Source organism: Nilaparvata lugens, chromosome 3 (assembly GCF_014356525.2).
Source record: "Nilaparvata lugens isolate BPH chromosome 3, ASM1435652v1, whole genome shotgun sequence".
Taxonomy (NCBI): domain Eukaryota; kingdom Metazoa; phylum Arthropoda; class Insecta; order Hemiptera; family Delphacidae; genus Nilaparvata; species Nilaparvata lugens.
Genome location: NC_052506.1, coordinates 27096576 through 27366866, shown reverse-complemented (window position 1 = coordinate 27366866; position 270291 = coordinate 27096576). Strand labels below are relative to the sequence as shown.

The 270291-nt window shown below is 33.4% G+C and overlaps 11 protein-coding genes across 23 annotated transcripts; 5 read left to right on the top strand and 6 right to left on the bottom strand.

The window, feature by feature from the left end:
• Positions 1 to 712: 712 nt before the first annotated feature.
• On the bottom strand, positions 713 to 68341 carry LOC111043655 (serine/threonine-protein phosphatase 1 regulatory subunit 10). Its single transcript, XM_022328696.2, has 13 exons — positions 67821 to 68341; positions 63922 to 64019; positions 47520 to 47606; positions 32464 to 32654; positions 26279 to 27595; positions 9309 to 9493; positions 8608 to 8737; positions 7828 to 8022; positions 7204 to 7287; positions 6281 to 6440; positions 4770 to 5172; positions 4001 to 4403; positions 713 to 1839 (listed from the first exon to the last, which is right to left on the bottom strand). Exons 1-13 carry the CDS (start codon positions 67821 to 67823, stop codon positions 1745 to 1747), a joined length of 3351 nt encoding a protein of 1116 aa, XP_022184388.2. The 5' UTR covers positions 67824 to 68341; the 3' UTR covers positions 713 to 1744.
• A 1259-nt stretch (positions 68342 to 69600) lies between these two features.
• Positions 69601 to 84268, top strand: LOC111046091 (nucleolar protein 12). The gene is made up of 4 exons (XM_022331616.2): positions 69601 to 69879; positions 80062 to 80167; positions 81277 to 81447; positions 83960 to 84268. The coding sequence occupies exons 1-4, from the start codon at positions 69797 to 69799 to the stop codon at positions 84230 to 84232; spliced, it is 633 nt and encodes a 210-aa protein (XP_022187308.1). The 5' UTR covers positions 69601 to 69796; the 3' UTR covers positions 84233 to 84268.
• Positions 84269 to 87993: 3725 nt separating this feature from the next.
• Positions 87994 to 108680, top strand: LOC111043293 (5-aminolevulinate synthase, erythroid-specific, mitochondrial). Of its 4 annotated transcripts, none has more exons than XM_039423442.1 (3): positions 87994 to 88093; positions 102990 to 103039; positions 106102 to 108680. In XM_039423442.1, exon 3 carries the CDS (start codon positions 106206 to 106208, stop codon positions 107934 to 107936), a length of 1731 nt encoding a protein of 576 aa, XP_039279376.1. In that variant the 5' UTR covers positions 87994 to 88093; positions 102990 to 103039; positions 106102 to 106205; the 3' UTR covers positions 107937 to 108680. The 4 variants fall into 4 exon arrangements, with proteins under 4 accessions (XP_039279376.1, XP_022183994.2, XP_022183927.2 ...); XM_022328302.2 differs by lacking the exon at positions 87994 to 88093 and adding an exon at positions 88877 to 88951; XM_022328235.2 differs by lacking the exon at positions 87994 to 88093 and adding an exon at positions 88894 to 89089.
• Positions 91258 to 99856, bottom strand: LOC111043566 (cuticle protein 7). 3 transcript variants are annotated; one of them, XM_039423446.1, is made up of 3 exons: positions 99652 to 99856; positions 93865 to 93957; positions 91258 to 91540 (listed from the first exon to the last, which is right to left on the bottom strand). In XM_039423446.1, exons 1-3 carry the CDS (start codon positions 99679 to 99681, stop codon positions 91325 to 91327), a joined length of 339 nt encoding a protein of 112 aa, XP_039279380.1. In that variant the 5' UTR covers positions 99682 to 99856; the 3' UTR covers positions 91258 to 91324. The 3 variants fall into 3 exon arrangements, with proteins under 3 accessions (XP_039279380.1, XP_022184277.2, XP_039279381.1); XM_022328585.2 differs by lacking the exon at positions 99652 to 99856 and adding an exon at positions 97354 to 97759; XM_039423447.1 differs by lacking the exon at positions 99652 to 99856 and adding an exon at positions 96276 to 96484.
• Positions 103300 to 160345, bottom strand: LOC111045220 (protein eyes shut). Its single transcript, XM_039422756.1, has 24 exons — positions 160237 to 160345; positions 155320 to 155468; positions 152731 to 152879; positions 147553 to 147666; positions 142252 to 142368; positions 140817 to 141014; positions 140353 to 140389; positions 135230 to 136370; positions 134316 to 134364; positions 126733 to 126997; positions 123448 to 123625; positions 122328 to 122479; positions 121342 to 121478; positions 120697 to 120942; positions 119715 to 119891; positions 118632 to 118866; positions 117669 to 117832; positions 116884 to 117093; positions 115081 to 115269; positions 112402 to 112643; positions 110206 to 110347; positions 109524 to 109702; positions 105124 to 105361; positions 103300 to 104002 (listed from the first exon to the last, which is right to left on the bottom strand). Exons 2-24 carry the CDS (start codon positions 155448 to 155450, stop codon positions 103836 to 103838), a joined length of 4857 nt encoding a protein of 1618 aa, XP_039278690.1. The 5' UTR covers positions 155451 to 155468; positions 160237 to 160345; the 3' UTR covers positions 103300 to 103835.
• LOC111043423 (MKRN2 opposite strand protein) lies at positions 156523 to 167338 on the top strand. Of its 2 annotated transcripts, none has more exons than XM_039423444.1 (5): positions 156523 to 156755; positions 162680 to 162814; positions 164982 to 165059; positions 165461 to 165670; positions 166855 to 167338. In XM_039423444.1, exons 1-5 carry the CDS (start codon positions 156532 to 156534, stop codon positions 167087 to 167089), a joined length of 882 nt encoding a protein of 293 aa, XP_039279378.1. In that variant the 5' UTR covers positions 156523 to 156531; the 3' UTR covers positions 167090 to 167338. The 2 variants fall into 2 exon arrangements, with proteins under 2 accessions (XP_039279378.1, XP_039279379.1); XM_039423445.1 differs by lacking the exon at positions 156523 to 156755 and adding an exon at positions 160904 to 160938.
• Positions 167339 to 168066: 728 nt separating this feature from the next.
• LOC111045997 (vacuolar protein sorting-associated protein 28 homolog) lies at positions 168067 to 176679 on the bottom strand. The gene is made up of 5 exons (XM_022331512.2): positions 176329 to 176679; positions 175555 to 175618; positions 171285 to 171480; positions 170164 to 170265; positions 168067 to 168476 (listed from the first exon to the last, which is right to left on the bottom strand). Exons 1-5 carry the CDS (start codon positions 176333 to 176335, stop codon positions 168210 to 168212), a joined length of 636 nt encoding a protein of 211 aa, XP_022187204.1. The 5' UTR covers positions 176336 to 176679; the 3' UTR covers positions 168067 to 168209.
• A 466-nt stretch (positions 176680 to 177145) lies between these two features.
• LOC111064500 (intraflagellar transport protein 52 homolog) lies at positions 177146 to 188203 on the top strand. 2 transcript variants are annotated; one of them, XM_022352278.2, is made up of 8 exons: positions 177146 to 177466; positions 180480 to 180604; positions 181323 to 181540; positions 181998 to 182118; positions 182613 to 182758; positions 183084 to 183241; positions 183767 to 184012; positions 186931 to 188203. In XM_022352278.2, the coding sequence occupies exons 1-8, from the start codon at positions 177452 to 177454 to the stop codon at positions 187237 to 187239; spliced, it is 1338 nt and encodes a 445-aa protein (XP_022207970.2). In that variant the 5' UTR covers positions 177146 to 177451; the 3' UTR covers positions 187240 to 188203. The 2 variants fall into 2 exon arrangements, with proteins under 2 accessions (XP_022207970.2, XP_039279375.1); XM_039423441.1 differs by having other exon boundaries at positions 177147 to 177466; positions 183087 to 183241.
• On the bottom strand, positions 188145 to 195883 carry LOC111064589 (DNA replication complex GINS protein SLD5). 2 transcript variants are annotated; one of them, XM_022328135.2, is made up of 3 exons: positions 195516 to 195883; positions 189924 to 190430; positions 188145 to 188438 (listed from the first exon to the last, which is right to left on the bottom strand). In XM_022328135.2, the coding sequence occupies exons 2-3, from the start codon at positions 190419 to 190421 to the stop codon at positions 188295 to 188297; spliced, it is 642 nt and encodes a 213-aa protein (XP_022183827.1). In that variant the 5' UTR covers positions 190422 to 190430; positions 195516 to 195883; the 3' UTR covers positions 188145 to 188294. The 2 variants fall into 2 exon arrangements, with proteins under 2 accessions (XP_022183827.1, XP_022208069.1); XM_022352377.2 differs by having other exon boundaries at positions 195639 to 195763.
• Positions 195884 to 200977: 5094 nt separating this feature from the next.
• On the bottom strand, positions 200978 to 205779 carry LOC111059957 (protein anon-37Cs). The gene is made up of 3 exons (XM_022347583.2): positions 205242 to 205779; positions 203845 to 204051; positions 200978 to 202444 (listed from the first exon to the last, which is right to left on the bottom strand). The coding sequence occupies exons 1-3, from the start codon at positions 205256 to 205258 to the stop codon at positions 201085 to 201087; spliced, it is 1584 nt and encodes a 527-aa protein (XP_022203275.2). The 5' UTR covers positions 205259 to 205779; the 3' UTR covers positions 200978 to 201084.
• A 771-nt stretch (positions 205780 to 206550) lies between these two features.
• Positions 206551 to 260693, top strand: LOC111064233 (solute carrier family 66 member 2). Of its 5 annotated transcripts, none has more exons than XM_039423439.1 (7): positions 206551 to 206771; positions 225834 to 225953; positions 244078 to 244327; positions 247387 to 247523; positions 249794 to 249850; positions 254259 to 254475; positions 257376 to 260693. In XM_039423439.1, the coding sequence occupies exons 3-7, from the start codon at positions 244125 to 244127 to the stop codon at positions 257566 to 257568; spliced, it is 807 nt and encodes a 268-aa protein (XP_039279373.1). In that variant the 5' UTR covers positions 206551 to 206771; positions 225834 to 225953; positions 244078 to 244124; the 3' UTR covers positions 257569 to 260693. The 5 variants fall into 5 exon arrangements, with proteins under 5 accessions (XP_039279373.1, XP_039279372.1, XP_039279374.1 ...); XM_039423438.1 differs by lacking the exon at positions 249794 to 249850 and adding an exon at positions 243019 to 243098 and having other exon boundaries at positions 206554 to 206771; XM_039423440.1 differs by lacking the exon at positions 249794 to 249850 and having other exon boundaries at positions 206554 to 206771.
• Positions 260694 to 270291: the final 9598 nt, after the last annotated feature.

Below are 270291 nucleotides of genomic sequence, written 5' to 3'. Positions count from 1 at the left end.
CCAGTCAAATAAATGAATTTTTGAGAATGAATGGCAGAGTAAAGTACTTGAAATTTATTCATGAAGCCAAGAACTTGTAAACTTTGTTGAAAGTACATCTATTCCATATCGCTTATAATGATACTGTACGTAAAATATTGATATCCTCACATCATAATAATACTATGCAAGACAAAAAGGATTGTTGGCAAAACACTCTGGCAGATAGTGCCCAGCAAGTTGAGTAAATACTGATGCATAAGTATAAGAAATACTTGATACAACTTAATCTAGCTTAATTAAAATAATTATTCCCATCAGTATCTACCTATTAGTAGAAGAAGTATACTTTTCGAGCCAATTCTAACATGTAATACTTGATTGCTTTCAAGAAAAATTTCTATGTTTGGAACAAGACAGAGAATTGTTATTGATAGTGTCTTCCAGGTCCATAATATAATAGCCAATGTTTACTCTTTCCACACATTGAACAGGAAGTTATTCTCACCTGAAAATATATATATTTTCACAAAGGATAGAATTCAATCAATAAGAATTACCAGTTACATGGGAAATATCACTACTTTTATGTAAAGGGCCTATCTCACCCTAATCACTTGCTGTGATCCAAGTAGAAATAGGTTGAATAAATATTTTTACAATTTTTTGAAAAAACGTACAACTCATTTATTAAAATAACGAACTGTATACAAATGTACAAAATATGTTACAAGTTACAATACTTATGAGTTCAATCATTCTTGGATGATTGTATATACAATGCATAATATGGTAATGAAGTTCAATGATTTTAATAAGTTTTAAATGAGATAATACAACATAGAAATCAAATTGATAAGGTCTAATTTGTAGAATAGTTTATTTCTGTTTCAAATTAATCTAAGTTAAATTAAATTGCACTCTCAAAGTAAAATTTTATCGAATTTCCTGTTACTAGTAAATAAAATTTATAATTACAAAACAATACCAGCTAGTTATTTTCAAATACGGTATGTCATTCATCGTAAGGATGGTGAGAGTGAACTGTTTAGTCGGAAAAAACTTGAAGACATTACTATTTTCTAGTAATATCAGAAAAGCAAAACCTTGAATATCAAACTAAATAGTATATAAACTGAGAAAACTATACAATTCTAATTTGTCGAACAAATGAGTCTTTAGTTTCCTATCAATAATACTTACACACAGTAACAACAGATTGAGAAAAAGAGTTTCTACAGTGACACTTATACATAATTGTTTTTGTTCATTTTTGTTGATTTATCTGTTCACCATAAAACTTCAATTAACACTTTCCTAATAGTTGAGTGAATCAATAGATTTTGAAACTTGTAGAACCCAAGAGTCAGAACAGCAAAAGACCATATTAGAAAGTTCTAGAAAACTGATCAATTGATTATTAATGTAATTAGTGTGAAATTGAAAGTTACACACAGATAAATTCCAGTCACTGCCACACTTTTAGAACTAATTTACAATAATTTACAAATCACAGACTACACAGTAGTCAAACACTTTGACAGCAGAAATATGCAAGCGACATGTCAAGATGTTTAAAATACAGGGAACGCAGAAACGGATAGTCCAATGATATAGTAAATATAATTGTCCGTTCTAGGATGTTGAGGATTAAGACGTCACTTGCATCAAATCGCCAATATTGGACGACGTCTCTTCAATCACGAGTTAAATCTAATATCACAGATTGTTCAGTCCACACTCTGTTATAGCTATTACTTCAGCTTCAGTTATGATGTCGGAAGTTGCAATTAACTGTTCTACAGCTTCCCCACCTTGCGAAGTTATTGCAGAGAATATTACTCTTCGAACCTCCCCAATCTGAAACAACAAAAAAGCAACTTGATAAATAAAAATAATATCATAATGAAAAATGATGTTAATAAAGATGAATGCTAGATAGAAACTAAATTATGTGAGAAAGTAAATTATTAGAGATATTTATAGGCTTTCCAAGCGAATGATCTTTAAACAGATTCAGTCAGAATGAATTTTCAATTTAATTCAATTTTTTATATTGACTTGATTGAATGACTCAAGTTCTACCTTATCAAATGTAACTGCATTATTCATTAAGGTGCCAGCAGTTGCTCATCTTAATGAACTCTAAAAGCAGCTGGATTGCATAATACAAGCCTTTTTATCAAAGAATGCCACAAAAGTCGTTATAGAAGTGAATTGTTGAAAGCTTTTGCATGGAAAACCATTCGAAAACTTTCTTCGAAAAAGTGGGAGAAAAGACTACACATTATTTTATCTTTCGTCGTTTACTATGTTATTGGGTTACTCAAAGAACAATAATATGAGCAGTAATATGATAATATAATTATTTAATTAATAACTCAATTATAATTATTTATTTCATTAATTATTCAAGTAACATGATAATATAATTAGTATGGGCAGTTTGAACAACAACCGAATACCTACAGTTCATCTTACACCCTGTTTTGGTAGGAAGATAGTGAGTGGATCAGCGAAGGTGGCTGGCTTTGAGCTTGAGAGTGTTGCGTTCAATGCAATCAATGATGTTGCACTGTGGTGGCGTAGACCTATAGCGGAGCTGTTTGTGCGCTTCCAGTAAAATACAGCATTACATTCTATATTCTCATTACATTCTAGCTTCAATATTGAAGCTACCTTTGCCGCTTCACTATGTTTCCACCCTTTGACAAAAAAGGACTCTTTTTCACATGACCCCAATATTTAACACTTTAGAGTATTGTAAAAGCTAGATACCACGGATTTTTCTCTAGGTCTATTCTGATAGGTTCTATTTAAGTTTCATTGTATACTGTTTGCTTAGTCAACAGTGGAGTAAATAGTCAACATAGTCAACGTAAATATCACAACATATTTACGTAGTAGATAAAGTTGCAGTAGTTGATAATATACTTTCAGTAAGTAGTCTAGTATACTGGTTCCACATACTGTTATTCTCCAAATTGCCATAAAAAGACATCAAGTGGCGCAATATGATGCATCGAGGTGGCCATGGAAACCAATTCAACGACGTTTAGGCTTGTATTATATTCTGCCGCCATTGGGTCGCTAGAGAGCAAACAGAGACACCAGGATTAACAGCCGGGCTGGCGACCCGAGTGAGACACCAGCCGGGTCGCCAAAAGCTGGTGGCCACAGCCACGAATTGCCGAGACTGCTCGCCGAATAAGTAAGTTTGAACATAACCTACTTAGCAATATAAGTTTTGAGTAAATGCTTCTTTTTTTATTCTCTCTCATTATATATCTTTCATCTCACAAAATTGATACTGTAGATATAATATTCACCTGCTATACTTTTATTATTCCTAGCATAATACAAATGTTATTGTTCTATTAAACTATAGCAATTAAGAATAGAACATGTTATACTTCAATTATTGTTTGTACAATTTTTGTTTAACATTTTCGCCCTTATATTCAATGAGACAAGTCGTAAAAATGTGTAAATATTTAAAAATGTATCTAACAGGTAAATTATGATGGAGTAAGTTTTTACAAGAATTATTTCGAGCTGTTCAATTCAGCTTTGTCTGAGAAATATTTCTTTTTCTTCAAGTTAAAATTTCTTAAATATTATTTTTAGTTTAAAACTACTGTTTTCAAGTGGTCGTTAATAAAATAGTGGAGTAGTATTTTTTCTTTAAGGGCTACTTTTAAATATAAATGAAAATAGAAATCCAAATACCCTTTTTTATGGCATCATATCGCCGAAACATGTTGTGAAAAAATAATTTTTAAAAGGGTACTTGGATTTCTATTTTTATTTATAGTGGAATAGTGTATACACCTGTTGTATTTGGGCTTTAAACACTCGTCAGAAATGTTGGACCTGCAATGTCCGTTGCGTTTGCGTCTCAAATTACATCGAACTCGTGCTTTGAAGAGCCTCAAGATACAACAGTTATCATGTACACCCGGTATTTAGTGTGCATTCAACTTGTAGAGTGTGTTGTAAGCCTTGATATGAATTGACTTACTGTTTCCACCTCCTCGTCCTCCTCGCCGGTTATCGCCTCCTCTTCGGTCCCTCCTGTTGCGCCACGGGCCGCCGCCTCCACCCCCGCCTCCACCACCACCCCCGCGGCCATTGCTACCGCGGTCGTCTCCTCCACCACTGTTCCAGTTCTGGTCCGGACCACCGGGTCCAGGTCCAGGGAATGAGGGTCCGGGTCCGTTGAACATATTGGGTGGCTGCTGATTCATATTGAATGGACCGGGCTGCATGGGTCCAGGGCCCATCATGCCCCCGGCCATCATGGGAGGACCCATTCCAAATCCCATTTCTGGAGGTGGGCCCATCATACCAGGCGGAGGGCACATTCCCGGTCCAGGACCAAACATCTCTGTACCACCGGGGCCATTCATATCGGGGTTAGGTCCCTGCAAAGCCAACAACATTTTTATTAGCATAATTTCTTTCATTAATTCAAACCAAAATAAATTATTGAACATTTGGCAATTACGTTATTGTTTAATATTAAATGTATAAAATAATGTATAGCTACTAATGTATTGATACCAAATGATTTTCATAAAAATGCTTCTCAAATAAATATACTCAGTATACGATTCTGAAAAATAAATTGGAGTGAATTTCATGGACAATAAAATTTATTGCTATTTTATGATGTTGACTAACAGTCTTTCTTGAAAAGCTGAATATTCTCAATGTCAATTTGATTACACAAGAATAAATCAATAAGTATTTTTGCAATTTTTCAATATATAACATAATACTGTACTAACCATCCACTCATTTGGCGGCATCATAGGCCCAGGGGGGCCAAATGGGCCTGCCGGGGGTCCCGGGTAGCCGGGGAACTGCATGGGTTGAGGGGCCATTGGCGCCATCATGCCTGGCTGATTGGGTCCCGGGGGGCCGGGGAAGCCGGGTGGGCCGACCGGCATGGGTCCCATGAAGTTGCCGGCTGGTGCCATGGGTCCATTGGCTCCCATGCCCGGTGGTAACATGCCACTCTCACATGGTGGTGCTGCTGCTGCTAACATCTCCATCTTCGGCTCTGGCCACGGCACATTGGTAAAGTCATTCACTGAATCCTCATTACCACTTAAATCATCCAACGGAATGATTGTTGGATCTGTCGTCGCATGAATTTCCAGGTCAGGCTCAGCTGGAGAGTCCGGTATTCTAGGCAAGAAAAGAACGGCAATTGTAAACATAATATCTTATAAATATGAACATTATTCATTCAACACAAGGTGAGAAGAATCTCAAAACAAAGAACAAGATGAAAAAACTCTTGTTACCTTAATTTAAAAAAATAATAATGATAAGGAGTTTTGCAGGGAAGCGATCATAGTTATGATAAGTCAAGAAATCGAGCAGCATTAAAAAATGTAAATAATTACTGTAACATACAAATCGAGCTTTTGAAGCCTTATGAAGAATAATATGTTTCAAGCATAATTGACTAGTTGTCTTTCTTTTCTTTAAGGCTGCTATTTATTTCAATAGAAATAAAAATATTAATCTGAGTACCCTTTTAAAATTATTTCGTCACGGCATGATTCGGCTACTAATGCCATTATCAAGTGATTGAAAAATAAATAATGACTTGATAATGGCATTAGTAGCCGAAACGTGTCGTGACAAAATAATTTAAAAAGGATACTCAGATTTATATTTTATTTATATAATTGACTGATATTATGATTGACGTTCATAGCAATGGCTGCTCTAAATCTAATACCTTTATGAGCAAACTTGAAAATCTATTACTAGAAATTTCAAATTCATTCATCAAAGCTTGAGAAATGGAAAATTAATATGACATATTAGTTCTTCACATCCTATGATAAATATTTTGGTTTCATATTACAAATTATTGCCAACGGAGGTCAGAGCATTAAATATGAAGAGTTTTAACAAATTCATAAGAGATATGTTGTGTGAGCTTTGTGTTAAGGAGTTTGTAGAATGTTTGTCCTGTTTTGATTATTGTTGCTGTGATAAAAAACATTACCATACTTATCCATGTATTTTAAGATGAATGTTACAAATGGTAATTGTATTTGACCATGTTATACAAACTTTGTTTTGTAATTACACTGAACAATTTTTATTTTGAATTCAGAATACAAGCCTGTCTGTGATTCTATGAAATAATTGCAAATCAAAGCATGCTCATCTATTCAAAAATAATTATTCCAGTACTGAATGAAAAAATAACATTGAAAGAGTGTAAAAAGCAATACGTATTAATAAATGAATTAAAAGTGGTAAATGAGCTACTTACAATCGTTTGTTGGGGTACACAGCTTGATGCAGTGACTTTTCTCTGGCGTATTGAACATCCTTCTCTATACTGTTCTTGCCAGGAATAACTGGCAGTGCAGGCAAATCTATGGGAATTAACACTGTCCATCTAGTTTTCTCCTCCATTACATCTACGTTGCCTGCAAAGTGAAATGACAAGTTAACATTGAAAGTTAATTTTCAAGAAAAATTTATGTTGACTTGAAGATTCCACAATTCATTTGTTCATCCTTCGCAAGGGAAGCAAATTTAACAATACCCCTACTTCAAAAACTCATTAACCAAACTTCAAATCAAAAATAAATTATTAAAAGATAAATAGGTTAATAAACTTTATTAGTAGTTCCTTATTCAAAACGTCGTCTATCAATTTATTGGATGGAGAGATACTCAGCTGTTCCAATTTCCATCGGACTATTTTCTGGCGGTTGACTATAGTAGAATCGTGTTTTGAATAATTAACGTGTGTGATTTCCACTATCTATAATATAACAAAGGAAAGCTTATGTAGTCCAATGCGGCATGAGAAGAAATAAATAAATAAAGGAAAGAATTGGCTTATACAGTACACGTAAGGGACAGGAAATTCACGAATGACGCATTGTCACGTTTGAACTACTGGACTGATTATCTTGAAAAATATACATTCTTAATTTACTGAGGATGTTTATAGGCCTACTTTAAATTTTTAAAGCCAGAAACAGTAATAATCAATCACGGTCAATAAAAACAAATCATGACAATGACTCAAAAATTATAGAAATCTCAACGCCCATAAGCCTCAGTATGTATGAATCACGTACCTCCATTTTATTAAAATTATTCAGAAATGAATTCTTATAACATAACTGATAAGAAATTTAAATCAATGAAATTGTTCCATAGAAATGGATCATAGCTTACCAAGTTTACGAGCAATTTGGAAATTTTCTCTTTCGTTATACCTCTCCATTTGTTTCATATCAACAAATGTTTTTGTTACATTAACTGGAAGAAAAACATACAAAATATTATAACAATCAATGTTTTCAATGTTTATTTCAATAATCAATGTTTTCAAAAAAATTGAGATACTTTCAAAAAATATTGTATCAACTTTAACATCACAGAAAATTTATTTTGACAGTTCAACTGATTGAATACATATCAGCTACATATCGTAAACTAGGAATTATTATTCAGTTGATTGAAGACAATTTTGACGAAAACTATAGTCTGATTTGGAAAAATGAATGACAAGTGATAAGTGAATACTTTAATAATTAAATTGGTAATCAATTCAAGTACACATCATCCTAAATAAGAAGACTTGTGATAGATGTATCAACATATTTAAATCAATTTTAGATTTCTGAAATTTTTCATAGCGCTATTGTTGATCGTTCTAACACTATTAGGCTGAATTATTCGTTTGAAGTAGAGATAATATTTTAGTAGTACATCTTTAGTTAAAAAAACAAAAAAGTTACAATTTTGGTTCCAAAAATTAGTAGTCAGATAAAAAAAATGCTTAAATAACATAATTACCTCTTTCGTTTTCATCAACTTCAAAGTATTTGATAGCTTTCAACTCCGTCTTCCATTGCACTGACTTCTTAGGACCTTTCCTAAGTTTGGCAAAGACAAGGACTCCTTTAAGACCTTCAGCTTTCTGCCGATTCTCTTCATTTTTGATACTTGCTTCACGAGCAGCTTTCTGTTCTGACGTTTCGGGAGTTGGAGCTGTAAAATATTTTTATAGATGAGTACAATAATCTCACAAAGACGTTTATATCACGAATTATGACAAAATAAAAAAACTAACAGTAATAGCTTCTCTTCCACATCAAATTGGAAGAAGTTGAATCAAACATCTAAGGTACAGTATGAGTTACATTGTCACTTCAGTAAGTAAAGAAAAAATTTAGAAAACTCCAAAGGACTACTTTCTTGTCGTTTTTCATTAAAAAACAGATTTTCAACAACAGCAAGGAGCAAATGGTTGATAAAACTCAGAGTTTACTTATTGAAACAATTAAGATGTTTTGAAAATTTCAAAATATGATATAGGAAATTATCATAGGAATTGAATACTTTGAATTAGAGAGATGAGTATTAGTACCTATTTATGATGAAGTCAAACGTACAATAACAGCATTGACCATTTACCGAATTTAGTTAACAAGTGTAAGACTTCCAGAATAGTATAGTCTCCAAGTAGTACCGAATATAATTAAATCACACATCACTAGGAGACTCCCTAGGCCTTGAGTAATAATATAATTTAGATATTTGTAAGAAGGGTAAGTAACTGAAAATAAAACTCACAATTGTTTTCTCCATTGGAATCCCCATCTTTTCTTAAATCATCAGGATCTTCTTTCTTAATTTCAATTCCATCTTCAGTTTTAACTTCAATCTTAATTTCCTCAGAATGATCAAGAGTATCCTGGTAGAACTAAAAAAAAATTTAACGGAAGGTTGGTTTCAATAAATAATGCAGTAATATTTTAAAGTATTAAAAGATGCCTAATCAGCAGACGCTGTAGCAATATTGGTAGGTTATATCTATATAACTAGTCCCACAAATATAATTATAATGTGAGCAGAATGTTATGGAGAAGTGAGAGCTTTACATGCATTTGTTCAATTCAGTAATACTAACAATACTAACTAAATACGGTAATATTAACAATTTCAAATAAAACAACATCTAAAATTATCTTCTGCTAAACTCAATAATATTCAATTCAATACAAACTCAATAAATTGGCTTATAAAGCCGCTACTCCTTCTAACAAGAAAAATATTCTGAATTCTGTATTTCAGGCAAAAATTTGTTATTTGTGAAAACCAATTTGTACAATCAGCTTCTAAAACACACTTCAAGTTGGAATGAATCTTTATCAAAGTGCTGAATGAGAGATTTTCAAGATTGAATAAAGGCTATCAAATAGGAGTGTTGTTATAGACACTGTTTCATAATAGTATTGATTCTTAAATCTAAAGGAATAGACATTTTTCCTCACCCGAAAATTCGGTTTAGTAACTGGAGGTGACTTGTCATCGTGGTTGGGTGAAGTTGGTGGTGTTGATTCCTTCTTATCAGAATCTTTGCTAGTACTCAGTCTTCTAGTTTTCTTCTTCTTTGAATCTTTAGACGAACTCATAGAGGCGTTGAGAGCATCCATGAAAGAGCCACTCTCTTGAAGAACTGTGAACAAAAGATGATAAATTATTATAGGGACTCCAAACTTGCTAGGCTGTACCGTAATAGCTGTGAAAATTTTATTTTGGAGAAAGGAATCATGACAAGCTGAAAATGAGAAAATTCATAACATTTGACAATCCACATTTGAGAAATTTGCTTTTGTGAACGAAGGTGAGCATATGCTCAAACTGATGAAGTTGAATGCTTAAATAATGTATTTTAACTAACTAATATCCTACTATTAATAAGTTACCTAAAGAATATCCAAATACTGATCATAATAGACTATAGTATCTATATAAGAAATGCAATGAACATTTATAGAATAAACTGAATAGTTGATTGTTTATTGACGAAAGACTTGTAGAGCATACTAGAACGCACTCACAGCGAGTTTCCCATTGGTATCTACATAAATATAGGTTTTAGGTAGAAACGACAGAGTATAAAACTAAATATCTTCAATATGCAAAAGCTTGCATATTGCTTCAAAAGCCTTCACTCGCCTATTCATGAATGGATAGAACTGAAGAAATAACCTAGGTATCTTACAGCAATTGTACAGAGTGGCCCAAAAGTAGCCTACCCATCAAAGGTAGTGGCCTCACTACCCTTGTGGTTATTATGTAACCTAAGCTTAATTAAATTATATTTATGATTGTTAGTAAATTTTATGCCACTCTGTATAAATATCGTAGATGTCATATTAATTTTATACCTTCATCATAATGAGACCTAACCTTACTTACGAAGTATGACTTCATAAGACAAGCAATAGCTATATTATTGCTCATTTATAGCCTGAGTTATAAATAGGTGAAATAGCCTTAACGGTACCGTAGGTCCACCTCGCCTTGCAGCAATGATTCATGGAACCGATCCTTCACGTTTCTTCAGACTGCATTATGCAGTCATTTATAATGTAGTTGGCTACTCGACAATCATATTCCAGAAATGATATCTCAGCCTCTAGCACGTTGTTGAAAGTGTGTAGCCTACTGTTTGGAAAATCAATTGCTGATGAGGAGTTGGCATAGGCCTACACACTACGTCCGCTCGCTCACTAGAGCATACGGTACCTACTCTTCGTATGTAGCCTACCGTAGTTGTTTGTATAATAAAATATACGGTAACATTACAGTGATGTCCTTCATTCATTTGTTTGAAGAACATGTCATTGAATTTATTTCATTTTGTGTTTTATTGAGCTTGACATTCAATTCAATAGTTTTTGACAAGTTTATAACTATCACTATAAAATAGGGTAGGTACCGGTACCCATGGTGGAAATGTTACAATAAACTCAGGGCTCTTATCAGTGAGAAGGGGATTGAATGATGGATACATAAATGGCTAGTCACGTGTAGGTCTATTCTATTTGAATTTAATTACAAAGTAATATTCTCGATCATTATCACTGATTGAGCTCCAGTATATTCAGCCAAGCTATTGAAAAGGTATCAATCACTATTTAATTAATAATTTTAATCCTGATTTGACAAAAAGAATAGAATAGAATTTCTGTTCCTTGAAAAATATTAATTTTCATGAATAATTGTACATTATTATACCATGTTCAAGCAATTCAATTCAACTCGGCAAAATAATTCATTGCTTTTTTCTTTCTTAATTAAAAATATGATGGTGCCCCAAACAGGACTTTTAGTCCTCGGGGTACTTGAAATTATTTATTCTTCTTTTGATGTAAATGAGTTATTGTGATTTCTTTGTACAACGTGTAATTGTAATATATTTTATTATCTTTATTTTTTATAATTTACAAGATTGTTGTTGTTATATATCTACTGTACTATTCATAATTTCTGATTGTGTAATGTATAAATTGAAATTGAAATTTATTGCCAAAACAAAATTACAATATATTAAGTTACAAAGTGTTAAACAAATAAGCAAAACTCAAACTTAATTATTAGATCAAAACTTAATTTATCTTTATTTTGGCGACTAAAATTGGAAGAATAAATGAATTTATTATTATTATTATTATAATTTCAAGGATTTTGCATTCAATCAAGTTACTAGTAACTATCTGATTATACATATTTGTATATATTTTAAAAATAATATATAATAATTATTCCATTTTCAATGTTCCCTAGACATGTGGATACGGCAATTTACAATATAAAATTTTATATTGCACAGGTTACTAGCTAGTTTGTAAATAAAAATCATTTTGAAAGTTAACAATCATTCTCAACTGACAATTGGTTTGGTAGAGCTTATATTAATATTTGAATGTAAAAAGACTAGCATCAGTGAATTATTTGATCAAGTAGGTAATATTAGTTTCCACTGAAAATAAAGAAACTTATTATTAATAAAGAAACTTTATTAATCGGAACGATATTGAAATTATTTCTATTTTGCAAAAGGCTACTCCAAAACATGATCGATGTTATGAAATTACTCTTATAAAAACAGCTCAAAATGGTAGTATCTAGCCTATGCTATTCAACTGCTTTCAACATAGCGATCGCTAGCTTTACAATTCAACACCTGTATGTAACCGTGCTTCGGTACACTTACAGGTACACTTCGGTACACTTACACTTTCATCGGGACTCCTTCGTTGCATTAGTAATTTAACCCACTAGAAGTAGCCTACATGTATCTACATGTTATTATAATGTAGTGTAGCTTATTTTACTGCGTTAATAGTTACTTTTTGTTCTAAAATTCAACGCCATTTTCATTTCAGTTCTTATACTATATTAGTACATTGTTTAATATTATTCTTCATTCCAAACTTTCTTTTCTGACTCAAGCTTTGGGCACGGCCGTGGGGGGACCTTCACACTTGTCGCTCAGCCCCCTGTTTCCCTCTCTCCTGCACTACAATTCTTTTCTAATTTCATTCTTCTATTTCCCCAATTTTACACAAATAATGCAGTCTTCCGCAATTTTTCCTTCCAATTTCCCCCTTTTTTTTACTATTTCTGATGGAAAGTTTCACTATCTCATTTTTTTATTAACAGGCTTTCATAAAAGCGGATGGCATTAAATGCTATTTGGCTTTAATTTAACAAATTTTTATAAAACTAAAAAAATTGCAAAAAAACAATCGCCCGGTCAAAAATTTAACTTTATCTCTTTGCATGACACTATTCTACCGGAAATCGTTAAAGGTAGATGTGAAATTATTTTGTACATTTCATGAAATATGAATTAACCAACAGTAGCTCAAATAATCCCATAGCATCTGCTTCTTCAATTTTAATTTCTATTGAAGTAGCCTACATTACTCGTATAGATCCATATACTTCAAAATTGGTAAATGATTCCATTTTGTTTGATAAATTCAAAACATACATAGAATATGAAAAATTGTCAATTGAATAATTTTAACGTTACTGATTAGTTTTTATTGAATTATAATTATCTCCCATTTTTTATTATTTTTATCTCTCATCTTATAATGCATATTCTTCTTCAATGTATTATCCTTATTCTCATCTCCCATTTTATCTTAATACGCATTTGAAAATATTATTCTTGGTGAAAAAGTTCAATTCAATTTATTCATTGACAATAAGTTCATTCATATATTTTTCCAACTTTTGTAGAGCTAATTCAATATAATCATCATCATTGTAAATATGATACATCAAATTTTATTTCAAGTGTTAGTAAAGATTTATAGTAGAGTCTAGGCCTACTCATATTCAACTTGTTGAACTTTTCTGTTAACTATTCTACTATAGCTTAAATATTTATTTATGTCAGTTTTTAAATGTATTAATTTTTGTGAATGATTAGTATTTTTATTTAAATGTGAATATCTTTGAGAACTAACGCTCAATTCCAAGTTTCTTGGGCTAAATTTTTTCAAACTTTTGCCACTTTAGTTACGTAAATTCTTCAGAAAAATTAAAAAAAAGAGTGTATGCCAGGCTTTCAGAATTTCTCCAGATGCAGTTGATGGATGGTTCAATGTGGTTGCATAAATTATAATTATTATAAACAAATGAGAAAAAATTGGAATTGCTTTGTTTTTCCTAGGTACCTAGTGTTTTTTCTTCATTGAACACTGTGGCTATGGTGATAATAGTAGTGCCTAAAATGATTCATTCAATTTCAAACTATCATGATTGTTAGTTTTTGTGATACAAGCATTTTACTCATTATTGAAAGTTTCGTTTTATTCTTGTTGGAATAGTCAAACGTGCTTTGAAATACCGTAACTATATATTTTTTAATTTACTGATTTTTATTTATTATTATCTTTATTTAGGACTAAAATTGTATTGAAATTGTACACGTGAAATTCTGACATTATTTTGGACTTTGTTATTACCATAAATTTGGAAGAAAAATAGCACAAGTACTACCTTATTATTTTATCAACCGGTAGGTTTAAAGCAGGGTGACTTTGTCCCAATTTTGGGAAGTTGAGATTTTAAAAAGCTTGCAATCAATACTTAAGTTGAAAAAAATCTCTTGCTATATTTTTTATTGTATTCTGCAATGTTTAAAGTTTATTTTTCATTATAAAAAGCTAATTTTTTACTTTAACAAAGATATATTTTTTGAAAATAAGAGACAATGTCAACGAGGGGTCGGGATGACTTTGTCTCACTTTGAAAAATACTGTATATGGAAAAAGTTAATTTTCAATAGTTAGACAACTGTCAACCTTTAGAATGAATAATGACATTGAGAACAAATGAAATCAACTTCAAAAAATCACAAATTTATTGAAAAATATTTCAGTTTCTGCTGTGAAAAAATCTTCTGTAGTGTTAAGGCATGTTGGCAGTACAGAAGCTATATTACCCTATATGGGTAATATCATGGTATATAGAAGAATATATTTTTCATCTAAATACCGTGGATAATAAAGCTACTGTAGTTGGCACCAGCTGCAGAATCAGTGAAAAATGAATATTGAGAACGTATTAATTTCAATCAAGGTGGATATTTTGTTTCATTAGGTAGAATACATGATATTAATCATATTTTGAATTGTATTTAGAACATATCCTGCATAATATCACAATTTTTATACTGGGACAAAGTCACCCTAAGTTTAACCTAAAGATTACCTTGTTGTATTTGACTAGTAACAGATAACCCTAACTAGTTCAACTAGATATTATGGATACACCAGTTGAAATATAATAAAATGGCAAAAATAAAATGCACTCGGTCGATATCATAAGTTTACGATATACGGAGTTTTTCGACAACAAAATCACAAGATGAAGAAAGCAGTTAGGTTTTAAGTCGATAATTCAACTAATATATCGAGATTCGACAAGATATCGATTGCAGAACCTCGATAATGATTAGGGCTACGGGTATCAATGTTGAACATGGTTGAGATCGGAGATAAACTGATTTGAATATTTTTCCGCGAGGTGAGACAAAGTCACCCCGGTCGACGGTACCAATGTTATTACATCAGTGTCATTTGTATCGTAAATTGAATAAAATAAAATAGAAATTTTCATTTTAGTACTAATCTACTAATTGTTGCTATAACAATTGTAATTTTCTTGATAATGTGTTAGTTTCTATTATAATTTTATTGGAAGTGTGAATATTGTATTTTTCAAGTGTTTTGGTGAAATAAAAAGCTATTCTATTCTGCGCAAAACATTTTCCAACTACAATACAGTCTACACATGTCAACAGTTTGTTATATAAGCCTAAGTGACCATTATTTTGCTGATGACGATGCACACATTTACAGGGCAGACTGACCATGAAAGATGAATAATCACATTGATCTCTAGATAGGACATCATGACGCTACAAGTCATGTATTACCTGTAGTAAGATTCACTTATAACTGACAGCATTGATTGAATGGGAACTATGGCATAAGTAAGAACCCAAAGATTGTTACCATTAATGCATAACATGATCACTCAAGCGCGGATCCAGGAATCTGACCCGGGGAGGGGTTATTGAGGTGAGAGAACCCCCCCCCCTGGATAATTGTTGAAGTTTTTATTCGAGAAAAATATTTGTATTGAAATAAATTATAATATATTAAATTATAATAATATATTATTATATATTATAATAATATAATATATTAAATTATATTAAAAATTTAAAGTATTTGCGCTTTATTTTTATAATTCATTGGATGATTTCTGTATTATTGCCAAGATCATGATACTTATTTCTGCACCTTCAACTTATTTTTTCAAAAACCATTTGGAAAAGTGGTGGGGGGGAGAGGGGTGGCGATGGATCCACGCCTGATTACTATGGGAACCATAGTCAAATACAAATAAAATAAGTTGAGCATTATTAAATTAATATAATTTTCTAATGCTAGTTTATATTGTGATAGATTATCCATATGATTTATTTTTCAGATTGCAAAATTTTATTGAAAATGAGATTGTTTATGTTAAAATAAACCATGATTATTCATTTATTTCTATTTAAATTTGATGCTGCATACATATTAAATTCTTCTTTGGCATGTATAACCGGTTGTACGAAAGTCTGTTGAATTTGAGTCATGATTAAATGCCACGACAATGGCTTTGTTGTTCAGTACTCATAAAATAGATAACATCCAAAATTCAAATATTTCTGGCCCATAAACCAAATATTATTGGTTTCACTTTTAGTTATTATTGTAAGTACTATATTAAAAATCAGTTGTATCACTATACATTCAAGTTACGGATACTGTATTTGCAATTGCGCGTAGTAGGTAGTGGCCGTTGCCGGTACGCGGTACCAGTGCGCCGTGTGCTGCCTAGGGAAGTTTGACTACTGTTGGCCTTGATTGTAAAGGGGAGAGGGTTATCGCTGTTGCCATATCACTTCCCCCTTCCCCACCACTCAACATCCAAACCACTTGGGCTACTGTCAGAGTCAGAGCGACAGTGGCATTCCTTACAAACATCAATGCTTCCCATTCCACCGATGCTGACAGTCCAAAGTGATTCTCACTACAGAATTCGTACAGCTGACACCAGCAATCTTTCCAGTGTTTATTTTAAAATAATATTATGCTACTTATCAACTCGATTCCGTAAGAATGCGATAAGGTACGGTAGTTCTAAAGAAACTTTAGAAATAACTTAGTTATCTCAACTTCCATCTTTACTCGTAATGTAGCCTAATTTATGTTTCGCAAAAGTCATAATCGCGTAATTTCCTAGAAAATATTTTTCAGTTTGGTGGAAACGCTAGAAAAATTATCATGTGATCTACCAAATAAGAATTTTTAATCAACTATAACTTACGGTATCCTAGCCAGTTTGTACCGTAACTCAATTTTCTTCAAATTTATAGTTAAATTTGATCAGTTATTAAAATGTAATTTGCAGCTCTTATATAGAATTCAAATCCTAATAATAGACCATAATCAAGATTAATTAGATATGGCGATAAAGTGGTCAGATTCTAAAAATAGGTACGGTCCCTTCCCACTCACCACGCAAGATAAAATTACTTATGTGCCAAAACATTAATTTGTTAAGTTAGATTTTAATAAGCAATATAGGTAGGGTTTGGTAATTTTGCTATTCACTTACAACAAATGTTAAGTGAGAAAATACAGTAACTAAATAAATTATGCCAATTGAGTACAACCATCCACAATAAAAGATAAATGAGTAGGATAGTCAGAAATGAGTAGGGTAGGCTTAAAAAACGATTCTGCTCATCCACACTATTTCAAATGAAGGATTAGACCTTGTGTAAACCAAAGCGGGACGATTTTAGACAATCAACGGCGGCATCAAAATAGTACTGCTCGTCACCAGTCATCATCCCACCCACGTCGGTGTGTGCAATGCCGAAGTTCAACATGAACAATTTCATATGATCATTTTTCTCTTAAGTAAGCATGTTGTCATGTGTATTGCAGTAGATACAATATTCAAAACGACTAGAAGTTATTGCAATCAATTATTGAGAAAAGCTTTTCTTTGCTAAGAGCGATGCCCACATAAGCTCCAGACTCGTGCGTGGGCAACCCAATGAGACTGATTAGTTGACAAACAGCTGAGGTGGGTTGGCCACCAGGAAGCGTTACTTCATTAAATTATTTTAGAGTCAGCGCATGAATCTCAACTTATTCAAGCGATATAGCTTATCAGTGGGACCACAAAGACAACCACTTCCGAAATTTATGAATAGTACTAGGAGGGTTTTAGTTCATCGACCCTATGTTAGTTGTAAATAATTTAAAAGTTTATGTTTACTTTTTAAAAGGTTATGTAATTACTTTATAAAGTTAGGGGTTTGATTCAATATTTGAATACAGTACGTTAGTATCATTGAAAATATAATTTTGGATAAATACAAAGAACGCAAACATTGACCAAATAGGTGATCGTCTATGAACCGAAATATACGCTACAGTACGATGTGAATGGCACCCAGTGTAAACAATGCAATCAAGTTCTAATGACAGTTTAGTAGATATAGGTAACCATAGAGAAACAATAGCGTAAGTTATGCTATTGTTTCTCTATTATTTAATAATAGCTGATAAGTCGAAGTTCACATTCTTTGTGCATTATCTAAAATCAATAAATCTTGAATAATATGGAACATATTGCAATGAAGCAAAAACCTAACCTACCACATGAAAATTAACAGAACCTTTCAGGTTATGTTCACCTAACCTAACCGACACCCAGATTATCTTCAGATTGACAGTATACCAACCCAATCAGGAAACATTCTGGGTGTCCCGTGTCAACAGCTAATGCTCTATGTCCCACTCCGCGTGGTGTCCTAGTGTATTAGTACAGATCTACTTATGTTCAACATGTATAGGTTGGCCTAATAACTCTAGAAGGATGTCCGAAAACAATAGGATGGCATAGATATGCTATCATTACATACAGGTTTGTGAGAATGGAAATTGCTCAATATTTCAGTTACAAGGATAATTTGATAGGGGATCCCATTCAAATTAAAAAAAAGGTACTTTTCTATGGCTTCAAAATTTTGATCCGTCATTTCGAATCTAACTTTATTATTTAAGAGGTGGCAATGTGATATATGATTTAGTTACAGAATTTCAAGAGAAAATTAAAGGCAAATCAAATTTATACAAACACTTTCAAACATCAAAAATAAATGAAATAAATTATGTACCTTAAAAATCTGACATTTCTTATGTATATCGTTCAAGATGCGAGATGTTACTATTAGTGTTCACCGACACTTGATTTTCAATGTACTAGACTATTTTTGTATGATTCATTAATATAAGTAAATGCTAACACCTTTGATATCGATGTGCATTTTCTACCATTAATTTTCTCTTGAAATTCTATATCAAGAATCATATATCACATGAACACCTTTCATTTAAAAAAAATTGAGTTTGTTTAAAATAGCAGATTATATAAATTAAATAGCAGATTAAAATAGCCTAGTACTTTTTCTTCACTTAATACAATTGGGATCTCCAATCAAACCTATGACAATCAGAAATATTAAGCGGTTTCCACAATTTTCTCTAACTCTGAATAGCCTATACATATAATATATCTATATAAATATAGGTGGGTACGGTTTACGGTATTTCTAGAAACCCTCTCAAGGATCAGTCTTCAATGGTCACTCATCTCCGCATCTCCATCAATGACTTATCTGAAGATGAATGTAATATTGAATAAATCATTCTTCAATAATGATACAAGACAGTACCATACTACTCTGGTATTCTATCATTGTGGGTATTTATGAACCAATTCTATTTATTCTATTACTGTATTATGATATTTGAAACTCTAAGGGAAAAGGGTAGCCTAATCAATTTAATTCCGATTATACAGAATGTTTCAGAAGTAGTGTCGAACATTTTAGGGTATTGTTCCTGGATGATAGGAGACTACAAATGTCGTATTTTAAGTGTCCAAAACACTGTATTTTAAGTTATCCTTTTCTAGCTGCCATTTTGTTTTTTTCACTTATGAGTTTTTATCTCCAGAACGAAATGTTACAGTGATATGAAATTTGGCATAAATATTTATGCTATATAGACTCAACTTTAAAAAATAAAAATTTTTTGATGTAAATTTTCAAAATGGCGGCCATCTAAAATTTTTGATTGCAAATTTCACGAAAACCGTTCACCTACTTTATAAAAACGTTACAATAGACAAAGAGTTAGCAAATTTTATCAAGATTTCAATGATACCTTATTTATTAAGACTGATCGAGGAATACCAGAGAAACTAATTCTTTTTGTACTGCATGCATGAACTCTTTTCACCATTCAAACATTATTATTAAATTTCCAATTCCAATTGTATTTAAGATGACGTATTTAAACTTGGTATGGCTCCATATGGCCATCCAGCTGATCTGACAATGTTTTTCAGATGATCTTTTTGTTCATGGTCATGCTTGCATTACGGAAAGAATTAATTTCTCTGTTATTCTGTAACCAATCTTAATAAATAAGGTATCCTTGAAATCTTGATAAAATTTGCTAACTTTTTTATAAAGTAAACGGTTTTCGTGAAATTTGCAATAAAAAAATTTTAGATGGCCGCCATTTTGAAAATTTACATCGAAATTTTTATATTCAATTTCTTAAAGATGAGTATTTATAGCATAAATATTCATGCCAAATTTCAGATCAATGCAACATTTCGTTCTTGAGATAAAAATTTTCAAGTGAAAAAACAAAAATGGCAGCTATAAGGATAACTGCTGAGTACTGGACACTTCAAATACGACATTTGTAGTCTCCTATCATCCAGGAACAATACCCTAAAATGTTCGACACTACTTCTGAAACATCCTGTATAATATTCCTCATAGAAAAATCTGTCATATGAGAACAGTGATTAGTTTTAAATAATACAAATTATTATGTTAGGTGAGGTTGTAATGTGATTTTATCCATTACCCAGTCTCTGTTGAATGGGAAAAGTACTTCAAGTTCTTTTTCCTAAATCTTCAGGAAAGTTTCACTCACATTTCCATCAAAAATGTTCATCTTGAACATTTATTGTTCATTCAGTTGTAATTAATACAACCAACGCCTATTATGAATAGCCTAATTGAGCCAGACAATAGGTAAAATGAAGTACACGCAACTTGAAGCCATCAGCAGTTGTATTTTTTATTAACACAACATGTATAGACAAAAACAATGCAGATCATCATGTACCAATCATAAAACACGGTTACCTGAAAAATATTTGCATCTGATCCATGCTGACAACTGACAAGCAGAGAACTGTTTCCCAGCACAGTGCTAATTCCATTATCTGTCAAGAAAGGTTATCAGACACAATAAACACTATAGACTGTACTATAGTAAAGTTCACGTTAAAATTGCAGTATTTGATTAACATTGATGTTGCTATCCTTGTTATCATTCAACAAAGCAGATAACACTATTCTTTTTTTAGTTCCGCAACGTTGGCAAATCGTTTTAAACAATGTGGAAATATTATCAACTAAATATTTAAAATCAATTTATGCATGTTTTTATACAATAATTGAAAAATATTGGTCATCAAATAATGATTAAATATTAATCATTTTATTGGCGAATAAATATTTATATTGATTATTTTCAACAAGAATGAACAGTTAATATCAAATCAGATATACCAGTATCAGCTGGATTCTATATAGAAGGCAATAACAAGACAGAGAATTGGAAACGCGGTTGTCCTATCATTTTCCACTGACATTATAACGTGAACCTCACTATATTGTCTCGATATAACCTGCACCGGTAAACATACCACGTTTCAAGGAGCTTTTCAAGCGTGATCACAACAGATTACTATCAGTGTGAGTGACCTGCACAGTGAAAATATAATTCCCATCAGTTCCTAATTGGTCAATCCTCATTTAGCCCGGCCGGGCGAGTATCAATAGAACAATTATTATTAATACTTATGGGAATAATATTCTTACTGTACCGAACACTTTTTCCGATACACATGTGTAGGAATCTAGTTTTATTGGTGACATTTTCACAGTAATTCGATTTTGACACTGAAATAGATCTCCAAGATATTTCTAATGAGGATACATTCTCCAAGATATTGTTTATCGAATAATACTTGAATCCTCAAAATAATCAATTCTATAGAAATTAGTACACAAATTTTTATTATTTTGAGTTAATGTCTTGTGAAAAAATATTTCCAAAATTGATATTATGAAAAATCAAGTTGTAATTTGACTGCCACAAGCGGTCTTTTGCTGATGGTGCGGTGCCTGAAACAATGTCTAGTTTTTCAGTTATGGGTAGTTAATTCTATTTTCTTGTGACAAGTGTTTGATTGATTAACCTTTGATTTGTTTGTTAAATTTTGGCAATAAAGAATTGAATTGATAAGCAATACCTTGAACTTATCCTAAAAATTTCACGAAATCGTTTGTTACTAGTTTCAAAATCGATCACCCCAAACATTTCAACTCTAGGCGCTTATATCTCAAACATTATAAAAACAAGTTTTCTCTTGGAAATTCATTTCATTTTAGTTACTTTTATAGTATTCCAAATCGAAATACTTTGAAAAATGATCACAAATAAAAAAATTCCAGAAAGCGTTGTGAACAACATTAATATTTATTTCATTACTTTCCTCTTATTTCTATGCAGTCATACAGGCGGCATTCAGCAGTCGTTCACTTCTTTACTCAGACTACATTTTCATTGGGAATGATAAAACGTCTTTGATGAGCATAATTTGAAAATAATAAAATGAGTCGATCAAAATTTGGCAAGTATTCAACTGTGAATGGAATAACAGGTTATATCGAGAAAAAAAATTATATCTACTCGACAGAATTATGCTCAATGGTGTAGCAGTAGTAAGGTTGAAGAAACATTAAATAAAAATAAATTGAAAGTTTAAGTTGACGAAGACCTTGAGAGCAGTATGTTTGATGGAGACAATAGAGACTGGACATTCAACTAAAATGAGCATTTCAATTAAGCATTAAAAAAAATTATGAAAGATTCAATTCAATGCAAAAAGCTATATTTTCTAATATACCAAAAAAATTAAGGTACAACAGTTTTAGTTTCTTCAAAGTTAACGTCATTTTCTAACACAGCTCTTCATCAACTTACCCCTTCAATTATAGTATAGACTATTCTTTCTATTAACGGACGTTTCCCATTGATAGCACAATGTTTTTTACAGGAAAAGTGAATAAGTAAGTGCTGTTCCTCATGAAATTTAGGATTCAATCAGCAGTTGGTCTAGTTGTAAAAATATATGATTCAATAGTGGAGAAATCAACTGTTTAGCACTTTTTTCGACTCAATGCAAATTAACAAACTCCTATGTAAATAAAGTTATAGTTTACGAATGTATCAGTATTAATAAGTACAAAAATTATTAAAAGAATTCATAATTAGTAAAGCGCATTATTGAGAAGATAATTAGACTGGAGATTCAATTAAACAATTTCTAGTTTCACATTTCGCATAATCATGCCTGAACTACTGGACTGATTAAGTTTGAATTTTGCTTATAGATTCTTAAAGGTAGGCGCACACAGATCGTCATCGGACGGACGTACCGCATAGGACGATGAGATTTGATGTATTGTTTTCAATTGGAGTGCGCATACCTATCCGCATCGTACGCATCGTAGATCGGAAATGCCGTCAGGAATCCCGAGGAGCATTGAAGCCGTTCGGATTCAATGGCTCAATCGCACGGCGATAATTGGTGTTCAGTCCAACTATATGTTGTCTGAGGACATTCAAAAGTTCAAAAAACATTACTTGCGATATGCGGAAATACCTAAAAATTATTACTTCGTCTTAAATTAAATCAGGATGATTGAATTCTCCGAATTCTATCCTTTTTTGATTAATTGTATAAGGATCCACATTTTTCGTTTCTCTTCCTACGTCGCTGTACCTCTTCTTCGGCTAACAAACAAGTAACAATAATTATCACTTCTTCTTCTCTACTGTTATCCATCACTTATATACTGTAATATTTGTTTATTAAATTCCTATTTCCCACACGATTCGACATAAGTCGCAATGAACTAAAATGCCAATGCTCCGATGACGACTAGTGTGCGCAGTACCTAAAAAAAGTACGATCCGTCCGATGACGATCTGTGTGCGCCTACCTTTATTCACCGAGGACAGTTATAGGCTTATTTTTAATTTAAAATTCAATTACAAGTTATTAATTAGTCCCTTGCGGAGCATGGGTTACCTACTAGTAACCAATAAATCTAAATCAGTGAATAATTACATATTCGAAATCCTCGGCCATTGATTGTCCCACACTTTTAACTGATCGGGGGGTTATTAAATAGTTATTCAACAACTCAGTTTTGTGATCCTAAATGACTTGATCTATTTGTATAATAGAGAATAAAGAAAACCTAACTTATTCATGAATTCTATCAGTTGATTGCACCTCTAAGGATATTATTTGAAATCAATTCTCAAGAACATCCTTTGCAGGATTTGTACAAAAACAATCCAATCACGCTTTGTTTGCCAAACAGCCAATTACATGAACCAGTCAGAACGATTTTAGTATTTTGAACGATTATAATTGATTTGCAGTGATTGGTTAGGAAAGTTTTGAAGAATCAATATATAAATACAAACACCTACAAGTACAATAAAAAGTTTACTTTTTACGAATAATAGGTACTTTAGTAGAAGTCGTTTAGTTAATTATGTTCAAAGTAAGACATAAATAGCCTTAAACTTTCACTTGTTGATATTGAAAGGGTAAACTAAATTTTGATCGGTGTTTGGAATCCTATTTATAAAATAAAGCAGCATTTGTGTAGGAAGATTGCAGTAGAATTATAAAAAAGTTTGAAGGGTAGGCCATTTACAATCTCATGTGTATAGCTCACAAAAGCCAGCCTCGAAGGCAACAAAAGCAGTAGTTTGAAATAGAAAAAAGTTCTAATTTTTCGAGAAGTAAAATTTTAGTAGCAAATTTTTTTTCTTGTAGATTGAGCATAGAATATGATTGGCAGCAATTGAATAAATGAAATTTGTGTAGTTGATTTAGGTCTTCAGGTCTACAAACTCTAAAGCAAAATTATAATAATATTCATGTATCAGGTTTAAAACAATTTTTTGTTTGCATAATAATTTGATTCAATACAAGAAAGTTGACTTTAGAATGAAGAGATTTAATCTAAACTTACCTAGGAGGAACAGCTATTACAACCACACATCCCAGTAAATCAACTTAATAAAAACTAGAATACGATATCAGAAAGTGAAACCGGGAAGAGGGAAGCCTCATAGAACAGTATTAATATTTGGGTTTGTTGAGTAGCTTTTCTTGGGCCTAATTCGAATTTCCAACATTTACGTTTACAGACCATTTAAAACTTCAACTTTTTCAAACAGTGAAATGTTTATACAAATTACAGAGACATAGAAACATTAATTTGATTTACTACTAGTAATACGAGGGTGATCTGAAAAATTGACGCCTAACTATGTAGATTGTAGATGACAAAACGTGAACAAGAGCGTATATATCTTGATGGACATTATATTTCAACTCAAACTAAGCGTACATGAAAACTACGCTTCCAGATGGCTGAAATTCTAGTGACAGTTATAATGAGACCAAAAGTATTACTCTAAATAATAATTTATTCTGTGGACTGGAAATTAATGAGTTGAGTGGAAAGTTACGACCGATATTAAGACTCTATTTTTCAGAGATCATCATTATCATCACTTCACAAAATTATTGTTTAGTTCTATAGTAGTTCATAAAATGTCTAAATACTATTGTAGGTTGCAAGAGTGCATAAATAACAGTTTTAAAAAGCTTCTAGGTACATGACATTCAGTTCATTTTGTTGTATCGCATGTTCAAAAACTTGAAAATAACTGACATGTACCAACATTTTATATCATGCTTTCAATTTCTGACCCTTGGAGAAATCTTATAATCTTAGTAAATCGAATAGCTACACAACATGCCCCTGGAAATTGCATAGGATAGAGAAGGACGACGTGTAGGTCTTGATAAAAAATCTGATTAGTAGTAAAAAATTGTGAGCATGAAAATGAGATTTTGAAGTCTTACCTTTGGAAGTTGTTTCTTACATTATGCATCACATAATGTTTCTATTTCCGATGTTCAGTAGCAGAATCAGGAGTTCAAAGTTAGATTTTTCCTAAGCATTATTTTAGTAGCAACTTTACTGGTTTATTGCACGATTTACTCACCTTGATAGTATAATAACGAGACAACTGACTTTTAAAAAAAGCTAAAGTAGATCTTCACCGACGATTAAAAAAATTATTCACAAAAGCAAATTTCTCAAAGAAAAGGTAAATGAAAAATAAATATCATGTTGAGACAAAAGTTATCAACTCTGGCACGAGCTCCAAAAATCAGCCAGGCCGACCATCAGAGCCTGAAAATGACTAAAATTAATAGCATTAGAAATGTTTTATATAATCGACTCACTCTACTGTACCATCAACGAAAATGCCTGGAAATTCCTAACATTTGAAAAAGATAAACGCTATCATAAGAGAAGTGAACTCTCTTTCTCTCAATGTTTAGAATTTTCAAGTTGATTGCAATAAAACTGTATTCGGTTGCATGAAATTTCCTTTTTCTATAATATAGGAAGTAGCTTCTCAACGTGTAGAGATACAATCTCAATCTAATTTGTGTTTTAGAAAGGATTCTAATGTTGATGAAATGATCAATAGTTACAAATATCATGGAAATCAGTAGCTTCATCAAATAGTTATAGCTGGAAATATACTGCTAATATATTTCATTAATAATTCATGGATATAAAGATAAAAGACTTGCTTACACTTTGTTTTGGAGACAGGAGACTGTTTTTGAGCAGCAACAGCGGCTGTTACAGGCGCAGATGGCTTTTTGACATCATTCGTATCCGGCTTGGCCTTCTTCTCAGGTGGTTGAACTTCTTTTGTTGGCGATACTCTCTTGATAGGCTTTTTATCAAGAAGAGGTAGATTTAGTTTCTTGGACGATTTTGGAGCCGGTGGCGGAGGAATCTCTTCTTCAAGACCAGTAGACCTGAATTTCGAATTGAAAGTTTTTACTGTTTTTGGTCGGGATTCACCAGGTGCCACTTTTCTCGCTTCAACAGAGATGTTGTACTTTTTGCTATCTTTTTTTATTTCTGGCGGCGGAGGTTTTCTAATATCTGATAATTTCTTTGCAGTTGAATCAGTCTTCCCACTAGATGATGATTTGGTGTCCTTCTCAGGCGATTTATTCCTATCCTTTGATTTCAAGATGTCCCTATCGGTCTCTTTCGATTTTGAGTTAGCCTTCTTCTCTTGCTTGTCACTTGTATGATTTTTATCAAAACTATCTGATTTACTTTTTTTCTCGCTGTCATCTTTCTTACGGTCACTTTTCTTAGGTATCCTACCCAGTTTACTAATATCAGGATTAGTAGTTTTCTCTGGCATGATAGCAGACAATTCATTGGTGACTTTCGTTTTTGCTGGCTGAACTGTTTTTTTCTTTGGTTTCAGTTTATTGTCTCTAGCTTCAATTCTCTTCTTCTTTTTGCTTCCAACTGGGCTGGATTCTTCTGTATACTCTTCAATGACAAAATCTTCATCATCGGCATCAGGATCTTTCCTGATTTGTCTCATTTTATCTTTTCTCCGATCTTTTTTAGGGTCACTTTTGTTAGCTGGTACAAATGAAGAAGGCTCCCCTCCACGTTCTGATCCACTCAAGCTACTCTGTGACGAATCATCATCATTCAACGCTTTAATTTTTTTACTTTTCGAAGATGCAACTTCATTCACTGATTTCTTGGATTTCAATCCAGACGGCTTAACAGATTTTTCGACTTCATTCTTCTTGGGTGAAATTTCATTGTCATTAATAACACTTACTAATTCAATATCTTGTTTTGTTCCGTCTTTGGGAGAGACTTTAGTCAATACTTCTTTTCCGTCTTGTTTGATGATTCTATATACAGGAAGCTGCTGATCATCTTCAATCTCATGGTTATCGTTACTGGCATCTACGTCTTGATTGCCGTCGGTTTTATCAGATGTTGGATCGGTCTTCTGCTTGATAAGCACATCGTTTACGACATCGAGCCATTTTTTAACAATTTGTGCAGCTGCTAGTTGTACACCTGAAACAAACAAAAAACCAAAACTAAGCATGAACAAATTTTTCTAAAGTTATGAACTACACGAAAATGTGCATTAAAACCAATTTAAACCAACGAAGATTTATCTTTAAAATTTTTCATTATAATTTTGATCTCGCAATCTCGAGAACGAGTGGACAAATTTGGAAAATATAATTTTATTTTTCTCTCGGGGTGGTTGATGCAATGAAAAAATATATACCGTACTAAAGATGGGTCCTAGAAAATGAGATAATTTTCTTCCATAGAAATAAAAGCTTGCAATAGACTGCAATATTTTTGAGTTGGACTACTAAATAAATTCACCTACAGACTCTGATATGAAGCAGGCTCCAGTTGCTTTCAATAAGCATGCTGGTACGGGCCAAAATAATTTATCTTTATCTCTTCATGTAAGGAATTCAAACGGTAATTTCCATTAAAAAGCGATGCAGACAACAAGGGAGAAATACAGCGTAATATGCTATTATTTTCCTACGACATACTAAATTATTGTTCTATTACAAAATGCGATATCATACTATTTCCAACATATGCCAGGGAAACGACTTTGAACTTAGGACTCTTGATCTTGAAACGTGGTGATGACGAAGTGTTTAAAAGAAGTGTAACGTGAGTATCGTTTGGAAAAATCAACCTGCCTTGAATATAATCAGCCACACAAAAAGAATCTGAAGGAAATTGGGATCAGATGACTGCAACGTTGCCAAATAAGAGTTCATCAACTTTGTCCACAGCTGATTACAGATGAGTTTTCACTTTTGATTCACTGAAGGCCAACGTCGTTGTCCATCTGTTTGTATGTTCTACAATAACTTGAGAAAGAATTGATCAATCAACTTCAAATTTTGAACACGTATTCTTCGAACCTTTTTACAGGCCAAGTTCGTTGGACAACAAAATTGACCCACTCCTTAGTCCTTTTTCAGGTTATAAAATAACATTGAAAGTGCATAAGAAAAATTTTGTTGTGATTTATCATTTAGTCAGCTGAAGAATAATTCATTGCATGCAATTACTAGTTTTTCAATTCATTCATTCATAACATTAGCTCAGGCTATTTGGGAGTTATCACACAGACAGTTCTTCATGCACTGACACATGATTTCAGCTGTGAATTTACAACATAATTTACGACTTTTACATCAACCAACTGATATCAATGTGCGGTTTTCGTAATTTTCTCGTGGAACTCTATATTGAAATCATCTATCATCACATGACCACCTTCTCATTAAAAATAATAATTTAGATTCATATGAGGTTCAAAGATGTTGAAGCGACAGAGCAATTTTTAATTTCAAATAGGATCCCCAATGAAACTCACTGTCAAATTATTCTCGTAAAAGAGATAAGCTGTTTCCATCATTTTCACCTATTCCATAATTAAAAGTTACGGGTTTCAAAGATTACAAAGATTTCATGATAGAGTTCTCCAACCCAGGGGGTCACTAGTTAATATTTTTATTATACACCTGACGAATTGGCAACGTCTGCTGTGTAAGTTCAAAATGGCCTTGTAATAACATAGTAAACTGCACGAAAACAGTCCGATGAATAATGGAAACAGAATTCCCATTTTTCATCGGACTATTTTCGTGCAGTTGACTATATTATGACAAGGCCATCTTGAACTTACACAGCACCGTAATGCGCAGGTAACGTTTCTTCTCAATCAGTTCTCTGAATGTGACATTCTTTGTAGTGATGATTACTGATCATTGACTGGACAATTCGAATGCAGTGCTGCAAGTGGCCATTAGTCAACTACTGCACAATATATTCCATTTTCTGTTCCCTTTTAAAACGGGTGACATTCAATAGTGTATTTTCACTTCATTTAAAATCAGTAGCTTGGCCAACGTTTTCGTTCAATTATAAAATTTGACGTTTTCGTTCAATCAAATAAAATAATTATTAAAACGTTTCGAATACGACCATATTGTCATTTAAAAGAAAACTAACCTACCCATTTTATCATTGAAACAGAATTGAACAAAATCTTTTAGGTTATGTCAAATCAAACATATTTTTTATTCCACTTATATTCAAGACTTAAGACTTATTTACAGACTATATCTGTATCCTTCTCAAAGATTGAAATAAAGAATTTGAGTTCAGAAAAAGAATTCAAGTCCCTGAAGTGTGGTCGTTTTGACACAGTTGAGAGATATTTTCAACAGAACAAAAATTGGATCAATAGCATTATCGTTTAGAGTTGAGATGTTTACCCCTACTACTTGGTAGGGTACATTATGGAGCTACAGGTGATTAATCACTTCAATCAGGAATAAATGAGCAGTATTTAAAATTTGATTTCAAACCTACAAAACTGAAACGAACACGATTTGTCGGAGTGCACTCTGTAGTCTGCACTGAAGTATTCAGTTCAGTTATTTTTAAAAACGTGGATAACGGTGAAAGCGGTACCGGTAGCGGAAATACAATTCCATACATTTAACATGCTTTATAACTAAATAAATGCATACATTTAACAAGCTTTATAACTAAATAAATGCATACTCTAACAAAATATGATTAATATGAAAGTTTCATTTCAATATAGGATTTCAATAAAATATTCAAAAGGTGGGTCTCAGTTCCTCTCCTAAGCTATAAGGTTGGATGAACATAACCTGAGAGGTTCTGTTTAATTGTGTTTCGAAGGTGAAAGGATAGGTAAGAAAGTTAGGGTTTTGCTTTCAAATGGTTTTAAACAAGGTTGGAGAAAATTATGGAATCAACTTATAATATTTCTTTCACAAAGATAATTCAACAGTAGGTTATATCGGGGATCCTATTCGATTAAAAAAAAAACTTTCCCTACAGATACCTGAAAAGTGACCATTTCTGCACTGATTGCAGGCCACAAAGAATCACTTTACCGCACTAGTGCGCAAAGTACTACTTTGCGTACTCCAGATTTGCAGCTTGACAACGCAAAATAGTTAGTAGGTTATATAGAGTACCAGTGCCGGAAAATCGAAATTGGGTTGGTAACACTGACTGTGGTAATCATTTCAATGCTTACATAAGATAAACCTTCTTCAAGCATTCAATCATCTGAGAGTGGCTCAGTAGCTCAGTTGAGAGCAAACTGGACTGGTAGATGAAATATTGACAAGGATGATGAGGTTTGTGGTTCGAATCCATTCACAGTCTCTTTTTTTGGCTGAGAATTCTCAACTTCAATGAGTTATTAATGTAATTTTGACAAAATAAATATTTAAAACGAATTAATGAATTATTAAATTTGAAAATTTTAAAACTAAAACTTCAAAAATTTGGAAATTAAAAAATTTAAACATTTGAAACTGAAAAATGTCAAGTTTAAAAATTTGAAAAAAGAAAAATTTCAAGATTTGAAAATTTTTAAATAAAACAATTTTTTACTGAATTATCAATTTTAAAATTAATTAAATTTGTTATTAATTACAAAATCATACAGACAAATATCTGATGGATTTTAGGACATTCTACCCATACTTATACTCACTTTTCATATTCAATGGTAAGTAACTGTAGGAAAAATTTAATGTGAAATTCGTGCGCAAAGTTCCTTTGCTGCACTCAAGAAACCATTCCGTAAACGTTTATTTCGGTGCAGCAAAGTGTCACTTTGCGCACTAGTTGCACAATTAACTATTTCTGTCTCTTCAAAATTTTGGTCCTTCATCTTGAAATCATCTTAATTTTTTCAAAATGTATCATTGATTTGTGTCCATGATACATGATTTTGATACAGAATTTCAAGAGAAAATGAATTGAAAAGTGCACGTCGATATATCAAACCGTTACAAAGTTATTCACATTTAATGTGATACTAATAAATCATACAAAAATGGAATAAATGAGTACATAAAAAATCAACTATCAAATTTTACTTTCTAATTGGTAATGGACCTGTGTGTTATAGTAACATTTACTCACATATTCAACACTTTGAACAGAAAAGTTTGATCAGGCAGATATTTCATTTGGCTACTCATTTACTCCACTTTGTACGATTTATTATTATTATACTTAAATGTGATTAATGTGAATAATTTTAAAACGATTTGATATATTGATGTGCAGTTTTCGCCAATCTTTTTCTTTTAAAATTCTGCATCAAAATCATATATATCATATCGCCACCTTCCAATTTCAAAATAAAATTGGATTCAAGATGGCGGACCAAAACTTTGAAGACCCAGAAAAATAGTTTCTTCAAATCGAATAGGATCCCTATTGAAGCCTACTGAGAAATATCAAGATTAAGAAACATCAAGCTGTTTCCATAACTACTACCAATCCTGTATGTTGGTATTAATCGAAATGTTTAGATAAAGAACGAAAACTTTCACTGAACTGCGAATTCGAGATGAACTGAATCAGAGATGTAATGAAAAGTTCCCTATTGAAATTTGTTCAAGTAATAAATTATTTCATTTAATCAATCCTATATCCTGTTTAACTATATGTTTCGAGCAACTGGTAAAGCTATCAAAGTTTCGGTCTGCAACATTTTTCGGACACCATTTTTTATAGATGCCACTTTTCAGGGCTGTTGTATTCTCTTTTAAACCTCAATATATTAGAAATAAGATAACATAGTAAACTTTATGAGATAATATCAGACAGAAGAGGTATTTTGGAGATAATTAGAGATATTAGAGATGATTATGTTGATCGATTTGTCAAAACTTAATGGATTCAGAATAAAAGTTGATTCTAAATTTATCAACATTTGGCATTTCGATCAATACAATCATCAATCGATCCAATTCTTTCTATTAAGTAGTGTTGTGTGTTATTGGTAAGATTGGTATAAAGCAGGAATGAGCTAATTAATGAAAATGTGTACTTACTTTCAGATGCATTCTGGTTTTTGGAGAGGGTTTTGATGAGTTTGGGACAACGATTGGATTTCAATCGTTCAATATCTACTGGACAAATAAGTAGTAATTCAACTAGCTCACTAACGAGGGGCCAATTTTCGGCGACAACAGCATCATTCAGCCAATTATAGATGAGATCCCATCCACCAGCTGACATCCACCTAGAAAAATAGGAAACGACCTTATCAATTCAAGTGTCTAAGAAATCATCTTATCCTTTAGATAGTTAATCCACCCATACATGCAATTATTGTATAATTTCATACTTCCTGAATGTCTTAAATGTAGCATATATTATACAAACTATACTATCCAAAAATTATTCATCAGCACGGGAGTTTGTCATAAATGATTGTGCAGAGTTTCACTTCTGTATGTTCAGCTATTATTTTGAAAGAAAATAGTAAGCGAAAAAATAAAATGGCGACTGTGTGAGTAACAAAGGACTTTTGGGCAAATTATATACAGATATGTTTTGCAGCCAGGAACAATTCCCTGGAAAAATCAGTAGGGAGTTCGGAAACACCCTATATTTAAATGTGGATATCTTTGAAACGGTTCAAGATATCGATGTGCGGGTTTCACCATTAATTTTCTCTTGAAATTCTGTATCGAAATCATGTATCACATGACCACCTTCCCATTTGAAAAATAAAGTTGGATTCAAAATGACGCTGGATCCGAAATGAGGTGGGATACAGTACATATGGCTGAATTTTTTATATTCGAATAGGATCCTCAAGAAACCTACTGTCAAATTATCCTTGTAAAGAAATATTTAGCTGTTTCCATAATTTTCACCAACCTAGTATAATTCCAAGTTGCGGATACCAAAGATCAATATATACAACAGTTTATGCGCGAGTTCTCCAACCCAGGGGGTAACTAGTTTATTCAGGTGACCGGAACGTTCGGACCAGGAATTTTGGGACCAAGTCTGGGGTCTCTACCTGCAAGGTGATTAGCACACTATAGTCGGCCCATTCGACATGTTCACACGCTTCTGTCACTGAATGAAAACCATTTATAGATTAATATTTTTATAAATAGTTCTATGTATTGAGTAGATGAACAATCTATTTTCATTACAGACATCTTCAGGAGGCCTCTTTTCCATAGATCTAAGTTTATTGATTCAAAATTCATATTTTCCTGATCAAGTACCGGAAATAATCATTCAACTTTCAAATATGTAAAGAAAAATAATGTATAAAAGTATATTGAATAATAATATTAAAATCCTATTATATTAAGCGATCAATTTCTGTATTTTTATATCTGGTTATTCATCTGGTTATTTATATTTATTTATACCTGGATATTTATGTTCAACGGATCTCGAAAACGGCTCTAACGATTTTCACGAAATTTGGAACATAGTAGGTTTATGATAGGTATAAAAATTCTATTGCACTAGGTCTCATCCTTGGAAAACTCGCTGAACGACATTAAAAGGATAATTCATCTTGGCTGAAACAGCTGTGGATAGTAAAAAAGTGAGTGAGCGAGTAAGTATGTGAAAAATCAAAGTATCCCCGAAATTCATAAGATGACAATGTGTACTTTCTGTGTACAGTAAATTGTTCCAGTTGCAATCGTAAATTGTTCCATCACGTGACTAGTGCAAAATGTTCCCATGGAACGCCATTTAAAAATCGTTGGTTCAAGCTTGGCGCGCACATATAAAGTTGATTTACACTAAAATGTGTCGTTTACTAACTGCGTGAATGAAGAAAGGCTGTTTTACAAACTCACTGTCTAGAAAAGTGTGCATTTCTTTTATTCCATTACTCTCAAATTTTCTATAGAGAAAAATTCATTTAATGAATGGTTATCAAACATCATATTGTTGGTTATGTATTCTATGGTAAAGAAACAAACTATCAGCGCATGCGCAGAGAAGCAAGCAGACAACAATAATCGACCAATGAGAGCTCAGATAGTTCGAACTGTACCAGGTCGGACAATTTACCACGCTTCGACTGTGGGGCAGGATTTTGGAACTGGAACTGTTCTGGTACAGAATCTGTCAAAACTCTTCCCATGGAACGCGGAACTTTTTAACTGGTAAATTGTGAATCGGACAATTTACCACATTCCATGTACATAGAACGCACCCATTATAGCCAGCTGTGAAATATAAACACAACGCCTCTGGGTTGAAGAACAATATACAACTACCTGTTGGAGACACCTGCTTCTACCAGGGAAGACCTCTCTATCCTCTCTTATGTCGGAACCCCTTAGTCCCAAAAAGTATTGGACCCAAAGTTCCTAGCACCGTTTATTCTATATTAGAAGTCCCTCACTGATGACAAAACACACATGTCATACGGTTGGTTAGTGGTCAGCTCTAGCAAAAAATGAAACATAAGCCACCCTCGTTCCATCAGCACAAGAAGTGGGGATGGGGGACTTTGATTCTGATATGTTTACCATAGGATTTTGATATGTTCACCTTCTCACTAGTCCAAAGAAAGAGCAAAGTCAAAAATTGTGTTTCAAACATTTCTTCCAAATGTTTCTGTCAACTATAGTCAATTGTTGCAAAACTAAAGATTTCTCACTCAACACTATAACTGCAGCAATAGTGGTGAGGAAATGCCTAAAATAGTAAATTATACATCCATTGAAGAAAATGTAATGCTCTAGCCTATAAGCCTATCAGCACGGTTTTTTATAAATAGCTGAAAATTTATAAAGCCAAAAAGAGAGTAAAACTAGTAAGAACTGTTTTATAAAATCTCACAAGAGCAGATTTCTCGTAAACTTCTACAGATACAAAAATATATTAGATAAAACTTGTAGGAAATTTAGAAGGTAACCTTTAATACTATTTATTCATTTATTCGTTTATTGACTCAGTAATATACAATATTCATTTAAATGATTGGGGAAGAAACAAGAAGAACAGTCCATACATTGGTAATTATGATATTTTAAAAATGCATCCATTATTATTATTATTTTGTAATTACATTGTATTTTAGCCTCTCAGGAGTTTCAAAGTTAGGGAAGCAGCTGATTGATTGACACTGTATCGGTTACACAAAAGCCGTTTAAAAATTTTAATCGTGATCGAAAAAGATAAATCGTGATATTCAAAAGAAAACATATTTCAATTCTATCAGGAAAATTATCCTTCAACCCGGAAACGTTTTTAGCACTACTGAAATATCGATCGGGGATGATATTCCACATACAATTCTGTGGTTCAATTAGATATTCGAGAAACTCGCAGTTTTACAACACATATTGGCACCGCTGTTATTTTTATTTCTTCGGATGGAAAGTCTAAACTTATTTTATACAAACTATAATACTAAACCTAATAACGTTTTCTTCCATCGTTTTATCATCATATTGTAATTCATCTAATTTATCAAAGTCATTCTGCATAGTATTCAGTCACGAGAAAAAGCTTCTTTTCTCGGTGGCTAAAAGGCCGCTGCCAACTCATGATCAATACAAAGCGAGGGAAAGTGGGTGCTAACAAAGTTTTCAAATGCTAAAATTTGCAAAAGATCAATAAATTTTCCTAGAATTCTAATTTGTTGTGGTATATGGAGAGAATAGGGCCGCTTCATCGATGTTTTTAAAACCTATAAACAGCGATTATAGGGCCTTCAATCAATCCTATTCTATTAAGCGAGCAATTTCTGTATATCTGTTTATATCTGGTTATCTGGTTATTTATGTTCAACGGATCTCGAAAACGGCTCTAACGATTTTCACGAAATTTGGAACATAGTAGGTTCATGATATAAAAATTCGATTACACTAGGTCTCATCAATGGGAAAACTCGCTGAAGGACATGAAAAGGATAACAATTATTCATCCTTGGAAAAACAGATGATAATTTTGTCATCTGTCGAAACAGAAGATTCGTGTGTGGGATAGAAACAGGATTATTTCCAGCTGTGTAATCAATCATCGAAAAATATTAACTAGAGATTTTAATCGACTTGATCAAAATAATCTGATTTGTGAGCATGACATGATAATCACTAGAGTATATCATAATTTTCAAAGTTGATCATTATTTGACAATTCAAAGTGATTAGAGAGTGTTATTTTGTTATTAAATTTGGTTTGTGAATAATCTAAATTAGAACTTTTATGTTTTTAAATGTTTGGACAGAAAATTGAACCTGAATTCAAGTGTATGGAACATAACCTACTTTCTGGACTATTTATAGTGTATAAATCAAAATTCGGGGAAGAAACAGTTTTGGGCTGTGCCTGTTAGTCCTTCCCAAGTCATTTTTAAGAATTGTGTTCTGTTTAACAATAGTTTATAAATAAATAACAAGCGAAGCTCGGTGCCCCGATATTGTTTATTAAAACCTCAAATCAACATGATTGTTCTGTTCTAGAAAGACACTTAGCATCCATTGGTAAACATAGCACATTGGACATCGTAGCATAGGATTGTAACCAGGAGAGTTGTGATCAGACTCGATGACATCAATTCAGATGACACACACCAAAGGAATCTGTTATAGGTATTGATTGCTCCCATAACGTTGCAACATCAGCTGTCAGCTTGGTGTGCTTGCACCGACTGTCTGATTCATTTCAATTTTGTTCTTACAAAGCCAAGACTTTTTATCGGACTTGGAATGGAAATTAAAATATTAATTAAACTGTCTTTTGGAAAATTTTAAAATCCTTTTCATTTTTCTGATCATAACTTGGAGCGGCCACTAACCTTGTGGCTACAAGAATAATGTGAACATGTGTTCGTCATACATGTCGTGTCATCACTCGTCAGCGAAAGACTTCTAACAAAAGTTTTTAAGGCTAGGTTTTTGTATCTTCGATTTGTTATTTTTTCTTCGTTACTCTATTTGAGGTTGAATAATCATTTTTGTATAATTATTAATTGTAATTTTCCAGTGGTTAGTCTATTGTTAGTGTTTGTTTATGTTTATAATAGAAGCTTCTGTCAAACTGCTGTTTTTCAATTTTATTGTATTTTCTCATCCGATTTATTGGTTTGACCTTCCAATAATCTAAAATGGATTACTTATAATGGATTGTAAGTAAAATCGCTTCCCTTTAGTTATTAAAGCATATTTCCGTGATTACTTCGATATAATCTCTTACAAGTTTTTTTTTATATTATCAATGTAGTTTTATACGGTAACTTTAATCAGTAAATGATAGATAATAGCCAGTAAAAATGAAAAGTATCTAAAAGAGATGTGTTCATTACAAGAACGTAAAGCGAAATGACACGGCGCATCCTTTTGTGCGCAGGATGTCCGTCTGTGTCTATGCTACATACTGTGGAAGGGGAAATGGGTTTCTCCTCTTCATGTTAAAAGTAGGTAATATCTCACAGACTTTAGGTAACGTAAGCTGAATCACCAAAAAATTACTAATACACTATTGAAATATGTCATGATATTGTAATATATTCTTCCATTGACAAAACATGATAAAGTTGTCAATTATATTTGTAGAAATTTTAATAAGCATGTAAGCAATTGAAAAAGAAAGCACAAAACCCATAACCATTATTATTTATATTCAGTGATATTTCAAATCTGTTCAAGTGATACTTCAATGCCACTGCTAGTGGTAGGCTATTGCGAGTCCAAGCTTATAAATCAACAGCTATTGAACAATTGAACATGTTATGGGTAGGCTACTCAGGACTGAAGAGAATCAATGATAGAAGAAAATACGTCTTTAATCAGCACTTAATCACGGTTAAATATTTCATAAAATGTTCTATCCAATTGAGCCGCAAAAATATTTTGAAATTAGATTATTAGACGGCCAAACCAATAAATTGGATGAGGATATACAGTAAAATTGAAATCTATCTTTCTGCATACTTATTTAGATCAGTGGTTTTCAAAAAGTGGTCCGCGAGGAGCCCGAGGAAAGAAAAATTATGTTTCAAGAGTTATTAGTGTTATTTAAATCAACTCTATTGATCTATATTCAAGTATAATCAATTTCCCTTCGAAAATGTTATACCAAACTCATCGAAAGTTCAAAATATGTTTCTAATTGGTAGAATAAGACAGTGATAAGTTCCAAATTTCCAATGCAATAAGATAGGACTATAAAGTTTGTTTAGAATCTTAATGGCTAATTTGTACCACGTGACAGTCAATGGTCATACTGTGCGTAATATAGTTACTGTACTTTCCCCTTCAAACTAAAATGTATTTATAGAGTGTTTCTAAAATAGACTGACAAACTTTGTGATGTATATTTCCTCACATCAGAATGAAGAAAAAGGTTCCAGTAGCCATGGCTCTTAAAAGGCTTTGTTACCAAGATAATAGTGGTGGAAAGATTTCACATTTTTCTTCAAATTTTAAATTCTAAAAGTTTGTTGCGGCCTCATGAGGGTATACGTACTCTAGTGATAAATTCAGTGAGAAAGTAACAAAAATTTTATTTTCAGAGTAACAGAATTTTTCCTTACACAATTTTCTCTCAACTGGAACCGCCACATTTTAATTGATCGAATGATAAATTTTTACTTTCCTTGCCCTATTACCATAGGTAAGGAAAGTATTGCTTTCCGAAAAAAATTAAGGTACCCCAATTTCTAAATTTCTATACGTTTCAAGGTCCCCTGAGTCCAAAAAAGTGGTTTTTGGGTATTGGTCTGTATGTGTGTGTGTGTGTGTGTGTGTGTGTGTGTGTGTGTGTGTGTGTGTGTGTGTGTGTGTGTGTGTGTGTGTGTGTGTGTGTATGAGTGTATGTGCGTCTGCGTACACGATATCTCATCTCCCAATTAACGGAATGATTTGAAATTTGGAACTTAAGGTCCTTACAATATAAGGATCCGACACGAACAATTTCGATCTAATGCAATTCAAGATGGCGGATAAAATGGCGAAAATGTTGTCAAAAACAGGGTTTTTCGCGATTTTCTCGAAAACGGCTCCAACGATTTTGATCAAATTCATACCTAAAATAGTCATTATTATCATACCTAAATAGTCAAATAAGATAAGCTCTATCAACTGCCACAAGTCCCATATCTGTAAAAATTCCAGGAGCTCCACCCCATCTATGCAAAGTTTGAATTTAGATTCCCAATTATCAGGCTTTAGATACAATTTAAACAAAAAATTCCAAGTGGACAAGATTGAGCATGAAAATCTCTACAATTAATGTTGAGTAACATTTTCACCTAAAATTCAAAATAAGCTCGAAATCCGAGAAAATGTTATTATTTCAATTGCAAACTGTTGGCAAATGTTAAATCATTCACTATGAAGAGATAGCAAACTTCATGTGTCTCCAGCGTTATTGTCCTGTCACCAGCTGGCTTGGATCTTTGAATAGTAGACTTGAGATGCGCGGGAACATTAGCGTCAGGTGATAAATTTTCATAAAGGCAAGGAAAGTTGTGTGAGTGCGCCACACCAGATTTATAATGGATAATTATAACACACTTGTATGACGAGTTAGTCTTGATCAGGATAATCAAGAGGATTTAAAAATTTATAAGTGATCGTTTAAATTTCTTAAGATGGTTTTCCTTTGTGCGTGAAATGCTGACGTGGACCACGACTGCGCAATGCTCGAAAAATATGGCCGACTGCTGCTGTGTTAAATCATAGGAGCGTTTCCCCATGCAAATTTTCACTGCGAATTGTACATCGTACGCGTTCGATCGCGGCAGGTCTCCTCCAGAAGTAGTCTCTCGACCATCCACAAAGAATTACAAAAATTTGTAGAATATCCAGCAGGCAACAGTGAATTAGTTCAAAGTTATATTATATTATTATACAAGCAGATCTAAAAATCGACTAGAATGTATTGAAAAGAGTGTAACTGAGAAACTTGGATAACTAAGGAGAACGTTATAGCGTATTTCATAAATTACTTTCTCAAACAAGTAACAATTCAAGTTTTTAAATACCTACACAAACTGTAAAATGTACTATTATATTTCAACATGCTCTACTCTTTCCTTTAATAAGAAGAGTTGTAATAATATCCCTATCCATTATCAGTAACTACATTAAAAAAAATATAATATAGAGTATAAAAATATTTTCTATACTAATGTAATTTTCATCTAATTGAAATGATTTATTATCAATATGATATCAGATAACAAAACATTGGTCTGTGACGTTCGACATTGCGAAGCAAATGCTTCAAAAAAGGTGAGTCTGGTCTGAAGCAGCTTTTCACCTTTTGCTCATAGTAAAATGGCTCAACTAATTTGTGAAAGAGGAAACTATACCAGATACAATCACAACCAATAGTTTAGAACTATAAAACTCTTTTTAGATTCAACCATGATACAAAAGAATAAATACAAAAGATACCTATCCGATATAAAGATAGCCATCACGGAATAGGAAATAGGCATTTAAGAAGATGAGAGTTTAGACGATTATAAGAAGGCTATTGGTTATTGAGATTATAAAATTATGCTGACGATTATTATAGAGATGACATTTTTTCACGCTATTATTTAAAAATTCAGAACTCAACTACAACCTCAAACTAAATTCATGGATAGAAAGAGATCAGACGACACAACACAAGCGGTGTCTATACTTGCATATTTAGCGCTTACATGAGCTATACTAGTAGTTCTGTGAACAGTAGACCTCGCGCAGTTATAAACCGCAGCCTCCTCTTATACTGTCCATTAGAGTAAATCCTGTCTGTATGTCGTGTCGGCGAGAAATCGGTGTGAAAACGGCTAATGGCTGTTGGGGTTGGTGTGTCAAAAATGCTAACATCAAAAGCTAATCTTCTTCAAGACATACTGGCAACAGGACAGCCCAAGTTCAAAGCAGAGAAAGCTCGAGAGACAATACTATGTTATTTTAGTTATTAATTGCATGCGTTATTGCACGCAATCAATAGTTCATTCATTTATTTGTTTATTCACAATGGATAAAACTGGGTTCTCCAAATATGTCTCCTTAACAATAAAAATTGTACAGATACAAATGAAAAAAGGAAAATAATGATAAAAATAATACAAACTTATGCTGCAATAATAAATAATACAAACAACAAAAATATCACCTAATTCAAAAATGGGAAATACAAAGATTTCTAATACTTTGTATCAAATAACTAGAAGTAAAAATAAAACAAATTGGGAATTCAAAATTTATAAAAAATAACGAATAATTAACAAAAATTTTATCAATAGAATAAATTATATTTATAACTGAACGACGTCCCAAACCATATGCATATCCACCCTGATACACCAACTAATTATTTGATCAGATCATGCTTACACAAAATTTAATTATCTCAATTATAACGCTTTCCGGAATTTAGCGCGAGAAAACCAGAAGACATCTAGGCGTCCAGACAAGCTGTTATAAGTTCTTTGCATCCTATTTAATAATGCATAAAAGTTACATTCGATGAGCCATGCAATTTATAGTCTACACAGCTGCTGATTTCTTACCAAGTTACATTGAGATATTGAATCGCATGCGTCATGGAATGCGATTTATTATCCACTCGACAGCTGATTTATGATGAATAATTCTATAGTATGATTTTTACGGTAATATTGGCGTATGAAGGAGGCTCCTTTTTCCTTTTATATTATACTTGAAATGCAAAATTTCCAAAAACCTTGTATATAAGTTGACGCGAAATTTAAAAAGGAACATACCTGTCAAATTTCATGAAAATCTATTTATTACCGTGTTTCGCCGTAAATGCGCAACATATAAACATTTAAACATTAAGAGAAATGCCAAACCGTCGACTTTAATCTTAGACCTCCTCACTTCGCTCGGTCAAAAAACAAAGTAAGGCCACAAAGGCGAATCAGCTAATGAAAAATCGTTAAAATACGTGAGCATTTGCTCCAGAGTTCAGGAGCATAAGGTAAGAGTATAAGGTAAAGCTTATTCATATAAAAATGAGCAAATGCTTATGCTTCTACCTAATGTTCATGAGCAAAACCTTATGCTCCATGCTCATGCGCATATGCTTAGGTTCTATTCATATGGCCCATTGAGTCATAGGCGGAAGCGTAGTTTGTCGATTAGAGTCAGACGAGTCAGTGCTCACAGAGAGAACACATCGTAAGATCAACATGAGCGCTTGAATACTCACTAGGAATTAGAGAACGCTGGCCTGTTCAAGACGGTAGCATCGCCGTCTTTGTATCCCTACCGATCTATGCCTTCTCTGCTGCGCATGTTCATCCCAAGTCAAAAATTATTTTGTACAGATTATAGTTATCACTAGAGTCACGTTCACGTTATAATGGCAGAGGAGAAAACCGAGCGAAGTGGGGTCTAAGATTCAAGCCGACGGTTTGGCATTTCTCTTAATGTTTAAATGTTTATATGTTGCGATGATTTACGGCGAAATGCGGTAATAGATTTTCATGAAATTTGACAGGTATGTTCCTTTTTAAATTGCGCGTCGACGTATATACAAGGTTTTTGAAAATTTTGCATTTCAAGGATAATATAAAAGGAAAAATGAGCCTCCTTCATACGCCAATATTAGAGAAAAAATCAGACTTTAGATCTATTCATCATAAATCAGCTGTCGAGTGGATTATAAATCGCATGACATGACGCATGCAATTCAATATCTCAATGTAACTTGGTAAGAAATCAGCAGCTGTGTAGACATCAGGGTGGATATGCATATGGTTTGGGACGTCTTTCAGTTATAAATATTATTTATTCAATTGATAAAATTTTTGTTAATAATTCGTTATTATATTCTTTAATTTTTATAACTTTTGAATTTTGAATTCTCAATTTGTTTTATTTCTACTTTTTTCATAAGTATTTGATATCTTTGTACTTTTCATTTTTGAATTAGGTGGTATTTTTGTTGTTTGTATTATTTATTATTGCAGCATAAGTTCGTATTATTTTTATCATTATTTTCCTTTTTACACTTGTATCTGTACAATGTTTATTGTTAAGGAGATATTTGATAAGAGATATTTGGGGAAACCCGTTGTCTCCATTGTGAATAAATAAATGAATGAACTATTGATTGCGTGCAATAACGCATGCAATTAATAACTAAAATAACATAGTATTGTCTCTCGAGCTTTCTCTGCTTTGAACTTGGGCTGTCCTGTTGCCAGTATGTCTTGAAGAAGATTAGCTTTTGATGTTAGCATTTTTGACACACCAACCCCAACAGCCATTAGCCGTTTTCACACCGATATCTAGCCGACACGACATACAGACAGGATTTACTCTAATGGACAGTATAAGAGGAGGCTGCGGTTTATAACTGCGCGAGGTCTACTGTTCACAGAACTACTAGTATAGCTGATATCAGTACATCTGATGTAATATTAATTTTTATTCTTGTTTGAAATAATCAATTATATTCTATTTAATTTGTCAAGAAAATACATTTTTCAATGATTAAATAGTAATTTTCATAATATTGAGATTAATTACAGTATATTGTTAATCATATTTTTAAATTGTTAAAAACAATCTGGCAACGTTGCAAGCTAGAAATGAATATCGCTATCTGCTTTGTCGATTGATAGACAAGGGAAGTAACACCAATGCTAATAAAATACTGCCCCGTTATAACGTGGACATCAATATCGCGCAATCAATAGAAATAACAATATTTTCCTTGGTGTGACTCATCTTGATCATGTCAGTCTTGAGTCATCGTAAGTTGACTTGAATCGCACATTTAAAATGAAATTCAGACCTATAAAAATTAATTTAGTCTTGTGGAAAGTTAAGCTTGTTAATGTAAAGAAGATTACCCTACTTCGGCCAATTTCAATTGAATAAATCTAGTACGAGAAGAGGTTTTGCGCCTGTATTTTCTTTCCAATAATGTAATGTGTTAAATGGAATATGAATAATGTGGAACCGATCAAATTTACAATGTTAACAATTGCTGTTCCTCACTATTAAGTTTGGGAGGTCAATTGGTCATTAAGAAGTGCCTACAGTAGAACTCCAATATTATACGAATCAATTGGAGCCGGACCCCAAAAATATTCCAAAGATTGAATTTTTCAAAAAACTTGGTAAACTCGAGGAAAAAACGTCATTAACTATAAAGTTTCATTTACTTCAATTATAACCGGTTGAATGTTTTACAGAAGAAATTGAACTTGATTACAGAAGAGTGTTAATGCTCTTTGAACATATAGATGAAATTCAAGGAAAATTGCGAAAATATGGCGCATTTCTTTCTACACCTTTTCCAACTGTATTTGAGAAAGTATAAATTGTAATTGAGAATAGTCATTTGCATTTGAGAAAATATCAGATGTAAATGAGAATAGTCAATTGTATTTTGAGAAGTCATCACTTGTAATTGAGAATAGTGGATGTTTATTGAGAAAGTATCATTTCAATTTGAGAACATACAATTTGAAATTGAGAAATTGTCAGTTGTAATTGGGAAATTATTTTAAAAAACCAGTACTTCCAGTAATTATATTTTTCATAACTGTACTGGTATAAAATAATATGATAATATATTTAATATTACAATAAAACGTTTAGTTTTTGAATAAAACATTATTTTCAAGCCCCAAAATCCATTGAAGAATTGCCGAATTGATTAATCAAGAGATTCAATTACGCCATAAACATAGAGAATTGATCTTCATCAAGTGCAATGTTTCAGAAAATGTTTGGAGACAAAAGTCGCGTTGCCAATGCATACATAGAAATAATTCTCATCAATCATTCGTAAACAGTACAGGGGAAATACTTTCACCATGAAAATATTAATTTTCCCCCATGCAAAGCCTATGATAGCAATTGGAATACTGTGTACGTAGTACAGTATCCTTTCCTGCTCAAATCAAACCTGTACTGTAGAGGCTACAGAAGAGTCACGACATGTCAATTGGAAAATTTTCTCATTTTCAATTGATATATTCTCATTTACATTTGACGATTTCTCAAATACAATTCACTATTCTCAATTACTATTCTCAATTTTTGTTATTTCCCAAATACAATTGACTTTTCTCATCTACATCTGACATTCTCTCAATTACGAGTGACTATTCTCAAATAAAATTCATACTTTCTCAAATAAAATTGGAAAAGGTGTAGAAGCGAATCGGATATGCTTCAAGCTATTTGGAGACGATAGGCCATTTCAAAGAACAATTGTTATGAACTATCAATATCAATCTCTCAAGCACCATAGATTGAAGAGGAGATCCAGCTGATGTAAAATTCATCAAAAGTCTCAAAACAGAATACCTGTCGAGCTGATTTCGTTCTGGGAGTGACAAAAACTTTAATTATGTAAATCAGTTTATAAAATAACGAAGACTGCACTCCAATAGCCTAGTTAATGTTGAAAATATATTGCTAATTAGCTAAATTGGTGCTAGATTGAAATTAAAATAATAGTAAGAAACAAATTGGAAAGAGTGAAATTCTAAAAAAAATCAAGTTTGAATAGTCGAAGATGCTCATATAATCCAGAAATCGGGATTGCCAGTAATCAAATCATACTCAAATACAGTAGCATTTCCTGAAACCGATGTGTATGTCAATCCATCATGAACGAAATTTTCGAAGTTGGGATAAATATTTGACAATCAATTTTTTATTACACTTAGAAACCAGATTTAATTTGGATTACACAAATCATTCACTAGGTATGATTATCATTTCATTTTTAATTGAGATTATTTACACGATTATCATTATTATCAATTAACTGACTGAACAATAATTGAAATAGCTATAATATCTAATGGTAAGGATAACTAATAATTGATTAAATAATCAAGTTAATTATCTTCCAACTAGACATTTTCAATTTAGAATGTTCTCCACTGTAGTTATAGTTGAAAAATGCCAGTTTCATCAAGACTTATCGGTAGATGTAATACAATATTTTGAGTAAAAATTATATCAATTATTGTGGAAGTTAGGGTTGACGGAGAGGTGCTTGACGACCAGGTGTCGAAATATGAGTATTTGGGTTCATGGTTCTCTGAGGATGGAAAAATAGATGTTGAGGTGCTGAACAGGGGGTAAGGAAAGGTTTACTGGCAAAAAAATTGGTAAAAAAGAGATCAGTAAAAGGATAAATAACCAGGTATACAGATCAATGATTGAACCAATCTTACTGTACGGGAGTGAAAGCTGGCCCATGAGATCATGCCATGAGAATAAAATAAGAATGGTGGAAATGAAATGTCATAGAAAAGCATTGGAGAAGACAAGAAGGGATAGAATCCGAATCACCAGAATAAGAAAAGAAGTTGGCATGAGAGGATTGAAATTAGGCAGCTTAAATGGTATGTAGGCTATGTACAGCGGATGGATGAGAGTAGAAAAGCGTGAGAGTGCAGGGAAGGAGAAGAGGGAAGACTGTTCCGGATGGCGATGGACAGACGGGTAATGGGAGAACTGGGTCGAGGCTACCCCAACGCTGTAAAAGCATAGTGGGGAGAGACAAACAAGATTAAAAACTATTATGGTTATTCAAATATATGATTTCAAACTATGTTTTATAGAAAATTATGACATATCAATGTGATTACATCAATCAAAGAAATATCATTATTATTAAGAATATTTTCATTATAATCATCATCAACTCTTCTTCTTCTTCTTCTTCTTCTTCTTCTCCTCAACCTTTTCACTCAGGTGGGGTCGGCGTTTCGGGTGTCTCTTCCAGGAGTCAATTATCATCAAGACTATATTAAGACTATAATACTATATTGTTAAGACTATTAATTGGCGAATACTACAGTAATCATTGTATGGTTTTGGTCAAGGAAAGAATAACGAAAAAATGTTTCAATTACAGAGTTTAGTTGGAAATTGTTAAAAAATGAAGTTTTAAATATACGTTCATATTACAGATTATCACCCAGGAAAAGCAAACCGGAAGTAAAATTCCTGAAATATTTGTAGGCGTAGATGGAAAGGCGAGAAATCATTTGCATTACAGTTTCCTCTGTACGAGAGAATTACGTGAGAGCATTTCTGTAGCGTAAATGTAAGATGTTAAGATTAGCTATCCTATGGATTAAATAAATATAAATGAAATTACTTACATGATCAAGAGATCAGGTTCTGATGCCTTGAGTATCGACACGTAGATGCACTTGCTGACAAGCTTTTTTGAAAACTTGAACATCAAGCTGAAAAAGAAGAAAAATACACAGTTAGCAAAGAGAGAGACACCATGGAAGAAATTTAAAAACAATATGAGTTTTTGACACACGAGACTACATCACGAACAAAATTTACTTTTCTCTGTAAGAATCCTCATCATTATATGAATCTACACACTTCTTTTAGGGTTTCTTTCTCAAGCAGTCACGTCTTCGGGAAAAGCTATCTATAAAATAAAGCGCGAATTTGTCCTAAAAAGGACTATTTACTAATGATGATTATTATTATAACTATTATAAATTATAATTATAAAGGAATTATCAATACTTAATTTCATTATTATGGAAAATAAATTATTTTGTGGCCTGGGCTTCAAGATGGTCATTATGGGATCTCTTCCTCGTGTGCTAATATGAATCAATTTTATTTAGTGAATAAATAAATCAATTTAGCTTCACAGCTACAATAAGAATGGCTGCCCTGGAATTTTTGGAGTAGAGTAATAAGTCGTCAATTATCTCATGCTAATAGCAATGTAAGATGGCGAATTGATGGAAAAATAAATATACATATTGATAAATAATATGACTTTCTCGCTCGTAACTTGAGGATTGGCGCGCAGATAAACGCGCAAAAGTATAAACTTTATATAAAAAGTGAAATATAGCACATTTGTTCACAGCATCAATTTTTCATAATTTTTTCTTGGGTAAGAAAATAGTAAAATTCATGGAAGCTTTGCTGATGAATCCGATAAGACACAGGTCTTTGCAACTACTGTTGTTATCAAGATACTTGTTTAAATTTGAACTCGAATCAACATAACCTCTCAACTAATATTTAAAATGAAGAATTTGAATCAGTTTTAGACGAATGAGAGATTACTACCCGAATTGTATTTTTCCCTATGAACGTATGAATAATAAATGCTTTCGACGTTCAACGTAGTAATATTATTTTTATTCAGTTGACAAACTGACATTATAGATGATGTCCAGATGCGCCCTGAAATATTAATGGTATGTTATTAGAATGTGCGTGGATAATAATGGGGGAATGTTAGTGAAAGTTGAATGAACTTACAATTTCAGGTGGGTTCCTATCCTATGGTAAGTATTTCAAAGCATATAATTATTATCAATAATTGATAATAATTATTATCGGCTTGTGCTTAATGGAGAGGACCTGCATAAGGCATCCCCCAAACGGAGTAACAAGAGTTATCTACATCGAACGATTAGTTAAATTCGATCGCTCGATCAACAATACTTCAACCCATATTTATAGTTCTTGGAAGAAAAAGAATACTATTCTAAAGGAAAAGTGAAATCCACAGAAGAAACAAAAATTGCAAATTTTAACCGAAATGAACACAATTTGGTCATATTTTTTTTTACAGAGGACATTTGATGGTACTTCGAGTTCCTCATCAAGTTTTAAATTCGGAGCTTATTTTTGTTTAGTTTGTACAACCCAGTCACGTTTACTATCTGGAAGCATGTGCTCAACTTCACATTAACATTCAAATCAGAACACGGAATGTAAAACTCTGAACAGCACATTTTTAGCTCAGGATGGTTGAAGGTTAGGTTTAATGTTCCTCAGGGCTCTGTCCTGGAACCCATCTTATTTCTCTTATATATAAATGACTTTCCTTCTTATCTGAATCCTACTCATAGTGTTATGTATGCAGATGATGTGAGTCTTCTATTGAAAAGCTATTCACAATCTTCTCTAGAGCTGAAATGCATTGCATCAGTGAAGAAACTTGAAAAGTGGCTTGCAGCAAACATGTTGATTCTTAATATACATAAGACAAAAAATCTCCCTTTCAGATCTACAGACAGCTTCAATGTTGAATTGCAAGATCACACTATAGAACATGTAAGTGAAATAAAAGTTCTTGGTATAATTAATATTGACAACAAACTTTCCTGGAAGCCTCATCTTCAGCGTTTGAAAAAAGGTTGAGTTCAGTCATCTTTGCATTAAGGTCATTAAAACAATTTCTCAATTTGGAATCCCTCAGAGAGATCTATTTTGGTCTTTTTCTCTCATTACTGTCTTATGGAATATTTTTCTGGGGTAGTTCATGTGACTCTGTTGAGGTTTTCAAGATTCAAAAATGGGCTATTAGGGTAATGGTTGGGCAGTCACGAAGGAATAGCTGTAGACCCATTTCAAAAGTCTAAAAATTCTTCCTTTACCTAGTGTCTACATTCTGGAGGCCCTTTGTTTTCTAAAGGGAAATCAATGTTATTTTACTCGTGATGATATTCATTTTCATAATACCAGGAATAAACACTTGTTGAGATACATCGCTCCACTTTCTTTAAGAGAAGCGTCAGAAGCTCTGGCATCCTATTATATAGGTAATATTTTACCTGATTTCATGAGGAATATGAATGAACGCGACTTTAGATCTCAATTAAAGATAGATTTCTCCATGAGTGTGTTTTCTACTCACAGGAAGAGTACATTCAACATTACTCCACATGAACTGTAAAATGCTTTCTTTTCCTGTGTCTTGAATTTGTTACTGCTGGATGTGTCTTTGTTGTTCGACGATTTAGATTTTGTTGACAAGTTCCTGATCCCCTGTTTAGGTGGGCAGTGGATGCTATATTTAATCTATCTATCTTATAACGTAGAGTCAATTTTACGACAAAATTATCGTAAATTCAGCATTCAGTCATTATACTGACAATAGATAAAAATGGTATTTTATTATTATATAAAGTCAAAACAAAAATAATAAATGTTTTAATAATGATGATGAATTATTTAGGGCCGGTTTCCGAGCTCGGGATTTAGCTAAGTTCTAGACTTTAAGTGGCTTTAAACTCTGGAATCAGAAAATTGGCTTTCCGAGTCAGATCGTTAACATAGTCGAGGACTTAAAAGGACCCTGGAGTTTATAGATCACGTTACACTCTGGACTTTCAAGTCCAGGACTTGAATTAGATTCTCGCCTCTTTCCGAGTCGATGGTTCATCAAAAATTGTCAAGTCCAGAACTTAAAACAGCGTGATTTTAAACCCTCGACTGGGGTAGGGTTTAAATTCAAGTTCTAGACTTAACTGTGCAAACACAATCCAATTATTGTTTTGAAAGAAAAGAATAGCCAGATAGATGTCATGGAATACCAAAATTATTTGGATTAGTTCATCTTAATTCATAGTTTATAGTTTGCAAGTTTATTTGGGAATAAAGTTCAATCAAAATATTATGCGTAAAAGCTAACCTTGTTTTACGACTGTAACATAACCTAAAAATTTTCAAGAAAAATAATACAAGGATTGCCGTGGAATTTTATCTTTCAATCTTAATTTTATTAAACAATGTCATATTCAACATAATAATAATAATATAACACTAATCAATTATTATTCCAGTTTTTTTTCAGAACAAATACGTTATCCAACTCAATAGACTAGCAACATTTTCATTCCAAAATCAATGGCAAAGATCAAAGAAATATGCTATTATTGCATAACGTAAAATGAAATATATTCATTCAGGTTTAAAAAGGTTTTACTTTGAGTTTGAATAGGCCTACAGAGAAATCGAAACGTATTTTCACAAAAATCTGATGTGGCGCACTCACACAACTTTCCTATTGATAATCTGACGCTAGTGTTAACGCGCATCTCAAGTCTACTATTCAAAGATCTAAGCCAGCTGGTGACAGGACAATAACGCTGCAGACACATGAAGTCTGCTTTCTCTTCATAGTGAATGATTTAATAGAATCAACACTTGCCAACAGTTTGCAAATTGAATAATCTTATTTTCTCGAACTTCGAGCTTATTTTTAAATTTCTAACATTTTCAAATGTTACTGAACATCAATTGTAGAGATTGTTATGCTCAATCCTTTCCACTTGAAATTTTTTGTTTCAATTTTATCTGAAGCCTGATAATTGGGAATCTAAAATCAAACTTTGCATAGATGGGGCGGAGCTCTTCATATTTTTACAGATATGGGACTTGTGGCAGTTGATAGAGCTTATCAATGACTTTTTTAGGTATAAATTTGACCAAAATCGTTGGAGCCGTTTTCGAGAAAATCGCGAAAACCCCTGTTTTTGACAACATTTTTGCCATTTTAGCCGCCATCTTGAATTGCATTTGATCGAAATTTGACCTTAAGTTCCAAATTTCAAGTCATTCCGTTAATTGGGAGATGAGATATAGTGTACACAGACTCACATACACTCATACACACACACACACACACACACACACACACACACACACATACAGACCAATACCCAAAAACCACTTTTTTGGACTCAGGGGGCCTTGAAGCGTATAGAAATTTGGAAATTGGGGTACCTTAATTTTTTTCGGAAAGCAATACTTTCCTTACCTATGGTAATAGGACAAGGAAAGTAGAATAGTTTGGAGATCATGCTCATTTGAATTAGCCCGCTTCAATCAGCTGTCTCCCATTGCCAAAATAACAACAATATAATGTTGTGAATTTCCCTCATGTTTACTGCGTTTAAGTCCTTGACACAAATGAGTAGATAACTTAATAGACCCTGAAGTTTAGACGATAAACCCGTGACTCAGAAAGTTGATTTAGACTCGAGCGCTTATTTTGGTCCTGGACTAGAACTTATAGATCCCAAGCTCGGAAACCGGACCTTAGGCTATGAACAATTTTTTGTACTTTGTCAATTCAGACAGTTGCTCTGCAATAAATTTTTAACAAGCGTTGCTTTCCTAGATTGGCACGTTATCGATTTTCTGAGTCCAGCTCAGAAAATAATTACTAATGAATAACTTTCTGATGCGCAAATAACGATGGAATAAATCAGTGACGACCGCGTTTATTTCAACAGTACCACTTCAAGATGTTACAGAGACCAACTAAACTATCAACTTACAGTAGGCTACTAAAGATTCAGCGGAATAATTTGGTATGTGTTATTTTGGAAGAATACTATTCTATAAGGAATTTGAATAACCATTTTGTATAAGATACGATAAATTAGTATCACCTGAAATGTGATCAGAGGGCGTCAATGGATTTGGGAATATCCATTTTTTATATCATTCAACCCATTTATCTTTTAAGAAAAAAAATCTAGAATGCCGAAAAAAATGTTTTTCTGCTCAAAATGTCACATTGACGAACACAGCCTTAGGCATTGCGCTCATCCCCAGTGATGAAATAATTTTTAAAAATCTGACCAGTTTCGGTAGAATTTGATGGCTTGTGCTTAGTGTGTGTCAGAAAAAAACATACTTATTTGAAAAACTGACAGACGGCGGTCAGTAATGCGGTAAGTGTGACCCGAGCAGTCGCATCACAATGGTCAGATTCCCAAACTTTTCCTCGGGAAAACTACTCGGGCCACACTAACCAAGCTCCTATGTTCTAGTAGGGGATTAGATGTCGGGGAGACCAGTTGACGGTAATAGTATATTTTGCCACAAATAAGCTCCTCGTAATTTCGATCACAGGCGTCAGTAAATCCCCTGGCAAAATATACCGTCAACTAGTCTCCCCGACATCTAATCCCCTACTAGAACGAAGTAGCTTGTTGTCGGCGACAAAGAAGCTCCTCACACGCTCACGACAACCGAGCTCCTCGACAGCTGATCCCCTGCTGGATATGAGGGGTCTGGTTTTCGTGATCGTAGCCGACAACTAAGCTCCTCGCACGCTTACCACAAACAAGCTCCCTGATAGCCGATCCCCTATTGAAGATTGAAACTAGCTTGAAGCGGGCGGGGAAGTAGTACAATCACAGACACTGTTTCATACATTCTATGAATTCAATTATTAGAAGAAAAGCTTGTTAATGTTGCACTTCTATCACTGCAAACATAAAATGAAATAAACTATTTCTCTTTCAGAATCCATCTGACTTGGAAATATTTCCTATTGAGTTGGCAAGCATTTTCAGAATGAGTGTTAGTACGTCTCGCAAGTGATTCCTGTATGTATGTATATATTAAATGTAAGTACATACAGGAGCGGCCTAAGATCGGATCTCTTAAGCGACCTTAAAACGGAACTCTCTAGTACATCATATCATTCAAAAGGGTATTTTGAACTTGCTTCCGTCGCTTGTTGTTTTGGAATGTAACTCTAGGATAAGAACATAAAAATATAAACCAATACCTAAGCTGAACCTCCTTATGAAGTTTGAACTATTGGTTCTTGAAAAATGTGATATAACTCATCAAACAGCAATGAATGACTGGAGAAACCAGGCTTGATTTGAGGAAATCCATAGGAAATCCGCGAAAACTCTGGCACTCAGAGCGTGCGAGGAGCTTGGTTGTCAGGTTCCGTGACGACAACCAAGCTCCTTGCACGCTGGCGCCAACTAGTTTCCCCTACTGGTTAAGATGACTAAGAGGGAACTGGCTGTCGGGACCGTAGACGACAACCAAGTTCCTCGCACGCTCACGACAGCCAAGCTCCCCGTCAGCTAAGCTCCTCTCTCAGGAGCTCAGTTGACACCGTCAAATCAATCCCCTCGAAAGTGTTTTTAAAAGGAGCTCAGCTGACGGGGAGCTTAGTTGGCGCGTTCCCTTTGAAAGTTCTTATCCACCTCCGCTCTTGAAAGAGCTTGTTATTTCGACAATTCTACACTTTCATGAGCGGATATCTTGAGAACTGTTGGATATATCACAAAATTCCACTAAAAAAAATTGTAGATAATGTATCAAACTTCATGTTAGTCATGTTGGTAAAACGCATTGTTCTCAAGATATGAGTGTGGAAGCAAAAAGCTAAAAAATGCAACAAAATGCTCATCCCTTCAAGACATGGGGTAGGGATGGGGACTTTTGATATGTTCTCCTCCTAGCCAGTCTCAACAAAGCTGCAAAATAAAAAACTGTGATGAAAAAACTCCCTTCAAATCCTTTTGTCGATTGGTCTATTGTTGCAAAACTGAAGATTTAACACTCAACGGATGTCTCGAAAATTATGGGAGGTATAGGAAAAGTTGTGAGATGAATATTGTGAGGAATTATGCAAGGTTGAATTTCGTATAGAATAGTCATGTCCGCAAGATGCATAGTTTTCGAGTTATATGCGATAAACCAAAGCATGGTACCTTTGAACCAGCCCCACCCCCTTAGCACAGGACAAAGGGGACTTTTGATATGTTTACTTCCTCACTACCCTAAACAGAACTGCGGGGACAAAAATTGTCTTCCAATGTTTTCCTTCTATACCCTCTTTTGAGCATTCATTGCCTGGACTATTACTGGAATATCGTGGATGATATTCTACATACAAATCTGTGGTTGAATTATATAATACAATAACCTAGTTGAAATTTACACAATTTGACAACACTGTTATATTTCATGTGGAGTCAAGGGTGGGCCAAGTCTCAACTTATTTGAGACATTTTATTCAGACTATAATACAAATCTCTGGGTTGAGTGATAGTTCTGAAAAGAGTGACTGCTCATGACATAGTCCAAGTATTGCCTTGAACGAGCTTGTGATGAGGAATTTCAAAGCGAGCGCGAAATTCACTTTGCTCACAAACTGAGCGATCTTAAGGCTCTCATGTTCGGAAAATTCCACTGCTCTATAAACCAGAGAATTATAGCAAGTGACACAAAGGAGAAAAATTTAGTGATCTGAACAATGAGATGCAACTACTCAGGCCACACTAACCGCACAACTGACCACCGCCTGTCAGTTTTTCAAATAAGTATGTTTTTCTGACACAAACTAAGCACAAGCCATCAAATTCTACTGAAAATGATCAAATTTTTCAAAAACATTTCGTCACTGGGGATGAGAATAAGCGCAATACATAAGGCTGGTCACTAACGGTTGAACGAGCATGCTCATACGCAGTCGACTTACATTGTTTTGTCATTACAGCTGTGATCACAGTGAAAAACTTCGAGCAAAATTTTTTGAGGTTAGGTTTTTGTATTTCCAATTTTTGTTGTTCATTTTTTTCTTCGCTGCTCTATTTGAGGTTAAATTATTCTTCTATCATTATAAATTGTAATTTTTCAGTAGTTTATTTATTGTTATTGGTTGTTTATTTTATGCTAGAAGCCTCTCGCTGATTTAGTGTATGTGAATGCACATTCAATCACCCACTGCAGACCCTTGTTTGTGGAGGCTGGCATTCTCACCTTACCTGCACTGTTTGTTTTGGAGGCATGTTTGATGACTAGAAGGAAGCCAAACATTTTTTTTTAGCAATCTGCAATATCAGCACTTCAACACCAGACACTCATGTGTCAGTGGTACTGGTACGATCCAGACTGACCCAATATAGACCTAAATACATATGTTCAAGAATATACAACTGCTTGCCAAATGAATTGAAGACCTTGGAAAACTTTAATCAATTTAAAAATGAACTTAAAAAAAATCCTCACAACAAGACCATATTATAGTTTACAAGAGAACTTTGAGGAAAGAATCTCACCACACCGACACCAGGAACCATAATAAGGAAATTGAGCTCTACTATAAGATGAATAATCTGACGACCAGTGGAAGAATATCAAGTATCAAGTAAGAATCGTCAAGTATCAAGTTCAACCGTTAGTGGCCAACCTAAAGCTCATATGAATATAATAGCGTAGACCTATTTATAGTGTATTATCAACTGTTCGCTAGCAATCAGAATAAATAATTTATTCTAATTACAAATTCTAATTATTCTAATTCATGTACAATTATTGTACATGAATTACCGCCAACTGTGGTTCCCACTTCTTTCTTGATTTGGTTTATTTTATTTGCTCAATTATGATACCTCTCTCCAGATTAAGTTTTGTTTTATTTGTTACTCTAGTCTATTCTCTTTTAACAATTTTTTTAATGTATTTAGTCATATTTTTCATAACTATGAATAGTTTTATTTAAGATTATGTATATTGTTGCTACTAGACAACTCGCTCCTCTCTCACATGCATGTGCCCATAAGAGGAGCCTCCAATCAAATGTATTTTTATTTTTTACATGCAAATATAATTGTATTGTATCTTTCTTGGAGAAAAAGAGAATTGCAATATTTCAATTGAGTCACTTTTTAGTCTTCATATTATAAAAACGAATGGAAAATTAATTGAAAGCACTATAAATTTCGGTGACTTATCCCATCTACTGGTGCACATTTGAAATTGAATAAACATAAGTATTTACTAATTAAAAGTTATTAGAAATTAAAATGAACCTAAACCTTTACTACTTAAATTATCATTGCTTATAGATTTAATAATTTAAAGGAATTTGTTGTGTTTTTTAAATGTAGTGAAAGGTGTTTCAAGTACTATATATTCGTTTTATTATTATTATTACTGTAAGTAGGTCTCGTTATCCATACTATAATAAAGGAAAGAACTGGCTTATACACGTAAGGGATAAGAAATTCACGAATGATGCATTATCACGTCTGAACTACTGGACTGATCAACTTGAAATTTTGCATACAAATTCTTGATTCAGCGAGGATAGTTATAGGCCTATTTTCAATTCTTCAAGATTTTGCTGCGTCAAGTTTTCAGTTTGTCAAGTTTGAAATTAGACCCTTGCGGAGCACGGGTTACCTGCTAGTTGAACGAGCTTAGCGAGTTGTCACTTTTGACTTACTAAAGGCCAACGTCGTTTTCTGTCGGTTTGTATGTTCGACAAGAGCTTTAGGCTAGGCGCACACCAGTTAGTGAAGACAAGACAGGACCATGATCGTGACGTTTAGTAACAATACTTCACATTGTTGCTCATGACGCAACTCACACTGATTAGTAAATGCAATTAGACATGTCTTCATAATCAACTATGTGAAGTATTGTGACTGAACGTGTCTGATCGTGTCTTGTCTTGTCTTGACTAACTGGTGTGCGCCTAGCCTTAGAGAGAATTGATCAATCAGCTTTAAATCTTGAACACGAATTCTTCGAACCTTTTTACAGGTCAAGTTCGTTGGACAACAAAATTGACTTGCTCCTTCGTCCTTTTTCAGGATATAAAAATAACATTAAAAGTGCATTTAGGAGAAAAATAGTTTTGATTTTATTACTAATTTAAACAGCCATTTAGTAATTTAATTGAATGCCATTTCTTTAATTTTTCCATTCATCTAGAAAAGCTGATGCTATTTGGGAGATATCACACAGACTGTCAGACTTTATGCGCCGACACATGATTTCAGTTGAATAATACACAACATTAATTTAGAAGTTCTATATTAACTCGCTTCCGTTAACGTCTGTCTGCCTGTCTGTAACATACACGTAAATAATACTATCACTACTTGTGATAGCAGTTTCTATGACAAATATTTTGATTAGACAACAGAATTGACTCACTCCTTCGTCCTTTTTCAGGATATAAAAATAATAACATTGAAAGTGCATGAGAAAAAATATTATGATTTATCATTTAGTCAGCTGAAGAATTCATTTCATGCTATTGCTGGTTTTTTCATTCATTTATACATGACATCAGATGAGGCTATTTGACACGTGCTGACACGTCATGATTTCAGCAGGATAATATACAACATAATTTACAACTTTTACATCAACAAAAACATACGGATTGATACATCAATGTGCGGTTTTCGCAATTTATTTTCGTCGTAATTCAAGTATTCTAAAGTGATCATTAACAAGCAGTTCGTAATGGAATGAAACATTGAAGAGTATTCATTTTCTCTTGGAAATCTGTATCGAACGAAATCATGATCATAATAAATTATGACCACCTTCTCATTTAAACAAAAATTAATTTTATTTGGATTCAAATGAGGGTCAAAGATGTTGAAGCGACAGAGTAACATTTGAAGAGTAATTTTTCATTTCAAATAAGATCCCAATGAAGCCTATTGTCAAATTATAATTTTCATGAACACTGTATAATTAAAAGTTGCAGGTTTCTAAGATTACAATATACAACAGTTCTTGAGCGAGTTTTCCAACCCAGGGGGTCACTAGTAATTATCCTCTCTATATATAAATATATATATTTTTTAATATTACAGATGATGCCCACATGAGCTCAATATTGATGAACGTAACAGTCAATGAATGAAGGGTTAGGGTGCGAGCACATGCAGCAACCAAGTTGAGAACAGCAGTTGGAAATCTACAAATAACTGACACCCTGGTTCACCAGAGCAACTTAGTTCAAATGCATTTTACAAAGAATAGCTGTGAGAAAGGCATTCATTCATTTTAAACAAAGACAGCTTCTTTGTCCGATGCAGTTGAGAGCAGAATAGCATGTTAACATTCTATACGATATGAAGCTTAAATTTTGTTGTGGGAGAAAAATAAAATTTCTTGAGATTCAGTATGGCAAGCAGAATAGCATTTTATAAAATTTCAATATCTTAAATTCATGATCTAAAAATTTGAGTTGGAGGAAATTTGCCCTATCATTGTTCCACGCCCCAAATTTTGTTCAGATGTGTTGTTGTCTACTAGGGGGTAAAAACATGGTCAAAACATTCATGCTTCACTACACTCACCCAGCAAAATATAACAATCTCAAGTTGCAGTGTTCTTGCTAGATAGGAAACACTTGTGTTCTATATCTCAAAGAAAAGGTGCACCAAAAGGTGCACATACCATTCTGTATGTGCTCGCACCCTTCTAGAGGGGAAAGTTTAGAAGACAATTTTTACCCCACAGTTCTATTTAGGGTAGTAAGGAGAGATAGACATAATTATGTCCTGATATTATCAGGAGTCCCCACCACTACCCACTGAGCTAAGCGGGTGGGTTTGTTTGTTTTGTTTTTCGCATAAATCTCGAAATCCATGCGTCTTATGGACATGAACATTTCGTGCAAAATTAAAGCTTACAATTAAATCTCACAACTTTTTTCCATATATCTCATAGTTTTGAGATGTATTCGAAACTCAAGGTGTGACATTTTTGAAAAAAAAAACAAAACATGTTTGCCTTCAATTTCTTGCTCTTTTTGGCCTCATTCCTGTTTATTATTAATGTAAAAATTCATGCTGATTATGAGCTTATAGAACATAGAATTCTCTTCAATTTGATGCGTAATTTCTCTATTTAATGCATTTCCCCACGACCGTTGCAGCAGTTTTATAGTGTGATATCCTCACTATTGCAACAATAGATCAATTGAAGAATTTGGAGGGCATGTTCAAAACCTAATTTTTGACTGCAGCTTTGTTAGGACTAGTTAAAAGGTGAATATATCAAACCCCATCCCTACCCATGGCGGTAGAAGGATAGGGGTTGTTTAAAAGTTGCATTTCTTCAATTGTCGCTTACACGCTTATATCTTGGGGAAAAATACGCTCGATCGACAGGATCAACCATTCAAAAATAAAACTTTATTATTTTCCTAAGTTTCATCTTGAGAGTTTTGTAATATATACAATAGTTTATGCTCTCGAAAGTGTAAAATTTTCCAAAACAGGATTTCATCCAACTTTTTGCAGTTAGGCTTATCGAAAAATAAATACTAATCGTATTATTCTACTATTTCATGCTTCCCTCCAATTGTTATCGCAGCTCAAGTGTCAACTAAGAAATTACACAGTTAGCAGAGGTGGGTACTTTTGGTATGTTTACCTCCCAATAGAGCTGCAGAGTCAAAAATTAGTTCCAGATATTCCATTCAAAATTTTTTATCAAATGATCTATTGGGGCTTAATTGATGATTTCACCCCCGACACTGAGGTGTCGTCCGATGAGCGAAAAAGCATTAAATTCTCTTTAATTTGATGTATTGTTACACTATTTCATGCTTCTCTCCAATTGTTATAGCAGCTTCTGTGTCGGTTACGTCCGATGAGCGATTCCCAATGAGCGATTTTGGGGGTTAGCAGTCCACTGAGCGAACCATTGTTCATAATACAGACGCTATGAATCAAGGACATTGACGGAGGAAGGCCACAATCGTATGTGTATACTCTGATGATGATTGAATCAGTAGGCCTACCTACCACCTCCCATAAAAATGAATCATTTGTTAAAGAACAACAATAAATTGTATCCAATAAACAATATTTTAACAAACTGTAAAAAATTCGATTTGGGTAATATTTATCGAAATGAAAAAAACTCAGGCCTAGCTGTAGATTGCTTCATTGTGAAGTTGGTCTTAAATCTTCTTGATATTTGTAAGATACTTTATCGCTTGTAGCCTTTCTCCGTCACTGTCCATGATGATTAATGACACCCAAGTTCTCCCATTCATAGCGTCTGCCTATCCTTATTGTTATTCTGAACAATGAATCGCTCAGTGGACTGCTAACCCCCAAAATCGCTCATTGGGAATCGCTCATCGGACGTAACCGACACTGAAGCTGCTATAACAATTGGAGAGAAGCATGAAATAGTGTAACAATACATCAAATTAAAGAGAATTTAATGCTCTTCAATCCTACGATTGGTATTTATTTTTCGATGCATTGATGGAGCTCTAAGCCCTGAAACTGCAAAAAGTTGGACGAAAACCTGTTTTTAAAAACTGCACAGTTTCAAGAGCATATATCGCGAAAACGATTGAATATACTGTATCACAAACAAAACTTGTAGGAAACTCATCAAAGCTTCATTTTGAGTGGTAATTCATGTCGATAAGCAGTACATGAAAAAACGCAACTTTCAAAACAACCCTCATCCCTCTACCATGTATCGAAAAGGTTTCTGCTAACATGGTAAAACAGGTGAAGCGTGAGCAGGCCTCAATGGGTGGACATTTCGATCATATTCTTGGCAACTGATATCTTTAATTCATTTTTTTACTATACATTTTCATTGCAACTAAATTTCGCTTTTAAAATAACTTAGCACAATAATCTCAGCCAACCAATCAATGTTGATAGCCAGCTACCAATATAAGAGCGTGTTTATTGATAAAATCAACTCGAAACGGCTAGAATTTATCAAGTCACCGTTACAAATAGACACAAAACCATAGTCTCACAAAAAGACAACGTTCAACTGGAACTTTGTGTGAACCTTTCACAAGCTCTCAACTAAGGGGTCTTTCAATAATGATTTCCTCACATTCACTACTGATTAGGCACATATTCTTGACATATGCTTGAATATTTTAAGCTAGTTGTCATCTATTCAGTCTGCCCTAACAAATCACGATAGGACCATTCGCTATGAGGTAAATGAATTCGATGATACTGATTTGATGAACGTTCGGACACCCGAATGACAACGGAACGTAAGGTCTGATAAGAATATCGTCGCTATACATGAGAATGTGCCGCACAATGCCTCTCTGACTTAGACTTGAAGAATTCTGCATCAAAGGTCATCCACTTCTTGAGGTCTTCACTGGAAGATATGTAGTTTCAACAACACGGTGCAACGTGTACCAGCACACTAAACAATCGACATTTTGCATGAACGATAGTTATTCCACTCAAAGATGATCTTGGTGAAGATTGTGATGACCACGCCAAACATTTTATTTTGATTTAATTCCAAATCATAGGTCTACCATCTGTCAATAAGCCGTAAACCACAGATGCCCTAATAGTCAACATTACTTAGCCATCAATGAGATTCATCCACATTTGTGTAACGAGTAACAGAATATTGGACTTGTCTGATACCCGCCATCAGGCAAAACCGAGTCGGACATTTCAACATATTCCACTTGCTGCGGTCCACACCTCACAAATCCTGCGACGCTAAAATGTTCATTACAATTGGATTTGTGGCTAGCATGTGATGCCAACCCCCTTCATAATGCACAGTAGAACGACAGTGAATCAATGCATGTATATTATGGCATTGACAGCTGACAGGTGGGGGGGGGGCCGCACTACGCTTAATAACAACGCTCATCAAAGCCAAGGTGCATTTTAACCACAATATTCTTAGGAAAACTTCCTAAAACAAGAATTGTACAGGAAGGTTTACAAAATGCTTATGTATAAAAAACTGTGGAATATCTTTAAAGGTATCAAAATACAAACGATATAGCAAAACCCTGACAATTTTTGCGGCCACCTTGTTTTTAAGGTTTTTGTCACTTCATGCGGGATAGTCCGAATCAGAGAGATCTTCATGAAATCAAGACGTAAAATACCTCGATGAAATAGGGAACAGGCAATAAATCAATACAACGTACAGTTTTGCCTCCGAAATCCTGAATCAGGTTGATTCCAGTCAAAACATAGTTATATGCAATAAATCGACATCTCATACCTATTATCAAAGTGACACTTGATATAATAAAAAGCGGACTTCAGCACAGCTCGGTTAAAGCCAAATCCAAGTTATCTTAATAACATTGCAGTTTGGTTTTTTTTTTCATTCATTTATGTATAATGACACTCCAATAGAAGAACAACATACTTCTGCCCAAGTCTGCTACTTTCACAATTAAATGAATAATTTGAACTTCTATTTACTAAAAACTTTCGATAAGAAATTAGTCACATTATAATATTAGTCCCATTATAATAATGATTATTATTATTTATAATGAATTATTGATGTGAACAATTATTTGATATTGATACCATGTTATGGATTTTATTTTACTTTTTTCAGCTTCTTGAACAGATATGACTTTTCTCGGAAACTAATAAGATTTCTTGAATTATCTACTTAATCACAACTGGATCTGTGTAAATATTCAAAGTCAATTATCAATACATTTCCAAAAACTAAAAATTAGGACGAATAAATAAGCCTGGCATACTAAATGAATAATTTGACTGTCAATCTCAGTTTGCCACGATCAGAAATACCCCACTTTCATGGCAGTACGACGTTTGAATAACAATAAGTACCTAATTTATTTTAAAAAATCATTTTCAAAAGCCATGATAGCCACCAATGTCATCCCTATCGAGTCCAATTTATAAGAATGAGAACCGTGATCAGCCCTCAATAGGATTAAATGGAAGGAATCGCACTATACTATTCACTCATAATTCTACTATTTTGAACAAAATTAATGACAAGAAAATGCCTTGAAAAGTCCCTGCAACTCAATTTTTTAATTTGAGCGCAGTTTTTTAATAATATAATTTATTATATCCTAATCTATGAAATTTGAGAAGATCTAGAAAGTCAATGAATGGAATTAGGCGTCAAACAAATTTCAAAATAGAATTCGACCTGTTCATGAGAATGTTTTGACTTCCATGTTGGAAAAAACTATGATGGCAAACAAGACAGCTAAGAAATTGAATAATTCTTAGTTACATTATAGCTTTTCAAATACAATGGTAATCACGATATTTATAGCTCCACAATCAATGTGATTTCATATTTCTATGATAACAATTAAAGTTGAAGGATTGAACCATTTAAAAGCAAAATTATCGAGAGTGTGGTCATTTGGAGAGATGAGAGAGAACATAGGCCTACCTTGCAATTCGCTGCACTTCATCACGACTTTTGATGCCACCGTTGGGGGCGAGCAGCACGCTCAAAATCTTGAGCAGTTGAAAGGGATCGATTCGCGGCTGCAAAAAAATAAAAACATTTGATTAAGTTTGAAAATTAGCATAGTTCATAATAATTATTCAATTGTTTGAAATATTCAGTGATCCGACAACTGATTAAATTTCTTAGAGTGAAGACATTTCAATCAAATTAATTGGAAACATAAAAAAAGGCATATTTGACTCCAGCTGGATCGAACCGATAAACCTTCACATCCAGTGTCGTATTTCGGCACAGCGCTACTTATGTATTGAAAGAAATAGCAATTAACAGACAAATAGAAACTAAGAGAAATAGCAGATATGGCTTTTCTGTTTGCTAACGCTAAAATTAAAAAATCTACTCTTTCTTACTCTTCGTTCTTGAATTGAACGTTTCTTTAATATAACTTAATCATTACCGGTACTTTAGGACTGAAAATTTTGTGAATTGAAAAACAACAAGACTTAACCTATTTTGGCCTATGGTTTATTCTAAATTTGGGAGAGGAACACAGCACAAGGTTACCTTATTTTTCCTCTCCCTATCATTTTGATAATGTACTTATTATATAAATGAATAAAGACATAAATAAGGGGGTGTGCTTGCAATTTATCTTGTAGTTCTGATTTTTTAGTATATTGTTTGGGTACAAAGAAAAGTTCCATACAAATCTAAATACTAAAGGTTCATACAAAAAACTTGGATTTTCGGTACGTTTTCCAGTTTTCAGCTATTTTCACCAAATCCAGTAATCGGACAGAAAATTTCACTCTCGCTTTTTTTAGATTATGAAAATTCAAATGAAATGAAATCATTCTCAACTCTCTATCTTCACGCGCATCTCGACTAGGAAATACTGAAATGGAGTGCTTCTAACAGGTGATTCTCATAGAACATGATCTTATGAACTTATATCATTGTGCGAATTCTCAATGTGAGGAAAATGAAGTAAATGATGATGGTTGAAGCTGAAAATAAGGTGTTTTCAAAAATAAAAGGAGCATTGTTGTCAGGTGTACCCAGAAATCTATGAGATAGAGCGCTCTACCTGGGCTCATAATGTATAGCACAAAATTCGCCCAAAGGGATTATGAATTATACATTTAAATGGTTTAATCGGAAGATATTGTTGATCAAAAACTGTAATTCATCAAAATTCATTTTTTCTTGAAATTTTCCTTATTTTTGAAAAATTATAACTCAGTACTCATTGAAGATAGTGTTTCGAATGATCTCATTTCATTCGGAATTTCATAATCTAAAAAAGGTTGGAGTGAAATTTTCTGTCCAATTACTGGATTTGGCAAAAATAGCTGAAAACTAAAAAATGTAGCGAAAATACGAGGTTTTTGGGTCTCTCTGTATCTAGCACAAGAACATTTTGCTGGAAAGATTGGTTCTGGACCTTCTCTTTGTATCCAAACAATTTACTAAATAATCAGAACTACAAGATAAATTATTGCTAACACACACCCTTATTCATGTCTATATTAACCGGACTACTTGGTAATAGGCCTGCTTTTATTAATCCTTATTTTTTATAAAAAATTTTATTAATTTATTAACAGAAAAGCTCTTTTTGCTATTTCTCAATTTCTATTTAAAATTTGTTGGTTGGCTGTTAATTAAGATGAACAATTTTACTTTATGTAAAATTAACTGAAAAATTGAAGAAAACCGTTCTACCTACAGTAGTTTTTGAGATATGTGACGAAATACACAAAACTTGATCCCGAAAAGCAAGTTCCTTTAAGGTTTGAAGCAGATGTACTATGTTAAAAATTTACAATAAACACAAAATAATTTCTTACAAATTACTTGTAGAAAGTTTTATTTAATTTCGAAGAGAAAGAAGTAAAATGAGTCTATAATGGACAGACGCAACATCTAAAAAAAAATAATCCTTGATTATATACAAAACGCATGAGAAATAGATAAAATCTGTTAAGCTCTCTACAAAATGTAATATAATATATTGCGTTTGTCTATTATATAGAATTTCTACAAGTTTTATCGAAAAGGCCTTCTAAGATAGGTTCTCGTGAAATTAATTACGGTAAAAATTTAACTGACTTTCGAGCAACCAGGTTACAGAACACTATACTAAGATCAATATTGGCTTTTGTATAATTTACATTTTGCCCGTTTTGGGAACATAAAACGTGGTAAATTATCCTATTCACAATTTTAACGGTAAAAAGTTCCGCGTCCCAATTTTGACAGATTCTGTACCAGAAACTAGTTCCAGTAACAAATTCCTTCCCCACAGTCGAAGCCTGGTAAATTGTTACAGTTCAAATTTGCAAAGTCCTCTCATTTGAAAAGCTCTCGTTATAATGGCTATGAAAAAATATGGAAAACTATGTTTTCAATTCTCTGCCTTATCACTGATTAATGGAAAATAGCTAATAACGGTAACTGTCCATTCTTATTTAAAATAATCAATAAGTTCTATATTTTATTTGTTGATGAAATTTATTTTTTAGCAATTGAACAATAAATTTGCATAACTGAGATTAAGGCCCGGTAGCACAAAAGCCGGTTAAATTATAACCGTGATTAAATTCACATGATTGGTTATCATGGAGTTAAGTTGATCACGATTAAACCGGCTACTGTGCAACCGACACTTAAAATTTTGTTAATAGGTTAGTTAATAAGTCCACATTGTATGAAATCAATCCGGCTTTGTTGCGGATTTCTTCTTTGACGAATAATAGACAACAGTGGCGGCGCCTGACCTGAACAGTTGGGTGGGCCAGTGGTGGGAATTGTTGATGATGGGGCTGGGAAATATGGGTGCTTTATAGAGCATATTCAACTTTACCAAGTTGTTACAAAGGTAGTCTACGTCATTATCCTATACTAAACTAAATTAAAACAACATAATATGTGACTCAACAAAAGACTTATCAAAGTAGACACTACAATTGGATTATTGCTAATTAATTATTAAATTGCGCTCAGGAGTCCAAGCGAGAATAGTGTAAATGGGCCAGCTCAAACGGGCCCACTTGCTCCTTATACCAATGCATTGCTCCCAGTCAGTCTAGTGCCGCCGGCTTGCGTTGCCTTGCCAATACGTTCTTATGAGAAATAGAAGGGCCTGAATTCTGAGGCCCTTCAAAGTGCTACGTAATGATTCGTGGTCATCCTTAAACTCTTATGTATTCTATGATGGCCACGGATGATTTGCATGATATTTCAACGAGAGTTTTCTCCATTTACATTTTATTTTAATGAATAATAACTATTAACCACATAACCTAAAGCATTTTAAAATTTACGTTACTGTTTCATTTGGGTGGGCCCGGCCCACTTGACCCTTATGAAAGCGCCGTCACTGATAGACAATATGTGGAAGTGGCAACGCAATAGCTTATATTCCAATATAAAGTGTAGGCTACTGCACTAAGGTCAAAATACAATTTTCAAAGAATAATAGGTTGTTAGGTACACATTAATTTGAAGAAAACACAAGAATAGTTTACAGCTACCAGTTAGTAATATTGATGTTTCTAGATTAGACATGGTGACATGACTCATTAGTTATTAATAGGATATATAGGCTAGCTATGATCAACAATAAACTTTACAAAAAAAACCCTTACAAACAATTAAAACACAGAATATACATAATTCTTATTTTAAATAAGCGTAACGATAAATTGTTTTTTCTTCATTTTTAGCTGTTACACTTTCAACGATTTTAGAGCCAGAAATAAAATTCAATATGGCGTCGAATGGACAAGCCCAAACATCTTTCAAATCAGCTCATGTGAGCATCTAAAATCTAAGTTAAAATAGGAATTAATTAACGTAAACTAACAGAAACTCACCATTTCTAAATTCTAATAGCATCCAATATTTCCTTATACACTAGTGAAACACGTTCACTTGTTTAGGCCTACACGTCATTCGGGGAATGTTCGCTTACAAAGCAATTGGTATTGCTTTTAATATTGGATAATTATTCTAATATTCAATCAAACATACGTTAATAAACTAATAAATTTTGGAGTCAATTCTACAAAATATGATTTGAATAATAGAAATATTCAATATTATTGAAACGAGTGAGACACATCAAAATAATTAAGCTTGTCCGCCATATCGGAAAGGGCTTGCCTTCACAGATTCTATTCTATCAACTTCAAAAAAGCCTGTGGCTGTAAACAAACTAATACCGAATATACACTAAAATGCGTAATTTTCAGGCGACCCGAAAATATGCGTATAATAATATTCTACTAATATTAATAAATATAAATCCAGCATTTCAACGAAAATGATTCTGCTGGTTTTGGAGCGTTCTTTCTCTGACAATTTCTGACCTGACTCTGACGACGTGACGAAATGGAGGTCATTGTTGCTTGGCCAGAGAAACTACTTCCGGCAAGAGACAGAGTTGTAACAGTCCTTCCTATTGGTCGAAAATTGAGATTTCAGATTATATTGTAAATTATCATCCAATTGTAATTGTTCATTTATATTCAGACCAGAAACTAGATTTTACTCAAAAAAGCTAATGTGTTATTGAATATCACATCCAAATATAATCTTATTCTAAGATATTTTATTCATTCTGATAGATTTTTATTTTTTATTTCATCCTGAATGATTGAAGAAATAGTATATTATTACTACTACATATTCATATGATCATATTGACTACAGACTTCCTTCGTGCAATATTCCTAAAAAGTTTCAATTGCTCGAATAAAGATTAGCTGTTTATGAACTATTTGATAATATACTTCAGTAATATTATGAGCTACCAGAATAACCCACCTAAATCAAGAAAATTTATTATTGATTCTTGAGGAAAATAATGATTTTTATTAATTATGGAACATTGATAGACTATACTAAATAGAAATAGAAGTCCAATAACCCTTTTAAATTGTTTTATCCAATGTAAATTACATTAATGTTCAAAACATGTTGTGATAAAATAATTTAAAAAGAAGCTGAAATTTTTATTCATATTAAAAGTAGCCCAAAGAAAAAAAACAATGGTCTATGCTGTTTGACATGACTGTCATCAGATAAAACAGATAACTATAATGATTATTATTAACAGTGCCGGTTGTACAACAGCCGGTTGAATTTTAATCATGATTACTCCAACAAGAACCAATCAGAGAAGCATTCTTTTTAGAAATGCCTTTTCTGATTGGTTCCCGTGAAATTAATCAGGGTTGAAATTTAACCGGCTGTCTGTTGTGCAACCGGGCCTATGGCCCACCCTATTCATCTCAGCGCCAATGTTAAATGCTCAAATTGTGATGAATTTGTGTGGAAATATGACGGGATATAAAGCTTAGTCATAAAAATTTATTTATCCAATGAAATAAATATTTTCTTGATGAGAAAAATATTAAAGATTTGATTGACTATTTTTACATTACATTAGAAAACGCAACAACATGGACAATATAAATATTGTCTTAATTCAATCTCATATCTTACTTTTATATTATAGCCTTAATAGCACTGACTTATATTAAAATCGTTTAATTCAATTAAATCCACTCTGCTGTTTTGTATTTGGTTTTTTCGATGTTCGAGTAAATCGATGTAAGCCCTATTTATGACCGGAATCTGGTTTTTCGCTTTCTCCTTTTGTCAATGACAAAGAAACAGGAACAGTACAGCCATACAATACAGGTGGCCTTGGCAAAACACATTTTTGTAATGTTTTTTTCAAGTTTTAGGTTAGAATTGAACAGGAGCAGCATTAAAATACAATTAATTAATTTTTTTCACTAGATAAATACAGAATTTTAACAGAAATAGCCTACAACAAATTCCAATGGAGCCAGTATTTGTGAAGAGGAGAAATCCTATCAATAAAAGGACAAAATTGAATTTAGTGTTTGATGAAGATGCTCGCAGGTTTGTAAAATTGTTTATTCATAATGTTAATGTGAAAAATCATCACTTCGAAATGATAGGCCTACTTTTATTTTAACCTCATTATGGCTAAAGTGCACGTCCAGTGCCAACATACCTGTCATCAAATTTTTGGTTGGGATCGATTTAGTATGTTATTTTGAGCACAAAAACACAAAAATTAAACGGCGCTCACTATTGTTTTTAAAATAAACTAAGTTCAAAGTAGCAGAACATTACATGCATTTAACCTATAAGTAGCTAAGGTTAGGAAAACTCAGATTAGGAATATCTATTATTATTATACTACTATTATCTATTATTATTTGTGCCCAAGCCTGAGGCAGCTTTCTCACTTCGACCAGTTTCATGTGAGGAGGTGTTGGAAATTGTAGGTGAATTGAAGAGTTCAAATAGTAGAGACTTTTTTGGCATGTCAGTGAATCTGATCAAGAGTGTCATTATGCAAATCCTTATACCCCTGACCTCCTGCCTGAATGCATGCATCACAGAGGGTGTCTTCCCTACTGTTCTGAAGATCGCTAAGACCATTCCAGTGCATAAGAAGGGATCATTCGATATGCCTGGTAATTTTAGGCCTATCTCTATCCTGCCAGTCTTCTCAAAAATTCTAGAATCCATCATTAAGAAGCAGTTATGCTGGTACTTCGAGAGCACTGGTTTGTTTGTAGATGCTCAGTTTGGTTTTAGAGTTGGCAGAACTACAGCCCAGGCAGTTGGAAGGCTGATAAGCACCATTCTAGAGGGTTTTGAGAGCCATGTTTTCACCGGATTGACATTGTGTGATCTGAGCCGTGCTTTCGACACTGTCGACCACCAAACTCTTCTGTTCAAGCTGGATTATTATGGAGTTACAGAGGGGACATTGAAGCTCATCAAGTCTTATCTGTCGGTTCGTAGCCAAGCAGTTCAGGTGAATGGAAGGTTATCTGGATTGGAAGCGATTCTTCATGGGGTTCCCCAAGGATCCATATTGGGCCCCCTACTTTTCATTATCATGATGAATGATCTTCCATCAGTGTTGGGTAACAGGTTGGTTGCATATGCAGATGACACCACATTGTATGATGTCAATAAATCAGTGGACAATCTGAATGTAGAGATGGGTCAGTCTCTGAGTGCCGTCTCAGCTTGGTTTGAGTCCAACTATCTCAAACTAAATGAGGAAAAGACTCAACGGATAATATTTGGCTTGAGAAATGTCACAGATCAGGCAAGGAGTGTTGGACTTCTGGGTTTTCATCTGGATTCAAAGTTGACATGGAACCCTCATATTGACTACATGTGTACAAAGCTCTCCAGAGTAATCTACCTACTTAGGCAGCTGATGCTGTGTGTACCTAAAAGCTATGTGAGGACTGCATATATCTCATTCTTCCAAGGAATAGTGATGTATGGATTGGAACACTGGGGTGCAGCCAGCGGCATTGATAGAGTTCTCCTACTGCAGAAGAGGGCCATCAGGATCATCACAGGCTCTGGCATAATTGATCATTGTCGCCCACTTTTTTGTGCAGAATCGGTCATGACTGTCATCTGCCTTTACATCTTCATATCCCTTAAACAAATCAAGGGCACCCTGGAATGTTTAAGTCTGAGGAGTGACTTTCATGACCACAACACAAGAGGCAGAAGCCAACTCAACCTGCCTTTCACAAGGCTGAGTAGGATACAAAATAGCCCAGGTAGCCTCAGCATGAGGCTTTTCAACCGGCTGCCAGCATCAGCGAGGACTCTTACAACACGGCAGTTCAACAAATGCACCCATGCATTCCTCGTGAAAACCCCTCTGTATTCAATAAGAGAGTTTTTCAATATTCCGGATGTTACCATCAAAGAATTTTATACATGAACTTTATGGGATACTGTTTTTCTTCATGTGAAATTGTGTTTTTTGCACCTAAGACTCAATTTGCTCATTAATTTAATAAGCTTTATCAATTTCTCCTGTTGTCGATATATATGTTTTGTGTGCTTGTTTTTCTGACGAACCAATTGCTACTTTTAGCTTACAAGGTAATAAAAATCATTTTATTTATTTTATTTTTTATCATAATTTGATGATTTCAATAATCAAAATGGCTGCTACTCATAGGTTAAATGCATGTAAAATTGTGCTACTTTGAACTTAGTTTATTTAAAAAACAACAGTGAGCGCCGTTTAATTTTTGTGCTCAAAATAACATACTAAATCGATCCCAACCACAAATTTGATAATAGGTATGTTGGCACTGGACGTGCACTTACACCCTCATTACTGTTACCTAAGCCAATATCTTGATAGTAGAACAGCCCACTCCTAGTTTCTAGATAGATTGTCATAGATAGAATAAAAATTTTTATTGTGAATAAGCTGACCCCAATACTGAATATTATGATGTCTAAATGACAGTTTCTGAATATCCTTAATAAAAGAAATCATTCATCCTTTGGGGTATGCCTTACAAGGATATGCGGACAATAATCTACTAAAACCGTGTGCACTTTTTCTGTTTGTTTACAAGTGCACTTACCCGTGCAATCAGTTGTCAATGAGTCATTTAGATACAGTTTTAAAGCATATTGAATGCTATATACAGTCTTTGCACAGATAAAAAGATCATTTTTCAATGTGATCTTCGCCAGCAATTCCAGGGCTGCGGATGTTGTCGAAATCTTATGATTAATTTCTAAAGGTGTGCTCATCGACTTCCTTGATGTTGTAGTTTAGCTGGTACAGTAAGTAATTTTTTAGGATTTTTGAAAAGTCTTACCCAATTCACTTTAGTCTCTTCAGGCATCTTGCTGAAGTGAAAAGATGATGCGGGGGAATATGCGGGGGATTTGCTTACGATAATCTCTCTATACTATGAAAAGGCAGGTTTATGTTGGTTTTGCGGATTTAATCTCAAAATTAGGTTTGTTCTCCCAACCCTTCTATCACTATTTTTTTCACATAGGCCTACATGAATAAGAAAAGTATGGAAACTGGTTTATCCCAACTCTTACTTCCGGTATCTTGGCAACAGTCCATGAATTTTTTTTTTTTTACTCATTACATAACATCATTTCCGGGAATATTCCCGTTTGATACGTAAATTGTCAGATATAATAATATATAGGTACATAAGAATATACAATAACATATATGATAGAATCATAAAGTAAAATCAATAACATTTCAAGTCACATTTATAGAACTATTCATAATAATAGAATAAATTTCACCTCAAAATCTATCAACAATAAACTCTGCCACTGAGTAGTAGACTCTCTCAGTTAACATTGACTTGATAGTTTTTTTGAACAGCGGCAATGAATCAATTTTACGGATGGCCTCGGGTAACTTATTATACAATTTTATTCCTGAATAAGAAGGGTTTCTTTCGTAAGAGGCATGTCTGTGAATAGGGTATAATAACAAGATCTGATTACGCGTAGAATAGTTATGTCTGTCTGTGCAAAAATTAAATTTATGGATATTACTCTTTATGAATATTAACAAATGAAATATGTAGATGGCAGGCAGAGTGAGGATCTTCGATTCCCGAAAAATAGATTTGCATGTATCTCTAGCTCTTAAACCAAAAACCACCCTAATGATCTTTTTTTGAATTAAAAATATTTTATAGCTGTCAGTCGAGTTTCCCCAGAAAATATTTCCGTAGCATAGGTGGGAATAGACATAGGCATAGTATACGGTGATGAGTGTATTTCTATCAACTGAATGAGATAGCTTGAGAATAACATAATATGCACGGTTCAACTTCGTCGTGAGATATTTTATATGTTCTTTCCAATTTAGTTCCTCATCTATTGTAACTCCTAGGAATTTTAAAGATTCAGCTGTTTTTAGTCCATTATCATAAAGAGGGAGAAAACTTCTCAAGTTGGTTCTTCTGTAACTAAATTCCATCTGATAAGTTTTACTGTAGTTGAGAGAGAGGCCATTTGTTTTGAGCCAATCAGTTATGTTTTCCAGGTCTTTTTTTATGTTACCAGCTAGAGTTTTGTGATTTTTGTCTGATATTAATGCGGTCGTATCATCAGCAAACATTATAAGTCTTGATTGGGAAACTGACTCAGGGAAATCGTTTACATAGATGATGAATAATAGAGGCCCAAGTATTGATCCTTGAGGCACTCCATTCGTTATTTTTGAAAAGGAAGATGACCTAAGTGATTCTTTATCTTTCACACATTGTTGTCTATTATTCAAGTAAGAGCTAAACCAATTGAAGGCTGTCCCAACTACACCATAACAGCGAAGCTTTTCCAACAAAATAGTATGATTCACACATTCGAATGCCTTTGATAAATCGCAGAAGATGCCGGCAACAAACTGCGATCCATCAACAGCCAATGAGAGACTTGATATGAATTCATAAATGGCCCCAGTTGTATTCCTGCCCTTACGAAAACCGTACTGATCCATGTGAAGTAAGTTGTTCATGTCACAAAATTTAATTAATCTGGAAGCAGCTGCCATTTCATAAATTTTAGAAAATGCTGATAAAATAGCAATTGGTCTGTAATTACTGAATTCGCTTTCATCGCCCGTTTTAAATATTGGTATCACGGTTGAATATTTTAGAAAGTCCGGAAACACTCCACTTCTAAATGAAGAATTAATCAGAGACACCATTGGCTTTGCTAATGATAACACACAAATTCTGAGCAGGAATGGAGGAAATTCATCCCAGCCAGGTGTTTTAGATAAATTTATTTTTTCAACTAATTCAATTATCTCTTTTTCTGTAACTGGTTCTAAAGATATGAGCAAGTTATTTGGTTTTGGATATTTTCTACAATAGTTTAGAGCTTTGTGTATGTCCGGAATAAGATTCAGTGTGCTACAAACGTTGATAAAATGTTCATTGAAAGAATTCAAAATATCATCTATATTTTTATTGGGAAATACCTTTGTTAGCTCTCTATCATCTTGTTTGATATTTGTTTCCTCCCGAACAATCTTCCAGGCCATTTTAGGTTTGTTAGATGCATTCTTTATTCTGTTGCTATTATATTTTATTTTTGCAGCTCTGATACACTTGTTAAGGACTCTCTTATAATTTTTGAAGTATTGCAAAAATTCAAAATTGTTATAATTTTTAGTCTGGTTATGCAATTCTCTGGCCCTTGCACATGATATACGAATCCCTGGTGTGACCCATCCTTTAATTTCTTGTGCGCTACTTTTTTTTGTTGTACATCTTTTAGGAAAAGATTCCTCAAAGTGTGATAGTACTATTCGAATGAACAACTTGTATAGAGTATTAGAATTAGACGTTATATTGAGCATATTATATAGGTCTGTCCAGTCTTCTTGGTCCAAGAGAAGCTTGAATTTGGAGATGTTCTGTTTAGAAAATATTCTTATAAGTTTTGTAAATTTTTTTGAATTTTTTGAGTTTAATTGAAATTATTTAAAAGACGTCAATGTATTATAAGGAAACTGAACTAACTGTGCTGTGTGATCGGACAAACAAGTTTCAATTATTGAATTTTTACACATTTGTTTGTTTATTGCTGAGTCTGATGCTATATTATCTATGCATATCAGAGAGTCCTTTGCAATCCTAGTTGCCTGTGTAAAATGTAGGGTTAAATTATAAGAGCTTAGCACTTCACTTAGCCTTGAACAGGGAAGTGAGTTTTTCAGTGTATCTATATTAAAATCTCCACTTATTATTAGTTTGTGTCTTGGAAATTTTCTGGAGCATAACTCTAACAGCCCACTAAGACGATCAAAAAATTTATTTAATGAGAGTTTGGAATTTATAGGTGGTCTATAAATATTTATGACAACAATGTTCAAAATCCCTGTTATTTTAATACCGCAGCATTCAAAATATTGCACTAGATTGAACTTTGTACAATCTTTGATTGGTTCACAATCTATATCCTGCCTAACTAGTATACAAGAGCCTCCTCTAATTTTCTCAGATCTACAGAAATTTGAAATAAGTTTAAAGTTATGGAATTTATTTAATAGAAATAAGTCACCATCTCTCACCCAGTGCTCAGACAGACAGATAATATGAGACCTAACATTTAAATTTTCAAAGAATAAATTAATTGAAATATAAAATTACTTAATTAATTAATTTATTAATTAATTTCAATTAATTTAAATATAAAAGAAATGGGGAATCGTCATACTTTTCAGAAGTTGAGCTCAATCATGTCCTCCTCTGATGTATTTCCTTTATAAATTCTACTATGGTGTAATATGGCATAGAGAAAAGATAGCATAAGATGATATCCCAAGGTATAGGACGCTTATATTCTGATTTTCAATGTCAACTCAAGCATAGTCCTAGTAGTTGTCTTTCGTGAAGCTATGTGACGCTGGTAATCTCTCATACTGTGCCGTTCGTACAAAACTTACTCGGGAGTGCCATATTATTATTAAGGGCATTTGTAAGAGGCTGTCACGAGTCACCTATTTGATTAGGAAGTTGACACAGTTGGTATGCAGACCCTACTTGCTGGGCTGGTAGTGTACCATGCTCTTTTTTATCGCTTTTGAGCTATGGACTGCTGTTGTGGGGCCACGCTTCTGCATGGGGAAAACTGTTCAAGCTGCAAAAGAGGGCCATCCGTATCATTTCCTTCAGTGGCTTCCTGAATCATTGCTGACCTATGAATGTATAAATGAATAAAATACTGAATAGACCTCCCTTCCAGTCCACAGGTGTAATGACAATCTACAGTCATTACATATATTTGTGTGCCATGTTTGTGCGAGCCAATTTTGGAAACACAAGGAGTGACTTCCATGGTCACAACAAAATAAGTCGAGGTCTTATAGAAGTGCTATACTGCCATTTGTCAAAGACCCGTGATGCATTTCCTTGCGGATCTTCAATAACCTGCCAGATTTGAACAGGTCGAACATACCAGCATTTAACCCAAGACTAAAGTGTTGGCTTAGGAGAAAGCCATTTTATTCTATTCAGGAATATTTTCTGGACGACTTGGAATCACTGTTTCCATAATATATATTTATATTGAGACCACTGTGAGTATTTTATTTTGGATAAATAGTGTTTTGCAATGTTCCCTGAAATCCTGCCTTAAGGTAATCCTTGATGCCTTTTTGTTGAAGTATTCTGTCCTTACAGTTCCTTGCTGCAGATCCCCATTCTACGATTTCATATCGCATTTACCTGATACAAACTACCCTTGTCCTTTTATCATCAAATCTTATGACAGATTATAGCTCTTGAAAACGTTCTCTAGCGATCACTACTGTGAAAAAATGGATTTCTAAATGCTGGGTGACTTGACTACAGCTCAGATATGGTAAAAGCTAAGATACAGCTCAGGGTAAAAAGTATCAATCCAAGAAATGTCTGGTCTACTGCTTCTTTGCCGTTGACACTACTAACTTGGATGTCTCAGTTGCTTCCTGTTTCAGTGTCTATTAATTTGTCGTTGTCTGTCTGTTTGTATGTTCTACAATAACTCTAGAAAGAATTGATCAATCAGCTTCAAATTTTGAACACATATTCTTCGAACCTTTTCACAGGTCAAGTTCGTTGGACAACAAAGTTCACCGACTCCTCCGTCTTTTTTTTAGGATATAAAAATAACATTGACAATGCATAAGAAAAAAATGTTGAGATTTATAATTTAGTCAGCTGGAATTAATTGCATGCTATTTCTGTAATTTTCCATTCATTTAAAAAAACTGAGGATATTAGGAAGCTATTACACAGACAGTCCTTCATGCGCTGACACATGATTTCAGCTGGTTAATATATAACATAATTTATAATTTTTACATCAACAAACTGATACGGGTTGAGATATCAATGTGCTGTTTTCACCATTCATTTTCTCTTGGAACTTTGTAACGAAATCATATATCTCATTGCCACCTTCTCATTGAAAAGAAATGAGTTGGATTCATTATAAGGGTCAAAGATATTGAAGCGAGAGAGTAATTTTTTATTTCAAATAGGATCTCCAATGAAACCTACTGTCAAATTATTCTTGTAATTATTCAGCTGTTAACTTAATTTTCACCAACTCTGTATAATTAAAAATCTGGTGTGGCGCACTCACACAACTTTCCTTGCCGTTATGAAAATTGATCACCTGACGCTAGTGTTCCCGCGCATCTCAAGTCTACTATTCAAATATTTGAGCCAGCTGGTGACAGGGCAATAACGCTGGAGACACACATGAGGTCTGCTATCTCTTCTTAGTGAATGATTTAATAGAATCAATAACAGTTGCCAACAACAGTTTGCAATTATTGAAATAATGACATTTTCTCTAATTTCGAGCTTATTTTTAATTTTAGGTGAAAATGTTACTGAACATTAATTGTAGAGATTTTCATGCTCAATCTACTCCACTTGAAATTTTTTGTTTAAATAATTGTATCTGAAGCCTGATAATTGGGAATCCAAAATCACACTTTGCATTGATGGGGCGGAGCTCCTGAAATTTTCACAGATATGGGACTTGTGGCAGTTGATAGAGCTTATCAATGACTACTTTAGGTATGAATTTGATCAAAATCGTTGGAGCCGTTTTCGAGAAAATCACGGAAAACCCTGTTTTTGACAACATTTTTGTCATTTTAGCCGCCATCTTGAATTGCATTTGATCGATCCTTATAGTGAATGGACCTTAAGTTCCAAATTTCAAGTCATTCCGTTAATTGGGAGATGAGATATCGTGTACACAGACGCACACATACACACACACACACACACACACACACACACACACACACACACACACACACACACACCACACACACACACACACACATACAGACCAATACCCAAAAACCACTTTTTTGTACTCAGGGGACCTTGAAACGTATAGAAATTTAGAAATTTGGGTAGGCTACCTTAATTTTTTTCGGAAAGCAATACTTTCCTCACCTATGGTAATAGGGCAAGGAAAGTAAAAATTGCTGGTTTCAAAGATTACAATACAACAGTTCATGAGCGAGTTCTCCAAACCAGGGAGTCACTAGCATTTCTGATCAATTTTAAAATATAAAAGATCACACAAATTGAATTAATATTAGAATTATTTTCTTTTTTCAACTTGATCTACGTGAGACTTTATATTTCTGAATAATTTAAAAATATAAAAGATCACACAATAATTTATGAATAAATTATATTTTTATACAAGTTCACGTTATAGTAGATATAATTTTGATAATCACAATGCAATTATGATAAATTTATTCTGGATTGGAATAATTTTATTACAATAATAACAGTGTAACATCTTCTTTAAAGTGTTGAAAATTCATTCTGTTAACTGATTTGGGAAGAAAATTATTTCAGTTGTTATGTTAAATACACTCGAATCAAATGGGGTGATATTGACAATCCGTGAATACTAATGAAACTAAATTAGTGCGTGTAATGCAGGGTTGAAGATCTTCGTCTTGTTAGCATAATGTATTGAAAAATATTTTGCACACTTGCATATGATTTAATTAAAACGAATGTAGTTGAACCTGTGAGGAGTGAGTGGGAAAAACGTCATCTACTAGAATACTTTTGCAGTTCACTATGTATGGTTCATTTTTGCAAAGTTAATCATTGTTAATTCGATGTTAATGCCAATACTAATTCGATTACTATTTCATTTTAGATTTTATGAATCATTATATGATGCATTATGAATAATTTTGAATGTCTAACATTCGTTTTAAGAATGTGAGTATTGAAATTATACTCTTTACAAAATAATATGGAATCGGGCTCAACGTGTTAACTCTCAGGCTGAATTCACACTCACGCGATTCAGGTCGAGAAGAGACTTGACTCTAGTCGAGAACATGTGTTTCCAAATGGTGACACTCAGACCAGTCGATTCTAGTCGCCGCGACTGTCACCATTTGAAAACACATGCTCTCGACCTGAGTCGCGTAAGTATGAGTTGAGCCTTATGGTGTCTTAAAATACTCTGCCCTTTTTCAATTATCAACAAAACCCTTGAATTACCCAGGTTTTAGCATGGTTTACACTCGGAAGCCTTTCATTCACGCAATTATATCTTACTTAGGGGCTAAAATGGGAAGTCTGAAATTCTTAGCGCTTCTTCTCCATCCAAAAGAAAGTTGATTAGTTTAATATTTGGATTAAGCTATTGTCTACAGTCTAAATTTAATCAATTAATTTCATTCTTTTATTATTTCAGAGAATTTTTGACGGGATTCCATAAAAGAAAACTTCAGCGACAAAAGAAAGCTCAAGAGGAATTCAAACAGAAAATAAAAGAGGAAAAGAAGCGAATTAAGCAAGAGGTGCGTAATAATAAAGTTTGTGTCAATTAGGGATGGGTATCGAAAGACAAAACATCGATGTTTTTTTACCTTAACGTCAATAGGTGAAAAACATCGAACAGTAAACATTGATGTTTCTAAACAATACCTGATGTTTCTAATACCTGATAGTTTTATTTAGGAAATGAAAATGAATAAAGGTTTTTTATATGGATATCTACACTCCTTACAATACGAGGAACTCTATTCCAGAGCTAGATTAATAATATTGGTGTTGAACGTATGTTGAGGAAAGCACTTGTAATAAGAAAGAACTCTTCCTACGGAACGAAAAATCTGACCTCTTATTCAATTCTAAATAAGTATCTAACCTTGACAAGGGCCACAGAAGTTATGTAAATCTTCAAGAGTATCCAACAGTCTCACATAAAAATACAGAGAGTCTGATTGAAAAATTCCTTTTGGTTTGGAAAAACATCGGATGACCGATGTCTAGGTAAAACCATCGATAAGTGAAAAACATCGAACAGTAAACATCGATGTTAAAAACGTGGATGTTTGATGTTGAAATATCGATGTATCGATACCCATCCCTAGTGTCAATATATATTAGCTACCAGTCGTAGTAAATCACTTATTTATGTGCTACTACTTATTATGTAGGTATCACGTCATGCTCAGTAGTTGGAAATTCGTTTGTTGCTAAACACCGCTTGAACTTTTCATGAGAATTGTCTTGGAAACAGGCTCTGCTGAGGCTGGAACCTCTTGTAGTTAGCAAATCATAAAAAATATAAGCGTTCAGTCATACTGCATCTTATAAAATATGTATGCATCACTTTTACTTCAGTACTTGCTTACTTCAGAAGTTATGAGTTTCGAATCTATGGTGGTTTTCTCAGCCGAATGTCTAGGCTATTGTCAGTTGGTGACTTTCCTGATAGAAAACCATGGGAGTTGGTATGCATGGTTCTGTCACGAGAATAAGGCGTCTGCCTTATGGGGACCAAGCTTTTTACCGTGACTGCACTATCTATAACAAGTATTCTCCGTTTCGAGATTTTGCAAGAGTTATACTGTCATACACTTTCATGCATCATAATATTATCTAACAATATATTTTTTCATAGGCTCAAGAATCATACAAGAAAATGAAGATGTCATTCAAGCCTATACCAGAGGTTGAGGAGTTGCTGAGAACAACAGCGAAGGAATATGATGTTGGAGACCACTCTGTTTGTGTGGTGGAATTCTCTTCAGACGTTCTTGAAAAGAGAAATAAAATAATTGGAGAAAATAAGGTGTGTATTACAGTACTTGTATTCAAAAAGTTGTTATTTTATCAATTTATTCAAAGTATTTAGGGGTGGAGTTGGAATGTTTTGGTTTGTAATAAAAACCTACCAGCCTTTAATAACAGTGGATATACGGACATTATTTCAACAATAATCGCTTTTGAGTATTGACTTTGGAAAATTCACATTCTCAGCAGATGAAAAAATGACAATTCAACTTTATGTTATGTGTTTGATCGTGCTATTCCATATTTTCACCACTGAAAACTATTATAAATTCCCCTTCTGTTCAAAATTGCTCACGTATGAGCAAAACCCAGATGCCAAATAATCTCTATCAAATTTGTACCCGTTCTTTAAGACATGTCCACACGCTCAAACATATAGTCTGTCTTGCATGAACATGCTAGATTTGACAGATAAGGCTCGTTTCACACGTATACGGTTCCGTTCGGTTCTTTTTCGGAAGATTCCGACAAGTGTGAAACATTAATTCAGTTTGAATTCGGTACCAGATAGAAACCACACAGCAACGAACACCCTTTCGACACGAATAGGTGTCATGAGGTTTGAATTCGTTTCCGGAGAACAGCAAACAAATGAAGTCTTTCACACACGCTCGGCCCAGTTTCTGTTTCAACCTGATAGCGAGTGGATTTGAGTCAAAATCATTTTGTCAATTATTTATCCTAGTAGCTATTCTAATCATTTATGTTAATTTATTATGGATCGATTGATTTCTACAGCGCCATCTGAACCAGTGCTGTGGGAAAAACTTTTGAAAAATGAAATATGAATCTATATATTTATATATAAAAGCGAAATTACTTTGATTCATTTTCTCACTCACTCATTCATTCGTAATCAACATAACTAAATATTTACTGGACCAAATACGTGCAAATTTGGCAGGTTTGTTCAGTTTGCCATCTAGAGGTGCACTAAAACGGATTTGAAAGAATGTCCAAAGATACGCCCAAAATCTGCGTTTTCCTAGCGTTTTTCTGTGTTTTCTCAGCTTTTCCAAGAACCAATTGACAAAAGATGTTCAAACTTTGTACACAGGCTCAGCTGAGGTATATAAAAATATATTAGTAATATAAAAATATTCTATTTTAAGTTAAGTTAAGACGTCTTAGTTCCACCCAGGATCGGCGATTTTAAAGCATTTTTCATGCGTTCTCTAGGCCTTCTCAAGAACTAATTGAAAGATCATGTTCAAATTTCGTACAGAAATTCAGCAAGGGTCTAGAAATTTATTCTTAAGAGGACTCAGAATTACGCCCAAGATGGGTGGTTTCCCAGCGTTCCCTAGCATTTTTTTATGTGTTTTCTCACATTTTGCAAAAACTAATTTAGAGAAAATGTTCAGATTTGGCTCAGCTGAGGTATTAAAATGTTGTATCGGAAGGGTCTCCGAATTATGCTCAAGTTCCGTGGTTTTTTGAGCGTTTTCCTGCGTTTTCTACGCCTTCTCAAGAACTAATTGACAGATCATGTTCAGATTTGGTACAGAAGTTCAGCAAGTGTCTAGAAATTTTGTCTTGAGAGGACTTCAGAATTACATCAAAGATACGCCCAAGATGGTCGGTTTTACTGCGTTTTCCTTGCGTTCACAAGCGTTTTTCTGCGTTTTCTCACATTTTTCAAGAATCAATTGAAAGAAAATGTTCAAACTTGGTACAGAAGTTCATCTAGGGCCTAGAAATTTTGTCTTGAGAGGACTTCAGAATTACGCCAAAGATACGCCCAATATAAGCGCTTCTACGTCGTTTTCCAAGCATTTCCCAGCGTTTTTTAAAGGGTTTCTATTCTCAAGTTTTTCATTAAGTTTTCGATGCATTTTTCTACATTTCTCAACCAAAATCATACTTGAGAGGGTTAGATATGGATGCTTGTTAAGTTAGTAATTCATATCATTCCTGTTTCAAATTTCAGAGATCTATTACAATGAAATACAATAGTTCTCATAATATCCTAACCAAGTCTCTAATTAAGAAATAACTTAATATTTATTTCTGATGAAAAATTAATATTTTTGCAACCCTGCACTACATAATTCAAAGAAAAATGGTGGTTGAATCGTGCCTGGAATTCTCTTTTGACTTTTTGACAGAAGAAAGAAAGCTCAAATGAAAAATGCAGGCGAGCAAAGCGATACAGTCTTATTTGTCGAATCTGGCATGATCATGCAAAACTGACGATAATTTTGTACGTGTGGATCGGGCTTGAAGCATGTGTTCTTGATTCACCAGGCGACCAACTTTCAGCTTACTCATAAATTCGAATAGGAGTACCAATACAAATAGTTGTTTTTATGTCAACATTGTTCAATATACTTTCTATGAAATCACTTCAATTGTATGGGCTACTTTATTAAAAACATTGAGTACCCTTTTATTTAAAACTTTTATATTTTAAAGTTTGAAATATTTTAAATAAAAGGGTACTTCTTGTTTTTATATTGTTTTTAATACTTTCAATGATTTTAATATCGATTTTCGTTACTCCTTTTCAGGTAGAATATGAAGATACAGGGTCTCAAGATCAAGAAAATGAGAGGGATAGTGATGATGAAGTTCCAGGCATGGAACTCAAAACTAAAAAGGAAATTAATAAAGAAATCAAAAAGCAAGCTACATTGCAAGTCAAGAAGAGTAAAGTATTTCAAACCAAAAATAGAATGGAACAACAAAAACAGAGGAAGAAATCGTTAAAGCAAAAGAAAAAGAAGATGAAAATTCAACAAAAAAGTAAAAAGGGAAAGCGAGACAATAAAGCATACAGATAAATAAGTAAATATATTCTCTATTTATTCATCCACTAATTCCTTTATTCTAAGACATAACAACATTTTTTAACACTCATTTAAAGTCACACACTGGAGAAAGACCCTTCATCTTTGACTACAAATCAATACAGAAAGCTATGCTTACTAGACATCTAAAGAAACACACTGGAGAGTGAAACACCCTTTCTGTAAGAGGGAAAACACCCTTTTGCTGTAAGTTCTGCGACTACAATTCAATACATAAATCAACTTTTACTAGACATCTAAAGACACACACTGGAGAAAGACCCTTCAGCTGAAATTTGTATGACTACAAAGCAACATAGAAATAAAATCTTTTCACTCATCTAAGGACATACATAGGAGAAAGATCCTTCAGCTTCAAAGCATTAAATTCTTTTTGATCTGATGTACAATATTTGATGTTTTTCTTTCATTATTCAATGTGGGGGTTGAAATTTTCAATTTTGCAACAATTGATCATTTGACAATGGAATTTAAGGTGAATATCTGGAACACAACTCTTGACTTTGCAGCTCAATTGGGACTAGTAAAGAGATGAACAAACCAAAAGTTCGCATCTCTAGCTCGTGTGTTAAAGGTAAAGGTGTGGAACCGCTAAGACTAAGTGACACTTTTTGCTGAATTGAAAATTTCACCTCCCACATTGAAAAGCTGCTAGAACAATGGAACGAAAACATGAAATAGTAAAAGAATACATTTGTTTAAAGAGAATTTAATGCTCAACAAACGATGAGCATTCATTTTACGATGCATCGTTGAAAGATATAGAAAAAGTTGTTGGATCAATGTTGTAGGAAATAATATACGCTTCAATTTTCTGTTGAATTGTCATGTCCATAAGATGCATCTGTTTCCTAGTTATATGCGAGAAACCAAAATATGGTTCATTTGAACCAACCCCACCCCCTAAGCACTGGGAGTAGGGTGAGGATTTTTGATATGTTCACCTACTTACTACCCGAACAGAACTACGGGGTCAAAGATTGTCTTCCAATATTTTTCCTCTATAACCCTTCGTTGACAGGACTATAAATCATTGAAAAATATATCATCTTGAATCTCAAGAATTTTTTATCGGATATAACGGTAGCAACTATCCTCTATAGAAGGCAGTGACAAAGCCGAGAATCGGAAATGCTGTTCTCCTATCTTTCTCCACTGCCATTATAACGTGGACCTTGCTATAGTAGATACCTGGATTGTTGAAAAAAAAACAATAAAACATCAAGTCTATGCTCTATCCTAGCATTTATTCAACTGATACATTAATACGATCTATTGATACATTAATATGGGACCTTTCTTTTATGACTAGTCCACTTATGTTGGCTCAGCCTGCAATGTGACCAAGAAAAAAAATTAAATTCGTATGGCTTTTGTTGGTGGGGAGTACCTTGCGCGAAGGTCCCACCGCCTGAATATATAATTCAAGCCGTCAATGGGCCTTACGACTGTCATACTTCAGCCGGGACCGACAATTACCGTAACGTGTCCATCCGATAACACGGGAGTGATCTGGTTAAAAAACGTTTGGTAATGAGAGGGTTTGAACCCGGGATCTCTATGCTGCTACGCAAGCACTCTATCCACTAGACCACGGATCACTCCTGTGACCAATATAGTGTCCAATCAAGATCAGCAATAGGCCTAACCAGCGTTTGCAAAACATCCATCCACACACTGGTGCTGGTCGTCTTTGGCCTTCACGGACCAACATGTGAATGCGGCATTAGCTGATGAAGTTGCTAATAAATTGGTTCGGTTAAATAAGAGCCATTAATTGCTAAAATAATTCTATGGCAAGTTTTCTATTTCTAGTAATTTTCAAGACTGCGTTGAATAATGTTAGCTAGTACTAACTATTATTGCCCTAGGTAGAACTATATAGTGATGTCCACGTTACAATGGCAGTATTTGATTGGTGTTGCTATCATTCTATAAAGCAGATAGCGATATCTTTTTCTAGCTCCGCAACCTTGTCAGATCATTCTTCAACAATGTGGAAATATAATTAATTAACAAAATATTTAATCTCAATTATAAAAACTCATTATTTAATAATTGAAAAATGTATTTTATAACTTGACGAATAAAATATAGGTAATTTATTACTTTTCAACAGGAATGAACAGTGTTGATATCACACATCAGATATATTTGTACCAGCTATCCTCTACAGAAGGCAGTGGCAAGGTATAGATAATCGACAGCGTTGAGAAGCTAGAAAAGGATTTATCTGCTTTGTCGAATACAGGGGGGGCCTAGGCCACCCCAAGGATCAGATAAATAATGAAAATGCGGGTCTATCTACACGAATCCTTAGAATCTCATACTGATTTAATACTCTTTTTCAACAGCAGTAGTATAATTCCTTCTACAGTATCAACATTGTAGGAAAATTGCCTTGAAAATATGGATACGGGAACGGAGTAATAAAGAATACTGTACGGTATATTTTTCTCTGTGGTATGGTTGAAGCTTGAATATAGGATGGGTACAATTATTGATCAGGGCACAATAAGTAAGTTATTGCATAAATTTCAACATGAGAATTAACAAGTTGCAAGATGTCACAGTGAAAGCAAAAGAAAGGGCACAATCAGACAATCAAAAATGTTTGTACAGAGTTGGTGAGAATTATGGGAACAGCTTAATGTTTCTTTAGCTTTCTAACTGAAATTTATTTTCCAATTAGAATATGATCCCCAATGAAATTGTCATTGTAAAAGAAAAAAATGTTTGTACAGAGTTGGTGAGAATTATGGGAACAGCTCAATGTTTCTTTAGCTTTCTAACTGAAAGTTATTTTCCAATTAGAATATGATCCCCAATGAAATTGTCATTGTAAAAGAAAAATTTATCTTTTTCCATGATTTTAAAGAAATCTGTTTCAGTGTATTCCTACTATAGGGCCTCTCTGTAGACCAATATTTCTAATAAATATTTCATGATTATAACTAATAATGTTTATTTTTGTATTGATGTTTTATTTAACCACATTTGTATAAAACTGGAAAAATCGAATGTAACATTTATGGGGAAAAACCCAGGACCTTCAATCCTTCGGTGGTATTCTTTCCCCCCCCCCTTCGCCACTTGGTTTTTGCCCCCCCTAGCAGTTTGGTGAAATGGCGCCACTGGTCGAATAATAGACAAGAATACTAACACCAATGCTAATCATACTGTATGCGGTACTGTAATTAACTTGAAATGTATGTAAACAGTAAAATCGCAAAAAATGATAAAATAAAAATAATCATTTTCTCAATTGCCTGTAACTTTTGAAAACAGAAGTATGATCCATGATAATGAGAAAGAGGAAAAAAATCTCTATACAACCTTGACTATTTTTTGGATTTTTCATCTGAAGTGTTTCACAAGATACGCAGCTTTGAATATGTGCGACTGTGAAAATGAGAAAAATATCGCAAATTTCTAAGTTTTTGAAACTAACATACCGTATCTTACTTCACGATCATATTTTTACAAAAATCATTCGCCCCACATGAAAGAGGAGATTCTGTTCTTCAAATCAAGACCAAGTCCCATTTTTTATCATTTCGGGTTACCGAGATACGCAGTTTTTGAATACGGTATAGAAATTGGCCATTTTTTTGTGTAGGTAGGCTACCGTATGAAAATATAGGGCTAAAATAGGCTACACTGAAGGAGTTTTCTATTTTTCATTAATTGTCAGTTCTAATACATGATTTTGAACCGCCTTGACCGGCTGAGAAAAATAAGCTGTAGGACGAGGAGATCTGATCATTTTGTCAGTGTTTAAAGTTTTGATCCTTGACCGCTTGACGTATCCTTCCTTATATGTCGATTTATAGGGTAGGTAGCCTATATATAAACGATCCAACTTAAGTTGTAGCATATATAGGGTAGAATTGGTAGGTTTGCATAATTTGTAAACTCCTTAAAAATACCCTTTTTTGAAAATAGGTTATTACTCCGGAATCAAAAATGGTAGTCATGCGTAACCACTCAATTTATTGGAAATTCTATTATATTTAATTTTGTAAAGAATGCTTTTCTTCGAAAAACTCAATGTTTTCGAAATTAAATAGAAAAATTAAAAAAGTTTGAAATTTTTAGGGGTTTTGGAAAGCCGCGAGTAAGAAAATTTCAGATTCGAATTCAGCGCCCCAAAAACCGTCGAGAAATAGCTATTTTGAGGCTGTTTCCTGCAAACGACAATTTGACTGGACTAATTATTATTATTGGAAAAAATGAAAGTTGTGACCTTATGACCTAATCGACCAGCTCAATCATTTGGTATCGAACATAGACATTTTTGCGCCGATATGCGATATTTTCTATATCGATATGGACTAAACTATAGTTTTACTCAATCGATGTTTTAGATCGATAAGGTCATTGAACAATTTCTTGCTAAAAGGTCCTTGGTTGGTCGTAGTTCTTGCTAAAAGATGAAGCTGTCTGGTAGAATTCATCCTTCTTTGTGTCAAAATTATATATTTTTTGTCATCTTTCATCTTCCGTCATGCTATAAAAATATAATAATATTATCATGTATTGTGATCGATATATAAAGTTCAATGTCAAGAAATCGATTTCCCTGAAAGTCGACAAATGAAAAGTCAACAGCGCCATGGATTGATTGCAAGTCTTCCAATTCCATTCCAATTCAATTGCCAATTGCCAAATTTTGTCTGCTGTCTGCTAGCGGTAAGAGCAGTTGCATTTTCCACATTCCTTTTGATTCAATTCTGCTTAATCATTAGGTTATGTTAGAATAAATCCATAGTGGTTGAAATATCCAATAATTCCTGTTACATTGAAAGAAACAGTTCGGTTTATAAAAGCGTAAGTATTTGAATAATCAACATGTTTTTTATTGTATTTTGTGGCCTAGTTTAGGTAAGAAATTGTAACATCTGTTGAATTTGACATAACCTTACGGCGTAAAAATCACTTCTGAAACTATTTTACTCTATTTCATTTTGATAGTTGTGTCATACCAATAATATAACTAAATCTCTAAAGATTTTCATATTTTTCTTTATTTACTAGGTACCTACTCTTTTACTAAAGTTTTTTAGTTTGAAACCAATGTTGTTCATGAAACTAAGTTGTTTTATGGTTCTGCATTTGGTGAGTTCAATTTTTGTCTATTCAGACCTAAGTTATTGATATTTATAGAATTTTCATAGATGTAAAATGCCAATTACTTTCACCAGGTGTTTCTGTTTCTATATATTGCATAAGTCCCAAGTAATAACCTGGTTTTTACCTTTCAAACCTGTTCTACTAATGTTATTTGAAGGTGAAGTCCTGATTGTTGGCATGGGTCATAGTTGAGTGAAATAGTTTTATTTTATTGCCTTCATAATGTACGGTAACTCCTGGCATTAACCCAATTTTACTCCCTCTTACAATTTTCTTTTATCAGACTTGTTTATTAGAAGATTTCTATTATTTTACTGAAAAATAACAAGATGTTACATTTTCTAATGTAAAGTATATTTATTTCCAATACAGTATATCAAAAGTAATAACTCAAGTAGGTAATTTATTGTGGTGAAGGGCCTGATTAATCTTTCTCATGATAGTTTTAATTAATTTTGTACAGAATAATGAGCTTAATAATGTATTGAATCATTCATCCATCATTTAAGTTATTAAGGGTGTAGATTGTACAAGGCTGTTGTATATATTCTGTCATACTTTTATAACTCTTACCTCATTCATCAATTACCCACATTTGTGGGAGATATGGCGTCATGCCATAATTAAATAATGATCACTTGTCATAAAACTTATTAACTTGACAATGTAGTCATATTATGCAGTGTCCAAAAATATAATCAATTCTACCTATTTATTTTATTAACAATATAAAGAGGATTCCAAAAAATGTAACTTTACAGTCTTTGATGACAGTGAATATTATGTGTACTAATCCTGACAGCTGTTACATTTTGCATGTGGACTACTAATGCTGCACTGCTACGTGTTAATGAGACATCAAAGTACAATTACCAAAGTAAGCCTTAAGCCTAGTCTCCATTCTGGCAATTTGAAATATCACTTCATAACGATGAGCTATGCTAGCTTGTTGAGCGGATCTTACAACTTTGTCGTTTATTGTTCCCATTTCGGCTCAAACTGCATGAGAGTGAGTGCAATGGCAACGTATATGCTAACTTAGGACCAACGTAAGACCTTGCTCTAGAGACATTGAGCACTATAAAAATTAATATATAAAGGTGACCAAAACTTACTTCTTTAGAATTTACTTATTAGAAGTTAGAATTTGAGAGGAAAAGATATAAGTAATCAATTGTGAAATATGAATCTGCAACAACACCTTGCGCCGCGTCACATTGGGCTGGTGCCGAGTTGAAATGTTGTGGACTGATTCCATTATTATAAGTTCCCGTCATTCGATCTCATGTTGCAACCCTGAATCTGTGGTAATAGAAACGAGGCTTTATTCGGGCGTCGGTCGCGGCGCGGGTGAGAAAGTGACCGTCCGCGCCATGTCCCTTTGCCATCTCGTGGCTTACAAGAAAGGGCACGTCACTTCCTTGCCACTTGTTCAAAATGAGATCGTATAGAAACTGTTGAATAAAATGGGATTAAAATGTCACTATTTCGTCCTTCTGGAGTGCATTGCGTACGACATGCCTCTGCAACTTGCGTGCCATTGCCACACCACGTCTGTACGAGTGTGAATTGGGCCTTGTAGAATGTGAATTGGGCCTTGTATTTCGATTTCTCAACAAGTAGTGTGGCATGGATAGTCCAGATGCAAACGGCAACAACTGCTAATGCGTTACCAAGATATTCAATGTCAATGAGTGTATACATTTTTTGGACTCCTCTGTATAAAAAAAGTAAAATTCCTGATATGAAAATTGCTTGATAAAATAACTTCACCATAGGCTACTTGAACAAGATATCAGAAATGATACCATTTTCAAATGTTGAAAATTAATAAATAGATCCTTGGTTCTAATAAAAATTAGTAATCGTTTGAAGATATTTTATTGGTTTTGTACAAAAATAATAAATAGGTTTTTATGAGCTTGTCAGGTGTTAATAGTAGTGGTGTCCATGACCGGATTTGTGGACTACGGCGTTGAATCCATTGTGTTTGTCGGCGGTGTAGTGCACCTCTCTGACTGAGCCGTCAGGCTCGACAAGGCTGTAGTAGCCCTTCACTGCATCTCCGTTGCGTGATTCATGTTGCGATTTTATGTCATGAGTGTGAGGGTCATGCACCTTGTATTCGAAACTGTAATGCGCTGGTTCCTGAAATAAGATATATCCATCAGCCTCATTACTCACTTTTTGCTACTAAATCATTACAATTTCTTCAACCGATTCAATTATAAGCAAACAGGCCTACTTGCTTACCGTAAACTTATAAGACCAGAGTTCCATTTTTATAAATTTAGAAATATTCGTTTTCGACAGTTAAAAGTTACTGTTATTTAGTTCAGCAGAGATTTCAACTATAGTCCGAGAGATATTACTTTTAACATGAAGAGGGGAAACCGATTTCTCCTTTTGTAGCATGGACAGAGTAGTGGGGAGGAGTAAGCATGCTGGGCACAATTGCGTATGCTACTCTCTCATCTACAATGTTATAAATAGTATCTATTATATTAATTAATCACAATTTAATAATTAAATCAAACTTATCCAATTTGTATTTCAAATTTTACTCAATAATATACGCCCTACCAAATAGAGCTATCTTCAAGTGACGCATAGCGTAATTTGTAGCAAACGCGGCTCATGAATCAAAAGTTGGAGGTCATCAATCAAACTCATTTTTCTTTGCTAAGAATTTTCAACTCTAATGAAGTTTATCCAAGTGATTTTTACTAAATAATTCTATTTTTATGTTTCCTGGGTATTAGGAAATTTCATTTTACAACACAAAATTTTCCCAGTGCAAACCGCAAAGTACAGATTACCTGTTAGTTCTCAAAAAATTGAACAATTCAGTATGAACTCCAATTATTGGCTACATACATAATAAAATTACACCCTTATGTTTTTCATAAACAAATAGACATTCGGCCGGACAAATCATTAATCATTAATGCTAAAAAAAGGTTCATTAACATTCGAAAGCGCGCCAGTCTCCAAGTTGACAAGTTTTAATGTTCTTACATTTAAATTGACATTTTTAGTGTAAATCGTAAGTGTATACATCGCAGTTCACTTCGTTATGGATTAAGAAATTATCATCTTTGACACTATTATCACGTTCGAAAACCATTATTGTTTATTAAGTCCAGAGTCAGTGGAGGAATAACGTTACAGCTTATTTAGAGAACATAACTGATTTAGTGCTTGACTTATTACATGACCAAATAATAACGAATTGACTAAGTTTAACAATCTGGTGGAAAATAACTAATACACTAGATATATATCGTATTAAGTTTTTATTATAAAATGAATATTAAAAATATTGAAAAGTGAATGTTTATTATGAAATTTATAATGAATAACTTAGAAAATATTATGATGTTGAAAAGTAAATTATTAGGCTATTATGAATTTTCTCATAACTTCCTATATATTTTTGGACATAAGGTCCTTGATAATATTTCAGGTCTGGAGGAGAAGGTTTTTGATAATATTTCAAGTCTGAAGGAGATTTAGGCTATGTTAGTAGTGCAACAATATCATTGAAGGCATGAAATCGTTCTGGTATTTCTCGTAACTTACTGTTATTAGCCATTTTATTGATATCATAATGATATTGGGATACACACAATAAAGGAATGATTAATTTTCTGAAAACATATAAAGTAGTTGACTTTCAAAGGATCTATAACTACCGTTCATTCGTTAATGACATTGAATATTGCTGAGTTGTCTCATTGATCTTGCGGTTTTTGTTCAGCAATGTTTTCTCTCTTTTTAAATGCTGTGGTTTCATGCCTCACAAATATCTATTGAGAAATATAGTGTATAGGAGTTTGGATATTGGCCAACAGCTGTGTGCCAATGACTGATAATTTAGTGGTTTTGTTAGTTCACTGTTCATATTCAAGATTATAAGATTTTTTCTTCAAATATGAAATCAATTCATTCCGATAGTATTAGAATACTTGCAAAACTAGTAGTCAGTCACTGTGACCTTAATGTTGAACCAATTTGCAAAATTATCAGCCACTGTGACCGTAATACACTATTGATTATATAGACCAATTTACATGTGGTTAGTAGTCCTGTTGTTGCTTTTGAAAATAATTATGTTGATAGGGTCAAAAATCGAGAATAATCTTGGAGTTCACGTTGTGCCTTCTGTGTACTTTTTGCAACACCAAATCGAGCCGGCAATCATTCTCAAATAAGACTTTTAAAAATGTAAGATATATAATTTTAATAACCATAACTTACTTGCTGTTGAAACTATCTGAAGATAATAATTTTCGCCATTAAATACTATATAATCATTTGAGCTTTTTCCGTGTAACTTTGGTGTTCAAATGTGGTTTGCAAGAGAAAGAGGCGTTTCTCGCTACACAGGTGCATTCAACTGATTATTAAATATAATAAATAAATTCTCTTCAACAATAGTTGGAGTGATTTGAAATACTGTGAAAACTCACGTGATAATCCTGGTGTCCATGATGACCATAGCTCCCATAGATTTGCCCATAAGAGAATGCAATGAAACACATCATTACGATGGCGGCTTGAATCTGAAAAAATATGAAAAATCACTTTAGTAAATTCAATCGTTGCTGACTTGAATAAACAATTCATCAGCTTGAACTCATTCATATCACGATACTCAAGTATGCATTTTGAAATAAAAGTTGGTATAGAATTGGGGTTGTGAGCTCGTAGCGTGTAGACAGTTGACAATTCACATTTTTGCCATCAATTCATAATTTTTTCAGTTTTCAGAAATTAGTTTTTGCTCCAACTTCACAATAGTACCACAGATTTCGTTTAGTATTCTTCCCACAACCATTTACAAAGTTTCTCATTATTTCTTCTAATCGGTGAATAATCCACAATCATTTCATTCAAGTTCCCGCACTCTTATAATGATTCATTTATGGACGGCTCTGAAATTAATAGTGATATTATCGACGATGCTTAACCTTGTATGCTTGTATCTCTAAACCTCTACACGTACACCATTGACGTACTTCAAATATTTGAACGAGTGAATATAGAAATTTAAACATTTATGAATTATTTTTAAGAACCAACCAAGTCTAACAACCAATCAGTAGAGAACTTGGTTGTAAATAGTTCTTAAATACAGCCCTCTATATTACGTAGGCTACTAACATTTAGTTGTATTTTTTTGTTAGGGTTAATTTTGTCTTTTATTTTCCAATCACTTGATAATGGCATATAGTCGTGACTAAATAATTTTAAAAAGGATAGTCAGATTTATATTTTTATTTATATACTAACATTCAGTTATTTTATACGATTTCATTCCAACGTATAGAAAATAGAGAAGTGCTTTACAGATAGATGAATTATCTTTGTTCCATCAATGTTCATTTTATGTACACTAACTGTTGCGCTTCAATATGCAACTTATTAGGAGCAAGACTTAGTTATATTCCCTGATCAACATTCAAAAATAGGTTTGCAGTCCTGCTTTCGATTGCGAAAGTACTTGAATAATATTGATTACTATTTTCCACTGACGAATTAAATTTTTAAATTTTGTAGGTTGATAAGTCATTTTGAAACAGCAAGGCTATTTTACAATATTTTCAATTCAACTGCTCGATATACATTTTTCATTCTCCTCGGATTCGAGAAAATACGGTTTCATTTGAAATTGCTATGTGTAGTTTTGCTTTCATGTTACATAAATAACTATTTACGAATACTGAATACTACGAATTCCGTGTTCGTATTAACCTTAGAAGATTATTCTATGAGTAATATTAAACATCACACATTGAAAACTGGGTACTTCTACAACCGCCCATTTCAGTCAAAAGAGCGAAATAGTGAAGAGCGAACTGGAGGAAAAAGTAAATAACTCACTTATCGTAAATGATTATATGGAACTTATTCAACCTTTTATTTTAAATTATTTACAGCTAGTTCAAAAATTACAATTTTGCCAACTTGAAACATTTTTTATGTCAAGTCATTTTAACAATTATTAAAAGTTATTTCAAATCAATTTGAAAGTACTTTCAATCGATTATTTTGCTACTTGGGGGATTACTCTCATTAAAAAAATTTTACTTTCAAATAAGATATCTCAAATCTGTATTGAACACTTTCTAAATGATGTATGAGTGAATTTTAGTACGGCCTCTACACCACATTACAATTCCCAAAAATACTCTTTCAATCGATTATTTTGCTACTTGAGGGATTACTCTCAATGAAAAAAAAACATTTTACTTTCAAATGAGATTATCTCAAATCTGTATTGAACACTCTCTAAAGGATGTATGAGTGAAGATTTTAGTATGGCCTCTACACCACGTTACAATTCCCAAAAATACTATGTCTAGAACAGGTAGCAAAGAGTCCTCATTCTTATATATATTATATCATATATTTCATTATTGAAAATTATACTTATTCTTAATATTGAAAATTGAGTTCTTATAATGTAGCCAAGATTTTTATATGCTTCATTGACAAAAAAGTTCCACTTCACACAAGAACAATTGAGCTTGATATAAATACACCCAAATTTAACATGTTTCATAATTATTAAGTATTCTGTAGGGAGTTTTGTTGAATATATTTCTCTGACGAGTGATCTTCATCACATCACGCTTATTTACATTTACATGTAATTGATTTACCACACACAAAGACTAAAGATTATTCACGTCAAAATCACTTATCTAAAAGTTGAGATTTACATCTTTGACATATATATTTAAGATAACTATAGCTATGAGATCAGGTGAAACATTTATTAATAACTAAAAAAGTAAAAGTCAAAGATCCGATCCCAAAGGAGCCTCTAAGTTAATTACATAACATTACCATGTATTCAGCATATGAAGATACTGACCTCTTCCAGCCAAATAAGAAAGGAGAAAATTTGCCAAACTATATTGGAAATTGAGCTCTTAATTTACGCTTTTAAGTAACTTGAACCAACTCAATTGTAAACTGGATAAAAAACTCAAATTCAACTTCATATATGTTCTGGTATTAGTGATATGTTGAAATGTAGTGAATAAAAATGATGGTGGTTGAAATTGGAATCACTATGCCAATAAAAGAGGTCACTGCCTTATTACTCCGATCATTACTTATAGGAAGTCTGTAATAATTCAATCAACTCATCTACAAGTGTATTTTATTGTCTCCTTCCTTTAGAGCTCATAAAAAAAGTTCAAATATGAATCGTTAAGTAAAACAGCACACTGTTTGAGTCTCAGAGTACCTTCACTTTACATCTCAGAGTACCTTTACAGCTAATTTACGGCTAAGAAAGATCTTAGTGCTATCCCACTCTTCAATGAATGAAGATCTACAATGAGAGTCAAATTATTTAATTGCAATTATTTCCTTTCTTATCTTTTGGACTGGCCTGAACTATACTTAGAGAGTTCGTGAACCTTTCTAGCATCCTATTTCAACTGTGTCAAAAATGAAGGAAAGTGAGCATTCTAAAAAAAAACCACAAACAAAACTTACAGGAATGCATTTGATTTCTCTTTTGATAAAACTACATGAGAGCTATTTATTTGATTATATGTAATAACTATAAATTCAATTCAAACTATATCAAAATTAATTGTTCTTTTGAAAATCGCAAAAGTGCTGTATCAAAATACTCTGTATGAAAAACTTCTTCTCTTATAATAATTATTTCCATCTAGAACTGTCACATTCCTTTGATAAACATAGCATGAATAAAAGAAGCCATCAATAAAAAAGTAGAGAAACCTCAATATGAGGTAGAAATACTTCATTGTTTTTTATAGTCAGTTCTCCCGAGGTTTCTTGAAAACAATCACTTCAGAGGCCCTGAAATCAATCAGATGCGACTAGGGTATCATACCTGAGCTAGTCAGACCACGATGATATTATTATTCAAAGCACTAAAAAATTTTTGAAAAGAGAATAGAAAATTGTCTCACTTGAACGGAATGCATGTTGAGGAGTGTTGCGGTGTTTAATCCACTAGTTGTCTGCGTTGGAGAAGAATGCAACTGATGGTCCAGCAATAATTGTTGTAACTTTTATACGGGTGGAGTTGGAGATAGGCCCCTAAAAAGCGGGGGCCAGTCGCTGCTCGGTGGAGGGTAACTCATCAGTCGCATTGCATTATTAGGCCGAGTTACACAAAATGTAACGATAATGAGAATAATAATTGTAACGAGATCAACATGTGACCAGTAATTTACGTGCGATTTATGCAATAATTTTTGTCTGGATGAAGCCAAGCGAGTAGCTGCAAACAAGACAGGAGTGGATGCGTGGACACGGCTTTTGATTTTGATTGGACTGCAACTATGTTACCCAAGCAGTGGCCGCGGGCCGACTAAATGGACCGTGTCACCGGACACCATCCTCTCACTCTTTCCTCCTTTCTCAAGTCGTGTGACATACTGTATATGAAATAGATGAAACAGCCTTTCCTTCTTCTAATTATTAATTAGAGCCGGTTGCAGGATGACATCATCTCATCCATATTGGGAACACTATACTTAAAGTATCCTTACATCAGATCCGAAAATTTTGCTAATGCATGTATTATGCAGACACCGGAACAAAGTTATAATTCCTCAACATGTCAGTCCATAACTTGTAAACAATCCGTTACAAGTGGATAATAATTCTTCGATTGTTTTAGATTTCTCCTCTGTAGGATGTTCGATTGATCAAAATAATCCAGTTGATATGAAAATAATAAACCGCGACACTATAGCAGTAATTTCATCAAATTCGTGGTTTATACACTCACAAAATATATTAAGAAACCTTATGTGATTTTACGTTAATACGTTTTAGTTGATTTCATTGTTCATACCTTTCGAATGTTGTAATTCATGACCAGTACATCTGTAACCATGCTTTTAGAAAGAAATATTACATTAAAAATATGAATCAATATACTTAAATTTTGATTCTTTCTATATATGATTATTATTTATTTATTCCTTATGATTATTACATTTCACAAGTTAATTATAATTATTTTTAATATAATTCATTAGTTCCTAACCCACATAGGAGTGTAGGTTTAGAATGTAGGATGGTCTCCCATCATTTTTATAATGTTATAAAGTGGAAATAAAAGACATTTATCTATCCATCTATCACAAGGTTTGAATTGACAATCAGGCATGAAAATTGTTAGTCTTCTCGCTACTGGAAATCAAACGTTTATTTAATTGGATAATCGTGACTGAATTCATAGTATATGTTTGATGAAAATTGATAAATCAAATAAATACTAGACTAAAACCACCGCGACATGCGACGCTTGCATTGTTCCGTTCCCTCATCCAGTACTCTTTATCTAGTAAGAAAATCCATGCAGTTATAGTATGTGTAAAATAAGTTGAGACTTGGCTCTCCATCCGAAGAAATTACATGGTTGCCAAATCGTGAAAAACTGCAACTTTCTCAAATTTCCTATTTAAAGTCAGATTTGGATGTAGAATATTATCTCCGATAAGCCAGTATTGCTAAAAAAGTTCCAGGGTTGAAAATTAAAATGAAATTTAACTTTTTTCCGACTACTTTAGACAAAAAAAAATAATTTCAATTATTTCTGGGAAACTTTCACGCTTTTACAAGTGGTACGCTTGTACCACTCACTTATCTTTTGAAACAAAAATGTTTTTAGCATGTCAAAAATTTAAGTTTTCTGCTCGACATTGACAAACATAATCATCAATTAAAAAATAACTATAGGTCGGATAAAAATGATCCATATACCAATAGAAAGGAGAAATTCTCGTTGATTTGATATAAAATTCGTACGACGTCCTATGATTTTGAGAGAAATAGTATTCAAGAGAAAAACAAATTTACGCGATGTTTCCAATTTCATCAAAAACGTTAAACATTCCTTTTAATCTTCAACCCTGGAACTTTTTTAGCACTACTGGCATATCGGGGATAATATTCTACATCTACATCAAATTGGAAATCTGTGAAAGTTGCAATTTAATTCTAATGTTAAATTGGAAATATAATTCTAACGTTGAATTGTAAATTTGAGAAAGTTACAATTTTACACGATTTGGCTACCTTTTACTTTCTTCAGATGGAGAGCCAAGTCTCAACTTATTTTACACAGACTATAGTTCAAGTATTGTCAAAAAACCGTAAGATTTAAAACGCTAAAATTAATTTTCTCTTATTTGACATTTTTGACTCAACGATTACGAAATGCAAATAAAACCAGTACATACACTGCCACTAACCTTTTTTGTCACGGCATCAGTAGCTATCATAAGTTTTGCAAAAATACTTTAATATAAGATTCCTTATGAACAACTACTAATGTAATATTGTGGTTTGTAACTTCCTCGTTCATGAACTGTCCTTGCCCTCTAGAACGTTTTGATTCCACAGTGTTTGGTAGATATAAAGTGCACAGCACAAGCATTCCAACACTTTCCTACTTCCGAGGTAAACAACCTGTTAGTTACAAGGTCGCTTGGTGCTCAATTCTCATTAGAAAATGAAGTATTGAAAAGGGTTCCATAATAATTATGGATTAGGAATTTCTCTGATTCCTATAAAAATTATGAAAGATTGAAGATAATTCATTTTTACAGAAACTTGCTGGCTTACTAACCGGAAAGCTTTCTGTGGAAAAAGTATCAAGCTCAAAGCTTTGACATATTCAGCTATTAAGTATAAATTCATCTCTTGTATTTATGTGATATAAACCAAGTGTTCTTGGGGAAAACCAATATAAGTTTTACCTCATCCAAGGCTTATTCAATTCAGTTTTGATTAATGAAATAAAGCCATTATACAATTAACTAACTTTTTTTATCGTCAGGATTGAGTTGTCTGTAAGTTCGAATAGCTTAAATGTGGAAATTGCCAATACAAGGTATAGTAAAAATTTCGGTGCTCAAGACTTGAGGATCTTACTTTTCAAACAGTTTTTGAAAATATCTCAATAATCACTAGAGTTAACAACACATTGTTCCATTACATTTAATTTTTGGTTACCGTACCAAATTAAATTAATATTAATTTAATTAATTTTGGTTACCTTACCTTTCATTAATAATATTGAATCTCAAGTTTCTGATTGAAAAAAGAAGATCTGAAATCTTTTGCAATCTCCTGTTATCATCAAGACTTGAGGATCAAGAACACTTCTCCAAACACACGTTGATAACTTATTTGACCTTCAAGCTCAGCAAAACATCTCTGTTCTCTGTATGTTTTATATATACAGCTCTTATAATAATTACTCGTTCCACTTAATGTTATCCTTACTTTAGAGTTGCCTTTTGTTTATCTTCTAACTTATTAAATAAGATTTGAACGGTACTGGAGTTGAAAAAACACACACATTTTTGGTTGAAAAACAAATAATATAATCAAATTATTAAACAATATTCACTTGAACAATGATCAAATTAACAAACTAACAAACATTGACTTTACATATTCAACAATATTTCAAAAAGACACGATGCACAATTGTATAAATACAAGTTGCATGATATTTTTCGGGGTCCATTACACCTGCATACTTTTTGAAGAGTCAACTTATTTGTCAATGTGTCAACTATTGATATGCAATCGTACATATCTCGTGGCTAGCTTTCCAATAAAAATATGTGTAGCAAGGATATAAGGTTAGATGTTTATCCTCCTTAAAAATATCTCAGTCAGTCATTTCCTTGAAACAATTCACAAATAACATAAAATTCATATTTAAATTCCGATTATTTCGAAGTTTTACCAGTGAAAGGCGTGTAGTTGATTTTCGTATCAGGTTTTCCCCCTATAATTATATACATATAGATTTATATGCAAGTTCGCGTACCTTACAAAAAATATGCAGGTGTAATGGGGCCCTTGGATCAATTCTAAATAAATAACCGTGAAACTGGAATTAAAGACATTCAATTTTATAGAAAAACTACGATTGACCGAACATTGTTTTCAAAGTTTACTCACATATAAATTTCCATGACAAATGTATCAATTAACAAACTATAGAATGGAATTAATGTTTTCTGATTTGATGAATTTGATTTACAAAATATTCTATTCCTTATACAGCAAATTAGGTACTTCGAATCCAATAAATTACTATTTAGTTATTCACTTTATATTTCCGATGTACTTTAGTACAAAGCTTTGTTTTTCTTCACTTAAATCATCTTAGAAAAAAATATTTTTATAACTTATATTTATAAAATGTATCGTGCTGATAATCAGGATGTAGACCTACTTAGGTGAGGGTCTTGGAGATCCATATTTTTTGTTCAAATCAGTTCGTTATGCATTATAGTTAATTCAAAATCTTCTCTTGAACTTTTTTCACTTGAATTGTTATTCAATCTTGATTTATAACGAATAGAGAAGATTAATCTTTGAAAAACTAATCTTTTACCTTTGGAAATATTCACAGGCAGTAATCGTACTAATGTAATGGCCATTTTCCATATTATAATCTGGTAGAAGTGCCTACTTTTTATATGTTTAAGTGGTCCTTTACATAAAAATGGAAAATAACCAGTACCCATTCCCACTTGAAACGATATTTGACATTGTCTATACAATCGATGAGGAGTTTTCAAGAATAATAAATTCTATTCAATCTCTTTGAATCCTACTTATACGATAGCTGAATTTGAATATTTGGTTTGTGATAATCGTGTTTAGATTATTGTGTTCTTCTCTTTTGATTGCATCATTTTCTGTGCACTATTTCTGTTGTGATTATGCACCATAAGACTGATTTAATGTGAACATTTGGTATTCATTATTGATTTAATTGATGATTGGGAATAAACAGCTGCATTTGCATAGTCAATACCATTGTATTCTGATATGGTAACTGATTTAATTTTGAGTAAGTTCATTCTGCCCTGGGAAATGTGAGCTGAGTTTCATTGGATTTTCTAATGTATAAAATCTAAACTTCTACCCTAACCAAGTCTCTATTTGAACTTGTATGAAACAGTTGTCAGCATCTGTTTTTATTAATAACTAAACCGAAGTATTCTATTGGACAATGCTTTTAGTGGCGGGATCATTACTAACACAATAATCAAGTTCAGAATTCAAAACGTTGAGTTTAGAATGAAGGAACCGTTTAACGAAGGAATGAAGATACTTTACATTTGACCATAACAGCTCTGAACACAATTTATTATTCAATATATGGGATTCTCAGACTTTTTTATTTTGATTACGGATCTTAGAATTTTTTCTTGGTCATTTTTTTTGTTTTATTTGATATAGAAATACGCTTTTTCTATACCATCAAATTAAATAGTACTTTGTTTAATAACAATAAGACAATAGTCTTCTTTAATACTGAATAATTCTTGTTCATAATTAAATTTTTACACTACTGCTATTCAAAATGATGTAGTAATATTCATTATAATAAAATCTTAATCAATAAACCATCTGACTGTAGAGGAGTTAATTATCCTATTGAATAAATTCAATTTACATCTTCAAAACAACTTTTTCAGTCAAGTCTTCGATTATTTTCAAAGATTTGTTTTGAATAAGAGTTTATATAATAATATATTTCTTTGTTTTATGTTTTCAGATTCCAATAACCTGGGTTCTCTGCAACGCGGAACGTTGCCAAAGTTTAAGGTAGGACATTTTATTTTGTCATATATTTCTAGTATATAAGATACTTCGATATTTGATACTTTTCAATTATTCAATATTATCGACTTTTAATTCATCCTTGATGTCCTTCTCCAATCTGTCCTTAACCAATAGTGTCGATTCACCTGACAACAGAAATGCTTTTCATTAAAAACGTTTTTGTTTTTAATCGCCAAACCTTATTTGTCGTGGGGAATAATCTGCATTTGACTATAGTGAATTGGAATGTTATGATTATAATTATTTATGTAATAGAAATAATTTATTGAAAAAATTATCTGAAATCTCGTGGATTTCAAATATCTTTAAATGTCTTCTATAAAAGTTCCATAACGAATGCAATAGGGAATGAGTAAATTACCAAATAATGTATATGACCTTTAGAAATGAGAATACCAAACATTTTGTCTTTTCCTTAGTTTTCATCATACAATATCATTCAGACAAATCTCATCACTTTCTTTCTAAAGTATCGCATTGTCTATTGTAGGATAAATCAGAGAGAAAATTATTTTTTCATCAATTATTATAATTGTTTTATACTGTAGTATCAATCACTATTCTTTTTGAAAAATATTGATTTTTTTCCTCCCTTGGGAAACGGGGTACTTGGGTAATATCAAAATTTCAAATTCCAAACAGGTATGAAAAAACGTTTATCCAATGTTAGGAAATTTATTTTTGGTTCAATTCCGTTTTCACCATCGATTATAATACTTGTAATTTTTATTCAATTATTGAGATGGAAATGTTATTGGTTTTTAGTCGATATCTTCCCTCAGGGCTCTAGTATCTCGCAATCTCCGATGTTCTCTCCTATGAATCCAGTGAAATCTGTCACCACAGAATGATCTGACCATGCTAACTCCCTTATACAGCCATTGAATTGCACTGAAAACGATCCTCTTGTCTCTATTTCGATATCCGTTCCTTGAGGAAATCCTCCTGTTCAATAAAAAATTGCATACAATTACTTCTATTTCAACTCTATATATTGAAAACTTAATTTCTATAGTGAACATATGAAAACTATCAAGTAGGTCATAAAATTATTTATCATTTGAGAACATAGAATATTGTAATCTTTATTGAACATGGAATTATTTACGTCCTCTTTTAATTTTATCTCAGTTGCTGGAATTATGTTTGGAAGAAAATAGTACTATCAGACAATATTGTAGTACGTTTGCTAAAAACGTTTCAGCTATTATGCTTTTGAGGTATGGTTTGCACTATATTTCTACAAGATCACAACACTGTTGACCATTATTCTTATTATTATCTGTATCGATAAATGGAGATTAAATTGGCAACCAGTCAGTAAGTCTAGGACTGCCTGGCATTGACCTAGATTTTTTCTACTTTAGGAAAACCCGTAGGCCTTCTGAATCTCCCTCGTTACATTACTTATACTGTACATTATAATGATATGTGTGTGTTACATTTTCGAAATCTCATACAATAACTCCGGTTTTTCTTGTTGAATACTGACCAATCAAATTCAATTATAATTTTATACTTGACCTCGTTCGGACCTATTATTTCATGCTATTGATTTGCATAGTAGCCTACTGTATTTCGAGCTGATGAGCTATATATTTCAAAATGAAATCGTTCATTGAACTCTTTTATTCAACTATGAATGTGTTAATTTGTATTTTTTGCCAGCTCTTGTCACTGATTATGGTAGATTATTGTTTTTGTTCAATTAATCAAAAACTATTCTTCCTGAAATGTTGTAGTATTCATCGTATTAGATGGTTGATGAATTCACGAAAGTATTACAAGAACTAGTCATACATCTTATGAAACTAATTGCTTTTCATACAAATAATATCTATTTTAAACAGTTTACAAAATAGCCGAGTTGACTGGATAGAGTTTCACCTCACTTCTATGCAAATATTCAACTCAAATCTATTCTAAATTTTCGAAGTAGTCTCACACTATAGTTATCAAAGGAACTTGGAATAAAATTTTAATTCCGACTTCGTGTATTTTCAATACCTATTAACAGGAAACATATTTACTGAATAACTTGATTTTTAAATATTTTATCAACTTACCCAGGTAGAATATTCCGTTGCTGTTGATTGACCTGTTGGTTAGTGTTTCGAAAACAAGTACGCTCGAATCGAGCCACATTGTTATGTTTTGTGTGGAAAAGTTGAGCGCGACATTGTGCCAGATGCCGTCAGCCAACCAGGTGGCGGGGACTGTGACACTGCTGCTCTCCGTGTCATCCCAAGCCCACACCATCTTCAAAAGTCCCCCTTCCGTGCCCAATCCAATATACTCGTCATTCTAAAAATAATATAATTCAATGTTATTCACTTGAAAAAATATCATCATAAAGCTCGTTATAAAGCTGTTCAAGTTCTTAAACTAGAGAATATATTGGTTATTAGGCGATTGTAGTACTTATATTTATTTACGTATAGGACTTAATAATTGTGAGGGAATCTATAGATTCTAAAGCTAAATCCTTTACTGAATTTCAACATGAAATATCACTTGCAAATAAGCTTCAAAGTGAGTTTCTTCCTACAATTTCATATTTCTAGTTTTGAAATACTTATCATTGCTTTAAAATAGATAACATATTGTTGATTTGACATAGCATTGGCTCTCAATTATTACGAAGATTGAATCTTAATTGGACTTTTCAAATCTTATATATATAAAAACAATATTCAATCAATTGAAAGATGTCAAAGAATGAAATTCCAAATTACTCTTGTTGAAAGAATAAATCCTGGCAACCCAGTTATTGATATAAATACTATCAATTTATTGCCACATCCAAATTGTATTAGTCACCTATATACAAGTGAAAGCGAATGTTGCCAAATATGTAATGATTCAACAAATCAAACTTAAGAGACAATCTCAAAGTTTTGTTTCATCATAAAGAAAGCTTTATAGTTTTATTAATTGTGTGAATGCATAATAATCATCATCTTGCATGCTTACTATTCTTGTCACTTTCAAATTTAACACCTTCTATAAACTGTCTCTGGCAATAGTTTTTTCTTCTGTAACAGGTTTCGATATCTTCCTTGCGGGCTGAATCTGAAATTCTCCGAGACCCATTGATAGAACTTCAATCGATTATCAAAGCAAATAATTTCTGGTTGAAGAAATAAAAATGCCCTGTCCGTTTTTGAGTCGTCTCTCGAACTCGTTTGTTCGCAACCACTGTTCGTCTCTGCTGAAGAACTATGCGCAGCACTGCCCCGCAATGACCCGGCTGATGAGCAGCGGGGACCCTGGCTCCGACCAAGGCGAAGGCGAAGCTTTCTCGCTCAACAAGTGTCCATTTCTAACCGAAATCAAACCCACCATCAAGAAAGTCAGCTATGAATTGCAAGAAGACATCCATCCAGTAGATCAAGTGGATTTGAACATGGAATCAAAAGTTGAAGAAACTATTTCGCGTTACCAGAATGAAGTTCTTGATAAACTCATCAAAGGGAACGAGTCTACTGAGAAAGAGGCATTTAATTATGATCAATTTTTCAGTGACAAAATACTGCAAAAGAAGAAGGATCATTCCTATAGAATATTCAAAAAAGTGAACAGGCTGGCAAGCAATTTTCCAGCTGCATTGGAATGCAGCGAAGGTGAGCAACCCATAACAGTATGGTGTGCTAATGATTATCTGGGAATTACATGTCACCCAAAAGTGAAAGAAGCTGTGCACAATGCCATTGAAGTGTATGGAGTAGGTGCTGGAGGAACTAGAAATATTTCTGGAAACTCTTACTACCACGAGCAACTTGAGAAAGAACTAGCTGTATTGCACCAGAAAGAATCAGCCTTACTTTTCACTTCATGCTTTGTAGCAAATGATTCAACACTCTTAACTCTGGCTCAATCATTGCCAGGCTGTCACATATTCTCTGATGAAGGCAATCATGCATCGATGATTCAAGGCATAAGAAACAGTCGGGTTCCAAAACATATCTTCCGTCACAATGATCCAGATCATCTCTCTGACCTGCTGAAAAGTGTTAGCAAGGAAACGCCAAAGATAGTTGCATTTGAAACAGTACATTCGATGACTGGGGCGATCTGTCCTCTGAGGGACCTTTTGGAGGTGTCGCACGAGCATGGAGCACTGGTGTTTGTGGATGAGGTGCACGCGGTTGGACTCTACGGTCAGCATGGCGCAGGAGTGGGAGAAAGAGACAACCTACTCGATGGAATGGACATAATCTCTGGCACACTTGGCAAGGCGTTCGGCAACATAGGCGGCTACATAGCAGGCAGCAAAATGATGGTCGACATGGTGCGCAGCTATGCGGCTGGATTCATATTCACCACCTCGCTTCCACCTACTGTTGTTGCTGGAGCTAGGGCTGCTGTCAAAATTCTCTCTTCATCTGAAGGCATGCTGCTCAGAGAAAAGCATCAGAACAACGTAAAATATCTCAAGAATCTTCTCATCTCCAGAGGGATACCAATTGAACCGACTCCTTCTCATATTATTCCGATAAGAGTGGGTAACCCCTTTCTATGCACCACACTTTCCAATCGTCTATTGAAAGAAAAAGGCCACTATGTTCAAGCAATCAACTATCCCACTGTTCCCAAAGGAGAAGAGAAGCTGCGTCTCGCTCCAACACCACACCACACCTATGAGATGATGGATGTCTTTGTCGATGACCTCTGCGTCATCTGGGAATCTTTGAATCTTCCATTGACCTCCCCCTCTGTATGTAAAAGATGCAATAAGCAACTCGACAACCAAGCTGCAGTTGATTATGATAATGGTACCATTTCTAAAATCTATAGGAAATTAGGAGCAGGTTTTCGTTGTGCTGCTTCGGCAAATTGTACATTCTCAGATTGTCCAATCATGGTTTCTGCCTATTAATGAAATTCCAGCTAGAAGTGAATGGCTTAACAGATCTGTTAGACATCGTATTGCTATAAATAAAATATATAATCCAAGTTATTGAATTATTCGTGGTTGAAGATTAATGTAAATGTTAGAGATATAAGCATTGGTGATTGTTTCAGTATTAATGAATAAATAATAACATGTTTTGGGAAAATAGGGAGGAATAAATTACAATCAGAAATTATGGCTTTTGAATATCACTACTTCAACTTTACTATTTCCGATTTGTTGTTTGGCACAATAAGTTACTAACTACTTGTTTCCATGATTAAAAATGGTGGTTGTAAGAAATAGTTCCTTCAAAACTTTAAGGAATGTGTGCTTCATTAGAATCAATCTTTCTTCATTCTTGGTGCTATCATTGTTATTATCACTCTAGATTCCAAACCAATTCATACTCTCCACTCTAGTATAACCGCACAACTATTCATTGATCCAATTCAAAAAATAATTAGTTGTTAGAATAATATTAAAATCAAAAGAATCAGAACTAAGAATAGAAACAACACAAAAATCATTCCAACTTCACTGACTTGAGTGGATTCTTCGCAGTCAAAACTACACTTATAAAAAAGACAGAAAATCTTTAGATCTTCTGATTTTAAGATCTTAGATCTTAAGATTTTGTTAGAGGTAGTCATCCTCCCCACCAGAATTTCTAAAATTGTGGTAATGTTCTATCAATGTTGATAATAAATATAATTATAATCATGTTAACACTGTCTATATTTGATTTATAACCTGAAATACCTTTTAGTGAAAAATAGTTCAGTTCTATGTTAAGTAGGTAGGTTAAATTTCAACTAATTTTAATGGAAGATTGAAGAATGAAGTTTGATAACAACAAGAAAGGCGTTTCTCTGTGTTTAGCTAGCGCTATTCATTTCTCATGAACTGTGAAATCTGCACATGACTTCATGCGCAGACTGCACCAATTTTGCCAGCTCATTCTCTAAGAAAATTCATGCAAGAGTGCCTTAAAAAAAATATGTTTTATTATTGAAGAAAAATTATGAAAATTGAATTCAAGCATGATCAAAATATCTCTCCTCAGAAAGGATAGGTCACTTATTAGAAAGAAAGATTAGTCAGGTCTTGTTCTAATTTTGCACATTCATGAAAATATGAATGATTCTTGCATTATGTAGTTACTTTTTCGTTACTTCATTTAAACACGAATTCTTATTTGTTACATAGTTTACAACAGCCTATTGATTTACAAAGTAATAATTTCATTATCGTAATTCTACGTGGATTAAGTTATTCAATTCTAACCAACGATCTTTGATAATCCGCGCTGCTTTATGAGGTAGCTGACAGCTTTCAGCTAATGCAATTGCAAGCCAAAAGCTTGGCTCTTATCATGGATTGGCACGAATACTATTCAACAGTCATTTTATGGGAGGAGGGGGTCATACAAAAATATGTGATAGCTATTTTTGCAAATTGATGGAGTAATGAAGAATATTAGAAACTCGATTTATGAGTTGAAACCGTACCAGAAAGGTGAAGAATATAATAAGAAGTATTTCAAACTGTAATTTTTCATTTTTTATTTACCATCGAACTCCACAAGATCATGCCATCTGGTTGAACAGTGGAAAAGTTTACGTATAAGAAATCTATGTCGAATTTTCTGCTTCTCTCGCTGACTAAATTGCCTCTTTTCTGTAGACTTGAACTGGAATCGACAACAATGAAACTATCTCCACTAAAGTGGGGCGCTCCCACTGGCACATCTGAAACATAGACATCAAATACAATTTGTATTATTAAATCATTTGATACAATATCAAAGATCAATGCGCTTTGATACTACATATTCTCAAATACTGTAATTAGAAATGACTACCCAACTTGAGAAGCAATAATGTATTCAAGTGAATGATCAATCATTTCATATTGGTAATTGATTTTTTAAAAACCATGCTACCAAGATATTATTCTTGATTAAAAAAAATAATTTTAGCAACAAAACGCATTACAAACATCTCAGTATTCCAACACAATTGACTAAGTTTCTTTAACGTGAATCTCACTATAGTTTATGTTTTCTTGATGCTCAATTTTAAAATCAAAATAGGAATAGTTTATAATAAATTATAATAATAATAAATTGAATAGAGTTCAGTTTATAATTATTAGTTTAATTTATTACTGAATTATTCACATAACTGAATCTTCATAATGAATTGAAGCAAAAAATGTTTGTCGTCTGAAATGAGAGCGAAGTGATGATTACCTAGCTCACAAAAGTGGCCTCCCCTTCCATTGGGACATTGGCAATGAGGTTGCTCCCTGTTGGCCGTCACGCAATGCCCATTATTCAGACAGGGAACTTCCAGACAAGTCACCATTGTTTCACACTTCCTTCCTGTGTAGTACTGTAACACACAATCAATTAATTCTTCATTTTGTATAATTGACAAAATTTAAGTATTTTCACTTAAATTTTTGAAAATTATTGTCTCATTACTTTTGTGCAAAGAAAAGTTTGTTTATTAGAATTGAATAATAAATAGTATCCCAAAATAGTAAATTTGTTAAACTTAGCATACAGAAAGTACAATAATAAATTTAACCTATTTATTTAACCTATTTCAAAGAAGTTTAACTTGAAATGAGGAGTAAAATCCTCTATTTTTTTCTGAAAGATCTAGTATTATTGAGGCTGGAGAAAATCAAAGTGTGTTATATAGGAATCTCATGAGAATCACTAACGCATTTACGGCATATTATTGATAACTATATATCAACGGAAAATGTCAATAGCCTCATTAATCGAATCAAATGTTTTCAGCTAATACCGCGATTTTTAGCCTAATTAAACTTTAATAAAGCATCATTATCAGAAAACAATGACACCATGGCCTGAATTCTCTACTCAAAAATGTAATTCATTGAAGCAATAATATGTAATAACGGTCTTATTGATACCGTAGCCTCCTTATCATTTTAGAAAAATATTGTGTATTTTCTTACAAAATATTGAACCTAGGTCAATTGAATATGATTAATTATTGTCGTCAAACTCAATTAATTATTGGGTTAGATAAGGACTGTCATATAAGTGTATCACAAATTTGATAACTCTTATGAACCTCATTCTTTTTTGCAGCTACCGTTTAGACTATCAGATAATTTTTTAATGTATTCAAGATCGAAGGTTTTCTTCATAATTTATCATTCAACCTACTCAAACAGGGTTTTTCAAATGACTAGGACTAGGGCTTTCACAGTTATACATTTTTTATATCATCAACTATGCATTATTTCCTAAGATTATAAAACTTTTTATTATTGATTCGCCTGATCAAACATTATTGTTTATCTTGAATTTTTGCTCAATACTTTCTATTTAAGCAATCAAGCATTATTATCCAATTCAACAATTCAGCATTAATTATTCCGTTGTTATCTATATGCATTCTCAATGTTGCAAAATGCTCATGATCCATAGAGAAAATCTATTGGGAAGAAATTTTCCTAGATACTTTCTAATCAAGAAAAATATAATTATTATCCAATATAATAACTCCGCATTTATTGTTCCGTTGTTAACAGTATGCAGTCTTTATTTTGAGTGTTAGAAGATTCTCATGATTTCTACAAAAATTCTATTGAGTAGTTTTCCCTACTGTTGATATGGCTCCTATTGATTGTGGTTGGATGCAAAGCGTTTGGTTTTCCCACTCAAAACTAGCCAGCTCCTCTGATTATCATGAACTAGCAGGTAACCCGTGCTCCGCAAGGGTCCACTTTTACACTCGACAAACTGAAAACTTGACCGAGTGGAATCTTGAAGAGTTTGAAGTAGGCCTAGAACCATCCTCGTTTAATTAAGAATCTATATGCCAAATTTCTAGTCAATTTCAGTCCAGTAGTTTTGACGTGATGATGCGTCAAATATAATTTCCTATCCCGTACGTATATAAACCAGTTCTTTCATTTATCATAGTATAGATAAGTTCTTCAACTTAGTACTAACTCTAATATTATTTAGAAATCTTCTTCAACTTAATGCCAACCTGACAAAATTGGACTGGTTATTAATTTAGTTACAAATTTTAACCATCTGTTTCGAAGAGGTAGTCTTTAAACTATAGTTCTATATTAACATATGATATACACATTTCAATTATATAGCCTATATTGTCCCATGAATGAAATTTGAACATTAATTCTGACAAATCTAGAAGTAGAATTGAAATTTGGGCTTCGAGGTGCACGAGATTGATATTTTTAGAATCTATGTTAGAGATATAAATCATTCCCGGTTCCCGGTATGCAAGCCACAAGTTTTGATGCGAACAAACACAATTCTACTCTCTCTCATTATATAGGAGGAGAAGAAGATGTGCTTTAAATCCACTTGCCGGTGGTTAGGGACACTTGATTTGTATGAGGAATGCCTACTGGACGGCAGTGGCAGTCTCACCTGAGTGCACGTGCAGTGAGGTTGATAAGTAGAGTCGAGCCAACAAGTTCCGCCATTTTGGCAGACATCGCCTCCACAGGCGGTGCCGTCGCAGTCGGCTATGTTCCTTGCAGACAACACATGCTCCACGTCCAGCGGCACATGCTTCCAGTTGACATTCAGGCGCCGAACGCATCCGGTTAGAGGCACAGGCAGGTCTGCCATCGCACCGTATGGAAGGTGCGACAGATCCGGAATGCCACCTACGATTATCGTACAATTACAAACTACTTGTACAAAGTGGAAATAATGAATAAATAATAAATTATGAATAAAAAATAATGAGGCTGATGAAGCTCCTCCTCAGGAGTAAAATGCATTCCTAATTTCGCCTTAAAAATAAGGCTCAACTCACACTTTCGCGACTCAATTTGAGAAGAGACTCGACTCTAGTCGAGAGTATTTGTTTCCAAATGGTGACACTCAGACCAATCGATTCTAGTCTCTGCGACTGTCACCATTTGAAAACACATGCTCTCGACTAGAGTCGAGTCTCTTCTCGACCTGAGTCGCGTAAGCGTGAGTTGAGCTTAAGTATTTTTCAAATATTTACAAAGTAACACAGTATCAAAACTGCATCAAAATTAACAAATAATTCTATTTTCACTTTTAATATCCATATGAATTGGAACAAGATTTAAACAAGATGTAGTTTCGGGTTCATCCTGTTAATTTTCTCCCAATCATTAATTTGATGTTGTGATTGTGAAATGAAATAAATACAGTGAATAAGATAGTGAAATTGTTGAGAGCCTTTTTAAAGGAAGGTCATTTTCTGTTTCATCCATAACTCAGGACGATTGGAAAGTTATTATTGCAATGCCTATTCTATTCAATATACATGGCTTTGAAAACCAATCAACTTACCTTATCAATATAAATTTTTAAATTTCACACATTTTCTTCAGAAAATAGACTCACCATCTTATTTGATATGGGGGTTCACTTTATCTCCACACATAAGCAACAATACTAACGATAATGAACTCACTGTAAATTTGAAATTTTCAATAAACAGCAATGCACTACCTATGATATCATGTACCGTAAATATGCCTTATGATGGGGAGTGAGCTTTTTAGCCACATTTTATTTGATAGCACAATACAATAATATTTTATATTCAAGAGGCTCTTTATTATTTTGATAGGTGCCTGAAGCAGGAGAACATGATTCAATTATACTGGGATTCACGTTAGTGGAAATGATAGGACGGTAATTGCCAATTTCCTTTTCCATATTACAAATAACAAGGGAATTATTTTAAATAAATAATACTTTTTATAATAAATAACCTATGAAAAATAATACATTCAAAATTAGGAAATAAATTAATAGATTCACACAGCCAGCAAAGCAAACTTGGGCGCTAGCTGTAAGTTCATTTTATCTCCAAAACATATTAAGTTTAAGCTTATGACAATTTAAAAATAAAACAATAATTGCACGAAACCTGTTGTATTTTAATTTTTATTTTGAATGCCACGAGAACTAATCAGATAATACATTTTTTGAAAAAAGGCTTCTCTGATGGGTTTGCGAGGCTTTTAATCATGATTAAAATTTTACAGTTTTTATAATATTAAAATAATATTAAATATTAATATTAACCAGGATTTTAATAATATTAAAATAGCAACATGAACATAAACGTAAAAGCAAAACAAAACTTGAAATCCTATATAGCTACAATCCAAAAAACAATAATTTATAAAACACTAATAAAACTGCAATTAAACATTATTACATTAGAATTTGGAAGTGCGAAATAAAAATTCTGCTCAACCCATATATATATTTTTCCCGAAGAGTTTTAGTTAATCTACTGTTCATGAAAAAATAGATAGGAATTTTGTTAGAAAAAATGTTACAAAGATAAAAAAAATCTCGTACTACCGTAATTTTATAAAATGTATAAAATTAAGCACTTTTGAAACGGCTGTAAGCGTCTGATACGATGTATTCCTGGTTTCCAAATTACCCACATCAAATATAAGCTCATTATGGTTTATGGTTATCGGTTTATGAGCTCATTCATAGGTTTATAGTTCATTCTTGTTAATAGTATCTAAAAAATATTCAACAAGGAAATATATACCGTATTTCATGATTAAAAAAATTCATAATTATTGTGATTAAATTTTCTGGTAGTTTATTATATTTCTTCATAGCCTATGAACGAATTGGAAACGGTGGAAAGTTACTATAAAGGATAGAGCTATCTGACAGACAAGAAAAGCAAGCAAACCAATGTTAACCAGGTGCTGACTTTATAACTTGTATCTACAGTTAACTGTAAACGTTACACGTTATCACTACACACTAGATATTATCCAATAAAAAAACAATTCTATACAATTCACCTTCTATTTTTACCATTACTTCATTATATGAGCACCATTTCAAGTAAGGTACTATATATTATAATAAATTTTAAGGTGAACTTTATATTCAGTTTTCTAAATTTGTGTCCTCAAAACCTTTAGTTATAATTGATTCGGCATTTTGTTTCATTTTGGCACTTATAAATTGGGAATGAGACAGTTTTAGGCATGAGCCTGTTGTGCCTTTCAAGTGCCTCAAGTATTTGTGCACACTATGATGAATAGATGTATATTATAATGCATATCAAGCAATCACCTATGTACAATGGACTGATGGTGGGAAGAACAGTTTCTCCAAAGTGAAGCAGGCCTGAGTTGACTGTGCCGTCGACCCAGAGGAACAGGCGTTGGCCGAAGCGGCCCGCTCTCACACGATGCCACACGCCCAGTGCTAACACTCGTCCGCTACGAACAACCACTACCTCATCTACTCTTCGCTTTCCCCCTGCAAAAATTCAATCAAAAGGCAAATTGAAAATGGAAAATTAAATTTTGTTTAAAAAGTTAATTAATAAAAATAGATTTCTATTGAAAATGGAAAGTTAAATCATGTTTAAAAAATCAATTAAAGAAAATATATTTCTATTGAAAATGGAAAGCTTAATTTTGTTTAAAAAATTAATTAAGAAAACTAGATTTCTGTTATTGACGATTTTTCTTATTGAAAAATGGATTCAGTAGCCTTCACAAACAATGGGATGGGATGATTTTTTATTTTCAAACCCAAGTTTGGAACTTCTCTGAAAGAAGTAATAAAGAGAATAGGTATTCAAATATTTATTTATATTATTGTTATTCATTATTATTCCCAATAGAGTAGAAATACGTTAAAAGTAATTACTCTACAATACTAATCACAAGTTGTTACAGTATTACTAAATTGCAGTATTATGTATTATCACTGAATAAATTTGAATCGATGTAATCACTATATTATTTATTATCAATAAATAAATTTGTAATTATCATCAGTTTCTCTTAACAATAAAGTTCAATTTTTTCTTCTTAGCTAATTAACAATAAAATTCAAATAGTGAGACAGCATGCTTCTATAATTGAATTCTCCTCAACGCTGCATTCAAAGAGGCTCAGATCCAAAATTGTGTTTTTCTCAAAAGAAGATTTGAAGGAATCTGAATGAAAAAATATTATATCCAATGTCTAAAGAAGGGTATATATCGTGTTTATTAGATTATTTATAATAGATAAAATCTTCGATATTTCCTCATGATGTTGCGGTAGGTCTATTGAAAATTGAATGTACCGTGTTTAGTTTTTCGTTCATGGAGGAACATTTTTGAGGAGTAATCACCATTAACTGCTACAGTTAAAGTAATTACTTGTGAAGCTTAATAGTTATTGTCTCTATAGTTCAGTTTAAAAATTTATTCAGGTGAGGTGGAATTTCCGTCAGGGACTCCCCACTAATAAAATCCATACGAATATTATTATTATTAGTTTAAAAATACAAATCTAGTCACAAGCGAATAAACAATCAATCCTCAGAATAGCAAAATCATTAGGTGGAATATCCTCATTAGGTAAAATAGGTAATCCTTATTTCCAGCTTCATTCATAACTATCAAAACCAATTTTTTCTACAACTGCGCGTAAAAAAAGAATTTACATAGTCAATTCTCCTCGTGAAACAGCTTATTTCTGAGGAGAATCTACTTTTTCGCTCGCTAACCATCCGCGCATGCGCAGTAGATTTTCTTTACGCTCGCTAATCATTCGCGCATGCGCAGAAGAGTTTCTTTACGATCGCTAATCAGCTGATGGTAAGCAGCTCGCCAAAAGGTCAGATCTTAACCTAAAAAGTCGGTAATTGTAACTCCGCCGATATAAGTAGTTTAACAGGTTTGGGCAGTTGTAGAAAAATTTGTGTATGTAATTCGCGCGTAATGCTTCTTTATCGCTCTTGCAAAATTATCACGATCCGCTCCGCGTCTCGTGATAACTGTTTTGCGCGAGCGATAAAGTCGCGCATTACGCTCTTAATACATAAATAGCTATTTCGATTGTAGTAGCCTATTGTTTTTGATAGTCGACTGCTTACCTATTGGGAGCACTCTGAGCTCGAGCACTCCGCCATGCATTGATAGAGTGAGGAAGGTGTGTGTGTTCTCACCAGAAAATACCACCAACCCTCTGTTCTTCACAGGGCGCAGCTCAAAGTCCAAACATATTTGCTGCAAATGGAAATCGGCTGCAGGCAGTGATATATAGGAGCGTTGTCCAGAAAAACTCACATCCGATAATTTCTCCACTGAAAAAAGTGAAGGAATTTTGTTATCAATTTGTGACTGTTGATAAACTATCGAAATCAAATTTCATTGGCATATTATGCCAATAACTGGTATGTAGAAGAAGATGGTACGAAATTCGTCATGAAATGTTTGCGGAGTGAAGCAGGAAACTGAGTAACGTCACCTCCACTAACCGTGATTTAATACTTATTGAAATTTTACTTTAAAACTGAAGATTGAATGTGAAATGTCTTAAACATCGAAAATGTAGTCATTCGCGTAACCTCTGCGGTACACAAGCCTCTTCAAATCAATGTAAAATGTATCTAGAAAAAATAGGCTATCAAATATCTTCTTCACTATTTAGCATGGTGTACTCCACAATCTTATAAATGCGAACAACTTACATTCAGGCAGACGTAAACAGACAGACGAAGAAAAATTAAAACATCTGCATACAGATGCATACGTATGTGTGCGTTGCAACATTCGAACACCTTGGGGGGGATCTTTCCACCGTCTGTCTGATTTCTGTGTGCGTTCGCCTTAAAAACTATGGACTGTAATAGTTACTGACTAATTGAATAAGACCCACCTCTCTCGCAGTGGTTGCCAGCTCTTCCCAGGGGACAGTCACATTGATATCCTGTCTCGAGTGGCACACACGTCGAACCCGCAGCACAATGGTTCACTGTCGAATCGCAAGGGTTCTGTCGAAGGGCGCAAACTGGTCCGAACCAACCTGTCTTACAAAGACATCTGCAAAATATCATATACTTATGACGATTCCGCTTGAAATTGTAAAGAAAATACAAGGAGATAATCGCATTAAAAATTACGAGAGACGCTAGTAGGAATTTCAGCTTGTAAAACAATAAATAACTAAAACAAACATAGAAATAACTAGCATTTTCAATTATTGAATGTCAGCAAGGTAGAAGAAGACGAAGACAAAGGAGTAAGTAAATTTCGTTGTCCAAGGAATTGACCTGTTAAAAGGTTCGAAGAATACGTGTTCAAAATTTGAAGCTGATTGATCAATTCTTTCTAATGTTAGTGCAGAACATACAAACAGACGGACAACGACTTTGACCTTAGGTAAGTCAAGAGTGAGAATTCGCTAACGCTTGTTCAATTAATTAAAATATATATTAATTAATTTTCGGTAATGTAATGCCTTATTCAATAACTTAATAACGTCTCGACAAACTTTACATTTAAAATTCAATCAATTTTGTTGTAGTCAATTTATTTGCATAATGATCATGAGAAATTACAAAAAGTTGAGAATAGTTTGAATCAACGAATAAAGCATTTTATCTCTAATGATAAATATTTACTTATTTTAAACTTCCAACTGCAATATTGTTTATAAAACGGAAATCAAGCATCCTATAGGGATTCTCTGTCTGCAGAGAAGATGGAAAGACTTTGAAAAATCTAGTGGGGGTAAGCGTGAAGAATATTAATCTGATCTCGATTAGTTATGCTGAGGCAATAACTAGTACATGAAATGATTGTACGTTCTCTAGAACAATATTTCAATAATTACTCTTACGTGAACGTTGATCCATGATCGAGACAAGCACCACCATTGAGGCATGTCGAGTTGTGGCATTGCTGTGTGCCGCATTGACCGACTCCGCGACCAATGATGGCTCTCTGCCTCAGATTCCCCACAGTCACCGTAAGCTGGCCAGTTCTCATCTCAACTCCATAGATGCAGCCTGTGAACCCCGTATGTAGCGGCAAATCGTGAGGCAGCCCACTGAAATTGATCGATTTATGACCTCCTGAAATTGGAGGGTTGAATAATGTATTTTCAATTCCAGCAAATTATATTACATTATTCAATTATAAATACAGTCTCATAATTTCTTCTTTGGGGTGCAGGAATGATGCACCAGATTCAATTCTTATAAAAATAAATCTGAGAAGAAATTTTTCAGATATATTTGGACTGAATTGTTGTGACTATTATGATTATAATATAATGATAACTAGAAAAGTATCATACAAAATCTAATTCTAAGGATATGGGTTGAAAGAGGATGATACTTATAATTTGTTTCTTTATTTGAAGTTTTTTAAACTTTTTATGTGCGTTAAAACTGTTTGAAATTTGGCTTTAAACTTGTAAATGTACGTTTTTCAACTTTGAACGCTCATTAAAATTTCAAAAACGTGAAACAAATTATAAATATTTTGTCTTAAATTTATTTCTCTTTTCAACCATATCATTAGAACTTGATTTTGACTGACGGTTTTCTAGTTATTGACGTTATAGAAGATATAGAAGGTATAGAAGAAATTTTTAGAAGGTATAGAAGAAAATTTTACTGAACATTTTTTGTTGCAAATTTCATGTAGAATCTATGGTCTTTGGCAGTTACACCTTTCTTTGGACATTCTATATAGTGCATTATAGAAACTGTGTAAAATCAAGTGAATAACATTGAAAAGATGAGGGAAATTGAGTGAATGAAATTGTAGCAAATTACATGTATAGATTCTATGGTCTTCGACTGTTACACCTTTCGTGGGACACTCTGTATAGCGAATTGAATTTATAGAAACAGTGTAAAATCAAATGAATAACAATGGAATTGAGTGAATGCAATAGCAGCATAGCATAGCATACCTACAAACATGACAGCCTGCGTGTTGAGCTGTGAGAGGCGACCAGGCGTGTGGCCAGTGACATTTTGCAAGTTGTCGACCTGCAGCCAGGCCTGCTGCCCCGCCCTCCCCAGTCGCACCAGGTGGGCGCGGCCTGCTCGACCGGCCAACGACTTCGGCGTAAATATTCTCCTCGGTCCTGTTCAAATATCAGTCAACAATCACCATTAAAATCTGATAATGATTATGATAACGATTATCATTCGATTTGCTAAACAATTTTGTAACAAAGATACCGTAACTAACTCGATACCAAGTCATAAATTACCAAAATAATATGTCGTAGGGGAGAATAAGTATTCAAGTTTTTAAATCATAGTGTAGATTGAAATAAAAATTACATAAAATTATCTAAAATTTTAAACTTAGAAATTAAAATAATTTTACTCAAATATGGGTGCGTTTATCGTTACCATGCAATAATTTATGTCTCACAGAGCGATAAACTATTCAAATATTTTAATTATACTATTTTTCCAAAATAATGATTACATAAAATGAACTAAAAACTGTGAACTCTAAAATAGAAATAATCTTTATAATAATATGTGCTTATCGTTACCATTTTACCAATCCTATAAACACTAAGCCAATGTAAGCTATTGCTTTTTCTCTTAACAGTTGGTAGCTCAGATATAAATTATATAAGCCAGTCCAAAATTAACAGAGCCTCACATCATTATAAATTATAAAGTGACAAGTTTCATTATTTACTGCTTCTCATTGAAGCTACCCAAGCGGAGTTATAAAATATTTCAAAATTTATCTTCAAACTCGTTACTTTTTCTCATTACAGGAAGGTTAAAAAACTTATGTGTGATAAGACCATTCAATTTACATAATTCAATAATTATTTATCAAATAACAAATCGAAGTTGCTTACATACTTAAAAATGACGAAGCAAGTTACTTACAAACCAGGAAACAAATAAGATAACACTCACCAGAACCCAGATTCCAGGTTAGAACCACATATCCTTTGATAAAGCTCACTGCTAAATGATCGGAAGTAGAATCATGAATTCTTCCTTGGCCTATGAATAGCAGAAGAGCTATTTGATCCATTGAACTGGGCACAAATCTGAATCTAATCTCGAAACTGTGGTGGACTGCTCCCGGCAATGGGTAAGCGGTGTATGATGATATTCCTCGCACAGAAGGGGCGTATGACGGTTGGCCGATTTCCAGATCTGAAAACAATGACTGGAATTGTACTGAGGAATATTGAGACTATTATGGTCAATAATGCTGTGAGACAAAAGTATTTCAATCCAATCATACAACGAAAAATGAATGGTATATGACAATATTCTATGACCAACATTCAAGTATTTTCATTAAAAAAATATTTTTGTAGGTTTATTCATTCTTCAAATTAGCCAATCTTGGAATTGGATTTGTGATTGATTCAGCTTAGTTCTCTTTCTAAAATTGGAATCAAGTATCAGCTAGAAACAATTTTTTTATAGAATTAAAATTATTTTATCATTACTGTACACCTCAAGAGAGTTGTAATATTTAAGTACCTTTTGAGTGAGGCGTAGAGGTGGAAATTATATTCTTCGTCGATGTTAGAGTTATTAACTTACCATTTTGGCAGAACAGTCCATGCTTTCCATACGGGCAAAGACAGATAAACCCACTTCCAGGAAATTCGGCACATGTCCCACCGAACTGGCAGGGGTTGTTGCTACAAACTGACTGATTACAACTTTCACCAATATATCTGCAACAAAATTATCATATTTCAAGTAATTTCAAATTCTATATGATATCTATTCAGTGCACAGAACTTTACTACAAATGGGAACTTTCAAATGCAATTTAGGGCATAGCCCTAAAAATGTATGCCAATCACCTTGATCACGTTATCTCCTCCTATAAAGTAAAAACATCCACTAGCAAATCCATTAATAAAATACATAAAGATTTCTAAAAAATTGCTTTCTCATGTAGAATAAGCAGATGAACGGCTATAACAATGTTATATTAGGTATGTAGTATAATATGATAGACACATTCATTCATTCATTATTTAATTTACAAACTGTAGGTAAACTATAGTATCTATGTTCTTATACACTAAAAAGTATAGTAACTATATTCCATCAATTACACATTTTTATGAATAAATCCTTGATTTATGCTTAAATAGAATGTCCCAAGTGAATTGTTACTGTATAGAATATTTAAACCCACAATATATAGGATAACCTAAACCATTTTTCTGGTTTAAATTGAAATAGTGCATGCAATGGCCTGAACTATAATTTAGTAATGTCGTCATTTAGTTATTTAACTAAATACCGAACTGAATCCTGACATTGCTACCGTAATATGCTATTTGAATCACTTCGTTCATTCAATTTAACTCGATTCTATCTGATTTTACTTTCAATTCAGTCACTAGTCCCCTTGTTGCCATCTTCGATCTTCTAGCATGCAATTATCTTTTATTTTATTAAATAAGATAGTATTAATATAAAATAATCGTTTATAAGGGCGATTCTTTGTTACTCAAGTGGAGAGATTGAAAATACCTACAATTTGATTAAAATTCAAAATTCTCACTGACCCTGATGGACAAAGACAATTCCACCGGTCTTTGTATTCTATGCAGGTAGAGCCTCCGTAGCAAGGACTTGAGAGGCATGCAAGTGAAGCGCATTCAGTAACTTCGAATCCATCTCTCGCACTCTCGTAGATATGCCTCGGTTCGCCATCGATCTGTAACACATGCATTTTGCTTAGAGCAAACCAGACGGAAATTCACAAAGAACATACAAATGCATTATTATATTCAGAATTAAGTATTTACGCATAAATCAAGTAGTTTGGATTTATAAATAGCATACATAATGGATTAATATATTTATCATTAAGTATTCAGGCCTGAATCAAGTTGTTTAGATTTATATAGCATTTTTGTAAGTGAATTTAATGCAAGGAAATTCTTACCTACTACGTCTACGTTTTTACCATTTATATATAAGAAGTAATAGTTTTTCAGCCTATCAACACCACTTTTTCAAGTATTCTGAAAAAGTTTATTGTACAATCATCACATTTCAAAGGAAAAATATCAGTATTAACTATAATACATTGCACACTGTTATCAAATAAGTTTTAGAATAATTGTTCCACATTGAGAAAAAAACTACATTTCTTGATAAAGCTATGAACATTGAACCTCAGCAAAACAAAACTGTATACAACTATAACAGTTAACATATCCATAGTTAAATTCATTCCATTATCGAACTAAGCATTTATTGCTGATGCATTTGATGAGTGGACCTACAGCTTTAGGTGAGTTCCGAACCACCGGGAAGCGAATTTTAAACTCATAAATGGTATTTTATAGAAGTTCGGATTTTAAAGTAGTCATATATAAGAAATGAGTGTTCTTTAACAAATTGATTTCTAGCACTCAATCAGTGATTTCTAGCTAACAATCTCAGTGAACAGTAACTTAATTTTTTACTGTATTTCAATTTTGAATCATTAATTTGATATTAACTGAAACCTGAACAGTATCCTATAACTTACACTCCTGGCTGTAAGTGAAGCGCTGGCTTAGCTGAGTGCTCATTTCGGAAAATTTAATATTGGAAGCAGTATACTGATATCAACTAAATAGATTCTTATACAGATGTGGCTGAGTGCACATTGTATGGAAGGACATGTATAGTTACCAGAAGGTTGTCCATGCAGCCAGTGATGCCAGTGGTGACTGGGAGGTCGACCTGGTGCAGCATGTGCGGAGGCAAACCTCCCAGGTAGAGGAGGTGTGAGTTGAGGTTGCCGCTCTCCCTGAGGATGGCCAACGCCGTGCACTGCAGGGGCTCGTCCACACTAGGCACCAGCTCAACCCTGAAACCCTCAACCCTCACTCATTTCATCTATCAGGCAATGAATGTACGCGAAGGCCATTACATTATACCGGTAATTTATGGAACAGATTTTGAATTTAAAGAATAGATGAATTAGATTTATCTACGCTAAAGCCTATACAAATAGGCTACTTAATAGAAAACAATAAATATACAGGCAGGCCAATTGATCGAAACAGAATTGGTGATTTGATTGCTTTAGGCCCAAATCGGTTTAAACAGAGATATAAAAGATGTTTTTCAAACCTGGAATAAAACACATTGAATGCGACCACATATTATCGAAGTTTAGCGTTAAACGTGGAAGCTGCATAATAATATGTGCCTAATGAGGGGTTAAGGCTGTTCAGTAAACTTTTCTTTATTTAAATTGGATAATCTCTTTCAATATAATTGTTAAGATCATTATAAGAGTGAAAAGAAGTGGCAAGTGAAATTTTTAAGTGGTCTAATAAGCGAGTTATGGGTTGTTGAAGTGCTAAATTCCGTTTTCTTTCCAGATCATGAACGGTTTCGAAATTTTCATTGGAGTTTTCTTGAATACATCAGAATATCATTGGCTTTGTTCTAATATGCGTTTTTCGCGATTTATGCCAAAATAAACAAGTTATCGAATTTAAAAAATGTTACTTTTTATTTACGAACGATATGGGGAATAAAATGTTTTAGTTTGGAAAGATAATTTTTTTGAATTTTTAAGAAAAGTTCTGTTAATATAGTCGAAACCGTTCATGATCTGGAAAGAAAACGTATTTAGCACTTGAACGACCCATAACTCGCTTATTAGACCACATAAAAATTTCAGTTGCCACTTCTTTTCACTCTTATAATGATCTTAACAATTATATTGAAAGAGATTATCCAATTTAAATACAAAAAAAGTTTACCGAAAAGCCTTAAACGGAGATTGATCGGCTGTTCGTTTGAATCTGGAATTTAATAAATGTGACCAGAGCTACTCGTGCATATGATCGTAGTTTAGCGTAAAACGGAGATCGTGAATAATATGCTCCTTAGGCCCGCCGCAAAGTAGACCTACGCTAATCCACGAAAAGCAGCCCACGCCATGGGATGTTTTGTAAGCCATTGCTATAGAATTATTCATAATCAATCAGCTGACAAGTTGATTATTCATTGCATGTATTACACAGATGTCTGGAGAAGCTTATTAGCAATGGCCCGTATGCACTATGTCAGTTATACAGAGATAGATCAGCTGTTTGTTTAAACCCGGAATGAAACACATTGTAATGAACATGACCATACTTTCGTGTAATCTTGGTTTAGCGTAATCTTGGTTGGTGTAATGTTGAATGATGCATAATGGCCCTTACTCATGCTCCTGCCTCTCCCATTTTGAGGGTGGTCACTTAAAAAGCTGACTCTGCTAAATACCATATATGAGTTTGGAATTTGCTTCCCGGTGTTTTAGAACCAATCTAAAGCTGACGGTCCACTCAGATTCCATCATCATCCTTCTCATTGCCCACGCACAAGCTTGCAGCTCATGTGGATCACCATCAGCAGAGAAATATTTCATCAATTAATGTTCTTCTTCTTCTTCTTTGGCTGTGCCTTATCCCATTTAAATGGGGTCGGCATTCCTTCCTCTTAGTCTGCCTCTCCACAAAGCCCTATCCAATGCTTCCTCTCTCCTCCAACCACTCTCCCGCAAGTCAGCCGCTATTCTATCTCCCCACCTCATCTTAGGTCTACCACTTCCTCTCACACCATCCAAAACCAAATCCTGCACTCTTCGTCCAACATAATCCTCCTCCCGTCGCTGTACATGCCCAAACCACCTCATCCTTGTCTCCTGCATTTTCTTACCCAGTGGTCCAACTTCATCAATTAATAGACCTTTGAAAAAATTTAAGAGATATAGACCTATGGTGATTTTGTGAGAAACCTTACCTACTTTGAAATATTAAAAAAACAGAGTCTTTTCACATCTACTTTGATTCTAATCTAATTACAGGGTTGCAGTTTCGTGTTAGCGCCAACACATTTTCTGCTGTCTCTCTGTTGGTTTCAACACAAAACTGAAGCCAGTAGGCTATTAGATTAATAAACGTGGATTTGACAACTGAAACAGTGTTTTTCAAAACATTTTAAAATAGGTACCGGTAACCGAAAATGTTTATCACAAAAGTGCCATACACTTCGTCGATACCGTATCTCTTGAATTTCCTAAAGGTTTAATAATATTGAAAAATATAAAACTAAAACAATGTTTTTCAATTAAAATTGAAATTTAGTTTTATTTTTTGTCGTTCATATGTTCAATTCCAATTATTGTGGAATACAGTTCCACTTTCGGAATGTATGCATTTCCCAATTGTCATCATAAATATGTAATTATGGAGAAGTTCCTCAACACCAATATGTATACAACAAATCTTATACTATTAAACGAACAATTTCTGTTTATATGTTCAGATGTTTGGATGTTTAGATGTTAATATAAGTTATTTGTATTTCACCGGATCTCGAAAACGGCTCTAATAACGATTCTCACGGAATTCAGAACCTAGTAGGTTTATAGCCTAATATAAAGATTCAATTGCACTAGGTCTCATCCCTGGGAAAACTTTCTGAAGGACATTAAAAGGATAATAATTATTATTCATCCTTGGAAAAACAGTTGATAATAATTATTTCGTCGTCTGTTGATGATGGAAGTGAGTGAGCGAGTTCATGTGTGTGGGACTGTGTCAACTCAGCTGTTGAACTTTTGAATCAGGTAGGCTTCTTATTGCCGGTTGCAAAAAAGCCGGGTTATTTTCAATCCTGATTAATTCCAGTAGATCCATCTTTTTGAAATAGTCTTCTCTGATTTGGTTCACGTGAAATTAATCAGGATTAAAATTTAACCAGCTTGTGCAACCGGGCCTTTTTGAGGGAAATTTTCGCATTCCTCTGGGAATTAATCTCAATTTACTGTGATTAGATAGAACATTTCTGTATGAACTATGAATGTTATTATGATTTCTTCTTTAGTAATAAATGTTTCATGCTTTTGTACTCCAGAGCGAAGCTCGGTCCCCGATATTTCTATTAAAATAATGTATGAGAGAAGCGTCTTACACAGCAACAATGTTCAATAGGTAGCCATTGTTGACGCGATCCTTGAGTTCGCTGAAGAGCATGGTCTGCAGTCCGCAGGAGAAGAGGAACTTGAGCAGGCCGTTGTGCAGATACAGCGCCATGTGGATGTAGGACTTGGTCTGCGCGTAGAAGAGGAGGCCGGTGGGCGCGAGTGTGCGCGCTCTCACTCCCACCACCGTGCCTGTGCCGTTGTTGAGATTGTGCACCAGGTAGGACACGCCCGTGAATGCTGCTACTCTGATACCTGATCACATTGAAATTTACATTCAATCACATATTTATCTATTCAACAAAGACAAAACCACTTAATCATGAAATAATTGAAAATGGAAAACAGGCTTATAGCCCTTACTATCCCATTCCCAAATTTTGATTGAAAATTAGTCCAAGAGAGGTTATGATTTGTCAGCACTATCAAACACATATTTTAAACATCATATCTCGAGGATAATTCGTCAAAGAAAATTTGTTGACACTTGATAATGGGATAAATACCAGAAACCAGTCGTGTCTAAAATAAAATAAAAAAAAGGCTACTATAGTAAAGTCCATGTTATAATGACAGTGGAGGAAGATAGGAGAACAGCATTGCCGATTCTCTACCTTATAAAAGGGTACTACTATAGTAAAGTCCATGTTATAATGGATCTAATAACAGCAGTATACAAATGATACAATTCTGTTGATGGATGATAATCTATGGATTATTATTTATTATTATAATTAATGGGATATAAACTGTTCATTCTTGCTAGAAATGATCAATAATATTTTATTCGTCAAGAAACTATATTCTTAATAATAATTCAATAATAAATTTTCAAAGTCGAAAATAAATATCTTTTCAACTAATTACATTTCTGCATTGTTGAAAAACGATCTGGTAACGGTTGAGGAGTATAAAAGGATTGCGCTATCTGCTTTGTCGATTGATAGACAAGGATAGCAATACCAATGTTAATAAAATTCTGCCATTATAACGTGGACGCGTGGACCTCACCATAGTAAGTCTATGTAATAAAACTTTCGTGTAGCCCTATTGAAATAAATGGAAAATTCAAAGATGCGAATAAAACAAAATGTAGTGAGATTCACTTTAAACTGTCAGCTTCAGTTGAATGGAAAGCATTCATGTTATTTTATAAAAAAAGTATGAAGTGAATCTCTCTTCAATTGATTTATGTGTAAAGTTTCGGTGTTGGAAAAAGAAAGGGATGGGATTTCAGTTATAAAACATGGTATCACTTGTAGTAATCGATGATTTCACCAGAAAATTAAAGGATATCTTTCTTTTTTTAGTGTGTGTTGTGTATACTTGGTGTTTGATTAATGCGATAGATTATGATGTAAGAAGAATGAGCCAATCAATAGATTATAGAATCCTAATACGATAATCTCTAAGATATAAGTTCGAAAAATTTATATTATTCCCGAGATGTGATTTTCAAGTAGATAGCTTATCTGAAACTAGCCAATAATTATTGCTTAAATCGGTTACCTTGTCACAGTAGGCCTACCATTTACCCTGCACACTCTTCATTCACTAGAATTAATCAGTGAATCTTTTAGTTCATGTGAGAGTCTAATCACGTATGATTTCTATTTCGAGTAAATTAAATTGCCTAAATATTTTAAAATTAAAATATCTAACATTAATTATTTTACGTTGTAAAGTTCCAATGAAGCTACTGACTTTCTTAAGTTTATTTTGATGAAGTGATGATAAATTATTATTGATGATGAGAGATGCAAAAATAAATTAGATTATCACTGTATAATAAAGTTCAAGGAATTAACACTTGCTACTGGGCTAATGACTGTTTAGGAAAAAAAATAACAGTTTTTTTTCAAAAAACAATAGACAATGGAAAAAAATGCAAATCAATTAATTTAGAATTAAGAGTGGTATTGTCAGCTTCAATCATCACATTCATATTTTAGTGCAACAATGAGCTCTTGTAATATAAGTGAAATAATAACTTTAAATATTGTTTGAGTGGCCTATTGCGGCAACATTTTAAACTGGTCTTCTTTTTATTGATTTGGAATTGAGGCAAAATCGAGTGAGAATAATGGAAAAGATTCATTCTTCACACCTACCCTCTCACACGAACAAGTCAAACAAGCATATAATCCTTCTCCCAAAAACTTTCGAAGTTGAATCATTCTATAAACCTTGATATAAAACGTTATCGAATCCTAATTTTACAATGGACGTAGGTAGTTCATTTCAATATTTGTGTTTCAAATTTCAATAACCCTATAACTATGATGTGGTAACATCATTAGAAGGAATGCTATTACCATCCAAAACCCACACTTTTAAAAACGACTCAGTGCCAGGCTGTATGCTGAGAGCATAATATGTAAGAGCACAGAATATGTATTACTTTTCTTCACCATTATCCATAATTATCACGAGAACATTAAAATATTGAACTTTGAAAAAATATTTTGTGTCTACTGATTCAAGTTAATTCGATTTCTATTCTATTCGGATTCCTTCACCTAAAGCTCTTGGTAGAATTTTATAAAATTATTTCGAACAGGAACTAATTTTCCCCAACACGTTTTAATTAATAAATCCACTTAAAATTAATTGTGGTTATTTTCGAACAAACAATGCTCTGAATTATTCAGCGACCTTAGAATATCATCACTGAAGCTTCTTGTGAGGCTCTCACTATGGAAGCTATTTCAGTTAGGTGCTATAAGCTTAATCAGAAAGAGTTATGTAAACTTTCTTGCATGAGTTTCATCTAGAACTAGAACTTTCATAATCTGATTGAAAAGTTCACCTTAGATCACGCCTAGAGAATTCACAAGGAAGTTAATCAACAAGGCAGTATTTTTAATTAGAGTTCAACTTCTCTTGCTGAACTTCTAAAAACTTCAAGTTTATAGGCCTAGTAGGCAAAAACAGTTCAATTCTGGCCGATGATTTAAAATCTATAGCTAGCATATTCATAGCTATGGTTACTTATGAATTCATTAATTTGATAAGTTCAAGTATAACATTCAAATATTTATAGGATAAGGCGAATCAGAAGTTGAGACTCTTCACCGATCTGCCTACTAATACTTACACTAGTCTTTATAGTTCTATGTAGCCGACTCGTACTATTTTTGTCAAATCAGTGTTGCTCTGCTGCTCTCATTGAATTAAAAGCGACAGTAATTTTCTATTATTAAAATAGGATTTTCTGATAATTGATAGATTTGTTTAGAGCATACTAAAAAAACGAATTCCATTGAAAAAGCCAAATTCATGAAACGGATCTCCCATTATTATTCATTTAGGCTACAATAAAGTTGAGTGGAGGTTTCAGATTAAAATAACGATTAGATTTATAGATTTGCAAAACTTTATTCAAGAATATAAAGCATTACAACATTATTCATTCTTCAACGATTGAGTATAAATGATACTTTAATACAGTATTTGTATTAAGAGAGCAGCAGGCATTTAATAACTATTAGTCTAGTAATTGTGTTTTTAATGTATATTGCCTAATTTATATTATATTCAGAAAGCCAAACAATTTTCACCTCATAACAATTCAATATTTCTCTCCATAAATTTATAATAGTAATTGAATTTTATAATATCAGTGTCATTATTTTAACAATTTTTGGTTCTGCTAGCCTATTTAAAATCCCTTTCTCTTCAATAATAGCAGGTTCAAATCAATTCTAAACTAAAGCTTTATCACATTTCAATCACCAAATACAGCACATTCATAGCACTACTAGAATAAGCTATAAAGTAGCGCACCCTGTAAGCCCTCACTTTCAGCATTTGGAATTTTATTAGTTAATATTGCTATATAAGTTACTAGTTAGTTGCATAATAAAAAAGATAGCATAAGAAGATATCCCATGTTGTAGGGCGTTCATGTTCTAAATTCCACTCTTATTCAAGCTGATAGTCCTAGTAGTTATTTTTCGTGAAGCTATGTGATGCTAGAGATCTCTCATAGGTAATGTACCGGTCTTACACTCTCATTAATACATTAATTAATAGACATTACATTATAGACAATAGACATCTTACATTACGCTAAAACAGTAAATAGACATTCGTCTTGAGTTAACAAAAAATTTGGAACATGAACGACCTATACCATGGGATATCATCTTATGCTATTTTTTTCTATGGTTGCATACATTTCTGAAATGCCAAAAGGTATTCATCGTTGGAAATGATTATTTCGATCATCTGAAACGCGAGTAAAACTGGTGATAGTTACCGTAGTTGAGATTATAATTTTCAGATTGATGAAGAAAATATAACATCTTGGAGATGAATAATATCAAGTAGACTATGTTGTATTGTCACAAATGAACAATTAGTCCAGGCAATGAATGCTCAAAAAAGGGTATAGAGGGAAAAGTTTGGAAGACAATTTTTGACCACGCAGTTCTGTTTAGGGTAGTGAGGAGGTAAACATATCAAAAGTCACCACCCCAACCCACTGTGCTAAGGGGGTGGGGGTGGTTCAAAGGTACCATTTTTTGGTTTCTCGCATATAACTCGAACATTATGCATTTTACAGACATGACTACTCTATAAGAAATTAAAGCTTACATAGTTTCCTACAATATTGATTTCTAAACTTTTTCTATATCTCTTTCACTTTTCAAGATATCCGCTCTAAGAGATGTGAAATTTTTGAAAAAAAAACACATTTTCCTTCAATTTTTTGCTATTTTTGCTATTATAAATTTTTGAATACCGATGGGAAAAATCCATGCTGATCATGAGCTTATAGAGCATCAAATTCTCTTCAATTTGATGTATAATTTCACAAGTCTACGCACATCCCCACGACTGTTGCAGCAGCTTAAGTGTTGAGTGTGAGATCTTCAGTTATGCAAAAATAGACCAATTGATAGAGGAATTTGGAAAGAATGCTATTAGCTATTGGACTAGATATTCAGAAATGAAGCTTGATAAATTCTTTACAATTTTGTTCTTTGATGATTTGTGATATCTCCAACAGTTTTCGAGATATACGCTCTTAAAGTGTAAAATTGTTAAAATAACAGATTTAAACCTATTTTTCGATATTTCAGGGTCTACAACTCTGCAACAATGCATCGTAAAAATGAATGCTCACCGTAGATTTGTAGAGCTTTGTTTTCTCTTCAATTTGATGTATTATTTCTCAACTTAATGTTTCCCTTCTATTGTTATAGCAGATTCAATGTGGTGGGTGAAATTTTCAACTCTGCAACAAGTGTCAATTTAGCAGTTCCACACCTTCAATAGACGGGCTAGAGATGCGTATTTTTGCTATGTTTATCTCCCAAATAGTCTTCATTAAGCTGCAAAGTCAAAAATTATGTACCAGATGTTCCAGACTCAAATTTCATTGTCAAGTGATCAATTTCTATAAAATGAAGATCTCACACTCAACACTGAAGCTGCTGCAACAGTCGTGGGGATGTGCGTAAACTTGTGAAATTATACATCAAATTGAAGAGAATTTTATGCTCTATAAGCTCATGATCAGCATGGATTTTTCCCATCGATATTCAAAAAGTTATGAGCAAAAATAGCAAAAAATTGAAGGAAATGTGTTTTTTCAAAAATTTCACATCTTTCAGAGCGGATATCTCGAAAAGTGAAAGAGATATAGAAAAAGTTTTGAGATCAATATTGTAGGAAATTATGTAAGCTTTAATTTCTTATAGAGTAGTCATGTCTGTAAAATGCATAATGTTCGAGTTATATGCGAGAAACCAAAAAATGGTACCTTTGAACCACCCCCACCCCCTTAGCACAGTGGGTTGGGGTGGTGACTTTTGATATGTTTACCTCCTCACTACCCTAAACAGAACTGCGGGGTCAAAAATTGTCTTCCAAACTTTTCCCTCTATAACACTTCGTTGACTGGGCTAAATATAAAATGTGAATGAACAATTTTAGTCACGAATAATTTTAATCTAATCCTCATATTTCAGTTGATTCTGAAATTTATATTGTCCCATTCAAAATATGGATTATCCTAAAATATCAAGCCATTCTTGTCAGACTTGCTCGCATTGCTCTTATTTATAAAGTTAGATATCACAAGCTATCACATACTAAACTGAATTTACTACAGTAAACTATTTAACTTACTACAGTGTACTATAAGCTACAGAACTTACACAGTAAAGATCTGTTGCATATAGAAATCACGAGATAATAGTCAACAATCAAAGTTACATCAGGAACATCGACAATATACATTTCTGAAAACAACTTTTAGGAATGCTAGAAAAAAGGAAGTAGAAATAGATCTTAAATGACAAAAATAAGTTATTTTTTAAGTTATAGCTCATTGAATAATCATCCCAATCAAGTTTTCTTACATTTTAAAAAGCAAACGACACTAAAATTCAAGCTGACAGTTTTTGGTCCATTCATTTATTATCATGAATCCTTATTATCATGAAACCAACTGAAGCGTGCTCATGTAAGCATCATCAGAAAAAAATGTTAGGATATCTTTATAGTGTAAATGAAACAATTCAGACGAGAGATAAAGTCTACTACGTTTTAAAACTAAAATTTAGTTTCTGTCATGGCTTGATGATGTGCACATATATTAGCAACAAACAATATGGCCACCCTAACTAGAATACTGGGCACCCAAAAACTAGAACTAGAGTGAACGTTTTCACTTGAACTTAAAAGTGAAAATATACTTAATTTGATTGAATAGAGGCCTAGTGTTTGATTTTTTCGAATTGGTTTTAATTATTTTTGTATAAGAGTATTAATATTTAATAGGAATTTGACGCTTTCAAATATATTACCGTATTTTGATTGATTTGGCTAGATCTTTGTTCGAATATAGTTGATTTATGAATATAGTTTATATATTTCCTACTAGTTATTTTTTTCTAAAAATTGACAATGTGGTGACGTTTAGACCTAGACAAAATATTTTCTCTCAAATTCAAATATATAGGCTACAGTAAAAATAAATTTCATAAACTATTTATTATCAACTATCGTAAAACATTTTCAAAATCAACTTCAACACACAGCTCTTAGAAATAGCCGCTAATAGTAGAGAATTAATTGGTTGGAATATATGCTTACAAGGTGGAAGAAAAACTTCAAATTAATTGGGAATATCCATACGCTAATAACAATCCAACAACCTAATACTTATCATTTTAAAAAGAATTAATTCAGTCCGTGAGAAGCGTTTCAAGCACAATATTTCATGAAATAAATCTAAAGCTCTTCCTGGCACATTATTCGAATATATTAGAATTTATTATCATACATACAAATCATCATTATCATTATAATAATTCATCATTATATCATATCAATTATCATTAATTTATCAAATTATTTCACAAAATTTTTGTATTTTATTCTTTTTCAGGGCTTTTTTTATGTGAAAATATCCCAATAAGCTGAGGGTTTGAAAGCATTCTAGAAGCATAAATATTGATAATCGATTATAAGAAGAAAACCACGTATAACAATAATAAAATTCCCAATAACCAATTAAAAACATCCGTTGTATTATTTACTCTAGTAATTGAATTGTTACCTGAGTGTTCCTCACAGTGGAATCCAGACCAACCAAACGGACAGCTGCACTGTAAATGCAAAATGATTTTCGAATGAATGAATAACAACAGTATTTTTAAAGAAAACAATGGAAAATAATTAACAAAATATTGGATAAAATGGTCTATAGATAGCTTATAACAAAATAAACACTGAATTTTTGCGTTGTACGCAAAAATCTAATAAGATGGAGTATATTAAGCAAACATTCTACGAATTTGTCGAACAAAATTCATTAATTTATTTATATAAACAGAATTTTCTTAAAAATAAAGAATTGTCATGGTAGGAACAACAAATTCCAAGCTAGATTCAGATTGAGGCATCAATAATAAGTGAAACGACAAATTGTATTACCAACAATTTTCCTTAATTAAACTATAAAAAACAGTCTTTTCAATAAAAGCTCGACAAAGAGAAGCGTCGTAATAATCTTTAATTACGAATAATTTCTGGAAAGCTTGGCAAAATAAAAAAACGACCTGCCGATGGTGTGCTGGTACATGATTTATTCAAATTGTATTCCAGTTTCAGTTACCTACACCAAAATAAAGCTATCAGTATATCAGTGCATCTCTGAACTGCATAGTATTAAATAATAATCATTTTATTTCTTTTCAATTTATATCATACCACTGTGTAGTAGAATCCAACAGTAAAATCACATATTTATTACATAATTCTGTTGGCTTCTTCAATACAAGCTGGATATTGGGAATTGATAATTTTAATTCAAAACTCAGATTTCCATGAGTTTTTATATTATAAAAAATATATATTTTTGTAACAATTTGATATTGTAAATTTGTCGATGATTATACACACCATATAGAAATGGGTTCATAATGTTCTTAATTCATTGCGTTTAAAATGAACTATCTAAAACCGTCTTACCTTTGTAATCTCCTTTTCATAAACGCAAGTTCCTCCATTGAGACAAGGCAATCTTGTGCAATCAAGAAAGTATTCAGTGGAAGAGTCGAATCCTATCGAAGATGTTGGCATGGTCTCAGCAAACTGCGTCGTGTAGTCAGTGAATGAGGAATCTGTTGGATGAACTTTATCTGTGGACATGGATTTGAATTCTGTGGATGCAATCCAGTCAGTGAACTGTCTATCTTCTGGATGGAGACTGGTAGGATGTTTTCTGGTCACTTTGGTCGTTGTGGAAGCGGTGGAGGGTCCAATTTCAGTTATCATATCGGTTGTATGAATGTCAGGGAGAGACTCATCCCCTTGCCTTGTTTGCGATGTAATCACAGTTGCTTCTGAAAACATCGTTTCTGTTTCATCTGTAACTGCAGTTGAACCGTGCTCAAAAGAAGGTGTAGTATGGTGACGAAATTCTGTTGATCTCTGAATATCATATAGATCTGTTGTTACAGTAGAAGCTGATTCCTCAGTCAAGTCAGTCAATCTTGTAGCCTTCTCTGTAGATTCGGTATAGATATCAGTTGTGATTATTGGGTTTGTTTCCTGAGTATAACCAAATGTTTCTTTCGAATATGAAGTTCCTGTTGGAATCATCGAAGGAGTTTTTTCTGTAGCGTCTGATTCATATTGGATAGTGGTTGAGTCTGTTTCTTTGCTTGATGTGATTCCAGTAGACTCGTGAATAGACCAATAAGGAGTCACAGTGTCAACAAATCCTTCCGAAGTCTTGTCAGAAAAATCAGTTGTTACTTCACTCTGGTCTTCAGTTACATTTTGCAATTCGGTAGTAAATTCTGAAGTTTGATTCAAAGATGTTAGTGAAAATATTGGCACATATTTCGGAGATGACGAAATCTCCACTGATGTTCTAAAACTAGTAGAAGTGACTGGATTTGATTGATGATCTTCAATCGATATTTTTCTAGAAGAGAGTAGATAATGGTAAGTAGTAAATGGAAGCTCTGGTGTGGTGACTACATATGTACAGTCTAGATGACCATTGTCCAAGATGAGACACTCGCAGTGCCGTCCAGTGAGGCTGGGTGGGCACGAGCACGTGTAGTTGTCCACGCCATCTATACATGTCCCTCCGTTCCAGCATCTGCAAATCAAAATGAGCAAATCTACATCAAACAAGTGGATGAGAATGCAGAGTAAAGCGCTGACAACTTTTCTTCACATTCAAACTACCATTTTTGAACTGTATTCTGTTGACCATCATAGAAAAGGTGAGAAACGGCTCAATAGTGGGATCTACGTTAAAATGGCAGTGAAGAAAGATAGGAGAACAACGTTGCCGATCCTCCGTCTTGTCAATGCCTTCTATAGACGGTAGCTGATAGGTACAGGTTTATTGATGTAATATTAACTGTTCATTCTCATTTAAAATAATCAATTATATCTTATTCTTCAATAATTTCATGATGAATTTAAATAATTAAGATGCATTTTTTTCTATTTAATTATTAATTCTACATTGTTGAAAGACGATTTGGCAACAGAGCAAAGCGAGAAAGAGATAGCGCTATCCGCTTTGTTGAATGATAGATAAAGGATACCATTGCCAATCAAACACTGCCATTATAAAGTGGACCTCACTATAGAGGAACTGGGTGGGGCTATCACGTTTTGTTACATCATTAAAAAGCATTGAACCGCTAATGCTTTGGTCAAGACATAATCCCGCTTTTACCGTGGAGACGTATTTTCTATCGTACTTTTCTTTCTCAGAGAAAAAAAAACATGTTCAAAGTTGATGATAGCATGTCAAAAACGAATAATTTCTATAAAGCATCACGCTTCCATATAGATCTAGTTCTAAAACACACATCCGCCGATAATAATTTTAAAGAGTTGTCATTTTTTGGTGAACCAGTTGGATACTCGATTTGATAATAAATGAACTACAGTAGGCCTACTACTTTCTAATTAATTCACTTTGTTTTTTCTTTCAGATCAATGGAAGGAATACAACATTAATGCACATCCATGGCTATCTGAAACTCAAATGATTTTGAATGTGAGTAAAATCATCCTAACTGAACTATTTGAATTTAGAATCTCCATAGAGAACCATACTTCGAGTAACAAAATAGTTGATAATTAATTCATCACGTTGATCATGAAATATCAAAATTCAGGGTTGGATGGTCACAAGACTAAACTTAGTTTTGGCTTAGCCCGCTTATGAATAGGTAGTACGTACGCGTTTACTGTACGGAACCGGTAATCGTCACTGGTTTTCAAAACTCTTTTAATAAAATAATATGGATATAAGATTATTACATTACTTGACAATATTAAAAATAGGCAGAAGTTGATTATTTTTCCTTCCACTTTTCGATATATACGATCTGGAAGCTGAAGCATTCTAGTAAGATTTTATTATTCTACTCTAAAAATAATATGGATATAAGATTATTACATTACATGACAATATTGAAAATAGGCAGAAGTTGATTATTTTTCTTTCCACTGTTCGATATATACGATCTAGTCCAGTCACTATATACATTGGTGCATGCAATTTATATTGTAGTTCTGATTTTAAATATATTATTTGGGTACATGAGAGAAGTCCAGAACCAATTTCTTCATGCAAAATTTCCTCGTGCTAGATACAGGGTGGCCCAAAAACCTCGTATTTTCGGCTCATTTTCCAGTTTTACGCTATTTCTGCCAAATCTCGTAATCGGACAGAAAAATTTGCTCTCGCCTTTTTCCTAGATTATGAAATTCTGAATAAAATGAGATCATTCGGAACTATCTATCTCCAATGAGTACTGAGTTATGATTTTTTCAAAAATGAGTGAAATTTGAAGAAAAAATAAATTTTGATGAATTTCAGTTTTTGATCAACAATATCTTCCGATTGTTACCATTTAGATATATAATTCAAAATCCCTCTGGGCGTATTTTTGTGCTCTACAATCCGAGATTAGGTAGAGCGCTCTATCTCATATAGATTTCCAGGTACACCTGACAACAATGCTCCTTGTATTGTGGAAAACACCTAATTTTCAGCTTCAACCATCATCACCAACTACATAGTCTTCACATTGATAATTCGCACAATGACATAAGTTCATAAGATTATGTTCTATGAGAATCACCCGTTAGATGCACTTCATTTCAGTATTTCCTAGTGGAGAGGCGCGCTTAAGGACACCTCAAGGACCCAAAATTTCAAACACTTATTAATGAAACCAAGTGAAGGTGACGGCTGAAGTAGCCATTTTCAATTTAGCCATTAGGATCGACAACGTTCTATCGTATTACTCTATCACATCATACAAACACTATCACTGAAACTATTTTCTAAAACTATGAATCTCAATTTGGAGAGTTGAATTTTTGACTGATTGAATTTTCCAAGATGCCTATTCAATAATTGAAAAGAGAAAGATTTTGAAACACACTGAACTCTTTTCTAAATTTGAGCCTCTAAAGAACAATATTTTACTTGAGTTTTGCGGAATAAATTGAAGATGTTATTAGAAATTGCAGTTAACCAACTGCTGGAATATTATTACTGTATATAATAATATCAATCTAAGTGCTGGTTGCACTAAAGCAGGTTAAATTTTAATCGTGATTAATTCTACGACAACCAATCAGAGAAGCCGCCTTTTCAAAGACGCTTTCTCTGATTGGTTCACGTGAAATTAATAACGGTTAAAATTCAACCGGCTTTTATGCAACCGAGTCTAAGTATGTTCAATTTAATCAATTTAAGTCTGTCAATTTTACTTGCTTGATTAAATTTCAATTAAACTTCACCAGCGAAAAATAAAAATGTTACCGTATTAAATTTAAATGCCTGTACTATGCCTTTCAGGCGCCTCTATTTTCTAACATCAAAGTCTGCAAGATTGACTGTTACATTTTAAAATGTTGAACAATGTTTGAAATGAAACAATTATAGCAATAATAAGTGCACCATAAAAGCAATTTTGTTCAATGCATTTCTTGCTATTTACAAGACGAACAATTCAAGTAATATTATAAATTTTCTAGAGATAAAACACTTCAAAATTCGAGAAAAATCAATTAATAAAAAGCAATATCGATATAGTAATTATGTATGGGTAGTAGCCCTTACATTACTAAAAACATTGAATAGAGGTACTTAATGCCTGTAGTCTTCCTTGTTTTTGTAATAAATAAAAAATATATTATTCAAGTATATACAATTAGTTGTTTCAAAAAACGTGAAATTGACAACATCAAAATAGCTGTACAACATGGAACATGCAACAGATAAAGCCTTGAATCAATCATAAGAACATAGTACGAACAAGAACACAACATCCAAAAATAAAAGATTAAAATATACAAAACATGAAGCATATACACGCTGCATAAACAAACAAATAAATGAGATGATGGAATAATAATGTTTGTTGAACGGGAAACGCTCTTCAGAACCTTTTTCATAAGTAAAAGCCTGAGCAAAAGCTAAGTTAATTTGTGTAAAACATATAAATTCACATAAATGTCTCTTGAATACACCAAATTTTCATTCAAATTAGATTATCTTCTATTCTGAACTCTGAAGTAGTAGCCTACCTGTTTTCAACTCAACTCGGAATGGTACACTCGAAATATAATAATTTCTATTTATACTATTTTTTCGTTCTTTCATCACAAAAAAGGTTCATAAAATGCAACAATAAAATCTTATAAGGCTCATTGCTTGAGCTGTCTCATTTTTCATAATAATTATTAGAATTATTATTATATTAGTCAAATCATCGTGGCATTTGGATAAAAATGCTTAAAATTTGAAAATGTTCAGTGTTTATCAAGTTACTATGATTATGTCTGAGTAATATTTCAAATAAGTATGCCCATAGTTTATTTTTCTGAAAGAATTCTTTCTAGACTCACTCTAATACAAATTATTTGGGTATTAGTTGATCATATTAATAATGCATTGATAGGTAGACCTACATTATTTGGATATTTCATCAAATAAATTGTTGAATTATTAGATTCCTGATTTTCTAGTTATTTACTTTTCTAGTATTATTGAAATTATCACAAAACTTATTAATATCGGTTCTATTTAAATGATAAAGAACCTTGAGTGACACACTAAATCGCAGACTAGCTTAAGATCTAGATCTTGGACAAACAATTATAATGATAATTGCCCAACTCCTGAAAAATTAAAATAAGTCTGTACCAAACAAATGTTGTTCCATGAATGACTGAATTAATTTTTTGTACAATGAAAATGCACTGAAAAATGTACAATTTTATACTCTAATAAGTATGAAGTGTAGAAATGTAGGCCTTCTTACTGAGATAAAGATATATTAATATATATTCACAAATGATTCAGTGAATCAGAATTATTAATTCATTGTTCAGGAATCTACTATTTATGAAATGATAATAACGAAATCTTGTGAGTAGGGTAATTTAAAATCGTAATCTTCTTGAAGCAAGTGCAATGTATGTGTTTTGAACAACAGGCAGACACATAGTGAAAAAGCGATTTGTGATGAGTTGATGTTTGATTTCATGTTTTTTGAAGTGTTTCAATGGATGAGGCATGAGATTGTAGGCAGCATTGAATGGCGGCTCGATATTGATTGATTTCGGTTGACTTGATTACCGAAAAGGCAGGCACAGGCATAGCCGCCTGTCGGTTGTTGAAGGTTGATGCAAACTGCCCCATTCTGGCATGGCGCCGAGAAGCATTCATCTATCACCTCGTTGCAGAGGCGTCCCTTCCAGCCTAAATGTCCAATGCAATGCAGCGCATAATCACACATCCATAATTCATTGACATTCTGCAGTGGCTAATCGCCCACTTGCTCATTTCAAAACATTGGTAGAATGATCGAATCAAAACATTAATTCGAAGTTATTGAGCGAAATACGTTTCATCTTTCAAGAGCTTAAATTGGGGAATCAAAACCTTCTCTTGGAATCGAGGAAAGTTGAAAAACTGGATGCTTGAATGTTGAAATTAACATTCATTGAACATAGATTACCGTAATTGTTAATCAAGATACAGTAATCAATATTTTCTCTTTGAATTTTATTTTTCACAATAAAAAAATTAAAGAAAAGCAAGAAAAATACTGCAAAAGTGCATAAGGTCTTCGCACACTGTGTCCTGTCATTTTAAATTGGATTCGGCCAATTTGGAAACTAATGGAAAGCCACTTGTTCAAACTTGAATAGCCAGAATCAGTAATATCTGCATAGGTGTGAAACCTGTGCGCAGGAATAAGTTGCTTGAAGAACTTCAATACAGCAGAGAAGGTACATAAAACGTTTGAAATAATTTTGTTCTATACTAACAGTGTATGAAATATTAAAAAAAGAAAGATAATAAAAGAGAAAAGAGGAGAGACATGAAAGTTTGGCAGCTGGAAAATATATCCTATTTAAGTAGCATAGCTTTGAAACAAACAGCAAGGAATTTATAAACATCAGTATCCAGATAGAAATTATAAATGTTATATTTTATGTTAATAAGTGTAGAATTTATGAGGAAATTATACTGCAGATAAATTATATCTAAGGCACTAATGTATTCATAAAAATTTAAAAAAACTTTACAAGATTTTAATTAAACGCTAAATGAATATTCTGGATAAAGTATTAAGAAATCCAATGAGATTAAATCTAATTAATTTCAAATAAAAACTTTGTCTTGCAATTCGACGCTTTGAGAGGAATATTGTTACTTTTTCATCAGTAAACTTGCAGCAGAATCAAGTTTTATATTTATTTAGAAGTATAATATCGATTGAGTTGAAAAGGAAAGTTTTTTTACAATTCAATTATTCGTTTTTCAACCAAAAATCATTTAGGCCTACCTATTTCATAAGATATCAATAGTGGAAGTAGAAATTGCAAATACTCGAATAATCTCTATTGTTAGAAATATATTCAACAATCTAATGGCAATGGTTTGAAAGGGGGAATATTGATAAATGATATGCATGTTGTATGTGACTTACCTGGCGCACAAATACAGGTGAAAGTCATGCCAGGGCCCTCCACACACAGAGCTCCGTTGTGACATTGCGCTTCCTCTGTACTGTTACATACTGCAATATCTACCTCACAGTGTAAACCTACACAAATATAATTCTCTTTAAATACTGTACATGAAAAAAGTGGGTTTACTATAAATTGAGCAACTATGCCATGTTTCATTGATTTTCAATAAAAACTATAAATGTCAGTTCTATCAATCCTGGTGAGTGATAAAGAAGATCCATCTTTAATTATTATTAAACTAAAATCCAAATTAAATGCTGTAAATCACCACGTAGACTTCTGTTACTGCAAATATTGACAACAGTGTAAACAGCTGGATGGAAATTCGATGAGCGCTACTATTCAAAAATCTATTTGTCAGTCTGGGAATCGAACCCGGTACCTCCTAATTGTCAGTCAGGATTACTTACCATTACACCTTACACCTTACCAAACTGACAATCTCTGGATAGCAGCGCTCATTTTATACGAAGCCATAGCGGCCAGACAGTCTAGATCCATCTTCCCCAGTATAACTGTTAATATAATTAGTGGAATGACTGTTAACATCATAGTTATGCTTCACTATAAAGTCATAACTATGTGATAGAATAAACTTTTATTCCAGCTCTATTCATTGTAAGACGCTAGTAAATTTTATATCATTGAGTATTCTTCGTTAAAGTTCGTAGACTCCACCAGGGGTGCCCAGCCCCCCCAAGGGCAATGGCGCATGCCCCCCCAATTTAAGTGTAATGCCCCCCCCCAAATTACCCCAATTTCCAACCCTTTAGTTTTCAACATTAGTCAGTGTATGACAATAAAATTCACATCTTACATTCTAATCTTTCAAAGGACATTATTTACCTTTGAGGAATTCTTTCTGTTTTCATAATATTGCAAAAATATATACCATCGTTTCTTATCTCTTTTAAAATAGAAATGAGGTATCTTTTTGATATTATTTTTGAGAATAGCAGTACATCCGTTCTTGTTTGGGAGGACTAGAAAGTACTACATTACATCAGGGAAAACTACATGACAAATATTTTAATAGGATATTAAAAGATAAGTAATGGAGGCTTCGCTTTTTAAATGTTAAGGTTACTTATAAAAAGTTGAATAATAATATCATTGATAATTCTTTATTGCAAAAGAATATTGCATAGCAATTTTGGTACCTAAACATTCATACAAATTTGGAACGATTTTATTCATACAATATATCATGTCGGCAAGTTTAGGTATTCTAAATCCTATACTATTAAACGAGCAATTTCTGTTTAGATGTTTAAATGTTTAGATGTTTCTCTTTCACCGGATCTCGAAAACGGCTCTAACGATTCTCACGAAATTCAGAACATAGTAGATTTATAATATAAAAATTCGATTGCACTAGGTCTCATCCCTGGGGAAACTCACTGAAGGACATTGCATGTGTGTGAGACAAAATTATGACTCAGCTGTTGAATTTTTGTGCCTAATTCAATCAGGTACTTAGTGTCAGTTGTACAAAAGCCGGTTAAATTTTTATCCTGATTAATTCTAGTAGAACCAATCAGACAAGCTATCTGTTTGAGATGTTCTTCTGTGATTTGGTTCACGTGAAATTAATCAGGTTTAAAATTTAACATGCTTTTGTGAGAGAATTTTTTGCATTCCTCTAGGAATTAATCTCAATCCACTGTGATTAGATAGAACCTTTCTGTATGAGCTATGAATATTTATTACAATTTCTTCTTCCGTAATAATTTTATATGCTTTTGTAGGTACTCCAGAGCGGAGCTCGGTGCCCCGATATTTATCATAAATTGGAACAGGTTGTCACTGATGTTGCGTTGTTGGTAGTATTTACTTTTTAACATTACAAGAGTAAATAACACAAGTCGAACAAAATGTATCTTCAAATGGTTTGTTTTTTGGAATAAAGATATCATCTGAACAAGTACATTTTGTAAATTCTATCTATTAATACCAAATATCGGGGCACCGAGCTTTGCTCGTTATTTATTCATTGATAAACAGAACTCAATTCTTTAAAATGTTTGGGAAGGACTAACAGGCACAGCCCAAAACTGTTTCTTCCCCGAATTTTGATTTATGCACTATAAAAATTATAGTTGGAATATTTAATATTTCAAAAAGTAGATTATGTTTCATACACTTGAATTCAAGTGAAATTTTCAGTCCAAATATTTGAAAACATGAAACTTCTAATTTAGATTGTTTACATATACTAAATTGAATGACAATATAACACTCACTAATCACTTAGAACTGTAAAATAATGATTAACTTTGAATATTATGATATATACCATCTCATGTCAACAAATCAGATTACTGTATTTTGATCGAGTCAATTAAAAATTCTAGATTTCTCGCGAGATACGGTAAGCTAATTGATTACACAGCTGATCTCCCACACAGGCACACGCATCTTCTGTTATCGACAGACGACGGAATCATCATCTGTTTTTCCAAGGATGAATTAATTATCCTTTTCATGTCCTTCAGGGAGTTTTCTCAGGGATGAGACCTAGTGCAATCGAATTTTGATATCATAAACCTACTATATTCCGAATTTCTTGAAAATCGTAAGAGCTGTTTCCGAGACCCGTTGAACATAAATAACCATTTAACAAGATAACCAGATAGCCAGATATAAAAATATAAACAGATAATTATACAGAAATTGCTCGCTTAATATAATAGGATAACAACTTATAGTCCAGTCAATGGTCGTTTTTCAGGAAACAGCCCCGAAAGAATTTTTTTCGATGGTTCTATATGTATTTTGGGGCGCTGAATTCTAATCTGAAATCTACTGACACGCCAGAGGGCGACTTCACCCCCAAAATTTTGGACTTTTTTCAAGTTTTCCATTTAATCTCGAGAACCTTGAATTTTTCGAGAAAAATCATTCTCTATATAATATTAAAGATAATAAAATTTCCAATGAATTGAGTGGTCGCGCAGGACTACTTTTTGGATTTTTTATCTGAAATGTTCCACAAGATACGCAACTTTGCATGTGCGAGAAATTTGTGATATTTCCCCCATTTTCACAGTCTCGCATAAGCAACGTTGCGTATCTTGTGGAACACTTCAGATAAAAAATCCAAAAAGTAGTCGAGGTTGTGATGAATTTTCTCCTCTTTTCACTCCCATGAATTATACTCCTGTTTTCAATACCGTTCAAAAGCTACAGCCAATTGAATAATGATCTCCATTTCCTCATTTTTCTTGCGATTTTACTGTTATTAAAGAGTCTCTAAAATGAGTACAATACATGATAGAAACTTGCGATTGGTCTTATATGAGAGAAAATTTCATGCTCTATAAGCTGAGTTGCCTTAAATTGATCTTGCATTACTGTTTATATCGAAAAACTGTCGAGACTGTGAAAATGAAAAAAATATCGCAAATTTCTTGATTTTTAGAAACAAACGTATCTTACTTCACGATTATATTTTTACAAAAATCATTCACCTCACATAAAAGAGGAGATTCTTTTCTTCAAATCAAGACCAAGTATCATTTTGAGTTACCGAGACACACAGTTTTGAATATAGAAATCGGACATTTTTCTATGCATTGAAATATGGGCTGAAATACACTAAAGGAGAAATTTCCTATTTTTTAAACAAATTTTAGTGATATGATACATGATTTTCAACCGCTATGACGAGCTGATATGAACGAGCTGTAGTACGAGGAGATGTGATCGATCATTCAGTCAAAAGTTATAAGTGATTAAAGTTTTGATCCTGGACGTATCCCTATGTGTGCCCCCCACTAGGAAATACTGCAATCTAACGAGAGATTCTCATATAATATAACCCTCGTAAGGTGATTTCAGCCGAAATGTTTATTTTTTGTTAGGAAGGCCATGAAGAGGTATTATAATGAGAATTTGAATTTTAGTAGGACATGAATTTCTATCATGACTAGAAAAAGATCCTAGTTGTATAGGCTAGAATTGGTAGGTTTGCATAATTTTGAAAACCCCTTAAAAATACCCCTATTTTTAAAACTCGGAATCAAAATACCCCTTTTTTTAAAACACGGAATCAAAAATCGTAGAGTCCTGCGCGACCACTCAATTTATTGGAAATTTTATTATCTTTCATATTTTAGGGAATGCTTTTTCTCGAAAAGTTAAAGGTTCTCAAGATTAAATGGAAAACTTGAAATAAGTCCGAAATTTTGGGTTTTTTTGGGAGTTTTGGTGGTGAAGCCGCCTTCTGGCATGTCAGCGAATTTCAGATTAGAATTCAGTGCCCCAAAATACATATAGAACCGTCGCGAAAAATTCTTTTGGGCAAGACAGGAAAAAACAGAAAAAAGTAATGAAGCATTACAATAATTACTTCTTACTTGATAACTATGTGATAGAATAAACTTTTATTCCAGCTCTATTCATTGTAAAATAAAGCTAGTAAATTTTATATAATTGAGTATTCTTCGTTAAAGTTCGTAGACTCCACGTTTCAACTGGAGTTCATTCTAGTCTGAACAATGTCAATGTCTATGAAATTCTAGATCATCGTGCTCTTTCATTCACCCCCTAAGTTTAAATTTGTAAACTTTAATGAATTCATTTATTAGTCATCACTACTACCAAAAGCTTCAACCATCACACATCGACTTTAGAATCATTTGTCAAACAGTAGATGATGAAAGATTTCACTATTTGGAAAACTTTCCAAAAAGTTAGTGAGGCAATCTACTTGTACGGTAATCGAGTATTTGAATTAGTGTAATCATTAGCTGGGGTTTCATTCATTTGTCATACTAGAGTCAACAGCTAGTGGGTTACTTGTCTCCTTCACAAATAATACAGCTTGATACTCGTGGGTTTAATACTCAAATTCAATTTTTCAGAGAGAAAATTTTAAAAATATATAATCTTGAAAATACTACGATTAGATGAAACATAAGTTTCAATTCTTAAACGATAGAGAAGTAATGAAGTAGGTTTTTCAAAAAATATATAATGAGAGCATAGAATAGGCTATGAATCTGATTTGTATGACTGAATCTAATTTATAGAGGGCTTTTGTTATAACTTGAATTAATGTGCAAGTAATTAACCATTGACCAAAGTTCGGAAAACAAGTAGCCTGCATATACACATTCCGAATGCATAGTACTAAATATCCAAGAGGAGACTGTTCAACACCTTTCACACGAATTAGACATGTCTTTAAGTTTTTATGTATATTCAAATACATCTAGTCATTGTTCGAAATGTGATTGAATTTGAAGCATGCATACCTGTGTATCCATAAGGACACATGCAAGAGTAGCCATTGGCTACGTCAATGCAAGTGGCATTATTCGCACATGGGTTGGAGCTGCACTCATCCACGTTCTCCTCACACAGGTCACCTGCAAGTACAATATTTTATATTAATGTAGTTCAAATAATAATAAATACTATATTGAAAGCTCTCTTCAATTGAAGCAATAGCAAAGCAATATTTCTTGTTTGTCGATGGTGTGATGAAGTGGAGGGTGATCTCCGGAAAATGGGAGTTGTGGCATGGAGGCGAAAGGCATGTGACCGTGATGTGTGGAGGGCTCTAGTGCGAGAGGCTAAAGCTAACATCGAGCTGTAATGCCAGAAGAAGAAAAAAAAGAAGAAGAAGATTTCTTGTTTGTGAGTTCAGCATTCTCAAATAATAAATAATTTTAATCTTTGTGTAAATAGTCTAGTATATAGCTTTTCTAATGATGGAGTATTCAAAGAACAGATCTATGTGAGAGGCTTATGGGCCGTGTTTTGAAATTGCAAATTGCAATTTGTAATTTTGGGTGTAATATTCTGATAATCACTCTATTTCCTCATTGTTTTCATTGTAATTTGAACTTCAAAATCACTTCATTGAGCTTTGGAACCTACCCAACTATGTAGACTACGTGAATTTATCTCTCATCGTTACTCATGTACATTCCTAAGGCTCATCCATTTCCAGAAAAAAAATAAAAATAAATCAATAATAGTAAAAAATCACCGCTATATTGCCTCGAAAGGGGAGACATAGTCAGAATGAAGAAATACAACAACGTTATGTTATTATTTTCAGTTAGTTATTTTTAAGAGAAACATAAAATTTATGGGAAGGAAATAATTGATGTTGAAAGTTGAATGCCATTTTATGCTGTACTGGAGCAGCTGGAAGTAAAGTAACAATCGATTCTATCATTATTCCCCCTAATTGAGGCGGAACAATAATGGTGCTTTATTCGCGGCTGAATGAAAATATAGCAATAATGCATCTTCTGTATGGTCCGTCCACATGCAACTGTGATTCATATTAGATCTTGGTTAGTAAAGATAACATCAAAACCATTTCAAAATAGTAAAAAAAAACATTGCACAAATTGCTAAGGTACTTTACATCATCGATCGAAAGGTGTGGCTTAGCGTAATTTAGTTGAACTCACAATGATCATCCTGAAAGGCTAAGCTATTCAGGCCGAATGAATATACTACCTTTTGAAAATCATCATTATTTGATGCGAGTATACGAGGTGGCTCAAATTACTTCCGTTCAAGTTGAATCAAGCTATTTCTCTGACGATTGTAGAAAAGTGGACCATACGCTTGTTGCTAGTTTGATTTTGAATGTATTGATCGTGTAGTAGAGTGTATTTAACGTGGTCAAATTAAGCGAAATGAGTCAAATTGATTGATGTTGGAATCACTAGAAATGTATCATTTTATTATATTCAAATCTTATTGATGAAACCTCAATCTAGGAAGCCTCCAAGTTTAGAGTTATTAACAAAAAAAACAAGAGTCGTTATTTCATCGAAATTAGCAAACTAGCGAACATAGAAATTCCATATTGATGTTAATTACATATTCAGAAAACGTCCAGTTAGTTACAATAGGTTACATTTTACAATAGAGTGATACTACTTATTCATTAAAAAAAGTATCAGTGCGACTGATACTTGGAGTGTGACTCCATAGCAGGTTTTTACAGTCTATTGGATAATGAGTTCTGGTGCAATTAAAAACAGTGATAAAATTGAATGCAGCCCCATACAATAATTCAGAAATTTAGAATTGTACTGTGTTCAGTACTATTTTGTATTATTATGTACTATTAATCAGACATATTGTATTCAGAACTGATTGGATGCATAAGTATAGATTATTTCAATTAACTTAGAGGTAAGAATGTGACATAGAATTGGAAATATTCATGTACATTAATTTCCTAATTTCGATTCTCAGGTATTGTACATTCTTTTAACCAATAATTGATACAATAATTTGATGAATTCTTAACGTGTTTTTATAATGTATTAAGTGCTGTTTTTAAAAATGGTTACAGTTTGATCATATGTGGAGATTTTAATGTAAATATTTTAGGTCATGATTGCTTTAAAAATGATTTATTGAATTTGTTTGAGAGTTTTGGTTTGACTGTTACTATTAATGATATTACTAGACCTGGTCTTGATGGAGTTTCAAATGGATCATGTATTGATAATATTTTGACAGATATTCATAATAGTCTATGGTCAACTGAAATCATTCACTCTCTCTTTTCTGATCATGAAGGAATTCTGTTTAGACTCAACTTCATAAATAAGGATGTAAAAAGTACTGTAAATAACACTAAGTTTAGATTAATTAATAATGTTAATGTAGGAATTTTTCTAAGTTTTCTGAAATCCATAAATTGGTTGGAGGTGTACTCCGTAACAAATTATAATGATAGGTACAATAAATTTTTTGAAATATTCATGAGAGCTGTGAATGGTTCATTCCAATGGAAAACTTGTAAACCCAATAATTTCAAGCAAAAAAATGAATGGTATGATAGTAGGCTAAGAGCGTTGAAGGCTAAATGTGATGGGCTGTATCATTTATATAAAACCTTAAAAACACCTGAGTTACTCTCCTGCTATAAAGAAACAAAAAGTCATATAGGATTGAAATAAAAAAGACAAGAATTTCCTATCACAATAAAATTATAAGTAGCTCTGTTAATAAAAGTAAGGCTTTATGGAGGATTGTAAATAGTCTAACAAATAAGAAATGTAGTAATAGATCTTCAGTTGATGATGTAAGCTCGGAAGACTTTAATAATTTCTTTATAGATTATATTACGCAGCTAAGCAATAATATTCCTGTCAGTATTGAAAATACAGCTTATTATTACAGTAAGTTGGAAAAACCAGGAGTAATTTTTTCTTTCAAGCCAGTAACTGTTGAAAAAGTTTTTCATACAATTTTAAATCTAAGCAACAGTAAGTGTATGGATATTTATGGTCTAAATGCTTCAATTTTGAAGATAGCTGCTGATAAAATAAGTGAGGTTCTGGCTTTTTTATTTAATGAATGCATTATTGCTGGTTGTATCTATCCTGAAAAGTTGAAAAATGTTAAAGTTTTGCCCATACATAAGAAGGGTTCCAGAAAGGAGAAAAGTAATTTCAGGCCAATTGCAATAGTACCTGTTTTCTCTAAAGTGTATGAGACGTTGATTCATGAACAGATGTCATATTTCTTTGAGACCAACAATTTATTTTCTCATAAGCAATTTGGTTTCAGGGCGGGTAGAAGCACAAATGATCCTATTGTTAATGTTGTAAGTGGGGTTATTAGCAACATGGAGGCAGGTGATTCTGTAGGTCTAAGGTCATACGATTTTTCAAGAGCGTTTGACACTATTCAACACGATATTTTGGTGGATAAACTAATTTTCTATGGCTTTACACCAGGTGCAGTCAAACTTATATTATCATATTTGAGTGACAGGAATCAGTTTGTCTTTAAAGATGGGGTTCTGTCAAATGGCAGATTATTGGAGTTTGGCGTTCCTCAGGGCTCTATATTGGGCCCCATTCTCTTCAATATTTATATAAATGATTTACCAATTAATATTGATAGGAACTGTCTGGACGGTTACCTATTTGCTGATGATTTAGGTTTGAAAATAAATTGTCCATCCAAAGATGATCTTGAAAGAGAACGGAATCACAGTTATTGTATTCTAAAGGACTGGTGTGCAGCTAATAATCTGTCTCTTAATAATAATAAAACCTCTGATATAATTTTTAATTTTAGAAAGGAGAAGGACACGACGCCTATCAAGTTTCTTGGTGTTATGGTTGATTCTTGTCTATCATGGGAGGCACACATTGATTTCTTGTCTAGTAAACTTGCTAAAGGCCTTTATATGCTTCGTAGACTATCTGTAACGGTTGATAGGCCTGTGCTGATTAATATATATCACGCACACATACAAAGTCTCCTATCTTACGGAATAATGCTTTGGGCTAATAGTGTAAGAGCTAATTCAATCTTTGTCCTTCAAAAAAAAGCTATTAGGATCATTTGTAATTTGCCTCTCAATGCTCATTGTAAACCGCATTTTATTGAACTAGGCTTACTGACATTGCCATCACTGTATGTTTTTAATATTCTTTGTTATGTACAAAAAAATTTGGAAAAATATGACTCAAATTATAATCACCATAACTTAAATACACGAAATAGACATAGACTTAGAATTCCTCAATACAGCCATACCAAATCGCAGAGAAACTGGCATTTCATGTCAATAAAGCTATACAACTCCACACCTGACAAGTTTAAGTTACTCACATATGCACAATTTAAAAATAAAATAAAATATGTGTTGATTAATGAATGTTTGTATACTGTGAATGATTTCTTTTTGATTAACTGGGTGCAGTTTCTGTAGTAATAGTGATATATGAATTTATGTATTAAATTTTTATGTATGAATTTTGATTTCAAAATGTAATCTGACAAAGTCAATGTATTTCTTGTGAATATTGAATGACCAATAAATTCTATTCTATTCTATTCTATTCTATTCTACACAATACATAATCCGATATACATAAATCATATTTTATACTCAGCAGATACACACTAAACATGCACCCAAGCAATAGAATAATCAGTTGAAAGTACTTTCAAATCACTTTATGGGCTGGTTTCCGAGCTCAGGATTTAGCTAAGTTTTAGACTTTAAACAGGAAATTACAGTCAGGAAATTGGCTTTCCGAAACGGGGCGTACTCGTAGTCATAGTCAAAGTCACGTTTAAATTAAATTTCGAAAAATTATAAAATTGAACACAAAATAAAATAAAGAGAAAATAGTGTAAAGTTTCGGCTAATTAGGAATGTTTCATTTCGTCAAGGAGAAACGTTTCTTGAAATGAAGATTTGAGAAAATGAAGATTTATTTTGCTGCAACTATTTACTGCGTCTAGCAAAACCATTTACTGCTTTTGGAAAGCCAATTTTCTGACTCCAGCTGTTTAAAGTCTAGAACTTACCTGAATCCCGAGCTCGGAAACCGGCCCTAAATCACTTTTGAATGACTTTGCAATGAGTTACAATGCTTTAAGTTGGCTTATTATTATGTGATGAATTATTGAAAGTGGTAGTTGCTGACCTAGGAAGCCAGGCGGACATGAGCAGTTGAATGCGGCGACACCGTCGTGACATTCGCCACCATTGAGGCAGGGAGACGACCAGCACTCGTCCCAGTTGGTCTGGCAGTGCACGCCCGTGTACCCATCGATGCAATAGCACGTGTACGAGCTGCAACACAACATTAACATAACTTAGCATACAATCAGCTGATGCTGGAGTTTAATATTATTTGATGTAGCCTATCAATAGATCAATGTATCTGCATCTGCATGTGTAATGCGTGTATCTGCATTCTTCGTGCATCTCAAGGTGGAATGCCTAAGCGACGACTGAAACGACTCCAGCTGCTCGGCTCTAGCTGCACTACAGTGTAAAGGCGCACGGCTGTAGCTACAATCATAGAAAAACCAATCTATCGTTACTCCATGCTACAATACAGTAAAATGTAGCACAGCCATGCGGCTAGAGTTGTCCAGTCTTCACTGAGGAATTCTCCCTTTAGAACAAAAGTGAACTTTTTTCCTTGAAGAAGAAAAAGAAAGACCAATCTATATTGATAAAAATCGTATGTGCCGTTTACCACTATCTTATCAATTGTGCCAGAATATGAACTCTCAATACTCATGCCTATCTATATGTAGGCTTTTTTCAGCACATACGTTTGGAGAAGATATTTCCTAAATAAAAGACTCAAGTTTTCAAAGCTATCGCTCTAAATCGGCCGGTCATGTAGATTAGTTTGGTTGAAAATGTTACTTATATTCTGTTAAGTGTGAAGTGGCGCTATAATAGGGTTTCTGCTTCCATGCCAGTAGAGGTGTCGAATCACGTTGATTTGAAAAAACTTTTAGCTCATTATTTTTAAATTAATTGAATACTATTTGCATGAGCTTTCAAAGTGTGAAAGGTTTATTCTAATTTACGAAAAGTATTGGAAGAGTTATTCTAAGTAAATTTCATGAATGCTCTATCAAGCTACATCTGATACTTAAAACTACATATTGATATTTATTTATTTATTAGGTTAGCAAAAACAATACAACGATCGGAAAAGAAAAAACGGGCTATTGCCCAAAACTTCTTCAATTTCCTAATTTAGTATTATATAATAAATTGTATTAATAGTATCATGAATAGTGATTATTACCAAATTGTATTTGCACTAGCCAATCATTTGAAATTCTAATAGGTAGTAAATTTTTCAAATGAAAGAAATCTATTCTTTGTTACAAAGCTGTATAAAATTTACTACACAGCATATTCAATCGTGGTTATATATTGAACATAGTGATCTATTCAATAAATTATCAAATTGAATTTCAATAATTCAATGCTGCAGAACTTTAACATGTAGACCTACCGGTACAAGTTGGTCTTGGTAGTTTATGGAAGATGCAGTGTCATTTATATTTGATTAATTCACAGAAAACAGCTCCATGTCAATTGCTGCTTTAGTTTGCATATTATGAAATTCATGGACGATAAACTAGGCGCTTGGATCTGGGTTCATGAATAGTTTGTGTCAAGTGACATTTCATTTCTGATGTGATATCGTAGGAAGAGTAGTAGTGAACGTCAAACTATGTGAATTTATGAAGTATTATCTTTCTCGCTTGCATGTTCAAGAAGATTCAGGTTAATAGCATTCTTTCAAGCATCAAAAGTTTCCTACAAGCAACACCACAGATAACAGAACCCCTTTTACAGCTCAACTTTTTCTTGGTAGGCTTTTGTTGTAGAAAGACAACTTGTAGCAAAGGAATCCATCTGTTGTGGAAAGACATCACGTAGCAAAGAAATCACTCAGACTTAAATTTGAAAAAAATATTTTTTGTTAAAAATTGAAATTTATCCACAATACTGACATGTTTTACAATTATTAAATCAACTTATCTTCTGGAATTACTCAATTTATCCTTGTTGACATTAATATAGTTGAATCATTCAATTTAATATCGAATCAGGTAATTAATAACGTTCACTTTATCTTTTTTAAAGTTTTAAATTATTCAACTATATCACTCACTGTCACGACAATATTCGAGTGGTGATGAAGATTTATTTATCAAATCAGATTATATTCTAGAGTTATAATTAAATACAGGTACGTTTTCTACTTTACTACAACATGATTCTAGCAAGCTATAATATTCATGCTCTATAATTAGGCTATTGAAGTATGCCATATTTTTCAGCTTTGATTTTCTGTGAGACCAATCACCATTATAAACTTCATATTGATGCTTATTAAAACTGGATGAACAATCACTTGAAAATTGATTGATTTTGAAGTTAAAATATAAATTTAGGTATTATAAACCTCATAAGTTGACAATACAAGAATGAAATGAAAATGACCTTCATTCTGGCTTGAAAGACAAATACAAAATGATTCACAGTATTCTACAGTAGTCTCAGAATTTTAAAACATGCAGGATTTTTTTGTAGATTTTTTGAAAAGTTGTGGATGTAGTTAGTTGAAAAATAAATGAGATGAAGTTGAGATGATTTTTAATTTGACTACATTTATGAAAATAATAGTCATTGGAGAAAACAATTGAAGTCTTCATATAGAAGAGATGAAATAAAGATAGGTTTGACATGTGACCTGTTGAGATCATCCATGCAGATGCCATAGATGCAGGGGTTGCTGAGGCAGGCGAACCCCGCCGAGGACAGCCGCAGCAGGAGCCATGAAGCGGTCACAGCCGCCAGCAGGGCTCTAAACCCAGGCAACATCCGGCATCCTCACCCGAACTATGCAACAAAACAATTATATTTTTCTGTCAATAAAAATCATAATTCAAAGTTATCCAATTGCAATGACTTTTGAAACTCACTTCTGGTTTAGCATGAAATTTTGAAAATATACAATACATAAAATATTTTACAAAATTCAAATATAATAAATTGTAAAAATATGTAAAATTTCGATGATGGATTTTTTGCAATAGATTTATTCGAAAAATAAAGATAGAATATCACTGTACAGATTAAATGCGAAAAGTTTTCTTTATATGTTTAATCTGTATACTGCTGCACTACGGTATCTTATTCATTAATTAAATAAACCTCCATCATACTGTAGTTGAAATTTTGTTGTTTTATTAGTTATTCGGCCCTTGTAAAATTAGACTAGGCTAAATATCACTCACTCTTCCTGCAATTTTCTGAAAACTTTAATGAACAAATTTAAAGATTGCTTAGTTGGGAGAATAACTTTCTAAATCTCAAGAATAAAATCCACTTTTTGTTTTTAGTATTATTTTCGAATGGGATGAAATTAAAGATTAGAATGGGATGAAATAAGCTGATTAGTTTATTTTTTATTCACGTGTTTTAGGAAGTGTGGCTACTCATTACTAGAGGTGAAAACTGTTTATTTTTCTTTCAAAAATCTACGGCTGAAGCAAAAAAACCTACGGTACTCAAAAATATAACTTGAAAATTGTGTTTTTCATGAGGCGAATACTGTTTATGCAGAGCAATAATGTTAAAATATTTTTCTTTCATCGATATCTAGGTATTTCTTCATCTCTGCTCATCCCGCAATCTCTCTCATCCCACTATTTATTTATTCATTAACATGCGGTATTTCCAATTTCATTAAAAGGAGCTATTTCTTGTTGGGTCATGTCACACATAAAATGACCATTTGCGATTGAGCACCTGACCGAATTCCAGTATAGACCAAGCAGTGGCAGCAAAGTGGTGATAGCTGAGAACTTGGGTGCGTGACAAATGTTTCTGTGACTGCTTGTCTGATGGGAATCGCTGTGCATTGTACTCTAAACTGAGTGTGTTTGTGTTGCAGTGAGCAATGAGCATGGCTGTAAGCTGTGACTTCCTGTGTTCTGAATTACGCGCCAGGTGTAACTTGAATACTGGAGGCGATAGTGCATTCGTCCATTGTTGTTGTAATAAAGAGTTGGTAGTAGGCGTCGGAGATGATCGCGGTCTCGTTGATTATTTGTTGATAGTTAGCAGTCGCACAGCGCAGAGACTCAATCAACACACAGTTCTCCACTACTTGGCTGTTGGCTGGTAGGTGCATGCGAGATAACAGTTCCAGATCACGCGTATCTTTCTCTGTCTCTCCCACAGCGCTGCGCCGCTCTCGGCCTGGTACTGCTAGCATCTCCTCTCTCGCTCATCCTGCTCGCTTTTCCAAAATCAATTTTTCGTCCTCAGCTATTCGCTTCTTGGCTTGGCTGTGCGTGCTATCTTTTTACGCAGGTAAATACACATCATGCTATCAACAAACCACCTCTTCGATGATCCTGGTATGTCGGTCAATGTTTGATATTTTGATTACTGTGAACGTTTCATTCGCTGAAATTATTTCAGAAAATCACATAATTTATCCTTCTCACTTATATAAGGTAAAAGTTACACAATATATTCCTCATTTACTTCATTAACCTCATCAAATGAAATTTTGATTTACTAATCTGCCCTGTGTATAGCAAAACGCCGCTTGCATTGTTCAAATTGGCCATCACGTTCTTAGTACCTACTTTGCATAAAATCCAAGTTCAACTATTCGACTTGATTTCTTTTCTTTTTTTTTTGGAAGACACACTGAAACACGAAGGTGCAGGACGCTGACTTTTACGCAAACTACATGTAAACCAATTCAATATTATATATTATAATCACGCAGTGGATGTCATTAAATTTTCAGAATTAGTTTAATACATATAAATAAGGTATATAAGGAATCTAATATTTATGACCTCTTACCAAAAAGTTATTAAAATTATCGCACTTTATTCAGTTGATATCAGGCTACTCTTTAAAATCGCATTAAATGTAAAGGCATGAAGATTGAAGGTTTGAATTCAAATCAAAAGAGATAGTTTTCTTTATAATATTTCAATATTTATATTAATATTGATACCAATAATATTTCTATCAATTATAGTGCCACTACATTTAGATTGTGTGGAAATATAAGCACTTCACTCCACAATCAATTAGGTACTGTAAATTATAAATAATATTCCAGAATTGTGGAAATCATATCTTAAGTGTTCGTTTCCAGATTTATCAAACTTTCAAATAATTTCAGAAATATTTGTAGAGATTAATTGAAAATTAAATTACACAATTTTATTTCAATTTGTGAAGCACATATGCTAGAGAATCACAATCAATTTACAATGTATAAAAATTATAACTGGTTACTATAAAATAAGATATGAGTGATCCAGTCAAGAGGATAACTGCTGTACCGGTATGTAAACAAGATAATAATATAGGTATCGGACGTGAAGAAATTTACATGCTATTATTTAATTTTATTCCAATGTATTGTAAGATAAATGTGAGAAGAGAAAAATAGATTGAAACGCTCTCATAAAGTTTTCAAAGTGAAATCCAACAAGTTGACTAGGTAAAACTGAAAGAATAAAATACGAGGAATAGATGGTGAAAAAACAATACTGAGTTTTGATTTCTGTTTGAATCCAATCTGAAATTCTAGAACGAATGAATCATTTCTTCAAATATACATTCTAAACTCGTTAAGGAATGAGGGGAGGAGTACAATCGATATAAGGAAAGCACTGTCTTCATTTCTATTTATGATCTAGCATTAGCCTATTCCATCCTTCCATGAGTGTTTTGGTTGACGGTTCGACGAACCTTCTGCTCATAAAAATTTCAACCGCTCCTGTTTTCCTGGCCATCTGACTCTATTTAATAAGTTGTGGACTAACCAGGCTATATTGATTACCTGCCAAATGAAGTTCCACGTTTTCATGATGGGCGTCACTTAAATCTTTCAAGGTTTGATGATAGTAGTTTGAGAGTCGAGAAAGACTATCATTAAAAAGTGCTGGTCTGCTATTTCAATTCTACAGATTATTTTGTCAAATCTCATAACAGTTTGGCAGGCAACCTCCACTTATCATAATGTTTTTTATATTAATAATAGCCTATGCTAGATAATGAATTTCTAGTCATGCTCATCCACAGGAAACTAAAACAATACTCGAATATTATTTCACTTACAAGTATTGACAGATTCACAAAGTTTTTAGTAGGATTTTTTAAAGTCTGTAGGTTAACTAATATAAGTGTGTATTATATTACGTATATTCTCAATTTATTGAATAGTTCGTAATACCACATAAACGAAGATAGGCGGTACTATCAAAAGTATAGTAGGCCTATAGTAGCCCAGTTATGAAAGTTGCAAAAAGTATGGACTGTGAACAGACAGGTTCATTTCGGACTGGACAAAGAAGAAGAAGCAGAGAGATCCTGAAAGCTCATTGCTCTCCTATAAAAGGTTTTGTTATAGGTTAGAATGTAGTCTTTGGAAAATGTTGGTGTGGAAGATAAACAAACATAAAATGTGTAAGTTGATACATTTGTTGAAGATTCTGTAATTTTTTACACAATTTTCAAATAGCCAGTTTGAGTACCGGTAGTGAATGATAGGAAATTTATAATATTGAAGCGAACATTTTTGAATATCATCTGAACATTTTCTAATTTGTTTGAGGGCGCCAGGCAGAATGTTTCTCTAGATATTAGAACACCATGAGACGAATCTAATTGCGTGATAATACAATTTCTGCGAACCTTGATTTTTTTATAAAAATTTGTATAAAAAGTAATAAGAATTACATTTTATGCCTAGGATCAAAGTGAAAATTCCATTTGTTGCATTAGCACACATGTGAAGCACCACTTCTTGACTCTAAAAGCTTCCAAACGCAGCACATCTTCAAGCAACTAGGATATGTATATTTTTAAATAAATACATTTTCAAATAACACAACTCAATTGAGCTCAATTTTGTAACTTCTACCAGTATGCTATGACTATAACTTCTGGTATCAGGTTTTATTGTAATTATAATGATTGCATTAATCACAAGAGGAAGAAACTGTGAAAAAATCTTAGTGAAATAAGTTTTCAAATTCCATTTCAACTGTTTGTCAGGAACTTCTTATTTTCATGCCCATATAAATATTCTCAAATGTTTACAGTTATTGGGAATATTGTTCATTATTTTCATTCGCTTCAGAGCATTATTGTATCATTTGCAATGAGAACTTGTTGAGGACATGTCAATAAGAATTGCATATGTGTTCCAAACTATAATATCTATTAGATTACCATACGGTATATCTAAATTGAGTACCGGCACTTTTGATTCTGTTTTTCAATATTTTTTTAAAACTATTGGGGAATAATTTAAGACTCAACTTGAAGGAGGATAAGAAAATTGATTATCATTGAAGAGTTCCTTGAAATGTTCAATCTCCAATTAATGAGACGATAGAATAACCAGACCAACCTTCTTAAATAGTTTATTATTTATCAAGAGAAAGAATTTTCTTATTATTGAAGAGGAAGCATAGTGTGATAACTCGTAAATATTTGCATCACCAAATATTTGCAAATTTCTACCAGATCAAGCAGAAAATGCCTCACTAAATATTTTGTTCAAGTTGACACGAGAGAGATGTTTGCTTAGGATGAGGAGTGAGAAGTGGTGGTGGCACAGTACCTGTGTGGAGTAGTGAGGAGGTATGTTGAAAGAAGTCAGTCGCACCGCACCACTAGCAGTCTGTGTTGCAGTTGGCGGCTCACTGGCTTGCTATCCTTCCAACAACCACCTGGTAACCATGGCCACCGATCAACAACAATGCAAACTGTGCCAGTCTCTATCCAACCCCTTGTCAATATGACTCCCACCCTGTCTTCAACCCTTAAACTGCTACTTTATTCACTGTCTCTCCCTCACTTGACTTACCTGAGACTATTGATGGCAGCAATCTCGGCGAGAGCGACCCCTCTCAACCACACACTCGCCGCCCTCGCTCATCAAAGGAATGGACTGCCGAATAATTCCAGTTTCCCCTATCAATTGTGTGTGCTCTAATAATTCACTTTTCCACTTGACCGTAAAGCCGGCACCTGAATCTACTTATGCATATTAGGGACCTCCACAATCGTAGGCCCAATCATTAAATCAATTATTCCTTCCATACTAGCTCCTTGTTATACTTACTACACCCTCATTTTTCTGTTAATTCATTTAGGAATTGATTCTTAAATTTGAGATTAAATGAAATAAACATATTTACAGTGTCTGGTATTATTTTTTATAGGCTAATGTAATTTTGAATGGCCAGGAAACCTACATAGTGCATGATACGAGATGGAATGATAATACATATTATTGTATTATGAACCTCTTGGAAAAATGGTATTATTTTACTAAATTTACACTTCATCTCATTCTATAATAAACAAATTTTAGTAGATGAAAAATAATATTATCATTCTTTGAAATGCCTTCTTTGACTGCATATTGTTTTCTTTCTGTTGTACTTTTTTATAAATTTTAAATATATGGAAATTATTATATGGAATTTTCAAAAGTATGATGTTAAGATTTGAAATTATTCCAATTACCAAAAAAACATACCAATAAATAAAAATTAAATATTACCAATAAATTATTCAAAATTTATGAATTATTCGGAATACCATTTTGGTGAATTAATGTTCAATGAGGTTTATGATGTTGTCTTCAAGTGTGATTTAGTGTTTGGAAATATGATTTTCAGCTAAACAGGAAACAATTTAGATCACCAATCGAATTGGTTGAATTTAAACTACAAAATAGCGATGATGTATCAAATTCAATTAGCCAATTTTAATGTTGATAGTAGAATTATGATTGGAGACTTCTTTGCTTCAGTTTCACCTCACTTTCAAGTAGCTCTACAAAACTTGCCGACAGAAGACGGACAATAATGTATTTTATGTTTTATTCATATTAATTAACTCATGAAAAATGATCAGCAATGTTTCAGTTCTCACGCCAATCTCCTAATATTGAAATATTAAAGTATGCAGGGACTAATAAGCTACTGGTGATTGGTTTATTTGGAATTATCGTTAAAGTATGTCTTCTAAATTCCTTATTCTATCAAATAATCTCAAAGCCGTAGTCACACTGTCACTAAGTCACAGTGAATAATTTATTAAACTTGAATAAAAGATGTGTTAGGTCCTATCCTTTTCCTATCCTTATTTTCATAGGGAGACTTGATAGTTACTGGATTGAGTGAACTAGTACTCTTAGTCATGACAAGTTTCGGATAATTAATTTAAAAAAAAACTTTAAAATGATTTATCGGAAACGAGTCGTGTCTTAGAAAAATTGAGAAAGAACAGTGCTAGTTTATTCAATCAGGAAAGATTATTATAATTCTACATAGTGTCCAATTTATTATCAAAAAAGGCATGTTATAACAATATCTACCTAACTAGCGATATCATACTATGTACTGCAATCATTATACTTAATGCATTAGTAATAACTATTAATATAAAACCATTTCATGAGTTTCCATCACTCAAGTTTTTAAAAAGTACGTTTCCATATTTTTTGTAATTTTTATTAATATAGTGTCCAATTTATTATCTAAAATTGCCTTTTATATCGCTATATCGATATCATACTATGTACTGCAATCACTACACTTAGTGCGTTAGTGATAATATTTTATTAGTATGCAACCATTTCATTATTTTCCACCACTTAATTCATTTAAAAGTTCGTCTCCATAATTTTTGTAATTGTAATTATTGATATAGTGTCCAATTTATTATGAAAAATTCATTTTATAACAATATTTACATAACTAGCGGTATCATACTATGTACTGCAATCATTACACTTTATTAATAAACAACCATTTCATGAGTTTCCATCACTCAATTTTTTTGAAGGTTCGTTTTCATGATTATTTTCTAATTTTTGTAATTATGAGTGAAATGTTGTTAACATTACAAAAATCATGACTAAATAGTTCTATCAAATATTAGCCTATAGCAACTAGTGTTTGGGATGCGGTGACAGAGTATGCTATAGCATTGTGCAGTGGGCTATTGATCTTTTAGAGTGGCTAAGGCTGTGACTGTTGCTCTGTTTGCAGTGTAATGGACTCGGATGCAGGTATAATCTGTGTGGAGCACTGCGGTCCGCGAGTGTTCTGCTTCCAGCTGCCCGAGAATTGCCCGGCTTGTCGCACTCGGTTGGACCACAGCCAGGCGGCTCTGCTGCCTTTCAGGTAAACCAACCCCAACCCCAACCACCACTCTGCTATTCCATTCTTTTCATTATCAGCAAAGCACTCTCATACCAAATTCATTTCAATCATTTCTTCACAACTTGCCACTAGCACAAAGCGTCCCAATTATTCTATTGTTTCACTTCTATCCTTAATAACAAACATCAATAAATACATTTCATTTTATATTGTTTTCAATGAGGATATCAGAATTCATTCCTATCATTTCTTCACAACTTGCCACCAACTAAATATGATGCTAGCACAAAGCGTATCAATTATTCTATTGATTACACTTATATCCTTGATAACAAACACCAATAAATACATTGCCCTTAAAGTTTGGCATTTTATATTGTTTTCGATGAGAGAATCTGAATTCATTCCAACAAATCCCTTACAGTTTGGCAACAAAGTTCAATTATATTAAGAAGTACACGTAGATTCTATTAATAAATTTTTTTATTAGAAAATAATAATGTTGATGATGAATCCCATTTGATTCGAAAGCATGCTCCTGTCAGTGAGTGAATATTTTATTTTTTACAATTATTTTAGTTTACAAGGCTTCATTTTAGTGTTAAAACTTAATGAGATTTCTCTCCTCAAACAATCACAAATTATATTTGATTTTATAATGTGCTTAGTGAAGGAAGAATCAGATTATCTATATAAAAAGATTAAAATAATTCAATTAAAATTTATGAATTGGATAAACTAAATCGAATTTAATCATTAATATTTTTGAAGGAAATCGTATAATAATTAATAATATCAACATTATAATAATGAGAGCACAAAGTGCATAAATTGACTATATATGAATAATTACTTTTCTACCCTCAACACCAATAATGACACTATAAATAATATAATGACTTATTAAATTTTACACCTATTATCTTCAATGACGAAAGCTCTTTCTCTCATACCAAAACCATTCCAACCAATTTCTTGCGCCTTGACAAGATAATAGCATTGTCTTATTCTTTCAATTATGGAGAAATACCTCGACATCTCTTCCCAAACAATCAAATTATAAAAACCAATTAAATTTTCTTTGCGTCGTATTCGAGAGGAAAGCTATAGCATGCCAAATTCATTGAAGGAAAATACTAGCTGATCAAGAGATTAACCAATATATTGGCAATGTATCATATCTCTATAATAATATACGTATTATATTAAGCTGTTATATCTACTTTATTCTAATATTTTTTTGCGAAATGTTTTCCTATTCATTTTATATTTGAAACACCCAAATATTTGGTCAATATTAGCTGCTGGTGCAATATCATTTCCTGGTGCTGTTTCGTCGATTGAACATCTAAAAGGTTTTATAAAAATCGATTATCACGTCATATAATGATTAAATTACATTCTGCACTATTCGACGATAGTATGATTTTTATCAAACATTTTTCTGATAAAGCCCAGATGTGGCTGTATCTTGTGCATGGGTGATGAGGCGTGGGGCTCAAAGTTCGCCAAATAAGTGTGAAAAAATATTTTATGTTAAGCTTTTTAATCTGTTTTTCTTCCAACTGTAGATTTATTAAATGGATAATGAGTATGCAATATCTTTAATATAAAAATACGAATTATTAATAAGAACCAAGTGCTTGATCAATCAATTGTGATTTCAAATTATTCTTCTACATACATTACAGGGGTTTTGGTTTGAAAATATATTATTTTTGAAATTAATGATCTTTAAACTATTTTATGAGAGCATTTAAACTACCTATATTAGTTTATTTTTCATGAAATCAAGAATTTAAGAAAGCCTTATTTAATCATAAATATGTGGTTTCATAGTCATTGTGTGACTCTGAGTCATTATGTGATAGCATCAGAATCGAATCAAATTTGAACTGTTTGTGAATTTATTTTCGTCAAAATCTTTCGAACAGGGATTAGGCTATTGCCTGTTCCGACTCACATTCATCTTATAAGAAATGTATAGATTAAGTTATCTCAATATTATAAATGCAATTCAGTTTCATTGATATCTATCAATAAAAATTTAATTTCATAATATAATAAACTGAGAATAGACGCTAATGATAAGTGTTATCAATGTTTATATATTGAGTCTATATATAGCCTATAGTGTCTATATAGCCTATTATTGATAAACATATTTGTAATTAAAAAATCTTTTCAGAGTTCCTTATCCATTTGTTCGAGCTTCACAACATCCATGTGCAGTCGTCATCAAACCTACAAACGGAGACTTTCTAAAGTGAGTTCAGTATCTTGATAATTACTTTTGATCAACAATTCACCGTCTCTGTTGTGTATATACTGTTAATATTTCTCCTTTCGCTTGGCTAGGAGGAAAATTGAATTATCATAAGCAACAGAAGATTTGATTACTTAACATAAGAATAGAAATAAAGTTTCCACGATTATGAATCATAGCTTATTAAAATTTGATGCTTAAAATTGAAAGTCAACTACACGAATTCTCACTAATTCAACGGTCGGTTAAAAATTCGTCGCTCAAGTCAAATGAAAGATTACTAGCGAAATAACTATTTTGATTGTCGAGAGATTATCAATTACTTCAGTTTCATGTTTTTGTCTGGATACTGTAATCTATATCGTAAAAAATTAATCGAGACTTTCTCACAACTTTTCCAGTGATTACAAGGTATCAATGGATTTACACATTGGTGTCACCAATTCAAAGGGCCATGTGGTGGAATTTGATAAGGGTGGCCTCCATAGGGATAGAACAGCACTGTGGAACCAATGTCTGATAGTCAGTCAGATGACTGCAGAGCCATGGATTGAGCACTGGGACACAACTCTGGAGACCCTGTCAAAAGAAGATTGTTGGACACCTCAGAGGTTTGAAAAATTTCACGCCAATTCTCTTTAAAAAAATTGAGTAGGAGGTTTTGTTGTTATCCTGAAAGAAGGTTTTATCAAAACCTTGGGTGGTGATTACACAAATTTCATGCATTTGGGAAATTTGGTATCTCTTGTTTAAGGCTGTGCAAAGGCTAAAAATAAACTTTCTACTGGTGATATTTTTCAAAGTTTTTCGATTTGTATATCATCAAGCTATCAAAATGAAAAAGTTTTCTCAAGAAAACTTTTTTTTCCGATCATTACTTTTCGAGATATGAGCGCCTACAGTTTAAGTTTTTGGGACAGAACATTTCAAATTCGGTAAGAGATAAATCGATGAGATTCAGAGTATAAATTCTTCATGGCAATTTTAATCAAGTAAAACAAAAAATTTTCTTAAAATATCAATTTTTGAGAAAGTTTGTCAATTTACTATAAATCACCAAAAATAACTTTTAGTTGAGTTATTTTTGGTAATTTTTGTTAAATTGAATAACTTTCTCAAAAATTGAAATTTTCAAAAGATTTAGGTTTTATTCAATCAACAATACCGTGAAAAATTTATCCTCTGAATCTCATGGATTTAACTCTTACCGAATTTGAAATGTTCTGTCCCAAAAATTTAAACTTTATGCGCTCATTTATCAAAAAGTAATGATCGGAAAAAATGTTTTCCTGAGAAAACTATTTCATTTTGACAGCTTGATGATATACAAATCGAATAACTTTGAAAAATATGACCAGTACAATGTTTATTTTTAGCCTTTGCACAGCCTTAACTTGAAGTAGCGTAATAGCCTCAGTCATTTTCATGGGTTTGACTGGTCATTCATTTGGCTGGATTCAAATAGAAGATTATGCTTCCGAAGTAATTGATTCAAGTGTTTTTCGTAAAAAATGAAGTATTAAGATGCAGAAAGTGTGCAGCCAAACTTAATAATTCTATAAATTTATTTTTGACTTCTGTTTTAAATTTTGATTGGTTTACTTCGTTACAATTGAATAAATTGAAAAATTGTACTATTTCAAATGATAGAATATTGCTAGTAATTGCGAAGTTTGCCTTGAAGAAGTATAATCAATATCCAGTACCAATAAAAATCGTTCAACTCACCCCAATTTCTCAATGATTGATGACGTGATCCGAGAGGTTCTCACCTAAACTTCTTCTATTCCAACAGGTATCATGAAGAAACATTCAATTGCTACACATTTGTGCTGTCATTCCTGCGCTGCCTGAGGGATGGCAGTTTGAGCGAAGCAGCTGTGAGCCGCGTCAAGTTTTGTGAAGCTTTTGTTTCCCCCAGAGCCACAGTGGCATGCAAGTATATAGCCCTGTACAGAAGACTCAAAGACAGTGGTTACTATGTGTGTCGTAATTCCAAGTCAAACAAAAGTATCCCCACTGTTGTTTAGTAAATTATTGTATTATATAAACTCTTAGTTTATAAAAATGCTACTGTGGTTGAGACAACTGTGTGGTTAGTCACTTCAAAACTGAAATATTGATATTTGTAGACTTGAATTTGTTAGTTTATTATTTGTACTTTTTGATAGTTTTATGGTTGTATATATTGAACTGAAGATATAAATTTACTGCTCATTATATTAATGAGATGTCATAGAAGAATCACAAATTATTTCATATTAAAAGGTAAAATGTTTCATTGATTTATTTTTATTGTCATACCTATAAGTTTTGGGGAAATTTCTTTTCATGATTGAGAATTCGACAACAATATTATTAACATCATGTTTTGACATATTAACACCGTTTTTTGTCGATTGGAACTTTGAACGGCTTGTGACATGAATGTTGTACATCGAAGTGTGATTTCTCGCCTCTTCATTGAAAATAGTTCTACTGACTGAAATAGACTAATCAAACAGATCATCATTTTTGTGATCCAGCAGCATTATTCGTTAAAAAGGTAAAATAAAGTGGTAAAAAAGACAATAACTACTCCTATTATTTTTATAACTTGTTAACGAAAATGTAGAATGAAAACACTGGGATATTGTCAGAAATACATAAAATTTATATACATCCAATTTCAGTATCACACTGAAGATGACACCACTGATGTTGAAACATGTATGTAATTTTGCAATAAATTAGTGATATTTCGACAACATCGCAGTGTTTGCATTATGGATAGATATGGCAACATCTCACCAACAACAGTATCTGAAGTCGAAAATGTACAAGTTGAGTGTGAATACAGTTTGTAAATTTGTGAATAACAGTCAAAATATATTTGTAGTTCATTTTTCTTAGTAGAAATCAACTAAAGTACAATTGTTGATAACCCAATTTTACAAGATTGACATTCATATTACTGTTATACTACTTCGGACCATGTAGGATAGCAAACTATCAATCAAACACATCGATTAGGAATGTATTTTTTACTAAATATTTAAAAACAAAACAATATAGTGATTACAATATGAAAATATGAATACATTTATAGTTTGGAGAATAAGTGGTTAGATAGAAATAATATATATTACAAGGATATGTTACGAACAGTGATTAGGAGCTGTGCAGAAGTTTGTTGAAAGCGTTGTAGGAGGTCTCCAAGTCGAAGATGAGTTGGCGCACCTGGGAGTCGGTCAACTCGTCGGAGGCGTGCATGTTCTCCAGCACATCCAGCCAGTCCTTCACTTTGCGCTTGCCTTCGAAGTCTGAAGGCAGAATGCTCAGCCTGTTCATCGTGTCGTTCAGGTCTCTCAGCTCGGGATGCAGTTCGTCCATTGCTTTGATTTCCAATCGCAGCTTATCCATAATTGTGATAAATAGCTGCAAAAATAAAATACAAGAAATCGATGAGAGTGTCAACTAAACAATTTTGAATACAAAATTTCAAAACTTTTTATCATATAATGTTTCAATAGCATAATTCAATTAACTAAATTGGAAGTTCAATAACGGATTTCCGATTCAATTTGATTGTGGTTAAAATGAGTCAAGAGCTCCTACCAAACGTTTTTCAATCCACGATTTAAGATAGATTTGTAAAACAGATTTGAATGTTTCGTTCTTATCTTCTTCCGATTGGAGAGTTAGTTACTCTCAACTAACTAGAATAATAGAGAAAGGATAGCATAAGAAGATACCCATGTTATAGATAGTTTATGCTCAAATTTTCAAGCCGATTTTTGTCAACTCTAGCCGATAACCTTTGACAACTTTCTATTATTACTGCGTTGTTGGGGTGAGAACGTAAGAACGGTACAGAATAAGACTACCAGCGTCACATATTTTCACGAAAAAGAACTACAAGGAATATAGGCTTGAGTTTACAGTGAAATTTGAAACGCCCTATACAATGGGATATCTTCTTATGCTATCATTTCTCTATGCTAGAATCAATTTAATATGAATCAACTAAACACAGACACATTATTAAATACAAAAAAGTTATTAGCCTAATTTTGTTTTAGTTCAACACCAACAATATCATCAATGTAGGAACTTGGATGTAGAACGGAATTGTATTGATGAATAATTTACTGCACGTACGATTGAACTAAAGGATGGCATGACAACTAAAACTTGCATACATTATTGAACTAATTATGGATGATCAAATACCACAATATCACTATCACAAATGGAAGGACAACTAGAAATAAATAATTGTATCATTTAACAACTATTTTAATAGATAATCAATTTTATTTCTGTAGCAGCACGTTTGCTGCTGAAATTATGTTCATTAATAATGAGAGAAAAAGTTGCAGATTTTGTTTGAAAGATATAATCAGCATCTAGCACTTGATATTTAAGAATTGATCCACAGAGTACGTCAACTCAATGTCACAATTAGATGTAAATAAGATATTTTATTTTATTAATATTAGTATATAGATATTCGATATTTAATGCTCTATTACTCTTTTATAAGGTAAGCGAATTACGTATTCCGTCAGGTAAAGATGGATTCGCACAAAACAGTGACAGTGAAATTATAATTATCATATTAAGTTCTAATGATACTATTCATACTCACTCGGTCTGGCTGAGGGGGAGTAGTCCAAACAGAAGACGTGGGAATTTATATGTTCACTGCTCACTGTCAATGTTGTGTGCGAATCCAGCTTTATCGATCAGATTGTGTCAAAATATGCGGACTTGTACATAAATCAATGCTTATAAAATATGAGAAAAAACCTCATAAAAATTAAATTTAATGCCTTTCACTGATTAACCTTTGAAACAATCGTTAATTATATATATGTATTCAGTTAATAATTTCTATTCAATGTTATTTGTGAGTTTTTTTTAAGAAAATTATATTTTGAAGCAGGAAGAACATTACCTCAAATCCTTCAAATTGAACAGATAGAAACATATTTGATTGTAAAGCTAGCCACAGATATGTGTGGTAGAATATACAGTAAATAACTGACACATTATTGACAATCTTATCAAAACTTTACAGGTAATTATGATGAATGTGTGTATAGATCAAAATTTTACTTACCGACACAATGTCAGCGATGCATTTGCTAGTATTTCCTTTGTCGTCTTTTATAGTGATTGGTCTATCTTCGCGTATTCTTTCCATTGCTGCCGGACAGTCGAGCTATTGAAAAAAATTGTGATAATCTTCTCAAGTTTTACTAACAAATTTGGATGATCTATAAATTAATATTAGGTTCACAACAGTAGAAATATGACATATATACGTGCAACTAACCCCCTGTGGGTTGGGGGAGCTTTGAGTCGATCATCGGACTCAAGATTTTGTTGAAAACCAGAATACACCCACAGTATACCTGCTTTTCGAAGGAGGCGACTAAAAGAAACCCCCTTTCCAAAGCCCTTCTTCTCCTTCTTAATATGCTTTCAACTTTTCATTTCTAGAATGACACTTTTTCCATTGGCACTTCTTCTCAGGCCAAACCAAGGTGTGATGTGGACCATGCTGACGAATGGTGCTTTTATATGGTGTCTCTAACGGTGCCTGCAGGATACCAGGCGCCCTCCTGTAGTATTCAGCCTTGTCTGGACATGCGGAGCTCTGTCTGGGTCGACTCTACTTCCCTAGCTGTTCGTGGGAACCACATGAATATAAAAAAACGGGATCTACCTTATCAGGGCAGGTTCCTCAATCTGAAATGGGTGCTTCAGTAACCTAACCTAACCAGATGATGAATGGGATGTTAGTATAGGGAAAAACTCCTTTACCTTGTTAAGAACACAGGTATTGGTTTGCCCAACAAACGTACTTGGGAGATCCACACGGGAAGAATGGGGAAACGGGAGCGGAAAGGTTTACATGATAAAATCGGCTCTAAAATCATCCCGCCATCATTTCCCATACTCTTCCCGCGACGGTATGTTCAAATTGAGGTTCAATAAAGTTCTTGAGTATGAGGTTGACAAAAAATGTTCTCACCCATCAATTCACATTATCAACAGTATCATCACAATAAACAGCATTCAATTTATGGGCTATGCAGATTTGCTGATTGCTGTGCGAATTTGCGTATACATATTATTAGAAAATGATTCCATCTTTCCACCTCTCAAAACAAACTTGATTGACGCCTTAAATTAGCAAGCATGCAGGAGAAAATATTAAATTATAGATGAGCTTACCCTATATTTTTTGATGAAAGCTTCAATGTTGGGAAAGTCATCTCCTTGCACTTGTTTGAAAGCAGCTTTATACTGTACAAGCAGTTTACTGCAGGCAGCTGTATACTCCTTTGCAGTCACACAATCTCTAATGTAGGCTTTTTCAAGATTTTGGAGTGTATTGATAACAGCATAGAGATCTGCCATATTCTCATACCTGAAAATTTGAACAAAAATTGATTATAGCGATGAAATGGTATTACAGATAGCAAATTATAATAGCACGGTATTTTGAAATCGGCAGAATCACTATTTTGTGACACTAAATGTTTTGATAAAGCTTATTAATTTTGCATAACGTATAAGTTATCAAGTTTTTCTGTATTGTAGAAAGTGATAAAATACAACTGTACATAAGTTAAATAGTTGAAATAGCTTGCTAGTTATATTTTCTAGCTAGATTTTCAAAAGATTCCGGTGAGGCACCAAATACTATCCTCATAGGTCAGCAGAATATTTTCCACAGAAAAAATGTGGTAATGCTTTTAATATTCATCAATAAGTTTTCAATGCATTCTCTTGATAGTAACTCAACAAGTTTATACCGAATAGAATTATTATTGAAATTGTTTATTTTAATATATGACAGTTTAATGATATGAGAGTTTAGACACGTTACACACGTTTAGACGTTTAAAATTAGCTGTCAAGTCGATTACAAAATGCTACGAGCTGAAAACGTGAAATTAACTTTGAACTGTTAGTACTTGTTACTTGAATTATTCGTCGTTGACTGGGAAAAACCAGATAGACTGTGTCTGTGGGGTACTTCCCCTTCTCCTTAGGCTCTGAGATGACAGTAGTTCGTATTGGAAAATAAGGGCTCATCCACCAATTCTGCCAGTGAGTAGGATGGGCCGTTCTATTAAATGGTCTTTTAGCATGCGTTTGAACTTTATGGTTTCAACTTCTTCTACAAGTTCTGGGAGTAGATTGAACAGCTTTACTGCATATAGGCACCCGGTGACTTTTCTGAGTCCAAAACAATCTAGTGCGTGGTTTGTCCAGGTCATAATTGAGGCGGTAGGTGCAATAAGGGCTGTAACTCAAAACTATCATTCTGAGATATGAAGATCCAAAGTTTTTACACATATATCTTGTGAAATTTGGTTAACATTGTTCAAATATGAATGGTTCAATTCTTTTGAAAATATGTTCTCTATGCTAAATTAATAAAAACAAATTTTATTTCATGATACTTCATTTTCAATTTAATATAATATGGAAGTATGTTGAACGACCTTATTGGGGAGAATACTCTCTATAACATTCTATACAATAAGGGCTTATAAATCTGTTCTCCCCAATAAGGTCTTGGGTTATTTTCATGAGTCAATTTTGTATAGGTAATAAATATTACAATACTGTTTAATATATTTAATTATTTATCCATTCCTATTTAATATAATCTTGTTAATTGGGCTGAAAACTATATGTCTTTATGAAAAAAAACTAGAAAAGTGTTCATAGTCAAATGAAATCTTGAAACCAGATGCCAAATATTAGTTGGAATGATGTCCCAAATATGAATGTTATCCTATTTGAGAATAATATGTAAATGTCTTATGACGAAACATCCATGGCCAGCGGTTCATCATTTTCTTCATCTTCTTAACCAATGGAGAAGTTGTGTACTTCTCCATCAGCTTCTTGGTTAGTTACCCTTCTCGCAAAAAAACTCTCCATAAACTGTCTGCTCTCCTGTTTCAAATAAGGATAGAGGTCTTTGACATCTTTGATTTTTTCCTATTTTAAGTGGAGATGCTGGTGCAATAGACCACGAAAGTTCTTCAGGGGGTTGCTTCAAATATTTGAAAGGTTTATACAATTGAGAGTATGATTCAGACACAGCAAGGGTACCACAGGGTTTGTATTTGATAATACAATACTGCTGTGCTGAATTACAACGCTTTTAATAGGTAATATAGTAGTATAGTTTTATAGTGAATAAAACCACAAAAGTAGGGAAAATCAGCTGTTCTCTGCAAGAAGGGCTTAAACATGGGTTTGCTATAATACTTATATCAACCTCGAGAAAAAAGATATTTGAATGAAATCTACACACTTATATAGAAGAAATTATGAAGAATCCATTTCCGAGTTCTCCCCAATAAGAGCTTATAGGCCTATAGGCCCTTATTGCACCTACCGCCTCAATTGCAACTCAAGTGTGGTGGGCATGCACATTGTTCCTCTTCTTTAGGCTGTCAACTTTGACCTTTTTGTATACAAGTGAACAGTATACATATTGGCTGAATATGGTCAGTATTCTCAAATTTTTAAACAGTGGCTTACAGAGTTACAGGCGATCAGAGGTGATGATTCTGACGGCCTTTTTTGTAACAATAAAGCCTCTGAACTAGCTAAAGCATGTTCCCACAGCAGAATACCATATATTATGTGGCTGTGGAACAGTGAGTAGTAAGCAGTTAATATATACTCCAAGGTGACAACGATTTTTTTGAGGAGATGTAGTATCCTTGAGAGTTTGACACAAGTCTGTGTGATGTGTCTGTTCCACTTCAATTTTCTATCAAGCCAAAACCCCAATAGCTTCACCGGCTGAGTGGCGCTGTTCGTGTTTCCATTTTTCAGGGAACAGATCAGTGTTTGAGACTTGTCCTGTCCTCATTAAGTCTGAGCCTGTTTGTCAGGAAGCATCTCTTTGTCTCTTGGATATGGGCTTCATTTCTTGCCATAACTTGGTCACATGTATTTCCACTTGACACTATTGTTGTATCATCCGCGAACAGTATGGAGTCATTGCATGGCACAAACTCATTTGTTACAAGGATGAACAGCAAAGGGCCCAATATAGACCCCTGTGGTATTCCATGCTTAATGTATCTAATCTTTGAAGTTGCACCTTTTATTGAGACAACTTGTTTTCTGTTTTCGAGATACCTTATGATTGTTTTCTGGACTGGTCCACTAGTTCCATATTTCTCCAGTTTTTTTTATGAAAATTTCATGTGGAACACAAGCAAAAGCTTTACTCAGGTCAAAGAGTGTAAGAGCTACTAGATCACCTGACTCAAATGCATGCTGTATTTCACTTGTCAGGGCAATCGGTGCACTTGTTGTTGAGCGACCACTTCTGAAGCCATGTTGTGTTTTACAGAGGAGGTCATTCTCTTCACAGTATTCCACCATTTGCTGCTTCATGATTGTCTCGACTACTTTTGACTTTTGAGCACTATATTAATTGAATGAGGAGCATGATAAGGAATGTTGATTGTCTGGAGATCATTCAGCATCATTAGAGCATCAGCATTCATGAAGTATTTGAAAGAAAAATATAATAGAAATAAAAAAATGTGAAAAATAAGAGATTTCAAAAGGTGCCTGAATCGATGAGTTTTTAATTTAAACAATTTAATATTATCTATCAACAAAATTCAAGATTGGACCTAAAATTAGAGAAAGGAAGTAAATAAAGGCAAGACGGTTAATATCAATTTCACCAATAAGAATTAGCCCATACCAATAACAGTCAACAATCAAGTTGTATCATATGCTATTGATACCAAGTTTATAGGTACCAGTATAGTAAGACTATAGATGTAAAGCTTTGCTAGAAGAACAGAGACCAGCTTGGAATTAAATAAAAAAAGCCTGTATTGCCTGATTGTGATTGGACGCAAATAAATCCTTCCAATCTGAAACGAAGTACTCCTGTAAAACCTTATATCGGAGCCAGTATGGAGGTATTTTATACAATTTTAGTGGTGAGCCAAAGAGAAGAAACATCAATGTCATAGAACGATTTAAAAACAAGGTGCAGAGGGACATTATGCATGCTCCACAGAGATCAAGTTGACATGGAATTCACTGTAATCCAGAGGCATGTAAGAAACACGAGGAACGACTCCACCAACACAACTACGACGAGGCAATTCAGCTGCTACAAAATCAAGGATTGGTGCGGGTTCTCAAAAGGAGGAAATCGTTCAAATTAGTGTAGTGCTGAGTAAAAAAGAAAAGCATTGATAGTGAAATCTAGCTTCTTATGCAGTAAATAAGTTTAGATAGCCTATTAATTTAATAATAACAGTGAGAAATTCTAATGAGAGATTTTCTGTTTCATATTCCAAGTAACGTAGTATGTTAGGGTAGAAAAACGTCCACTCTTTAGACTAGGTTATACAAGTTAGCTATAGGCCTAGTACAGAAACAATGATCACGGGAATTTTTTTCCTTGTAAAATTATTTTTATTACTGGAGTACTTACTTCTCACGTTCTCTGGCGTTTCTAAAAAGCTTGACATCTTCAAATAATTCTGGACGTTTTGAATCTGAAAAAAGAATAAGATTCAAATAGTAAAATAGACATAACATAAGAGACTGGAATAGTAAAAAAATATATAATCATAAATACCCGTAAACACAAATGAGACGAGAAATCTTCATTTAGTTGGCTTAACATTAATTAATTGTTAAATTATTACAATAAACTTGGTCTAAGTTACCTACTTCAAATCAAGACCATGGATATTTTGTTTGCTATGCTTATTCATTTCTATTGGGCATTTAATTTGAGTAATAATAAAGTTACTTTAGCGAATCACATTTCTGAAAAGCGATGTAGAACCGAATAGGCTTAATTAATTTAAGACAATAATAATAATAAGTCAAATCAATAGCAACAAGAAATTCACAGTCAATTTACTGAGTATGGGAATTAGAATAAAAAATGTTTTTCTTTATTCTTTTCTATGTGTTGTAGGTACCTAAGTTACTGTGAAAGCATGAAATTCCAAAGGAGGATGTATTTTTGTTGGGTTAGGTCTGTCCAGCTCCAGATTATTACTTTTGATTTATTAGGGTAAGTGAAGTTAAATTGGCTTTTATGTAAAAGTTAGATTTTCAACACTTGAATCAAGTAACTATTAAATTACAACGAATTCCAAAAAAAAAATTCAGAACAAAAAGCAACCAATTGATACTCGATCAGTAGGCTTATAGGCTACTTATTAAATATTAGATTATGGAAGCTTTTAGTTACCTGACATATTTGAACGATAATGAGATGATTGAATCAATTTAATCTATTAATTACTCTAATTAAGATTTAATTTTGGCTAATCACAGCTATGCAGTCATTGTAGTCTGATCAGTGATCATATAACCTCAAATGTTAATCACTTCAGAAACAAGAACAAAAACAAAGTGGTTTGTCAAAAACAAGAACAATTGATCACGTGACAGATAACTCACTTAAAACTATTTACTGATAAATTATTATTATTAAGTTATATTAAAAAAAATTACTGTAACTAAAATTATCTCACATTTTTTTTCAATTAACTGATGTTTTTTCTATCGCAGTTGCAAGCTTGATACTTTTTCTGTTGTTGATGGAAATTTTTCGAAACTGAATAAGACGCATTTCAAGTGGGTGGACAACAAAGTGGGTCTTTTCCTATTTAACTCTTAACGACAAACTGGACAATAAAAATAGGATAAAATAAAATGAGTCAGTACCATCATAAAAGAATCATCTTTTATACTCTTGTTGAATGCTTAAAATGTATAGCTATTGAAAGCCGAGGCATGTGTGCGTACTGAAGGATGCACATTGCCTCGTTGAGACGGGCCTGGCATGAATCTACGTGTCCGTCAGTACATGTCATGAAATATTTTATTTCTATAAATTCTATTCAATATTGAATCACAAATCATTCACTAACTATTCTAGATATTATAATTTCTTCCATAAAAGAGATGTATTGGGAAAGTATTTACATTTGAAAAGTTCTTATATTCAACTTCAACAGCTGATTTTTTTATCGCAGTTGCAATCTTGATTCTTACTTCACTTTTGTTTTGTTGTTGATGCTTGTTGGTGATTTCAATTTTGAGAATAGCATAACCTAAATCTGTCAAAATCTAAACAATTTTTAAATTATTTTTATTCATCTTATTTCAAGATGATCTAGCAATAAAAATATTACTTTTTATTCTAGGATTAGGTCAATAGAAACAATTTACCACTGACACTCCAAACTCTGAAAATTGTGCAAATTCAATCTATCTTTCCATCTGAAGATAAAAGCAGATTAAAACTCACTAAAATATTCAAATTGGCAGATATTTTATTGAATCCAGTTGTGAGAAGAATCTTTGATATGCCTCCAATAGAAGTATGAAATTATTCTATGCACTTTATTGCACCTATTAAATTTGTTTATGTCAATCAAGAGAAGCTCTTTTACATCTCTGTAAAAATTTGTGTAGCAATCAATCACATGTAGTCTTGCACCTCCTTTTTCAAGATCTTGTTAATTGCTTCTACACTAATAATGAGCCTCTGTAGCTGTGTAGTTATTGAAGTTTTGAGAACATTCATTTAATCTTTTTTCTAATCGTTACCGTAGGTAGCCTATATCTTTGTGCAGGCTGTAGGGATGTTTAGAACTCAAATCAACTAATCGCGGCTAGACTGGTGTCTTGATACATCAGTAATAACTTTAAATTTAAATAAAAATTCTATAATAGAAAATCAATAGCATACTAAGGGTTGTTAGATCCTCCTCATTATAATCTATAAAAAATTCTATGAGTAGTTTTAGATTGTTCATTTTCATGAATGGTAGTCTAAATTTTTCATTCCGATGAATAGTCTAGATTTCTATTTAAATTTGAAGATTAAACCTTCATTATGTATTAACAATAAAGTAGACTGATGGTAGGAAAGTTTTTTTTTTACTTTCCTTGCCCTATTACCATCGGTAGGTACCGTAAGGAAAGTATTGCTTTCCGAAAAAAATTAAGGTACTCCAATTTCTAAATTTCTATACGTTTCAAGGTCCCCTGAGTTCAAAAAAGTAGTTTTTGGGTATTGGTCTGTATGTGTGTGTGTGTATGTGCTTCTGTGTACACGATATCTCATCTCCCAATTAACGGAATGACTTGAAATTTGAAACTTAAGGTCCTGACAATATAAGGATCCGACACAAACAATTTTGATCAAATGCAATTCAAGATGGCGGCTGAAATGGCGAAAATGTTGTCAAAAACAGGCTTTTATGCGATTTTCTCAAAAACGGCTCCAACGATTTCGATTAAATTTATACCTAAGATAGATTGATAAGTTCTATTAACTGCCACAAGTCTCATATCTAAAAATTTCAGGAGCTCCGCCCCATCTATGGAAAGTTCGATTTTAGATTTCCAATTATCAGGCTTAAGATAAAATTTAAACAAAAAATTTTGAGTGGAAAAGATTAAGCATGAAAATCTCTACAATTAATGTTCAGTAACATTTTCACCTAAAATTGAAAATAAGCACGAAATTCGTGAAAATGTTATTATTTCAAATGCAAACTGTTGGCAACTGTTGATTATATTAAATGATTCACTATGAAGAGATAGCAGACCTCGTATGTCTCCAGCGTTATTGTCCTGTCACCAGCTGGCTCAGATCTTTGGGTATAAGTAGACTTGAGATGCGCGTGCACTCTAGCGGCTGGTGATCAATTTTCATAACGGCAAGGAAAGTTGTGTGAGTGCGCCACACCAGATTTTTAATAATAATTATGGAGTTGTCACAAGCTTCAGACTTATGTTACATTAAAAAATGAACTTCCTGAATCCTGTAATATCCAATATCGTGATCAAGACGAAGGTACAAGTAGGTTACAAGTAGTTTCCTGAATAGATCGTGTCAAGTAATTGAAAAAATGATACATAATTAAACTTATTATTTGACATTTTCAATTAATAATAATTGATGTGTTAATAATTACAATATAGAAATCTATTATTCTATGAGAATAATAACAATGAAAAGTTAAAAAGAGGTTTCGTTACCGTTTTTAATGCCAAATTCACACAAAAGTGGCGTATAACACGGTAGTGGCGCTTAATTTGTTCACTTCCACGCCCTCCTATTGGCTATAAAGTTTTGAAGTATAAACATAAAATATGGTCCAATACATACAGAAGTAAAGTAGGTACGTTGTGCCAAGTCTCTTCTGTTTGTATTGGACTATAGCCTATTATTCTATATTTATATGATAGGAGTGAAAAAATCTCATACTTCTGTGTGAATTGGGCCTAACGCTAAAGGCAAACGCCCAAGCCAAAGCTTATTGGGTGTTAAGAACCACCAAAAAAAGATTTTTTAAATTTATATTTGCTTTTGTTGGCCCCTAGTCCAGGCAATGACTGCTCAAAAAGGGTCTAGAAGGAAAGGTTTTGACCTTGCAGATCTGATTAGAGTAGTAAGGAGATGAATTTAATATAATGAGTTTTATTATATACAAATGCATGACTCCATCACCACTCAAAATTACACATCATATTGGGCGCGAGGCTTTTGAGCTGAGCGTGCAGGATTTTATACAAGCGTATAGAAGCCTTTTATAGGCTTTTTCATACAAGTTAGTTCTGAATTAAAAATTACAACAATAGTAAAAAAGATTATTATTTTTTTATCTATTGGTTCTACGAGTAAAGAGGTGTGTGAGTTTTTGTTTTTTACCAGAAATGACCAATCAGCAACCAGCCTAAGTGTACGTACCCAGTACAGAGGTATAGAGAAGTGGTCAAAGCAAGATACGTCACTGTAAAATAAGTACATTCCGTGTTATGGAAGAGGTGTACATCGACCTCTTCGCTAACTTACATAGCAACAGACAAACGGAGAAAACATCAAACGTCTGCAAGCAGTGGTAATCACACACATCACACGGATGTATGTGTGCGTTGTAACATTCGAACACCTGGAGAGGGATTTTTCCTTCTTCTCTCTGCATACGACGTCCGTCTGTTGATATGTGCGTTTGCATTCAGTCTACTCTACATGACAGAACAAGGATTTCAGTAAGGATGAACGTTGGTAACTTTTAAAAATCTTCAAAACGTGGGTACTCTATTCATTATAACTACCCGTATTTTGTAGGTACCGTATCAAATAGTTATTATGTAGTTATCTGTTTTTGTGGAGAGGAGGAGAGAAAATTGTGAATAGGTGCATCCCTGGACTACTTGAAACATTTCATAGGGTGCACGCATAGTGAGGAGGGAAGAGGTAGAGGAAAGCGAGATAGAGGTACCACCTGTAACACAAATAGCCCACATTTAATGTTATGTACAAGTACGGTAGCCTACCTCATCAGTGTATTCACAAAAATAAATTTTCAATTTCTTTAGGGAGGTGTTGAAGCAGCACGCGAGAATTACATCCTCTTCAATCAGTCTAAGAATGAGCTTTTTAAATTAAATGATGCTTTCAAGATTCTTCAGAGAAAACTGAAATCAAGTTGGAAAATAGTAATGTGAGTATCAGTCGTGATTCTACTACATAATTCTATTTTATCAATTATCTTATTGAAAATTAATATCTATAGATTGTACCAATACCATATTTAAAGTTATGTTGGACTTTGTGCTTCATAATCAGTGGTAGTCCTGCCCGGCAGAAGCCATCTCCTAAGAATCTTCAATATATGTATTCGTTCAATGTCAACAGTCAATTGAATAATCACGAATTTCACTAAAATATGCCATTTTATTTGTAATTCAACTAACTTAAAATAAAATATCTGTCCAGTGTCCTGTAACTCCGATAAGTATTTGAATGGTACTCATCTATACTCTTGTATGATGAAGCTTTCACAAAAGTTTTAGAAAATGTAATCAATATGGCAGAAGATTGCACATCTGTACACCATTCTAGACCTTTTTATTGCGGGTGATGCACACATAAGTTTTTGCCTGTGCTTGGGCAATGGCGAATATGTAATGAATTTATCGCGTGTGTGATTGGTGAGATGATCAAACGTTCTAACCAATGAACCAGGCGGTGATAGAAGACTACAGTTTGTAATTCTCCAAACCACTAGACCTACTTAGTCAGCCGGATCATTAATTATTTGTACATAAAGAGACAAACTAAAACTAAAGAATTAAATTAAATCAATCCCAAAAATTCTATCATTTTAGACAGAATAGCACTCAATTTTCAAAGTGATGCAGCGCTTTCTTTAATTTCAGAAATAATGATGAGGTAACAAATGAGGTCCTTTACGGGGTGTCGATACTCATCTTGGCTGGCCCAAGAGAAAAGTTCACAGAGAATGAGTTTAATGTGATGAAAAAGTATCTAGAGACAGGAGGTAGTATATTTGTGATGTTGGCAGAAGGAGGAGAAAAAAAATTTGAGACAAACATCAATTTCCTTCTGGAGGAATACGGGATCATGATAAATAGTGGTAAGTTTGTCAGTGAAAGCTAGCTGCTTGAAAATTATGTTATCTAGTGGATACAAAAGATTAAACTTGGTTCATCTTACCAAATATAATTGAAAGAGGAATAAAATTAAATTTATTTATAAGATATTGTGAAATTTAAAGCATAGATACATGGAGATGCCCCTGAGAATGTACAGTGATGTTTATGAATGTACATCTTTACGGTTTGGTGATCTAAACTACTTACAAGAATGAGCGACAGGTTTCGGGGTACTTTTTATTGGTGATATTTTTTACGTTCAACAATTACATAACCTTCATCTGTAAAATTTATAGAAATTAGGAAAAAAGAAGTTTTGATCGATGGATGTTTCTTGTTTCTTATTGTATTGAATAAATAAATAGAATAAATTATCTCCAAATATCAATTTTTGAGAAAAAATTTCCATTAAAAAAACTACTCGAATAATTTTTTCAGATTGTGTTGTACGGACTCATTACTACAAGTACTTCCATCCCAAGGAGTGCCTGATAGTGGACGGAATCATAAACAAGAGTATGCTGGCTCTAGCCAATGGTGAAAGCAGCAAAGAAGAGCAGTGAGCTATAATCATTTTCATTATTTATTCATAAAGAAATTTTCAAGTGTTGCCTACTTTTCAATGCTGGGAATTAGCTGGCCATTCATCAGCAAAATTAGAATTCTTTATTTCCTGAAAGATTATTGAATTCGCTAATTTAAATTAGACCCATTTCAAGTTGAATCTAACCGAGTCCATTCCAAGATGAATCAAGTCCTAATGTCAACAGAGTTACCGAACAAACACAGTAATTATGATATCGTTGAGACGTAACATCTAAGCGTCCAATAAAAGTTGAAGATGAATAAAAAAGTTATAAGATTATAAAAAACAAATATTTTCATTTTCAGTAGAACCGAACTGATATTGGTTCAATTTCGAGAAAAACTAGTATGATTGCTCAATGCTCACTACTCAATCATTCGAACTTGTAGCTAAACGTGATAATAACATTTTTCTCTGTGATAACTTTTGACTGTAACAATGAATAACTGATAGTTCTAAAATTCTAGACCGATCACTTTCCTGTATCCTTATGGAGCGACTCTGAACGTCGCCGCCCCAGCGGTTGCAGTGTTATCATCTGGAAATGCTGTTTTTCCATTAAATCGGCCACTACTTGCTTTCGTCACTCAAACTTCACCAAAGAATAGTGCTGGTAAATGTTCCAAGTTCAATACATTTTTGTTAAATTTTTATTTAAAGTGCCCATGAATTAATCACACCAATAATACGCTAGCTAACCAATTGAAGTTACTAAATTGAATATATATCCAAACATTATTATTGGAATAATATATCTTGAAATTATCTCTTCCACTATTTTTCTTCGATGAAAGAGAGCTTTATTAGTAATTCTCTCTGGTAACAAATATAGGTCCACTGTTGAAGAAAAAAGAGAAGTGGACAATTGTTTCATAAAGCATATCTTAACAACTTTGAAGCTACATTGAATTCTTCCAGCATGTCTTTAATTTTTCCAGAAGTGATAAATGGAAAATTGGCAGTATTAGGCTCTGCACATGTTCTGACAGATAAATATGTTGAGAAGGAGGAAAACGACAAGATACGATCAATTATTTTTGGGTTCCTCACGAACCCTGCAGCTGCTATTAATGGAACTGATACAGAGGAACTTGAGGTAAGAGATAGATATTCGCCTTTGATGTTCTTCTACTAAACAATATGTTCATTGAGAAATATTGTATAAATTATAAACTTGATAATCTGTCAATGAAAACTCATCCAAGACTATCAATCAATAATTGATAAATCATTGCTAATTATTAGCAGGTAACCCGTGCTTTGCAAGGGCCTAATTATTATAAACTTGACCTACTGAAATCTTGAAGAATTTAAAATAGACCTATAACCATCCTCTGTAAATTAAGAATCTATGCAAAATTTCAAGTTAATCAGTCCAATAATTCAGGCGTGATGATGTCATTCGTGAATTTCCTGTCCCGTACGTGTGTAAGCGAATTCTTTCCCTTATTATATTATAGATGAGTAGAGGAGTTTATGATTTTCAGTAATACTTGAACTAAGAACACTATTATCAAACTGTAATAAAAGTGTCTTTCATGTTATTGTCAGTTTATAGGTACGGTATTTCATCAACAGTCAATGGCTACCATTTTCCAATTGTGATAATCCATTTTTTTAGATAGTCGATTATACAATGGTGCCAGATGTGGGTCTATTATCAGAGCGTCCTAGAGGCTATCTGCAGGAATCGTTTGAAGACATTCCTCTCGACTACACACAACTTTTCGATCAAAAGCTGTACTCTGTGAACATGGACAAGGTCCCTGTTCTGTTGGATGCATTCAAAACGCTCAACGTTAAGCACGAGCCTCTGAGACTCATACCACCTCAGTTTGAGTCACCATTGCCACCTCTTCAAGCAGCCGTAAGTCATCAATTATATTCATTCATGAAACGTTTTGAGAAAATGAAAGTAATAGTCCAGTCACTATAATATACATTGGTGATAGCAATTTATATTGTAGTTTTGATTTTTTAATATATTGTTCTGATACATAAGAGAAGTCCAGAACCAATTTTTTTCATACAAAATTTCCTTGTGCTAGATACAGGATAGCCCAAAACCTCGTATTTTCGGCTCATTTTTCCAGTTTTCAGTTATTTCCGCCTTTTTTTAGATTATGAAATTCTTAATAAAATAAGATCACTCGGGATTCTCCACCTTTAATGAGTACTAAGTTACAATTTTCCAAAAATTAGTAGAATTTAAAGGAAAAAAATCAATTTTGATGGATTTGAGTTTTTAATCAACAATATCTTCTGATTGTTACCATTTAAATTTCAAATTCCCTTTGGGCGTAATTTTGTGCTCTACAATTTGAGACCAGGTAGAGCGCTCAATCACATGTAGATTTCCAGGTACACCTGACAAAAATACTACTTGTATTTTGAAAAAAACTTAATTTTTAGCTTCAATCATCACCACCAACTTGACTTCATTTCCATCACATTGAGATTTCGCACAGTGATATAAGTCCATAAGATCATGCTCTATGAGAATCACCCATTAGATGCACTCAATTTAGTGGAGAGGCGTGCATAAGGACACCTCAAGGATCAAACTTTCAAATACTCATAACTTTTGACAAAATTTTGAGTTCAAAATTTTTTGAAAATTAAAATTGTAACGTGATAAAAATTTTCGGCTCTAAATTTATTGTTTAAAAATTTAATATTTTCTAAATATTTGGCTCAGTGGTTATGTGTTTTGTTTTGGTTTTATGTGTTTGGACTTTATAACATCAAAGAGAACTGTATTTCAATGTGAAAAGTGTAAATTTATAGTATTGTGCTCACTATAACCTTAGTGTCCGGTTTCCAAATGAGGAACTTTGGACTATATTCGGCGAGGTGGAACTACCCTTGGGTCTCCCCACCATCAAAGCCATACGCTAATAATAATAATAACACAAAGATCGGATATAATCGTACTACAGCTCATTCTTTTCGGCTCGTCAAGGCAGTTCAAAGTCATGCATCATAAGTCGAATTCGGACGAAAAATAAAAAGTCATCCTTAAGTGTACTTTAACCAGTATTTCAGTACACAAAAAATACTATAGGTATCAGGTTCAAAAGCTTGAAAGTTCTATGATCTTTGAAGAAGGGACGATTTGTAGCATCTCACTGTAAACAGTATTCACTGTTGTAAAATGTTTTAAATATTAGGACTTTGTAGTAAATAGATCAGTCTGAATTTCTCTATCAATCAGGTTTGTTTTTTTTAATTTAATGGATCTATATTTCACTTTTATACCAGCCCCCATATTTCTGCTTCTGTTTGCCTTTTCACTCTGAGAATATTCTTTTAAACCTGGAAGTTACTTCCACTGAATAGGAAAAATTACAATCCTTTGAACAGTAGAACAGATTTAATCCAACAGTTGAACAGATTCAATCCAACAGTTAAACAGATTCAATCCAACAGTTGAACAGATTCAATCCAACAGTTGAACAGATTCAATCCAACAGTTGAACAGATTCAATCCAACAGTTAAACAGATTTAATCCAACAGTTGAACAGATTCAATCCAACAGTTGAACAGATTCAATCCAACAGTTGAACAGATTCAATCCAACAGTTGAACAGATTCAATCCAACAGTTGAACAGATTCAATCCAACAGTTAAACAGATTTAATCCAACAGTTGAACAGATTCTCCCTGACCTCATTTCCCAACTTTTATAACAATGAGACCTTTACCAAAAGAATATTTCTCCTCTATATGAGTTTGGGCCTCAAAACCCTTTGCCTTACAATTCAAGTGCCTCCTCCACAGTTGAAATGGTTATTAAATGATTAGTCTGCTCACCCCTCTCCTCATTATCAGTTTTACACCAGCAAACAAGCTTTGTGATCCATAATAATGAATTGTGTCACCTGGTCATATGGGACATAGCCTATATATGAATCATATATTTATCTCATATTGATCAGGATTTTAGAGTTTTAAATTAGAAAAGTTTAATGAACAGTGTTTTTGTCTTTGAACAATTTTTGTCATCGACAGAAGGATTGTTTATTTCATTTGTTGTCAAAATTAACTTAGCTTCTCTTTTGTTTTTAATAACAAACGTGCCGCTTGTGCGTCTGATAAAAATATGTATTTGAAATGGCTTCATGTTTGGCATTGACTGAGTTATATTTGATACCCAAAATTTTACTTTTGGGCAGTCTGTCAGTGTGAGGGTGTGTGAGCTTGTTCGATAGGACTGTGAGTAAAGTCCGGCTGTTCTGGTGAAGGGGATAGATTTTGTTCTTGTTTTATAATACAGTTTTCCTGTCACAGTTCGGGCAGTTTAAAGAGAATTGTATTATTAAATAGGAGGGGATCTGAACCACTTCATTAGATCAGTTATTTTGATTTTTAATTAATAATTAACGTCGCGTTTCTACCAGTGGATGCCAAAGTGGGAAGCCATTTTCATAAAGGTAGGTGACTATTGAGTCATTGTTCTTAAATTTTTCATAACCACAACAAATGAATCCTCACTAGCAGCAAAGCGAGTAGCCCTTGAAATATTCATCTGATTATTATTATTTCGTAATTTCTAATTATAATTCTAATTTTGTAATAAATAATTTATTGTTTTGTTTTAAATATCAAAAACCTGTACGATCTTTTCTTGTGTTTTTTAATTCATTTTCCCACCCTTACATATTGCTTACATATTTGGTGGAGGCTTTACCTGCCGTTCCATATCGTGCTTACAATTGGTATTGAGGTTTTATGATCAGCATATAATCAAATTTTTATGAAAGTGATGATTTTCAATGTTGCAGGTATTTCCTCCAGCTTTCAAGGACCTGCCCCATCCAGCTCTGGAGCTGTTTGATTTGGAGGATGCATTCAGTTCAGAACGAGCAAGATTATCACAGCTTGCAAATAAATGCTTATCAAGCAACCAAAGGGGCATTCGAAAGACTGGTACATCATCCGATGATGAAATAAATGATATAAAATACTTCATCAAAGAGGCAGGCCGCATTTTAGGAGTTGGGTCAGCCCAGGATGATGCGGCCAAGGTTTTGCATTCTGTGGCGCTGCACATTGCTGAATTTAAAAAAGAAATGAGTGTGGCTCAGCATTAACCTTGTTACCTGTCAATGGATTCATGTTTGAATATTATCCTAAAATGTTTCATTAATTCCGTTCTTTCAACCTACTGACATTCTGAGAAACTTATTGAATATTTTGAAAATCATTTTGACGCGACTATATGTCGTCAATCGCACGCACTGCAGCTACATTTGTCGCCTGGCAACAAGTAATCAACCTCTAGCTGTATAATGTACAAGAGGACTGTCGTTGTTAAGTGTACTACAATTTATGTTCACTAATAATATTAATGGTAACAATTTTTTCATTCAGCATTATTACAAAAGGTATAGAATAAGGAAAGTGAGAATGTAGTAATTCTTGAATAGAATAAAAGTTGCAGATTATTTGCCAGTGCAAAAGAATAAAAAGAGTCTGGTTATAAGTTTCTAGTTAAAATCTGTAACCATAAATAATAAATACGTAGAATGGAATATCATTTCTCCACTTCACAAATACACTTCACGTTTAACGCTTTTATGTTCATTGTCACGAGCTGGATGGTAACAAAAATGATAGGATGTTGCACTATGCAACATCTATTTATAAATACCATTTCAATCCACCCTGCTGCTGAATATGAACGTTTCATATTTTTCTAATGTTATTTCTCAACTGTAATTTTTATGCCTTGATAATAACTTTATTCAAGTGAATGGACAATAAGATTATATTGACTTGTGCATTGCTGCTCGGCAACAAATGTATCCGCATGTGAGCGAGATAGTTTAAAAGCAATTGCTATGTCGTCTTGTCAAAACGATTGGCTGGCAGTATGTGCAGTATATTACGTAATTTGTATGTATTGATATTTAAAAAAAAACAACTTATTCTTGAATTGAAGCACCCGTTGCTAATATACTCTTATGTTATATTCAGCACAGAATGAATAATTTAATTACAAATAAGATGTACTATATTTAATCAAATAAATGTTAAACATGATTTAAAACAGAATTTCCAATTCTATTTTTACCTAAAAAATGAATTATCACAATGGCATAAGATGGTAATCTAGTATTCCATGGATGAATAAATACCAGAGAGTTCATATAAGCTGTATATCTCCATTCTTAAGAAGATGAAAAACGCACTGGTAAGGTAGAATGTGTTGAGTATTCTCTTCTAATACGACTTCTTCTTCTCGACCTTCCACGTAGTCTGGAACCATAACGGTTGACTCTTTCTTTACCTGCGAAAATGATTAAGGTTATTACAACATAATATGAACATCTTCACATTCAGTTATTATTAGCGTATGGCGTATATAGACGCACGCAAATACATATTCAAAGAAAAATCTGGCCATCAGACCGTTGTCAGGTTGATACAATACTGTAAATACATTAAATAATACTATAAATAAATTTAATTCTTATGTAAAGGTTGTCAATATAGTAAAGTGATTGTGTAGAAGCCGAAATATGATAATTTAAATTGCCTTGGTAGGCACGTAGATTTCTGATAATATGCTTCATCGTCTATCTAGCCTCTCCACAATCACAAGCAGGGGAGGGTAAACTACCCCAGTCATTGAGAGAAGCCCCACATCTCCCGTGGCCACTTCTAACCCTGTTGAGGACCGTTCACGTCTGTCTTGCAGTTCAAATCCAGCCACATTTACTCCAACTGAATAGCCAAAGCAGATGCTGAGGAAGATATTTTTCATCCACTCTTCCTCCCAGCTCGCTCTTATGGAAAATTTTGATTGCTAAGTTGCTCTGCCTTGGCGCGCATGGGAGGATGTTGACTAACTGATTACCCAAATCCAGAAGAGCTCCATATTCTCCATGGATTGGAAGTGCCCTTTTACTCTTCATCATTTCGTATTCATGAACAAGAGCAGACGATCTAAGCAGCCCCGGTGGGCCAATATTGCTGAGAACTCAGAGCAAATATATGGGGGTGCTTCTAATTACTGTTCACATTCAGTAATAAAGTGGATTGAAAAGACATTTTAAAATGAATCTTGCATAACGCAACAATATAATTTTTGTTATTTGTGGGCACTTATACATATCACCACTGATTTAATGAACATCCGTTTGTGGTAAAAAAAACGATCAACAACACTATTTCGAATAAGAATGATAAAGTGCAATAATATAGACTCATATGAGTTTTTTCACAAACTAATCTTTCGTTCTTTCCCATACGTTATTTTCAACTAATCTCATACAACGATATTATTAGAATACATTATTGAACTAATTAAGTAAATTAGGTGAAAATAGTTGCATATATATTAGCACAACCATGCAACATCTGGACTTTCAACATTACCCAAAATCTTAATAATCATTAAATCGCAATCTGTTGACAGATTACACATTAAAAACAATTGGTATTAGTTTAGTCATTGTCATGGCTAAGTTTTACTACTATAGTATCATAGGAAAATATCATTTATATTCAAACTCCTTATTATCTTTGACTGTATCATTTTCAGATATTCCTGACTATGGGTTAAAATATAGTAGAGCTGTAAAGGTAGAGTGAAGCTTGAGCTACAATCCCCGCTCCACTATGTTTTGACATAATTTTGACATTAATTTTGAACACTCTCAGCTGCCTTTACCGTTTTTCTACGCTGTAACTTTTATAAACTCTTGGCGATCACGAATAAAAGACAAAATCTAGATAAGAATCAAATGCATAGTGTTTTTGAGGATCTTACTTTAATGAATACTGGTGTATCAAGATCTGGCTCCAGCATGGCATCCTGCAACTTGAATCCACCAGCATACGTGGGAATTTTACTAGTCACAGAGGACAAAAGTTTGTTGCAATGGTTTACGTATTCATTGGCAAATTTTCGTTCACCCACTGACAACAGACACTGGCCGATAGCATCATCTTCTTCAAGGATTTTAACAGCGTTCATTTCGATTTTATCGACACGAGTGCGCAGGTAGTTATTGAGTAGGAACTGCATCCTTTGCAGCTCAAAACGATGAATGCCACGTCGAATGTCACTCTTCTCCAGCTGGTGGAGATTCTCCTCCATCTGAGAGACCTGCTCCATCATGCAGTCGGCGTATTCGCCCAGGTGGGTCATCAGCTCGGGACTGAGCCGCTCGTTCATCCACCCCTCAGTCAGCAGGCCGACCAACTCGTTGGGAGACAGCACGTCATCATCACCGCCAGCGTCAGCACTGTCCTCTTCCCAAAGCATCTTCCAAACCTACCAACAGATCAACACATCTTTATTGAAACCACCACAAGATGTCTTTTCTACTTGAATAGTTCACACAAAATTCAGGTTTTATATGTTTCTCTCCTTCTTTGGTATGTTCATCTCCTAACTACTACTCACGCGAAATTCCGGTTTTCTCCGAAATCTTCTAACTTCTAACTTTTCAAAAATTGTCGCATATTTTTTGTCATCTTCACCCCCTATATTTTAGTAATCACTGCCTGAACTTTTATAAATTGAGTAGTTTGAAACTAAATTCTAAGAAGTTTATAAGAATATGATAGGTTTGATGATAGTGGAATATTATCAAGTGTAATAATCATGGAAGAATTCAAATCACCTCAGTGGATCAAAATGGATGATGGTTCAAATGTCAAAGCTGTAGCTATGGAAGATTTATTGGACAGTTTTATTCTTCAAATTTCCTTCTTCTATTTAGTTTTTTGGTCAATATTTGCAGTAGCAGCAGTCCTTAGTTCTGTTTATATAGCTTTTATTGGATAACGGTATTTGAAACAATTTTTATACTGTACGTATGGGTTTGGTTGAACTACAGAGTTAGAATGGACATAATTGGGTCTCACCTCAATTACTTTGGATAAAGTCTTGTTTGTTCCAGATTGAAATGTTATCTGTTTGCAATTGGTAATGTTGTGAATAAGGGTTGGGCTATATTATAATGAATCATAATAAGTATGAATGTAAATATAAAATGTCAAAATTGATTATAAATGATACCTCTGCCATTGCAAAGCCTCAGGATAAGATGTTTGTGATGTTATTACGTTTTCAAGTTGTTCAACAACCAACAGTAGTCGAAATTTGCCAACTTGGCATGAGCGCCTAGGGTATCAAATTGCACAGGTTAAAAAACATTGAAAAGTAATAGAATTAATTTCTTCTAAAATTATAAGCATAATCAATTCATATCTTTTTTATAAGGTAATCAGCACAGATTTTCATTCAGACAGAACTCAAGTAGAACATTCATAGCTTGTGAGTTGATACATGTTGATTTATGTTGTGAATTGGAGATGAAGTCATAGGGGGAGTCTAGATATTTCATGTTAGTTTAAGAGGATAATTTGAACTTCAGAGTAGTATATTTTCTTAAAAAATTAGGTTTATGTAAAACAAAAATTATTTCTTGTATTTCCGTAATATATGACAGGAAATGATTTTGAAGTCTCAAGATTGTACAATCGCAGAGGAATTGTAAATGAGAAAGTTATGAAATTCTTCGAGAAAAATATATGTTTTCATTATAAAACTGTTGTTTATAATGGCAAAGAAGCAGAATAGCAAAAGTTTGAAAGAGATATGAGAGCAATTATTAGAGAAGCAGCTAGAACTATGCTGCAGGATAAAAAACCAGAAATATTTTTTTTAGGCTGACGCATTAAGCACGGCAGTTAACAAAAAGCTTGATGAAAACTATCTAAATGTAACCGGTGATATCTTTGTCGCATGACTTAGTTAAAATTACAAAATATGAAATATATAAGAATACATATGTGGTTGGATGGACATTCTTGCAGTCTATCTCACCGCTGCGCACCAATGTAAACTGAGGGGGTGTTTCTTCTCTTCCATAATATTAACTAAAATTATACTATCAAATCTCTATTTGAATCCTTGATTGGTTGGGAGCTTTTAGTGAATTCGTTCATTCAAATTCACAGATTATCACCATTATTAAATTTAATTGTCACCTATTTTAGCAACTAGCAACTACGAGCCAGGAACTTCAATGAAAAATACATTTAAAATTTAACCTCATGTTTATTGAATTAAAAGAACGAATCAATGGAAATCATGCTACATGTCAATTTTTCAAACAAGGTTACTCAGTAATTGATTCAGAAAATAAGTTTCAATTTCAATCTATACATTTTGGGAACCTGCTAACCTGCTGCATTCAATTTTGAGTCTCGGTCATTCTATGAAACTAAATTTTGAGCTTAATAAAAAAAAACAACAAAAGTTCTGCACTCACAATTTTAACTATTCAGACTTCGACTTGGGAGAGACACAACATACAACACTCAATATACGACTTAAGAAGACTTCACTACACTTTACTAAGATTCAGCCACGCAATTCATCACCTAATTCTACTTCTACTAATTTTATCGGTTTCTTCTTCAAACTAGATCAAAATTTCTGATAATATAACGAGAACTTGTGAATTTGTCCCTCTGAATGGAAAACAGATCCATTCAGGGGACCGAGGCTCACACACCGTTACTTGTTTTCCCGGTTACGTCTCAATTCGAACTGGGGCCCTTTCACTGAAAATTATTCTTCCTCCACGAGCCTAACTTTCAGTGGAAAAGCCAAAGTTTCAAAAAGGTCAATGCCCTTACAATAATTCCTAAAACAGTAGCTTTTTCGATATGAAATTGAAATTTTATTTGAAAAATGCAGGAAAATTGCTTTAATTTCGACAACTAAGTAACAAGTTGGCAAATTCAATAAAAACATGGTCAAATCTCACAATGTTCAAAAAATCTCATGTTCAACATAAAGTAAAAATCAAAGTTCATTCAGTTCAATAACCTGAAAAAATAAAAGATACACAGAAAAAACAACCACAATAATATCCACTCTATATCACACTATTACATAAACATTTTCGAGTCAGAAGTATTGGAACATATTCGTTCTGGTAGACAGAGTGTTACTTGCTGGATCACAAGCAGGTAGATAGGTGCTACTTCAAAGGAGAACATGTCAGGGGTCGGTGCTTGGACCTTTGCTGTTCATGATTATGATCAATGATCTGAGACTGAAAGACTCAAACCTTCTCATTGAAGATGATTTCACAATCACCGGTAACGGTGATGGACAAACAGCGGCAGGATTGAGAATGCAGCTACACTTTGCTGAGGCCAGGGACTGGTTCTCGGCGAATAAGCTCAATGAAGGAAAGACCCAAAAGGTGATGTGTACTCTTGGCAGCACAGATCTTAACCAGGCACCTGTCACCCTCCTTGGACTCAATATTGATCCAAATCTGCCTGGGAGCATCATATTCTTGGAGTGTGCAAGAAGCTGTCAAGAGTCATATATCTTTTCAAAGAGTTGAGAGGGCTGCTAAGAATCAAGTGATTGTTTATATCATGCAGTTTTTGGTAGCCGCTTACAGTATAGTACCGTATCCTGATCTGGTGTCATTCATCACTTGCCAGATACATTCTACTGCTCCAAAAGAAAGCTCTTCGAATCATCACATATAGCAAGTATGATGAACATTGCCAGCCGATCTTACACAGATTGGGCATTCACACAGTCACTTCACTGCTATATCTGAGGAGCGAAATTGCAACGCTACAGCAGAGGAAGCGCACTCCTACAACGCGCAGAGGAGGACGAATTTGAATGTGTCACGCTGTTGCTTGTCAAAGGTGAGAGACTGATTCATAGTGCTGGCACTGAGGATGTTTACTTAACCACTTACCAGAGTCGGTGCGGGTGTGTCCAGAAAATGTCTTCAGGTATTTCCCTTCTTCTCCTTATAATTTGGAACATTTTATTTCTAGAATGGCACTTTTCCATTGACTTAGCTTTCTGCCATTATTTCTTTCTTTTTCTATCTGTAGGCCTTCCTCAGCATTATTCTCAGCTTACTTCTTAGGCCAACCCAAGGTGTGATGTGGACCGTGCTGATGGGTGGTGCTTTTATATGGTGTCTCTAACGGTGCCTGCAGAATATCAGGCGCCCTCCTGTATCATGTAGTATTATCCTTGCCTGGACATGCGGGGCTCTGTCTAGGTTGACTCCACTTCCCTAGCTGTTCGTGGGAACCAAATGAACAAACCAACCCCAAGGCAACTCAAGAAGTTGCCTTGCCTTCAAAACCAATGGGATCTGCCCCATCAGGGAAGGTTCCTCAATCTGAAATGGGTGCTTCAGGAACACAGTAGGTTCCGTTGCACTCTTATCTTGAGGCTATCGAAATTGAGAAGGCTTCTACTGATCAAGACATGTATGATGTAAGCTCAATCACACCATCCCAACTGAACAGGGAGGATGAGCTTTAGAAAAGTCCAGGAAAGCAAGAATCTACAGGAATGCCTTAGGATGTAATAGAGCAACCGAGCAGTTTGCGGGTGGAGGACCAAACCTTACCACTCGTCAAAGAAGGGCGCCCATTCAGGCAAAACTTCTTGGGAAAGGTGAGGCTTTTGACCCTGCAAAGTTTTGAAGAGGCAAAAAGAAAAAGGAACACTATGTTCATTATGTTTTTTAAAAAGCAAAAACCCAAGAGACCAGAGATGGGTAAAACTCCAGGCACAAATGTGGGTCAAGAGGCTGTATTGAGGGTGGCCAGGTGCCCAAGAGGCAATTGGGCGACCCCTCTCTCAGCGGAAGGATATACAAAAAAAAGGCCAGGAGCTCACGTAGGTCACGAGTTTGCGGATGGAGAGACCAAACCTTACCACTGCTCAAGGAAGGGCGACCATTCAGGCAAAACTTCTGTGGGAGGTGAGGCTTTTGACTCTACAAAGTTTCGAAGGGGCTAAAAGAAAAAACCAAAAGACCAGAGATGGGTAATAGACCAGAGATAGGCACAAATGTGGGCTGAGTCAAGAGTGGCCAGGCGCCCAAGAAGCAATTTGGCGAGCCCTTCCTCGGCGGAAGGACCTACAAAGAAGGCCAAGAGTAGAACTCAGGTAGATCACGAGACCAATCAGTCTGAAGAGACTTCCAAGCATATCACACTGGATTGCGAGAGACTAGAGGCAAGGAGAAGTACTCTTTTTGGCTGCAAGCAGCCAGGTGATGAATGAGATGCTGGAATAGGAGAAAAAACACTTGGATCTTGTAAAGGACACATGTATTGGTTCGCCCAACTAACTTACTTAAAGGGACACACAATAAGCTCCGGTTGGGTTTTTGAACCGTTGGATCCTTGAATCCGCCTCTTCAAACATAACATGTAAATAATATTGAATAGTCTATAAAAAAAATATTAAATAGTTGTTCTTCTAAAACTCTTTTTAGTATTAAACGGCAAACTAGTTTATGTACACAAAGAGTGGGCTATATATTTTATTTTCATAACTCACCAAATTAAAAGAAATTTGTAGGTTAGATGTTTACGACACTGTTGAATCAATATTATTACAGCTAAAATTCAAACAATATCACTTTTTAAAAATTGACATTTATCTGATCTACATTTAACATACCATAAATAAATTATGAAAACAAATTTAAAACACACATCACAAAAGTTCTACGTTCTGAGTTTATGGTTAAGTTGAAGAAACTGAAACGACAACAAAAACAAAACAAAAATTAAGCGGGAAACTTTGCATTATCGCATCCTCAAAACTCATACGGTGACCGTATTGCCTCAAACGAACGCCTCGACGAAGAAGTGTTCGTCCATCAGTACGCGTCCCACACATTCCTCGGCATTCAAAAAGCAAATAATGAGGCGTGTTTAGAGACAGGGAATGCACAGCTAACACGTTCCTGTCTGAAGTCGCGTTCAGACAGGGAATGTAGAGTCTGTCCAGACTGCCATGAGCCCTGAAAGATTAAGCCGACCCTCGCTTCCTCACATGCAAGCACACACGCCCGGCCTACCTGCGCCATTGATAGACATTTGTATACTACATAGTATACAGGTAGGCAACCCGTCCCTTTACTCACACACACAAAAGGAGACTGCGCTTGTGTGTGTGAGTAGTAGGAGGGTCAGCCTAATCCTTCAGAGCTCATGCCTGTTTGGACAGAGTATAGCATGTGGCGCAGAGCTCAATACGTAGGCCTAATTGTGATAACAGTGATTGAGAAGCTGAGTGTTTTGTAATTCAACTGATTTCTATTGAAGCAAAAAAAAATCAAATCAAATAAAAATATCCAGTACCTACAGTACACTTTTTTATTAATTTTATAATAGGACCTAGCTCATGGCTTTAAAAATTCCGAAATGTCATCACAATTCCACTTGAAGCTTCTTCTCTGCAGTAGGCTACATATTTCTACCAGTTTTAGACCGCATTTAAATTTAAATTGCAAAGATCCCTCTTAAAAGTATCATTAACATAACATTGAAATCAGCACATATCAAATTATAATTACATTTATATATAGCACATAATATTGTAATATAAAAATGGAAAAACTAAAGTGCCTCAACCAAATTGTGTAATAGGTTTTTGATAGCCTTCACTAAATTATGTAAAGGGTCCTGGGAAGAGAACCTATTGTTCCTAAAACTAATATAAATATTTGAAGTTGCTTTCCATGACGAAACACTATATAATAACTTTGTTGAAGTTCTGACACTGTGTTACTAGTAAATATTCGAGAAAACACTTACTTTTTTTGGAGTCTTGAGGAATGCATTTCACTCCTGAAGAGTAGCTTCATAAGAGCAAGCGCCCCTGGTGTCAGGCTGATGAAGCTCCTCTTCAGGAGTGAAATGCATTCCTCAAGACTCCAAAAAAAGTAAGTGTTTTCTCAAATATTTACTAGTAACACAGTGTCAGAACTTCAACAAAGTTATAAATATTTGATGGATAATTAACAAAAAATGGAAACTCATATGCTTTACTAGGATGAATTAAAGAGAATTAGATTTTATGAGTATAATATACAGCGATTATTTATTCAATAGAACATTACAACATTGGATAACTCTAATAATAATATAATTTTATTTTTAAATAGTTTTGGAGATAATTGAAAGAAGAATTATTTCAGCTACTCGCTTAAAGCACAGAAAATATAGGTGTTTTATTATTAGGTGCCTTGCTATAATGTACTATGTCCCAACACTAATAATGTAAATGACCCTAGAACTACTACCTACATCTAGGTACTTCAATCTTCAATGTACTGTGCAGATGGCACTAAAACTACTACACCTCATTCAATCTTCAATGCAATGCCAAGGTTTTAAAACCACACGCAACTGGCTTGCAACCATAGTTTTAGATTAGCATCTTGTGCTCTGGGTCCAATATAAAAGTAAAATCTATCATTCTTGATCAAACAATTCTGTGCAATTTAGTAGATAGGCTACAGTACTCATAACAGGTCCACAACAAAAATAAGCATAATATATATGGTAATATGATGTAAAATTATGGTACTATATGGGGCAGTGTGTTTATTCTATTTGCGGAACCTGATTATTTGCACATTTATAAGACACAAACTTGTTTGAACATAGATGGGGACATTGAAATCGTAGTTAGTACTATTATTGTTAGCCTGTCACTGTTCATTCTTATGAAATAATATACTAAGCCTATTTATATATACCGGTAATATAATCTCATACAATGACCTCAGAATAGTTATTTGTGCAACTAGTGCACAAAGTGACACCGCACAAAGTGCACAAAGTTTGCTGCACCGAAAGAAACGTTTATGCCCGAGCCGTAGGCGAGGGCGGAATGGCTTCTTGAGTGCAGCAGAGGAACTTTGCGCACGTATTTCACATTAAATTTTTCCTCCAGTTATCACTGAATATGAAAAGTGGGTAATTATGGGGAATCCATCAAATGTGTGTGTGTGTGTGTGTGTGTGTGTGTGTGTGTGTGTGTGTGTGTGTGTGTGTGTGTGTGTGTGTGTGTGTGTGTGTGTGTGTGTGTGTGTGTGTGTGTGTGTGTGTGTGTGTGTGTGTGTGTGTGTGTGATGCTGTTATTAATAACAACCTTAATTCATTTAAAAATTAATAAACCAATTGAAGTTGAAAATTCTCAGCCAAAGTTCTCATTTTTATTCATTCAAGAATCAGAGAAAATACAGATGGAACAAAAAATTCACATTCAAATTGCACACCAACAGCTTGTTGGCTGAACCGAGCTGCAAGATGGCTGAACCAACAAGCGTGCGACCTAGCGGGAAGAATCTTACCTAAGTTTGTTTCATCCAGCTAAAAATTACTGAAACACGATTCATAAATTTAGACTTTTGCTCAAAATACCAAGAAAAATGCTCAAAGTAAACTGAAAAATATTTATAAAAATAACATAGACAACAGAGAATATTTATTGTAGTATTGTTATGTTTTTTATTATTTTTATTTATATGAATATCGAACGGTAATCATTTAACCTCAAAATTCGAATTTTATAATGTATATTTGCTACTTTTTTCATTTCTTGCAGTTGAAATAATAATTATCAATAGAAAAGAACTATTATTTATTATTAAATGATGAGAATTCGTAAATGATGATTATTTAATTATGATTTAGATGAACATTATTCTTGTTTTGGATTTCTAGATTGGGATTTTATCATAAATGTAGGGTAGCCATTGAAATGATTCTTATCTAAATCTAACCACAATCATTGTTACCAACTTAATTTTTGTTTTCGTGCACTAATCCTCCATATAACCCACCAACTATTTTTTGTTGCCATGTTGCAAATCTGGAGTGCAGAAAAAATTTTTCCCGCACTAGAGCGGAAAAGTGAATCTTTGAGTTCTGTAATCAGTGCAGGAATCATCACTTTTCAAGGTAACTGTAGGAAAAGCTAAGAAGACGAAACACAAGTGTTGTAAGAATTAATTAATACATTTAATTACGGTTGTAGACCTTGGACATACTGTAGTAAACAAAAATTATTTATTATTTTGTCAAAACTACTTGGAGAATCTTCATCAGACGAGTTGAAAATTGTCATCAAGAAATGATCAGGTTATTGATTTGTCTCGAACCCGCAACCCTTCTTTCATGAGTTGCGCCTGCTACCAATTATATACTAAGGATCCACTTGGAGAAAGCTCTGTTCAGTTGGGCTTTCATTGTTGCTTGTACTTTGAATCACAAATTGGATAAATTTGTTTCAATTATTCAATTGATTAATAGCAATGAAAAAAAACCGATATCTATCCTTGGAAGGATTCCCGAAATTCAGAATCACACTTTCGCTATGTCTATATCCTCACAAGTCCTTATTGAGCTGCAATGTGAAAAAATAGTGTCAAAAATAATAATGATCAATTGTTACAAAATTCCACCCCCACATTAAACCCTTGGCACAGGGGTTAGGGATGGAGACTTTTGATATGTTCACCTCCTTACTACCTACTACCCTAAACAGAACTGCAGATGAGCAAAAACTGTGTTTTTGTTCTTTACCTTCTATAAAAACCTTTCTTTGACTGGACTTTTTACTTTCCTTGCCCTATTTTTTTCAAAGTTTGGAATTTTCTAATTAATTTTGATTGATTTAAATTAATTTAGAAGTATTTTTTCAATTTAAAAATGATTTTTGTGTGTTTTGAATTCTTGTAAATTGAATGTGTAGTTGAAGAATGTTAAAACACGTCATTACCTAGCTATATTTGGACTGTTGTATAAATTAGAATTGGAACCGTTTTGGGCTTATAAGCCTGTGGTACTTTTCTGTAAGTTGTGTAATTCTGAATGATTAAATACCTTAAATACCTATTACCATAGGTAAGGAAAGTATTGCTTTCCGAAAAAATTAAGGTACCCCAATTTGTAAATTTCTATACGTTTCGAGGTTTCCTGAGTCCAAAAAAGTGGTGTGTGTGTGTATGAGTGTATGTGCGTCTGTGTACATGATATCTCATCTCTCAATGAACGGAATGACTTGAAATTTGGAACTTAAGGTCCTTCCCCTATAAGGATCCGACACGAACAATTTCGATCAAATGCAATTTAAGATGGCGGCTAAAATGGCGAAAATGTTGTCAAAAACAGGGGTTTTCACAATTTTATTGAAAATGGCTCCAACGATTTTGATAAAATTCATACCTATAAAATAGTCATTGTTAAGCTCTATCAACTGCCACAAGTCCCATATCTGTAAAAATTTTAGGAGCTCAGCCCCATCTATGCAAAGTTTGATTTTAGATTCCTAATTATCAGGCTTCAGATACAATTTTAACAAAAAAATTTTGAGTGGAAAAGATCAAGCATGAGAATCTCCACAATTAATGTTTAGTAACATTTTCACCTAAAATTAAAAATAAGCTCGAAATTAGAGAAAATGTCATTATTTCAATAATTGCAAACTGCTGTTGGCAACTGTTGATTCTATTAAATCATTCACTATGGAGATATAGCAGACCTCATGTGTCTCCAGCGTTATAGCCCTGTCACCAGCTGGCTCGAATCTTTGAATAGTAGACTTGAGATGCGCGGGAACACTAGCGTAAGGTGATCAATTTTCATAACGGCAAGGAAAGTTGTGTGAGTGTGCCACACCAGATTTTTTTGAAAATGTTCAGGTTTTCATCAGCGATAAAAAGCGAATTAATTCTTAGTTGTTGGAAAATCAATCAATCAATATTATAAATGCGCAGTATAGATTCAATGAATTATAAATTTCCTCAATAATTGTATCAGGTACTCTCAGGACTGAATATTTGTGAAACTACACTAAATTTACTCAAAAAGAAATTTCAACAATCAATACTATTTTTTCTTTAAACTCAAGTACAATAGAGGTTGCAGTGTAATTACTCAATATTATCATATAGCTGTCGAATAATAATGGTAGTTAATTGATGTGGCAATTAATTCGACCGATAATGTTTTATTTAATGTCATTTATTCTGAGACAAGATAATTATACGAGAGCTGATAACAATGACAAATGATTTGTATTTCGGTTATATGAAATTCTGTCAATATGATCAACATTCTTTTCTACAATTGGAGATTTTAGACTTTTGATCTTTGATCTGTGGAGGACCTCTCAGCTGCCTTGTTAGCTGTATAATATCGTTAGCCACGTCCAAACCTGATATTCTGGCTCCATGGACAGTTGAAAAGAAGTTTTTGCCAGTGGTTTCCCCGGCAAAATATATGACTGGATACTCTTCGCCACATGGTTCAAGAGGTGCACTAATTGGTTTCTGCAAATCCAATTGATGACCAACGGTCGATTCAACAGCCATATACGTATTAGAACCCATGAAGAACGGGCTTTTGGACCATTTTGACACCAATACACTGCTTGGATAAGGAATCGTATTGTCTTTTGCAATACATCTGAGTTTAAAAGTGAGATCCTCAGCTACTGTTTGCTCATTCAGGGTTTCTACATTTTCAGCATGTGGTCCTGCAACAGTCGCCATTAGAATATTATTCGATCCAGCTAGCTCCTCCAAGCAGCACACTCCGCTCAACCAATTGTCTTTATCACTCAACTCATTTAATGACCATGCTAACTTCATCGGACCTTGTCCTGCTAACCAAAACGGAGGTGAATACTCAAAAAATATTTTACACACATGTCCGAATCCTAATTTATTGATAGCTTCAATTTTCTCACAAGGAAGTTCTGGCTGAAACATACCTTCTGATTGCGCTTTCAAAACACCCAATGGTAAAGTGCAAATCACATAGTCAGCACAAAATACACTGCCATCGCAGCACTTGACCACAACTCTACTGTCTTTCGCTGCATCTCCATATTGTATAGTCTCAACCACTTTTGAATATTTTATGCTTTCAACTGGAATAGTTTTAACAAGTGGCACTATTACACTAATGAATCCAGTTGGTATAGCAATAGTTTCTCCTTCTATTTTGTTGTAATAGCCGAACATTTTCGAGCTCATGCAGCACAGATCAGCGCCCCATCTGTTTGCGACATGATTGGTCAGACTGTACAAGATAGATGCTGCAGCTTCAGATTGATGACTTGGAAAATTCCTCAACTCCTGTTTAATGCGCATTGCAAAAAAATCCATGAGATTCTCTTGACTAATAGCAGACTCGCCCAGTGTGAATAGGGAAGCAGCTTGCTGTTTGATGTCATTGAATGTGAGAGACGCTTGATAAGCCACTCGCTCATCAACATGTTGACCATTACTCATCAGGAAACTGCCTTTTGTGAAATCATGTTTAATCATACAGTTAGGATCCAAAACGCCCTCTTGACAAGCCAGAGTGAACACTGGATTCTTGATTGAGCTGCCGCATATCCACTGTGCGCCGATCTCTGCTACACTTGATCCAAGCCAGCATGAATGTATTCTCCCACCAAGTCTGCAAAACAATTATATCGAATTGAAAAAAATACTTGTACGGTAGTATGTATTCATTTATGGCTTGATAGAGTGGAGAATAGAGGAGGGAATATTATATTAACACAGTTTACATTAAGAAATTCGGTAATAACATTATAACGCGTGATTCATAATAATAATATCTTCTTTTTCAAGTTTCAACTCATATAAAACAGAAAATATTCAGGAACAGTCGAACAGTAGGCCTATAATATACAATCATTCCATATTATTTGTTCCATTTCATGTTTATACATCATAACTTCCAAGTTGAATATTTTAAGGTCGGAAGAGCTTGAAGAGCAAACACTTTATTGGCTCATTACATCATAATAACCCTAATAAATTACTTTACCATATAAAGGCATTTTATATATGATGTGGCACTACACCTCTACTCATATATGAAGAAGCAAGTTTGCAATAGAATATGTATCGGCCCAATCATATAACCAAGCTCTGGTGTTCTGTAAATTCCAATCATATTTTCTAGCTAAACTTTCTCAGCTCAACCTGTTCAAACCGTATCAGATCAGTTCTGATGGGAACGTTCACAAAAATCTTCAGTTTTGAACGTGATCATGGGATATGTGCAAACATTCAAGAACAAACTGTCCTGTGTCCTTTGCTGAACCGAAGTGAAACTTCCATTGAAGTCCTTTGTAGGAACGGAAGTGGAACTTTATTTATCAATCATTTTTGGAAGCACTTCTAAAATAACGATACAAAAGAAAACGAAAAAAATAACGGTAGAGAACTTTAGAAAAACGTTTGCTTTTGAACCTAATCTTTTTCTCATGATTTTAATTTATCATCGTAATAGAGTCCCCCAGCTTTTAATACACAATCATCTATCATCATTCATTATTTTATGCAGAAATAAGTATGAAGTATTAATTGGTATTTTCTCATTAAGAGGCAACAAAAATTTTTTGAGTGCAGGAAAGATACTTTGTGCATTTATTAAACACATTACATTTTCTATATAAATAAATATTTTATTGTAGTATAAAAATAGAACATCGATATATAGTGTTATCATCATTAATTATAAGTGGATAGTACCTTACGGTAGGCCTAGTATCTAAAATTTCAAGTAATGGTTTACGATTTGCCAAATGCCATGTCTCTTCTGTGAACAGTGGACCTTTCTTATACATAGGAGAAAAGTGGAAGGGACAAAAGTCCGCACCACGTCCGTTCTGTGTAGATAAGGGCTACAGGCGCCTGTAATAAAGCTTGATAAAACGCCTAATATGGTCAAGCCAAGCCTTATATGAAGCTACTTTTTGTACTAGCCTTGGAAAGCATTACATTCTGCGCTCTTTAATTTGTGCAGGAATAGTTTCTTTTCTATGTAGCTTTTGTAGAAAGACATACCTTTCAGTAGCTTCTAGGACGGTGACGTTCCTTATGCCAGCTTCAACGAGTGAAGCGGCTGCAGACAGGCCAGCCATGCCCGCGCCGACAATTATCACTTCTGGCTTCGGAATGTTCGCATCCAATGTGCAAGATGCTGATGTCTTTTTGGCATCTGATTTTATACATTGCGCTATTGTTGCAAGTGATTTAGAAACACAGAACGACCTGAAACAAACCATTATCCTCACTGCCATGCAGAGTAGTATACAATAAATAAATAAACTAAGAAATTCATTTTTTATTGTAGGTAGAGTTAAAAAAGAGTTTGAACATTGGAGATATAATGTGGGGTGACATATGTCTCCGGTCGATTGACAGGGCGACTATAGCAGGGAAGGGTTTGCACAGACCAGAAATTTTAATCTGATGAGTCTTAGGACTAGAGATAGGATTAGGTATATGTAATGAAAAATGTGTTTATAATACAAAATAGAATTATAAAAATTACACCATAAACCTAATAATTGATCCCGAAATTTGTATTTCTACCAGACTATAATGAATATGCACAATGATGTCGCTATTAAAATAATGGGTAAATTGACAAGAGTGTGTAGACTACCGGACAACCGGGATTGTTTTAGTCCAGCTAAGACTTTTTAATAATTTACGAATGTTTGTTGTGACTAAGTAAAGATAAACAAATGAATACTTTATGATACTGAAGATAAATGTTTAAAATAATTTATAAAAACACTAGAATGAGAAAAAGCACACATAGCCTATATCGTCAAATTCTACATTTTTTTTGGTACAGGACCATGGTTTATTTTAAGCTAGCTGGCCCGGCAAACTTCGCACCACCAAAAAGTCAATTGATCACATGTCATACTTGACTTTATTTGGTGAATCATAAAATTTATCAGACAATCAATATTTTCATTTACATCTCCATCAATACAGACTTCCTATGTGCTCAGTCATGCCGCATTTAGTATTCCGAAATCTATCAGTAAAGTTTTGAATTGAAAAAAATAAATACATATATATATGTTAAATCAGTGTTTCAAAGATGAATTTAATGCGTTCATAGTTGTTGATTATCAATAAATGGTCCAGGAAATATGCAATATACGATGAATCACACAGAAATCCAAATTCTTTTCATTTTCCATTCAAGGATGAATATCAACTAAGCTAAATTCAAAAAAAATTAAATTATTCAGTCATTCTTCTGCAATTAATGGATGCAATAAGATTAACTCTCTTTCATGAGGTGAATAATTTTTTCCAGTTTCTCAATAATATGGGAAAAAAGCTAGCTAAGCATGCTTGAAATAAATGTAAAGCATAATCAAAATTAAATTTATATATTGATGTACAGATATTTTTAGTTCTTTAATATATCTTATTACCTTTTAAACAGTTTCATAACTCAAACCTTCAGTTACTCACTGGGTTTTCATTTATTACTGAATAATTTGTCAAGTCTTCCTTTAATCTCTGAAAAATCTTCAATAAACTGATAAGTTAATGTACTTGATATTTTGATATGCTATTGGTGTAAGAATGTTATATTGGTGTTTTTGTAGCAAGTGTCAAATGCAGTGCACTACCTCCATTCGTTTATTTATGACATGAGCACATGATATAGGAAAACCATATGATATAGTATTCATTCACCAAAATTGCCATAGCCTAATAATCTGCTTAAATTGAAAAATACCACTATTCAAATTATATTTGCAGAAAGAGTACATTTGACAATACATTCTCCTAAAAATTACTCAAATCAAATCAATTTATTTCTGAGAATGTTACATACAAAATGAGAGTTACATTTACAAATAAGGTAGGCCTATATGGAAGGAAATTAACCCCCTACTGTTTTATGTGTAGGGTAATTTACTCCAAGGGGGGGTACACCCTCTCATATGGAACAAGTTCCTTCTTAGATGATAATAGAGCATAACCCTCGTAAGATGATTTCAGTCTTAATATGTATTTTTTGTTAGGAAGGCCTTGAAAAGGTATTACAATAAAACATTTGTATTATGGCTGAAGAACATGATTTTCTATTTTTGGGTGTATTCCCCCTCCCACCACTACTAAATTCGAAAATTTCTAAGAAATCCTGATCGGAATTAATTGTTCTTCCACGTTATGTGTGGTTTTTTATCATTACTAGAAAAAATATCCAAGTTATATAGGGTAGAAGTAGTGGGTTTGCATAATTTTGAAAACCCCTTAAAAATACCCCGTTTTTTGAAAATTCGTACCGTATCTCCGAAACAAAAATGGTAGAGTCCTGCGCGACCACTCGATTTTTTGTAACTTATTACCGTGGTATCTTTAATTTTGTAGAGAATAATTTTTCCTCAAAAACTCAAAGTTTTTGAGATTAAATTGAAAAATTGAAAGTCCGAAATTTTGGGGGTCTTAGGGATAAAGCCGCCCTCTGGCGTGTCAGCAAATTTAAGATTCGAACCCGAAAATAAATATAAAACCGTGGAGAAAAATTCTTTCGGGGCTGTTTCCAGAAAAACTACCATTTGACTGGACTAAAATAATAATATTGTTATTTTCCTCCTTACTCCCCTAAACAGAACTGCGGTGACTTCAAAACTTTTCCCTCCATAACCCTTTGTTGACTGTTCTCTCACATATGATCAAGTCACTGTGGCCAACATGTCATTCGCCAAATGTTACAATTTTTTTAGTAGGTCAGTCAGTCTGTCTGTACTGTAGTCAGTGTTGTCATGGTGACATGAAGTTCTCAGTTTTCAAAGTGTATCGTATAATACTATAATCTTTTGTTTTATTTTAAAGAAATTTTTGTGCAATTTTAAATGTGGTTTAAATTCTATTTTTCAAAATTAATAGTTTTTAACTTTAATAGAAGGTCTATGTCGTTTGAATGTGTTGTGTAAAATTTTAACCTAAAGGTGAGTTTTCAATTAACTTCTAACTTACCCAATTTAACATTTCAATAAAACTCTTTTATTAATAAATGTGTTATAAGATTAATTTCCAAAGTAATTAGATAACAGATTTTGTTAAAATATACGATACTTGCCTCAAATTAAGATACGGTATAACTTTTATGCTAAGGTTATCTTACTTGTAGTAAAGTATTGGATGATAAAACGGTTAAATTTGAATATAATGGCTCATTACTAATCTACTTCTTAATAAATCTTTGATTACATTATATCAGCAAGTAAAATTACTTTTTCCGATTCAATATTATTGACTTTTAGCAAAATAATACCTACCCTGGTACGTAGATTTTACAAATACCGTACGTAGGCTACTTTGACTTGAGACTAGATTGATTTATTGCCAATCTGCTTGTTTGTCCGATTCTATTAATTTATTTTTATTTTAAGCTAAGTTTAAATTTTATTAGTTTGAAACTTAGATTGTTCTTTCATAATATTCTAAAAGGTTAGGATAGTGGAAATTCAATATAAATAGGCTACAGTAGGCCTATAACATTTAACTTTTATTGTTGACATTATGATAGTTCAGTCTAATTAAAAAAGAGTTTCTTAGCTAACTATGAAAGTATAACTCATTGAGCAATATTAAGATACAGTTATAAGAGCTTCTGCCAAATGTAGCCTGAAATCACTCAAGCTCACACTACTCGGTAGGCTCTACTTCCTCCATACAGATGCCTGTCTGTGGTACTCAATAGTCAGTTAGCATAAGGTATAAACATTGGATTTTAATAAATAATTCCGTAGAGAAAAGATAGCATAGCTTATTCGTTTTTTCTCCATAATAGTACATTCTTATTCTCTGCTAGTATTACATGTCGTTAAAAGAGTAGTATGAGATTTTCTCAGGTACCTAATCATGAATTTGATTAGTTGTTGGGGTCTTAAAACTTATTGTAATAAGCGCTACATTTCGTATTAAGCAACATATTATTCCATGATCTCATGAAGGGAAACCCATTTGATGATATGTATGTCGTTCACCGTTGGAGCTGTGCTAATTGAATTAATTTTAATGCGATGAAGATAAACCAATAAGTATTTTAATACTCTACAGTAGGCCTACAGTGAAGAAAAATTTATCAACTTCTACTGCCTTTGAACGATGAGATAAAGCAGTTTTGGAGGCAGGAAAATGTTACAAAATTTTGTCAATAATGTTTCAATGATTTTATTACAGCCAGAAAATACATACAGTAGGCTACACTAGGCCATGTCATTACAATAAAATTTCTAACAGAATTACAATAACAATACATAAATGAAGATAATGCACAACATGCAGTGCAAGAGCAGGCTTCAAAGCTATTGTTCTCCAAAAAAAATAATAATACAGAAATATCAATAAACAATATTACTAAACTTCAATTCTATTACAGTTCATACAGCCTATTCTAATTTCAATCTGTGCCTACTTTTACAATAAATCGTGGATAAACTAAAACCATACAAACTATTATCAGAGTCAATTCACTTAGTGCTTTACAGTCAATTTACTTCGTTATATAGTGCTTGGGTCAGACTCATCAAAATCATGAATGAAATAGAACGGGTTGGCGACCAGCTATGATTTGACCCGCTTCTTAAAGCTCACCAGTGGCAACTCTCTTATGTCATCAGGTAGCCTATTGAAAAATCTGATGCCAGATATGGGAAAACTTTTTCTGGATCTTTCCAATCTCACCCTGGACAGGACCAGGTTTCCATTTCCCCGTGTAGCATGACTGTGAACCAGATTGGCCCTGGTGTACAAATAAATATTCTCTCTAACCGAAACCAAGCACTCGTATATGTACAGGCTGTAGACTGTCATCACTCGTAAATGTACAAACAATGGTTTGCATTGATCAATCCATTCAGCCCTCATCACAATTCTAATGGCTCTTTTCTGCATTAATAGCACCCTATTCACACTCGCAGCGTGCCCCCACAGCCTTGTACCATATGCAATATGGCTCTGGAAAAAAACAAAGTAAGCTTGGTGCACAAAACCGTCAGCCACACATGATACAAGCCTTCTAAGCAGAAAAATTACCCTACCTAGCCTTTTGCAGAGCTGGCTGATGTGAGTCTCCCAGGTCAACCTACTATCCAGGGAAAACCCCAAGAGCTTCACAGCACCCGTGGCAATCCCAGAATTGAGGCTGAATGATAGCTCCTGAGTCATGTCACTGTTAAGAGCCAGCTTATTTAGATTAAACCATTGAGACGCACTATGATACAGCTACCTCACAGCAAGTCTGGCAGAATCTATGCTCTTATGATCCGCAATTAGTGATGTGTCATCTGCGTATAACAGAACACCACCATCTTATGAATAATATATATCATTTATTGAGATGAGAAAGAGCAAAGGTCCCAAAACTGATCCCTGTGGGACTCCATGTTTCAAGGGTGCAGGACTTGATAGTCCACCATTCCAGTCCACAACCTGCAACCTATCACTCAGGTATGATTTCATCAGTCTGACAGCACCGACTCCAAGACCATACTTCTCCAGCTATCCCAATAGAATATTGTGCGAGACACAGTCGAGGGCATGTGATAAATCACATAGAAAAAGCGATGAAGATTTTCCATTCTCGAATGCCTTCAGGACTGATTGAATGAGAGTCTGCACAGCAGAGACAATCGATCTTCCTTTCCTGAAGCCAAACTGAACAGGAACCAGTAGACCATTACTCTCAAAGTAGTTGTACAGCTGAACAAACAAAAATTTTTGCAATCACCGGGATCAAAGATATGAATCTATAGTTGCTTAAACTGTCTAGAGCACCCTTTTTGTGAATTGGAACTGATATCTTGAGCTCATCAGGGAAAACACTCTCATCTAAACACTTATTGATAAGGCATGCAAGTATTGGACTCAAGAAACAAATAATCTGCCTCAGAAAAGCCACACTCATTCCATAAATATCTTTTGCCTATGATACACTAAAATCATTTACTATGCTTACAACATCAGCAGGTGTCACATGAATCCATTTAAAGTATCCTTCTACAACTGGAAAACCCTGAAGAGCAGTGGGATGATCGGTTGCAATGTTATTTGGAATATTATTCACAATACTCTCCACAGATATGACATAGAACTGATTAAATTCACTGGCAGTTGCGAAACTCAGATCACCTTCTTCTGATTTAGGCTTAGGTGAATTGATAAGACTTCAGGCAGCCCTACATGAGTTTTGCATTGGAGTTTTTTCAGCCTCCCGCAATATATAACGGTAATCCTTCTTGAGCCCAGTTGGCAGTTCAACCAGGTGAGGTCAGATCTAACTAAATCATTTGTCATGGATACCATATCTCTCATTCGGGTTAGTTCAGGAGTGAATCAGTCTTTTACTTGTGGTACAGAATTTCCCTTCATAGTTGTGAACCTTTTAGAACATAGCGACCTCATTCTTAGTGGAAAGAAAAACTTGAAACCATACATGAGAGCATGAAAAAAAACATTGAAAACCACTAACAGCCTGCATATCAACAGATTTCAACCAAGAGTCAACCCACACTCCCAAATAATTACAGAAAAGTCTGACAATACCATCATTGAACACTCTGTAAGAAACTTTCCCACTGGAACAACCAATACAACTTCCAACAATATCTGCTCTAAAAGTGGCTTCCATGAGAATGTGTTTATGATCTGCTATCTGATCAACACTAACCTCAGCAACATAGCTCCAATGGTCCAAATTTGTGATAAAATTATCAATGGAAGCATTACCTCTTGTAGGTTGCATTACTGCACTATACAAATTCATACTTTTTAACAAATTCAAAAATCCTGAGGATGCCGCCGACGTGCCAAGCAAATCAATATTGTGATCAGTTCCAATTATTACAAATAGACCAATATTAATGAGAAATCCAACGCATAATTAAAGCTGCTGCAAAAAACATTCAACATTTCCATTAGGAAGGAGAGCGATACATGCTTGATGTCAACAACAAGAGTGACATAATGGTATCCAAGGATTTGGTTGAGAAGTTGGAAGTTGGAGAAGTTGAGGTTGACAGGGTGTTGAATTTAACAATTCTAATAAAATATAATATTTTTCTATGGAACCATATTGAGATTTTAACCCAAAGTTCTAATGCAGCATGAAATGTCCCATCTGGAAAACCAACAAACATTTTTGGTACAGTATAAATGCTACAACAGTATCAAGTAGAATGATTACTTTCACAAATTTTTCAAGTGTATTTAAAATACACGCAAACGTGTTACTCATTAGGCTAGTAAGGGATAGTGTCAACCTAAGAGAATCTTTTCATATTGATGATGGTGACGGGGTAACGAAATCCAAGAATTATGGTTATTAACATAGGCCTAACCCTAGTCTTTCTCGTTATTGAGCTTCTAAAATAAACTTCTGTCATTTTTGCTCTTCTTTACCAATCCTAAATAGGAGATTTGCAGTTTATTTTTTAGAATTTGAAAAATTGAAGCTTTCGTTTGTTAAAGAGCAGGTATAAGTTTGTAGAAGATTCAGGGGAATGCCACCGCACCCCCTCTTTGGGCCCCCCGTTCAACGATTCGATATCAATCCCCCACGGAATCAATTCCTGGCTACCTCACTGAAATGGGCTTGATAAGATTGCTAATTCCAGTGGCGTATACAATAATTTATTTGTGGAGAGGATCAATGATGGTTTATAAGTAGACGTAGTAGAGTGTACATAATTCTATTGCAAAATTTTGTACTAAACATATCAACATTTTTTGGGGACACAGGCTACTTTCTTGAGATTCAGATTCTTTCAGTAGGTATCTGATTTTAAAAAGATGTTGAACTGTTCATTTGATCATAGAGAAACGGAATACTATAAATATATTATACAAGTACTATTTTATTACTTATAAGTTTTATTTTTAAAGGCCTATCTATCATCTTTGAATTTATGTAACATTTTAAACAATTTAACTTGTACTAGTGTTCAAAATCAAAACAGTAGTCAACAGATACAAATATAAAAAACTCTTCTATACTTTAAGTTCTTGGAGTATTTTTCCCTATTGCACATGAATGAGGGAAAAGGTTAAAATTAGGAAGATAATCATGTTTTGAATTCCAAATAACAAATATTTGAAACTGATGCAATCAATAAAGATGTACAGTATAATACATCTGTCGTTGGTAATGCTCACTTTTCGTTGAAAATAAACTTCATTCAAGTTATCTTTTACTACTTTGATCCATGTCGTCAAATATATTTTTATAACAACATTAATAAAGAACAGTAACATCCTCTGTTCGAGTAGTATGTGTCATTACATTCGTTATGTGACAACATTAGAGATGAGAGTAAATTTATATATTATATTTTTTGTTAATCCAGTTGCTCTATCTTGGTGTTTTCTCGCACTTTCACTGTCCTTCCTCTCTCACTATTCAGCTCTATTGAATGACAGAGATAAGATAAAGAGTATTTGTGTAACGTGGAGAGCTGTGATCTGTTGAAGTAGTAGTAGGTAGTCCACAGCTGAGTACACTTACGTCAACACTAACATTCGATTTCTACACCGTACATAGATGATTTCTCATTTCTCTTACGATATATCACAGTCTTGCATTCATACCTATAACGCTTGCAGTACTTTTTCACAGAGAACAAATAAGCAACAGTTCTCATTTCCTTTTCATGAAATATCGTTTTATCCTGATCTAAGAAGTCTCATGAATCGGGTTTCAAAACCATAATAATGTTTGAGTATATGAAATTGAAAATTCTTCAAATATTCAACAACTTTAAAACCTACCTGCACACGTGACTTACGTTTAAAAATTGAATACTGTAACTATTTTAATGAGCAGGTCTGTACTCAATACTTGATTACTCAATTTATCTAATATTTACTCAACTGATATAGTAGCCTGCTTGTACTTTTTGAAAAGTTACTTCATTGTTAGGATTTTATTTGTATAATCATTTGTTCAACGTGGTCTTATACAAGTTAGTTATTCAACTATAAATCATTAACCGCCTTTATAATCTAGAGATATATTTATGAAAGATGAGTGGATCATGAATAGCTTTGAATAAAAGAGAATGAGATTGACGCTAGGTATCAATCCAATTAAAAATATTATGAATTCATTTTCTATATTCATCTTCAAAATAAGTATTTTTTTTTTTTGTAAAATGATATACTTGTATAAAGTGTAATAATTACTATACTTCAGTAATTACAATGGAACTAAAACTCGTCCTAAGCCAATCAATCAGAATACATCGTTCACTGTATTCTGCATTCACTTGCAAAATAAAATACTTGCTTGTAATTTTCAGATTCACTTGCACATTTACATCCACTTGAAAATTTAAGCATGTATCTTAATTCACTGGAAAAAGTATGCTCCTGGTTCTCCTTTATTATAGTTTCTCTAGTTTCACTTTTTGATTGTTGACAATGAATTTTGAGCGACCCGAAAGCATGGTTCAGTAAATCATACTAATATTTCTTATATTTCACTCGAAATAGTCTAAAAATCGTCAATAAAATACTGAAAACTTGATGTACGTATCTTAATAGAACATCTTAATTCAAGGCTTCTTGTGTAGGTAGCGTTTTAATTGAATTTGGTTTTAAATTATCACGTTATTGTTTTACCCATAATTTGTCATGAATGTGAGGATAAACTACCCTTTCAGAGTTTTACCTACTTGTGGAAACTACACGAGTCTTATTTCATCCCTGTCCCTTCAAATAGAATTAATTCAGAATCTAGTGTAGGCTACATAAATGCTTATCATGTATGTTGAATTGAGTCAGAACAATGGCATAAAATAAAGAACAATAATTGCTCAAATGTATTATTTATTCAATCAACTGCCATACAAAATTGAAATCATAAAAATGAAAAACAAGCAACGAGACTAGAAGTTTTCGTATTTGTTGGTCAGAATATTGGTTAAAAATGTACTTTGAAATTAGTCAACCTTGAAATTTCTTACATTGTTACAGCAAGTAAGTACAGTAATCTTCAAATGAGCTAATTTTTAATAGCTGTTTCATGAAAGGAAAATGGTCTCACTTGTTGGAATCTGTTTGAATAATTAGTTTTTACTGGTTTGTAATTGCATAAAATGAAACGGTCAATTGTTTGACCTCATCTTCTTGATAACTTGAATTGTCCTATTTTCATGTACTACTACACTATCAAGAAATTCCTAAATTGTTGAGGTTGAGCTGGGGTCTTCTAATACGAAATAAGCAACTCTACACCCCGGCTTCACAAAATTAAAAAGAACATTTCTCTAATTCATATTCGATGGTATTCAATTTATTTTTATCTAATCTACTTTTTAAATGAGAAGGAAATCTGGATTAAGATCATAACTGGTAGATTTGAAGAAAGGACGAGAATAGATTCTTATAATCAATAGTCATATTGACAAAAAAAAAATTATTAATCTTAGTATACACTATTTAGAACTATGTTAGTTTTCCTCTCTTCAAAAGATAAGCTTTAGTTTGTCAAATGTAAATATGGGGAGATAAAATCCTCATTATATGAATACATTTGCCTACATCTGAGTCATACTATCCGCATCTTTAATAAATCAATGAGAAACTGAATAATATATTAAATTTATAGCAAAACTATAATTGTTATTGCTATAATTCGATCTATTATGTCCGTTCACAAGATTGGGAAACATTGTATGTGGGCAACATTGTATGTGTTCTTCACTGTTACAGATGCGTTCTCTTGTTAAACATTATTGGGATAGATCTTGTATAAGGACAATACCCAGATGTCTCCCAATTTGCACAAAATAATAGTAGAACTACTTGGTTTAGTAAAAACTAATAATTCTATTAGAACTTGCAACTTTTTAAAATAAATTGAATAATTTTCTGTGTAGTGATAACTGAATCTCTAGGAAATCCTTAGTAATCGGATATCCCTTTTACTTTTGTTGACCTAATTTTATTCCTTTGGATTGGATATGTCGCAGAAATCCAGAAGAGATGTAATTATTGGGAGCATTGGGTGTGTTTGTCAACAGGGATAGAAGGGTAAAGGAGGGGTGATCACTCAGGCTAAGGGCGGTGCAATCTGCAAAATAGAAGTGTAGATCCTCTCGACATTTTCATTCAGATCGATGTGCCGATTTCAGACGAAGGAAAGAAATTTGCCAACAAAGCGCGGTGACCTCTGATCCTGAGACCGCGTGCAGGTGCTCGATTAATGAACTGCGATTGAAATGAGTTGGCCTCTTAGACACGGAAATCGGGTGAATTGGCGAAGGCGAGCCTGATTGGATTGGTTTTTCTTGTCGACCAACCGGATCAAACCAGCAAAGCCCCGAAATGGCTGCAAAGAATGGGTGAAATGAAATTTATCATGAGGAAAAGTGCTGGTGGTAGTGATAGTGGTGGTTCACTCCGCCATCTGATAATGCCGTCAACATAGGCAGCCTAATTAATTTAAGGTCCGTCACGCTATCTTGATAAGAACTCCGTTAATCAATCTGTGAAATTTTGATTATAATTGCCAGGTGACGGTTTTCACATGTTTTAGACTCTTTTCTTTATTACTTTCAATTTTCTTGCGCAGTTAAGGACTTCTCAATTTATCCAAATGTCAAGCAGCAGGAATGATCATATTACATTGATAAATTGACCCTCCCCTCCCCTTAAGGTCAAATATCAATGCTATATTCCGTAATGCTAGAATCGTGAAGTTGTAGTGCCCATGTCCAAAAGATCTGAAGAAATTCGTAAATAATCTACGATTTTTGTGTCATCAGAATATTTGAACAAAATTTCTGTAGCACGGTTTTTATAATCAATATTGAAGCTGTGTACAAGGTCAAGCAATGAGTTTTACATGTAGAACACCTGGAAATCACTTTACAAAACACAAGTGCACCGTTAGTTGCGATATTTCACTTGTTTTTTGAGCACAATTTGTTGATAAAAATATAATAAAACACAGCCTGAGAAATCTTTTTCACATGGTACTGTTTCAATTAAAAAGTCAAGTTTAAGATAGCACTATAACCTATAATTAGCAATTCATGAATCCTCCTAAAATTTACTAGTACACTAGTAAATAGTTATAGACTATAACAGTATTTTTGCAGTAAATTAGTTGAACATATTTCTAACAGTTCTTCATCAATATAATACATTACAAGTAGATGATCATAAACATCCTTTTATCACATTATCAAACAATCTATGTTGTACAAGAGATGAATGAATAAACTTGAAACTTGAACTTGAATTGAACTTTATAATTATGACGAGTGAAATTATTGGCGTTGTTGGCAGTACGATGTTCGCTCGGGCAGGGACAGCTAGTCAAATACAGTATTAGTCAACACCTATTATAGCCCAGTCAATGAAGGTCCAAAAAAGCAGTTTCGATCCGAAAATTAAATAAAAGCTGAATTTCCCACCATCGATAGAACCCTCCCAGAGGGTCATTCTCCCAAAAGTCCCAAGAAATCCCCTTGGAGCTTTCCGCCCCAACCCCCTAAAACTTGAAAAATGCAGGTAAACACGGGAAATCAATTATCTCTGTAACCATTGATCGGAAATAGTTCTATTCTATGCCATTCGATTCGTTACATTATGGACTAAAATATTAGTCGTATTCATTTCCTCAATAAATCAAACAGTTTCCTTGATAAAGTAATATATATGTAAAAAATTAGGGGGTTTGTGATTTGATTTTTTTGTTTTCTTCGATTAACTTCGAAACAAGTAGTTTTAAAGGAAAATGAGTCAAATAATTAATGTAGCCACTGTCATTGCAAATCCATTGATGTATATTGTTATGTATTTGCGATTCGATTTGACGCTGTGGAAGGGGAAACAGTCGACGCGGAACGGCGCGGCTGACTCTCTTAGCCATAGTAAACAGCAAACTGGAAATCAATTATCTCTGTAACCATTAATCGGAAAAAAATCTATCATATGTCATTCGATTCGTTACATTATGGACTAAAATATTAGTCGTATTCATTTCCTCAATAAATCAAACAGTTTCCTTGATAAAGTAATATATATGTAAAAATTTAGGGGTTTTTCGATTTGATTTTTGTTTTCTCCGATTAACTTCAAAGCAAATAATCTAAAGAAAATTAGAAAAATAATTAATGTAGCCACATTCATTGCCAATCCATTTAAGTATATTGTTATTTATTTGCGATTCGTGTTGACGCTGTGGAAGGGGAAACAGTCGACGCGGTACGGCGTGGCTGACTCTCTTCACCATAGTAAACAGTAAAATACAGTAGTAGGACTACTGCTTTCCAAGTTGCATCTTATTCACACTATGGCGCTCGAAACAATCAATTTTGTCTATTGTTTTGACATGCGATGAAACTAATTTTTCACATTTCAATTCTCTAAATTCTCTAAAATCATTTTGTTTTTATATATGTGCTAAATCATGCATTCTATGACAGACAAAGATATTGTTTGCAACCGATAAAATATTCATACTATTACATGATATAATACATATTTAAAATATGTGTGTATGATCATAATTCTATGCTAAAATTTATCATAAGTTATGAATGTCAAAAACTGAGATAAATCATAGATTAGTCTACAATAGTGTTAACAGTGGCAATTTCCTGAAAAATCATAGCGTGCAGTGTTTGCTGTTTCTCCACAGTAGTTAATATTCTCCAAGCCAGGTTGATAATATACCTTCAGTTTAGCCAAATATATATGACGGCTGAGGCATAAAAAAATTAATACATTGGGCTTATTGAGTTGAAACTTTCTATGATTCTCTCTGTAAAGTAGCTTATCTTCCGTTCTTACTAGTTGAATCTACATTATTTAGACAGTCCAATATGAAAATTCAGTAGACTCTAAAGATGAAAGCCATGCAAACATACAAATTAAGGAAGAGTAAGCATGCATAAAAGGTAGGAAAATCATAAAAGTGTTTCACATTTAACCACAAAGTACCCTACTGTATAAGATTAATTGAAAGATGATTCATCATCTTCTATTATTTTTGTTAACATATCGATTTTTCACCTCCACTCGCATCTTGTCATTCATTACACAAGGTTGGCAGAAGCTTTTCTTTATGTCAATTAATTTTGATTGAAATTGATCTCGATTAGGGCACCAAAAGAATAAATAATTTTCTATTTGAAGCATCCAAATTAAATCAATTGAACATGATTTCTTATGACTTAGCATTCACAGATTTAGTTTGGGTGAAGCTATTCGAAAAATGTACCTGATTATCAATTTCATGGTTTTTATACCATTCTAGTTCATTGTGATCATTGAAGGGTTGAAGTGATGAGTTAGTTCAAGTGAATTCTAGTACACAAGTATATTGTGCTTATAATGGGCTCTTCTTTATTTTCTATCGATGTTTTGCTCCAGTAGGTAGAGAAAATTTAAAATTTTGGTTTTACATTTCATAAGCTTTATAAATAATATAAATTATCGGTAATATTTAGTAACATTTGTTAATATTAGAACCGAATGTGCAACAAATTAATCTACTTTCAGCTTGAAAATTTACAACTTATTAGGAGTACAGTGTTATCATATAGTATCTCAGGTAGGCCCACCCTTTTATTTTTTTTTGTTCACGTGATCTGATGATATTCATTCCATTATTAAGTGTTTAAATTAAGAGTGATGAACTAATAAACTAAGATAATAAACTAAGATATATCTATATATTATAAAGAGTGATGAAACAAGATAAAACACAAGAAAAGCTATGAAAAGAAATTTTGAATCTTCATTTTTCATAAAATAAGGATAAGTTGAAGGAGTCGGACACATAATATATCATGAAACTTCGTTGAAAAACATCAATATCTGAAACTAGAGTTATCAAATTGTGTTACCTCTGATTGGTATGTAGAAGGCACACTTCAAATTAATATAATAAATTCTGTGAGCTAACAACGAAATCCTGATTTTTATCATGAGCATGGTTAAATCAAGAAAATTGTAATATTTTTTTAGAGTATTAAAAAGTGAAAATCTATATACAGCGCATGACAAAACAATAGACAAAATTAATTGTTTCGAGCGCCATAGTGTAAATGAGATGCAATGTAGACAGCAGTATTATACTGTTTACTATGGTGAAGGGAGTCAGCCGCGTCGGCTGTTTCCCCTTCCACAGCGTCAAATCGAATCGCAAATACATAACAATATACATAAAAGGATTTGCAATGAGAGTGGCTACATTAATTATTTGGCTCATTTTCCTTTAAAACTACTTGCTTTGAAGTTAATCGAAGAAAACAAAAAAATCAAATTGCGAACCCACTAAATTTTTACATATATATTATTTTATCAAGAAAACTGTTAATTTTATTGAAAAAATGAATATGACTAATATTGTAGTCCATAATATAACGAATCGAATCGAACCGCGCCATTCCGCGTCGACTGTTTCCCCTTCCACGGCATCAAATCGAATCGCAAATACATAACAATATACATAAAAGGATTTGCAATGAGAGTGGCTACATTAATTATTTGGCTCATTTTCCTTTAATCGCAAATACATAACAATATACATCAATGGATTCGCAATGAATGTGGCTACATTAATTATTCGTCACATTGTTCTTTAAAATTACTTGCTTCGAAGTTAAACGGAGAAAACAAAAAAATCAAATCGAAAAACCCCTAAATTTTTACATTATATTATTTTATCAAGGAAACTGTTCGATTTATTGAGGAAATGAATACGACTAATATTGTAGTCCTTAATTTAACGAATCGAATGACATATAATAGATTTTTTTTCGATTAATGGTTACAGAGATAATTGATTTCCAGTTTGCTGTTTACTATGGCTAAGCGAGTCAGCCTCGCCGTTCCGCGTTGACTGTTTCCCCTTCCACGGCGTCAAATCGAATCGCAAATACATAACAATATACATAAAAGGATTTGCAATGAGAGTGGCTACATTAATTATTTGGCTCATTTTCCTTTAAAACTACTTGCTTTGAAGTTAATCGAAGAAAACAAAAAAATCAAATCGCGAACCCCCTAAATTTTTACATATATATTATTTTATCAAGAAAACTGTTAATTTTATTGAAAAAATGAATATGACTAATATTGTAGTCCATAATATAACGAATCGAATCGCATATTATAGAACTGTTTCCGATCAATGGGTACAGAGATAATTGATTTTCCGTGATTACCTGCATTTTTCAACTTTGAGGGGGGCGAGGGGGGAAAGCTCCAAGGGGATTTCTTGGGACTCTTGGGAGAATGACCCTCTGGGAGGGTTCTATCGATGGTAAAAGATTCAGCTTTTATTTAATTCTCGGATCGAAAAAACCTTTATTGACTGGGCTATTAGCTCTCATCATGATCTTATTACCCACAGTAAAAACTCTGCAGAAACTTGAAAGTCAACATAAAAATTATGTATCGCTGTTTTTAAAATCAATACAGTATTCCATTGAAAGATTCAACTATTTTCAAGATTCAAGATTCGCATATTTAGAGCCAATAATCAATACTTGAAACCCAATTGCCTCGACTCTAGAAGTTAAAACAACTCGATTGATTTTTGGAGCTGTGGGGATTGGACAACAAATTGCAGATGTCGGTTTTTGCTGACCGATCTTGTGCCTTGTGCTCCACTTTTGAGCCGACAGAAAACAAACGTCCATTGCATCTAATTTGTTTGCACGAAACCTCGAACTGCCCACTCAACTGACGAAGCTTTTGGTTGGGGGTTGGGGGTTGAGGCTCTCAACGGAAGTGGCTGACGCCCTTGTTTCTTCGGCTAGAAAATGGTTTTCTCTTTAGTCCCTCTCCTAATCTTACCCCTACCGTCCTGTCTAACTCTGAAGTGACATGTCGCTGTCAATCTACCACCGTTGTGTGACTAGAAATAAATTGATGATGTGATCTATCAGTAACTCCTTTTTATCGATTCGTCCTTTTTAGTGCTTCAGGTCAAGGAAATTCTAGAATTTCTACCTTACCAATGTTTGTAACTCTACCTTAACTATTCTGTTAAAACTCAAGTATTAACAACTTATTTGTGAATAAACAAATATACAGGATGTTTCAGAAGTAGTATCGAACATTTTAGGGTATTGTTCCTGGATGATGGGAGACTACAAATGTCGTATTCTAATTGTCCAAAACTCAGCGGTTATCCTCATAGCTGCCATTTTGTTTTTTTCACTTAGGAATTTTTATCTCAACGAAATGTTGTATTGATCTGAAATTTGGCATGCATATTTATGCTATAAAGACTCAACTCCAAAAAATAAAATAAAACATTTTCGATGTACATATTCAAAATGGCGGCCATTTTAAATTTTTGATTGAAAATTTCACGATAACCGTTCTATAACATAAAATTTACAAGAAACAAAAAAGTTAGCAAATTTTATCAAGAATTCAAGGATATCTCTTTTATTAAGATTGGTCAGAGAATAACAGAGAAATAAATTATTTTCGTACAGCAAGCATGAAACAAAAAAGATCATCTGAAAAACGTAAAATCAGCTGGATGGCCATAAAGAAATTGCTTATGGCATGTCATATGGAGCCATACCGAGTTTCAAAGCTTCATCTTAAATACAATTGGAATTAAAAATGTAATATTGATGTTTAAAAATTGTGAAAAGTGGTCATGCATGCAATACGAAAGTAATAAATTTCTCTGTTATTCTCTGACCAATCTTATTAAATGAGGTATCTTTGAAATCTTGATAGAATTTGCTAACTCTTTTGTTTATTGTAAATTTTCTGTAAAGTGAATGGTTTTCGTGAAATTTGCAATCAAAAATTTTAAATGGCCGCCATTTTGAAAATTCACTTTGAAAAGTTTTTATTTTATTTTTTGAAGTTGAGTCTTTATAGCATAAATATTCATGCCAAATTTCAGTTCAATGCATCATTTCGTTCTTGAGATAAGAATTCCTACGTGAAAAAAACAAAATGGCAGCTATAAGGATAACCGCTGAGTTTTGGACAGTTAAAATCATCCAGGAACAATATCCTAAAATGTTAGACACTACTTCTGAAACACTCTGTATATTCTGTGCACTCTAACTTTTTGTTATTCAAGTTGAACTTGGTATTTGAAGCTCATCACTTATGTAAATTGCCTCTTCATATGATATTCATAGACTACTAGGGAATCTAATTACCGTACTGATTTCGTGACTAGACTAACACTTGTTCATGATTCAAAAATGAAATCAATTTCAGTCGTATCATCTGCACTTTTAGGGTCTTAAATTTCATTCTTTATCACTCTTTCTTAATAAAAAGCTTGATAAACAAGTGTGTGTGTGTGTGTGGTGTGTGTGTGTGTGTGTGTGTGTGTGTGTGTGTGTGTGTGTTTCTGTGTACACGATATCTCATCTCCCAGTTGACGGAATGACTTGAAATTTGGAACGTAAGGTCCTTACACTATAAAGATCCGACACGGACAATTTCGATCAAATGCAATCCAAGATGGCAACTAAAATGGCGAAAATGTTGTCAAAAACAGGGTTTTTTGCGATTTTCTCGAAAACGGCTACAACGATTTTGATCAAATTTATACCTGGAATAGTCATTGATAAGCTCTATCAACTGCAACAAGTCCTATATCTGTAAAAATTTCAGGAGCTTTGCCCCATCTATGCAAAGTTTGATTTTAGATTCTCAATTATCTGCCTTCATATACAATTTAAACAGAAAATCCCAAGTGGAAAAGATTGAGCATGAAAATCTCTGCAATTAATGTCCAGTAACATTTCCACCTACAATTGAAAATAAGCTTGAAATCCGAGAAAATGTGATTATTAAATTGCAAACTGTTGGCAACTGTTGGTTCTATTAAATCATTCACTAAGAAGAGATAGCAGACCTCGTGTGTTTCCAGCGTTATTGACCTATCACCAGCTGTATCATATCTTTGAATAGTAGACTTGAGATGCGCGAGTACACTAGCGTCAGGTGATCAATTTTCATAACGGCAAGGAAAGTTGTCTGAGTGCGCCACACCAGATTTTTACTCTAATATTGGCGTATGAAGGAGGCTCCTTTTTCCTTTTATATTATCCTTGAAATGCAAAATTTCCAAAAACCTTGTATATACGTCGACGCGCAATTTAAAAAGGAACATACCTGTCAAATTTCATGAAAATCTATTACCGCGTTTTGCCGTAAATGCGCAACATATAAACATTAAGAGAAATGCCAAACCGTCGACTTGAATCTTGGACCTCACTTCGCTCGGTCAATAATTTGTTTAGTAGTAATTTTAGAAGATTAGTCTAGTAATTTGTTAGTCAAGTCATCTCAATGTTGTCTTCTAGTTGAAAATTTTTTGAGTGAGAATGATTAAATATTTTTCATAACAATATTCTAATAAACCATCTAGAAGAAGAGTTCTATTTGTAGAATTTCGATTTTAGAGTATTTTTAGAGTAGAATTATTGTTAGAGGAAAGTACATTATTTTAATAAGGTATTTGAATAAATTCATGGAAAATGCAGCCTTTTATTACACCTCTTTTTCAAAATAAAATTCTAGATGCCTTTTTTCAATGTGTCACCATTGATAATAGGATCTGGCTGAGGGCTCAAATAACACACTGGGAGGATAACTTACACAGTTGGGCAGGCCTTTCTCTTTTTGCTAGGCTGTTTCTTACATAATCGATCAATATTTGCCATAACCAATGCAAACAATCGCCCTTCCTTGTCGAACCTATTATCCGCTTTTCAAGCGCAAGTAGAAAGTGTTTTGTGTGCTCCAAAGGGTGGTGATGCTCCTCGCCAAGTGCCATTAGCCGATGAATTGTAAATCTGAGAGCTGTAACTAGTTGACAGCAGTTTCCGAAGTAAAGGCTAAGGAAATGGGGAATAAGGTGGGTTAAGGAAATAGTTGAAAGGCTAGCATCTGAGTTGCTTGCTCTCGCTCACTCAGTGTCCATCAACTGAAGGGAGAATTTGGAAACTCTGCTCAAGGCCGCTCTCTCTCATCATTATTTAAAAGCTCACGTCCGGCTATTCCGACTGCGCACTGTTTTCTTTCTTCCCTTAAACATTTTATTCTTGCTGCGAGCTGTCGATTCAGTAAATCTCTCACCACTGAGTGGACTGAAACTATCTCTTTCCACCGCCATGAATAATTTAAATCCGATCGCTCCAATCTTTCTCTATTCGAAACATCATGTTTGATTGCATCCTCAACTTGATTTATTGCCGGGTTTCTCAGACTGTTTTATATTGTGTTCTATCCGATTACTCGTCAAGTACAGTAGGCTACACCTAATTCATCACTCAATCCTAATCACAAGTAATTACAACTCTCGTCCTGAATAAATGTAACTTGCAGTCGTTGCTCTTAATTTTTTAAAATTCAGTTTTTGAAAAATAAAAACATGAACGACCTAGAAAACTTGTGATATAAGAGTTAAAAATAAATTGATTCAAATAATTTAATCACAGTAATTAGAAAAATTAAGTTTTGAAAATGTATACTTTTTAGTATTTTTATTAGAGATTCTTCGTTTATAATATTCTAATATATTTAAAAATATCATCCCTTGTTCATCTATGATTAAATTATTTGAAATAGCAGCTATTGTTTTTATCAACTCCTTAAGCTGAAATAGTTTCAGCTCAGATTTAGAAATTCAGAGCCTGTTGCACAAAAGCCGGTTAAATTTTAATCATGATTAATTTCACGAGAGCCAAAAAGTTTTTTTTCAAATGAGCCTTTTTATTATTGGTTCTCGTGAAATTAACCACGATTAAAATTTAACCTGCTTTTGTGCAACCGGCCTTAGAGTTAGAAAAATCTTATGTTGGATATTAACTTTTGATGAGTGGGTATTTCAATAATGATTGATTGTGAACATGTTTAAGTGAATAGAAATTTTATTAATTTACTTCTAGAATAAATTCCCCTTTTTTGAAGAAATTCCTGTGCTTTTTGATACTTAGTTAATAGTTCACGAAAAGATTTTCAAACTTCAAACACTCCTCCCCTTAATGCAATTTCTATACTAACTCATTTTATCATAATCAAATATTGTTATCAAACTGCTTCTAGGAGTTGTCGACAGAGTCTTTTGTTAGTGAGATTTATTACTTTAGACTTGTACAGCATTATTCTTAAATACATTCAACTTCATTGACAAATCGAATTAATACTTATTTAGCCTATACCAAGTTTTTTTTCTTACAATGACGTATTGATGTAAGCTGAATGCTGTGAAATATTGTTTTTAAACGAAAGATTAGGCTGTATAATATCATAGAAAAATAGAAACTACCAAACTGTAGTATTATATTCTCTTTCATAATATATTGCACGCTCTATGAGGTAGACATCTTTCAGTACATTATATTCCATTTTGGATAGTTATTTATATCTCAATTCATCTTATAATAATGTTATTTGTTATTTTATGCTTTCAATTTATTGGTAGAAGTAGAAATTGTTATTAAAAAGAAATTATTAGCTCAGCAAGACCACTATGCTTTCCATGCATCCTATACCTATTTGATATTTCCTTGGTGCGGAAAAACTCCTTATAAATTCATATTTTCAATCTTGATCCGAAATTCTTGTCATGATCAGAAATAAACTGCAACATGGATTAAAATTGTAGTGAATGAGATATACCTCATCTTTGCTCATCATTACATGACAGTAAAGCGTCATATCAAACATTTTTTTTGAACAGTTCAAGCTCAAAACAGTGTTTTCTTCTTATCTAGTTATCAGTGTGAATGATGAATTCCTCCGTGTCATGGAGCAAACTCATACTGTGATTATTCTTTTTTTATTGATTCAACGATAAAAAATTATTTTGTGAAATAATTTGGGGGATGATCAACAGGCACAACCTAATTTCATTATCTTGAATGTTCTAATCATACTTTGATGTATCAAATGTTTAATCTAGAAAATTTTATACTGTGTTTATTTTGAAGATTCTAATCCTACCTTGATGTATCTAGTGTTTTATCTTCGTACCTTTGTTTTGCTTGTTGCAGGTGGAAATGATCTGTTGCACTGTCGATCCCGAGTTGACCTACAGAAATGCCAGCTGCTGTCATGAGATAATGAGAATCGAAAGTTATTGGTTCGAGGTTTGATACAGCAGCCAAATATCCGTGAGTAAATTAATGTGCTTGTTTCAAAAACTTATATTGGATTTCAAATATTCAATTTAATAAATATATGTCAAGTATCACAATTTTAAAACTTCTAATAATTTATTCATTAAATCGGTGACTATCGAACTGGGAGTTTACTTCTTGAGAGGTCGTGGAAGGGTATTTTATATTTTGATTTCATACAATTTACAGTACCAGGTCTGAAAAGATCTTCAGCAAAAACTGATCATATAATCAATTAAGTAAAAATTACTGAAATAGTATTTGAACATTATGTTGATCATGAATTATCAGCCTAAAAATATAGATTATTATAAAAAAATGTAAGTAAATCAGAAAGAAGGAAGATTTCCCATTTACAGACGAAAGATGAGAATGAAATAAGGGAAATGAAGGAAATAATGCAATAAGAAGAGTTTAGGACTTTATTTACTTATCCATTCATCATATTACAACGGAAACAACAGGTAATAACCCAAATATTCTTCCTTGTCCTATGCTTCCTAGGTGGTCTGGAAGGGTCTAGAAGACCACCTTAGAGAGATTACTTTATCAAATCAAATCAAATCAAAATTTATTTCCATAAAAACACTTTACAAAACAAAAATTAACTAATAATTTACGGAAAAAATAGCACCCGCAAAGAAAAATCTGAGCGCGGAGTGCGAGTTGTGCTTATTTTTTACAATGATGAAAAATACAATACCGTAAATTTTTTGAGTATATTAATTATAAAAACAGAACCAGAAGTAACAATGGCATATCCCAATGATAATCTTCTTGTAGCATAAACCTGAGTCACAATGATATAACTTCCACATCAAAAACAACATATATATATATATATATATAACAATAGTGAAGCAGTAGACATTACATAACAATAATCGACCTTGTAGGGGGAATTTATTGTAAAAATGTAGGGATATACTCTCCCTTTATTATTTTCCCTTATTTATTTTATTTTTATTTCTGATGGTGATCTGCAGAAACCCTAAAACTCTAAAACTCTAAAACTCTAGGAATTTTAGGAATTCCTTTTGAAACAAGCAAATGCATTACAATTCAATTGGTAGGGCTGGGAGTTGTAACCTCCACAGGCAGAAGTGTGGAAAGATAAGTTGAAAATGGCAGTACTTTGAAGAAGGGTGAGCTCATGGGAGCTAGAATCTCGATCAGATAGATAGGATGACGGAGAAGTGTGTGAATGAGTTACAACGATAGCCAGATCCCTCGTTTCTCACGATCGGCTTGTTCAATAATACAGCAACAAAATACTCCACCTGAAGAAGTCGAGTTGCTCCTCAACGAAGGAAGTAATGAGAGGACGTGGGGAAGATTGAGCAAACGGAAAGCATACAAAATGATGTTTGAATTTAATGGATTTGCAGATACAGAATCAGAAATATTTTCATTTTTTATCTCGTGCTGGTTGGATCATTTTCATTTATGGTATTTATTTAACATTGTATGTTAGCATGGTAATAAATCAAATGAATAATTAAAATTCATTATCTAACATTAACAATTGAGAAATTGAAAATAATTAGCCAAGAATCCATATTTTCTCAATCACTTGCAATCTTTATTCAAAGGTTTTCATGTAGTCTGAATGTAGAGTAATTTACGACTCAAGAAAATCGTCCTCACAATCAACAATAATATATTATCACATCAAGTCTTTTTCTTGAAATTCATCGCATCAAACATTTTATGTTTTTATCATATTCCACTGATTAATCAATCCATAGGAAGCAAACTTTCAAATAAACGTGCGTTTTTGTGTTTTTATGAAAGAGATTACATACGTTCATTTGTTTTCATTCATCAGATTGCATTGAATTTTCATTTCACAATCATCAATCGTGTTATTTGATACAGTAGTTGTTCCTTTTTTTTCATTGTGAATCATCAGTTTTACCGTTTCAAATGTTGCAGTTGACAAAAATCCATTATACTCTTCATTAAAATGAACAATTTCTATTAGGCCTACTATCAATACTACTTAAGTATTGGAAAAATCTCTCCAAATTATGTTAAAACCAATTATCTTCAATCATTATTCTACATAGCCGCCTTGATTGTAATTTTAGTGAAATGAACTTTGATTAACGACCAATTCTTATCGACCGATCCGTATTAAAGCATGTCACGCTGAGTTCAAAGTTCATCGATACGTTCAGTATTACTTTTGTCCACATCTGCAGTAGTCGATCGTTGACCGGCACTCGGGATGTGTGTGTGTGCGTATGTTTCAGTGTGTATTCGGTCTGATTGAATAGAAGAAGCAGGTATTGTTGCTTGTTGCTGATTCCATTACATTTTTAACCACATTGAAAAGTCAATACTGTGCTAGAAAAGTTTTTAAATAGTTCAGCTTTATATATATATTTATCCGTGTGACAATTATTGTGAGCCGGCTACTTGAAAAGACAATAGAAGTTGTCGAGAGAGTCGTCGATGTCGATCAGCTTTCGTCTATCACCTTGGCTCATTGGTCGAGTGATTGCGAAACTCTACATTCTTTTGCTTATTTAACATTAGCTCGTAAATTGACGTCCGATGTCGATTATTGGACGTTTGTGGCGTAGTGTGTCAACAGAGTGGTCGTGGTCGTGCTCGGCTCATTTGTGTGTCGTTGCCGGTGAACACAGCACTGTCGTGTAGACAAACATCACCCACCTTGCTAGTGCTACCGTACATCGAAACCTTGTTGCCGAGGCTCTTCGCTGCTTGTTCACCATATTCTCTCGAGAACAAGACGTCATCTGTTCGTGACTCGTGACAGGTTGGTTCACAGCTACTACAAAGTAAACGTCACATGCTGTCCCGGGTTACATGTATATTTCGGATTCCAACAAACTAGTGAATAGCTCCTCCACATTCTCGAATATTGTTCTAGTAAGTGTAGGCCTACGCCTGAAGTGTTGTAGTTGATTGAATTATTTGTCTGCGACATGCTTCTAGTGCTAGAATGGAGATACAGCGCTCTTCGGACTCCGTCTTCTCTATATACTTCTCTCCAATATTTCAATAACAAATTCTAGCACAATATTCAAATCAGTATTGTTTTCTGCTCTAAATCTCAATATAATACCTCTTTCGTTGACGTTGATGTGATGTGATATCAGTGATTTACGAAAATGAAAAGACAAGTGCCAATTGCATGTGGTCAAGGGACGTCAGTTGTCACTAATCGTAGCGCACCTGAACCACCTATAGAAGTGAGAGTAGACCTAGTGGATGTTCCCCTTACTCCCTCCGAAGGCCGAATGAGGAACCAACCGCATGCCTCCAGCAGAACGGAAAGTGATGATTTAGACTCCATCACTGTTGCTGAGATACCGGCAGTTGCAGCAGTCACTACTTCTTCAAGTGAGTGTCTTGTCATTTCTCCAATCTGACTTGGAATAGCTAACAAGGTTAGTGAACTGGCTTGTAAAAACGACGAATGAAAGTTTTGATGAATACATGAAATAATTTTAATATCCTAACATCCATAACATGTTCACTTTCAAATTAAGAAATATTTTACATAATCAATTTTAAATAATTATAGTGTTTCTATAACTTTACTTCCACCAAATTCATCTTTATAATTTTCCAATTGGGTTAAAATTTAATGTATGGTCACTTAGACTCAAATCTAACTATGTTACATATTTTTTAGGCTTTACATGTCTCAAATATTAAATATTATTTATAAATAAATTTTATTCATAATCTGCTGTACAGAAAATTATAATGCCCCATGAATCTATTTGTATTCAGTTGTGCATTACTCAGGGAAAAGGTTCTATTAAGGTTCTAACCTAATTCTATTGAATACGTTTATATTCTTCTTTACACTACATGAATCATTCAGAGCTCCAGCTCTACTGGTGTTAATTATAATTTGCTTGGTTTGTGATGTTAATGCGTAGGGTTAAAGATCAACGCTCTCTCCCTAATGAGGTCTTTTGTCTGTTGCTTCGATAAGGACTATTTCCGATCAGTTATTGTGTAAGCTTTTCTGAACATTTGAATTGTAGCCAAACTACTATTTATATTTTTTTGTCGCTGCTCTTTGATCATTGATCATTCATTTCCACAATTTTTTTCTGTAGTGGCTTCATTGATAACCATAAAAAATTATCAGGAATACCGCTTGACCGATTCATTATCCCCAAAGATAAATTATGCATCTAATATTTCAGCCACTCATTCATTTAGACGAGAAACTGATTTTTTATCCGTCACCGTAATAACTCCTATTTTCTATATCCAATATCTGTATTGTCTGTATTGTCTACTCAATTGCAATATTTTCGAACTTAATGTAGAGTCTCATCGATTTGTCGTCATTCCTACTTATCTAAATTGTAATAAATGGATGGATGATTTCATCCGTATTGTCCTCCACAAAGTGTTCAACTCCATGAAAATCCTCATTAACTATTTTTTCAATCTGATAACTATTATAAAAAAACAAGGAAGAAAATTATAATCCCATTTCAAGTATTGGACATTTGGCAAATGCTATGTGCAATAAATCATTGCATTTAAATGTTCAAGGTAATTTTTCGCCAAGATTAAATTGATTTTTTTCCAATTTAGAATAGAATTATTTTAGAGTTATCTTTCATCTTCAGAAACTATTAATATTCTAATTATTGGACGATAATCATTCACATGAATGTATTTAAAAGTGAATTTCCATGAATGTGTTTCTTGATGAATTCATTAACAGGGTGGCCACCTACCGGGAAAACCGGGAGAACCTTTAATTCCTCATGATTTTACTAACCGAGAAAAATACCGTGAATTCCTAATGAATTTTTCATAAATTTCAATTAATTTAGTGGAGTAGTGTACAGTAACAATAAACTCAAATAAAAAAAAATACTTGATGGCTAGCAATAATAATATTGGCAATGTTTTTGAACTACCTAATCCTAATCTAAAAAATATCTAAAAACAACGATTTTCTTGTCATGTCAAAAATATCAATATATTTGGAAATTTAAATATGCTATTCGCAATTCGTCATGGAAGATCAAACTGAAGATTTCCGTAATAAATTATTTAAGAATGTATCTTGTTCCTCAAATTTAGCGGATACTCTACCTGGAAAATTTGAAATTTTACTCTAGAAAACCGGGAATTACTCATGAATTTTCCATTTTAAAGTGGGTGGCCACTCTGATTAAGTCGTTGTGTCTGATTATCAAGCATTTTATTAAAAACATAGCTAGGTATGTGTGAGATTTGCGGGTCAAGTCTGTATTGTGTAGTTTGGTTTTTGGGAGCTGCCATAAGTTGAGGTGTGTCTTATGATCATTCTTATATTATTCGTTCTACCAACATTGAGCCATATAGTTTTGGAATTATTGTTACTGGTACATGAAATCTCATTGTGTCTTCATCTTAGTTGCACTGTATTTGTATTCATCAATATGATATATGTGATCGGAGATAGATGATTTTATATTGGAAAATTGAAAAATAATTACTCTATCATGTTTGTATAAAAATCATACTAATATTGTTTTCAATAAAGTGATTGGTTGACCTTAATAGATTCTCTGAAACCGCATGACCAACCTTTAATCATTTTGTGTGTTTCCTGTTGTAAGTTTTAATTTGATGGAAAATGTGGATTCACTTTTCGAAGCTCTTAGCGTGTCCAGTGTAATTAATAGGTCATTAACTGCCAACATGCTGTACAAATTGAATTGAATGTGAAATTTTGATTTCTTGAACAGCGTCAGTAGTTGGTAGTTGAGGAATGTTGTGTTGCGTGCCAAAGGAAACGCCCAAAAGGGAATCTTTCAACCTGCAGCCACATTTTCTTGTTGATGCCTGATGGAAACCTCGCTCTCAGATTTAATTATTGATTACTGCATGATTAGCAAAAATAAATTATCCTACAAAATTATTGCAATTCTGAATATCAAAAAATTATCTATCACTGTCAAGTTAGAAAAGACTAATGTAGAACCGTATTCTCATGGAATTTAGAATCTTTTCAAAATTACTCGTCTTGACTCCCGAATGTGTTTTGGCTCCAATATTGTTAAGGCTGTGCAATAAGCTAAAAAAAAAACATTTTGCTGGTGATATTTTTCAAAGTTCTTCGATTTTCATACTATCAAGCTATCAAAATAAAAAAGTTTTCTCAGGAAAACATTTTTTTCGATCATTACTTTTTGAGATATGAACGCCTAAAGCTCTCATTTTTGGACAGATCATTTCAAATTCGGAAAGAGATAAATCCATGACATTTTTTAGATAACCTATAAATATCCTATTAGGATGATAATATATATTTTGTGCAATTTTCTATTAATATCAATTTTTGAGAAAATTATTCAATTATTTACTAAAAATGACCAAAAATAACTTTTAGTTGAGTTATTTTTGGTAAATTTAATAACCCAAAAATTGATATTTTCAGATTTTTTTAATTCAATCAACAATTCCATAAGGAATTTACCCTTAAAATTCATGGATTTATCTCTCACCGAATTTGAAATGATCTGTCCCAAAATGTAAACTTTAGGCGCTGATATCTCAAAAAGTAATGATCGAAAAAATATTTTCCTGAGAAAACTTTTTCATTTTGATAGTATACAAATTGAAAATTTTTAAAAATATCAGCAATAGAAAGTTTTTTTAGCCTTTGCACAGCCAGAGCTTGGAAGTCTGAATGGCAGAACTGTATGAAACTACTGAAATTAGTAACTAGTTGTGTTCCTTGTGGAATTGGAACCTGAGTCTTCTATTTGAATTTAAATTCCAACAACGTGATGCAATATTTGGTATTCTACTTGGGTAATCTTTAACTGAGTGAATATTTCAAATTTTGATTAACAATGCTTATGTTAATATTGATTGTTTACATACAATTTTATATTTGATAAGTTAATCTTCATAGATTTCTATTGGTATACAGCATACAAAGTTTAAACAGAAATGTCACGAGAAATTCAATGTAATCTTGTTTTAGGATTAGTGACTGAGGTCTCTCTCTCAGCTCATAATTCGAGGAATTAAATTATTCCGTACCGTATAGATTTTTTACTCTGTATTCGATTGCGTCACTCCTTTCCGTTGTCTACTGTTTCTTCATTTTGTTGCATCAATGTCCGGCTTCTTTGTATATAGTGTAGAAGAAGAAGAAATCAAGAAATGTGAGCTAATGCGTTGGCATGCAGTCTCATCGCTGTCTGACTTGTGATTTATCACAGCGAGAAAGCAGATCAGACTCACGACAGGTGATGCGGATATGCCATGCCACCTACTTAGACAAAGCTTTTGGATAGGTTGACATTCGATAGTAATATCTAAAAGCCTGTCGTGTGTCGTCTGGGACAAATATTGCTTGAAGTAGATAGATATCGACCTTATGTTTGACACTTGCACTTGTTGAGCCAGGGAACAACATGTTCACTCCACACCATTTTGAGGTCAGTCGCATTGGAAGTTGTTGTATGAACTTTCGTTTCTCTCTTGAATCATTATCAAGCATTTTAAAAAGTATTTGTTATATTGTATACTACATGTATTTCTACTTATGTCTGAATATAATCCGGCTGTTGAAGAGAAACTGAATGATCTTCAACAATTATTTAATTTTTAATCAGTTGTATGTATTATCCACATATCTTTATCTGCCAAGAAATCTCAGAAATCATTGTTCACTCACTGTCAAATCCACCATACACCTTGCAATTCTCTCACAAGTCCATTATTTGGGGTATGGTGGCCAATAAAGAGACTATGGAACCGATCAAACATTTAGGTACTTAAACATACACACACCCTTTGTCAGTCAATTATTCTTGTCTTTTACCCTAGACCCCATTCATTATTTGAGGTTGCGGATGCTGGCTTCGATTTCGAGTATATGGGTTCTAATTTATTAGGTTTATATGTTTTATAATTTATAAGTGCGGTGCGGGCCGCAGCTATTGTGTTGCCCGCAGGCCGCGGATGGCAGCAGACCTACCACTGTCCACAGCTATATTGTTCAGAGATGATATACTTTGAGAAGCATTGACACAACCGCACAGACCAACCGCATTGCATAAATGGGGTCTTAATGCTGCTGCTACATGTAAACATGAGAATCTTAAACAATGTGCGCTTACTTTCTTTTCCGTTCATATGAGTTATACTATATTATGTTTACGGTGAGTTAATATTTCAATCGATGAAACATACATCCTTACCTGTTTGTAGTTGTACTGAAGTTTATAAGAAAGTAGAAGCGGGAAATTCAGAGTAGGAAGAGGGAAATTTGTTGCCCCCGCCCAGCTTGCGTGGCCGGAGAGCGCTCTACTTGGATCAGCTGCTGCATTTCCGCAGTCGACTCATGCCAACGAGAGACGTCTGCTCTGCTTTGCTCTGTCTGTCCGGTTCGCTTCCAATTATTTCGGTCAACCACGATGACAATAATAATTCATGTTACGCACGTGTTCCATGTTGTTGAGTTGCAGCGCGCCATACGCTAATTCGAGCTATTCTCCAAACACAATAGTCAAAACCGAGTAATCATTTGCCGTTTTGCGCTTCCATTATGAGTAGGCCCACTTTTCAGCTCATGTTTTCTGTTAGTTGCAGGGCGAATTCTGTATTCGAAAATGCCGCCCCGGTAACCAATAATGTGCCGCTATTGCTGACTTAGTGGTTGTTGGAATATTTCTTCTATGTAAAACTTGGTCAATCTTTTGAAATGAACAGTGCCTTCAACAAGAATAACAGTATCAGTATAATTGCTATCGATAACAATAACGCGATTGAACAAAACTTCCTCAACTATCAACAGCGTACGCAGGTCGACCGCTATTATTCAGGTACCATTATTAATTATTATTAATATTGATCCAAGTTTTCCTTTATATTTTCCAACTTCAAACTTCAATTATCAGCTCCGTCAATTTGGGTTTTCTCATATTTGAAATCACTCCACTTTTCTCTCTCCATATTTTTCTCTTGTCATACACTAGTGTTCTTAATCATCCAAACCCTTCATTTCAATACTTGGAAAATAATCTTTAGCGATAATTATTTTGCTGTTTGGTTTTTTAATTAGTAGGTAGTCAGCTTGTAAATTTCGTGATACTTCGTTTTTAGAGGAATAATTTAGATGTATTCAAATTATATTTCAAATTTTTAGAAAACGTGGACTGGTAGAAATTTATTAACATAGCAATATAAACCTAATATGGAATATATACGGTACCTTCTGTACGTGGTGATTCCCAGTAATAAGTTTACTGTGCTGTAGCTAATGTTCACATTTATATCATTCGTATTGTTTGTTCAGATGTGTGAAGAAACATTATCATTGTTTATTAACAATAATGAAGAAACATTATCATTGTTCATTAACAATGTTATTGGTTTTTGATCATTGAAAACAATTTCCTTAGAAAACGTATGGTCATTCAAATTATGCGATACTACATTACTATTATCTACTTGTATTATAATACTTCGAGATTTCAATTATATTCTAAGAAATTCATTTGAGATAAGAGTTTTTCTCACCCTACAGTTCCCTTGCATATGGAAAACATGTGTCTTTGATTATATTAAGTTTATTTAATTATAGTAGTTACGAATATCATAATTATTCAGTATCCATATCGTTAGTACAGTTTATATTTTTCTAAATTGACAATTGTTATACACAAAATTAAAACAACTTAGATATACATACATCTTGGATATACTGCACTAAAGAAGTGACATGAATGAATAATTTATTGTTGTCACTCCTCTTCATTCAAGTAAAATTCATTGGGTTCAAATTTAACGAATTCATTCCAAAAATTGATTAAACATTTAATAATGTGAAGTAATATACGGAAAATACGGAAATCAAATCTTATGAAAGTTGATCAAGGATCTTTTATCAAACTGAAATGTAAGATTAGGCTACCATGCTTTAGGAATGCATAGTAATTTTTACATACACGCTTTTCTATGCGTACATTTTATGCGTATTTCCTGCGATCAACTGATCAACTATTCTTTGTAAGTTTTTAATTTTTCAAACAGGGCTTCTATCTTCTTATATGATTTAATTTCTTGCTGGGAAATTTTCTGGGTTGAAAGTATCCTAAATCTTTTCTAAAACGACCATTCTAGTTGTTCAGGCTTGATATCAAGTTTCCTAAAATGAAAATAGGCGAGAATTATCGAGGTTGGAAGGTTGCTAACCATATATATGAGAGTTAGTGAATGCCACTAAACAAATACGTTCAAGCAATCTATGTACGAGTATCTATTATCTTCTTTAACGCTTCAAGATGCCATTTAAGGCTCTCGAACAATCAAAAACTTAGGCCTATAGAATCCAGTAACTGAAAAATCTATTCACACAACAAGCACTCCTTAAGCGTTTAATTTACGTAATCGTTGATGCCCAATTGTCATTTATTGGGCGTTTCCCTACCATGCTTTGATTTCCAATTGCTGCAATATCGAGTCGAAACCGGTTGAATGGGAATTTTAAAGACTTATATAGTATTACAAGATATTATATTATATGTGGATTATGTTTCCATGTGTGCATTCGTCTTCCATTGTCACAAATAATATTTCTTAACTACACACATTACATTTCATCCTCAAGCTTCCATCTGTTCATGTTGTTGGTAATCTAATGTAATTCACTAGGCTCTGAATAGTTGATACTTTAGCTCCAAGCTGGAACTTCCACAATAGAGTTGTCAATTGGAGTAACATTTTGATGAAAGCGTAAAATTATCTAATCACAGAGTTCTGATGAGTCGATCAAATAACTTGATAAATACGAAGGCTGATGAAATTTCGATATTCATCCTATAGTGGTTCATGATAATAAGTGAAAGTTGATCATTTCTTCATTGAATTCTCACGAAAATTTTTAGGACACTGGTGTCAGAACAAGAAAGTTATAATGCACAGCAAAGAAGATGAATTTCCTCTTGTGATAATTTATTAATTTTTGTGATACTACTGCTCACAAAACCTTCTAAGCTCACCTCTTTCGCATAACAGAGCTTTTGACTGGAATATTCATGTAAACGCGACAGAAATAATAATTGATTAGATTATTTATTTGAAAATAAATATTTTTCTAACAATTTAAATATTATTTTTAATCATTCAAATATTGATCAGATTATTTATTTTGTATTAATTTATTTTCAACAGAGACTATTTAGAAAAAATCATATTAAATTCTGCACACTGCACTGTTAAAATGATGAACCATTGTTCCATTTCCTTAATGCATTATTCTCAGCCTTTGTTCCTCGTTGTAAATGTTTATGATAATTGTAATATTTTTTTGATTGATGAGCTTGCCAACTCGTTAATGCATCACACTTCTAAATAATTGCTATGCACCCTGTGGTGCGACCAATAACGCATTTTTTCCTTACACTTGGAAGTGTTACGTTAACCAAATAAGAAAGTAGGGTCATGCTACTAGTGGGATAGGGGTTGAATTATGTTGAGTTGATAAAATAGCCTGAGATTTCAGCATTTATAATGAAGAAGAGTTAACCGTTGAAATAAATTATAAATCATCCTTAAATCGCTGCATGTGAAGACTGAATGGGTTGTTCTATTTCGTCCCCATTTAGATTTATGAATTGCATTCCAGGTTACAACTTTCGAGTTATGAATTGTTTGAATCGTTCCAATTTTCACTTGTTGTTACTGTACTGCATTACCCTGTTATTCTGTTAGTTAGTTAGTACGGTACTCAACTCGTGCGGTTGAAAAGTGAGTGAAGGCCGTTGTATCTTAAACATCGCGTGAATTATTGAACCTTCCTCTATTTTAAATCTGAACTATCGAATTGCCGCAATAGGGATACTGAACTTCCAAAATAAATCCCTTCAATCTTCTCTCCAGCTTTCTCAATTCTCATATTTCATACCGTTCTGCATGAAGAATAATTTTTAAAAGTTCACTTTTGTTAGTATCTAGCAGTTTTAGATGCTTGAATCAGAAAATATGTTCTATAACAATGGTCTACAAATTGTCTTTATTCTATGCATTCCTAAACAAATTGCATCCCAGCTTGCAAAATTGCATGACCTAAATATAAATTTGATTGAGATATATTATCGATTCAAACTAATTTGTATTTCAAAAATATAGTATCAAAACGTGACGCAATATTTTTATTATTATTTTTATTATGAGCATTATAGAATATTCAGCTAGTAAGTTTTTACTGTAGATATAGCCAACCAGTAACGTAATGTTTTGATAAATTTATGCTTTTTGAAAATGTGCTATCGTGAACTTGCTGGCTGTTCACACAATTTAATAGCAGTCAAGTTGTAATTTAGTGCGTATTTGGATCAGCTTTAGCCCATATTTTGCTCCGTGAAGCCATACAAACAAGCCACTGGTTGAAGCAGAAGACTTAGAACCATCAAGCCATGCAAGTTTCAGCCTAAATCAATTCAGTCAAATTAATTAATCCTTGTTTTGTTGATGACCCCCAAAACATTCAAACTCGGACATGTACAAAGAAATAGGTTAGTACGCATTAACAAGTTGAAATTGAATAATCATTCAATTAAAAATGTCCTGTATTAAAACTATTTAAATATTCCCATGGTCAATTCTATATATTTTTTCCGTTGTTGATGAAATTTAAGTTATGGTATAGAATTTGGGCTCTCTAAATGAGAGATTTGCATCTTTTTCTAACTCATTAACTTTATTCGATAGGTACAGTATGACTAATCTATTGGTCCACGGAATTTCTCAATCAAAAGTATACGTTGAACAAACGATTTTCTCCAGAATACACAATAATCTTCCAATTCAATAGGTCTCCACTAAGCCTGCCAGATATTAAAACATCCCTATGATATTTAATATCATGCTTCTTATATGAAATTGCTAGACCTGTTGGAATTTCCAACACAATTATTATTTATGGCATTGAAATTGATGGTTGATTTCCGCGCAATTACGTCCATATCACAATAGTTGTGTTGTAAAACACATATTGTGATGAATAGTCAAGACACAAATAGTGTCAATTGTGATGAATCTGGATTCATAATATCACAATTCTCAGTTTTATTTATGAATTATTTATTGTTTATATTGATAAGTTACATAGATGACCTAACGAGTGCCTCAAATATTCAGGAGACTTCATCATTGTCCTCAAAAAATCATCCTAGGTAAAAGAAAACAAGGCATGAACCTGAAAAATATATTATATATCCATGATAAATAGAGCTTATTACTAAACAAAAATTCAAATTAAATGCTGTAATCACCCCGAAGGCTTCTGCTACTACAAATATTGACAACAGTCAGATAGAAATTAGTTTTTAAATAATTTGGTAATAATTATTTATTCATTAGCATTTGAATAATTGCAATATCTCAGTAATTTCAATCTGTATAAATAGATCTTTTAAATACTTATATTAAATAACCATTTGATAAACTTATTTTTGTTAATGAGGAATGAAATAACTATAAATAATGAAATATAGATTAATAATAAATACATTAGTGTGAGTGAATTATATAAATAACTTTATGTGAAGCGAATACAACGTTTTTTCACTTTGCAATGTCATATTCGGGTATTTTTGTCGAGTATTTCAAACTTTTCCGTCTATTCAAAAAAGAATCCTCTTGCTCACCATGGTTTGTACACCAGCCTTTGACTGTGGACTTGATTAATATTGTCCTCTTGGATTAGCCTGCTAGTATTGTACTGTGCTCGTGCATGACTTTTTAAAGGGAAAGAATACACAATCAAGACTCAATGATATTCCTTTATGCTATTCTCTTTTCTGTGAAATTTTTCCCTAGTGGTTTGATAGAGGACGGGTTGTTGTACCCTTTCTTTCCTTGCCGACACACATCACAAAACATGGCATTATCGGCTTTTCAACGTGATGCTGAATAATTTACAGCCAGTCCAACGCCAGCTAACCGCAAACGCCACATGGAAACGCCACATGGAATAGCTCAATGCTCAACGCGCAGCGCAGCGCAACCTACCAACGCCGCTGCACAACCAATCTTGGATTGTAACTGCAACTCCTGTACTGCACAACAATTTATTATTCTCCAGCCAGGCTGCCTAATTTCAACTCTCATTCTTGTTAACCATTCTTGAATGCCATTTCCGGATATCAAAATTTAATTTCATTCGGCATATGGGCCCATTATGCTGTATATGATGCTATATATACTATTATAAAGAAAGGATAAGCGTAAGTTTGTCTCTATTTGTTTGTCTATGATACTATTCGTTTAACTATTTGTTTGTCTCTGATACTATTCAATATTTTAATATCTTGTGAAAAACTTTCCTTTTGTTTGTCTCTGATACTATACAGTAATATCTTGTGAAAAACTTTCCTTTTGTTTTTGCCCAGATAAGCTTTTCACTTTTGGGTGTTCACTTAGATGAGTTTGAGACATAAAAACCATGCTGAGATTCGAACTGGTCTGGTAAAAGTTTACTTTATAAGTTGATAGCGCATCACTCGACTGATTTTTGAAATCATCATTCCAATGTTCAATATGTCTTCAATAATTTAGAACGATACCATCAGACAATGATTTTAGAAATCGTTTCATGCTTTCCAGTAAAACTTCTTTCACATTATTGGAAATATTCAACTTTTGAATTGTGCTTCAGCCCTTCAGCCACCTGTCACGCACCTGTCTCATTGTTGGTAGAATAAAGAATTGGCTTCACAAACTTCCTTGTGTGTTGTTGAGTTCCATCACAGGCAATGTGTTTATCTGTGATTGTACATAATAATTTATTTGGTTTATCAATCAATGAAATTACCAAAAATCTTCCTACCCGAGCAATCAACTGTAATTATCTATTCTATTACTGAAGTTTAACAAAGGTCCTTTATATTATTATTATCAGGCAGTCACAAAATGTCATTTTTTTGCTTGCCAGATAATGATTGAATTATCTGACTAAGATATTTACAGAACTTAATACTGTATTGTTGTTGAGGATGTGACTGGTTTTATTTTCTCTTGAATTTTTTCTCTACAATGCGCTGTGCCTCTCTAATTAAATTATCTTCTTGTGTTGAGATAGCAGTGATAGAGGGCAGGTGTGCACGTTGATCATTACTTTTTCTTAGATGTAACATTCAAAGAGAACGACAGGTGTTGGATTTTTCAGTTGTATTATTTGCAGTAATCATATTTCTTTATTTAACCAATTATGAATCAGAATATATATGTGAACTGAATATGCGATCGCAATATGATTTACATTTCAGTACCGTTGTCATATCAAGTTGAATAGTTCTTTGTTTCATGAGTATTTCTTTGCCAAATCATAATAAGTCACTCTTCACGGGTGATGGTGAACGAATCGATTATTTATTACAGTGCCGGGAAAACGCAAAATTTTCTGACTTATCAGTTTAATCCCATAGAAGCGACTACCCCTGATTACAGTGCACGGGCTGTCTTCGCGTCAATATTCAGCTTGAAATGTTTGAAAGCTTTAGTCGATTTTGTTGCTTTGTCGTTGTGTTGCTGTTGATCTACTCGTTTTGTTTGATGCGTTGTCAATCGATTTGTTTGCTTTGCTGGTGGAGGAGTGTTGGTCGTCAGTCACATGGAGATAACGTCAGCTCTATTTGCAAAAAATCGACTATGGATTTTCCATTCAGCTCTCGAGCGATATGCTGTGCAATTCAGACAAAACTATTGGTTACGCATGCAAATATCGTTCCCGAATTTCAGTTTTGTTTGAATTTGTCATGATGTCAGTATTGACCAATGATTGACGTGCTTTCATTATTCACTTGCAGCTTGTAAATGTCATTTATGTGCGGAGATACGCCCAATTTGGCCAACGCTAACAGCCACAGAATTGATGGAAAAAACTGTTTTTTAGGTCGGAGACTCCTTTTGTCAAATTTGGCCTTGGATTGTTCCACTGTCAACCGTTCAAACCGATTATCATTTTGTTTGTCACTGATAAACAATCTCACACGAGAACAAATTATTGATTTACTTTTCTATTTAAGATTACTCATTTCCTTCTAATGAAACTTTGTAATTCTATGTACCTTCCAAAAATAAATGTTGTTGATAATTGCATAAGTGTTTAGATACAGATTAAATGAACAATAATGATATGCTGATCAAAAATAAAATTATTCCGATAAATTCAGGTGGCTGTCATTGAGCAAGTGTAATGATATTTTATTCTTATCGAGTGATGTTCTATTTACTGGACTTGACAAAGCTTGGACATAATGTAATACTATTGAAGATAGTATTACATTACATATTATACACATAGAAATTTTTTTTAATACTGATTAGATGATATATACTATTTTTTCCTACATTCTAAGTGTATTGTATTAAGCTATTTATGAATGATAGCCTATAGATTGAGAACTTATAGGCAAGGTATGGTGGTTTATTCCGATAACCTATATTGATTAAATGAATAAATGATATTTATTACCTTTAAGCTTGCATTGTAGCAATTATTTCGTCAGAAAAACAAGCACACAAAACATAAATTTATCAACAAAGAATTTTTTATTGCCTATATTAATAAGCAAATTATAGTATTTGGTGCAAAAACACATATAGGAGACAGTATCTCATACAGTAAAATAATGTATAAAATTCCTTGATCCGGGATATTGAAAAACTCCCTTATTGAATAAAGAGGGGCTTTTGGTGAAATGCCGTGCTGTAAGAGCCCACGTTGATGCTGGCAGGTAATGAGTCCTTTGCGAATACTTTATAAAATGCATTTTTCGGCTATCAGGAATTTTGGCACAATTTCAGTATGGTAATGAAAATGAACTGTTGAATAATATAAAAGGGATTTGAACTTGGCCTTATCGTAGTGACGTAGCTGTTGCGTGTGCGTGTGAGTGTGGGTGTATGTGTGGGTGGGGGGTGTAGTGTTCACGGTGAAAGCATTTCGCCTCCACACTTTCAACACCCACATTCTCAAACCTTCACCAATTGTCACAATTCGTTCAAGATTCAATTGACATTGCAATATATTGTTTTATTTTAGGCCTACATGGCAATGACGATAAAAGACAGATGAAACAGAGTGAATTTGTAAAATGATATCCGCCCTTGATCCTTTAAATGGTAAGCAATTGTAACATCAAATTATCGTTTTTGATCAGATTTCAATCAATTATCTGGTGTCATATCACATGTCGATAAGTATTTTGGGATTGGAATATGAAGTATAAATAATTAATTATATCAATTTTCAAATCAAAGTTTACTAGTAGTTCTGTGAACAGTAGACCTCACGCAGTATTCTCATCCACAAGTACCTGATTGAAACTATAGACCTTATGGAAATACAGCAATAGACTGGCTTCTCCACACATCTGTATAATCACTTGTCAGCTGATTTATGATGAATAATTCTATAGTCTGATTTTCACTCTAATATTGGCGTATGAAGGAGGCTCCTTTTTCCTTTTATATCATCCTTGAAATGCAAAATTTCCAAAAACCTTGTATATACGTCGACGCGCAATTAAAAAGGAACATACCTGTCAAATTTCATGAAAATCTATTACCGCGTTTCGCCGTAAATTCGCAACATATAAACATTTAAACATTTAAACATTAAGAGAAATGCCAAACCGTCGACTTGAATCTTAGACCTCACTTCGCTCGGTCAATTATATAATTAAAACATACAGGGATATACCCATCTAAGGATTATAGGATGAAAAATTTTAGTAACTGTTAATTGAGAATTTTGTATAATAATTCAATTGAGTGTTTAGATCCATAAATGTGCTAATATTAGTATGTCTTGTTGAAATAACCCAAGTGTTTTATGTAACACGAAAAGTATGTGTTATGCAATTGTAAAATGTGATGAACTAGTGAAATGAAATTAACAATTAATTAGAAGGACAATCAAATCAATCATACAATGATGATTATGTTTTTCTGAATCTCTTTATTTTTTAAATGGAAGCAAAAATATTTTATTCTGGTGCTCGTCATCTAGATTCGCCTTGTGATCCTGTAGCGTCGAGTATCTTTCAACTATTATCGAGTTTGTTTGGAGATGAAAAATAATTGAATTGTATTGTTTCAGCATGGCAAGCAGTAGTGAGCACAAGACAACACCTGGTGGAAATCGTGATGGACTACGTAATCAAAGAGATCCAGGAAGTGACGTTCACCAAACTGGTGAAGTGGACCTGCTCTACGCTGATGATATTCGGTGGAGTGGTGCCCTTCATACCGCAGTATAGGGAAATCAAAAACAAGAAAGATGCCGAGGGCTTCTCGCTGTATGTGTGCCTTGTTCTAATATTTGCTAATACTCTCAGAATATTATTTTGGTAAGTTCATAAACTATTTCTCTTTAATCTACTAAACATATTGTTTTGCATTATATACATTATATTTTCTTGTTGAAACGTAACTTGAACTCAAGTTATTAGTATCTAGTGAACCGACATTTTAATGGTTCTGTATTTGAATAACTATAAATGTCCTATGTCCAGTTGAAGGTCCAATTCCTAAGCAACAACTCTAGCCGCGCGGCTGCACTCACTCAGCCGCGCTGAATTAAGAGCTGTAATCTATTTCTGTATATTATGTTGACATTTATAGACCACACTATACAGTATATAGCCGTGTTTTCTTAACAGCTGTAGTTTATTTCTGTATTTATTGCAGACTTTATAATATGTCAATATGAAATGAGGCTCCTCAAAGCAATAAAGGGAAAGAGACGTTAGGAATGAGAGACAGAGTTAGGAATGAGGAGATAAGAAGAGAACTGAACATGGGTAGCATAAGGGGAATATAGAGAAGTATAAGACTATAAGTATGAGACTACGCTGGTTTGGACACGTGAAGAGAATGGGAGCGGATCGGCTGCCAAAGAAAATGGAAGAGATGAGGATTGAAGGAAGAAGACCAAGAGGACGATGAAAGGGACACAGTGGTCAACGAAGTGGAGAAGAGAGGATACATATAGCTACAGGTTGAGGGCGAGTGATGGTGGGAAGCCCGAGGAAGATGGAGAGGCAATGTTCATACCCAGACCCGGCACTAGCTGGAACGGGACACGGATATGTATGTATAATATGTCAACAAATATAGACTACAACCGTTAATAAAGCGCGGCTAGAGTTGTCGAAAGAATTGGACCTTGAGGAAAGATTTGATTTAATTGTCTCACATTTGATATAAATAAATAACCACTGGATGGTGATACAGCAACATATTACAGTAATTATGGTAACAATATTGCCTTACATTGCCTTGAAGATTTTAGTCAATAGTTACTCTTTAATTATTCGTTATTCCGCTTTCCCATTTCAATAATTTTATAAAAATAATTTATTAATGGAAAATTAATCAAAAACTTATTGATCGACCTGAGCATTTTATAAGCTGCGGTGGGACTCATTCGGTCGTCAGCCCAATCATAATGTTAAAAAAAGATGGATTGATATGCAAATTATTCTTAATAGATTTGCACCTATAATTGTTTTCATTTCATAACTCATATGAATGTAGGCTTTACATAAAACTTAATTACCTGCAGTCATATTATACAGCTCTGTTGAACTGATAACAATGTAACTATTAACGTAGCTATTTTATGTTAGTGTTTATTGTAAATACTGTATACCACTTACACAAACAATGACTTTCTGTCATTGTTATTACCTAGTAGCCCATTCAATGTCTGTTGCATAATGTCTCTCTCAACGTCATTCTTTGCTAGAATCACCTGGCAGATGACTGGCGATTTCTGCATTCCAAAACTGCACTCTTCAGCCACAACTATTCCTAAGTTATCAGCTGCCAAATCAATACACACGCTCACTTTCTACTTTGCCTTATTTCTCTTCAATTCATTATTGAACTAAATTTGTAACATTTTCCACTTAGAATATAACCTCAATTTTAGATTATAATTTTCGGATGTTGATCTTATAAATTTTCATTGATCCTCTCAATTGGAATAAAGCCTTTTAGATATTTGTACACGTCTTCTTCATTGCCAGAGCCTGATATGGAATTCATGCAAGCTTTTTTCAGCTACTAATCAATACATTTTCTTATCAAAATATACTTGAATTATTATTTTTCTGTATGCTTTGTATCTCCAGACCGTCATCTTTATTTATCAAGAGTTATTTGGCAAACAATGAATACTGTAGCTCAATAATGATTGTCAAACAACAAAAAAACTAACAAAAATGGAAGCTATGTGTTCTTACAACAGTATACAATATTATTTCATCTGTCACTTTTCAATTTTCAAGTGGAATCTTCTTATCCCATAATTTTGGAAACTATAGTTAATTTATTAAACTTATCAGTTTTTATATAAAAATGTGTTACAGTACTTTAATTTCCGGTAATGATAGGTCTATTTCTTATAATTTGTTGATGAATCATTATCATAGAGGAAAGATAGCACGAGAAGATATCCCATGTCATAGGGCGTTTATGATCCAAATTCCACTGTTAACTTGAGCCGATAGTTCCAGAAATTATTTTTCAAGCTGGTGGTCAATTATGAGCACCATTAAAAAATAATTTTTCAAGCTGGAAATTATTTTTCAATTATGTGACGCTGGTGGTCTCTTGCATACTTATACTATGCCGTTTTTACTTTTCATCCGGCCAAAACAGTAATAATAGACAGTAGTCGACAGTAATCGACTTGAGTTGACTAAAAATCGGCTTGGAATTTGGAATATAAACGATCTATACCATAGGATATCTTCTTATGCTATATTTTCTCTATGTCATTATCTTCTTGTTTATTCATTGGATGATGATAATTTCACCCAAAACCTCCAAATTTATACACGCACGATATTATTTTATCAATAAATCGCTAGGCGATTGAATTTTTTTCAATTTTGAATTTCGATAGATTGATAAAAATCTCGACAATATAGTTTACATAAATCTCGAGTTGAACTCAAATTAGTGTCTTAATTTGAGCTGCTGCAGTTTCTATATGTTGTATCTAAGAAATTAATTGAGTATTTATCTTGGATTTAAATATTGTTACACAAACCAAAAGCTGCAAGTCCATCGCAAAATTCACTCCAATTTGTATGCGTTTATGTGTACACAAACCTGTTTGACTTCATCCCGTTGTTGCCTGTGCAACTGTTATATCAATAAGTTTGGCGACGATCCAACAAACTGTGAAAGTAATTTAAAAGTTCCCTTCATTTCTGGAAGTTTTGAAGACCATAATACTCTACTGATACTGCACTTTGATAATGCTCCACTGTACTTGACTGATTTGATCAACTGTTGAATTCTTTTGACTTAAACATTAACTACAATCTCTTGCTTATCCTGTATTACGGGTTGGAATTTATTGCATGGTTTGAATTATTTTTTGTGTTTGTTCCAGGTTTGGCAAGCGGTATGAACTTCCTCTGCTCATACAGAGCTTCATAATGAATATTGCCATGCTGCTGATGATCCACCTCTGTGTCTCTGTCAAGAGGAAGATGCATCTGGCCCATTTCCAAGAACACACGTTTACTGGTAATTCAATACATTAAAAACTCAATTCCACTTACAACCTATTTAGAGAGTGCACTCAATGCTTTGCTCAATTCACACTTGATAATCAATTGTAAAAAATCAAATGTGTGTTATATTTACTGTATTGATAGTTGATCGATGTTTATATAATAATATATCGTGTTCACTTTCATGTCACTGCCTATTCAAAGCTCATAGGCTATCTCATTCACACGACTACTGTTCTAATGGATTTGTGAGAAAGTGGTTGTCCCAATCTCTGATATTTGTTTGGTTTTGTAGTAATAAATTTACAAATATTGATTCAATTTTTCCAACTGTATTTTTTAAGCTATTTTGATTGATATGAGAGCTCTTGAAAATGAGTTGGAAAAATATGAAATTTCATAGAGTATCTCTGTAATTTTCTGCAAAGAAGCGCAAGCTTCACTGAGGAACAGACTAGGACTATAATATGATATTGAATCTTGAATATCAGAGTTGATATTTCCTCATTTTTTGTCCTCATTCAGGGTTGGGCAATGAGGTCTGTATTATTTGGAGTAGCATTTACACACACATTCTAAACGACACTTGAAATTGTTTCTCTTGTGTGTAGGTACCTTTAATGTTGTCATTTTAATAAGAGAGAAAAATGGTTACATGTATAACGTACAAGAAATAACATCTGTAAAGTGTGATCCGTTTTAAATCCATACACTTGTGTAGTTGTCCATACTTGCATTTTTCTATCAGTTTATTTTCAAAAATTCACTACAAAAACAAGAGATGTTAGTTGCAGTTTGAATAAGAATTTACTGAATTATTATTCGATAATTGTTCATTCCTCTTGTTCGTCATTGATCAGCTTGATTACACTTGATTGCCATACAGTTTCATATTGTATTTGTAGACTGTGCTGTCTAAAATCACATCTCCACTTCACAGTTGAAAAGCCTCTCAAGCTGAGTAGATGAGTTTGTAAGTCGTTCTTACCTTGATTCTATTTGTTTATAAATAAAAATCAACTCTATTAGTTTTTGCAGTCATGTATTGTTGCACACCTGCAGCCAATATATTATTTATTCTCTATAAATAATAATATTCTCTTGCAAACAAGAAACATATATCCATTTACGTGACTTTGAATAATATATACACATGTTTCTGTACCGTTCACAATTATGCTTAGATAGCCCAGCATCTCAAGAGACAGTGAGTTGGAAGTTATGAAATACAGTACATCATAATACTGTATAATGCAAAACAGGTGGATTTTGTGTAGCCTTAACTAAAAACTAGGCTTGTCATTAATTTATCATGTTCAGTAATATCCCTCTCCCAAAGCAATATATTCAACTTCATTAACCAATTTGTATTTTGAAATTGTTGCGTATTGTGATTATGGAACACAATTATAATAACAGTTTATTTTCAAAAACAAGATATGTTAGTTACAATTTAAATATCAAGGAAAAGAATTTCATGAATTTTATGAATGCAATGCACTATTAATAAATTGGAAAAATCATTCATATCATTCATATCATTCATTTAATGATACAATTACATGCTTAAAACTAATGTTTCAATGTACATCATCTCATTTGTCCTATTCATGCAATACAAGATTCCTCAAATAATTTGAGGAAATTATTTGAACAAAATGGTACATTCTCCATGATTCAAAATTCGTTCATCAACAATATTTTCTGCCAAAACCTGAAACCCATATCTGCTTTCTTAATAATTAGTTGATTATTATCGATAGTTCACTATCAATTCAATTTTTCCTTCAAACAAGGAACCCTGAGGTTGGCTCCTAAATATTATAGAATGCTATTCATATGCTATCATCATAAGAATTTATTTTTCTCTAATCTCATGGCATTATTTAGATCTTTATATTCACAGAATGGACCCCTTTTAAAATTCAATTTCTATTCGCCATATTATGTTGTATAGGGTTATTTGATTTTGTATTATTTCAAAACACATTATATGAATTGTTCAGATTGTTATCGGAAGCGTACAAATAAATGTATACAAACACAGTAACTACGAATATCTATCATGCTTATTCTTTATGATGCTATAGCAACCTTATCACGTTCATCCGCTTTCAATGTCGTGTACATTTTATGATAATTTTTATTTTGAATTTTCAGTGCTATTCAATGCAAATACTGTAATATATTGTATTAATTTCATACTGTTGTCTAAGTTGGTACTTGAAAGAAATCTCTTGTAACTGATTCACTTTGATTCCCAAATGCATTAACGATCGACAGGCATGGAAAAAGAATATCAGCCTACACCAAAGTTCTCCATGGCATCGATCTTTGGCGGTATGAAATGCATTAGCTTCATTCAATAAACTTTAAAATAGTTTTTCAGTCATGCTTTATGAATTATTGTGATTGAAACTAATGAGTGAATTTAATTATTTTTGAATGATTGTATTGTTGAATTTAGTGATTGGAAATCAAAGACATTTGTTTGATATGACAGGTGTAGATATTCTTTTTCACTTCTGTAGCAGTTCATTCAATATAATTCATTCTAGGTGAAATAAATTCTTTCAAATACCATTTTCTAAATGGACCATACAATGCATGGAGTTTCATTTGATTGTGAATGAAACGCTTTTGCCTGCCTCATTGTATGAAAAATATTTTGCTTGATTGTTTATATTTTTGTAGTATATTATGCTTTTAATTAAGATGTCAAGTTATTTCGAGTTTATGTTGTAGAAACAATATTCATCTCGTTCAACAGCTAGTGATTACTAATGCATCTAAACTTACCTGTTGATATGACTGTTTAATGCGAATGCTTGTTGTTTACTCCTGGATTGTATGTATATCTATTGTTTATGAATAATAAACAAATTATCATTCACTGTTTGCATTGCAGTATCATTTAATGTACTGATAATTAGTTCAAATTCATTCTCTTCATTCAAGTTGGAAGCTAGAAATTGAAAAATATGTTCAACTGTATTTAATAAATTCTATTAGATCGTATTCGATGTTTGATTACTGTAAATCTCAAATTTTGACGCACTCCTGTTTGTAAAAAGCACAAAATAGTGAGCATGTAATAGGCGGGCTTTACAAATGGGTGGACTATCCTGTTAGCATTCAAGTTAGTAGGCCATACAATCAACTGCAATTTTTGTTGAAAGCCATTCGACTCTGATTAAGTTTATGTCTAAATCTGAAAGTATGTTTTTGTTTCTGTGACTGCGGCATGCACATCATTATCACTATGCATTAAATATTAATATAATAATAAATTGTTTCTATTTTTCATAGTAGTCACTCTTGCATACAGAATGTTTCTAAAGTAGACCGACAAACTTCGAGAGTGGTTCCCTTAAATTAGAATAAACAAAAAAGTTTTAGTGAATATGCCCTAAAATGTTTTATTATTGAGAAATTAATGACGGTGGATTGTATATTTTTTCATATTTCAATTTTATAAATTTGTGGTGACATCATGAGGATACTTGAATAATTAATTTTCAACCAAGATTAGCTATACAAGGCTAGCTACCAACGGCAGGACATGCATATGCATATCATCATGCATATCCTGTCGTTAGTGGCCAGCCAAAGATTTTCTGAGAAATTGAATATCATGTTGGTGGTACGTCACTTCAATTATTGTTGAGATAATGGAAAAAATGCTAAAAATGTAATTTTTGAATTTAAAAAGAATACAACTAGAATACTCATTATTAGCTGGTATTTTTCATAAGAGGAAATTGTAGATAATTTAATTCTGGAGAAAAAATGTTCTGCTACTCATTCTTCAGCTATTTTTCTTATTTTGAGAAAAAGGAATAGACCAAAGAACATTTGTCAAAATGTTGTGTGGAAGATGTTTCCCTTAATTTCAAGAACTGCGGTATCAGTACAGGGAGGCCTGCAACTTGGCAAATTGTCCTTGCAGTGGAGAAGGAGGAATCCTATATAAAGTTTTTCCCATGAATTTCTGCATGGAGTTCAGGGACACCCTGTGGAGAGTGTTGAATGGGTGTCATCCATATGTGCGATATCTCAAATGTGCGAGCATTTCAACTTTTCGTTATATTTGTATATTATCTAAAACAATTATCGAAAATTTAAAAAATGTATTACCTAATTGAACAGAACCTTTCAGGTTATGTTCATACACTAGACAATTTGAAATCTCGCACATCTGAGGCACTCTCGTTGAAATTGTTCTCCCATCTTATGCGTTCAGGAGGCACCGACCCTTCAAGAAAAAGTCTCGTCTTTCCTGTCAAAAGATACACTGAGATCGCCAAAATTTTGTCATCAGCTATTCATTTTTTGTTCCAAAAAGTGATTTGACGTGTATGCTGAGTGCCCTACGAGGGAGCTTCGACTGAACTTCAAATCAGCTATCATACTGAAGTGTGCAGCTTACTAAGGCAATTTCGAAGCTGTTCTGCTGCACTAGATAACCTTACAAAAAACTAATTGCTATGATGTTTATCTTTGTAACTTATTCTTTAAATAAATATATAAATTAATGAAAGATAGTATAAGCTATCTTGTCTCTTTGCTAGAATGCACCGAAAACTCATAAAACTGGCACCAAATTGCAAATTTGTAAAATCTCTGCTTTGGTCAATTAAATGCCAGAATTATGCGTTTTAAAGAAAAAAGTAACTGAATTTTTTTCTTTAGATTTAAATTTAGTACAGTCAAAGAAAGGTTCTAGAGGGAAATAATTGGAAGACAATTTTTGACCCCGCAGTTCTGTTTAGGGTAGTAAGGAGGTAAACATATCAAAAGTCCCCACCCCTACTCCCTGTCCTAAGGGGGTGGGGGTGGTTCAAAGGTACAATTTTTTGGTTTCTCGCATATAACTCGTAAACTAAGTATCTTACGGACATAACTGTTATATAAAAAATTGAAGCTTACATAATTTTCTACAATATTCATCGTAAAACTTTTTCTATATCTTCTCTAGTTTTTAAGATATCCACTCTTGAAGGTGTGACATTTTTGAAAAAAGCACGTTTGTCTTCAATTTATGCTCTTATAACTTTTTAATATTCCCAACAGTTCCCAAGATATTCGCTCTTGAAGGTATGCTATTGTTGAAATAACAGGTTTTTATCCAATGTTTTGCTCTTTCAGGGCTTATAACTCTCCAACAATGCATCATGAAAACTTATGCTTATCGTAGGTTTGTAGAGCATTAAATTCTCTTTGAAATGATGTAATATTTCACTATTCCAAGTTTTCCTTTAATTGTTATAGCAGCTTTAATGTAGGAGGTGAAATTTTCATTGTTGCAACAAGTGTCAACTCAGCGGTTCCACACCTTCAAAAGAGGGGATAAAATTGCGCACTTTTGGTATGTTCACCTACCAACTAGTCCAAATTAAGCTGCAAAGTCAAAAATTGTGTCACGGACACCCCTCTCAAATGTCATTGTCATACGATCAATTGTTGCACAAAAGAAAATTTCACCTCCTAGATTTAAGCTGCTATAACAATGAAAGGAAAACTTGGGATAGTGAAATATTACATCATTTCAAAGAGAATTTAATGCTCTACAAACCTACGATAAGCATCAGTCTTTACGATGCATTGTTGGAGAGTTATAAGCCCTGAAAGAACAAAACATTGGATGAAAACCTGTTATTTTAACAATAACATATCTTCAAGAGCGGATATCTTAAAAACTAGAGAAGATATAGAAAAAGTTTTAAGATGAATATTGAAGAAAATTATGTAAGCTTCAATTTTTTATAAACAGTTATGTCCGTAAGATACTTAGTTTACGAGTTATATGCGAGAAACCAAAAAATTGTACCTTTGAACCACCCCCACCCCCTTAGCACAGGGGGAAGTGGTGGGGACTTTTGATATGTTTACCTCCTTACTACCCTAAACAGAACTGCGGGGTCAAAAATTGTCTTCCATACAATAACCTCTATAACCTTTTTTTGAGCATTGCCTGGACTAATTGTCTAAGATTTCTAGTGATTTAAAATACCGTTGAACAATTAAGTCCTAATGCTCATTTTATTTCTTTTAAGTAACAACTGTGAATATACTGACATAACTGCGAATATTTTCGGCTTTTTCGCATATTTTTTCCATCATCTAAACAATCGTTGAAGGTTTCATATTCCTAATTGATTGTATTCGATTTATAAGCTAATTTTACACTAAAAATGATCATTTTGGTACTCTCAGGAGGTCGCTAATTGATTGTATTCGATTTATAAGCTAATTTTACACTAAAAATGATCATTTTGGTACTCTCAGGAGTACTCACAAATTAATAAAATTGTAGAAAAATATCAGCAATCACGATCAACTTGGCAAAGTATTCTAAATCTACTGGAGTTTTTTTCTTAATTTTGATGTGAGAAAACCACTCACGAAGTTTTTCAGAAACACTCTGTAAATATCTTTCCTTACAGGGAAAAATAGTCTTTGGTCGTGCCGCAATCGTAGCAACGTTTATACTTCCACGACCGACGACCGAGAAAGAATATAACTAATTCTTATGGAATTGTTCTCGTATTGGGAGGATGCACTAGCATACATATCATGGTAGGAATCCTTGTATTTTAGAAGTTGAAAATTCATACCGGTACATATATCAGTACAGAATGCTTGTTCAAGGAAATACTTCATAATTCTAATGTCAGTTATTCCAATTATGCTAATGACAACAATTTTCGTATTTTAGCCTCTCTAATATTAAATTGTTTGATTGCAGACTTTGATTGGAAATACTTTTGGGCGTGGACAGACTTCCAGTCTTACTTGGACTTCCTTATTGTGATGATAGTGTGCTGTTCTCTCCTTACATTCCTACTAATCAAATCGACGATTTTTGTCGAAACTCTGGGTCTAGTGGCGCTGCTGTCAGAGGCGATGCTTGCTGTTCCGCAGCTAGTCAAAAACTTCCAGTACAAATCAACCGTAGGAATGAGGTAAATCACTTGATTATCTGTTACTTTTCATGTGAAAGTGTTTATAATACTGAAGCGCATCTGGTCAGAGACTTCTCCTCAAGGCTTCACCACCTGAAATCCAGGATCATTAAAAATAATAAACCTATAATTAAAATTGGTGAACTCTTCTATGTTGGACAAACTCAATATTTTGTATAAAACAGCCATTTCCAGTTGAATGCCAATGCTAGTAGGTCCAGGTTGATCTGCCAGAAGGCTAGCTTGTATTGCATTAATGCAATGCATATATCTTTGTATTCAGACCTACCTATTTCAACCTCTCACTTCAAACAGTTTCAGACTTGATCCAATTAATAAATTCTCTCATTCTATTTGAATCCTCACTCTATGATAATATATCTCCAGAAACAATAACTCAAATGTAACGTAACTGAAAACTTTCTATACTTCTTTAGAAAAAAAAAATTATAATTATCTTCCATCACTAATAAAATCAAAAGGATTATTCTCAATCAATATTATTAACTTGAAAAATAACCGGCTTTGTTAATACAATACTCTTATGGAAGTTTCAATCAATTAAATTCCCTAAATTATATTTTAACCTTATTTTACGTACCTTAGCGGTTATTTGAAGAAACAATTATTCGTACATGATGAAGAAACACAATTAAACCTTTCAGGACATGGCACTACTAGAAAATTTAAACTTTAATAAAAATAAAACTAGCTCCTACATTAACTAATGAAATAAACTCGTAAACCTGCCCAAAAAGGGCGAAACATAATGACTACATCTTTACTCTCGTAGTGCTCCTAGCAAGTCCTCCGAAACGTAATCTGGTCTCGCGACTGGGGAATCCCCCACTACTGTATTTAGAAACAGGTCTCCTATTGGGCGAAGGGAATCAATTTGACCAATCGTCGCGTGGCTTCTAGAGCCTTTGGACCAAATAGTAACTGCAAAATCGGTAGTTTGTTATAATATCAATGCTTGCTGTTTTCCAACTTATCGCACTCTATGTCGCGACAGGAAGGCTAATTTTTAGAGATAATTCCATAATCTACATTCCTCGACGACTCGGAGCCACAATTTTTAAATATCTATCATGGGAAACTCGAAGTCATGGCCGTTCATAATAGAGAGAGAAAATAATTTATTTCGCTAACTCACTTACAATAATGGCTCTAGTCTATTGCGTATTAAATTTACTATTATAACTTGGGAAAAGGCCTGAATTAAAAAGAGTGCTCGGCACACTTGTATTGCATTAATGCAATGCATATATCTTTGTATTCAGACCTACCTATTTCAACCTCTCACTTCAAACAGTTTCAGACTTGATCCAATTAATAAATTTTGTCATTCTTTTTGGAGATGCATAAGGAGATGGAACACTAACTTATCGTTGTCGGTTATTTGTAGTTCACCTCTAATCCTTTGAATGTGATGAAAGCAGTTGATGTTGTCTGTGACTAAATATATTAAATTTCTCAAAATTTAATATAACCTTGAATTCAAAACATTGGATGTAACCCATCTTCCAGAATAATATTATTGATTATAATTAAATATTATGTCAAAAATATTCTTTTAATAGGGCTGTTGTCACACTTTCACGCATTTTATAAGAAACAAATGTCTGTATTGAATAAAAACGACTTGATATTGTCAAAAACCACTAAATTATTGAAACAATTTTAGATACTAATTTTTAATCGCTAGTTCAACTCAGATATGAATATCTACCACATTATAACCTCCACAACAACACAACGATTTTTTTATTTTCTTCTCAGAAAGAAAAATTCTTAACTCTTACTCCATTTATTTCTACATTTATCTCTGTTTATTATTATTTAGAATTATTTTTTTTACTTGAAATGTAGAAACTGTGTTTCTATTTAATTTAATTCGAGTTTGTGTTTCTCGAGGAATTGTGCTATGGCTTGTGTATTTATGAAAGTGCCTATTTCTAAAAATCGACATCCTGTGCTCTACAGATGTAAGATGTGTCATCAGAATACATCAAAACATTGCCTCTTTGAATCACCTGTGGTAAATCATTAGGGGCCCAAGAATTTCTCTTGTAAATTCCACACACTGAGTTCTCCCCACAAGATGGGATCTGAAACATTCAAGCTCAACATCCCTTACTCCGACAAATTTCAATTTCCTCAATAAAATGAATAGTGATTCACACTATCGAATGCTTCATTTAGATCGAGAAAAACTCCCACTGCTTTACACCCTTATCCATCATCTCAATAAGATTTTCATCTTTCTTGGATTTTCCCTTTTTGAAAACCGTGTTGCTCCGTTCACAATATACCATTCCGAAGAAGATGATCTACAACACGAATCAACATTCCTTTTTCATATATTTCACTAATAGAATTTCCAAACAAAATAAAAGTCTTGTTTCACTGGATGGATTTATGAACGAGGGACATTATGAATGTTTTGTAATTTATTCTGAATTCATAGCGTATAGCTGAACTGAAAAAAAAACTTGTCTAACTGTGAATCTTAGGTTAGATTCATTCATATGTGTTAAATAAGAATATATTGTGATTATGCATCAATTAAAAACTGGCAATATATCCATCTATTAAACTGTTCAACTAATAAACTGGAGAATTATTGAACGATATGGAAATGGAAATTTCCATTTTTAATTGCGCGTCGACGTATATACAAGGTTTTTGGAAATTTTGCATTTCAAGGATAATATAAAAGGAAAAAGGAGCCTCCTTCATACGCCAATATTAGTAGCAATTTTAATTACGATAGTATAATATTGAATTTAATCTACATGAATGAACGGAGTTTGAAATATTGAAGTGTTGAAGAATATTCTTTTTTCATGAACACTCTTGTGGAAGGGATGATGTAAAGGTTGATTGATGTGTTGCAGTGTATTGATGGTGCTGATGTGGATGGTGGGTGACGTATTCAAGACGACCTACTTTGTGCTGCGCGAAGCACCTGCGCAGTTCTGGATTTGTGGTGGATTGCAAGTCTTCATTGACATCCTGATTCTGTATCAAGTGTACCTTTACCGCGACAGCCTAAATATCAACCTTCCACATGCTGGAAGAATAGACTGATGACTGGACAAATAGCTCGAATTTTACCGCTATTTCGAGGCTTAAATGCTGCTTGTCATTGCATCCACCGTCCAACTTATCAGCTTCTAGACAACACATCTCTAGACTGTAATTATTTTCTTGTTATAAACTAATAATAGAATATCAGGTTTAATCAGGTGCTGCCTTCTTGTTAAAGATGTCTTCTCAGAAATATTGTACATATTATAGATATTATATACTTTATATATTTTTGAATTCAACAGATCTAATATTATCAGTATTCACTACTGTAGATAGCAATATTGGTCGTACTGAACTTTGTAGGAATTTTCAATAGTGTATGTCACAATCACTTTTTAAGGGATCAATAGCTTTTAGAATTTTTGAGACGATTTAAGAAATAGCATACAATGCAAAAAAGCATTACAATTGTACAGCTTATTAATAAATTTTACCACAACCGGGAATTATTTATAGTTGATTGTAAAATTTTAATTAATTGTATTACTTTCATATCATTATGGACATTCAAGTTGAATACGATTGGCAATCATGTCAATACATTGTCAGAATTATCACCTATGCTAGTCATGTTTATAAATCTAAACATGAACAATTTAAAGAAAACATGAAGCTTACAAAACTACAGTCCTAATGCAGATTAGCCTAAAATTTGTTGAGGGGACTGATGATGAATGACAATATTAATAGTATAGAACTTTCGGTCAGAATATAATGAGAGAGAGAGTATCACTTTTTATGCACATTTAATTATAGCTGCATTTTAAATCTTCCAATAAATGCAAATACCTAAGAATGAAAAGGAAATTTCACTGCCTGCTTTGTGTGAGGCTTTGAATTCATGCATATGGACTCATATAATAGGAAGGAGTAGAAAAAGGAGAGCGAAAAAGTTTCATTGAAAGGAGGAAGAGAATGTTGAAACCGACGATAATAATGCATATCCACTTCTTATCGATATCACATCAATTCAATTCAATTCAAGAAAAACGTCGAAAGCGAGAATGGAGGAAAAAATTCCCTATCATCGTGATCGTGTCCTCAGATGATGAAGACGATGTTGTAAAAGAAGAATCTGGCAACAGAATAGTTGTCCTTGAAAAAGACGAGATGGATGAAGATGATAACTAAGTCGAAAATAGGAAGCAGCTAAGGAAGAGGAGCCGATAGATATGTTCGCCGACTAAATTTTCCTCTAGTAAGGGGATGTATTGTAGGCTATAATACTAATCTGCATTAGGACTGTATTTTTGTTCATTCTTCTTTAGCAGAAGTAGATTTATAAATATAAACATGGCTAGCATGGGTGATAATTCTAAAAAAATTATTGACATGACATGTTTTCACTTGAATGTCAATAATGATAATGAAAGTAATACAATCAATTGGAATTTTACAATCAACTTTGAATGATTCCTGGTTCACTAACTCCTTTTTATTTTCTTGTTCTTCATTACTCTGAACTCCGGAATAAGTAATTCTTCTATGTGCAGACTTTGTAACCCATCTTTTCGTTTGAGACAATTACGGTATGTGAGACGTTAGTTAGTCTCATGTAAGAGCATGTTTGAACGTGTTTGAAAGTTTTAAGGTCGAGTCAATCAGTTTCTTATAACGCCTGTACTAACCACTTCCCCAGCGCTGGGGAATTCTGAGTATTCTGTTTTGCGTTCTCTGTTGGGAACACAGTTGGTAAAAACCTGTTACTATGGTTTTGGTTTGCTTTCATATTATCTCCCACATTATATTCGTAACGGCCGATCGCATGTTTTACAAACTTGATGTTTCTCTAGCGTACAATACTTCCCCTTACTAGTGAAAAATTTAGTCTGCAATCATATCTATCGGCTCCTCCTCCTTAGCCGCTTCCTATCTTCGTCTTGGTTATCATCTTCATCCATCTCATCTCTTTCAATGACAACTATTCCGTTGCCAGATCCTTCTTCTTCGACCAAGTCGTCCTCATCATCTGAGGACACGATCACGATGATAGGGCACTTTTTCCCTCCAGTCTCGCTTTAGATGTTTTTTCAGATGTGATATCGATTACAAGTGGATAAGCATTATTGTCGTCGGCTTCAATATCTTCCTCCTTCTCCTCCTCTTCCTTAGTGTTTTCTTCCTCTCTGTAAACATCTGAGTATGCAACTCTGGTTTGCGCATAGGCATTTGCCCATGCAGACCATTTTCCAAGTTATTTGACTTGGTGTATTCATGAGATTGTTTTTATTTTTTGTTGTTGTTTGTATTGAAACTGTGTTCTAGTAAATAGGATTTTTATTTTGTAAATAGCATTTTTTGGAAATAAATGTCTTTCTGTCTGTTAAGCCTATCCGTTTTCTAATATTTACTCTCTGTAGTCAGAGAGTGAGTTGATCAGACCCAATTTGTTGATGTCATCATAACTTGCAATTGATATTGAGTAAGCCATGTTGGCCGGCTGGTACTAAAATCTATCTTGACTTGGTGTATTCATGAGATTGTTTTTATTTTTGTTGTTGTTTGTATTGAAACTGTGTTCTAGTAAATAGGATTTTTATTTTGTAAATAGCATTTTTGGAAATAAATGTCTTTCTGTCTGTCTGTTAGGCCTATCCGTTTTCTAATATTTACTCTCCGTAGTCAGAGAGTGAGTTGATCAGACCCAATTTGTTGATGTCATCATAACTTGCAATTGATATTGAGTAAGCCATGTTGGCCGGCTGGTACTAAAATCTATCTTAAAAATTATATAATCTCTATTCAGATGAATATTATTATCATGTTTAGTTCCATGTTCCATACATCATCTGATATTAGGATGATAACACTGTAATATTTATCCAGCATAATGGAAGTCTGCTTAAAAATCACCAAAACTACAGAGGAAGAAAATTTCAGATACCGCATAAATGTATTCTTCTTCATGAAATTGTATTTATGTGCATGATGCTATTAGGCTTGTCTTCAAGATGTCAAGTCCATGACGTACCGAGCTATTCTATAATTTGGCAGTTATTTTATTTTCATAAGAAATTATCAGAAATCTATTTTTATAAAATGCTATCACAGTTATTGAACATTTCACACCAGTCTAATGATGTGGCATCATAGAAAAATAAAATAGAATAAAAAATAAAAATGGGCAGTAGGATTATCTGTATGTTTTGAGAGTTTTATTGCACGCAGTGTTGGCAGTGTCTCCATGCCAGGGCTTATCTTGAGATGCGCCAACTTTATTAAGAAGTCAATTTACGAAGTTTTTTGTTGACTTTCTAGTTCTAGTTCATCAACACATTCACTGAGTAACTTATCACCGATCAGGTTTCAGCTGATTTTGAGCTGTTTCTTTTGCATTTTCCATAATCTGCAGCTGACCTAATAGTTTATCCTCATTCTCCACAAGTTCAGACATTTTGACAAGATTTTTGCTTGTCCACTTTGCACCAGTGATCGAAACTCATCATAAATAGCGCTCTGAGTCTTTTGCCGTGAAGTTGCTTGGTCCTGCCATCTGGTCGTCTCTTCTTGGAACCATTTTTTGTTGGGTTCTCTGCGAGTACGTTCTAAAAGACGTATCAGACAAACTTGACACTCTCTTCAAGAGACGTTTCATGTTGAAGCAATTAACACAAAAAATCGTCGCCCATTTCACAATCGCTGATAGACACTTTCATCTGCTGAGAGAAATGCAAAGCTTTTCTGAGATCATTCTGAACGCACGAGCATTTCTGTTTCCATTGCTCGTAACGAGTGGTGTCTGATACTGAAGCACTGGTTTCACTAATGGATAATTCCTGAAACATGTTGTCAACTTCTAGTGCTTTTCTGGACTTTTCAACTCCCTCTTCCTTCAATTTACGTTGCTCTTCGTCATTCAATCTGATCAATTCAAATAATTTATCCATTTTTGAACCAATGTCTGCTATTTGTGCCTCAAGTAGTCTCAATTTCAACTGATTTTCATATTCTGGAAAACCTGAAGAAGACTGAGCTTCTGCTTTAGAGACACTGGTGTCTTCCAATGATGGTAAATCATCTTTTGCAGCTTTCCTTGAAAGATGACGGTATTGCCTATTGTAATGATTTGGCGTCATTAAAGAGTTGGAGTGGTAGAGCATGAGCTTGGCTTCCCTCACAGCAGTTTCCTCCTCTTTCCTTTTCATTTCTATGTTTACAGTTGGTTTCAAATTGACGATCGAATATTCCTTCTGTTCTTTTTAGAATCTTTCCATTTCGCTATCCAAAAGGTTCTTTAATTGTTGCCTTCGCACAACCAAATTTTTCTTTTTCTCCTCTATTTCCGACATTTCTGGAGTGAATAACTTGCTACTGGAGCATTGCGATGAAGCCCAGTGGGTCAACTTGCTGCTAGTGTTGCGGCAGCTTATCTTATCATTGCCAGATAGGACGCCTGCCGGCTGCTCGGTTGTCGATTCTCCCGGGAGTCAGTCACTCCCTGAGCTCAGAGTGGAACCGTACTCCAGTGTCGTTAGTCGTTAACCTACAATTTGCGCACTCTCGCAAACTCTCATTCTCGCCTTCGCACTCTCGCTCTCATAATCAAATGTTACTCTCATTTATTTCTCATTAAATTATTCCTCTCATTTCACCACTTCATCACTCAAACCTCATATAAGTGCAACATAATATATGCAAGGAACCAGCAAGGGGCGCCCCCACCTGCAGCACAATGGAGCAGCCACACATCGAGTGGTGAGTAATATAATCATTCCCTCACTCAAGGTCCTCCGAAATCCTGTTCATATTTTACATGTTTTATAACAATCATGAACATCGGACCACTTCTTAATTCTCTCCTCTTCGGACACCCGTTTTCGAATCACCTCATTCTCTCTGAAATGACGACGATAGGTGCAACCAAACATAGTGAAAATTGTTCCTCAATTTGATCTTGTAGAGAATATGTTTATCAAAAGTGCAAATACTCCTGAAACAAGTAATGAACAGTCTCCATGTGAATGAAATTACAACCATCAATTGTGACTAGAGGAACTTGACTTCTAACTTCCGTCTGATCATGCCTACTGCCCTACATCATCTGATATTAATTTACATATATTTGAATCTACCTCTATTAGGTAGCCTATCATTATTAAAAAGAACAATAATGTTCATGTCCTGTATAATTTTGTTATGTCTGTTTTTATGTCTCTGTACTATATTAACACTGATATTGAATCATCCGATTTCACTTGAATATAAAAGTTGTTACAAAAACCTGTTTTTATTATCTACTTTAATATTAATCTTGTTTATTATTTGGGAAGAAACCTATTATATTTAGACAATGTAGTTCCATGTTAATTTTTAAAATGTTGTATTCACAAGCCTCAATGATTTTAGTATTCAGATCCTGTTACATTCAACATGGCTTTTACCAAAATGTTTTATCATTAAACAAAAAATCTAAATCACGTCATATGTGTTTTTAAAAGTTTTAGAAATCTGTTGAAACTTCAATAAAACTGGAGGTACTATGTATAGTTATCTCAGTATTTAGCTAGTAGAATCGATATGCTGTGTAAAAGAAAACTATTTTTATTAGATAATTTTTGAAGATACATCTCACTGGTATTTGTTCATTATACAATAATTAGTGATAGCTGATAACAATTTAAGTCACATTCGGTTTTATTCTTGCTAGGTAAAAGTAATTTCTACTTACATTAATTAGGTAAGCCTATAACCCTTCTTCACTTATTTGATTCTCAAATAAGTCATTGGATTCAAATTTTAGGAAAGATTTGAGTGTAAAACAAAGTAGAATGATACCTCAAGTGCTTTAATTAACTTAGTGTAAATATAACGTCAATAATATTGGCTGGGTTGGTTAGTCCAAAATAATCACTCATTTATCTTTCAACAAAATTTTCTCAATTATCGTCAAAGGTGAATTTTTGTTTTAAATTCTCCTTTTTATTTTTCTTCACCTTTCTGCCACTACAGCGTAGGGGTACCAGCCTCGATTCTTCTCCTGCACGTTGTCCTATCCGCTGCCATTCTTCTCATATCTCGCATCGTCCTGCCTCTCTCCCCACCCAATCCCTCCAGATAACCCTCTCAGTTCACCCTAGGTCCACCCCTCCGTCTCTTTCCCTCCCTTATAGCGTACTTCCTTCAACGGGCGACATTCTTGCATTCTGGTGAGGTGCCTTTCTGTAATGTCCTACATCAGAGCTCTTCTTCCCACTTCTCCTCTCATTCTCTCATTTCACCATCTATCACGTCTCTCCTTTCCTATTACTCTCCTATGGAACCTCATTTCTGCTGCAGTAACCTCACTCCTGTGTGTTTCAAGGGTAACCCAGCTTTCACTTCCATACATGAGAGTTGGAGCAAACACTCGATTAAAAATTATTTTCTTTGTTGTCATAGACCCTATAGACAGCTCTCTTTGCCAACCACAGTTTTGTTCAGCTGGAAATATACATTCATTGCTTTTTGCACTCTGTTTACAATTTCTCTATCCAGCTTTCCGTCTGCACAGATGGAAACCCAGGAATAAACCAGGATGGAAACCCTGGGGGACCCAGATAATCACACTGCTCTACCTCATCCAGCGCCCTTTCTTTGCACGTTATTACACAGCTATCTCTCTCCCCGACCGCTACCCTCATAATCTTACTTTTGCTGGTGTTCACCTCCATCGCTTCTTGACAGAACCTTCTCCCGAACATTAACTGCCTTCTGGAGTTTCCTTGCACTGTCCTCCATCAGAAAAATATTATCTGCAAATACCAAGGCCTGCACATATACTGGTCTAAGATTTTTATGACCCACTTTCATTTTTGGGATGTTCCTTATGCAGTACTTTAATATACTGTTCATAAAGATTATGAAGAGCAGCGGACTGAGGCTGTCTCCTTGTTTCATACCCTTTTTCATCTCAAATTCTTGGGATACATCCCCATCTATCCCTACCATTCCAACAGTTTCCCTTTACAACAACTGTAGTGCTCTTATCATCCTGTCACCGACTTCCAACTCTCTCATGACACTCCATATTCCTTTTCTTGGGACAGAATCGAAAATTCTCCTCAATCTATCCTTCAATCCGTCTGCTTCCACATGTCTGCTCTGCAACTCTTATTATCGTAGTTTCAAGTACATTCCATATATCAATTCCTTCACCTTCCAATTCCTCTCCCATTTTTCTGGAAAACACATCCTTAACTTCAGGCTTTCTCAGTTGCTCCACTTTAACCTTCACATATGCCTTGCTTTTCCTTAGGGATACTAAAGTTTGTGTCCAACACAAGCAATTTATCGTCTATTGCCAGCTCTGCCCCTCCCCTTATTACCTTCTCATCGCATAGAGCATAATTTGTGTTTTTTGTGTAAACCATATAGTCAATTACACTCTGCCTGTCTCCCCAAAGCTGAATATGTAATTTGGTATATCCTTTTATGGTTGTAGAATGTGCTTCCAATCATAAGATTGTTTTCCAGGCAAAAGTTCATAATTCGTTTTCCATTATTGTTAAAGATTTTCTCTCCGGCAAACCTCCCATACAGCCCTGTCCTCTATTCCCGTCATCATTTCCTATTCTCCCGTTTCAGTCTCCCATTATTATAATATGCCTACTTCTGTCTCGTACCATATCCATTATTTCCCTCTGTAATTCCTCATAGAATGCTTCTTTATCTACGATGTCATAATTCTATGTTGGGGCATACACTTGGCTTACCGTTACTGTCTCCTCCCCATCGCCAAGTCCACATACATAATCCTTGAGTTCACTGCTTTCCATTCTGTCACCTTCCCATCAAAGTCCCCCGATACCACCACTCCAACCCCCTCCCCCGCTCGTCATGTCTTATCCACTCCTGAGAATCTCAATCAGTAGCCCCCCCCCTCCAATTGCACCTTACCTTGGCACTTCCCTTTCGACTTGCTCAGCCCCATGAGTTGCACCTTGTATTTCCTCATTTCGTCCACCTCCTTTCCATTCAAAGTAATGACGTTCCAAGTTCAAAATCTAGTAATATTGCGTGACCTTTTATTTTTCCATAAATCCAGTCCTGTTCCGAGGTTAGTGTAATTTCAGGAGCACTTCATTGTCTGACTCCTACCCTTCGACCTGTCCGGCTTGAATGGCCCTACTGGTAGTTACACTACCGCCGGTATAGTTCTCCGGGTCACGGGAGTATACAAGCCCCTCCACCACGACAAGGTGTTGTGCTCCCTAGGAGGGGTTTGTTTTAAATTGCCTACACATTGTAATCTTTTTACAATGTGTAAACTGTACTTGATTCAAATTTCTCCAAGTAAAAGTCTGATGAATTGATCTGTAATGCCGGACAAAATTGCAATTCAATTTCTTTTTTGGTTATTATTCATCTTTATCAATTATAAAAAACGCTCCAGCAAAACGCTGTGATGGCAAAACCATCCAGATTACCAGGAGAAAAATTGTCTTTGTGTTCTAGCCTGCTCTTTATGAAAAATTGTTTCTTTTTTGTGGCTTTCAATGACTAGTATAATCGGAAACCCCCTTCCAGGATGAGAACTCTGTATTAAATTAATATACTTTTGCAAAACTAATGGCAGCCACTGAGTTTGTAATATTTTGTGAATTAACATGTGGTTTATGCCTAAGGGTCAGCGTTCCTATACATGCAGGATTTTTTTGAATGAGTGAAGCGAATCCTATGTTTCAAGTCAATCGGCGTTTGTCTGTTTGTTTGTTTGTACCGCAGTTACAGTCGAAGTTATGGTCCGATTTGGATGAAATTTGGTTTACAAGTACTTTGAAACAAGGCACAGAAACGTATATATTTAAAATTCATCACCGTTTTAAGATGGCGGCCCTTTATTCGGAAATTTACCCAAAAAATCAACCCAACTTCTCAATACTTTATCTGATCAGGTTCAAATTGGGCTCACTCTTCTCAGCGCTTCAAAGCGGTATTATTTCATGTATCACATGTTCAAAATTTAAAAATTTTTGGAATTCGAATTTTTTTCCCTAAAGTCCCAATCCAAGTTTCAGATTTTTTATCTTTCCAACCGTGCTTCCGAGCTCAAAAGTGGAGTGGACCTTTATTCTTCAGCGACCAAGGTGGTCTTATTTCATATATCATAATGTTCAAAATTTCAAAAAATTTAGAATTCGATTATTTTTTCAAGTTTCAGATTATTTATCTCTTCAACCGTGTATCCTAGCTCAAAAGTGTAAAGAACTTCTATTTCTCAGCGTCCTCCACCGATCCTATTGCATATATCATCATACTCTAAATCCAATTTGTATGTGTGTTTGTGTGTGAATAGGCGGGCATGTTTGAGTAGTGATGTTAGTGAGTGTAGCGAGTTCTAATGTTCTTCGAACTACTTGTAGTATTTTCATATAAAAGGTTATTTGGGAGAAAAAATGAATGTATTTGAAATAGAAAAAAAGTACCAAATAAGCCAGCGGCAAATTCCAATAAAGAAGCTTTGGACCTTGCACTGTAAAGATTCAGGCTAATTAAATTTGAAATAAATTTTCTTTTTTCAGTGCTCTATTCAAATATCACGATAACTACTGCAGTTACAAACTTCTCAGTGGCTCCTAGTGAATCTATCGACATATTTTACTGGAATCCTTACGATTTCAATTAAAATTGTTCATAAATTTACACAAAATAATTCCTTTTTAAAAAAACTTATTACGGAAAAACTAATGCGAATATGTTGTTTCCAACTGCTATTATTGTATCTGTTCTATAATTATTTTTACCAAACAATACATTATAACGGTATTCTTGAATTTTGAATAGACTGTTAATAGTAATGAGTTCACACTTCTTAGGGATACATCTCGTAGAGTTCCAGTTCATCTTGTTAAAGCAAAGTTGTTTGTAGTTTGTTTAAATGTTATCCATGAAATGTTATCTCTTGAAATGGTAGAATTTATTATCGTTTAAAGATTAGTTGAAATAAAGTGATCTATTATCAATATTGCATAAATCTTCCTGAATTACTTTGATGTATCAGTTCTATGATGGAACTGAGAGGTGGAAAAATGTAATACTAAAATGTAACCGCAAAAAATGGTGGTGAAGATTTATTTCAAACAACGAAAATCACTGTGACCTAGGATAAAACCAATGCCTTAATCGACCTACTAATTACTGATAACTAATAAAAAATTAATAATAACTAATTAGTGGACCACTGCATAATTTGTGTGTTGAATTATACTCATGCCTAGACGCACAAATCTTAGTTTAAGTAATATCAATACTTCCAATAGGTAAATGCAATAATTGAATTCTAAATATAGCAATAGCCAGCCATTCCATCAATATGCACATGTTATTATATCGTAAAATTAAATTATTCATACCAAAGATGGTATTTTATTGATGTTAAGAGCATGTAGATATCTTCTATGACAATCTATTCAATTCAATCCGGCACAATTCCTAATCTATTTCTATATCAGTACTATCAAATACACATTTCTCAAATTCTAGAAGAGAAACCTTTTACTGCTTTCTTTTCAGCTTTGAGTGATAATTACAATAACTTTTAACATCACTGGGTTTCGTTTCACATTTCTTTGTTAACATGTTTGTTGGTAAAATCCATAGTTGAAAAACAATAATATAAGTAATACGGTGCCCAATCATAAAACAAATCATTATATTAAACTGTGATTAATATAGTTCTTTTTGAGTATACTGAGGAATTTCTTGTGTTTTATTATAATATTGTATTCATCAGTTTGGTGTTCAATTGCAGTAAATCATTTTTTCAAACATGTACCTCATCTTTCCATTTAAATTACACATACCGGTAGTCTAAAACTTTCAGTGGGCACAAATATTGTTGAATATTGTAATAATTTCCAATGTGAGATGGAAGGTTTTGGTTTTCCACTGATTACATGTGCCTACATACGTCCTCCAAGGATACTGTTCAACGATGTTTTCATTCATGAATTTTAGTAATTACTACTTGAATCAATTATTTGTTCAGTAATTGTTTGTTATTCTGTTGCGTCACGAGTTTCAAATTGAGGAACTCTTTCTAATAATTATTGTTATTGTTGTCAAATATTGAAGTGTTATTATTATAATACTTATATAATATCTGTTAACTTCATATAGATTTTATATGTCTAATCATTGTCAAACTCGTGAATTTCATTGTTAAACTACCAATATGTTACGTATTATACGGTCTACAATCTAACTAAACTGCACAATACATAAAGTATTCTTAAATGTTAGAGAATTTTCACTTCTAAAGGTGCGTACAGACTCATGCGCCAGGAACACGCGCATTTCACTTTTTATAAGATTATTATATCTGTATTTGTACAGATACAGTAAAGGTGGGGTTTGTTTGTGCGTAAATGCAGTCGTCGACAACGACTGGGTTAGGATCTCAGATTGGGTAGATTTCAATTTGTCTAAATAGCATAAAATATTATGTTCAATTATGCTTTAATAGAGGAGGTTAGGTGTTATATCATAATGGCAATATGTTGATATTATTCGAAACGTTTTTATTCTTAGATAATAATCTCAAATAACGAAAAGTTATTGGATCAGCTGTTTTAGCGCACTTGAAATTTAGACAATATGAATGTCTTCAGACAACAATTTATTGTCGTCGACTGCGGAAGTTTATGCACCAACGAAAATCCACCTTTAGATAATTATAGACATAAGCATAGAAATCAGCCGATGAAAAGTGAAATGTGCGTGTTCGTGGCGTTTGAGTCTGTAAGCACATTTTTAAAGATTTGTAATCTTTTACTGCGAATCAGATTCAAAAACTTCATTTACATACTTGTGATATAACACATTCTTGACGCTTTCTAAGAATTCCCCCTCAAAATGAAATAGTGCAATGTTGTGCAACCTTTCATTGCGTAATATTCAATTTTCATGAGTTTGATTCTAGAGCATTATTTTGACAACTCATATTGTTAATGTTAGCTAATAATTGTATCAGGTCTTTGCCACCAGTTTATGAAACCGGTTTTATCAAATGTGTAATTCTTGCAGCTTTTTATCTGTCGTTACATTCTTGTGTAAAGTATCGTTATATTATTGATAATTATTTTTTTATCAGTCAAATAAATAATTAGATAGATAGATTCTCATCCGAGCAAGAGGCTGTGAGGTTTAGTACAGTAATTTTTGTCACAGAACCTCTTCATATTTTTCAAATATTAATATACTGTTCTAATTCTTCCTTCCTGATTGAATAGGTATTAAGAAACATTATCGTATGTGAAACTATACTCTAAAAATGGATGGAAGCTAGATGAATTGCACATTCTTTGGCTGAATCTATGAAAAGCGTGCCTCAGATTCAAGCCTCCCAATCCAAGCTATTCGTGTGATGTAGATACATATCAGTTGAAAGAACTCTCCTTTCGATCCACATTAATTGTGTCACTGTATTAAATAGAATTGGCAGAAAAGTAACTGCGACTAATTGATGTGTAATTTGTATATAGCATGCAGTTAAATCGATTGCTAGTAAGATTTGAGTAGCATGTAATACTCATAACTATTATATCATTAAGTAGCTGTCAGTTCACTGTTTGTCGTTAATTCAGTATTATTTTAATTTTCTCCTATTGGGTACGGTACATTATAATAGAAAATACGGTATTTGATATAAATAATGTGTTTTCTATTTTCAAATGACAAACAAATTTGTTTTAATAATTCAGCTCGTCTTGAGTTATCAAGATTTTTTATTGTGACCTCTGT

Excerpts from the sequence above, each read along its gene's own strand:
- LOC111045997 (XM_022331512.2), bottom strand. Across the intron at positions 171,481-175,554 it reads AACGCCAGAGAACGTGAGAA|GTATGAGAATATGGCAGATC; the intron begins GTAAGTACTCCA and ends TCAAATTTTCAG. Across the intron at positions 170,266-171,284 it reads CTTTCATCAAAAAATATAGG|CTCGACTGTCCGGCAGCAAT; the intron begins GTAAGCTCATCT and ends TTTTTTCAATAG.
- LOC111059957 (XM_022347583.2), bottom strand. Across the intron at positions 202,445-203,844 it reads GTCCTAGAAGCTACTGAAAG|ACTTGGTGGGAGAATACATT; the intron begins GTATGTCTTTCT and ends ATTGTTTTGCAG.
- LOC111064500 (XM_022352278.2), top strand. Across the intron at positions 182,119-182,612 it reads GAAAGCAGCAAAGAAGAGCA|ACCGATCACTTTCCTGTATC; the intron begins GTGAGCTATAAT and ends CTAAAATTCTAG. Across the intron at positions 184,013-186,930 it reads TGCCACCTCTTCAAGCAGCC|GTATTTCCTCCAGCTTTCAA; the intron begins GTAAGTCATCAA and ends TCAATGTTGCAG.
- LOC111045220 (XM_039422756.1), bottom strand. The coding sequence starts at position 155,450 with ATGTTGCCTGGGTTTAGAGCCCTGCTGGCGGCTGTGACCGCTTCATGG. Across the intron at positions 123,626-126,732 it reads CTATTGAACATTGTTGCTGT|GGTTGAGCTGGTGCCTAGTG; the intron begins GTAAGACGCTTC and ends TGAGGGTTTCAG. Across the intron at positions 120,943-121,341 it reads TGGACTGTTCTGCCAAAATG|ATCTGGAAATCGGCCAACCG; the intron begins GTAAGTTAATAA and ends CATTGTTTTCAG.
- LOC111043655 (XM_022328696.2), bottom strand. Across the intron at positions 7,288-7,827 it reads AGTTGATGAAAACGAAAGAG|TTAATGTAACAAAAACATTT; the intron begins GTAATTATGTTA and ends TTTTTCTTCCAG. Across the intron at positions 5,173-6,280 it reads GTGTACCCCAACAAACGATT|AATACCGGACTCTCCAGCTG; the intron begins GTAAGTAGCTCA and ends TTTCTTGCCTAG.
- LOC111064233 (XM_039423437.1), top strand. The coding sequence starts at position 229,100 with ATGAAAAGACAAGTGCCAATTGCATGTGGTCAAGGGACGTCAGTTGTC. Across the intron at positions 244,328-247,386 it reads ACTCTCAGAATATTATTTTG|GTTTGGCAAGCGGTATGAAC; the intron begins GTAAGTTCATAA and ends TGTTTGTTCCAG. Across the intron at positions 254,476-257,375 it reads AAATCAACCGTAGGAATGAG|TGTATTGATGGTGCTGATGT; the intron begins GTAAATCACTTG and ends GATGTGTTGCAG.
- LOC111043423 (XM_039423444.1), top strand. The coding sequence starts at position 156,532 with ATGAGCATGGCTGTAAGCTGTGACTTCCTGTGTTCTGAATTACGCGCC. Across the intron at positions 165,060-165,460 it reads ACAAACGGAGACTTTCTAAA|TGATTACAAGGTATCAATGG; the intron begins GTGAGTTCAGTA and ends CAACTTTTCCAG. Across the intron at positions 165,671-166,854 it reads GATTGTTGGACACCTCAGAG|GTATCATGAAGAAACATTCA; the intron begins GTTTGAAAAATT and ends CTATTCCAACAG.
- LOC111064589 (XM_022352377.2), bottom strand. Across the intron at positions 188,439-189,923 it reads ATACACCAGTATTCATTAAA|GTAAAGAAAGAGTCAACCGT; the intron begins GTAAGATCCTCA and ends TCATTTTCGCAG.
- LOC111046091 (XM_022331616.2), top strand. The coding sequence starts at position 69,797 with ATGGAGCCAGTATTTGTGAAGAGGAGAAATCCTATCAATAAAAGGACA. Across the intron at positions 69,880-80,061 it reads TTTGATGAAGATGCTCGCAG|AGAATTTTTGACGGGATTCC; the intron begins GTTTGTAAAATT and ends TTATTATTTCAG. Across the intron at positions 81,448-83,959 it reads AAATAATTGGAGAAAATAAG|GTAGAATATGAAGATACAGG; the intron begins GTGTGTATTACA and ends ACTCCTTTTCAG.
- LOC111043293 (XM_039423442.1), top strand. The coding sequence starts at position 106,206 with ATGCCCTGTCCGTTTTTGAGTCGTCTCTCGAACTCGTTTGTTCGCAAC.
- LOC111043566 (XM_039423446.1), bottom strand. The coding sequence starts at position 99,681 with ATGATAGCTACTGATGCCGTGACAAAAAAG. Across the intron at positions 93,958-99,651 it reads CTGATGCCGTGACAAAAAAG|ATTCAAGCCGCCATCGTAAT; the intron begins GTTAGTGGCAGT and ends ATATTTTTTCAG. Across the intron at positions 91,541-93,864 it reads ATGGACACCAGGATTATCAC|GAACCAGCGCATTACAGTTT; the intron begins GTGAGTTTTCAC and ends ATCTTATTTCAG.